Source organism: Larimichthys crocea, chromosome XVII, assembly GCF_000972845.2.
Source record: "Larimichthys crocea isolate SSNF chromosome XVII, L_crocea_2.0, whole genome shotgun sequence".
Lineage (NCBI taxonomy): Eukaryota > Metazoa > Chordata > Actinopteri > Sciaenidae > Larimichthys > Larimichthys crocea.
In genome coordinates, this window is record NC_040027.1 from 1,888,561 (window position 1) to 2,176,918 (window position 288,358).

The 288,358-nt window shown below is 40.5% G+C and overlaps 6 protein-coding genes across 7 annotated transcripts in view; 1 reads left to right on the plus strand and 5 right to left on the minus strand.

Moving 5' to 3' along the window:
* Nucleotides 1-6,735: 6,735 nt before the first annotated feature.
* cachd1 (cache domain containing 1) lies at nt 6,736-91,405 on the minus strand. Its single transcript, XM_010748876.3, has 27 exons — nt 90,796-91,405; nt 59,598-59,660; nt 52,664-52,812; nt 43,990-44,096; nt 36,789-36,915; nt 35,367-35,511; nt 34,700-34,916; nt 34,375-34,524; nt 30,824-31,111; nt 30,006-30,155; nt 27,113-27,236; nt 26,881-26,998; nt 24,560-24,728; nt 24,269-24,411; nt 23,206-23,387; nt 22,004-22,114; nt 20,473-20,595; nt 19,766-19,865; nt 19,517-19,633; nt 18,946-19,106; nt 18,461-18,547; nt 17,610-17,726; nt 17,100-17,251; nt 16,412-16,573; nt 15,608-15,685; nt 15,357-15,458; nt 6,736-10,716 (listed from the first exon to the last, which is right to left on the minus strand). The coding sequence occupies exons 1-27, from the start codon at nt 91,045-91,047 to the stop codon at nt 10,472-10,474; spliced, it is 3,939 nt and encodes a 1,312-aa protein (XP_010747178.2). The 5' UTR covers nt 91,048-91,405; the 3' UTR covers nt 6,736-10,471.
* A 23,341-nt stretch (nt 91,406-114,746) lies between these two features.
* On the minus strand, nt 114,747-238,693 carry ror1 (receptor tyrosine kinase-like orphan receptor 1). Of its 2 annotated transcripts, XM_019265245.2 has the most exons (12): nt 238,267-238,693; nt 157,707-157,769; nt 151,198-151,488; nt 150,869-150,902; nt 126,639-126,766; nt 124,864-125,181; nt 124,213-124,458; nt 123,844-124,058; nt 119,962-120,141; nt 119,094-119,321; nt 118,562-118,926; nt 114,747-118,426 (listed from the first exon to the last, which is right to left on the minus strand). In XM_019265245.2, exons 1-12 carry the CDS (start codon nt 238,370-238,372, stop codon nt 117,721-117,723), a joined length of 2,880 nt encoding a protein of 959 aa, XP_019120790.1. In that variant the 5' UTR covers nt 238,373-238,693; the 3' UTR covers nt 114,747-117,720. The 2 variants fall into 2 exon arrangements, with proteins under 2 accessions (XP_019120790.1, XP_019120791.1); XM_019265246.2 differs by lacking the exon at nt 157,707-157,769.
* LOC113748026 (uncharacterized) lies at nt 128,550-130,904 on the plus strand. Its single transcript, XM_027290513.1, has 3 exons — nt 128,550-128,737; nt 129,416-130,417; nt 130,544-130,904. Exons 1-3 carry the CDS (start codon nt 128,720-128,722, stop codon nt 130,631-130,633), a joined length of 1,110 nt encoding a protein of 369 aa, XP_027146314.1. The 5' UTR covers nt 128,550-128,719; the 3' UTR covers nt 130,634-130,904.
* A 7,147-nt stretch (nt 238,694-245,840) lies between the features above and the next one.
* Nucleotides 245,841-253,436, minus strand: pgm1 (phosphoglucomutase 1). The gene is made up of 11 exons (XM_010730931.3): nt 253,092-253,436; nt 251,155-251,317; nt 250,843-250,986; nt 250,423-250,548; nt 250,040-250,230; nt 249,210-249,364; nt 248,957-249,072; nt 248,734-248,869; nt 248,249-248,432; nt 247,693-247,827; nt 245,841-246,467 (listed from the first exon to the last, which is right to left on the minus strand). Exons 1-11 carry the CDS (start codon nt 253,335-253,337, stop codon nt 246,378-246,380), a joined length of 1,686 nt encoding a protein of 561 aa, XP_010729233.2. The 5' UTR covers nt 253,338-253,436; the 3' UTR covers nt 245,841-246,377.
* A 1,930-nt stretch (nt 253,437-255,366) lies between these two features.
* On the minus strand, nt 255,367-267,908 carry efcab7 (EF-hand calcium binding domain 7). The gene is made up of 14 exons (XM_027290079.1): nt 267,749-267,908; nt 267,537-267,653; nt 266,622-266,833; nt 266,297-266,383; nt 265,692-265,893; nt 263,392-263,513; nt 260,360-260,501; nt 259,494-259,603; nt 258,713-258,879; nt 258,311-258,444; nt 258,051-258,199; nt 257,659-257,868; nt 256,685-256,792; nt 255,367-256,543 (listed from the first exon to the last, which is right to left on the minus strand). The coding sequence occupies exons 1-14, from the start codon at nt 267,768-267,770 to the stop codon at nt 256,463-256,465; spliced, it is 1,863 nt and encodes a 620-aa protein (XP_027145880.1). The 5' UTR covers nt 267,771-267,908; the 3' UTR covers nt 255,367-256,462.
* A 9,248-nt stretch (nt 267,909-277,156) lies between these two features.
* alg6 (ALG6 alpha-1,3-glucosyltransferase) overlaps nt 277,157-288,358 on the minus strand; it is a 15,225-nt gene continuing 4,023 nt past the window's right edge. Inside the window, exons 8-14 of the mRNA XM_027290080.1 lie at nt 288,171-288,306; nt 284,768-284,853; nt 283,207-283,291; nt 282,924-282,994; nt 281,689-281,757; nt 280,254-280,446; nt 277,157-278,473 (exon numbers count right to left, since the gene is read on the minus strand). Of these exons, the coding sequence (XP_027145881.1) occupies nt 278,276-278,473; nt 280,254-280,446; nt 281,689-281,757; nt 282,924-282,994; nt 283,207-283,291; nt 284,768-284,853; nt 288,171-288,306 (838 nt within the window). The 3' untranslated portion in view covers nt 277,157-278,275. The remainder of the gene's footprint in view (nt 278,474-280,253; nt 280,447-281,688; nt 281,758-282,923; nt 282,995-283,206; nt 283,292-284,767; nt 284,854-288,170; nt 288,307-288,358) is intronic.

Consider the following 288,358-nt stretch of genomic DNA (forward strand, 5'->3'; position numbering starts at 1 on the left):
GTTTCCCATGTGCATAATGTGACCATGAATGGCTGTGTGCCTTCCCTCCTTTCTGCCCAAGTCATCCAGTGAATGCCAAACTAGCAGCCAACCGAGCCTGCCTGCCCGCCTGCCTGCCTGCCTGCCTGCCCACCGTGGGTGGAAAGCTGCTCCTGGCAAACACAAAGGGAACACAGCTCCCTGCCGAGTCCTCACAATGCCTATGTAGCTTCCGCAGGCTGCATGAGACACTGACAGCCACACACACTCTATGCTCGCACTTCTAAGATGCATTCACACTCATGTAGGCCCACAAACATGTCAGCTAGAACACATCAACCCACTGAGGAAATATTTAGAGCGCGATTATGCCGAGGCCTGTAAGAGAGAGAAATCAGCCTCCATGTTCTCTCTCTCTCTCGCCATCTGTGTGAAGCGTTTCTTGGCAGATCGGAGTCCAGACAATCACAGTTGTCAGTGGGTGAAAATTACCTCACGTTGCCAAGTGGCTGAACCAGTGTAACTGAAACACACAGACTGTATACGGACCGTTTGTATGAATTCTTCAATCAAGCTTACACTCAAGACCACTTCAGAGCGGAAAGGCCAAAGAAAAGGACACTTTATGTCATTTCGATCTACTCGAGAAGCAATGATTCCAGTTTACGATGAGCTGATCAATCAGCTCGGTAATTTACACAAGCAACTATTTTGATAATGAGTCAAGCAAAAAATGCCAAACATTCTCCAGCTTACGATGATTAATTAATCAAGTAATCTAAGGAATTAACTATTTTGATAATGAGTTCATCATTTGCCAAACACTGATGGTGTATGCCAAACATTCTGCAGCTTCTCACTGTGTATAAACCCAATACGCTATGTTTGAGTTTTCTACTGTTTGCCGAACAAAACAGCACATTCTTTTTAAGCTCTGGGAAATTACAAGCAGCACAATTTTATGAAGTTCTATAGAAAAACTATTACTTTATTGATTCGGAAAAATAAATTGGTAATTGCAGTTTCTAATGAACAGTTTGAAAGCTTGACTTCCTGGTACACTGGACTTCATCTCAGACTCCAGATCAGTAGCAAGCTTTTTGTTTAGTAGACTCTGTCATATCCTGCAAATCAAATGGTGAGAAATGCTCCTGTCCAGCATTTGTCCTACGTGCAAACCATTTTTTATATCCAGTTGCAATCAGCTGAAACAAAGACATTTTCCTACACTTGACAAACATTCAGGAGAAGTCAGGTTTCGATCTACACTAACTGCAGCTCGTACAATAGTCTGTGCTGTGCTGACAGATTGGGGGACATGAATCATTGAACAGTGGTTCCCTGAAAAGACAGCAAGGACTTGCCTGTCACTTGCACGGTTTGATATTGTAGACACATGAATCACTCCACTAAGTACTAAATAACGTTTCCATGAGAGAACAATTAATTTGTTCTCTTAGTCCCCCTGGCACAAACGTATGCTTCCACCGACACTTAGAGACACACTCTAACACACACACACACACACACATTAACTTATGTCAGCCTACAGCTGGCTCGCACAGTTACACAAACTGTGTCTTTCAAAGCATTTTACCTATGTGCATATCAGACCCCGTCATAATGGGCTATGCTTCACAAACCAAGGGAAAAAGGGAGATGTTAGTCCCTCTTCATCTAAAACACAAGAGCCCTGCTGGTGCTTCAGTGTGTCAGCCAGTGATTCACAGTCCTTTTGGAGTGGGTGGGAGTAGAGAGCAGAAGAAGAAAACGGGAAAAATGTTTGCCGCTGCTCGCTGGGACTGAGAGTGTGAGGGAGTGGGTGGGCAGAGTGGCTGAACAGGCAAAGCAGGCACATGGGATGAGTTCAGTAGGCGTGAGGGTAGGAAAGGTAGCAGAGGGAGAGAGAGGGGGAGTGAACCCTAAATGGCAAAGTGGTTCAGTGCGTGTGGGAGTTGACGGTGAGTATATGCGTGTGTCGGTGTGTATCCTGTATGATTGTGCAGTGTGACTGTGCTATCTGCAGTAGAAGCAACTAAGGGACATGTGACCTACTAAAAACAGCTGACCTGAGCCCATGAGGCCGATATGCACAAGAGTTCCCTGCCCAATTCATGTCCTAATTACAGTGGTCATAAGCATACCTCTTCACCAGTGTGTCGGGGAAGCTACTTTTATGTGGCCAGCAAGTGATCCAGTAATGAGAAAGTTGCATCTATTTTAACATGAGTACTCCCTGTCTTCATAGCATAACTCAAGTGTGTACTTTTTTTTTATGTCTTCGTCCATTTAAAGTTGATTTTTTTTCTGTTAACAAAGTAGTAATTCTGTAAAGTTGTACCTTTGAGTAGATCATTGTAATTAAATCCTTTCTTAGCAGATTCTGATGTAAGGCTCAAGTTATGCAGTCAGTCCTTGCACACTTTATTACACATATTTTAAACTAAAATCATAATATAGAAAGCACTGTCTGTCAGTTAAGTTATTTCGAAGTGCTATAAATTGCCTGCATGCAAGACTTAAGATGATTAGACTGCTAAGATGCGCTTGGGAAACTGGGACTCTGGACTGCACAAAATATGCTGCTAGTGCATGTCTGCTGTACCAGTTGGCAGAGCAAAGACTGACTGAAATGACCCGAGGGTGCTTGGACACCGAGCTCAGTGCTCTAATTCACAGCGTTTCCCTGGCAGGGAGCAGCAGACAGCTCGGGAGAAAGAGGGAGAGTAGAGGAGATACAGTAAAATAGAGACAAAGACAGGCCCATGTAGGGGAATGAATGAATGAATGCCGACAAACTGATAAGGTTTATGAGATGTGGTGACAGGCGGACAGTTGAGAGACATGGGGAAAGAGCTCCTTTTCCCCTTCACCTCTCAGCAGTGCTGAACTACTTCCCTGCTGATGTTCAGTAAACTGAGAGCCCGGCATGCCCCTCTCTATTTTCACTATCCACCTCAAGGAGAAACAATTTACTTGCACTCTGTGACCTTCTCCTAAAATAGACAGAGATGCAGTATCTTTTCACAAACTGCCCTTGCTTATCTTCTCTATTGTTCATTTAAATAAAATGGGATATCTCAAAAGATGAGATCGAACGAAAGTTTGAAACCGACCTTACAGATGCTCCATTTGAAAATCTTCTCCAACTTTCCAAGATTATTGTTGTTTGGTCAGAATGTAACCAGAAAAGCTAATGAACACTTTGTTTATTGCTTACATGAGAGGACAAGCCAACATTTTATTTAGAGGCTCTATTAATACTTTGCTACTTCCAGATGGAGAACAGGTGCAGATGGAGAACAGGTCTGGGATAGGTCTCAAGCTGCACAATACGGGAAAATAACTGCAATATGATTCCTGATTAATCAGGATGATCATTTTTGCATTACATTTTTGTCGGGTGACACAGTGGGGCCTTTCTGTGTGGAGTTTGCATGTTCTCCCTGTGTCTGCGTGGCTTCTCTCCGGGTACTTTGACTTCCTCCCACGGTGCAAAGACATGCAGGTTCACTGGTGACTCTAAATTGCCTGTAGGTGTGAATGTGAGCGTGAATGGTTGTTTGTCTCCATTTGTCAGCCCTGTGCGATATGATCCGCCGATATGAACCAAACAATCCAGTTCTGTAGGCTGGGGAATCTCGACAGCACTAAAGTATTTTTACATTATAATGCTGTTTTGTCGAGGTGTCGTTTAGCTCAGTTGGTAGAACATCCACCCCATGTACAAAGGCTCAATCCGTCCTGCAGCGGGCCAGGGTTTGATTCCGACCTGCGGCTCTTTCCTGCATGTCATTCCCCATGTCTCTGCCCCCACATTCCTGACACTCTTCAGCTGTTTCTATACAATAAAGCTTGTAAGGCCCAAAAAATATCTTGCACTTGGCAATATTGTGATTTTGATAATATTTTGGCCAATTGCAAGTCAACTGTGAAAAGTTGTGTCAAATTATTTACCTTGTCACTCAATACATTCACCTAGCATGATTGACAATAAACAGAACTAAATTAACAAATTACAAATCAACATTCACAAAACATCTAGAACAAAAACAGAGCACCTCCAGAAAAGAATCAGACATGGGAGAGTAGATGAGATAAAAGCCACCTGTCAATATTTGACAAAAGGCTGAATGAATGCTCAGTTAAAACCAACTGCTGGTGACAGGGCAAATAATTTCCTATAACAACAGCTGCTGACATGTTTTTAGCAAACTCGACTCAAACAAAAGAAAATTATGTATTTAAAACAGTCATGCAAAACAAAAAAAAAGCGGCCTCTTGTTGTATTGTTGTCTTACAACCATGTTGACTCTCCATCTGTGGTTGTTTCTAAGCTCCCCTGGCAGGAAACACTGTATGTACAAAAAGGCATCATAAATAAGTGATAGGGTCTTCCCAGGCAGTATGTACCACTATTCTTCCCCCATCTACAAATGACATGACCTACTGCCAACAGCTTGAAACACATTGAAAAACACATTCCTCTCGTGGAGCTGAGTGCAGAACAACCTTTTTTCTCTGAAATGTCCCACTTCTTGAAGCAGGGGTCAAGAGCTAAAATGCACTGGAGGTGTGCAGTATTTTGAGGTTTAATCGAGATAGACAAAAAAAGAAAAGATTCACAACAGCTCTTTCTCCTTTTCCCTTTCCTGTTTTTGTATTACAAACCCATAAACCCTACATGAACTGTAGCAGAATTTGATTATGCAATTTGTTGTGATTGTATCGATAAAAAATCCTTGCCATCTGTAGTTTTGCTGAACATATGAGTTCATTAATTAAGTATACTTCCAACAGGGTGGATTCACTGCATACAGTGTCTTAACTTTGAAAAAAATATCTCTCCAACTACTGGGTCAAACAGATATTGCAGTTTGACATAGTAGCAGACAGTTCTACATGTCATTAAAAATACTTCCCTCCAAACAAGGCCAAAAAGCCTCTGAAGAGCATCTTTTTGGAGTGTAGGTGTCCTAAATGTCCCTGCGTGAACCAGGGAGAATAACACAGGCTAGAAAGACATCAGACAATATTACTCTGGTGTCAGTGAGTGTGAATAGAGGGCCAGGTATTGAAACAATACATACAAAATCCCTTGCAGGTATCCCTGGATCTCCCTGATTTACTGTGTGTGACGTAGTTTGTGGGTGATCTGATCCATGTCCTCATACAGTATAAACAAAATGGCCATAGTGACAATAGAAAGACACAATTAGCAATTTTTGATTTGCTTTGTTTTTACTTTAATGTTTGTATGATGTCAGATAAGTTGCCAGCGACGCTGAATCACAAAAACTGTTCTTAGAAAGCTTTTGCTTGAAGCTTTAACTGTACATGTGTGTGTGTGTGTGTGTGTGTGTGTGTTGACTTAATTAATAATTCAGTATTTTCGGCTTGATGTAGGCTAGTGCAGAGGTTTTCAAAGTAAGAGGTCGATCTTCCTCAGGCTGGCTACAAACAACTTAAATCTCAGTTAATGGAAATGATTAAAAATATTACATTAGTTATTACATTAGTTATCAAAAGGAGATAACATAGAATAGCCTAAATGTGTGTGAGTTTGTCTAAGGAAGCATTTTTGGGAAAGGTTACCGTTTTTCTCACATTCCAAGAATCAGAAACTAATAAATACCATAGGACAGACCATTGTTATGTATGCCCAACAGTAATATTTCTACCTTGGCCTAATTTGTGAGTGTCTATGGGATCAAATTACATAATGATGATTGCATAGGCATCCAGAAACTTAGCAAGTAGGCAAAGGGATGTGAAAATGTGTACACCTGTTGACGACACTGAGGTTACCTGAAGTGCAGAATGCTTTAAGGTTTGAATAAATGAGGCTTGTGTTTTAATTACTCGAGTGACATCTGCATTTAGATCTACTGGACAGACATCAGTAAATATGGTCAGAAATTGTGGTCAACGTTTACTGTGATGCTCATGCAGTAGGTAAGTAAGGAAAACCAAAGAGCAACTCTCCCTTAGGTCTCTGAGAATATCAATACAGGACGGTTTCAGACTGTCTGCAATAAACAGCCCGTTGACAATAGATTTTTTTCACAGCAGCCATTTTGACATGAGTCGGGTGGGGTACGGTCAACACAGGCGTTACCAATGATACTAATGAAGGTTCAGTTCCGTTCAGATCAAACAGAGTCAGGGAGCTGCTGCGGTGCATGTTGGCTCACTGGGAAGTCTCTGGTGCAATAAATGGAACAGAACCTTAATTAAAATAAATAAAGCCAATTAGGGTTGCAATTCATAAACGCTCCATTACAAAGATGAATCCACAGCTGAGAGTTCAATGGTGTGAAAACCATTGACACTAATCTACAGATATATGGAGGGAAAAAAAGTCATGTGGTCAGAAGAGTGATCACGCGTCCACCCATGGTATAGTTGACCCCCACAGAGAGGAGATCGAGGGTTCTGCTGTGGATGTTGTGCTGTCAAGGGTAATTTACTGGTCCCCTTAGAGGGTAGTTTCAATGCAAATCAATACAACGTTGTTCTGAGAAAACACTTCTATCCTGATGGGAGGGGTCTCTACCAGTGGCCCCATCCATACTGCACGAAGGGGTCAGTGAATAATTTCAGGAGTATAAAATGATACATCATCATCAAAATTATCTTTTGAAAGAATACCTCTAGTAGAGTTTCATAGAAGCAAGCAAAGCTATTCTGGCAGCAATTTGTAGATTTACCCTCAAAAATGACAAAAGGGAGCAGTAATAGAAAAAAGGCAGACAGTTTAAGTGTAAAATGGACTTTATCACATTCACATTGCAATAAATCTCAATTTGATAACTTTATATGATACATGGGGTGAGGGGTGATGTACACGTTCCTTCAGTACATTAATTAATGCGATTCAGAGTGTTCTGTATACACACATATACTTGTTTACAACAGCTGGTAAATACTGTTTAAAGTTCTCCAGAAAAAAAAATGCTTTTCACAACAGAGAAAAAGAAATTGCCCCAGCGCACACACACACACATCAAAATATACACTCTAGATTGCATTTGAAAGATTGCCCTGAAATGCTACAAGACTGCTTCAATGTCAAACTGAACCAATGTTAAGTCTGATGTAAAGTGGAAAAAAAAGACATTTTTGAATTTTGACTTTTATTGGTGTGACTGCAGGTAAATAAATCTCCCAACATTAAAAAGTCTTGAGTGGAACATTTAACCCACTACAGATCCTACGAGTTCAACAGTAGTGCTTTAGACATTTTCTATCACGATTGTGTACTAAGATAATACTAGTATGTTTTAATCGCTCTGCTCTTTTAGAGGTATCAATTATCAGTTTTGCAGCTTTAAAAAAGGTCCAGTGTGTCAGATTTAGGGGGCTTTGCAGAATATGGCTGAAATGGAATATGCTTAACTATAGTTTCCATCAGCTTATAATCACCTAAAAAAGGAGTAATCGTTATGTTTTTATTACCTTAGAGTGAAAGTTTTATATTTGCAGACGCTGCAGGTTGACAGAGTCCGTCATGTTGAACCACAATGTCTCTGCAGTAGCCCAAGAACAGACAAACCAAACACTGGCTCTAGATGGGGCTTTTCGCCTTTTTCATGGCCACTGTAGTTTCACCTATTGCTAGGAAAGAGAGGGTGAGGCAAGGAGGTTGCAATCATCACCTGCACTGCTAGATGCTACTAAATCTTACACATTGGTCCTTTAAGTGTAATAAGCTCACATTGTGTGTGCATGTAAATATTCTACTAAAGTGACAAAACACACTAAGGTAACCGTATTTAGTGAATATGTCTGACAGTCTTAAGTAGCAACAGAACCAAAACACGGCTTACAGCAGCCCACTGTAAACCCTGAATCCACTACAGGGGTGTTGTTTTGGTCATTATTCACTTAAAGGTGTGGTACTGGTTCTTTTTCTTCTATTTTTGCAAGTCTAAATTAATTCATGGAGATAAGTTCTTAACATTTTGAAGACATGATAAAACTTTAAAAACTAGAAGTCTCTCAAACGTAAAAGTGTGTATTCATTTTTTCCAAGTACTGACTTCCATCCAATATGGACCTAAAGAAAAATAAATCTAAAAAAAAACAAACAAAAAACAAACAAACATCCAAGGCATCGGAAATATAATGAGACACCAAGAACAGACAATTCAAAATATCAACCCGAATATCTGAGCATCATTTGAAGCATACATCACGTCTTAGCAACATAAAAAAATATGGAGTGTACAGGACATTAATAGCTAGTTGTGATTCTGTATTTACACTTCATAATGAATCTCTGAAAAACAATAAACATTTCTGCACCCAGAAATAAAAATGGATGCCACATTGACGTGATTTGACCAGATGAACGATCAAACGCACGGAGCACAGACCAGGTCGAGCAACTCTTCATCAGAATAAAAATAAGTGGATTTCTCAATCATAATTATTTCACCTATAATTCTCTAATACTATCTTGAAAAAAATACATAATAATGCATTCAATGAAAATGTTCCAGGTGAATAATCATTCTTTCTTCACACACTCGCTCTCTCTCACAGACACTCACTCACACACACTCACACATTTTGTAGAAAAGACATTTTGAGTGGTTAACCACAGTGGTGCCGACAGATGGGTGTAACCTCTGTGCAGCAACAGCAGCATCTCTCCCTCATTCACTCCCTTTGACGAGACTCCATCTTGGGCATCTCTTGAAATTCGGTTTGCACCAAATCCAGCACACAACCTTAGCATACATACAGTATCAGCTTGGCCTCAGAGGCAAGGAGTTGTGTTAAAATGGGTCTTAGTCTCTGTGACTCTCTCAGGACCTCTGCAAGGGTCCCCAATTAAGCCTCACACACACACACCAAATCCCCAGCAGTGACTAAAGCCAGGAATGTTTTGCTGGTGTTCGTCTCTCTCTCTCTCTTCCCTCCTTCATCCCCAGGAGGCTGCCTCCATGTCCACAATGTTCTGCATTACCTTACAAGAACACAAAGACCTCAGTGATTCAAAAATGTGAGCGTATTATATATCAAAGGCAACTTCCTCCTCCAAACTGCACTGACACAGGATGTGATTAAGGCTCATCGTTTTCTGCTTTTTTTGGATTGATATTCACAGAACAATATCTGGAATTTCTTTTCTTTTTTTTTGAAAGGAGCAGATCTGATTCTGACTCAGATTCCTGCTCATCCAAAATCGTTCCTGCTTGAAGAAGACACTTTTCACCAAATCATATAGTAAAATGATCTCTGATGGAGGTGATAGCTTAGAATATTGCATCTGGTGATTGGAAATGCAGAGAAAAATGGAAGGAAAATGAGCTGTTGATTATGTACCGAGTCCATCAGTGTGATTAAAAAAAAAAAAATCCCACATTGCTTTGTTGCTATTCCTAAAATTCAAAATAAACACAAGCAGTCAGAGATTTTTAGTAAAATAATGAGCCCTAAACACGATGCATTAGTTACAGGAAGTGGGTCGGCATGTGTCACTTATCCCGGACTACTTTCTTGTTTGTGTTAGCGGCAGCTGCTTGCCTGAAAATCTACCTCTTTAATAAATAGTAGAAAAATAATCTTTTCTTTAAAGTGTTTCTTCCTATATTTATGCGAATCACTGAAGATTTTTTGTACTTTGAAGTTCGCAGACACTGTCCAAATATCTGCCCAAACCATGCTGTGTAAGGCCAGCAGTGACTGTCAGAGAAAACCAACTGTAGAGTGCGAATCTGCAGAACTGACGCGAGTAAAGCTGTAATAGAATCCATGATAAAATTCCACATCAGAGCCCGGTCTCTGCGGAAATACAGTCTTTTTACTCTGCATCTGAGACTTTTTCACAAGTGTAAGGAGTGCTCTGTTCCCCTCCTCTTCCCTACCTCAAGTGGGTTTAGTGGGGAAACCACCTGTGTGGAGGCTGGGATGGAGCCCTGGGGCGAAAGGAGTCCAATCAGCATCTAGATTAGTTAGTTAGCTTGAATATTCTCCAGTCCAATAGAGTGTTTAATGGCCTTCCACGTGGTAATGAAGACATCTGTCCTCCCTCAAGGCTTTTAGGTTCCAGTTGTGTCCTCTCCTCAATGAATGGGCTCAAACAGCATTTTTGTTTGCTCCCAAAGGTTGTTGTGTGCTCTTACAGAGTCCTGAATGCCAAAAGATCCTTCAGAAAATAAACATATATTCCAGGTCTGGTACTTTTCGGTGTGTAAAACTGTGTACACTTCCCAGATTTAGGACTAGGTTGAGATGGAGATGATGGCACTATGAGACCATGAGGCTAATACCCATATCAAGCTAAATATCCATTCATGGCAGAGGTCCCAGCAGCCCAGTGACTCTGTGGGTACGAGTCCAGCTGAGGCTTCTCTCTCCCTGCATCCATCCTGACAGTACCTACAGTGTGCCTTCTATTCAAGCACAAGCATTTTTTAAAAACAGTTTTTAATAAAAAAAAATTGTTCCATCGCTGGCAGGAGGACGAAGGCCGTGCCTAAGATCAGCACTCCGCGTCCACACTGTGCACGGTGACTGCAGCCTGCAGGTGGTGCGTGTGCAACGGGTGGTGGTGTGTATGCGTGTGCCGGTAGGGGTGGAACTTGTGGCTGAGCAATGCCGCCGTCTGAGGAGGCGTGTCCAGGTCGAGATCGTCGTCATGGTTACCGACGTCCACACCTGCCGAGAGCGGGTCGTTGTTTCCCGGCGGATTCTCGCTGTCCTCCTGCGGACTCATGGTGCTGTAGCCTGGAGACAAACAACATGCAGAGGTTTGTATTACTGGACTCTTAGAACTCTTTGACTCCAAAATAAATGACTGGTGATTCCCCAGCCAAAAGCTTTTCAGTTTGCACAGCCCTGGTTTCTAAAATGTTGATACAGCAATGGGAAATTAAACAGATATTTGTCTAATATGTGTGTCTGATAGAGCTAAAATCACTTCTTCTGACACTGCATTGGAGGTTAAAGCAGATGTAATGAACTTAACAGTTACTGTACATGTGTACCAATTTACTATAGCTGCCAAACATTGAAAAGAAATGGAAAGACACCATAAAGAAACTACTCAGCAAATGATGCCCTCCAGTCAAAGACATTGAACACAGAAACATCCATGTGAATACACAGTAATACACAATGTTTCTGAAAGCAGTACAAGCTCTTTGATGGCACACTGACAACTAAAAATCCCTACAGGGCTTTTTTGCGCCGTGTTTTCAGCTTTCCCATACAATTGGGGTGAAAAAAAGAAAAAGAAACATACATATCCACGTTTCTACACATCTTGCACATATGTCTAGCCTGAGGAGATGAAACATAAGCCAACATGGCAGTTGTAGGATACATTGGTAAGTGGAGCAATGTGAGGGCATTACTGCTGTCACAGAGCAAAGTGATCGCTGGGTCAGAGAATACGAAAATAACAGATTCAACAGAAGCATTTAATGATATTATAGTGATGAAGGAGAATTTAGAATGTATACGTGGCCAAACTTAAATCCATGTTTGTGATGATTGAGGTTACTAATCATGTAGGCTTCCAGCAGCTAATTTTCATGAAAACCTTGGGCCCTGGGTTTATTCCACACAACCCTTCATCGACTGAGTGGGTTTCATCACCTTCAGGGCTATGAAATCCATCTAAAACAAACGGTCTATCTGTAAGAAAAATATCTGGGATATTTTTCCCAGCTGATCTAGAAAAAAAAGGAAAAACATTTTCCTTAATTCCTTTAGTGCCATCTTTTTCCAATTCTGAAGTGACATTGTTTATTTTATTTATTTATCGCTGCATGATGGGACCCTCAATCTGTTATTACAGTTACAGCAAATACCATGTAAGCCTGAGTGCCTCGACTATTATATTTATAGAAAAGGAAATCGCTGCCATTTTGGACGACGAAACATTAAACCACCAGAGATGCGTGTGTGTGTCGGTGGGGTTCATATGTCTGTGTTATGTTGGGAGTGAATCGGTTGAGGTATGTGTGTATGTTTGTGTCAGATTTATCTCCCAACAGCCTTTTCTATCCTCCAAACATCTGATGGTTTAACATCAAACTCATCTCAACAGTTATTAGAGCACAGACAAAAAAGGAGTGTGACATAGGGAGGGTAAGACAAAATACAGATGTAGCCTGATGAGAAAGTATTTGGTCACAAAGCTTTAGACAGATGAGTGCACTAGAGGAAAAGTCAGGAGATCACTGCAACTCATGTTGATTGAGACAAACATTTCAGTCTGTATGTTGCTAGTATGGTTAAAAAAAGAGTAACAGCAAGCAACTTATTTGCTTTTCTCATGTCTTTCCGGCCATAATTAGTGGTTTATATCCTGGTATATACTGACATATGATAGGGGTTAACATATGTCCCACAATATCCTGTATGTCTCACTGAAGAGTCCTAAAATCCAGAGTCAAGCTGAGAAATTTCTGCCCCGATTCTCAGAAGATTAGTTGGGGCTTTGATACCGAAAGAAATATAGCTGACAAAGAAAAGAAGAGACAGAGGAATGAACAAGGAGGGGAAGTGACAAGGAGAGAAAAAGAGGGGGCAGAGAGAAGGAGAGGAAGGAAGGGATTAGAGGGAAAGAGAGGGATGGAGACTTCAAAGAAGTTCCAGACATGGAGGGTGCCAACTTCAGCACAGTTTATCCATCTTCCCCCCAAAGCAAGAGCCAAAATGTTAGGTATGTCTACAGCTAACTGTGACCTGTTGACAGTATGCAGCTGCACCAGGTGAGGACAGCAAATCCCTCTTAATGTCAAGAGATGTGGAGAGACAGCATGATCTACCATATTATTGGACCACAGAGACGCCAAAATCTTTTATATGATTAGACCTTTGAGATTTCTGAACACGTGGAGACTTTTCTCTTAACAGCTGGAGACGAGACAAGTCTAAATCCTGGAAATAAATCCTGGGCAGTTAAAAGTCTGTGACAAACTGAAAGGCGTGTTGACTAATAGGTCTGTATTTAAAGGAATAGTTTGACAACACACTTCACCTTCTTGCTAAGAGCCAGAAGAAAGGTTCAATACCAGTCTTTTACTTGTGTAAAGTGTACGACCAACAGCCAACTATCTTAGCTTAGCATAAAGACTAGACACAAGCTCTGTCCAAAGATAAAACCTCAACAAATAACACAATACACTGTATTTTGTTTGTTTAATACTAAAAAAAAGTTTGCGTTTTACACTGAGACAGCATTTCTTGCCCAGAGAGCAATAGCTACTCTAATGTAGGATACAGACATAATAGCATGTTCCAAAATGTTCAAATGAATTGCTTTACCATATCTAATATGTAGTAAATGATCTCTTTAGGGTCTAAAGAGAGGGCCACAATCCAAAAAGCATACAATATTCAATATTAAATATTTTCACTATATTTTTTTTCAAAATTTGATTTCAAGATTAACTGACTGGAAGTATGTGACGACATTTTAAAAAGCTTTTTGAAAGGCTAAAAGATGAAAGATGGAAATAATTATACTCTTTTGTAATAATATCTGCCTCTTCCTCTCTCTAGGTATCTATTATATAGCACAGAGCAGTTGTGTAAACATAAACTGTATAATGTAAGGGCGTGTGGCTTAAAGCTGGTGATTATATGTACGGATGCAGTATGTACAGTATCTATTATTAAATGAGTACTTCTATCCATTTCCTGAAAGCTAACATTGCAGCTCAAACCAGCTCTGCCAAACAGAACACTGTATGTGTGCGTCTCTCACTTTATATATTTGATGCTCTGATCTGCATGTAGCTCTGTGTGTGTGTGTGTGTGTGTGTGTGTGTGTGTGTGTTTCACCATACCCTTCAGCAGTATGAGTGAGTGGATTGTGGTAGGAGGGCACCTTTGACCAAGCAGAGAGGAGCAGCAACTTTGAAGCGTTGACTTAGTAATACATTTGTTTTAATCCCTAACGTGCAAACACCCCCTCGTTCCATTATATCAAACTCATCTTCCTCTCCGTCCCTGTCCTCTTGCCCTTGAATTTCACGCTCATTTCCCGTCTTTCATCACTTTTGCATCTCTACATCTTTCCACTTGTGCATTTTTTTTGTTCAAATCCCCACTTTAGGACTTCCTGTCCAATTATCTAGGTGTTATGTCTTCACAAATGATGTTCCAGATAAAAACCTTTCATTTGATTTTTCCTGCTCAAAACATTACCAGAAAAATGAGTCATATCATATAATTTCTTTGACATTTAGAATCATCTGTATTTTAAAAATGTTATGCAGTACAGAGGAAGTGCAGAGAACATCACAGTCACTACATCTCCTTATCCTCTCTGATTTAATCAGTTATACTACATGTGCATGCGTGTCTTTGTCTCACATTAGCCCACTCTCTTCTCTTCATCCTTGTTTTCTCTGTCATCATCAGTTATGCAACTAGTATTTGAAACACTCATTGCCAGAAAGCGGAGTGATGCCATATGTAGGTGGTAAGAGCCCGTGTGGGTGAAAACTGTCCATCCACGCTCATCGAGTGTCAGACTTACAAGTTCTACAAACGGTTACAGTGAACATGAGCAACTCTCCCAGAGCTAGAGATGAGAGAAAACAAGGTTGTGAGCTGTGATATAATGAAAAGAACAAGCCAGAAGCTGAAACGCTGCCAAAGATCTGAGAGCTAACTGTGGGTTTGCGATCGCGCTGTAGCATTCATTTAAAAAAACATGATTCCTACGGCCTGAATATGATTTTGAGGATATAAACTTTCTTGTTCTGTTGCTTCCCTTAGTCTGGGTAAATGTGGCAGCAGGTTAAGCACAGTAACCCAGGCTTTTCCCACATCTTCCAGTAATGTCCTGGGACTACCAGGGTCTCCTTCCCAGGTGGAAAGCTAGGAAAGTCTCCAAGATCCCCCTAAATACCCAAGCTCCCTGTCTGTAACAATGAGCCCAGAAGACCTGTAACTCTTTTACATTTACATTATCATTTTAAATATGCAGTTAAGTAGCTATGCTTATGCTGCCTGAGGCGAAACATTCATCAGAACTTGTGTTGTTATCATCATTTCATGGAGTGCAGGATGTGCCTGTTTTATAACCGATGAATGATTCATTTTCGAGAGCACAGATTATTTTAAACTGTTGTTGTGTAAGAATGACATGACAGGGAGGCAAATATTAGTCAGTTGTTTTCAACTGTGCAACCACTACTGAGGAGTAGGAATTATATAAATAGTTTTGCTTTACACAGCATATGCAACATTTCATATGCAACCTACTCAATTCCTGTTTCCATCTGTACCGATGCATGATATAATACAGTGTACACAAATAATAGTTTTTTGTCAACTTCTCCGCCTCTGTTAATCTATACATAGACATATGAGAGATTATTATTATTATTATTATTAAGTCTTACCATGGTCACTCTCTGTCCCAGACCGTCCCCAGTACCTCCGTCTCCGTTCAGGAGTGTGTGTGTGCCGTTCAATCACAGCCGCAATGAATCGAGTGTTGCTGACTGAAAGAAGAGAACACACAGTTCGACACAAAGGAGCTGTTAAGCATTCGAATATCTGAACACTGTCACAGTAGTTACTTAATCATAGGTATTTAAATACTCTCTTATAGTATAACATTGTTCATAATAAGACATCAAACAATACGTACTGATTCCTCTGTCCTCATGGCTGTCTTCATCCCTCTCATCTCTTTCGTTGTCCAGGTTGGACATTCTCACTGACATTTCTGAAGCAGCACAGAGGTAAAGGGAATGAGAAAAATGCCACAATGAGATAGATGCTGCTATTCAAATATGTGAAGTATGTAAAGATAGATAGTTTGAAATTTATTTGATATCTGTGGTAGCCCCAAGTAATAACCTGTGTACATGGGATAATAATTTTTAGGTATTTATTATCTGTATAAAGAGAGATGGGGAAGGGGGTCTCCAAGTTACGTAAGTTTTCTAAGTACAACAACAAGCAAGTCCAAGCTGCAAGAGACTGAATGTGCCCAACGAACACACACACACACACACACACACACACACACACAGACGGAGCAGTGTGTAGCAAATTTATGAGCCAATTCCTCAGCCTAATGCTATGCAATAACGTAACGTCACAGTCTTCGCCATCTATTCCAAGTTGTTTACCAAACTATCAGACCGAAAGTGGACTCAAGACTTTTAATGAGGTTGTAATCTTGTTTGATGTTTTCGTCAATACTGCTGAGTAATTACACAAATCATGCTGCAGCATGTGGTGCTAATGTCAGCTGTTTAACTGCAGTAGTAATTGTTGCTCTTCTAGTTTACCACAGGCCGAACAATGGCCTAAAAAGATACAGACCAATCCACAAATGCAGATCAAAAATTACTAATGAATAATAAATTAATCATTTCAATATCACTGATTTATAAGTTGTACGAATGTGTGTATTTGTGAGACAGAGCACATCCATCAGTCCTACCCTGTGCTGCCAGAGGTGACATATGCTGGTGTGAGCGCCTGTGGATCTGGTGTCTGTATGCATACACAGCCAGCACCAGCACCATGATGCATCCCATAATACCCCCGGCGACTGGACCCACGGGGGCGCTCTTGATCATGTTCAGAGACGCCACTTCCTCATCTGTGAAGGAAAGAGAGAGGACAAGAGGAGAGGAAAGGATGGGCATCCTTTGTTTAAAATACGAAGGATTTCAGTTGGCTCATGAAGTGACAACACGCCAATATAACAACAGCTCGGGCTCAGATCCTAACTCGTGCTGAGACAGAGACATCTTCTGCTTCATTTCTATTCTCTCATCAGTGAGAAATGCCAAAAAATAAACTATTTAACTTCAGGCAGATGGCCAACAAAGATAAACAACCAAGTCAATTTAAAATACTGGTCATCCATGATCTATGAAAGTAACTTTCTGTGGCGTCAGAGACTCTGGAAATAATTGCACTTTAATCTTCTGTTTGTTTCTTGTTTGTTGACTTACCCTGCTGCCTGATATGGTACACTATGGTGCATTTATAGAAAACATTGCATAACTGTGGGACACGACTCAGCCACTTTGTACCATAATGATGCAGCTAATGATCTGGCTGGTATATTTCTTTTGAGCGTGTGCCTCAGTGAAGTTTGATTTGTATCCACATTTACTCACCCAGTAGTCCCAGGCCGTCCGCATAGGGACTCTTGGCACCGACAATGCCACCAAAACACTCCTTCTGCAGGGCACAGTACGGCTTGTCGAGATGAGTCTTACCATCACTGTCCACCATGCACCACTCACAGTCCAGCACGCCGAAACAGTCACTGTAACAGGGCGCAGAATACAAAGATCATTACGCCAAAGATCAGAGAGGTTTTTTTAGAAATGGGCCAAGTGGTAAATAATTTTTCAGAAGAAAAAAAAAAGGATAGTCTTTCTGTCAAATTATCAACACTAATTACTAAATATGGTCAAAAGCAAAAGTGAACACATTAGGAAGGATCCCCATCAAACATCCCGTATGTCACCACTAGGTGGCACTGTGTCACTGATGAGCACCAATAACATTCTCATGGTTTGCCATATAACTTCATTGTAAATACACTCTATACCTCAGGACAGATTCATGTGTGTGTCATATGTGTGTTTATGTTTTCATCAGTTTATTGTTGGAGTGTATACCTGCTGGTGTATCTCTGGCTACAACGAGTGTTGATACACTGGGGCAAGGTGTCATGCAGAGCGGGATCAATCACATTCAGACTGACTGGTTCCTGATGCACCTCACAGCTAGGGTTCCTGTTAATCACACACACACACACACAAACAATCAAAATGGCGAAGGTTTACTGAACATATTCTTGGACAAAATCCCTCCAAATTCTAAAATGAAACATGATCACATTTGCAAATACAGTAAATTCAACCTAAAAAGAAATCAAAGCACGAGTCGCCCAAAGATTGTCTTCATCGTGTTGGTTTATGCAAAGCAGCTCAAAAAGGACAAACTGCTCGACACAAAACACAGAGGAAAATCTGACAGTGAAGAATGATAATTGCACGTCTTCCTGAAATAAAGAAGGAATTGGCATTTGAAACATTGATGTGCTGTCAGAGGCTGCTGATGGTTGATGAAAGGAGATGGATGAAACAAGAGAGCGAGAGATGTGAGAGACACATGAGGACAGAGAAGACAAGAGACAAACGGAGAGAGAGGAAGAGGGACGCCCACAAACATTTGCAAAGCTCTAGTTTGGTTGCATTCATGATTCAGGTAAACATGTACGTAACTGTCATTCTATAGGCCTACCATTCATCATTATTATTATGTGCATTAGTAGTATGAGATATGACTACACTTCACACATTAAGCTACAGTCTCTAACAGTCTAACAGAAAAGGGGACCATGCATCGTTTTTCTATGAGCCTATTCCCTTAACTATTCCCCCATCATTTTACACAGTATAATATAAAATGTAGAATTTGTGAATATGAATGTAATGCAGTGTCATCAGACATGTTTTGCACTGACCTGTTTTCAGCATTGGTTAGGTTGCCGGTACACTCGTTCACCTCCAGGGGGCACTCACATGGACACTCACATTCATTCTGTTCCATTCTGAAAAACACGAGAGAAACATGAGAGTGAGGAACATTCTGATCATTAGTTCATCGTCATGAGCTCCATTTCATTTGGGTTGGACAAGTAATAACTATAGCTTAACTTATATTATTATAGTGTAGTGTTTACATTATGGATATATAAAAGTGTACGCAAATTTTTTAGGTTCTTTGTTTTTTTTCACCCATTAAAGAGGTTACATGCCGTTTTGGTGAGCTTTAAATTGAAATGGTCTCTTTTCCTGCTTTGTTGCAACTCACTTTCTTTCTTTACTTCTTTGACATAAGTGACAGAAACAGTTGGTGTAGCCCAGCCTTTTAAACCACGGTTAATAGTGAAATTGTGTGTGTGTGTGTGTGTGTGTGTGTGTGTGTGTGTGTGTGAGAAGGACAGACCTGTGGCAGTTGAGACAGAGCCGGTCCACAGTGCTGCAGGCACAGAACGCCAGAGAGTCACACGTCTCGTTGACGATACCAGCAAAGGCGTTGGTGCCGGGGATTCGGGTCAGACGGTACTTTGAACAATGGCTACCATGAACCAGGTTGGTTAGATCCCCCTAAAAGAGAAACACATCGTTAATATCCCTGTTGGGTATGAAACTCTTTTAAAGAACTTTATGTCCTATGCATAAAAAGAAAATAAGAGAAAAGGTTTGAACTCTAAAATCCTTGGAATAAAATAATATGACATGCTGAAAATGATCTACCTTAATAACTTTAAAGCTGAGACCTTAAACTGGGATAATATCATCATTTACAACACAAACCACACTGCAGTATAGAGCGAAATAAGAATTCAAGGTTGCAATACTCAGGCATACCACAAGATAGCAGTGTTATACTATCACATAGTCACATAGTGCTTAGAAAGGAGTGTGTTTGGGTCTGCTTCTGAGTACGACTGCAAGACTGTGTGTTCCCATGTAGTCATCCATGCATGCAGTTATCAGCTGTTATTCTAACTCACCATTATGCTTGTGTTGAACTTGTAGAAGCGTTGCACGGTGCGATCACTGAAGCTGTTACACAGGTTTTTCTTGACAAAGTTGGGATGGTTCAGGATGTCATTAGCCACAAGCGGCTCCTGCCACCACACAGAGAGGATGATGACAAGTTGCGAAATGAAAGAAAAATAAACATGAAACGGAGGAGGACAGACGGAAGCTTACTGTGCTACATGAAGTTGTGATTTTTACATGAGTCCGTAGACCTTTACCTTATGTGTGATGTGCTGTTGCTCTGCAGGGGCGTGACCTTTGGGGTCAATGAGAGTCGGGTGAGCAACCAGGTACCCTCTGTCCTCCATTATGAAGCACCTACAATGTACATACACAAATATATGTAAAGACTGCAGACACAGTGACTGTTCTTTGATGACAGAATATATTTAAACTTTAATCATTTCACTTTTTTTGTGCTTAATTCAACTTCAACCTGCATAATACTGAGCTCCATTATACTTCCCTCCCTCCTTAAACATTTTGCCAAATACTGCTCCTCTGTGCCCAACACTCCCTTTGAGCTAATCCCTGTTTTCTATGGCTCCTGAACATCAACAGAGAAAGCATGAAGAAAGTGGAGATAGACAGAGAGGGGAGAAAGAGTGGACTTGGATTGAAAAAAGGAGGAGACATAAAAGCTGGCAAAGGTATGTAGGACTGAGGCAGCAGCAATGTCACATCTCCAGCAGGAATGCCGTGATAATCAGCTTATCTCTTCTTCCCTCTTTCTTTCTTTTTTCTGCTCCATCTCTCTGCAAGCTTCATTCTTGCTCAGTAAAACAGAAGTTTGACCACCCTCCGAATGAATTCATGGTAAAAGGCAAAAGAAGAAATAGAAAAAGAAAAAAAGAAAGAAGGAATGATTTGCATGAAGAAGATTTAGAAAAAAGCAGATAAGTCATCCCAACTATCCTCTTCATACCTGATCTTGTTGCCTTTGTCCTGGTTGCAGATGGGCAGCAGGTCCAGAAGGACCTTATAGAAGTAGCGTAGGGTGAAGTCTATACCCATCACTGCGATGGCGTAACCAGGGGCCATCTGAGAGCTAAAGAGAGAAGACACAGACAAACATCAGAACAGATCTTTTCTTCTTTTCTTTTTAAAATTGAGGAAAAAGTTTATCTGTCAAGTCGATTGCTGTGATTGGTTGTTAAGCTGTATGAAGTATTTATCTTGATGATAACATAAATATTTAGCAAAACTAGCCAAAAAACCTACACACGCACACAAACTTAAAACCTGTGTTTACGCAGGAAACAGACTGTGCATTGTTATACTCACTGAGCCAGTCATCAACACACTAATCCTGACTTATCAAAACACACTGATGCCAAATGTTTATACTGTACGTTTGAATGGACTGTGGTAAACAGTTCCTATTGTACTCCTGCACACAGAGTTGTGGCACTGTAAAAGTTGCATTTTAAGCTCACAGAACTCCAAAAATAAACCCTTAAATCTCAGTTACAGACTCGCTAAAGCGACTTCTTTAAAAGTTGGCCGAAGCACAAGTTTGTAACACTTAAGCACAAGGAGGTTGTTGAGTACAGTGGCTTGCTCAAGGGCACTTTGGAAGAGATACTTGAAGATAACAGTGGCTGACCATTTGGTTAAGGGATATTCTGTCAATCACTACACAGCCCTGAAGCAAAGAAAAAAAAGGGTCAATGGTTTCCTTTAGCCTCCTTCAGATGATCTCCTCTCTTCAGAGACAATGTCTTCTCCTGAGAGCCTGAATAGTCTTAGAAATGTCTTGACTCAACAAGAGTGAATCTGTTGATGAAGAATATCTGCAGGGAGCTGATCATTTTTATTGCCAAGGTATAAAGCTTCATATAAATGTGTCAGTCATGAAATGCTGAAACCTGAAAGACCTATTGTTCTGGCCATGTGGGGGAACAACATGACATGATCACCTTTTAAGTTGATATGGCAACTTCCATATTTACACATCCCAGCACAAACACTTCTGGTGCTGAGAAGCTAGTGGATAGCTAAACATGTTCATGACATACATTATTTCTTTATAGTCCAAGATTCCCTTGTGCCACTTAAAAACATTATCTCTGAACCACATTCAAGAAATGTGTCTCCTGGTGTGTTAACTTCTTGTTTTACTTTTCCGATAAAACCACTGGAATGTAAATATGTGCCTCAGAAGATAAAGTCAGTGAAGTGGCTCGGTGATGTCATTATCTATCCAAGTTTGCTTTAACGAACATCAGCCACTGTAAACTACTGGTCACATGAGAGTCTATAGCAGCAAAACTCCTGTGTACTGAACTGAGCAACAGTGGGTGAGTGAGTTATGAGATTATGTTAATTTCACTTTCACAAGTAATTTTATTAAGCAGATCATTATTTAGCCGAATGACTTGACTTGATTACCTCTCAGATTAAAATTACAATATGAGAGCAGAGGGTTTTACCGTTGTAAAAATACACCATCTTACCTGGAGGCATGGATGGTGTGGCTGATGGTGACAACGTAGCCTGCCCCGCCCACATCGAGGTACGGTCCCGTGAAGGTGATGAGGCCTGGGTTAGCCACAGCATGCTGATACCTACACAACACATCACACAGACAGAGGGTTATTATTATTATTATTATGATTTAATTTTTTCCTGGCTAAAAAATATATCTTTTAAGATGTTTTTACAGGTTTTATCCATCCATTAGTGGATAATGGATGGATGGATTTTATCTATAGTGAATGTACCAACACAAAGCTGTTAGCTTTTTAAGGTTTACACTTATTAATATGTTTATTTTATCATTCTTCTGCACCTAACATATGTTTGTATGTCTGTATCCACAACCTGTATATGCACATTATCTGGTTTATTTCTCTCTGTTAGAGCTGCAACCATTAGTTGATTCATCAATTAGTTGGCATAAAGTAGGCAATAAATTATTTTGATTCATTTATTTAAGAAAAAACATTTCTCAGCTGTGAATATTTTCTGCTTTGTTTAGTCCTTTGAGAGCAAACTGAATATCGCTGGGCATTTGAGGATATCACATTGAGCCTACACCAAACAACTATCAATTCATTCTAATTGATTCTAAGAAATATTGAGTATATAATTAGTAATTAATCAAGAAAATGAACATAACAGTACACAATTGTTTCAATAAAGGAGTAAAAAAAAAATGTAAAACTGACATTTGTAAAACATACTCATGGACTGAACTGTAAAAAGTTCTATGAATGTAATCTTTAAAAAGGGAAATCACAGACAAGCTTGGTGCAGTCATGAAGCTCTACACAATGTGCTGATAATCATCCTAACTAGGAGAAACAAACAAAACTTTGCAGAATAATATGACTAAGAACTTAAATCTCTCAATAGAATATTACTTTAATTTAACTTCACAAAAAAGTGAGAAAGAATGTTTTGCATTCCATTATTTGACAACTCATTAAACTCAGCTTTTCATGAGAAAATCTTAATTCAACTCAGTAATGGGTGGTGACCATTCCAAGCACAAACAACAACGCCTGCAGTTTTGCTTTGATTTTCTTTTAACTCCTACCTACCCAACACTATCTCATGCCTCCTCTTGCTCTCCCAAAACACATGTACACACACACACACACACACACACACACACACACACACACACACACACAGCCATCAAAGTAAGCCTCACCATTGTCTGCGGGTCGGGTCGAAGGCTTTGTCCATCAGTGATCCAGGGTAAATCCGGAGCACCCCACTGGGCGTTGCTATGTAACGGCGCACAATGTAGCAGTTGAGGCTACTCATTTCCATTAGTGTCATCCACTCATCCGTGACGTGACTGGTCGCCATAACCTCGTTCCTGACAGAGGACTGCAGAGGGGAGAGGAGGAAGGGATGCAGGGAGACACAAGAGAGGAGAGGGAAGGTGAAGTTGAAAAGAGGTAGTGAAGGAAGGAGGAGGTAAACACGGAGGGGAGAAAAAGTTGAGGATGGAGTAGAAAAGTAAGGCTTAATCAGGTGTTGGCCTGAAATGAAAGTTGGCAAAAGCTTTTGCCAAGTTTGCCTCCAGTCAACCCTCAAACAAAATACTCCAGTTCAAACACACCTTGATATGAAATGATTACACTGAATTGCTGCTAAAGATAGTGACACTTTTTTTTTTTTACAACCTGCTGTGCATGTTTAATCAAAAAATTACAAATAGCAGGGCTCTGAGAACCAGCATTGAGGAATAAATGCGACTCTAAAGCCCTGAAAAACACCCTGAAAATTCACATCTTTAGTGCCATTTTCAGAGAAGCCTCAAAGTTTGAAAGGGGTGATGAGGTTACTGGAGGGGGGCTTTAAGACTAGCCTGGGAATCAGAGCTGGGACTGGGGCTTAGAGTTCAAACTCTAACCCCCTACTCCCCTCAAGACAGGAATGCACACAGGCTGCCAGAACCACATGGGGGTTTGTCCCCTTCTTAAAGATGCAGAGCTTCATTTAAAATCTGTGATTTTTAACTGGAAGGTGAGCAGCCTCAAGCAAGATATTGTCAGAATTAGCATTCAAGTTGCATTTAACAAGCACTTCTAAACACTTTAACTATCTTGGGACCCGTTAAAATATGAATATTCGTGTACATGTCTGTACCTGACTGCAGAGCTGGCGACACGCCACGTGTTTGTCAGGTAAACAACATTAACCCTGCGTGTGCCTACAGGCTGGTCTCAGCCTTCAGTTCCATGTGTGTTCTCATGCCCGCATACCTTCAGGCCTGGGTTGGCTATAAGCCTGGTGTTATCACTCAGGTAGGCAGTGTAGTGCTCCACCATGCGCTTTGTTTCTGGCTGACTGAGGTGCTCATAGGGAGAGGAGAAACTACCGGCTGCCAACATCACTGTGGGGGACTCTGAGAAAAGAGACAGAAAAGGACAGTTAGAGATGCTAATCAAATTTTTTTAGAGCTGACTATGGATAAAAATAAAGTTTGTAGATTCATTTATTACTCCAGGTTATTATATGTTAGTGCAGAGCTGTGGATTTGGTGCTTTTCTCACCAACTGTGGCAAGCTGTTTGAAGTGCAGGCAGGAGCTGGGCTGACCCAGCAGGTCTAAACGATGGTATAGTAGCTTGGAGCTGGGAGCTGTGTTCAGGTTCTTCAGCTGCTTAACTGGGATCTCTGGCTGCACGTACACGATGCACAGGATGAACGACGTGTCCTGGACCTAGAAGACAAGGCAGGAGTGTAGAACAAGGCAGATCATATTCAGTGTTTTTGTTAGCAGCAACTATTTTCAGCCACGGATTAACCTCTCCCACTCCATGGGGACACCAACATTCTTGGCTGCTAAAACTGTTTTTCAGAGACTGTAGCAGGCCTAAGGCATTTATTGGTACAAACCGTATCATGCTATCTTGTCGGGAAAAAGCTAAATTATATTCCAAAGTTAAATTTTAGTGAGGGAAAACCTCTGCAGCAGTCTGATATTGAACCAAAATATTGGAGGAAATGCTAAACTTATTTCAAATTCTAGTGATGATAAACTTTTTATTCAAAATGTTTTGATAATGAGATATGGTGGAGATTCCTCCACATACCACTCGAGGGAGGTCACGTACCACCAATGGTGCATATACTGTTTGAGAACTAGAGGTCTAGGATAATCACAGCCTGATGAAACTTCACAACCACAAACTAGAGACCGAGGGCATTCAGAGGATATATGACTTTCCAGGGTATGGTGACAATAGGGGGTTTTTGAGCAAACAGAAGTGCTCCCCATCCAATCCAATAATGTTCTAACCGTTATACACTTACTCACAAATTTTCAATATCAGAATAAACGCCTAAACAAAACACAATGTTTATTATTCACTGACTGACTATAAAAACTTCTACATCTCAAATTAATCTACGGTCCAGCTTTCAGGACATGTATGTGGTGTGTACTGTTGGCCCCTATCTCCCACTGAAGATCCTCTGACCCCCTCTTAAATAAGACAAAAATGGGTCTATGGCAGGAAGGAGAGGAAAGCATTAATACATATTCGGTGCTCTAGTGAGTATTTCCAGCAGCAGATGCCCATGCTCATTGTAATGAAGTCACCCAATGCAACAGTGTGGCTCCTTGATGTGTTTTTAAAAGGTTTTGAAACATGAACCATGAACGATGGAGCTCTATGCCATTGAAGAATAAACTGTATCAGGCTGTGCCTGCCAATACTTAGGATACTAGGGCTCAATTTATTATTTTTCATGAAATGCTGCAGAATGGGAAGAGGGCGGCTAAGAAAGATAAACACACACACAAGTGCACACGCACACGCACAAACCCCTATCAGCTCTCTTGTTCAGTGTTAGTGTTTCATGAGCTGCAGGCAGCTTCCAGAGAAGATAAATGAGTCTGGCTCAATAGCTGCTTTCACACCACTGATTCTAAATGAACCATGCAGGACTGGTCTGGTCCAAAAAGATCTTTATTGCTTAATCATGCAAAGTGTCAAACAGCTTTCAGAAAGACCCAGGAGCTTATCATGACACCTTTTTGTCTTAACAAGCACAAAAATGAACAATCTGATAAACAGATCAAGGAGCCCCTTGGTGTTATTTGGATCCACAAAAAGGCATGGTGTGGGAAATGATACACTCCTTAGTTCGATTTTCTTTCTAGCAATTTACCACTTTTCATTTTAAAAAAAGTCAGCTGCCAAATTCATGGCAAAGGTGACGTGATTGAAGTCTAGAGCCTGGGTGGAAAAAAACAAAATGTCAAAAGCTTTTAAAACAGGCAAAAAGTGAAATGCCTGAATTAAGTGTGATATTTTTGCTCCTGCCAAGAATCTAAATGTCAGAAAGCAAAAAGACTCAATATGGTGTGATGTTATTGCTGTTCTGTTGCCATTTGTTCCTAAAACATGACACTTCTGGGCCTGAGAGGAAAAGCAGATTCGAGGGGCAGACAGTTTCTGGGTGTGGGAGCGCTTGGTTTTTATTTCACTGACTAATTTAAGGTGGTGGAGGTTTGGTGGAGACATAAAGGCTGGGAGTACGAATCTCTATCCTGTTTTTAGACAGCGGTACAGTAATGATAAAGAGCTGAAGACAGAAATGGAAGAGATGGAGAGAAAGTTTATGATAGCTCTCCCACCACGACAATGGCTCACTGGACCAAACCCAGAGCTCATCAACTGTCTCGGCTCTGACTGTGCAAATCCTTCTTCTGCTTTAAATATCTGATCCTTTTGCTGTGTGTGTATTTAAGACTGGATCAAACTTCATTTGTTATTTCTCTGTCTACAAGTTTAACATAGTGATCAAAGGGTTAGAGGTTTAAACTAGGCTGAAGGCTGACTGTGAAAGTTTATAAAGACACCTACCAGTTTCCAGGCGTAGCTGACGTTGTATGCATCTTTGCTATTGTCTCTGAGTCGGTTGGTGTGCCAGGACAGAGAGGAGTTAACTGGCACAGTGATGACCTGACTGCCCAGAGGGAGGCTGCAAGAAACACACAGCATTAAACAATGCAAAATACACATAATATATGCTGTGACTGGAAGAAATCTGGTTTTCAATGATGAACATGTTTAAATGTTCTCTATCCTTTCTCACCTGAGGATGTTCTGTCGGGCAGCATGGAATCCTGGGATATTCTCGTAGTGGATGATGTCAGTGTGCAGGGGAGGCTCTGTCATCAGGTAGGGCCGTGTCAGTGACGGATGCATCAGGGTGTATCCTGAAAAGTCAAACAGTGTTAGTAAGTGCTCATAACAAAACAACATACACAGAGCAAAACTCGATCTGAATGTAACATTAAAACAACTATAAGCGACCGTTTTTATTCCATAAAGTCTTTTAAATCAACATTTTATAAAGTAATAGAACATACAGGTGCCATCGGTTTGTCTTGTAGTGTCCACACAAGTAAGATGCAGTCATTAACAGGCATGAAATGCAACAAGGAATCAGCACCATAACCTCGGCTGGGGCTGTACGGAGCTGGCATCTTCTCCCTGTGTCTGTGTGGGTTCTCTCTACTCTGGCTTCCTCCCACAGTCCAAAGACATGCAGGTTAATTGGTGACTGTAAATTGCCTTTAGGCGTGAATGTGAGCGTAAATGGTTGTTTGTCTTTATGAACTGGCGACTTGTCCAGTGTGTAACCCCACCTCCCAACGCCATGGTTCGGCTCCAGCACTTCGCAGCCTTGATGAGGATAAGGCAGTTACAGAAAATGTATAGATATGGGTTCGTTTAAATGCCACTTTATGTCTTCGTCGACCAGTTCTGGCAGCTTGCTTCCATAAATTAACTGAATGTGCAAAAAAACTGCTCCAAACAAAGTTAGCCAAACAACAAGTCTAGCCAAGGTACGACCACCTCTTTATCAACCTATTTTTAGCAAAAGCCAAAAGCACGAAGGAAAGAAAATATATTTCAAAGTTAGGAAAACACAAACCTCCTGTCTGCTGATAGTTTGCAGTGTAGAATGACTAATTTGTGGCTGTTTGTCTCACTGGATACATTAAGTTTCTGCTTGTAGTCTCGTAAAAAAACAAAACATCTGAGGGTGGTTGGCATCATACTTCTTATCATACTTATTTTAATGCTGCTCTCTATCCAAAATCTTAAATTCCAGTGAGAGAGTCAACAACATCTAAAGAAGCTCGGTATCAAACAGTACTCCGGTGGTGCAAAGGAGTGTAGTGCTGTGATAAACACAGCTCTTAACAGCAGCAGTGATCATTTGGGGAGAGGCAAAAAGAAGGATACATCATCTGTTTTGGAAGAAACAAACAAGCCAAATCATGTGTATTTTTTTTTTCTTACACTGAGAAGGTGTTCCAGGTCCGGAAGCCTCTTGTTAGTGGCATATTTATTTAATCATATTTACCTACACTCTAATTGGCAGCAGGCAATTTGAATGCCAGCTAATAACTTTAATGGGACTCATTTGTCAATATTTTCAGAGTTGCTGCACTAATATGCACAGAGCAGTAATAAGCTATAATTTGATGGCATATTTATTAGAATAACAAACATTTCAGAGGGTACAAAAAGAGACTCATTGACCACCAAGGAGCAAAACACGCACAGCTGCAAAAATTCACCTGCAATAATAAAGACGAACACTTCTTTAAACCATCCAGGTGAGTAGATGTCTGTGTGTCCATGTTTTGCTCCACTATACTTCACCTCTCCTCCGTCCCACCCTCCAAAATATTTCCTCTCTCCTCTTCACGTCATGCAACCTTTCATTTCAACCTCATCTTGTTCCAGCTTGTTACAATCATCACCTCTTGCCTCATATTAGCATGGCACTGCCTTCCCAAAACATACATAAATCAAGTTTGATTATTACGGTGTTTGTTGCCAGTCATGTTAGATATACCTGCCCTCCCTGCTGTGTACTTTTCAACTTTTAAGTCTAGTTTAATTTCCCTTTAGGCTTTATTTTTCCCCAAAAGGCTTGACACTCTCCTCTGTGTTGGGACTTGGTAGCGATGGATACAGTGAGCTTTCAGAAGCGAGACAGATCTGAACGACAGCTGGGGCACATATGAGCCAGGAGATACTCTCCCCTCATCTGCATACGTGAATGTGAGAACCTGTAAGTACTGTCTTATTAGGTTGGCAGGAGGATAAGCAATACCAATAGCACATTGCTACCAATCTGTAGCTGCAGTGCCCTCTAGCAATTCCCCGTCCATTAATGTAACTGCTTTCCAGGCCTGTGGAGCACAACTTACCTGCTGTACAACACTAGTGGTTAAAGTCAAGACCCCCTCAGCTGAGGCCAAAACAAACCAAAACCGGACATGAGCTCTACCGCCCTGCGCCGTGGCAACGCACTGAGGCATGGCTCAACAGAGAATGAAATGCCAAAGAAGTGCCAGTGCTACCAAGAAGACGTCAATTAGGTCTAATAAGGGATAATGGCCATGGAGGAAGTTGAGACAGACAAAATAAAGTGTAATTCCACTTGTATATGAAACAAGAACTCCAAAATACACTTTCTTCCGACCATTCTGAGTGTTTCTCTAAGGCCGTGACTAATAAAGATTGATACCCTGAGTACGCACAGGAATGTTTTGTAGACCACTGGAGTGTGTTGAACCTGCAGGTCATAGCATGATTTTTCCTGATTGTTGCTTGTTTTGTTTCTGGCTTAGAAATCTAAGAAAGAGGCAACGAGTGCCTGATTTGTTCCGCTGGGTTGTTGTCTTCCCCAGCAGACGTTTTATTACTATACATGGAGAAAAGTTTATTGAGAGACCAGGCTGTCGTGATTTAAAGCCTTATTTGGCTGTACACCTGCAAACACTGTTCATGCGGCTGACCACGAGCCGGAAAAGGCACCATTTCCTGCACTGCGGTAGACAGCTCTGCTAATTCTTCTGTGATGAAAAATGAGGAGCGAGCATGTGTGAGGAAACTCAGGAGCCCAACAAAAATAGTTGCACTGAGTCGTTCGCTACCACCTCGCCTGTCTGGACGTGACTCACCTTTGTTGTCAATGAGGAATGTGTATGAGGCCAGTGAGTCTTGGTAGTAGGTGACATCCTCCAAGATGTAGGCCAGGTTCACATCCACCCCGACCACGCCCAGGAGCAGGTTTCCAAAATAACACGGTCGGCTCACGGTCATAATAAAGCCTGGGGAAAGAAGAACAAGAATTCTGTTCAGCGTTCAGTTCATGCAACATCTCGGGTTTTCTGAGCTCGTGTCATTGATCTCTGTGCAGAATACACATTCATCTGTCCTATCTGGCTTCAGTAAAAGTGTTTATTGAAGGAATACTTTGATATTTTGGGATATATGCTTAATTACATACTTGCAGAGAATGAAATGAGGAGATCAGTACAAACATAGTCATATTATCTACAGCTAGCAGGCAATTAGCTTAGCATAAAGCAGTCCAAACGTAAAGAAATCAGCCTACCAGTACATTCAAAGCTCATTAATTATAATGTTTTTCCTTGTTTACTTTGTCTCCCCTGGAAAATCACTGGCCCAGGCAAAACAATGTCCCAGCATGTAGCCACAACTTGTTAGTTTTACTACTCATTGCTCCCTGCTTCTAGTCTTCGTGCTAAACTGAGCTAATTGTCTGCTGGTTCTGGTTTGTATTATGCTTCTATGAGAGTGGTGTCGATCCTCTCATCTAAATCTTGGCAAGAAAGTGAAGCAAGTATTTCCTGAGCCAATCTTTGAGTTCCATTTTATTCAATTGATCTGAACGTGTTTGGGGTCAGAACCTTTGCTGTTTGAGCCAAACATCCAAATGTAACTTTATATTTGTCCAGCACACTAAACCACTTACCATCTCCCATGGGGTCAGCGTATGGCAGGCTGAAGCGGGCCAGGTCGATCATGCGATTGGGCAGATTAATGTAGAATCGGCCCACTGTCGTCTCCAGGTTGCTCAGCTGGTTTAGTACCATCATGCTTCCCTTCACCACCGGCATCATGGAAGCTCCTGCTGATCCAGACGCCACCGCCGCCACAGAGGAGCGGTCTCGGTCGTATATTCGGTCGACGCCGTATTTCACCGAATTCTGCTCCGCAAGATCCCGCAAGAAAGCCAGCTCTTTCAGGCCTGTTACTCCCTCTGAAGGAGGAGGAAATGGGACAAAGAATGAGTTTAGGATATGGAGAGGGCGGATGATGGAATTTGTTTGATTTAATCAAGGAGGGATATATTAACAACAAATCCAGCCAACTGACGGCATGGCTAAAGGCCTATTGAACAGGGTAACTGTGCAAATGAAAAGGGATGGGAGTGGTTGAACGGAGGTAAAAGAGTAAACAGCTCATGACTCAAATTCCTATTATAAAAGGCAACCCACTGTGCTCTTTCCCCTAGAGCTGTAAAAAACAATTCCTTCAAGGAGCTGGAAAAAGAAGAAATCTGCCACCTAACAGGCTGAATTCATCAAGAATCTTGGGAGATGAGAGATGTATTTAACCTCATGTAGTTCACGTAGTTAAGCTGCAAGACGCTCGCGTTTGACTGCATCATTAATCAAAGTACATACGACACATTGCCACACAGATTTCTCAGACTTTCTTGGCATTGCCAGCAGAGATATTTCATACATGCAGGCCCTGACATGTGATCCTGCGTCATGATCTCTAAGCTTTAGCCGTACAATCCCATACATCAGCCAAACACAGTTGTCAACTGCGAAGCTCAGAGATCACAACATGAATAAATCCTTCATCACTTTAAAGAAAATATGCAGCTGAGACATTAATGCACAGTTCAGACTCCATCTTTCCAAACCTCATAAGGTCATTAGAGGAGAATGGATAACCCTGGCTCTGCAGCTGTCACCTGGAACATTTGGCATCCCACAACCTTTTGGGAAGGATAGAGCACAGAATGTCTGCCAGTATCCAATCATTGACTGGATTAAAACTGAATCCCTTTTTAATGCCAAGGCCCTGCTCTGCTGATCATCATGCTGGGCGACTGATGGGAGGCAATGTCGTCATGGGTGGCAATGTCAAACCAACACAAAGGAGAAACTTTGCTGACAGCACAGATTCCTGTTCACTTTGATTTATGAGGAAGTATCGATTTCTTTTCTTCTTTGTGGGATGTGTGACGATCCTGGAAAATCTACCTCTTAAAAAGACACTCTGAGAAGTTTTCATGCAAATAAACACAGTTAGTGTTTCTCACTAAAATGTACCATATGTGTCTTTGAAGGATGATTTTTAATATGTTCCTGCATTGTGGTGGCTGGGAACCCGGGAACATTTCCCAGCAGGACACTGAGATTTTGAGAGTTATTTGTGAGGATATAGAGGAGATAAAGGCAGGTATGTAAAAAATATCTAGTTCGAATTCTAGTTGGAGCCTAAGCTATATCCTGAATTACACTGGACTGCACTCATGGTCATATACAACTCAATCTACGGAGCAGACAGTCACTCTGTCTGATTTATCTTGACCTTGTTTTTTTTTTTAACAAAGTGGAACTGGGCAGCTTGAGTTCTTATCAGCCCAGCTGCTCTGTGTGGACAGCCAAGGAAACAGAGAGTTGAACCTCCCTTAGGTTTGACAATGATCGCAGAGTGACACAGAACCATTTGAACACGAAAATACAGCAGGCAATTTCCTTCATGACAACCCCTGATTAAGATCCATGATTACACCAGCTACTATTATTCTTCTCCCTCAGCTTTTACTGTGTACAAACAGATATAAACAAGACATGAACATGGCTGCAATAGCACCACTAGTGATCAACAAGGTGTTGATACAGGTTAGTGAATCAAAAAGAAATGTAATCCAATGCAACTGTCTGCGTTAAAATATCTATGATGAATGGGCCTACAACCAGATCACATCAATACAATCACAACATGTTGAAACATTTTGTCGATAAGTTGATTGCAAGAAAGTTTTAAACTGAATAAACATCCGATGAATCATGATGATGATCAACAAAAGATGAATCGATTGTTTCAGCCATTCATCCAACAAAAACACAGCAAACATTTGCTGCTCCGAGCAAAGTTTCTCCATTTCAGGTGATTATAAATATAATATTTTGGTCACTGTCATGTAAAACTATTGGAAAACATCATTCTGAGCTCTGGGAAATTGTAAACACACTGCAGCTGACAGGAGAGCAGTTTATTCAGGCTACCATACACTGTTTTGTTGAGAGGTGTGCATCTCATCAACACACACACACACACACACACACACACACACACACACACACACACACACACACAGTACATTATACTGCCAAGGGACTGCTGATCTCCTTGAACAATCAGCACTTCACATTTGGCAGGGGATGCAGGAAATAAGACATATACACACACAGACACACACAGACACAGTGGGCCTTTCAGCTGTGTGCAACAGCATCGGCAACAAAACAAATGTTTTTTTGGATATGCAATGCTAATAAACTCAGAGGACGGTAGATTTCTGCATCCTTTTCATCATGGAGCTCTTTAAACAGCCAAGGTCCTCTGTCAGTCACACACAGAGTGAGCAGTACAGCCTTTGAAGTCTCACTCTCTCCTCTCTTAGATGTACCTCATTTCCATTCTCAGTTGCAAAAACAATTTGTATTAATGGTGGACTAATGCATGCGCAGCAGACGTGAGTGTGTGTTGCAGAGAGAGAGAGAGAGAGAGAAAAAGAGAGAGAGAGGCTGGAATTAGAGGAGGCAGATGGATGGACAAGGACAATAAAAGAGGAAAAGGAATCATACACAGCACAACAACACATACACACGCACAGGAGGAAAAAAAAGCCTTTGAGGTTTCTGAGCACCTCTCTAACCTTTAGTCTTTTCCTGAGCACATTATACCCAAGAACATAGAGAAAATATATCTACAGCTCCCAGCAGAGCCAAAAGACAATGAAGCTGCAGATATGTGCAAATTAGGACTAAAATAAATAAATCAACATTAAGATGGAGAGCTGGGCTTCTGTTTTAAACACTCAAGTGAAGTAAAACTATTTATACAACTAAGTGTTGTGTCATGTGAGATAACCTAAAAGGCTACAAGTCTTCATTCAGTGTATTTTAGATAAGATAAGATAGAGATTTATTTATCCTGAGGGAGATCGTTATGCAGTGGTGGCAGGGCAAAGCAGGAAAGAGTATCAGATATCCACAAAATCCAAAATATACACAATGTAACAACATAAACATAAGGTTCAGAAGTTAAGTGCTGGCCTCACTCTTAGTTTAAGTGCAAGTTGTTTTTGTTTGGATCTTATTTTTCAAAAACAAATGTATTAGATTGTTGTTGAAAACTGAAAATGGGGTGATAATGGTATTTAAATAGTCATATTTTCAGCATAACATTCATACGAGTTAAATACGAGTGACCTACCATTCATGAGAGCGTAGGTGAGGATCATGACCGAGTTGTTGAGGTGCCGGTTCTCCTCTCTGACCACACTGAGCGTCGCTCTCTTCTCCTGCTCCGATGACTCTCGAGACGTGATACCAGACGACAGGTAGATGATCACCATGTCTGTGGCTGATAGAAGACAGACACATCAGATCAATTAATATCAAATAAATAAATAAAAAAAAGAGGCTTAATTATGTTGTAAAAACATGTCCATAAAAGAAGAGCTGGCATTGATCACTGAGGCAGCACACACATTCCTGATACGCAGTGCGACCACAGTTTTACAGTGTTGTTTTCTTACTGGTGCTCTGTTTGCAGAGACTGCTGGTGTTTCGGAGCAGCTGGAAGGCCTTCTGGAAGCCCGCTGCGTGCTGTGTGGCTCCATCAGAGGCCTTGATGTTGGAGATGAAAGTGCTCATCTTCCTTTTGGTCTCACTGGTGGCCGGAGAGAGCAGACTCTTATAGCACTGGTCCAGAGAACAGGAGCGAACCGTCTCTGCCACTGACAGAATGGAGATCTGAAGAAGAGTGACAATGAGATTAAATGAAAACAAAGTTAGTTGGAGTGTCACTTGGTTTTCTGTAAACCTAAATATGAGTTTTAAAAAACTGATCAGTCTGTCACATCTGCCTTGATGGATTTTTGCCAAGGTTGGATGGCCATCTGGCATGAACTGCCTGCTTACAGGTCGTGCCAAAGCATTATGACTGGATTCAGGTCCAGACTTTAACTGGGCCAATCCAAAACATAAATTTTCTTCTCACTCAGCCATTACTTAGTTGTTTTGCTGGAATGTTTGGCATCATTATCATGTTGCGTGATCCATTTTCACAACTGACAGCTTGAGATGACATACTGGGATTTTACAGTATTCCTCAGAATTCATAAATCTCTGGACTATGTGGAATTGTCCATGTGCTGAGTATGTAAAGCAGGTCCAGATCTTCACCTATTCCCTTTCACTAACCTTGTCATGTTCATCTATGGCGTTTAGGATGACCAGTGCAGAGTCCCTGGCGATCTGAAGCTGAGTGTCGGTTACAGATGCTCCGTGGTCCACCATCACAACGATGTGTTTGGACTGGGGACGCACCGCAGACACATACACAGGCCTGAAAACACACACAAACATGCATGTATAGATCAGACACCAAAGACAGTATGAACACATACTGTAAGAGTGACAATAAATGCTAAAATAAACAGATGAACACATACTGTAAGAGTGACAATAAATGCTAAAATAAACAGGGAGACATCAGATTTAACAGCAATAACTATGGAATTACAGAATGTACTTTTTCCATGAGCTTTCCAAAAGTAGCACCGTGACTCCGCAAGTGCTTTGTGCTAACAAAACTTTGTCCTTCTCTTGTACCCTCTCCCCCGCCCTCGTCTTTTGTGGCTTTTGTCAGATTTTCCTGTTCTTGTCCAGTTTGCAATCAGCTACAGTTTTCATCATAATGCTGTTATTTTTGGTGGATGTTCAGCACCTTCTGCATTTCACTCCATTGTTGCTAAGTTACTTATCCAAAACCATGTGTGCATGACTACCTAGAACCCACAGTGGGAAGACTTTAGGTGTCAAAAGTTAGTGCTTATGTGCCTTAAAAGATCATGGCGACATAAAAAAAACTATAGCAACTTAATTAACTCCCTTCTAAAGTATTAAAATCCTCACAAAAAAGAAAAACACATGACTCTATCATGGATCTTCAGTCAAAGAAGAAGACTATGTGCACATTGTCTGCCTGCTGTTGGCATAGTAGGACTAAAATATTTGGTGTATGTGTTAATGTATGTGTATTATCAGCTTGGTGGGGTACAGAAGGGTGTAGAGGGTAGGGGGGTCAGCGCCTGCATGTGTGTGGTCTGCTGGACAAGGACACACAGGCTGGAGAAGGGGCGTGATGGACTCACAAAGCCTCATTCACACTTGAAGCAAGCCAAGAAATGTCATTTCTCTCATGGCTGCATGCCAGCTCACTGACTTGAACGGCAAAGGGGAATAAAATCTCCCTGAAAAAATGCACCGGGGGAGACAAAAGAATATCGAAAGAAAAGAGAGGAAGAGATGTCTTTCAGCTGTGGCCACACGAAAAAACCCACAACACTGGAGGTGTGAAATTCCAACAGGCTTTAGTGGTAAAGAGCCACATTCCTGCCAAGGGCATGTGTGGTCAGGGTGTGTGAGGGCAGCATGCCATCCATGTGCCCTCTGGGCTAACCCACAGCGAATGATGGAGAGGAGGGGTGAGGGAGAGGGCACTTTGCAAAGTGAGTGATGTATAATATGTGTGCATGTGTGTGTGTGTGTGTGTGTGTGTGTGTGTGTGCGTTTTGCAGACTTTGAGCTCCAAGAAAAGCAGACAAAAGGAGATGTCTGTACCTGCTGCGGTGCTCGTAACTTCCTTTGCACTGGAACTTGTGTGCAGGGAAGACCGTGAAGATGCCCTCCTCTGAGCTGAAGTACTGCCACTTTATCCCCGGGTTGGACTTCAGGTTGTCTGCCAACACTGTGGGGAAGAGGGAAAAGGAGAAGAGAAAGATTAAGGAAGGAAAGAAAAGTAGTCAGAACGGAAAGTAAAACATATGAGTCAACAAGGAGTTTAGTTCTTTTGAGAATATCTCTTTGTTTAGATTTAACCTTTAATGTTACTGAGAACCTCTTCCAGGAAGGAGACCTTCCACGTTCAGACGTTAACTATGACTCCTGTGTGAATCAGACCGGGTGAGAAAAACCACTCATGACAAGATCAGTCCAAAACACACATGTGATGAACTGGTACTTGGAGCTATGTGACTGAATGAAAATACTGATACACAATTATAATGGTTAAAAATAACAAATCTAACAAATGAATTTGGGTTTGTTTGTCAAGTTAACACAGTCTGATTAACTAGATTGTGAATCAGAAAACAAATCAAATACACATGAGTTGGTTCTGTCAATTGTTGGTCTACTTAGATATAAAACTGGTGTGATGCGCTTTTAGATCAGTCTGATCAGCTACAACATTTAACCACTAACATATTTCCAGTGAAAGGTCCAGTGTGTAGGGTATAGCGGCACCTAACGGTAAAGCTGCAGATTGCAACCAAATGAATACTTTCCCACATCCCACCCTCTCCTTCCAAGCATGTCAGAAAAACTCGCCCTCGCTGTGGATATAAGGGGGCTCATTATAAGACAACAAAAACACAATGGTTCTTATTTTCAGGTGAGTATACACTAATCAGTATATTCATTATATATTCCATTCCTGTCAATAAATACTACTCAAACTTACATACTGGACCTTTAAGAGGGGTGTTGGTCCTCTACGGTTGTTCTCATGCTACAAGAGTGTTGGAACATTGAATTATTTTAAATTATCGCGCACAAACTTTTCTAACTTGTCTGCTTTCCTTCTGATGAACATGGCTGCACTGTTTTCTGTTACTGGCCTTTTAGCACCTAATTCAGCTCTGGCATGATGAGGAACACATTCCTGTCTGAGTGGGCATGAAGCACACACATGTAAATGAAATCCCCCGTTCACATCTCTCATAGAATAAAAGCAGTTCGAACTGCTTCACAGTTCAACTTACTTTTGAAACATACAGTACATTTCTTTCATGTGGATAACCAGATGTTAATTTGTGTGTCATAACTGTGACTGCAGTGCAAGCTGAAATAACAAGCTTAACTAGAACCTCTGCAGAGACACTGAGCCTAAGTATTTGCTCAACACTAACAGACAGTTTTTTTTTTCTTTTACTGGGTCACAGAGTCAACAGTATCTTCACAGAGATCCCATCACAAAGCCGGCAACTTCCTTTCCGCTTTCTGCAACACAAAACGGCCTTTCACAAAGAGATGGAGGGGGAGAGGGGTGGGGGTGAGTTCGAGAGACACAAATAGAAACTTTGGTCCCTTTACCAGGCAAAAACAGAGACAGAGGGGGAAGAAACAGAGCGTAGCCTTCAGAGCAGGCTTTATTAAAATACCATGAACAATAAAGCAAGTGTTTTCTTTTCTTTAAAGAGAAAAACAAAACAAGTGAACACGACAAATATAGACTGACAATGTAGCAGAAACCTTGTTAGGATGCAAATCAGATAGCAGGTTAAAACAGTTAAGATGCCCAAGCTATAGGGCTTTTAAAAAAAACATTTCCGCCTGAGTTTATGAAATGTATTTAGCTTGAAATCAATCTATAATATTCAGTCCGACATAACATGTTCTAAGAGGAAGTTTGGTTTGATTTAGTCAGGGATTACAATGTTTAATTTCTTACTACTAATAAATATTCATTGTGGTTTCTGCGGGTCATTAGCAGCTGTGCGCATTCACAGACTATTTTGCCATTTAGCTGACGATTTGTTATTCTTCACATGGAGGTTTCCATGGACCGGGTGGGATTTCAAATATCTTGTTAATTAAATCTATGGCCTCTGCCAGACATGCTAACTGCCATTCTTGCATGTCATCTGGATCTAAATAGTACCAAATGTGGTTCTTGGCATGTGATCACATTGAATTAATCACCTGTTAATCCCGTTTTTTGACCCTTTTCCAACCTTTCAATATTACAGGCCAAAGACTTTTTTTTTCTAATCTATGAGAGGGGTGGAAAATCAGATGTGAAATATTCAACTAACACAAAAATCCAAAACACATTAAATATATACACAAACAGGTTTAAAAAATTAAGCTGGATGAAAATCAACCAACTGCCAAACATTATAAACAGCATCAAAAATTCACCTCTGGCTACATGCACTTGGCAAAGAACTTTTTAAACACTGCAGGTTCTTGCACACCACGGTCAACCATTATACATCATTCACTTCATCCATCTCTGAGGCTCCTATAAACAGGAAACACTCAGTTGTGTTGACAGTGGAAGAAGGGCTCTATATACATCTGTCAGGCTACAGTGCTCCACTCTGCCACCGATGTTTAGATCTCTCCAGAAACACATGGACAAGACAAGAAATAGGACCCAAATGACACCCATTTCCCATCCAATGATACCACTCACTATTTGTAATGACCCGCTTTGATACATCTGTATCTACATCCTCACATAAACACGTATGTTCAGCTTTAAGTATCACATGTTACGAGAGAATGATAGAGATATTGCAAAGATATCTGAAGAATTTACTCACACAAGTGTATCTTCATTCTGACCGACTTTAAAAAGCTCAGTGGTAACTCTCACTCTTCTTGAATCTAGGAAGTTATAAATCAGCTCTATATACATTTAGCAAAAAATATGGAAACATTAGAGCATAACTTTTTTTTTTTTATCATGTGCGACTACGTAGATAAGTCTGCTCTGCTCTGTGAGGTCATACTTAGTACAGCGATGCTTTAGGCTAAACGCTAAAATTAGCATGCTAAGAGGCCATCTTAGTTTTGGATGTTATGGCACTAAAAATTCTGAGGGGAACATGAATTTCATGGGAATCCATCCAGTTTCCACAGTGGCCCATGTTCTTCTTACGTCACACTCAGGGTGGGAAGCTCAAATGTCATACTACTGTGTAATAGCCTATTCGCTAACATTAAATAACGGCTAATGGTAGCATTTAACCACTTCCTAGATAAGATTACTGTTCGATAGGGTTACGTGATACTACATCATTAACCCTGAGGTAAAACACACTGGATGTAATAAAGCTCGCAATGTAACGTTAACCATCTTCATCGTACCACCAAAATGTTCTGGTTAAGTTAGTAATGTTATATGACACTATGCTCACGGGAAAATATTTTGGTGTAATGTTTTTCCCATCATATCATGTAACAACTGTCAACAGGCAATGTTAGCTATGAAGTGGCTGAATACTAACGTTAGCTAATGAGTTAGGAAATGTGTGTTTTTTTTATCATGAAATATGGCGGGAGATATGATTTTCACTACCCACTGCAGAGAAAAATGGTCAACAAAATGAGCCTCACATGATTTATAACGTGTAGGAGGTTGTAATTTATTTGAGTCAAGTTTAGTTTAAGTTCTGTCAACTTTATGCTAATCAAGGAAAAGCTCTGTAGCATGACAAGTTAGGATTTTGTTAGTTGGATTTTCTTTTGTACTTGCATTCATTTCTGGAGTTCTGGTTCACTTTCATTTCATTTCCCAGCTTGTCAAACACATTGCCAAACGGTGAATACAAGTCGACACATGAATGTGTTCCAATTTGGAGTTGAAATTGTTGTAAAAGCTGGAAAATATAAACTTATCTACATGCACGCACATACAGTTTAGCTCCTAAAACAATAGACCTTTCGGAACCATTCAAGAGGGTTGGAGATAAGATGGACAGAGAGAATAATGGAAATTAAAAGTGGCATAACATCTCTAAACCAAAGAAATTGATAAAATTGCACAGGAAGGAAGGTTGCAGATAAAAAAAAAAGGCCTGTCATATCTCATCTACCTGTCTTTTCACTCCTAGCTGCTGGTATCACTATTGATGACTCCCACATCCACTATCTCTCTTCCATCTTCCCCGTCCTCCCAAAATAAGTAAAATGGAAGATGAGAGGAGAGATGATGGAAGGAATACAACGCAGTCTTGCTACAATTTCTCCATTTCAATCAGATCAAACCCCTCCTTTCTTCCTCTTCATTCATCATTCTCTGCCTCTCAATTATCCCTCCCTCCCTCACCCACTCCCGTCCTCATTCCCCTCTGTAGCTGCTTGTTTAGACTGGGTTGAGACAAATGGATGAGAATGAATACGCTGGGAACGTGGGGGTCAAGGAGGGCTGAGTGTGAGGGACAGGGTGAGGAGAGGGGAGGCGGAGGGGTAACTTGAACTCGCCGTGACTGGCTTGTAAGGAAAATAAAACCCAGCCGATGGTGATGTGTTATGAATGGCAGTCATTATGAATGGCTTGCAAAGAGAGGAGCAGGCTGTGATGTCTGGAAAAAAATACCAGGGGTGTGGGGCAGCAATGGGACGGCAGAAATGATCATGACAAATGATGTTGGAGGTTTCCTTCAAAAAAGGAAGGAAGAGGGCGCAACTGCAATATCCAAGGTGCAATGGAGGAGTAAGGCCGTATTCAGACCAAATCAGGTGGCCACAGGGTTGTGTAGTGGTGGTGGTGGTGTGGTGTCTATTTACACTGAACATACCTGCTGTGAAACAATCAGAAAATAACTTTTTATTTCGCTGATTAATCGGCTTTCTCGATACTGGCACTCCCTTACTCTCATTCACTGTTTATGTTTTAAAACCAATGCTCCCTCTCTCTCAAACCATATTCCATATATACTGTCAGCTGGGCAGATAGTTGAGCATGCTTGTGTAACTTCTTTTCCCCCTGTATTCAGTCACCTTAGTGCTCTCAACAATCTCTGCAAACCAAATTAGGTTAGGTTTAAGTATTAGATTAGGAATATATATGTTTAAGTCACTGAATTGAAGATGTTCAGTTGGAGCACTGATTAGCAAGGAGGGAAGCACTGCCCGAAAAAGACATGGAAACACAGTCCTTCCCTCTGGTAGAAGAGTTTGAAGCTGCATTTTTATTTGATTTTGGCTTGTAAAAACAGTTTTTAAAGCAGAAAACTGCAGCGCTTGACCATTTTTGTAGAACAATTTGGGGCATTTGAAAACTTACATGACCTTACATGCAAATCTTATAATAATTGGCAGAATTTGCTTCAGATCTTACAGTCACACAATCACATATTCCTGCAAGGGAACTGGCAATGATTTTACAACGTCTGACTGAAATTGGAGGCTTCAGAGACGCAAGGAAAGTGGGACAATGTTACGGGAAACACAGCCTGTAAGTGTCACAAACGCCAAAGGAACACAGCACTAACCAAGCAATGGCAACAGAAGAGAAAAAAACAGCAGGGGAAAGTTGGCCTTTGTCCGGTTTTTAGTCAATTCAGTCCATTTTCTTCCTAATCAAATGCAGGCCGACATATGTGGTGCAGACGCATGTGGGTTTTACATGGCAATGTGCTCATTCAATCTGGAGCCTGAGAAAATGTATTGTGGGTGAGTAAGAACACTCAAGAGGTTGGGGTTCCATGTATGGACCATACAGAAGACTTATACGCCTTATTTTTGTGACAACTGATGCGATTTCCATATGAGGTAAAGTGAGGACAGAAATGAAAGAACTGACAAAGCCCTTAACAACAAGATGATAAAAACATATACAACCTGAATACAACTGCAGACATAGTTCAAAGTCAAGCAGAGCGCATTTGATCTCAGGCTATAAAAATAATTTCGAAATCAAAGGTAGGAAAAAAAACAGGAGAGACAGAAAAAGAAAGGGAAGAATGTGTGAGTGAGGAAGCACAGGAACGATTGTAAAAATATCTTGTTAGACATGCACAGCTAATTATTTCCATCTCAGATCAATGTCCTCTGCTTTTAAAATTTCAGAGGATAAGAAGCATATAAAAGATAATACAGCTTCTTAATTAAAAACTAGTTGCCATGGCAATTGCTGTTAAATTATTCAGCATTCAGCATGCAGTCTTCAGTAAAAGAAAAATCCAAAGTATGGCCATGTTTTATTTGTTAATCCAGGTCAGTTGGTAGGCTAGAATAGCAAATCCTTGTTGCTTGATCTGGTGTGTGTGTGTTAGAGTTGCACGATACCCACGGTATACACGGTACCCCGCGGTGCCAAATGGTTACGGTTCCTATTATACTAGAAATTCTACAGGATAGTACTACCGTGGATTACTATACTACTGGTGCAATCAAGTACTGCAACCGAACTACACAGCTGCTGAATTGATTGGCTGTTTGCCTGATGTCCGTGGCTGGGTCCACCTGTCTGTTAGCTGATTGGCTGTTCGTGTGTTTCTGCCGGCAAATACAAACTCTATGAAGACAGCTCCGCTTCGATAGAAACTTGCTTCAAAACAAACAACAAGCTTAAGTTCTGTCTCGCGGCACGAGACGACACACTCACCATGGCAGAAGCACCAGGCCTGAGCGGCGAGTCTGCCACGACGTCTTCGTTAGTTGCACCATAGATATACATAGACATATATACATAGACGCCTCAATGAGCAGGTTGGTCTGTTGCTGCGTTACGTTAACGTGTCCGCCATATAGGATGTGGCAGATCCACCCCTTAAACTAATAAAAGGAAATGGACTGAACTTAATAAAGCACCTTTCTACAAAGTTCTTTAAGTTAATGCCTCTTATACACCCATTCACACACACACTAATATATCTGGGAAACAAACAGGCACCAAAAACAACGTATGTAACTTTTAAAGTGATGATTATAAATGTTTACTACTTATGTTTAGGATTTTGCTAATTTTGCTCAAAAAACCAAACTCATTTCAGACTTGTTTCAGTCTCATTTTTACTTCACCAGTATTATGTTTATCATGCACCAAACAACATTAGTAATTAATAAGTATTTATAACTTGTACAAATACATTGCAGTTAACAAAAATAATAATATCAATAATAAAACGGCTGCAGTATCGCGATAATACCCGGAACTGTGATACTTTGTCTGGTATAGTACCGTGGTTACTCATTTTGGTATCACAGTGTGTGTGTCTGTGTGTATGTGTAAGTGTGTCTAACAAACCTGAGTTGAGATCCCGTCCAGGGTTGAAAGCTCGGCTGTTAACGGTGGGGGAAAGTCTGTCACAGCAGATGGTCTTGGAGACATTGGTATTGAAGTTTCCATCAAACCTAAAGACACACAAACAAGCAACATTTAAGAAATTTATAGAGCGTGTCCGGCTCATTTGTTGGTGGAGCAGCTCTGCCTTGAACAGATTTACTACTCCACAGCTTTATATCCAATAAAACCAACCTCGCAGGTTGTTTGCAAATACCTCTGACTTCACAGTAATGATTTAACGAAAAAAAAAGAAAAGAATTACACAAATGGCGAAAAAATCTACGTGAAGCCATGACGTGAATCCAATTACGTGAAACATCTGTTGAAACTAATAGACGCTGCTTATTTTATTTGAGCTGAATTGTATTGGTGGCTATATCATCTGTTGCCCAGATCTCATAATAAAGTAGAAGTTATAGCAAGTGAATAATATTTTCCATGGAAAACTGCTTGAATTCTGGTTTTCTCCCAACAGAGCTCATAGCCAGTTCCCTGAATACATCTGAATGTGATTGTAGGAAGGGCTGTCCACTCAATCTGATGATTCAAATCTTCCCAATTTATATTATCAGTCTCTTTGCCCCCCCACGTGTGTTTGTTTTTGTCACAAGGTTAGGACACAAAAAGGAGATCAGGAACTCTCCCCTCTATCTGCAACCTGAATGAGCTCATAATAAACTAATGTTATGTTTAACCATATCGCTGGTGCTGTGACTGGCCCATACATGGGTCATACAAAGATGCGCCTCAGTAATGCAGTGTTGTCTTTGAGTATACACACACAGAAGAAAAAAAAAGACACGTGTTGCAATCAGCACATCTTAAACACGCAGGTTTTTCTGCAAACATCTTCACACATATCATTTTTCAGTAATATGTTTTAGTGTTAAGCAACAGCGAGTTATTTTAAAACATCTTGCATGTGCGTGTCAGTGGTAAAGGCTGGTGCATATCTCTGGAGTTAAGAGCTGACAAAAGGCGAGGTATGCAGAGGAGCAGCCCGTTCTGCACTGCACCAAGCCTGGGTGCTTTGATCCTTACTAGCTTAGCAACGTACATATGCACATGTAAACACGATCACACATGCTACACACTCTCTGGCTTTCCCTCTGTCTTTGCAGACCTGGAACTGGCCCGGTTTGATTGACAGGTGCTGTGATGTACAGGCTGTGTTTGAACTTCTCCTTTAGAGTCCCATAAGGGCAAAGTCATTACCATTCTCCTTCAACCCACTTTGCATAGAAGGGGTGGGCACGACGCTCAGCAAAATGTGTGCCAGATAAAAAATACATTTTCAGCCGCTTTGAATTCCACATCAAAAAAACATGTGAGAGAGGGAGAGGGGGAGAGAGAGAGAGAGAGAGAGAGAGAGAGAGAGAGAGAGAGAGCTGCGGCTGATCAGACGTCTTAATGAGGGCAAAAAAAAAAACACAAGCTCGAAAACAATAATAAAGCTTAATTTGATTTACAGAACATACAGAATAATTGTGCAAATCCGAACTCGTACCCTGAATGTTCCAAACTGAGAGCATAGTGCTTTACATAATTCGTCCACCAAATATGCATATTAATAATGCATTGAAGGAATGCTTGCTTGATTATCATAGCTCCCAAAAGGGATTGTTCTCTATGCCGTAATTAGAATTAAACCTGAAGACAATTCAACATCACCAGTAACGGGCCTGTGAGCGTCCTTGGGAAACTAAAATTTGTTGACTGTTCCTTAATTTTCGACTGAAACCTGATATTTGTTCTTTTGCTTTTAACGTATGTTTAACCCGTGAAAACTGAAATATACACAATGCAGCACAGGGAGTCTTGCAATAGAAAGAAACAGTTTTGGAAATCCAAATCTTCAGCGTCTCATGGCACAGAGTGAAACAGACACCTCTAAATAAGGCAGCACCTGCCGTGTTCGGCAGTTACCAGTCATCCACTGTTTATAAAATCCATTATATTAAGCTGTACCCAGCAGCATGAACCACGTATATCCACAGAGGAGGCAATCATACGGCATTCAAAAAGCCCAGTGAGTACAATTACCTTGAAGCGGCTGGCTGTTGTGCAAGCTCAGACGTCAAGAGTAATACCCTTTCTAATGTGTTTGCAATCCCTCAGTGAATAGCAGCAGTACAGCAGCCAACATGCTAGCAGGAGAATGGAGAGTGCTTAAAGAAAGCTCACTCCAAATAGATTTGATTGTGATATCAATATGCAGAGTGGATTTCAGAATCCTCTTTGGTGTCTGCTCTTAATGGTGGTGGACAAAATATTAGTAATACCTTTCAAAATCATGCAATGTGAAACCTCCACTAACCAAGGATTTATTGCAAGGGTACTGCAATGAATTGCATTAGTCTGTACAGCTATGCATAATGAATTCAAAACTCAGTCAGGAAAGTTATGAAAGTGTGAAAATAGTGCCTACAGAAATGCAATCTTAGCTGGAATAACGTCATTGAAGGAACTTGTTACCATTGCCGGTATGTCATGCTTGGCATCCCTTCTATTCGCTCTTTCATTTAGACCCTCACACTGCTATGCTGTGCATTAACTAGGATAAGGGAGGATCAACTAGGACTAGAGTGGGGGTATCATTTAGGATTGATTACAGACTGGGAAAATGGGGCCAGAGCCCAGGGGCTTCTGTCATTGGGGCCCTCACTCCTGGCTGACCTGAGGGTGATGCTTGTAGTCAGAGGCCTTTAGGCTTCACAAACTTAAAATGATAATAATCACATAATCACGGAGGTTATTCTGCCACCACTCATTAGCTACAGTTGAATATTCTGCCAGCAGCAACCACTATATTGCCACACCTCAATAGCAATTTAACTGGCACGATTGCTCATTTTATTAAAGATTTGTGAAAATGTTGACAAACATCTGCCTAGCCCTCTGAGGCAAATATCACATTCTGAGAAACTGATAATTTACTGCTGGATTAGTCTGAGAACCCATCGGCTTCATCAAACGATGATTTAGCTTCTGGGGGCAACAGCCTATGTTATTGTTGCTTCCAGTGTAGCCTTGAGATACATTGATACATGAGAACGACGAGAAAGACACGTTGGCTGATCTCAGCACATAAATGCAGCTAAAAGACACTTGCAAATAAAAGGTTGTCATCAAACTATAGCCGACTGGTTCTGAGATTGCATTTTGGTTAATTGCCTCTTTTGCACTCCACACGGATAGTTTTCCTGCACGCAACCAAAGCCCAACCAACCCAAACCAAAGATAAAGAATAAAAGACAATTCAATCTTTTGAAGGACTGTGGACGAGTTTCATGTGTTGCAGACTGCATATGTGTACAGTTTTCTCATCATAGGGTTCTGTTCTCGAATTGTGGTAGAGCTGCTCACTCTTGGTTTACTTGTCAAATATTCAGCTCTTACAGCATTGGTTAACTTCAAAGAGTTTATTTTATTTGATAGATTATGAAAAAATGACTACATTACTCATGCTGGAAATGATGTCACAACTCTGGCTTACCAATATTCACATTTATGCTTTGGTCTTTAATAAGCACTAGATTTGAAAAAGAACCTACTGCATAACTGTATGCGCCGAGGGACAATAACACTGAAGAAAAGATAAAAAAAAAATTCAGATTAAACCACAGAACTGTTTAGTTGAAGACAACCTATTATTATGTGACCAAATATTTGGTCGTGTAGATCAGACCTTTAACAGATGTGTTGAAAAGTACTTTAACATGTTCTTTATATTTAATTTGTAAAAATAAACACACATTATTTTATTTTAGTCAGTGGATTATGCATTTTGGTTGAGGTATCAGATGAAAAGTCTGATTGAGTATGCAAGTACTGGAAACCAGACAGTGGCATCCGAAAGACTTTATCACTGCTTAGGATTGGAAGGCAGGTGAAAAAGAAGGTGCGAGTATATTAAGAAGAGAAAACAGATGAACAAATAAAGGAAGGAAGGAAGGGAGGGAAAAGTTTAAGGGAGGCAAGGATGGAGCAACAACGAAGAGACGGTTGAAGAAAGAAAGAGGAAGAGTTTGACATTAACAGAGGCATGTAGAGAGAGGAGTTCTGATGGTGGCCCAACATTTACACCTGTTCAGGTCACTTAAACAAACCCCCCTCAACCTGCTTGGTATTTTTCCATCTCCATCTCTAATGTGCAAAAGGTATCATCATCACGCTGAATTAGCAACCAGAACATCAGTTTGATCTGAAGCTCTTAACTCTGAGTAGCTGCTCAGTGACGCCACATATACTCTTGATGTGGACTGTAACTCTGCCAGTAGCTCAGATAGTGAGAATTCCTCTGATGCAACAAGAGCTCCCTGTATTAGCACCATGTTGTCTTTAATCTTTATGTTCAATTTATGAGCAAAGGTACTGGAAATTATGCAGTGTCACCCCTGATATGATATTACTACATATTGCATAGCCATCCTGTGCTCACTGGAGTGAAGTTAGGCAACACAACATGCATATAATAATTTTAGTTGAAAAACCTGCAATTAATGCATTGAATATTAATCATATATTTGCTTTGTGCTAAGAGTTGGATCACTTTTTAGATGACCCACGTCTATGTTGTGTTGGACACTAATTGGACAACAATAAAATTCCAACTATGTTTTCGTGACCTTTCCATTAAAAGGTCCAGTGTGTAAGATTTAGGGAGCTACATTTGTTTATATTTGTCTATAATACACATTATTATGTTTTAATTAATGTATTAGTGTCACCTGAAAATAAGAATTTTGTTTTTGTTACATGAGATTTAGCTTTTTATATCAAACTAACAAACTAAACACTGGCTTTAGATGGGGCCTTTCTCTTTGAGTGTTTTTCAGCCACCATCATTTCTCCACCATGCTAAGAAGGAGAGGGTAAAAGGAAAGTGTTGCAACTACTCTGCTAGATGGCAATAAATCCTACACACTGGTCCTTCTCAAAAGATCAATCCCAAATACAGAAGTCGCAACTCTTATGGCATTGGAAATCCTGATTCATGATGCTGGATCAGTATTTGTCACAGACAACATTGCAAAATGTCGAGATAGTAGTTTATGTGAAGCTGCACCGTTAGTGTAGCTTTGAGTAAAATACAGTATCTGGACAACTGGAGGGATATCAGGTTTGGAACACACATTTATGTTTCCCTCGGGATGAATAGTAATATCTCTGGTGTTCACTTTTCATCTAGTGCCATCATCACCTCAAAATTCTACATATTTCTTCAATACTCTGGTTTATGACCAAATAACAGCAAAGTCTTGTTTGAGTATACAGGTGCTATTGAGGCCAACCCATGGGAAAAACGCCAAACTTTGCACTGAGGTTTAACATGATGCTGGTCAAACACTGCGATGTGGGCATGCCTGCAAGCAGCTAGAGTGGTCCGGCCATCTTTAGGGACAACTTGCCATGTCTCGTTTCCCTCTACCTTTCCTCTTCTACCTTTCTCTTCTTCTATTCTGACGCAACGGTTGTTTATTGCCCTTTTAAAAGAACACAGCATCATATGAAAACCATTTTTCCTGGCACAGTCCGTTTACAGCTGATCTCTTCTAGAACTCGCGGTGAAATGAGACTGTTAAATGCCATCTGGGCTGCTCCCAAGCACACTTCTCACTTTTACAACCGCATAGCAGTGGAACTGTTGAAACGAACACCTGGACACTGCATGTTAAAAATATAAACATACAAAACACACAGGCGCACACCGAACTCTACCAGTCACAGATATTTGCTATTTTCAGGTACAGCCTGTCGCTGGGAGCGAGCAGTGATTAAAGCATACCACTGGGTGCTAAGCATTGCCCTTTGTGGCCTCCCTGTGAAATGATAGCCTGCTAGCTTGATGGCTAACAGACATGGACACCCTGTGAACCACCTGATCCCTCCTCTAAACTGGCTGACCTGACTGAGACCCCCAGAAAACAGCTGATGCCTGAGACTAATGAAGGGCACTCTGATGTGGACCACAGGGAAGTTGAAGTTTTGGCTTGATTCTGGCATAGATCCTGTTCAACCTCTTACTGTCCTTTTTTTATTTACTTCTTCCGTTTAAGAAGAATTGTTGAGCCTTTTATATCTACAGACACTGGTAGGAGTTATTTCATATCAGATATCAGCTAGCACACATATAAAGGGCTTAATTTGTGCCGGATCCTGCCGGAACAAGATCCGGAACCTATTGGATCGGATCCGGCACCTCCTCTGTCAATTAACATCTGAAAATAATTTGTGTGCAGGGGCGTCTTCATGGGACGCTGGGGAGATGTTCCCACCACTATTTATGATGAACAATTTTGTTCCAACATATAACTATTGTGACCAAAAATGCCCACATAATCAACCGAAACATCTGAAACAATCGGGTCGGGGTGACTTTGCCTGACTTGCAACAATGTGACTGATATATCGGTTATGCGCATAACTGAGCAGTGCTCGCTGAGCAAACTGCAGACATCCAGAGAGGATTTCTTTGATAGGTCCACTCCTCGTCCTCCATATCATATTCTATCATAAATATAGCCTAAAATACGCCAAAGTTAGCTGATCTGTCTCATACTCTGCGTGCACCTTTCACAAACCGCACCAGCTGCGGTCCAATTTGCTTTTCTTTTTTTCTGCAACAGCTGATCAGCTGTTAATTATCATCTGGAGCGCAGCGCATATCAGGCATATTGAACATCACTGTTTTGGACGTTAGCCTACTGTCCTCAGAGTGAATGAGCTAAAATATATTATTTTTTCTGTTATTATTTTGTGATTACAAAATATATCACACACCGAGATATCCGCTCCCTGCATGGCTAGCAGTGGAGTAGATGGACCATGTGTGAAATAGTAGCAGGAGAACTCGCGTCATTTAACATACATACATACATACATACATATATATATATATATATATATATATATATATATATACACACACACATACATACATACATACATACATACATACATACATAGACACATACATACATACATAGACACATACATACATACATACATACATAGACACATACATACATACATACATATACACATATCTGCAAAAATCACTAAAAAATCTGAAAAAACTACATTTCTTATCATTTTTACAGTTATACAGAAGCCATATCAAAGCCTAACTTAACCCAAGCAGCGCTCGGTTCAGCCATATCAAAGCCTAACTTAACCCAAGCAGCGCTCGGTTCCTCGGCTAGCTTCCCTGATGCTCAGTGCTCAGGAAGAGTGAGCTAAATTATTCTACATACTGCTCCTTAAAGAATCTTATGATCCTGCATAAACACACAAAAAAAAATGAAAGCGAGAGAAGCTCCATGCCTCTTTCCTCCCCTAAGGATCATCCTTTGAAGTTCAGGGATCTGTCAGACTCAGCTGCAGTTTGGTATGTCCACCCCCCTCCCCCTACCCAACACCACCACCCATGTGACTCCCCCTGCATCATTCCATCCTTCCTATCAGAGTCTTATATAATCTTTTTTTTCCTCAGAAATTTCTGCCTCAAACCATCTTCTCAAAGCTGTAAATCTATGTGTTTTTAGGCCTGAATTTAGAACACACGTCAGGGCATAAACACAACATGTCTGCGTGTTAACAACTGTTGCATGTATGTACAGTATGGCATGTGCATGACTCGGCTACAGGTGGCCAGTGGCCCTGAGCCAGGCAGACTCCTCTAAGCACGACTGAAGAGAAGACAGGTGACCTTGCGGCCTGTGAAGTCTGCAGTGCGAAAAACTTCAGAGGGCAATAACTGGTTACATCGGCTGATAAAGGGGAGGGAGATAGACAGAAATGGGAAGAGATGGGGGGTGTAGAGACAGCTGCTGCTCTGTAGATTAGAACTGAAAGCAGCTCTCTCTCTCTCTCTGAGCTCAGCTTTGAACTGTGGTTCTGCCTGCTGGAGTTAGTGACTGGCTGAAAAACTGGGTCTATATAGGATGAGACAATTCTAAACTCAACTCAACACTTTTATCATGTGTGGCAACCTTTTCACAAAGTCCTGTGGCTTATTTTGGTCCCCGAACTATATTTAAAAGAAGCACAATGAAGATAATGTGCTGAAATCGACTTTTGTGTCACATTGTCATTAATAACGTTGGTACTTGTGTTGCAAGTGGTTTAGAAGTTCTGAAATTTCAGGATGAAATCAAAAAAATCTAGTGAATACGCCTTGATGCAGACGCAGCCATCAAATCTCCAGGCTTCCAAAAAACGTCATGTCTGCCTTCCTGAGCTCCCAGAGCCATAAAACATTTTAATGTCAACTTACACTGCAGCACAGCAACAACTGGCACAACTACTGACTGCCTGAATAGGTTCTGAAATAAGGGTAGAGTTTTAAAAATGCTGCCAAATGCTGTCAGAGCGTGCCAGTACTGCTCAGGGCTGTAAATTATGTGATGTAATCCATTGGTTATCAAAACATGTTTAAACACAGCAGAGATGGGGATTTGCGTGCGTGTGTAGTTCAAGCATAAAGCAATGTATAGAGAGCGGAGTGCAGGTGTTAACAGCGGGAGGTGGGCTTACAGACGTAGAATGAACCTCCTGCAGAGGTTTTCGTTATGAGACAAACAAAGAAGGAGCGAAAAGAGTGTCTCTACGTGTCAAAGAGAAAGTTACTCACTCCATCATCGATGCAGGTATGGAGCAGCAGTCCTGGATCGCCGTGAGTGGAGAGGTGAGGTGAGCGGTGTACGAGGCCTCCACCACCTGTTTGTTCCTGTTCACCACATCCAGGTAGCGGTTAAACTTTTCCCGAATCTTTTTGGCCAACTGCACAAGGGAAACACAAACACAGACGCAGATAATGATTAGTGTTGACACCTAAATTTATCTCTCACTTCCTTTTTTTTTTTTTTTTTTTTTTAACATCTGCAAGACTGATCAACGACCCTTTTATTTTCCAGACTAGACGGGATGTTATCTTGCCCCCAGTCTGCCTGAAACCTGGCAAACTCAAGCTAAAAGTAGCCAAAAGATAAAGAATCTCATCAAGGATCTACACAAGTATGCACACACATGCAGATCAATACTACTGATATCTTAATAAGCCTGTTCAAAGACTACTCTTTTAGTCATGAGACCTTATTAAAGTGGTGATTACAAGTTGGGTTTTGTTAACTGGGGTTGCACATTAAGAGCACATGTTTGTGGGAACAGTGTGACCCTGGTGACACAAGAATACCATCTGCACCACTGGTTTCCTAACTTCAGTGTGTTTTAGGGCTAAATATTGTAGTGAAGAGCTCAAGTTAAATAGTTCTTTATAGAGTTGCAAAATTCTGGGAAACTGGAATTTAATTTAAACGTGAAATAAACGTGAATTTACAAAACTGAAGGTTTTAGAACCTGGACCACACTTTAAAGCCCAGAGCACAAGACTATTGAAGCTACACATTCGAAAGGGTATTCATAGCTAGCTGATAAGTAATAAATAAAGCTATAACTAGCATCATTTAATTGACCATTTATGAGGCGATCTTATCATGATGCTAGATTACCCCCAATTACTAAATTACTTTTCATTTCCAGCCAATTCCCATAAATGTCCATAATTTCCCATGTAAAGTGTTTTCACTTTTCCATTTTAACTTCCCATGGAACGTTTCTGGAAATTTACCAGAAATTTTTCACCCCTTTGCAACCCTAGTTTTTTTTATAGGCTTTTTTTTTAACAAGCATTAAACACACTTGTTTCTTCTTTAGTTTAAAATTTCTGATGTAGTTTTGTTGGTATGTTTTGTAATGAAACATTTTTTAGTGACCAGTTCATGTCTATAAAATAAAACTCTAATAAACAACACCATATCGCTGAATAACACACATCAAAGTGGAAAAACTGCAGTACCACCAATCATTACATAAGGACACATAAACCTTCAACAGTTTATTTTTAAGCATTTCCATTCATTGTTCTTCCAGTCCTCTCTACTGTTAACTCATTATAGTGGTCTATATGCATGAATAAAGAAACTAACCTCAACCTGCTTTTCTCTTATGACATAAAAGCTTTTTCTGTCTTAGTCACGGCGTCCTATTTCTGCATCATGTTTCTGTTTCTCACCCATTACTTTCCTGTTTTTTTTTTCTCAAATCTTTTGAAGGTTTTTTTCTTTGCTGCTTAGTGAATCCTCTTTCTGTATTTGTACTGCTCTCTTCTCAAACAAGCTTCCTTTCACCATTACTTCTGCCTTCGTCTGTCTATGTTTTGAATATAAATAGCTAACTTCTAAATTTATCCCTCTTTCGTCAACAATGACATGACTGATTCTTAAATATATATAGACAGTGTTCAGATAAAAACAAATGTTTCCACACACGTTCAATCAGTTGTGAACATTCACGCATACATATGTACAAAAAGACAGTTCAATAATCACAAATGTAAAATCCATCACTGTGAAAAAGCAGAGCTGAATAATAAATGTCTGAGGCTGGAGAACCAAAAAACACTCCATTTTACAGACAGCACACTCATTATTCAATATGAAAATCCACCCTAGAAATTAGGGCCTGAACAAAACTGAATTTGTAGGGCTGATGGCGAGATACACAGATATTAGGGTTTTAAGAATTCAGATAAATAAGGTAGGAGAAATAAGGTCCCTACAAGTGTGGAGCGAGTTTGTGTTTTATGGTGTAATGTGCCTTTAAAATGTATGAAAACAAAAAGGAACAGGAAGGAGAAAATGGGTGTTTCTAAACAAAGGTAAAACAGCCAATTCAATCAGTTTTTACTGGGGCCCTTAATATAGGCCCCTGGACATGCATACATTATACTTTGTCTTTCTTCCTTTGGTTCTGGTTGAGCACATATCTCACAGGGCTCTTTCAAAAATCAGGTTGCAGCTCCTTTGGGGAAGCTAATAACCAGCTCTGCAGCAGCCTCCTGGGGGACATTAATAAGCAGCACACCACCAGCCCTTCACAACAGGTTCCTGTTCTTGCTTTCTTTTGCCAAAATGCCTTGAAAGGATGTTATGGGGAATTGTGAGGAACTCCCATCCACCTAATCTGATGTGAGTGTGTGTGTGTGTGTGTGTGTGTGTGTGTGTATAATCGGTTACAGATTCTCCTCTAATTTGAAAACACTGAACACTTGCTGATAACAACAGAGAAACTTGATAGATTAGATTTTGGGGGAGTACGAATGCAAAACACTGCCTGATGATGTATGGCATATCCTAAAAGATGCAGTTTGATGATGCTGAGAAGTGGGAGTTGTTGTCTTCATTGTTAAAGAACCACCAATGACGATAGAAGAAAAAAAAATATCTTCACTCTCTGACGCCGGAAGTTATAGCAAGTTATAGCAACAACAAAAAAAGCAAAGGGTAATGAGGATACAATGCCTCTGACCAAATGAAATGAAAATTACAGCCTTCTTTGGGTTTGATTCAGTGGATATTTTTGTATAAACTAACATTGTTTTGTTCGACCTTTTATATACTAAGCTCGTAGGCGAATGGGCAAAATACTACTTTAACGTGAGCTGGCAGAATCATGACCACTCAACTGAATTTGACACAGATGGGGTCAATTTTTACTACTTTTCAATCAACTTTTATTTTACTTTTTCAGATTCAAGGGTTCACAAGAAATTGCAAAAACTTTCATGTGTGCATTGATGGCACAAAAGTGAAAAAAATAGCCGTGATCTGAATACTTTCCGATGCCATTGTAAGTTACCTACACAGCCTTGTTGAATACAGAAAAAAGGCTTATTTCCACAGTAACTGGACCCCCTTTGTTCACATCCCATAATTACCGGTGCCTGCAAAAGGGCTGTGATTCAAGCCAGGAACAGGGAAATGTACCACGACCCACTGACCGCTTGTACACCTAATCAGCCGGCCGCTATTCCTATTAAGGGTTTAACAGGGGCCTCAGGCACAGCCCACAATTACTGCTACTCCACCACAAGGAACACACACACCAAGACACTGACATGTGCGCTCTCACACACGGACATGAAGTTAAACACACAGATGCACGCACGCACACACATTACAGTCCGTGCATGTGCTGCATGGCAATTAGCTGCAGTGGACTTTGTATTAAAAAAGGGGGAAAAAGGGCCAGTGTTCGGCTGAGGAGTGTTTCCATAGCTGGGGGAGAGCAAGGGAGGGAGAGAGAGACAGAAGGAGAAAGTAAAACTCAACTTTTAACAGGGTGACTTAAGAGAAACCAGAAACGTCAAACCGTGCAAGTTAAAGCTTCGGTTACAGTCTGCCACAGTGCAGCCAAAGCAAACCTGCGCTCTGCAGATTAACCACACTCTCCAAAACACAGGGCTCCTCTCTCCACTCTCTGACCCATTCAACCAGATTTTAGGGTTTGCAGCACCCAGTAGGTTTGGCCAGCCGCAGAACTGGAGTGAGTGGAACGAGTGCACCCTGAAGTCTTGTGTTGGGACTTTCGAGGTTTGCCAGCCAACCTTCAACCGCAGTAGTGTTTATGGCAAGACTTACTTTAGCGTGCCCGGATGAGGTTAGTATTGGGATAAATACTAGTCGAGTTCTGCAGAACTAAGAAACTGGGAGCACACAACAGACTGGGACAGTAGAAACTTTCACATGTCTTGCTTCTCCTGAGTTTCTTATTGAATTAGTGCATTTTCACTGGTGTGAGAAGTGGACATGTTGCTTCCAATCATGTCAAAAAGGGTTTATTAAACTTCCATACTGCTGACTTTGTTTGCTCTACCAATGGTGATGCAACTATCCAGCATGATTTGATAAAGTGAGGAAATGTAGTTTATTACAGAAAAAGAAAACCGCCTGCTTAGAAGCCTGTGATAAAAAAGCATGGACTTCATAATGAGACCATGAGAGGAATTAAAAAGTTGTACTTCTAAAATATCATTTTGTGGAATAAACATTAAAAAAGTGTGTTACAACAAGATTAAATGAAGCTGAAAAAGCTGAAAAACACTAACTGTTTATGTGATGTCCAGCTGAGGCTGTGGAGTGTTTTAAGTTTAAATTTCACATGTTCATTGGAACTGACGTGTTGAGCAAAGATGACTGTTCTGGCATGTTGTAAGCATTAGTGGTCTTACACGTATGTATAAGCTCAATGCAGTAATATCTGTGCTGCATGAAAAAATGTTGAAATAATAATAACTTGAAAGAAACCATTTCTGGTTGTCCTTTTCCTTCCACTTCTTAAATGTCATTGGGTGAAGGCTGCACCTACCTGTGCTGAGGCTGACAGCCACTCCCAGCAGACAAAGATAGTGAAGTGAGACTGTACAGCACTCTGCCAGCACCTAATGTGGGTACATTTTTTTGATAAACTTAGCTGACCTGTGTGTGTGTTTGTATTAAAAGGTCCAGTTTGTAAGATTTAGAGGCGTCTATTTACAGAATATGGCAGAAATTATGTTTTTATTACCTTAGAATGAGCCTTTTATATCTACAGACACTGGAATCAGCTATGTTTCTACAGTAGCTCAGAATGGACAAATGAGGCACTGGCTCTAGATCGGTCCTTTCACGTTTATTCAAAGCCACCATAGTTTATCCTTCATGCTTAGAAGGAGAGAGTGAGGAGAGGTTGTATTGAGTTAGTTACCACAGATTCGGCTTTCTGCTCCAATGTTCTGCTCCAACCAGAAAGACACCCTGATGTTACAGTAGAAAGCCAGTACATCCAATTGTTTGAGACATTTCCCTCTCAACCACAAATGTCAACCTCGATGGAAATCTGGAACAGAACCGGATTCATCTGCTGAGAGCTGAGTGTTTGTACAAAATGTCATCACAATCCATCAAATACTTGTTGGTTGACTGACTCGGCCGTTTCTTAAGGAACGTGAGCCAAAGCACCAGGTATGACCAATCCATGGTGAGGATGGATAAGTGTAGTAGTTTGAAAAGACATATTTAATTAGCTTCTTTAAAGCTAATGGCAATTCTCTTTCACAGGAGTGGCCTCGCCAAGATAGAACTTTAATTTGACACATTTGATTCTTTGTAAGTGTATCCTCTGTTGAACTGACAGATCAGTCCTGGATTCCAATCATTTGATTTGATTTAATGGATGATATATTGGCTGCATGAAGCCTGATCCATTTTCAACTCTTTATTCTAGCAGCACAGTACTCTAGAAGTGTCAACTGTCAAACAGGCATATTACTTTGTTAAAAAACAACCCATCGCTAACACACAGCATTGCATGTGTGTGAATGGTGGCCCAGCATGAAAATACTGGCAGCCAGCAGTTTCCCTCTGACAGCACATGTCAACGAGTGTAACAAGCAGAATAAATCCATAGAGTAGACTGAAACAAATAATAGACAGGGACAGACTCAACAACAGAGACACAAGAGAAGGAGGGATTATCGTCTTTACAGAGGGACAGATGACTGCGTCTCTCAATAATGAATTTCCAGAGGAGAAACTAGTGGCTCCTCTCTTGTAGCCCCTTACCCTCGCTCCCTGCTCTCTCTTCCTCTGCAGAGCCACTCCTAATAGAGCCTCATCTTTGGCTCGTGGACAGAGGGAACAGGAGAGCGAGCCAACTATGCCGGAACTGTCATCTGAAATAGTCGCCGTTGGCTTCAGAAGGGTCGCAGCTAATGTATGGGCACTCTATAAACTAAGAAGTTAACAACTAAAATGAGTGGAAATCAGTGCTGCTCGGGGACTGCTGCTTATTAACATACACCAAATCAGACTTGTAGCTGAGGTTTTAGACTAGGTCTGTACTATGGAATAAGTTAGACCTGTACAGTAGGTACCATAGCCTGGAAACACTGGAAGTTGTATACTTTTGCGTACTATTTTTATGCAAATCAGCGAGGAAAGGCAACATTTCCACTGAGATGATGAAACAGCAATGCTTCGTGGCCAATTTGAGCTCGTAAATAGCTGCAAGGCGAGAGATACTATACATTTCACACACACACACACATACACTGACAGATGGACTACACTCGTGCACACACAGAAAAGCAGTCGGTGTAGAAATGCAAACAAACATCAGCCTGTCTGTTCATGCTGATGGCTGTTTACCAGTCTGGTGTTTACTGTCACTCTTCCAAGATCCCTGACGCACGAGTGCAAACACACATCGCGCCCGCACACAATTGTGTTTGACTTGATGCCAGACGCCATAAATTCTGAGCATACTTTTCCTAACCTAGGACCGAAATGGCGCACAGACATTTTGCCTTGCGTTTTTTTAAAAAGGTCATATGAAACAAATCTCCCAATTTCTGGATGATGCCATTGTCTCCTTGAAGCCGTTCTTATTCTTAGTCTGCCTGCAGCTCTGCACTCACATTGTGAGCAGAGACAGAGAAAGAGAGAGCGAGAGAGACAAGTGGAAAAACAGTGTGAGAACTTCAAAGCCAATGAGACAGCAGCAGTAGAATTTTAATAAACCCCCTTTTTCCCTCTGATGGCGAGTGTATGTGAGAGTGTGTCTGTGGTCTTGTGTTCAATTCAGCAGCGATGAACAGACACCATCCACGACACATGCATGCACAAACAGGCAGACGCACACACACACACATACACACACACAGGAAGGGAGAAGCCTTTGTTACTCACCTGCTGCACTTCTGTCTCTCCGTTTGATGTCTTCTCAGTGTACACGAACGAGTTGAAAATCCTCTGTAGGGAGACAGAGACAGAGAAAAAAGCAGAGAGTGAGGTTAGATCAGGAGGAATGCCAATAACTGAAAACCATCACCTGAGGAAAGGTATTGGCAGAGTTCTGTTCATTGACAGATTTTGGTTTCAGGTATCGTTGATCTTTGTTATCAACACTCTGGGACTACATCTATAAAAACAGTCAAGAAAATGTGGATTGGAGATTTGTGGGCAAATGAAAACACATTAGGGAATCCACAAACTGTTACTACTATCGCTGTAAAGAATCCAGTCAAATCAGGACCTGTGTGCCACTCTAGGCTCATTCTGTTCAACAAAATAAGAAAAAACACATTTGTCAAGTCAAAGTATTCCTTTCAGGGGTGCCATCACAACAGCTGCATGTTGGGAAATTTTGAAGTTTGATACCCTGCCCTGCCCTCTGGTTGTCGCAATGCCAAACGTATACAAACAAATGCAACCTGTTACACTGTCTTGTAAATCAACACTTTGCCATCACACTTGATTAAATTCAGCCACGTTGATGTGACTTGGCACACACAAGCGCTTAATCTGTTAAGGAAGTGACGGTGTCAAATATTCTCAGTCATCCAAGTCACAGAATGTACCACAGGCACTGTTAGCTTCGATTAACAAGTTAACACGGGGTCAGTAGTGCGATGAAATGTGCTGGACGAGAAAAGCAGCTCAGCACTAAGAGCACTCGTTGTGAAAGCAGCACTAGATATAGAAGATAGAAATGAGAAATAAAATACAGGAAAATGTGTGATATAAACGGAATATTTAAAAAATACAATAAACATATGTGTACTATACACTACACTTGTACACACAATCTTTTCACATTCAGTGTAAAGTGTATTGCAGAGGTATCACTGTATGAATAAATATAAATGTGCTATATAAATAGGAAATACTACACTATTTAAATATGTAAATTGAGGATCTGACTGAAGGCCACATGTAGACCAAATCCAGCACTCCGGTGAAAACGCAGATTCTAGCTGAGGTGGTGCAGACTGCAGGGGATCGCAGTGGAGAAGTTGAGCTGGATCTAACTGTTGGAAAAAAACAGCCTAATGCGGCTGCCAATCAGATGATCAGACCAGTCTAACTCCTTCACAGTCAGAGGCCATGCTGAGGCTATGCAGGCAGTGTTCATAGACTAACACCTGTTGTGTTCGGCTTTTTTTAATCTCTGAACTTCTATGTCTGTGTCTGGCTTGTAGTCTACGCTCAAAAAACACTGGCCAGAAGAATTTTCCTTTGGTTTGTGTGTGATTGTTTGAGAGGAAAAGAGAGGGAGGGAGAACTGGTTGAGAGACACAGACAGTGAATGAGAGTGAGGGAGCATCGGTATCAAAACAGCCAATTAATGAGCAAAATAAAGAGTTATTTCCTGATGTTCAGTAAAAATAAACACACCCCCTAGCAGCTGCCCCTCACCCCCACACAATGCAACCCTGCGTCGACTCACCACAGCTCCTGATTTGGTATGAATGTGACCTACGGATAAAGTGACGAGCGTATACGGGGGTATTGCACAATAGTAGCAGTAATAGCAGTAATCATGGTTGAAGGCTTTTTAGCATGAGAGAATCTGCATGAAGTCCAGCTCATTTAACTAAACTAGCAACATTACTCTATAAAGAAAAATCTATTTAAATAATTCCTCTAATCTTACAGCTGAATAAACTGTGCCAAGTGTAACAACATATGCAAAACAAACTAAACTACAGTGTTAGTCCTTTCTAACGGCATTAACAAGGCCTTGGTATTGTGTAGTTTGGCTCACTGGGTTACTGGCACATGTAAAAGTGATGAAAGCATCATTAACGATGTTAGTCACACCGGTGCTCCTCCTGCTACGACGATTCAAAATGCAGAAACCAATCATGTATAATTTACAACATCAGGGCTTAACTCAGGATATACACTAAATGACTGATTGCTCGGTGATGTATTTACAGGTCCCCACTGTTGAGGGTGGTGTTATATTATGATAGTGCCTAAGCTAATTAACAACAACCAAAGTGACTTCACTGAACGAGACAGAAAAGGCTCCAGTTACCGACGTTAGCATTAGGCATGATGGATTTCTCCGCTCCGACAGGTGCATCTGGAGCCATTTTATGACTGGTCCAGAGAGAACGATAAACCTGGTTATCTGCCAAAACAACCAACCCATACACCCAGCCGGTAAGGCCCTGTCATTTACATCAGCTTCTAGGTCGGGGAGGAAAATGCGTCACCTGTCTAAATCTGGAGGTCAGCCACGACACAAAATGAGGCCGTTTACATGAGCCCGAATCACAGGGTGAAGTTTCCCCCTCCACCTTCCAGACCGAAACATTTTAATAGGCCCTGATTTATATTGTTAAGTGATGAGGAAGCAGAGTGGTACATTAAGGCATGGAGAAAATGAGTTCTGTTGTGACCTCAGCCTGAACATGTGCTAACAGAGCCCCAGAAAAAGACATTTTAGGAGCACACACCTTTATTCAGATGGTCTCCTGAGTCCAATCAGCTAAACATTCTCTCTCTTTCTCCCACTTCCTGACACACACACACACACACACACACACACACACACACTTTCCAAACACAGGCAGCAGTACTATGTTGCAGCTACAAACAGAGTAAAACTAATGTTTGTGTTGAGGCAGCAGGTAGGCAGGTGTTTCACTATAAGCCACTCCACCGCACACAAAGCCTTAAATTACCTGGTTCCACACTGCAACCATTTCCTGCTGCCCGTCCACACCTTTTGTTAGTCACATACCAGAGGATACAAATTACCCAGAATGCACCACAACCAACCTGGAGCAGATTCACTATAGACTGTTATTGCCTAAGCCACGGCTACACCTTTCAACACATCTCTAACAAAGCATAACGAAAACTGAGCAGAGTGTCACTGGTTTCACACAGTTAAAGGGGAAGGTGAGCAGTTCCTTCAAGATATTGTGGCCACCTAAACATCAGGAGAACCTGGATTACACCAGAATGCCAATAAAATGTTGTTTCTTTCCATCGGCTCCTGCAAAGGACAGAATTTAAAGGCACTATATTGAACCATGTTTGTTTAGATTAATCCTAATAATAAAGCATAACAATATAAATAGTGGAAAATATACAAAACACACTCATATTAGGTTACTATAATGGAACTGAAACTGGCCATTTTATGCCATTATTGTGGACTTAAAGGGACACAAATGGCCATTTTATGCCATTATTGTGGACTTAAAGGGACACAAATGATAAGTTCAGCAGGGATGGATGCAAATGAACAGCTATGCCCCAAAATCTCATTATAAAGTCCTCATCTGGGCCATAATCAGGCCATTCAGTTAACATTCTTGTAGATTGAGTATCAAATGGAATTTCTGAAAATTAAATTATGTCTAATGTGGCCTATAGACGCACCCTGGCATAAACACAAACACTGCTAAGTGTCAATCTGTCTTCAACAGAACAGAACAGAAGGGCTCAGTTTCAGTCCTGATTGTCTAAATGGAGTCAGCAGTCCTGCTTATGACCGCTTTGAATGCATTTCTTTCATTTTACAGTGGCATGAGGCTAACATAAAAGTGCTATACAAACAGTTTCATTATGTTATTATTACACATACACGGACACACACAGACACACGCACGCACGAACGAACGCACACGCAGCTGCATATTTCGCTACTGAGTTATTTACAAAGTGCAAAACCAAGCCCAGACAGTCTACTGTTCCACACCCTTCTTAGTGGAAAAAAAAAGGAGAGAAAGTCCAACGAAGAACTGTCAAATAAACACGAACAAGCACACACAAACAGAGCTGCCACTACTTAGCAGGAAGCATGTGCTCTCAAAACACTACACCAACAAAAGAGAAGGAAAATGGGGGGAGAAATAGCCACTGGTGTTGAGAAAGACTTGGTTTTGATTAAGCCAGCAACTCTAAAGAATAAAAAAAAGAATCGGGAACAAATCCTGCAGAGGGAGAAAACCCCTGTTGTTGATTAGCCACAGGTTAGCTGTCTTTCCCCCAGTGCCTCGACTATTTGTTGTTGGAGCTGCTTTGCGGTTTTCACAGCTATGTAGCAGCCAGCGAGGAATGCTCAGCACTGAAACCTGAGAGGCCTGAGGCTGCCTAGGCCACCGTGGGCCTGTGGCCTCCCCTGACCCATAATCAAACACTGAAATGTACACAGACACATACACACCAGCACAGAGCCACACACAGACAACTACGCAGTGTCTGGTGGACTCTCACGTCTGTTCATCTGTCCAAACCCGTAAGAGCAACGGGAAAACAACCATATTTTCCCGAAGACACTCCATCTTAAAAGCAGCAACATTACAGAGCCCTTGCCTCATTTATCAAGCTGTGGAATAAAATCATTTTGTAGCATTAACACGTCGAGTGCTTGTGCAGTAGCAATCCATTTGAATGACTGATGAACCAAAGTTCCAAAACGTCGAGCAGAGCTCTTTATAACACATCCAATATGTGTTTTATGCCAATACCAAGTAAAGGGGAGTGGAGTTAAACCTCTAGTAGTGTCATGGGACTGTTTTTTTTCTGTGAATGGGCGCCTGTTTTGTTCTCTCATCTTGTGTACCCGAAGAAGGACAGACATGAAATACTCCACGGATGAGTAGAAGACCACAAACAACACTGGATTTACAATCCTTAAAAAAAAAAAAAGCCTCAAGTATACACACACACACACACACACACACACACACACACACACACACACACACACACACACACACACACACACACACACACACACACACACACACACACACACACAATGTGTTTTGGTGAGTTGATTGTAACCATAACTTGTTTATTTCCAAGAAGACTGAACATTTAACAGAAGGGATCGAAACAGGCGGCTTTCTCAACACTAAGCTCACGAGAAATGCTTTTAAAGTCCAGTCCACTGATCACAGAGCACCAGCCTTTGTCTCATTAGGCCACTTTTTAAATCCATCCACCTTGGGGTTAATCCTAACCACAGATGACTGCTTCACATGAATGACTAAACCTCAGTGGAAGTTAAAACCGAGAGTTGCAGCGATAATTACCAGAATCTGTGTTGTTTCAGTCCTGTAGTATATTTGTTGGAGCGGTACAGGGCTGTTGGTTATCGCATGTGGAATTCTGTTGCATGTATTAAAAGAAGCGACTTCTCATTTAAACTCTTTCCCAGCTTCATCCAGACTTATCACTTAACCCGCTCAATTATAAGGGCGGATTAAGATTGAGCAGATTTACACATAACAAGAAAATGTCACAATCCTGTCAACCTTATGGTCCACCAGGAGCTTTATTGATGTGTTGAGTCCCAAAACCACGCTCACCTTCTATGATTTTGTTTCTCTTTCTCAGCCTGTTATAGAAGCTTATTTCAATGGTCAAACCATGGGAACCTCCATCTATATGGCATCCATTTAACTGGGCCTGCCTCTTCAGCTCAGCCAGGCTCTCTTAGGGATGCCACAAACCACCTCAAGATGCTCTTCTCCTTTAAAGAGACTTTTGTTCTTAGTGAGGCAGAGAATAAATAAATCCAAACTGATAACACCAGCCCAAAGACAGAGCCTCTGAGAGTCACCTGTGAGTGTTTTTTGGGGAAACGTGGAAAAAAGGGATTAAAAGAGGAGTAAAGGAAAGACGCAGTGTGAAAATGTGAAAACAAGAGTGAGGAAGGAAAAAATACACCTAAGAGCGATTCCTCCATCTTCAAAGGCCACAGCGGAGCTGTAAGCCACACTAATTTGGAATCGGACTGGAGAGCAACGCACCCACACAAAACACACACCCGTTAATCCTGTCTTTAGGGCTTGTTGATCAGTGGTCCAAGGTTTATCTGAGAACACGCTGCAGGGTAAAACGGGAGCATCACTTGGGTGGGGCACACCTCGAATGTGTGTCAGCAAGTCTAAATGATCATGTACCCATGTGCAGAATGTGAATGCACAAAGAGAGAGAACATGCACAGGCTTAGCGCATGTATGTGTGGCTCATCGCCTGCTGTTACTACAGGTTTCTCATTGTAGGAAATTTCTGTGAATGTGAACGTCTCACAGACACACACACACACGCGCACACACACACATTAGGCTGCAGTGTAGATGTTTTGGAGCTGTTGGGCCTGAGAGATTGGTTTCCATACAACTGACAGATAAAAGCATAAAGCCCAAGGGAGAGTAACTGCTGCTTCCTCCATGCTGCTGGTATACAGCTCAGCCTCCCTAACCCTCCCTCCCTCCTTCCCTCCCTCCCTGCCTGCCCCCAGCCAACTCTCCGCTCATTGCACTACAAAGAGCTGAAGCTGGGGATGCGGCATCAGAGCTTCGCGTCTGATGTGCATGTGTGTTGTTTTGTTTTTTTCACTTTTTTTTCCAAGACTCTTTGCCATGTCTCCATCCCCAACCTTGCCCTCCCACCTCGATTTTTCTCTGAACACTACAAAGCAGAGTCAGGAAACAGACACCTGGGAGAGGAGAAGCGGAGTGAAGCAGAGAGAGAGAGAGCAAAAGAGAGAGACAGAGAACGCGCTTTCCGTATTTTTCAAAACACAACACAAAAAGTCTGAAATAATTGCACTTGCAGTTTACAGCTCGGTAACACATAGACCAGAACAACAGAGGAAAAGATCATTTGTCTACGGGGATACACCTGGTGAACAAACCTAGAAAACACAGAAATGCTTTCTAAAGATTCAATGTTTCCTATCAATTATAACTACGCACAACACAACCTCAGTTCAGTTAGAAACCAGATCATGGATGCATCCTGGTTCTAGTCTTTTCACTTCAAAACCTAAAAGTTCTATTTTCTCTATTTCTCCCAGCTACAATCACACCAAATCAAGTTGATAAAAGTAGTTTGTGACTCTCAGTGGAACATATAGATGACTTCTGCAAGTTCACAGGATTTGCAAAGGAGACTGGTCATAATTTATCAGTACTTTCATATAATTCATACATATCTCGTCTTCAGATGAATTCTCAAAATTGTTGGCTTGATGCACATTGCATGGCATGACCACATTTTCAAAGCATGCTTTAGTGTCTATGGAACAAAACTGAATTAATTTAAGTTTTGACCATATCACTGTAAAAAAAAGAAAAAAAGAAAAAGGGATAGCACAGGAACAGACATGTCAAATGTGGCTCTCTAAATGTCACTATAATGGCCACAGAGAAACCAAACCCTTGCTAATTAAGCACGTCTCTATTTCAACCCAGTGAAGTAGGTTCACTAATTAAATGACTAGCCGTCTGCCAACTGCTTGCTGCTGCATTTAGAGGGTGCTGGGGGTCAATTAAATTTGCTTGAATCTAAGTAACGGACAACCTGAGTCTCCAAAGCCCTGGCCCACACACTGTGCTAGTGCGGGGAGTGCATGCATGAGTGCAGCCTGCTAGTCAAAGGCTTGGAACACCATGGATAGCTCTGATTTACTGTGCTCCATTTTCTTCTTCAATACGTGTATTGGTGTGCTTGTGGACGTTCATGCGCACTTGAAAAAGCGGCAAAACTAGGGAGGATTGCTGCCACATGCTGAAATAATTTTTAGGCTTTACATCTTCATAAAAACATAGCTTGGTTGTCATAGTAATGGGACTTTAAACTGTAATGGACTAAACAGTCCAGTGTTCTTTTTAAAGCAAAGTTGAAATCCCAGGCTGCATGGATGCTTCACAGAAGCACTTTTAGGCTGATTGTGACCCCTCGTTTCATACATCACTCTCATCTCACCACTGCTACAATGCGGATTTCAGTCAAGGTAACACTGAGAAAGAAAGTACAATGATTGGAACTTCAATAGGCAATCGCTTATTGATTCTGGTGTAGTATTAGAGAATCCTAATGTACCCACATTGAGTTGTCAGAGCTTTCAGAAGTGATCAATAGGCTTTGGAGAAAAGCCCAATGTCCCAATATTTGAGTTGCCTGACATTTCTGAAAAACTTACAAAGATATTACTATTGACAGTAACTAAGCATATTGTAATTTAGTGGGCTATGATCCAAGCTCTAAGGGTGTGGTGGTGGTTTCAGTCTGGTTATGGTATCCAGCTTTGTGACATTAAGTGACAACTGGGAACCTTTTCAACATCCGACAAGTCCAAGACTTTGGATAAATGTCCAAATTTGGACACTGACCACATGTGATGGGTTTTCAATGTGGAGCAACTTATAAAGACGCAACATACAATATTAAACCTGTTTTCGAACATTTTCCACCAGAGTGCCTAATTCTATTTCTCATACGCAATCATCCCCCCAAATACGGCTTCCTGATGCAACATGCCATTTAAGGAGAGATGCAACTTGTATATTTACCACTTAACTGAATTTATTCAACATAACTAAGAGCAAAAATGTATTGATCAGTATCTTCAGCAATATACTTAGATTATGCTGCCAGAAAAGTTGTAAGAAAAGAAAGACTTGATGCAGCCCGATTCTGCATAGTTGGGGGTTGCATTTTTGGCTGGTTTCCACATATTTCAACTACTCCTTAAGTTTAAAAAAAAAAAATAATAATTTGTAACGTTTATTAAACTAACAAGCCTGAAAATCCCAAAGTGACTGCACTCGCAAAAAAAGGTTCAACAAAAACGATCAGGAAAAGAGTCATAGCATATGTAACACATGTTACCATCTGTAATCAACTCCCTAAAGAGAAACAAAGAGAAACCTACAGTGTTTCAAACTCACATCTACAGATGCTACAGATATTATTCATGCGAAATGTACGGGAGTGCAAAGATCCCAAGAAACTGGACTTTCTTTATCTCCCTCTCCCTCATTCAACTGGGGTCCCGTCCAGACCAATGCAGTGGGAGGGTGAAGCCTGTCAGCTATCGGGTGCTGTGGTTCTGAAATAACAAGACCCTCTTTTGTCCAAACAGCATCAGGGCCAGGAGAGAGAGCGAGAGTCACCGCCATACAGATCCTAACAGCTTCCACACCACCCCCCTACACCTACCCGAGAGGCTCTCAGTGTCGGCCTGGGATGTTTGCTCTCCCTCTCCACCAGACAGGATATAATGCTTTCCACATGTGAGAGAAAAATGGGAGGGAATGGAGGGTGGAGGAGAGAAGAAGGGTGGAGAGGGGGGGACAACAGAACTGTGGAAGAGTGGGGCGGGGTCAGACATAAGAAGTAAAGAGAGGAGATAGATAGCCAAACCGTGGTTTGAGAACTTCTCACACCAAAGCCAGGCTTCTTGATTATTTAAAGCTATGGCTGAATAAAGATGTAAATATGAATATCTACCCATATTTCAGTCTTTATTTGATGGTTTGTAATGAAGAGGTAGTAAAACCTGAGAGAAGTTGGGGCTGGAGTTGAACCAAGTGCATTACAGTTACAAATGATCCATCATTACTGATATTATGACCATTGGCAAAGATCCTATATACATTTGATGCAACCACACAGCTTTGCACCATTAAAACAAGACTATTGTTTTGTACTTTTGTTTTCATTATTCCCATTCTCCATCAAAAAGCTCTTCAACAGCCAACTCAAGATATACATTGTTGTTTAAAATTGAAGAAAGCCTGGGGTAACCCAACAGCAATCATGACTGTAAGCATTTTAACTTCTTGTCTCTGTGAAATTAAGGGTAATTTTAGCATGTGTAGTATTACCCCATTTAGCTCTCCTGCAACACAAAGCATGGTAATGAACCAACTGAATTGTGGCCAAGCTCGAGTCCAAAAGTAAGCCATTGTGGCTCAAATGAGACACATAATCTGGCAGTTTAGTGTGTAAATTAGGTTTCCGCCTTTCTCTCTCTCTCTCTTTGAGTGTTAAGAAACAAGTAATGTTGTGGGTACTCCCCATCAAACTGACAGAAAGGAGGGTGAAGGACACGTTAACACTGATATCTTGGCTAGTATAGTTTATTTTAGCATAACCTATGGGGTGCATGTGCCTATGCGAGCACGTGGTGAGAGGGAGAGGGCCCCACACAAGGTTCTTTGATGTCAAAGCAGTCGAGCCATGGTTACAAGGCCACAGGCCAATGTAACCATGCTCTAATCATACTTGACTAATTAGAAGTACTAAAACTTAAAAAACTTCTGGTTCTAATCTTATTTTTTTTATTAGACTTTTTTTAGCACTATGCAAAATTCATGGGGACCAGAAAATACGTTAAATATATTGGAATGGATCGTATATGGCTCTGAAGGACCAAAGGATAAAGTATATTAACATCACTAGCGCCAAGCCAGCAGTGCATTGTGGGAGTAGCAACTTGCTGTTAAAGTGGAGCCAATGTGAAAACTTTCCAAAGGCAGATCAAAGCTGCATACCTGAGCACCTCCATTAAGATGATAAAATCTCGGAGTGAAAGAGGACGAAAACAAAACCTCACACACTGCTGTCAAATAAGTTCGACACAGGAATGCGAGATAATGAGAAAACGCTGCGTTTTATACGGGCTTTGAGTGTTTCTCTGTATCAAGAAGTCCTTAAATGATGCCATTTATGTTAACACGACGTGACTGAGACTGAAAGCCAAAGGATGATTGTAGTCTTACCATCATGCACCGTGTGCACTTTGGGTTATTCAATGATGTGGAAATTTTGTAAATAACTGGAGACCGAGGCAATTAGTTGAGATCTGAATGAAATACTGTGTTTATTTCATATGACCAGATTCACATCAAGACCTTTAGTTAATTGCTGTGAGGTTCGGGGTGAGGGAGTTCAAACTAAAAAAGAAGCTCCGCTGCAAATCATGGTTGGCTAATGTGTACTATACATTCCTTTAACCATTACTTTAGTCCTATAGTGGGGGGACAGGCATGTTTACAGCTGATACTGACACTTTGCTATGGGATGATTTTAAAATGCAATAGTTGGATGTTTGCAGGTTCTTATTACTCAGGGTTCTTAACAGGGACCAACACTTGGGGAAAAATGCTTGGATCGTGTCCACTCTGTATTTTTGTGTCCATTGTAAAATAAAAATAAACTCAGGAATACCTCTTTCAGAACCAACAGCTCCAAGTGAGATGACGAATGACATGAGTGAAGCAAACAGGAGGCACAGCACTGGAAACTAAGCAAGTCTCACAAACATTTAACCTCTGGACTGGGCTTCAGCCATCTCAGGGGCCAATGCCAACCTGCCAGCAGCCTCTGGCACTACAAGTCCCAGTCACACCCTGGTGGTACTGCCTGCCAAGGCCAGAACTTCACACTGACCTCTTAGAGATGTCAAAAAGATCAGAAAGAGTGTGTGAAAGAACTGAGACTGATAAACTGTAAATAAAGGTCAAAGAAAAGGCAGAGAAAGAGAAAAAGAGACACACAGAGCATAGGCCCTGTCAACCAGGGCCAATAAATTCTAAACTTTGATATATGCTTCCTGCCAAAAGAGCCCCGCTCTCAGCCAAGTGAAAGGATGTTCAGATGGGGCGCCTGCTCTGTCTGCACAAAGTACCCTGGATTATCTTCACATTCCTTTGCTGTGGACTCATCTGTAAGGCTTTTACTTGCAGTTTACGTATGTACACATGAGCCACACTATAGATAAATCAGTACAAACTTGTCATCAAAATGAGAAGAAAATAAGACAGTGTTCCTTAAAGATCCTTAAAAATGGACGGTTGGAGGGTCAGACCAAATAATGATCCCGAGACTATGGAAAGTAATATGTAATATATATATATATATATATATATATATATATATATATATATATCTGAGTCAGGCAGGTGAGTGTAGAAACAGTCAGGAAAAAAAGGAGATGGAAAGAGGAACAGCTCAGCGAGATGGGGAAGAGATAAAGAGAGAAAGGACAGTGAGGGAAAAAAAACAGTTCCTGGGGTGGTCTCCTTCTCGGGTTTCTGAGCATGATGTGACATCATGTCTGGCCACTGTTAGAAGGTCTCTGTATAGACGGGGCGCTTTGTTCTACCCCATGTATTCTTAGGGCAGTTACACGCACTGATTAATAGAGCCATGGGTCGCTCTGCAGAGAGGCCTAAAGCTACATACGATACTGGTTGCTGCCCTTGCCAAGCCAAACTAGTACAGCCTGGTCCTGTTGACCCACCTGTTAATACCAATAACCTGGATTTAACCAGTAACAGCAGTCAGGAAGAAATGGGTCAAATGTGAGTGGATACATGTAGACTGTCGTGTTAAACATTTGTGTGTGAAAAGAGTACAACTTTCCACACATGCGGTACACTAAAACTAATGCAGAGATGTGTTGATTCAACTTTGTTAACATAGCACAGGATGTACAGTAGTTTGTGGTGCCGCTGAGCTGTCTTACATTATACTGAGAGGTGTCTGGAATATTTAGTCTCCCCTTATTGATATGAATGAGATGGACACAGTATAATCAAACAGCACTATAACTGCAGCTGCCAATATGACCATAAAGTTGAAATCAGCACATCTAAAAGACGTTTTCTTTTTAGTTATCTTACAGCATTGATTCATTCCATCAGCTAGACTGCTTTAGTTAGCTTTCAGTTTATTTGCAAAGCACTTTTAAGATACCTAAAACAAAAATTTCCACACTGTGAAAGCATTTATCATCACATCTTGTGGGAGGTTCAACCCAAGAGTTTCAACGAGTTTTTCACAGTATGATAACGGACTCAGAAAATACCTGCAAGTCTGTCCAAGCAGCGCAGAAGGTCATGCTAAAGTCTATGCTGATATGACATGATAGGACAAATATGAAACAAGATACTGTATTGTCCTCCTCTTGCCTCATATGCCTCATAACAAAAAAAGTCACCTGTTGTCAGGCCACCAGATTATGTTCGACAAACTAGCATCTTTCAAGCAGTATATTTGAATCCAAGCATTTTCCTAACCTTGAAAACATAACGGATAAATCAAGCCTTTAGAGCATTAGGACTTTGTACAAATTCTGTTGAGACGTAAGAGACTTCTGTTGCCACTGACATGAATTAAAAGTGAAATGAATTTGGTTTGAGGTGGCCAGAGCACTGAAAAATCTCTCCAGAAACAATGTTCCACGAAATCAGGGTCATCCAGATACCTCGCCATGAAACATTTTCCTCTGGGTGACTTTTGCAAAAGAAAATAGTTCAGAGTGAAGTTACCCACAGATTCAGTGTCTGTCTGAATAAATACACAATGCACATTCCCCAGACGTATGATCAGAGCAACTACCATAACACATAAATGACGACGTGGCAAAATAAATTCTCAGAATACACTTGTGACTAATATAAAACGCCATTACTGTGTAGAGTAATGCATGCCATAGCGTAAAGTAGCACAGTAAAGCACAGCGTCAATCTTTATGACATGACATGATTAACTGAATGCAGGATTTGTGTTGGCTACTCAGTGTGTTGTGGGAGGCAACCTAGGAGCTGTGGTGAGGAAGGAAAAACATCAGCCAATGCTGTGTTAAATTAAAAGCGCATTTATGCAAACGGTCATATTGACTCACGTAAAAATGACAACTATAGACAAATACATCATGCATCCAACAGCAAATAACAGCTTCTACAGCATGACACACTGAAAAACTTTCATTCCAATTTCACGTCCGACCTGTCTTCACAGCCAATCCTCTGCAGCTGCACGTGCGCGCACACACACACACACACACACACACACACACACACACAAGTGAATTAAAAAGGAGGACAGTTTATGAGTTGTGACCCTCACTTGCGGCAGGAAACCACGGTGCCAAAGTACACACATAAAATACACGCACGTACACAAATCTCCTTTTTCTCTGTGCTATCGTGCAGATGCAGCTGTGTAACTCCCAAACACGATTTGTTTCAAAAAGCTGTCTCACAAGTCAGCAGAAGAGACAGATATAAAGAAGAAAGAGGTGCAAGTGTGCAAAGAGAGCGGGAAAGTAAATAAACAATGAAGGAAAAGAGGATATCAATGAGAGTGGGAAATTAATGATGGACAAAAGATCCTGCAGAGACAGAAAAATTTACGGAGCAAGCAATAGCTGTTGATGACTGAACCTTTTCATAACTGGCCCAAAGTAAAAACTTCTGAAAAAGATATGTTTGGAGATATAATTGAGAAAAATAGAGAGAGATGACATATGGGGGTCTCTGGAGAGATCAAAGGCAGGGAGGAAGAAAGGCGGAGGAGGAAAAAAGAAATGCAAACAGAGAGAGATCAGAAATGTGCACCTGTTGGTTTTGGCTCAGGTGAAGCACACTCAGTATTCCCACAAACTCACACATAGAGCTTTTGCTATGACTCAAACACAAGAGAGTGGATGAAAAGACTACCAGACAAACTTTTGTCGAATGTGACCACATTTTTTTTTTTGCCTCGCTGCCAGCAACTGGGAGTCACACACAACCTGAAATTTCAAACAATTAGAATGTATTTACTCATAGTGCAAACTTTCATTTAGAGAGCAAATACACAACCCAAGTGTTTCCACCTGATGTTGAGCAATTTTTAAAAAGGACCAGTTTGTAGCATTTAGTGGCATCTTACGGTGTAGTTGCGTACTGCAACACCCCTCTACTCACCCTGCTGTTCCAAACATGAAGGTGAAACTACCGTGGCCGTGAAACGCACAAAAAAAAAATGCACCTAGAGCTACTGTTTGGTTTGCACTTTCTGGGTTACTGTGGAAACAAGGTGGTTTAACATGGCAGACTCCGTGGAAGAGGACCCACGGTGTCTGGCAAAAACACAATTCTTATGTTCAGCTAATTATAGCATGCATATTATATTATATTCCATTTCTTCTTTACATACAGTGGTCCCTCTTTTATCGCGGGGGATACTTCTAAAAATAACCCGCAATACACGTAATCCGCGAAGTAGGTTTTACAATTATTATACATGTTTTAAGGCCGTAAAACCCCTAACCACACACTTGTATACACCTTTTTTACACGCATTTTGTACAGTACTCCCTTAAACAGGACGCAGAACACATGTGCGGTTCTCCCTTAGCCAATTCCGGACGCAGAACACAATGCGCGTTCATACTGTACAGTACGCTGTAAAAAAAGCATGCAAAATGACACTGAAAAAAATCCGCGAAACAGCGAGTCCGCGAAAAGTGAACCGCGATATAGCGAGGAACGACTTTAATTTTAAAAAACAAGTAATTTCTTATTTTTGTTCACTCTTCTGAGGTAAATAAAGGTCACAGCTATTTAAAAAAACTAGCGAAATAGCCTATACCTAACAAAGAATCCTAGCCTAGCCTTGTTAACAGCTTTGCCTGGTCACCATTTCAGTGTTTGATACATTTTTATCCAGCTACATTTTAAAGCTAGCCTAGGTTACGTTAGCAAGCAGCTAACGAGCTCACTAGCTAACATCTGTGCTGAATTTAAGCAACTGCTGTAGGCCTACAGGGTGTTCCTAGAATTGGTGTGAACTGGGACAGCGAGCTCTTAAATCCCTACAATATGTTATTTTGAGTTTTTGAGTGCTAGTCTTTGTGCACCGTCATTGTGGTGCGTTCCGTGCTTATTGGTTAGGGTTTGGTAGGGGAAGCCCATCATTACAGTTATATTACTTTCCTTAGTGCACCTCTTGTGGGCTGCCACAGTGCAATGTAAGCCTGCTACAATGACTGTTTCAATATATATGCATATAGGGATATTTCAGCTTCTCTTTAGCTCAACGTAACAGAAGCAATATATGGTAAAATAAATCTCCAGTGGGCAGGTGGGGCCATGTAAGTCACTGCCAGCAAGGACTACACTCACAAGGGAAAAACACCCTACTAGGAAAAAATACTGCACCCTGGCTGAGCGAAGACCAACTAAAGCCACTGAAAGATTCCTTTTTTTTTTGTCAAGGCTGTGGAGTACTCCATTTTCCCACCACACCCCAAAAATAAGACTTTCCAAGCATACTCTTTGTATGATCATTTAAAGAAGCTTTAATTAGATTATTTTTGTGAGTGCATTATGCAGCTTGCACACATCATACTGAAAAAGAATGAAACAGATGTTTTTTGTAGGGTGTTCCACATAATAGAGCACAGAACTATATGAGCACCCTAACTAGGCTGCTTTGACTGAAAATATTCATTTAATTGAGGTGTTTGTACACAGGCCCCAATCCCGGGCATTAATTCATACGCACAAGTCTTATGTATGCAAAATATATAGAAAAAATATATTGTTTACATTCATTAACAGTCAAGAAAACGACAGGCGTACACATACACACAGTGTCTGTGTTTCACAAATGTGTCATGCCGAGCTCTTAGACAGCAGGCAGGCCTATGGGGGGGTGTCAACTGAATATGCATCAGGTTTCTTTCCTATGCTGTCTAAACATCGGAAACCTCTCCTATTCAGATTCATGAGTCGATCATTGCTGTGTGCAGAAGCTCAAGTGTGAGTGCTTTCAAAAGAGAGACAGAGAGGGAGGGAGGGAGGTGGGGGGTGTCCCCAAGGACATTCACAAGTTTCTGGTATGTAAATGATGAGTGGCTTTGCTGTTTTTGAGCATGAGGAGAGGGAGAGCAGTGTTTCTGTTTTTAGGTATGCAGGAGACATATGACAGCTCCTCTCAAAGAACAATCCTCTATTTGGCATTCCTGCTAACAGTCAATCAAAATAACTCGTTTGGGACCTCATTAAATACTTAATAATATTCAAATATTCATATCATGAAGTTGGATGAAATGACACTGTGTCATGTTGTTTATATATTAAAATTTTCTTTCTCCACCAAAAATTTTACATTATTTAAAATGATTCAAAATAATTATTTTTCATGAAATAACTTTAGCAAAAACCTGAAATACGGTGTACAAACAGTCAAAAATTGGAACAGTTTAATAAAGTAAATCGTTTTGATGTGTATAAGTTTCCATCTGAATACCGTGTAAATTTTCGAGTTCGAGATATTACTATTCTGTTTCTTTGTTTCATGTCTCAATGTGAGAACTTATTTGATCATTCTTAAAATTATTAAAAGTACTGAAATTATTTGAGTGTGTTGCTCATTAAACACATCAATTCCACCTCAAGTGAACGCAAAGACTTTGCTGTGAAATTGGCAAAATTCTGAGTTTCTATTGTGATACTTCAAAATGTCAAACTCTGCCACTGGAAAAAAAAAGCCTGTACTGTTGTAATAATATTTACTCAGATTTCTCCAGTATTATACCATCTGGCTTTCATCGTTGATGATTTTGTGAATTTTATTGCAGAAAATAAAAAGGTCTGGTATTTACATTTTGGTACATTTTTTTTAATGATTTAATAAGATCTTTTTAAAAATGTTTACATAGCACTTAGATTTATATGATTTTTAAAAGTCCAATATGTAAGATTTCTTTACAGAAGATGGCAGATATGGAACATAATATTCATAACTATGTTTTCATTACCGTATGATCATTTGAAAATAAAAATCATTGTGTTCATCACGTTTTAATGTGCGTTTTCTTCTCTAAACACTGGATCCAAATGGGGACTTTCATGTGTTTTGCAAGTTTGATTAATCCAGCAAATTAAATAAATTAATGCTTTTCATCACAATGACGAAAAACTGTAAATCTCAAACCAGTCCTGATCTTTGATGAGGAACATTGCCTGCACAGGGAGAGGGAGATCTCATAAATATTACAGCAAAATCAACAACAATTGACCAAATCTTATTGTCCCGTGACATCCAGTATGTTGTCATATCACTCGACCATCACACACGCAGGCAAAAGAATGAAAATCAACTCACCCCTACCTGTACACACACAGGTCCCTGTTCCCACAGAGCTCAGTATCAGTGTAAGAGCCCTTTCACACATAGACCAAGTAACACCGACGGATTAACATTTCCGGAAAAGGTAAGAGATCTGGCTCGTTCACACCATCAACTGCACTTCGCTTGAAAACAGAGCAGGTTTAAGGCTGCTGCGTGCTTCACTTGACGGATTGTTCAAAAAGCAACACAGCTTCAAATAACACCACATACAGTGGTGCCTTTATGCTGAAATGTTATAACACCAGGGTGATGCTGGAAGTCCTATTTTACCATTGTTTTAACAGTTTAAGTGGTTAATGCGTTAATTTAAGTTCTTCACATATCCTGCTTCAAGATTCTTTCCTATAGAAACCTGATCCAGGAATTTCCTTCTTTAAAACACCACACTAAATTCACACAAACTTTACCTTGTGATGCCATACTGAAATAAAAGCTTTAAGATTTCTGCGGGTAGTGTTAGTTTGGTGCTACGGAGTGTGGAAAAGTGTTCAAGACTGCCTCTGATGTTGTGAAGATTCAATTATATATTTAAAAAAAAAACATAATGGTAACACATATAGTAGTACAACAACACCAAGGTAACACAACATGCACATTTTTTGGATTTCTTCAGCGTACATTTATTCTCGTTTGAATACGCAACTTCCATAAAATGCCAAGAGATACCAGCACAAACCCCAGCTGGCTGATGGTGCCAACACCAGGGCTAGACAGGCTGAGAAAAGTTGGCATGGCACCAGCCAGCCAATCCTGGCAATGAGCAGGCCTTCTGGAGAGCATGAAAAGGAAAGTCTGGGGTATAGAAGTTTGGAAAGAGAGGAGGAAAGGGACGAGACTGGATAAAACCAAAAATTTTGTTTCTTGTCGAAAGAGTTAACTGAGCTTGTTTGAGCGAAGAAGGAAAAAAAACACAAATGTATGCCTGAGTAGTGAGGCACACCAGCTTGCTATACAATTGGCTGAACATTAGACCTCTCAGCAAGACCGCCAGTACTGATTTCAGTCTGGATGGGCATACACACACATACACAAACACAGATGGACAATGGCGTTTCTTTTTTGGCAGGAGACAGGAGGGTGAAATTGATGCTGCTGCCAGAAACATCTCATCATTTCCTTGTGATGCTACAGATTTCCCCCCTGAAAATCTGATATTATATAGATGTGGGATGCAAGCGGCAGCCACCTTTTCAGACTGCACCAATAATCTGGTTCAACAGAAAAAAATAAAGGATTAATTGCTGGTCTACACAGTGTGTGAACCAACACAGAGCCCAGATGATCCTATCAGCCTATTTCACCAAACAACCAATTGTTTTTGTATGAGTGAAATCAAAGCAGGGCCACCACAAAGAAAACCTGCACAAACACTGACACAGACAGAAAGAAAAAGTCAGGAGAAAACTGCAAAGTCTCTTAAATGAGAGGCCAAGATGTGAAATGTGCTGCAAGATGAATTCAAGATGGTCCCTATGCAACAAGAGCAATATGTTTTTATGAGTCTAGGACCCAGCATGAGACATTATGGTTATCATTTGGGCACTGAGCTGAAGACATTAAAAACTTATGGAGTTATCATGTCTAACCTAAGTGAGCTCTCTTCTTTGGTTTTCTCCAGTCTTTAGTGCGATAGTGCCAAGTCTGTTGTCTCTGTGCATTTAAATAATTACGTCAAAATCATATTGGAGTTCTGACTAAACTAAGATTGAAAGCAGATTTTCTGTAAGAGGACACTTTCCTCATCACAGCCAGGAAAAATGAGCTGTATTCTTTTGTGATCTGGTGTCATGTTGGCATGCCAGCAGGAGAAAATGTCTATTTCAGTGTTAAAACACCAAAGCCTGTTTGGCTTTCCCTAATGCCCGTCTTCCATTACTTGTGAGTCAGTCCAGATCAAATAAGCCACTCGTTTGGCAAACACATAACTGAGCACGAGACACTGATAGCTAAACACAGCTGCAGCCGCTCTGTACATGGAGCTTCATATGAGTCGGTGTTTATGTGAGGTATGTGTGCGTATAGGTCCGGACAGAGATAGTGTAAGAGCGTGACTGTAGGTGTTTACATGTGTTTGGAACATTGAGAGTGTCTGAAGCAGTCTGCCCATTTTTCATCTCACACTCAAAAAGCTCTGACACTCCTCCTTGCCTCCTAATTAACAAGCTGTAGTCCATCGCCCCCCTCCCTCCCCTTTTCCATTTTCTCCGTAAGAATAAAAACACCTCGCCTCTTTTCATCTTCTGACCAGCCTTGTCTTATAAAGACAGAAGCAAGTCCAGAGTTCAACTCATTAGCTCAGGTCACTTCCTGACTTTTCTTCAAAGGCGGCGAACCGGCAGAAGACAAAAAGGCACAGGACGGCGTCACACCACCACCACCCACGGGCACAATTACACAGAGAAAAGGAATGGGGAGCACAGAAGATGAGAAGATGATGGAGAAGATGGACAAAGGAAGAACTGTAGTGCAGACATCTTGTCACACTGCTGAGAAGACCTCAAGGCACAAAGACAAACCAAAAGAAATTAAACCTCTGCTCCCAGTCTCTATGCTGAGCTAAGCTAATCACCTCCTGGCTTCCTCACTACTAGTGCTCTCTCTCGCTCTCATTCACTGCGTATGTCACTTGACCTTGATTGTTGTTTTGACAGAGACACAAAACCAAATGAGGCTTCCAAGTGTCACCAAGTATCTTCGTTTAGGAACTCCACCTGGATGGCACACAGTTTCAGTGAAATCTCAGGCTGACTGTGAAGTAATTTGACCGCTCTGATCGCTGGATCGGTGCTGCATACCCTGCAGTCCCCGCAGCCTAAACCGGCTATCCCGTTAAAATGAATGGGGAAAACCTGCATTTTCACCACAGCGCCCAATTCGGTCTGAGCCGGCCCTGAGGGAACAGGCATGAAAGTGGTATCTTCTTTTCTAACTCTCAGCAGGAGAGCTAATGTGAAACTCTTCCTTGCAGCTCTTCAACTATTTTTTTAACCCTTCTTAAAAAGTTTGTGTGCAGCCACAGTTAGTAAAGTACCCATTAGTAAGGAGTAAGGAGCCCACAAATGATCTTAATAAACATATTTGTATTTCTGTGCTTTCTATCTCGAATAGGTTGTGTAAATCATTACCGACTGCAAGTTTACCTGGTATCATGATGTTTATGAATGGCTGTGAGGAGAGAAGTTAGACTAACTGTGCTGACCTCCACAACCCTGTGACCCTGGAGTTGGAAAGGCGTCATATAATTCCTCACCATCAGAGAGAAAGATGCAAACTGCTGTGACAGTGTCTGTGCTCTGTGCGCGTTCGGGTGTGTGACTCCACTATATCCAATTCTTGGCTGCCACTGCTGCACGAGCTCTACCAACTTTCTTTCATTTCCTACCCTCTGCACCTATCTTGGCACTGTAACAGCTTAAAAAGCCCTCTGTCTCGAGGAAGAACCCCAAAGCCCACGATTACATATGGATAGCACAGTCAGATCTATGCCTCCCCAAAATGAACCTATCCACACACAGAAATACTGCAAACAGGCATAAAACAACAAGAATGGAAATGTGATACAACTTCAGAAACAGCTCTTCTCCGCAACTGTGAAGTTTGGGTTTACGGCGAGTTTATGTATGCAACACAGAGCTCCGAGCGAGCGAGCGAGCGAGAGCGAGAGAGAGAGAGAGAGAGTGTAACAGAAAGAGAGAGAAAAAGAGAAAAGAGGCATAAAAACAGTCTGATCCGCTTCTACACAGTAGGAGCTCCAACTCTCTCCTCATCGAGAATGCAAAGCCTCTTCTGCAGGAGTGTGTGTGTGCATTGTGAGGGGGGATGGGGACCTTACAAATGCATGGTGTCTGGGGGAGGGAACTGGTCCCTCTATACTCTCCTTGCCCTCCCAATCGGGTATTTTGCTCACTGCCCCCTTGCCTTTGCCACAAGCCCCCTCCCCATCCCTTTCCCCCCCTTTCTCTCTTTCAGGGAGAGTTCATTTTGAGTCTCTCCCATTGTGGCGAGTGAAGGGACTGACTTGCTAAGGGGTGGCCTGGGGTCCCATGGCTCACACTGCCAGGTCAGTCCTGTTGGAGCTAACTAAGTAACACTGGCAGGAATCTGGAGGGGGGGAAAAAAACACAAAGCCTGGATCACCAATAAAGATCCTTTTCTCTCTCTCATTGAGTGCATTTGTTATCGCTGTGTGTGTGTGTGTGTGTGTGTGTGTGTGTGTGTGTGTGTGTGTGTGTGTGTGTAAGGCTATGTGAAGAAAGACAAGGCAGAGGGGGTGATAGTGAATGGGAGATAAAGAGTGTGTGTGAGAGAGAGAATCATTAAAAAAGTGAGAATGAGCTGATTAAACACGGTCAGTTAATTAGTTCTCCTGTTTAATAAGCAGAGGAAAGAGTTGGCTACTTTCACTAAAAACCTGGTGATGCACAGGACTCAACACACTGATGATCAGCACAAAGAAAATTAAATCATCAACTGCTTTCGTAATCAACATAAAACTTATTTATAAAATAATGAAAATAATTGAATTGAAAATAAATGTGACATCAGCTAAAGAAATCTTGGGAATCAACCAAAACCTAATGGTTTCAGCTCTATACATCATTATGACACAACACATAGACAGGTGTATGAATGCTTCAAGTGGCATCCTGATCTTTATCTCAGGTAAAAGAGATAACAACAGGATGTTTGCAGCTGGAAAAAATGTTATTTACCTAATCTAACCATGTTTAACTACATTGCACTTAGATAGCAGCCACAGAAATGTTCAGTCTAGATTCTTAACAGGCGCTTAGCATTATGGGGCAGGTCAAAACGGGATACAAGTGATGAGAGATTTGGAGCAAGCAAAAGCAGACCAAAAAAAAAAAAAAAAAATGCAAAGGCTGAGGAGGCTGCAAATCACTGCAAAACCAATTTCAGTCAAGGCCAAACAGAGAGAGAGAGAGAGGGAGGCCTTCTTCAACTGGGAGATGTGGGAAACAGATCAAAAAGCGGTCGGATAAATGATCTGGCCACGACAGTACAGACAGATTTAAACCACAACAGCTGGTGCAGGAGGGGAAGAACATCAGTTTTATGCTCCGTCCTGACCGCAGTCCAGCAGGAGCCAAGAGACAGTGCACTAGGCTGTACTTACACAGGCAAAAAAAAAATAAAAAAAAATTAAAGGGATTTGATTGAAATGAATGGGAGTTGCGTTGTCCAAAAGCTCTGGAGAAAAGAAAAAGAAAAACCATCTCTGAAAATGTTTTTCTCTCCATATCTTTCTTCCAGCAGGCTTCAAAAGCAAAGTTAGATATGGACGTGGGCTGCAGGTAGATTAAAATAAAGATGAATACTTCAAATGATACATCATCCATCTTCTTCTCCAGTCTCTGTGCAGGTAATATGGCTACTGTTAAAACTGGATATGGCTAGGTCAAAAAGAAAGTCTGAAGAGGGAATTTTAACAAAGTGAACCAGACAGTTGACAATAGGCAAAGAGGAAAAGAGCATATTACTGAAAATAGTCATATTTCTCATGATTATTAACAAAGTTTGGATGTCCTAGATCTAACTTTTGCTGTTGTCACTTAGGCTTAAAACCATTAAAATAAGATAAATAGAGCAGGCTGATGTTGCTAAAGAATAAATTTGCAATTTTTCCGAGCTTCACAGATTTAATAGATGTTTTCTTCCAGCAAAATGCAGAATTGAAACATCAGAATTTTTGATGATGGACTTCATTTACAAGGTAACAAGGAGCATGAATAATAAAACACGTGCACTGCCTACATTATGTATATTTAAAAGAATACAGCTATCCCACACAGCTATGGACGTCCAGTAACACTTCAACTACTTAATATGCAGAGACAGCAGAAAAGCCTTGATGATCCCACCACTAAATTTATTGCAAGAGCCAAAACTAGCCATTTGGAGCCACAACAGTCCCATAAAATGCTGCAGGTGTGTGTATAATTGAACTATTCACATCACCGTTTACTGTCATGACTCAAAACTACCGACGTCATAACATATGTCAGCTATGTCATAAGATGTTACACAAATGTGACATCTATGTTACCTTTGAACTTAAGGTAACCTTTTTGTAGGCATTTTAATAACTTCACTTACATGATACGGCTTGCTAAAACTATATAAATCAAATTATTTGATCACCCAACTAAGACAACATTTTATTTCATTGTCAGTCATATTCTTGACAGTTTACAAGAAAAGTTACATGCACTTCTGTTAAATCTCAAGTCAAGATCAAGCTCTATGGGATTACAATAGAAGAATGTACAACCCAGTTCAACCCAACACTGCTCCAAGTTTTGACGCTGGTTTTCCAAAGACCTATATGGGGTCAATAGGCATAACTTTCTAGATCTCGAAGAAGCTTCTACAGAATGTAGAAGTTGCACTAGTCGGCAATCATTGTAATACAGATCAGAACACAAAACACAGGTTCTCAGTTACTCAGTTACAACATACCAAAGCCTGTTGAACTACCCCATGACCCCTTGTATGAATTCAAATATTTAAGATTTAAAGATATCGGAAATAAGGTTGTTTTACTTAAATCTAGAACCAGCAAGGTTCAGAACAGCAGCACTTAAATTACAGTTTCGTCCAAGTCTGGGGACTTCACCATGCCTGATATGTGTTCAGTTTGGAGGTTAGAGACATTGCGGTATAGAGCAGTTGGATATGAGGGGCGCCCGAGCCTCTCGGTGCTTGGACTGAGGCCAATACATACAACAGGCTCCACATTTAATAAAAATGTGGCCCTTTGGTAGGCTCTCTCCTGCATTGTGACGAGATGATAAAGGTAATAGTCGAAAGAACTAGGTTGTTTCCCCGGGTTTTGGACGGGCCAAGAATTTTAAAGACTGATGTCAAAGTTATTCCAAGTTTTAAAACATTGCAGATGTCGCTGTGGGACTTTGCAGCGGTTGGCACAGAGCCCTGTTTTTCCATAAGATATAGACTCAAGAAATACAATTCCTAATTTTAATGAAACTATTTTCATTGAAATAAGGTCATGTATACCCAACAGCTTATCACATGAGTTACCATGTTCATTTCCAATTCAGCTTGGATAAAATGGAAAAATAAAATACATACACAAACAGAACAGCATAACTTGGAGTTATAAAATATTCATGTATCAGCAGCAACTTGGGACCAAGAATCCAATAACTGTGTGTGAAAGCAAGAAGATGTAAAAAAAAAAAAAAAGTTTTGGAAAAAAGCGACAGTTAAAATGGAAAAAGAACAGAGGTGCAGATAGTCAGCACAGCCTCGAATGCTCATAAACCGCTGAGGCACATCACGATTTATGGTTGGACTAAAAATGAGGAATTGTGCCATTGCACTGCACTGCAAGTCTGACTAATGCAAAGCACCTGTTGCTCAGACAACCTGAACATCCCATACAAGAGAAAAGGAGGTCAGAGACAGAGACTGAAGAAATCTCTACAACTTTCAAAACCTGACAGACATTTAATGTGGCGACACAACATGAGAGGTGGAGGTGGAAACAGGGTTTGCCATTGGGCTAAAGCAGATTAAACAGTCCACCATGCCAACACATCTTACTAAATCTATAGAAAGCCTCGTATAGCACTCTACTGATATGTCCACATCAACCCTGGACTTAAAACTCACAATGAAATCTATCAATTTAACCCTGCCTGGACTGACAAATATTTTAACCATACCATCATCTCCAAATGACAAACCAATGTGTTTAATTGGCAATGACTGCGCTAAAGAGTATTCAGAAGCATCACATTGAGAAACACCAAACTTTCCATACAAACATTCCTCATGGGATCACAGGCGAAAAACACTAAAGTGCAGAGAGTTTGATTGCATCTTACAGAGCCAGTTAACTCTTGTGCGGTCACCAAGAGAAAGCTACAGCCGCTCCTTCATGTATCCTGGATCTTGGCAAAGAAGAAAAGGCCATTCACAGACCCGTAATGTTTTTTTCTGGAGGTTTTACATTACACAATATGAGAGCAAATGAGAGAAAAGAAATCCTTAAAACATGCCCCAGTTTATTGGCACCATTGAACGCAACCTTGACACGATGGTTTTGCGGGATCCTATGGAATGACAGCTGCATACCCAGTCTTTAGTGAAGCTGTTATAATCAGGCACCAGTTTAGTCCTGTACATCACGCTAACATTTGCGTGTGAAGATGGTGGTTAAACACAGCACGAAAAGGGAGAATGCAAAAAGACGGTGTCCATCTTCCATCCATGGTAACTATGGTACGGGAACATCTATGTTGCAACTGGATTAAAGCAACCTTTTTGCAGCTGTTTTAATAACATGGTTTACATTTAGATGTTTTACACTAAACTAAAACTCAAATTAATTTGATTTATGAAGCAAAATTCTATCATCAGTCATCAGTTGCCCCACAATTTTGATGGTGGTTTTTGGAAGACCTACATTGGGTCAATGGACATACCTTTTAATGTACAAATACCTTTCTATTGTATTTTCATGAATGCAGAAGTTGCACTCCTGGGCAAAAACTTTAATACAGATCAGAACACAAGACACAGGAGACAGCAGCAGTTACACTTCAACATACAACATATTGGAAATAAGGTTGTTTTACTTAAATCCAGAACCAACAAGGTCGGACAGCAGCACTTAAATCTGCATTTGTTCCAACAAGTCTGAGGATTTCACTAGATCTGTGTTCAGTTTGGAGGTAGATACAAGGTATCCAAGTGTTTATTTGTGAAGAAAATATTCCATTAACATGCCATCAACATCTACAAACCTGGACTGGATCTATAGTGGTTCATACATAAATTCAGCTTCATATTATTAACTGAAAAGAATATGCTTGGGTATACAAAATGTTGGACAGCAAAACAGAGAAAAATACAGACTCAAAGTCAAAAGACGGAATGGATAAGATATAGTAAAAGTCCCACATGTAGCAGAGTGTCTGTGAGGCTCATAGTAACCTTGACTGTTTCAGCACACAGCAATACAGGCAATGCAGTAAGAAGCAAGAAGGCTTTGAAGCTGTACTGCAGATAACCTAGCAGGAATTCTGATGTCCTGCTGTATATCCTCTAACCCTCCTCCTCCTCCTCCTCCCTGCCTGTCTCTGCAACTGATTCAGTATAAAGTGAGGTAAAGAGAAGAAACACAGCAAAAGAGAAAGTAGAGAAATAAGATTAAAATAAAGGAGCGTGGAAACAAAGAGACGGAGGAGAGAGAAGCCTTTTTTACATGTGAAAATCAAAATGTGGAAAGTGCAAAGAAAAACAACAAAGCAGGAATTTGGGACTCTGTGATAGCCTCTCAACTGGTGTTGCCTTTGGACCAAACCCAAACCCAAAAAATCACAGCTTAATGACAGTCACTGAGCTACCCTAATTTTCTCTTTTCCTGCACAAACCTCTGCTGCCCTCAAATTACTATCAATATTCAATTAGGGGGCCGGGGATACTGGACGAGCAAGCCTCAATAACAAACCACACTTCTCTGTGGATTAAGGCCCTTAAAACCAACACAGTGAAATTTAAACACCCTCTCAGTGAACTGGACCTTTCACACAGCGATGAGTGATCTCTTTTTGGGTTCACTGTCAGTGATGACCTACGCATGCAGGTTCGTCACAACTTTAAGTTTCCAACAGCAATCGAGTGTGTGTTGCTGTAACTGTGGCTGGAAACATGTATCGCGGTCCTGGCTCTAGCAGGCGCCCACATGACAAAAGTAGCACCAGGCCTGTGTTTTAATAACATGGAAAAGGGAAAGGAGATTAAATTTCATATTTACATCCAAGGCTAAGTCTAAATTGCCATGTAAAACCTTCAACTTCAAGCCAGAGAAAATGACATGAAGTGCTCATAAGTTCTATATATCAGAGACTGCTTTTACAAAAACCACAGAGTCAGATGGCAGAAATCCATGTCATAAATCATTCAGAAAGATATGAAATATTTTCTTCATGTGGACGACTGCTCTTTGAATATGATTTTTACACTGAGAACATGCAGAGGTGAGACAAATGGTATGCATCAACAAAAACTCGACAAGAGCTACACAAAAATGATTTTGAATTAATAACACAATAAGCATCAGGGAACAGTAACATATAAATGATGGAATTTGAATGTTTCTGTTGTGACTATCAGTTGGGTAAATTAATACAGAGACAAGATACTGCATATAGAAAAATAGAGAAACTGAAATACGTCTCTATTGCTGTCACTGTGCAAAAGCTGACAGTTATAAATCAGATTGTTATAAACCGATCAGAAAAATAGAGCTTAGAATATTAGTCAATAAAGCAACTGAGATTAAGAAGATTTACTGGCAACTATTTTGATACTTGACTGATTCTTTCAGTCATTTTCCTAATAAATAGTCATATATGATAGTAAAATGTATTTCAGTTAATTAATTTCAGTTTTTATTTGGGTTTTAGGCTGTTGGTTAATAAAACATTTGAAGATGTCATCTTGACAGTTCACAGACTAAACCAATGACCAAATAATCGAGCACATAACAGGTAAATTAATCAGCAAAGAGAGTAACAGTTAGCTGCTGCCTGACAGCAAACTTTACAGTTTGTAGCCAATGATCAGCAACCATCTGATTTCATAAAAATGAGTGTGGTCGATTATACATAAAAAAAAAAGAACTTCCCAGGGAATTCCTTTTACAACATAAATCTGAAAGGTTGACCTATCAACTTAAACAAAGTGTCAACTGTACGCCCTCGTGTCCCCTGATGATTGAGTAACTCAATGACAGATTGAACAAGGTTGACCCAGTGACTCAGAAGCACTGACAAGACAAGCCTCAAATTACACATCTGCCAGAGAATGAGGGGTGGAGTGGAGAGGGGGTAGAGTTACGTTTTAAATGGAGATGCCGGGACGCTCGATTGATAATAAAACCTTCAGATCTTTTCCGCAATAGTACGGTGAGAATTTTACATAGTGATGATCTCTGCCTGGAAGAGATAATAAATGTCAGCTATGACTCCAGGAATCACAACCTGCATTAAAGTCAATGATGCTGCTTGGATGAAAACTCATTTTCGGGAGGAAAAAAAATGTGGAAAAATCACTGCCTCCTTTACTGCACACAAGTAAAAATAGGAAAAGTGCCAAAGAGAGAAAGATAGTGAAATCTAGTTCGACAGACACACCTGCAGACTGAGAGTCAGGCCACATCTGAGCATCAGAGCAGGTGTCCACGCAGACAGCATGGCCGACAGATTCCCGCAGTTGTTTTCACAGGGCAGATGTGGACTGTTTTGGCTGGATGCACTTCTCTTAAATTCACGGAAAACCGCTCTGACAAATCCATGAAGTGCACCGTCTCAATGGAAAACCGCTCTGACAAATCCATGAAGTGCACCGTCTCAATCAAACTTACATTAGCGTGCCAAGTCAGATTTTCAATGCTTGTACAACAACGCGATCGCCCCAAAATTGTTTTCCCACGATACAGGGAGAGGACGCCGAAAACGTATTTTTAGAAATAATCTGAAAAGGGCTACACGAAATCAGAATGAGTCACGAAAAATAATATTTCACATTCATCCTATCAGCTGATAGATGATGTGGCAGAAAGACAGCAATACAAGGCAGAAAGAACAAGTAAAAAAAAGGAGGGGGGGGGGTATATTTTCACTGTATGCACTGGCAAGAGCAGAAAACAAGACGGATTGCACAAACAGCAGAGAGAATGATGGAAAGAACAGCAATGAGACAGAAATCGAGCACAAACTGGAGCTCAGGGAGGGATGAGCGGTGACAAAGGCGGATCCAGAGGGATCAGAGGAAGCCCTCAAAGCCGACTCCCAGAGCCAGTATGAAGCCAGCTCAGTGTGGAAGCAGAGAAGATGAAACACCATTTGTGGGGTCAGCCCACTCCGGCCAACCCCTACCCATACCCCGCCCCCAGCCCACTTCTGCCTCGCCTCTGTGTTCAGGGCCTGTGAGCACCTCTGCCTCTGAAGTGCTAAACCACCCACCACCACCACCACCACCACCCCCTCCACCCTCGCTCCCACCCTGCAGCACCAGGCACTGCACCTCCTGCCATTTGGTGTTTCAGCGCAGCTCTGCGCGGACGGACATGGCAAAGAAGTGTTTTTGATGTGTGAACATGGTGTGTTTTACTTTAATTAGGGCCGTAACAAACCAGAATATTCATTTTTTTCAGATTAATCGGCTGATTATTTTCTTTTATGGGGGGAGGGGCCGAGGTAAAATTGTGAAAAAAATGCTTGTTATGATTCTCTAAAGCTCAAGATGATGTATTCACATTTCTTGTTTTATCCAGCCAACAGTCTAAAGTGTTCAATTTATTAGACAAACACATACACTCACATTTGAAAAGCTAGAATCAGCCTATTTGTGTCAAATGATGAATCAATTAACATTTTGTCACACCTAACCGATGACTCCAACGTCTCAGCTTTAAAATCCATGATCATAAAGGTTTCAATTAATATGATCAGCAAAATTATAGTTTTGGTTTTTTTTTTTTAGATAGAAAGCCCGATGTTATGTTTTCGAAGATGATGAAGAAGAAAAAGGACACAGAAGCATCTCACCTCTAATAAAACACAAAAGTCATGTCAGTCAGAGCTGCATGGAGATGATGTGTTTCCATCCACATGAACAAAATCTGATTTCTTGTTTGATTTCAGTCATGAGCAGTATCACTTCTTGTGCCCCAAAGCTGATTTTTACCTGATTTGGGCCTGTGAGCTGCAGCTATTTTTTAAAAATAGGATTATTCTTATTTGCTCAGCAAATGTTCTTAAACACACTTGAGGGTAAAATTTTACATATGGCACGAATCCATCTTCACACACACATCACTGTTATGATTTGTGTGTATAAAGAGGGAAATCTCTGTGGCTGACTGCTCCTGATGATCACTGGACGTGACAGTGTACTAATTTTATTTCAGCAGACAAACACACACGGATAAACAATAAACGGAGTGTATTTAAGCAGATCAGAGGAGAAATAAAACAAGGTGTAACACAAGCCGTCCGGAACAGCAAACCTCCAGCGTGTTGATGTCCCAGATAAATGCGTCCTAACTTCAAAGCGCCTGTTGTTGCTCTGCAACACTGGCACCCAGAGAGCGTATTGTTTCCCAACATGTCTGTCAACAAACTTTCCTCATCACATTATTATTATTATTATTATTATTATTATTATTATTATTATTGTTATTCGGGTGTTTTAGCCGGGTTTAAAAATCTTGTTAGCGCCACTTTGGCTCTTTAAATCCGCCCCTAACCGAAGTGGCACAGACAGATCTCACAGTTTTCACACTTTTTTAAAAACAACAAATCTCCTCCACGTTTACCTGCATAGTAAAGACTCCCAGCTCCTGAGAGGACAGCTTTTTCATCTGATCGGCCAAAACTTGCGCTTCTTCCAGGATGGAAAACTCCGTCTCGGCTCCGCAATATCCACAAGAAAGAACCGAGCAGATTAAAAAAACGAAGCTCCACGAAAAAGCGAGCAAGCCCCTGTGAAAACTAAGGTGTTTATCCCGGAGAGCAGCGCGCGTATTCGGCGTCAAACGCAAAGGTTTGTCCGCTGTCCGCCTCGCCATGATGGCTGTGGGTCCACAGGCTGGAGAAACACGGAGTCTGAACTGGTGGCGGAAAAAAAAAAAACACTTCAAGGGAAACTACTTTTTACAACTTTGAAGCGTAGAGTACGTGTGCCTTTTCTCTCCCGTGCAAGTCTCCACAATTCCCAGCAGCGAAGACCATTGCAGCTCCTTGAAATCCCGCATAAAGATAAAGTAGATCCATGCGTAAAGGAGGATTTTCTTAATTTTCTGTTGTTTTTTTTAGTGTTGTCGGTGCTCCGTCTTCGGTCAGTCCAACTCCTGGAAGTCTGGCAAAGTGTGTGTGAGCCGGAGATTCACCACAATGGGGGTGAAAGTGGGAGGCGTGGAAACGCAAGAGTCCTACCGGCGCCTGGATCTACGGATCAGGGTTTCGTGATGCCTTCAAGTACTGCTGGGGAAAAAGAACACCGCTAAAAGACCGACGTGGAATGACGCTCCAAACCAGCAAACCCGACAGGGGACGTTTTTTAAATTTTAATCATTCATTTATTATTAGCTATATAATCATTTATTCCCAAACACGAAGTTCTACATACAGCTTGCTTTACACTGCCAGAATTCAAATGATGGATAGACCTACCCATCATTCCAATCAGTGTCTATAAATCAATCAGTCTCAGATTTACTCTTGTCCAGCAGCTTCTTGATTGGTCACTTAGCTTCCTCCATCAACTTCCTCTTCACCTCTGCCATTTTGCCCATAGAGGCTGCTGAGCCCAGTTACATTGCCACTTGCCCAGCTCCAGTTCTGGCACGACACCAGTTCTGTCCCCTGTAACCATTCAAAACCTCCTCTTCTTCCCGGTGCTCTGAGCTCACAGTCCAGGCTAACATTAACTAACAACAGATACAGTTGGCAGCAGTTTACTTTGCCCTCCAATAAGCTTGTAAATGACAGAAAGTAGAAGCAGAGCAGCCGGAGGACATCAGAGGAAAAAACATTGTCTGATTCAGTTTCACCTAAATCAGTGAAATAGTTGGTGGTATGTGCCTGAGGTAGATCGTACCCTGAGCACAAAGTTACATAGTGCAGAAACAGACTGGAATGACAGCGATGCATTAACCTGATTATATGTCAACATAGCATCAAAATGATTTTAAACCTGTTGTTTTATGATAGCAAAATCACACATAATCTCAACAAAGGAGGTATCCATCTTCCAGGATGGACAGAGATACAAACCATATTACAATATACTGAGTCTAAAAATGCTGTCAGGAGCGCCCTGCTAAACCTGCTGCCACCGCAACCCAACCCCGGAGAAGCAGAAGAGAAAGGATGGATGAATGGATGAAATCAGCCAGTAAAATGTGTAAGTCTCCGCCCTCTGTTTGTTAAAAACTTTAAATTCCCACAAACAAATACAAAAGGACATGACCTCTGTGTCCTCGGTGCCATATCTGTCACCAGTGACTTATGATAAAAGACGTCCAGTGCTTTTGATTGCAGGTATTTAATTATTTACCTTTAGGGCCCTACTGCTTACCTCGCCTTCTACATGCTGCCCTCCTCACATTTAGTTTAGTTTGTTTTTTTGGTTACAGGCTCCATGTTGTAATGATTCTTTTGAAATGAATAAAAAAAGACACCTGAAATGCAAGTAGTGAAATGGGTTATAAAGATTCATTTAGCAGCCAGATTGCCCTCAAAGGTGACATTTATGTTGTTTTATCTCAAAAGAGGGGTTTTTATATAGGAGGACTTTTAGTTTTTATTGGGTCTTTTCTGAAAGTAACACTGTCAGTATGTGAGACTGTGTGTTTAAACGCAGTTGTAGATAACAACAAAATAATTCAGCAGGAAAAAAGACAGAGGCACGCGGAGATTAAACTAGTAAACTGGTGATATACAATATTTGCGATTGTGATATTACATCTCTCCCAGGATTGATGACTCCTTCTGCAGGTATAATTGTAAGAAATAAAGTACAGGGTGTGGATGAACATGACTGAAGGGAGTCCAAACAACCAGCAGAGATGCTGCTCCTGTAACAATCCACTTCTTGTTTTTGTTGTAGCTCCAGTTTCACTTGGACTGCTTTAACAAAGATCAGAGGCTTCTGTATTTTGAGCAATTCACATTATTGCTGACCGCAATATATAAAAACTCTGACAGATAGCTCATTTGTTAAAGAATCTTGTAGTCAAGGCCAATGATGTGCTTTGAGTATAACAGCCCTCCAACTCATCCAACAGCTGACCTCTAATCAGTGCTCTCTTTCTATCTCTCTATATATTTCATTGGATTGCAGTGTATTTGATTTGCAGCTTCACAAATGGCCTCTTCCCAGCTGCCTCACAGCTTCTTGTCATTTTTTGTCAAGCAATTTTCTGGTTAACCAGCATTGCATTCAGGCATTAAATGTCTGATTGGGGGAAAGTCAACATTGAGCATGCACAAAAGAAGGCACATGCAAAGACAAAGAGTAAAATAGCAAGGTTTACTTAATGGGTTTATTTCAATGGTCAATTGTTTTTTTATTTGATTTTTGAACATTTGAGCTGAATGGGTTCATAGTTTATTTTGAACTGCTCTGTGTGGCTCTACAGTTGCCCTTTGGTACAAATAAAATTATCGGAATTAGAAACTTCACACAGAACACACACTACAAAATGAATGTTGGCCTGTAGCAGCCACATCATGTTCATTCTGAATTGCCTTTTAAAGGGCTTGCTAGAGTGCTAAAACTGATGTTTGCAGAGCGACTGCCAAAGAGAGTAAATTGGAGAGGACTAATTATTTACAGAAATTGCTAGGGGTGACATGTCTCCTTGGTTATATAGTCAATTGACCTTTTTCTCAACAGTTGGAGCCAGGTGAAGCCAATGTGAAGGTGCCAAAAACTGCAGGTCCTCAAATGGCCACTTGAGGCTGGCTACAAAACAAATCAATCTCTATTCTTCACAGCAGAAATTTTAGTCTATATAGCTAATATCCTGTCCATGACAACTCTGCTCTATATAACTCACCTGTTTAAATTATATTAAGGCTTAAACAGCATGGTCACATTAAATGACAGGTGGGTGCCATTACATGTGACTTGTTGGAGCATTTAGCATACATCAGGTCTGTCGATGATATACGCCTTCGCAGGTTTTCAGATTAGCTGGGGAGTGGAAGAGGCAAGACTGCCAACAATGGCAGCAGCCAGAGCCACTACATTCTAAACTTCAAAATGGCGCTCGGGAACCTGTGGGTGAGGGTATTCTTATTCTTCTGTCAATGGTCATGATATGATCTCTCGCATTTATAATTTTAACAAAACTCGTTACCAAATCTATCCACAACTTTTGAAGAGCCTGTGGAGCTGGACAGATGGAATCAGGTAAAAAAACATACTTTATGTGCAGCTCTGCTGGTTTTCTAACAAAGGCCCCTTGTGGTGTTGTGTTGCTGTCTTTATGTGTCACTCATACTAGAATCAACAGTGGAGTCTTTAACTCACATCAAATCATCGTCACAGACAGTCATTGAGAGACTACCGAAGAAACGTTTCAAATGTTAACCACTGATGTAGTCATGCAGTGCCTGTGTTAGATTAACCAACCTCAACTCTGTCACACAAAGGTTTGCAAAGTTTTTATCCACGTGTGGAAACTGCCTCTGGAGTCTTAAGTTTGGGTTTTAGACAATGACAAGTTGCTATAACAACAGTAAGCTGTAAGTCATTTTAGCATCAACTGTGTGATGATTATTTTTTCATTTCTCTTCATGATGCGTCACTTGCTAGAGTGTTGACACACTGTATATAAATATATTATTTTCATGTTTTAGTCATTCAGTCACCCATGATTAGTTATGGTCTTGATCATAGTCAGTATGGAGCAGCCCACCAGGATTGCTTCACATTGAAGCCAAGGTAACTTCAGTGCCTTTTAACTGTATTTGGTGTGTGGTATTTAGAGAGGTAAAGACTAACAACCTCCCATTGTTGCATGGGTTGCAATCAAGCTATATGTTGTAATGGAACAAGTCAAATGTTCATATTATAGCAACCAATGATGCTTTTTCAGGATGTGCTACTCATACTACAAATCATGTTTTTCTTTTCCAAAACTTTTAATTTGTTTTTAATTGTCCACTCAAGATGTAATTCACATGGACAGTTGTGCTTGTGAAATACAAGTGTGATCGATGCAGTGGGCCAAAACCTTGCAAACCAGGGATCGGCAGCAGGAAAAGAGCTCCTGACTCTAGACTTTGCTGCGCTGCTGAATAGGTCGTCTGTCTGCGTCTTTGGCTACAGACGCCATCAGATGTTTGCATGGCTGTAAGATTCTTTTAGACACTTACAAACACAAGGATGTTTGTTGAGTGGTTAGATGTAGTGTGAGCAGCACATAAATGATCTGTTTTCTAGGGGTTGCGTTGTTTTACCTTCAACTCCAAGCTCAACAGGCAAAAGTGCAGCTCATTTGCAAGCCACTCTTTATTTATAAGAGCACAAATGGTAACTGTTTATGAAGGGAATTCATTTCCTGAATTGGTTGCAATATTTGCACAGGAGAAAATGTATAAAAATCCTTGTGCAAATGAAAAGAAAGAATGTATAAATTTACATAATTTGAAACAGACTAAAATAACTCCCAAGTGAAATTCAAATGCCACAACTTTTTCAAATTATATGGTCAATTTCTCCTCCCCTCTCCTCTCAGCCAGAGAGGCACAACTGACCTCATCAATGCTCATGTCGGTGAGTTTTGAGGATTTCTAAAACCTCCTCAACTCTCTCTGCTCGACACCTGCTCTGTGTGTGCGTGTCTATGCATGTGTTTATGTTTGTGTGTTTGCGTGTATGTGTAGTGTTACCACAGGTGTATTCTGTTCACAGCACTGATGCAGAGATGTTCAGAGACAGGGGCCAAACAAAGACTTGACACAAGGCCTCTTTGTATCCAGATTTCCATTAAGATGAGGGACTGTTTGTTTAGGGGCATGAAAACTCAACAACAAAGATTTCTAAAAGGTTTTACTCACACCTGGCCCCCCCAAAGGAAATGTGAGTAACAGTTGAGATGAAGTCAGCCACTTGAATTAGTCCATCGGTATAGGCTTCAACAGAAGTGAGTAGAAAGCAAATATTCATAAGATGGATGTTTGACCTTACGAATGCATCTGTGGTTCAAAAATTATTCACACTCTGTCCCTCTGTCACCAGCTTCTTGCACCCAGAGCAACCAGTAAGATTTGTTAACGTTAATGTTAATGTGTGATCCCTCACCGGCTTCCCACCAGCAAACTTTTTTCCCTTGCAAAGCACAACAAAGCTGTTAAATTGTGGGGAAGTGGTCTCATGCCTCACCTATGTGCCATATTTAAGATATTCTTCAATTTCTTACCAGTATCATTTTCCATTTAAAGATACACAACTGTCCTGGCAGGTTACTCTAACAGCATTAAAAACTACTGACTCCAAAATGACAATAATTGTGAATCAAATTAAATACAGTCTCAACAAAAAGCTAAATACATTAAGCTTCATACAGGCAGGATTATTGCAGAACTGCTAGTTTTAGCCAGCTAATAATAAAGTGGCAACACAAAGAAGAAGACAGAGATTACTCAAAAATCTGTGATGTATGCTGATCTGGATTTTGAAATGAGTTTGTAATTAATTATAATTAGACTGACACTATGATACCAAGACTAAGTTCAACAGACATGCAGTCATATTTAATTTGACTATGTTGCTGTCTAAGCGCTCATGTTTCATTTCTAAAAAAGCAACAACAGGTATGATGCCCACGACGGCTCCAAATCAAATTACTATAGAGATTTGCTTGGCTTGTAAATCAGTGAAATATGGCACTATTTACGAGCTCACACAGCCCGTGGGTTCATGCCATAAAAAGAAACCGCAACACCAGTTAGACTTGCTTTCACTGTTTTTTCACTTTATCTCTTGGATCATTTTCAGAGTGCAGCTCAGCCAGTGCAGTGTGTCTGTGTGTGAAATGACTAATCCTAACTGGCTGGCTGACTGGCATATCTCTGAGGAGAGAGTGCTGCTGGTTTATTCAGAGCAAAATATTTCATTACAGAAGAAAGCAGCTAGGGGTCTTCATTAACAGAGACAGAAGGATTTGTTTTACAGGATTACCTCATTTGCATTATTTTAATTACTGCATAGACCCACAAAGCCACCTGGTTCGAGAAGATAAAGGGGAGACGAGGAGAAAGTCAGGCCGATAGTCCAAGATTCAGGATTTGTGAATATATTAAATGAGATTTGGGGTGAGATACAAGGAGGTCCTGTTTAAAGCAAGGCAGGAAGACTCATAGGGTTTCACATCTGGCTACAAAGGCAGTTCTGACAAAGTGATTTGTTTTATTACATGTGAACAGGACAAGTTTTAGCTCAGGATCTAATATAACCTGTTAGGTGTGGAAGTGAAGTCCAGATTCAGTGAGGTTACACGGCTTCTAATATAAGAATAATGATGTTAGGAAAGGTGTCTGTGTGTGTGGGAAGAAGACTATACAACAACTGGATTTTCTCATGCTGTGTAAATAAAGCCAAAGCCAAATGCAGCTGACTGACGATGACAATTCCCCACTGCAATAATCAGTAAACATAGGGGTTGATAGTGACACATAGAAGCTCGTTAGACTTTTACAGCGATACTCCTCCTGGCACAACAAGGCCCTTACGTAATATTAAGAGGTATGGTACACAAGTAAGCTGTGACAGGTAGAAATGATACACAAGAATATCCACCGGAGAACAGATGCACAGAGAGAGAAAGAGAGAAAGAGAGAGAATGAACACAAAATCTACTTCCTTTGTGATGTGGAAAAAACTTTCTACCACAAATTTTGCTTCAATGAATGTGCATTTTATTTGTCTGTTTTTATATCTTATATAGACCTCCCTAATGCTGTATGAGGAAGATGTTTACATAGAGAGCAACATGATTTAAATCACTCTCTGTGTATAGGACAGGCATGTAAATCAAACTGACTTGTTTGATCACATCCTTTAACACGGGCAGCCCATGAAAAAAAGAACAGGGTTGTTTGTGAGTTGGTACGCATTGCAGGCAGCCATATTTATGTGCTCGGGCACTGAAAGGGTGATGTAAATAGTCTTTTTTTTTTGGATACTGTCTCACATTTGGTTGGGTCAGGATTAGATTACAAGAATTGTTTGATATTTTTGGGGAAATGCGAATGCTTATTTAGAAATCGACAACACTCTCATGTCTGTGTATCATGGAGCTAAAGATAATTTTTACATTTTTTTTATGTCGGCTGATTAAAGTAATTATTGTATGTATACACACATATAATTTGCTGCCCACCAGCACTTTTTAGAGGTGCTATTTTAACTTTCAACAGAGTCAGTCTAGCTGTTATTATTTATAATTATTATTGTTGTTAGCATAAAAATACGGAAGCAATGTTCCCCACTGCTTCCAGTTTTTATGCTAACAATAATCATAATGATGGGGTGCCTTTATATAGCACTTTATTTTAGATGTGTTTATAGTGAAGGGGGGGAACTCACCTCAACAACCACCACCAAGCTAAGCTAAGCTAAGCTAAATTATGCTAAACTAAGATAAGCTAAATTATGCTAAGCTAAGCTAAGCTAAATTATGCTAAGCTAAGCTAAGCTAAGCATCATCTTGCAGTAGCTTCATATTAGTTACTAGTTTTACTCTGGATCTTGATCCAGTCTTGTTTCCTTGCTATGTGTACTGCATGTGAACCCCAGCCACAAATATTTGTTTGACAATAACACCTCATGGCAATAAAAAAATATCACAAAGCATTGTCTGTTCAGACCATAAAAGATATTCATTAACATTGAAATCGGCTTTCATTTTATTACTGGTAAGCAGACTGACTGGAGGTATGAGGTTGCATGACAATGGTTACGATACATTGCATGAATGTCCTCACCGCAGCTCTTTGCCATCTCTTTCTACCCAGCTGGTCCTGGATCAGCCTCAAACCACTCAGAGGAAATGTTTTTGGGTACAGCTGCTCCCAATACTCTTCTTTGGTTTAGACAACAGCCTCATCATGTTCAGTAAAATCATCATTCATCATCTCTCAGTGTCTTCGGAGAGTGCAACAAACAACACAACAAAGTTCATCAATGGATTACTAATCTAGGACATATTGGCTAACTCTGAATGTCTGTGGTTGATAGCTGTTAGCATAAACAGTCAATGACAATAAAACCATTGTCAAAACCTCCAACATGATATGTAGAAAATGAGTGCTCTAAACGGCAATTATGAAAGTATAGGGGAGAGATTCTGACTGACTAACCTGATTTTCTCTCTTGATGACCATGGCGCCTTGGTGATAAAAACAGAATTCATTTTAGGCGTAAACAACCCTCCGAGTTCCCAGCTGACTTGAACTCATTGACAGCATCAGAGCTTCAGTTTCAGAGTCTCTGGGCATCCATCCATCAGCAGACAGGAAACGCTCCGGGGACAAACTAGCCAGACCCAGTTCTTCTTCTTAATGCATGACAGACCCCTGCGCTTCACATGGCTAGAGCAGAAGGACAGAGACCGAGGGAAAGCACAGAAAGACATGGATCAAAACATCAGAGAGGATCACATTGTTCAGGACTTCCAGACCTCCATGGAAACACAGCTGTGCACAAAGTTTGTTAACCTACGTGACGTTCAAAACTTACTACCAATAGCCTTCAGATTAATAATGACAAAAATATGTTTTGCAATTTTTGCACATTCATCTGCTTCTTTTTAAATATTGCACAGCTCTTTTTATAAAGCAAACACATTTCATTTCTTACTATGTTTAGAGTGACTTTTATGCACCAAAAAAACAAGGCAAACTGCTTATATGTGCAGACAAATAAAAACACAATTACAATTTTAATGCTGTTACTATAAGGTTTTCTCGAAGGAAGATTAATACAGGATTATTATAAGATTATTTCCTTTCCTTGCTTGTTTAATTCTGTATTATCCTCTGGGCATGACACAAAGATAAAAACAATATATATATTTTATCATTATTGGAGCTGATTTATGTGTTGTGTTCTCAGATGGTGCCACCATTATTGCAGTGGCAGAGCAAACCTGAATGACAGTGCCTCCCTGCCCTGGCAGATGGAGATCTGTGTGAACGTGGAAGTTATTCAACCTCAAAACACCAATCATGATAATTGGTTATTACAAATTACATTAAAGTTCAACCTCTGTCCGATCGCCAAAAGAGCTGCTCGCTAACTGCAACATAATCAGAAGAAATGCATCATTTAATAAAAACATGGCCAAGTCAGCATCTTGCTAGCTGATCGCTCGCAGTTGTGTGGCCCCCAGTCGGCCCTTTTCAGAAAGTGATCGATGAGGATTTAATGGAGATTTATAGAAGTGAATTTTATTCATGGAGCAGAAGTTTGTTGCTTTTTTTCTGTTTGTTGTTGGAACAGCTGACAGCAACAGAACACAGAAAACATCACACAAAAATGTAATTAAAAACAAAGCCACAAAAGTCTGGCTTTAAATGTGAAATCCTCTGCATAACATTACAATGCTATATGTGGTTTACAAGCAAGGTGCCACAGCAGTAATGGTGACTTCTAGTCTAGACAGACGCACAGACCGACATATTAACATAACCATGAAGCCACGCTGCTAAAAAGGTGAAAATAATCATATCAAAGTGGCTGGAGTAAACTAAAACCATTTTGGCAACAACACAAGGATGAGCTTAAAAAATCCATTGAACAGTCGATAAAACGGCAGCAACACAGACAAGACACAAACAGGAAAAGGGGAAAAAGACAGACTGGGAGACAGATCTGATTACAACTGGAATCCACTGGCTATAAAGTGATAGCATGTCATAATTACAGGGTACAAGCTCCAAACATCAAAACACACGAAGAAGCAACTCCGTCACTGTCAGATAATACTAAACCAATCATTTCACAGAGGGAAAAGTGTGCTGCTAACCCTATTGGGTTTTAATTAGCTACAGCAGTACCCATCACTACACACATCAATATGATCTCTGCTGGATGTGGAGAGCAACAGTAGCCATGAAGAAGAAGAAGAAGGAGAAGGAAAAGGAGAAGAAGAAAGGGATGGAGATGGAAAAATGAAGTCTGCACCCAGCATACACCCCACTCCTCTGCTACCATCAATTTGTATGAATACATTTGCTACATGTATGTGTATGTGTGTCGGAGCAGGGGATGGGGTGGGGCTTTAAAGCAGGCACCATACAGTTACCATGGCAACGTGAGTCTTTGAAGTTTTTTGCCCCCCTTTTTTTTTACAGCTGGATATAACAGCCAGATCTGCTCTCTTCCTTCCCACCCTCTCTCTCTCTCTCTCTTTTCTCTCTTCTCTCTCTCTCTCTCTCTCTCTCGCTCTCTCTCTCTCTCCCTCTCTCACCCCTCTGCCTCTCACTCTTTCACTCCCTTTGCAACATCAAAATTTTCTCTTTGAAGACTCTTAAGCCGATTCCAAGTCAAACCCAAAGCTATTTCTGGCTCTATTCAACACTGGGGCTGTGGCTTTGTGCAATGCTGTGTTTGACATCTGTGTGTGAGACAGAAAAAAATATGACTCAGTGTGCATGTGTGTGAAAGATGTTGAAAACCAGAAGCAATAGGTATATATGTGTGTGCTTGTGTGTGTGTGTGTGTGTGTGTGTGTGTGTGTGCAGCACAACAAACATAAACAAACAGTCTGATTACAAAGCCTCCTGCTGGTCGGGACCGATAATGAGAAATGTTGTTTCATGTGTTTGAATATGTGTGGTGTGTGTGTGTGACACAGAGCTTTGAAAAAAGAGAGAGAGAGATCAAAAGAGATGGAGGGAAGAGAGGAGGGGACGAAAAGAGAGGGACGAGGGGAGAAGAGGAGATGAAGAGGAAGAGGAGAGAGAGAGGAAGTGGAAGACAGGAGGAGGTGAAGCACTGAAACATGTTGTGTCATCAGGGGTTTTTTTTTCAATTCTGTGTCTCACATAGATAAAGATGAAATATTAATTTAAAACATCCAACTCACACCACACTCTACACCCAGAGATCTGAGGTTTGTAAAGCCTGGTTTCAATCCTGGATGCTCAGATAGGGTCCAGTTTTATTCTGAAACCAGTGTGGTGTACACAGTAAAACGGTGCTGATAGAATCTGAAGTATACAGAAGTAAAATAAAAAAATAAAGATATAATTTCCTTAATGATTTGATGTTTTCAATGAATAGATGAATTTTGTTACCTTCAGCAGAGTATTAGCTTATAGCTTAGCATAAAGAGCATGGCTCTGTAACATTGCTTTAATATAGTTTTTTTTTAAATTAATTTACTAATTAAACAAATGACAGAAAAAAGGTTTTAATTAATGAGCTTTCGAGATACTGTAGGTAACTTTTAATAGACTAGCTGTCCTGTGTTTCCAGTGACTGTGCTCATGGCTGAAAACTATTCATCTAAACCATCAAATTCTTCATTTTGGACTTTTTTTTTTGGAAGCTATTTTTTTTCTAATTATTGCATTTATATATATGTGTGTGTGTGTGTGTGTGTGTGTGTGTGTGTGTGTGTATATGTTTATATATGTCTGTATGGTAAATATATGAAGCTACAGCCAGCAGCCAAGCCTAAAAAAATCTTCCAGCAACTTAACCGGCAGAAGAACACAACCTGTTTTTACTTCATATATTGCACAAATTAAACAAATGGGACAAACAGACAAGCTCTCTCCCTATTTCCATTCTCTGTACAAACCTAAGCTAACTATCCGCTGGCTTCAGCTTCTTACTGTAGAGCCATGAGAGTTGTGTTGACCTATTCCTTTTATAATAGGACAATACTGCTGTACTCTCTTTGAATCCTGCAAAGACATCCATTCACACCTTTATCAGCAGGAAATGGCAAAGCGATCACAATCACACATCTGATCTTAACAGTGATTCTGCACAGAGGAGTTTAAAGAGACCTGGAGCCTAATGTGCAGAACACACTCACTGACTTTAATCCAAATCAGGACTTTTCCACAAAGGCAGTTTTGTTGAAGCTGCAGTATTTCGCCGGTCACAATGTAAGAGGGAAGACAAAAGAAGGAGCATTTCTCAGAGCCCAGCACAGTATTGATGTCTCACTGCCAGCTATACAAAGCAAATTCTCCCTCAAACCAGTTCTTCCATTAATTTGCTAAAATGAATGAATTTTTGTTGCCGCAGAATTGCACCCTAAACAAAAATTCCCTTGTGATATTTTTCTTAAAAAATTCACAGAAAGGCTGATGTTGGAGTCCAGCTGCAGTTTCATCATCATCATAGCCTCAGGTCTTGCTTCTCTTGACTCCAGCTCCGAGACAAATTCACTCCATGTTCACAAACTCTGATTGAAGTGTCCGAAGATCAGAGGATCATGATGCTGCATTCACATTTAGTGTAGACTTTCCCTTTGTCGGCACTAGTGCATTCCTCCACCATGACAAGATGTATTATACTGTTAAAACTCCTGCAGAGTTTGGGCTTCCCTCTATACAATTAGTCTTTCTTTAAACACCGACATCGCTGTCATAGCCCACATGCCACATGTAGTCTCACTGGGTGGTCTCTATTACACTCGCATCATTTATTGTACAGTATGAGCAGATTTATGAGGCTTTTATTTCAAATAAAAACCATGAAAATAAAAAAGAGTTGTTGTGGTTGTCTGACACGATTCAAGTAAAAACAGCGATGCATGCTATTCACTCAGTTTCAAATGCTTAATGACTATAAAGTGTTTATGTTTGATTATTAAAATAGTGAAGATTCACAACACAACTTCCATATTACCTTCACTATGATGTAAAAGTGAGAAAAGTAAATAGTCACATTTCAGAAGCCAGAAACAGAGAGTGTTGGACATTTTTACTTAAATTAATAATGTTAGTTTATTTAAAGAGCACTTTAAGCAAAGAGCACAAAGTGCTTTTTAGAGTTACAAGGTTAAAAGATAATGATGGGACATAGGCAGCATGTGTTCACAGCTGCCTGAGATAAAAGCAGCAAACAATAGATGGATAGATTTTATAATCTTGAAATTAAAAGAAAAAAGTTTTCAATTAACTTTCTGTAGATTTTTTGACTTGACCTCTGTCTGTAAGTCTTCAGGAATTCTCCTCTGAAGTTTGAATCTTTTAACGTTTTCTGTTACGTAACTTCTCACTCATTCATTCAGTTTTCAAGTAAATGATTAAGATGATGTGTTTCTCATGTCTGATACAAGCTTCACAGACAGTACCTCACAATCATGAATCATGTGATACGTAATAGCTTTGATTTTTCATTCTTTTTCCTTGTCTTTGTTGTTTTTTTATTTCTTTAAGACATAAGATAAGATCAAGAGAGCACAGTAACACCAAATGGATATAAAGGGATTTTAAGTGTTTATGTCTTGTGTTAAAACAATTAACCAGCTCTCTTGCCAGTCCTACACTGTATTCTCATAATTTTCACACTATTCAAGCCTTGCACTTTCTGAAGAAACATGAAATCTGTCAACATGCTGTAATAATGGGAAACTTCTCCACCCATAGACTGATGTGAGGTGAGAGTAGATAGGAGGTAACGGTTGTGTCTTAAATAGCTACATATATTTCTTGCAATCTGCATACCAATAGGTATTATAATATAATATAAAATATAATATAATTAATATGAATATAATATAATATACTATAATATAATATATAAAAATCTAAGATTCTGTTTTGCTTAGAACAGAATATCCTGTATTTTGTGGGCTTGGAAACTTTATGTACGTATGTGATTAATTGACTCATTCATTCATTTTAGAGTGACCCAGAATCTGGAGCATCCACAGATCCAGGAGTCTGGCCGACCTTCCCTGCTGCCTCAGGCCAGGAGGGGCCCCAGCGAGGAGAGAGATCTTAGACTTTAAGGCTGAGTGGAACCAGACTCTGGGTTTTGTTGGAGAGGAGCTGAAGTGGAGAGGGGGGAGTGAATAAAGAGTGGCAGGCCTTGCCCTTGGAGCCCCACAACTGACGCACACAGATGGAAAGCATTAGACCTCCATTCCAGCACAAAGATGGATGGATTATTAGATAGAGTGTCTGTATGGAGTGGGAAGAGAGGGAAGAGGAAGAGAAATAAAAAAAGGAACGATTGAGAGAAAAAGGAGACTGATGAGAGATCATATATTATCATAGCAAAATGCAATGGCTCAGCTGGAATACATCAACAACTTTCAGATGATAAATTTTGCACCACAGCGGACGGACCGCAGTCACTTTGCTTAGATTTCCTTTAGCTCCACCATGAGACTGACATTTGTGGTTTTGAGTGAAATGTCAATGACTTTATTGATCTCTTATCTATCAGGCCTATTTGTCCAAAACGTTGGTTAATGAGAAAAAACATGCAAAATGACATTTCAATCAGACTCAGTTCTACTTTGTGTTAAGTGCTAATTAGCTATTGTGCTAATTAGCTGTTATGCCAACATGCTAAACTAAGATGGTAAACATTATACCTGCTATAACATATCAGCTATGTCAGGCTGTGTACAGCCTCATTGTTAGCCAGCATGACTGGAGACTCTTGTTACATTAATATTTTTGTATTGATGTTATTCACTTAAATTTGTGTTTTTAGTTCTATATTATTGTTTCAAACTATATTTATGTAAGTGTCCCTTGGCTTGGTCTTCATGAAGCACTTTGGACCAAAAGTTTGCTTTGAAAGTGTAATACATGAAAGAAACGTGAATCTTGGAATTTAGACTTTATAGTTTCATCTCATTGTTTAGCTGTCTGGCCTGTAGCTTTACTGTTTTGGTTCACTCTCACCAATGTCATGGTGTCATTTTCAGCAAAAACCCTCTAAACAGCCACTGTACACAATTCAAACAAACAACAGCTGTAGCAGCTAGAGCAGATACTTCCAAAACAGAGCTATCTAGCTATCTTCTAACAGAGAAGAGAATAATAGTTTTATATTTGTCAGGTGGACACAAGCCTGACTCCAAATGAATGATAACGTTGCACCGTAACTGCTAGATGTGTAAATAAGCAACCATTTGCTAACAAGTTCACCATATGAACCTAAAGGTGACAATAGACCTTTTTTTTTACAGCCATTTTGACATGAAATAGTAGGGTCAACACAGGTGTTACCAATGATAAGTTTCCATTCCATTCAGGTCAGACAGAGTCAGGGTGCTGCTGGGGTGCATTGACCCTACTATTTCATGTCAACATGGCTACTGTGAAAAAGGTCTTTAGTGGCCCAAAAAGTGACCGAAACATATCTTGGATATAATGTTTACATCCTTCTTTGCGAGCATGCACCATTTATAGTATGGTACTTGCTGTAGGATGTTTATATCCTTAATCCCAGAATTATTTATACACTACCTCTTTGTACATAGATACACACACACACACATTTTACTACCAAATGCATCATGTCTCTATACCTATCTCTTAAGAAGTTTCTGGAGTGCAGCATTTAATACACCCAATTTAACAATCTATGTGGTCTCGCAAGTCATTTAAATCTCATTAAGATCTGTTAGGAATGGAAACTGATCTCTGTTTAGAGTTTATGACTAAATAAATCACACTTATTCAAAACATTAAGGTCAAGTTGGTGCCATTACAGGCTAAGTGGACTTATTATGATGTTACTGGAATGGATGAATGAATGAATGAATGGATGGATGAATAAATACTTTCAGTGCTACTAAACATTCTGCTTGATTGTAATGATTGAAATGATTATAGAGTTGGCACTTGTTAGTAGGTCTTGATTGAAGCCAGTTTCATGGTGCTTGAACACAAAATTCAACACACACACACACATTTGCTTTCATTTTGTGAAATATTGGATAATTGTGCCCATTTGGGGCTCAGTTATTTAAATAAAACCATGTGAATAGTTTAGATGGGAAATGTTTCTTTGTTGGGACTGGTAACAACTCAGACATCCCTTCATGGCATGATGAGGGGACTAAACAACACTTTTTTTCTAATGGGTGACAGAACAAAATTTTGGGGAATAACTGGTTTAATTCCCCCCAACATCACCATCAATCCAAAATCAAGTACAACCAAATGCAAGTGACACAAGTAACATGCAATTATAGACATCACACATGTAAAATGGATTCAAATGTACAATGTTTCCTTCTGAAATGTATCAGAGTACATGTATTAAGTCATATCTATATAACTAGAGCCAGTGGCAGTTAGTTTAGCTTATCAGAAGCAGGGGGAAACAGCTAGCCTGGCTCTGTTCAAGGTTGAAAAGAATCTGCCATGCTAGGCTAAGCGTATGGGAGGTGGTCATGTGATCTCAGACCTGTGAGGCATGAATAGAGAGAAGGAATGTGGATCCATCTTTCACTCTATTGTTCTCCTCCAGTCTTTCCGACTATGCTGCCATGCGAGTATCTGTCTGACAATAAAGAGGACTGTTAATGTTTAAAACAGCTGAATGCTTTCGACCTGAACAATGAGTTTCAGCTGTCAAAGAAACAACTAGCACAGGGACACGCTTCAGCACTTTAGCAGATAGTGTTTCTAATAGGAAGTCGGGGACTGAATATTATGTATGCAGCCTTGTGTGATTGGTTTCTTGGCATGCTAGCAGCATGTTGGTCTCAATCCCCCGATTTGTTCCAGACTGAAGTATCTCAACAACTACTGGATGGTTTGCCATGCAATCTTGCAACATATACAGTCACCAGAAGATGAATCCCTCTGACTTTGGTGATCCCTAAACCTTTCATATAACATCATTATCAGGTCAAAATTTTAACATCTCCAATACTTTGGTTTACGATCAAATAACTGCTTTACTTTATGTTTAGTGCTAATTAGTAAATGGCTCTACTCTTAGTCTTGTCAAAATAAACCTGAAAATAAATAACTCTAATATAAAAATAGATCCAAATTTGCAATCTGTTTCTGTGTGACTGCTTAAGACTCAGCATCTATCCTATAGTTTCTATTCTATACATTTTATTGCACTAAAGCATGACTTTAGTGCAATAAAATGAGTTTTCAAGTGGAATTTAAAGCCTGAGATGTAAAAACACACTTTAGTTTCATTTTTACAAGCTGTTTTAAATAAAATACTTCAGGTCAGGTATTTTGCTAATAAACTATAAACAAACTAAAAATCTTAATATATTTCACACGAGAAAACAATTTGCATGAACCAGCAGATTACTACATAGTCTACACGACCTATCCCAGCTCTGTCATGGCCCCCGGGGCAAATTGAACAAGGCAGTGATAGTTCACTTGACAGCGTTCAAAGGCTTCACTTCACTTCCTCTCTCCAAGGTCAGTATGTGGCAGTACGGACAGCGGAGGTCAAGCGCCTGTCAGCCCCTCAACAAAAACAGCTCATGTTTCCCAACAATCAGGGGCTTGTTGGAGGTTTCCAGCACTGCCATGACAGAGTGAGAGCAGGGTGAAACTGTATCTTTCTCTCTGCCTCTCCCTCCCTCAACATATATCTGTATCCCTTCCACTCAGTCATCGTATCGTTGAAGTGGAAGACCTCAGTTTTCACAGCCAGCATGAGAAGAATCAGTGTGTAACACACTGAGCAGTGGAAAGTAACTAAGTATATTAACTTAAGCGCTTGCTCACATTATTCTGAAGATACATTTGATGTATGTCAAATGTCAATTATGGCAAGTATATTTCTAAAACATGAAAGCAAGTAGCTGAGAAGCCCAAAAATCCATCTTATCTTGCAGCTGAAAATATACCTTCTAGTTTAGTTTTTTTTTATATCTAAAGATGAACACACACAATTTCACCAAGCTGAAGAGCCTCTTCAGACGTCTTGTTTCGTTCAACTAACAGTTTCAAACCCAAAGATATTTATTATAATATAAAACAAAACAAAAAACTAGGAAATTCTTACGCTGGAAAAACTAGAACCAGCAAATGTTTGACATATTTTCTCAAGCTTCATTTTACAGGTCTATAATTTTCAAATTAGTTTCCTGGAAAGAACTATGTAACTTGGTACTCATTATATATAAAATATGACAGTAAGTAAAAATAATTGTGACCTACAGAGTATTCACTGAACAGAAGGACATTTTTTCCACTAGGGGTCGCTTACATCAAAACAATAACAAAAAATGTCATTTGATTATGAGTTAGTCCTCATTATAACAACCACCATGGACGATGAAGATCTATCTGACGTTACTCAGGTAGATGTCGTGATCACAAACAAGATAATGTATAAAAGTTTAATTCACGTTACACTTAATTACGTTAGCCACTTACTTCCTCACTTGGTGGCCCCTATTTGTACAAAAGTTATAACAATAAGGGGTAAAGGGGACATGGTGTTATTGACGGGTGACGAAACAAGAAGCACCATTATCTTAAATAAAACTCTCTGGGTTTAAACATGGTTGGAAATATTTAGGAGAGTGTCAGGAGCATACAGTCTACAGTCCACTCGTTTTTTGTTTTTCTATGTGTAAATTACACCCCAATCCTGGACCCCTCTCCTTCCACCCTTTATTCATTTATCTCTCTCTCTCTCAAAGCCAAATGCACACTCATTCTCTTCTCTCCTTTACTTTCAAAGCCCATTACAGCCCATTACACCCTGAACTCAAGAGGCTTAATGAGGCTCCTTTAGCAGAGGGTGCCCTCAGGGCACCACTGTCATCGGAGGAGAGGGAGTGGTCGTCCTCAGTTACATGGTCTGGTCGCAGGAAGTAGCCCCTCTGGCTTTGAAGAGAGAATTTAGCATCAGGGCGGGACACACCCATCCCCACTACACCTATCATTCAGTTTGAGACTGGTCTTTAACATGATGTCTATTTAGGTGTGGTGGAAGGTACTACTAGTACATTTACTCAACTGTACTTCAACTGTATAATTTGAAGGTACTGGTAGTTAAATTGCATATTTTCACTTCATATTATCTTATATTTCTAATTCAGAAGGAAATGTTTCACATTTACTCCATTATTTATCTAACAGGTACAACTACTAGCTATTCTTTCTACAATAAACACATATGAGCTTAAAGAATATAATACATTATTAAACATTACACTAATGTTTCCCAGTCATTTTGGGTTGTGTATCGCACCCCCTGTCTGGGAACTGGAATTAAACTACATACCTATACATAAAGTAGTAGTAGTAGTAGCTCCAACTTGACCAGCTACAATGCTAAAATGCTGCTTGCTAATAATTGTTTTTGGACAATTGTTTGGACAAACTAAACACGGCTCTAAATTAGTGGTTTAATTTTTCATTTTTTGTGCGTTTCGTAGCGACCATTCTTTCTCCTTCATGCTCAGAAGTAAGGGGTGAAATGAGGGGGATGCAATCTCCCTCTCTGCAAATCTCTGCGCAATGCAGATGCTTCCACAGAGATGCACTGCATGATACAATTATGTACCTAACATATATATACATATAACAATGATGAGCTGGTCCAGATTTTATATCAAGATGCCAAAGATCAACATTGTTCCCCATTTTCTGACATTTTATGGACCAAACAAATAAATTTATTGTTTGAAGTCATTTTAAGAAAATATCCAAAATCTCTAATATCAGCTTCTCAAATTCAAATATTTTCAAATTTCAATATTTTTGGGTGGTGGACAAAACTAAACACCAGTACACAAAAAAACAGTGTAAAATAATTCGCTCATCCACATGTAGGTGCAAAATAACTACAGACATTCAGTATAAATACCTCAAATAGTACATATACATATACATATACATATACAGTATAAATTTGAGGTACTTGTGGCCCATTTTACTTGAATTTTTCCATTCTATGTAACTTTATACTTCAACTCCACTACATCTTAAATACTGTATTTTTTACTCCACTACATTTGTCTGACAGCTTTAGTTACTAGTTACTTTTCTATTCAATCATTTCAGTTCAATTTAAATATAATTTTTTTAAATTCTTGAAAAGCAACCTGCAAGGCAGGTTCAGTGTTAAGTTAATTCTTCTTGTGGACTGAAAACCCGGAGTATCACCTCATCTCAGGATCAATAAACTGCACAATAGACGTAGTGACCCACACAGTGCCGACAATTTGAACCTACCGGCTCCACTGGATCAAACAATGCAATAATTTGTTGTTGCTTGCTTGTTCAAACAGATGATTATCGGTGCGTTCACAAACAATCCATGAAATGTGCTTCTACTTTGTTTCTGAGAAAAGACATGTGTGGCATGACAGCATGTGATCTGCGTCAATTGTGTGAGAATTGTTAATATCGTCCCAATTCACACTTAGTTTGCTACCTACAGTAAACAGGCGACTTTCATTTGCATTCAACCACACCCAAACAATTAACATCATAATTGTTTATTTGTTTTTAAACCTAAGTGCTTAAATGGACATAATACATAGCTTGCTGTTGACGTTCTAATAAACGTAAACAGACATCTGTGTCTCCAGACTAGAATATGCTGACAATAACACCTGCATGGGTAAAAACATTCTCTTTGGCTAATTCTGGGCACATAGTATTTGTGGTGTTATCTTGGGGTTTAAAGTCTATCCACCAGGATGAGTTGGGCAGAATGTGAGACCGACTCAGACACTTCTGATGTACTTTGAGAGTGTCTCTAATTCTCCTTGGTAAAGCGTCAATAAATAATACAGCATAAGACATCAGAGGCTTCTGAACACTTTCTTCCTTCCTGACCTCACCATTGACCTTTGACTTCAGCAATTTCTCCACAACAGTGGGGGGATTGGTTTTAGTTACTTTTACCTTGTGTCTTATTTGGTTTGTTCTCTTGTGTTTAATTGGGATTCTGTTGGAAATGGTTACAGTTCATTGACCTCTTTTATAGTTATTACATTTTTGGTTTATATTACTTTTCTTTTTATATTTTCAGTTGTTGTGTTTTTTTCTTTTCTCTCTTTCTCTCTGTGTCTTTGCTGCTTTCTCCAACATGAAATGAAAAATTGAAGAAAGATTATTGGAACACTAATGCCCCTTCATGGTTGGCACCACTCTACCTGATAATAGTTAAACATACATTCAGACATGGAAGCATACAATTAACCAAAAGCCATCATAAACATTTCTTTTTCATTCATACTTCAATGTGATATATTGAAGTATGAAGTATGAATATTGCATTGCCATTCCATTCATGCAAAATTAATAATTACTAATCAACATTAGGCTACGTTCCTCTTTGCTGTTGTGGGAGGGATGCAAATGAAGCTGTTTGGAACATGACCCCTACAAATGTATAAGCATATACTCGTACATCGTAGCTGTTTCTTCTGTTGTTGTTGTTGTTGTTGTTGTTGTTGTTGTTGTTGTTGTTGAAAGATGTCAGGGAACGAAGAGTGTGTGCATAAGTCTGTGCATGCAAGGCTGAGGCTGAGGATTGTAAACACCATTATACGAAACGGTGGGAAAAACTCATGAAAGGAAGGTTAGGTTGGTATTGTTAGGAGTCAGGAGTGGTTGGAGAGTATCTGATTAATGAAATAAGAGTGTATATAGAGTAAAATTGTGGACATAAGCGCTGGGAAGGGAATCACAACTAAGCCCAGCTGGCAAACCTGGTGGGACATTTAGCAGCTCAAGTGCTAGATAACTCGCAAAGGAGTTGGTAAAGGCCCAAAATGGAGCTAAAAGAGAATAAATATTAAATATTGATCAGAATGCAACACACACACACACACACACACACACATTGAAAATGAAGTATAGTGTTTGTTAAAAAGTTCAGCGTATCAATCTAAATGTTGACAATATGTCATTATTGAGTACCCAAACAACAACAACAACATTTTTTGATTGGGTCCTTGCTATGTACTCAAATACAGGTCTGGAGATGAAATAATGATTTAGTTAATTAATTAATTGATTCTCTGAAAATGACAACAACAATTATGATAAGTGTAAGAAATGTGTTGCTTCTTTTGGCTCAAACAAACAATATAAAGAGGTTCATCTGAAAAAAATTATGATAACAATTATGTTAACATTTTCTGAAATTTATAGACAGAGCGATTTAAAAACAACAAACCGATAGATCAATAATATAATCCGTTTAAACAGCAGCTGTTAAACAGCATATCAACAGTCTATATAAGCTAGATCTCAGTTTTCAACTAAATTTCGATCAGTTGTAAAGAAGACAAAGACGCAGCAGCAGACTCAGACTCTCAGTGATGGATAAGAAAGCCCAAATTGCCTCCCAGGATGTGAGTGACTCTGGGTTTCTGACATGATCCTGACATCTCAGATCAGTGGTGTGTTTCTTGCTCTGCCAGTCTATCAACTACAGATGGCTCCTTTTTTCCCTCCTTTGCCCTACTCTCCCTGGCTGCACATTCAAGCATAGCAAATGATTTTCCTTCTTACCTTGGGAGAACTTATATCCAATAGTTTCAGAACTCAGTGTCTGTGATGAAGAAGTCATGGGAGTTTACTGCTCTGCTACAGCTGCTCACAGAACATTTTCTTAATACAAACTGTTCCAGAACAGCAGCAGAAATTGTTTTTTAGGAGTCAATTCTGTTTCGGTACTAATGACTTTTCTTTTTCTTCTTTTTCTTGTTACCTGCCAACACACACACACACACACACACACACTTAAGAAAAGGATGGGATTGAATGAGTCACTGACATGTCTTGCACTGACAGGGAGCTTCACATTTTTAAGGATATCTTCACCCACATTACCCCAAAAAACATATTTAGTGAAATGTCTTGTGAAATGTATGAACGCAGATAGTTTTTGGTTTGGTTTATCTGTCTCTTGAGATGTCTGCTTCCACTAAAGAAGTGAAAGGAATGTCTTTTTCTGAAAAGATTCGATTAAAAAAATATGTCAGCGGTAACATTTTTCCAGAGACAGTGCCCCCTGTTATTCTTCAGATAAAACAACAGGAAAATCACTGTTAGCTTGAACTGTTCACAACTTATGAACATATGCAAATAGACTGGGTCGACTATTTTGTAATACACAGTCCAGAATATCTAGGGAAATCAAACCAAAACATCTGTATGGCTCGATAATAGTTAGTAGTATGTTAGGAGTATGTTTTTTTTAAATTACTATTTTTGTAATATAAGCAATCCGGATATTTAACATGGTGTGTGTAATTTAGAATTTGGTTTTGCTCATATGTACAAATGCATAAATGTGTGTGCACATCAGATCATCTCCATATATCTTTTTTTTGGCACGTGCATACATACTCGCAGCCATTCTCGTTAAGTTTAAGCTGTTTTGGCTTGTTTAATGTGCAAAATTGAGCAGGAAATGAGAGAAAACACACACGTATACGCACAAGCACACAGTGGTACACACAAGTAAGCACAGAGGAACACTATACTAGAGTCATTTTTCCATCTTTTGCCAAATTCTAGTTGGACTAATATTATTTCCAGCTGTGCTGAAGCTCACAGCTAAACAAACAGAACACTAAAGGGCACCACCACCTGGCCAACAATGGTTGCTACAATTATGAGACACACACGTTCAAGCAAATCCTCAGATATGGTGATTTGGTGACACCCAGTGGAATCACATTGCCATTACAATTCTGATCACCAAGCCAATGTCAGGGAACTCCTCATTACAAAAAACACAAAAACAAACAAAACCTCACAATTTATGTATGCCTACAAATTAATAATCCTCATGACTCCACGGTTAACCAAACAACATCATTTAATAAATGATTTTGCAATACAAAACATCTGTGCAAAAATGTTCAGACAAAATACAAAGACAAGGCCTCTCTTGGTCAAAGGATAAACATGTAAACCTTCTGTAACGGGTACACTGTTAGTGAACTATAAATTTACTTGTATTTTGCTGTGTTTTTTTTTATGGATCTCGAATAAAACAAAAAAAGAAAAGGCACAATAATGATTTTTTTTTTTTTTTTTTGCCAAATACAAAAATACCTAGACTTGATTAAGATTCACAGTCTTGCGTATAAGTGGTTTTTGCACTGCTATATTAGTACACATAAATTCTTTACATGCTGGAGGTACAAACTCAGATGCCAAGGTAGCTCGATCTGCTTCAGAGGAACAAAAAGATAAAGTACAGAGACAAAAGACAGCAATAAAATAAAAACTTGTTGGGAAAAATTCAAATTAACTTAAATGATTCAAATAACCTTGGACCAGATTTGACATGAATATCTCGTTCTTCTTTCCCTTCATTTTGCTAATGTCACACAATCAGTTTCAGTCGAATAAATTATCTTGGAGTAAACTAAAAAAAAACTAAAAACTTTTCACTTTAGTCTACTGTGACTTGGAGCAGCTGCTTGTCTTACAGCTGTTTCTCTTCTAGTGACATCAGATAGTAGCCATGATTTTAAGGGTTTAAGGGTAGATTAACTAATTACTAAAGTCTATCTACATTCCACAAGTGTCAACTTGAAACGATAATAAGCAATAGGCAACAAGCTATCTTCACTGTGATTTCGGCTTTGCGCATCCACAGCGAAGTGCTATCAGCGTACCTTTGTGTCATGCTGGTTAGAAAATACAGCTGATTGATAGTCACACCAGCAGAGTGCAACAATCTGGGACACTTTTACGACCATTCAGAACCAATGATTGTCTACTACACAGGTACAACTAAGGTCACAAACTGTTGTCTTACTACTACTTCTAATCAACCATCATTAAATAATAACAGAAAGCTGAGGCATCTTTTATGTGATATTCGAGTAAATGCATCTGAAACCATACATGATTGACCTTTTTCTGGACAATGGACATGTTAAAATATAAATGCAGCTGTAATGAGACTCACTAAGGAAACTTTCTTTTTAAAACCTGCACTTGTCCTTGTTGGGATCACCTACATGTCAGTACAGCTGTTGCCAGGTGTTTATCAGTACCATACCACTAACCACAGATCACACAGTACTTTCCATTTACTGATACAGAACCAAATAAATGATCTTTTAAAATAAATCTTTCATGAAATTGATCTTTGCTGAGGTCAAACATTCTTCTATTTAACCAATTTAAGAGGACACATCGAACATCCTATTTATAGGATTTTTTGTTCGTGCACATGGCCGAGACCTTGTAAAATACCAACTGAAGCAGAGGTTTCATCTGCAATGAGCCTCATGTGTGTACTTTGTGTACTTTCATTCCCCTATATCTTGAATGGTTTTCTTTGTACAATACAGATGTTGAAATCAGGAAAAGGAAAGGACAAAGACATGAATACAAGCGGTGTGAATAAAATCTTCCTTCAAAATTCAAATACTGAAAAACTCTACCATAAAAATGAAAATACCCTATCCGATTTACAATAAAAATGTTCTTTTGTGAGGGCGAGATTTTAGCTTACATCATGGACAGTAAATTGACCCGAGCCCTCATGCGGTGAATGGAGTGTTTGCCCTGAGACCGGTCCAGTTTAACTGTGGAGGATATGAGCGCTGTGTGATTATATTTGTAGATCTGTGGAGGGTCCTCTGCAGCCAGCTTTTGAAGTGAGATGCTATATCCACTGGGAAGGTGGAAGACATTATGAGAGGAGAAAACGAGGACAGGGAAATGATAAAGGGGTGACCTGTGAAGGTGAGAGAGGAATGAAGAGAGGGTTTTCCCAGCTCCCTTGTTCCTCAGCCTGGAGCTGAAATTTAAAAAAAAAAAGGCAAAGAGGCCTGTGTCCATGATGCAAAAGTGTCAGATAGTCATGTTGAGGTTGCACAAAAAAACATTCAGGTGTCATTTCTGAAGGGACTTTGTATGAAAATGATGATGATGCAATCTGCCAGATCTCAGTGCTGGGGCGAGTATTGGTAACAAACGTATCACCTGTATCTGTTTTAGTTTGAATTCCAGCTGCTTTGATGGGGCGCTGTCACATAGCTGGGCTGCAAAAAAAAAAAAAAAAACTCAAGAGGTGGGGCACGTCACCTGCACGCCTTGTAATACTGGTGTATTTTGCGTAGGTCAGTGCTGGTCTTCTCAGTAAAAGCTGCTGAACCTCTCATTTGTTCAGTCTGCTGTTCCCATTCTTGTTCGCTTGGTTATTGCTTGTTAAATGCAGTTTCTTTTACTGTACAAGCAAAAGCACAGGACATTTTTGTGTTTTAATATGTCCAGAAACAAGCAAGTCACACCATGCTGAAAAGCACCGAAAGGTGATTGTATGAATGTCAGTGTTTCCTTCACATCCTGCATGAAACAGTTCATTGACTGGGTTTGTGACACGGGAACTTTTTTGTGGGACTGTAATAATACAAACCGTTTCTCAGGACACAGGATGGACTTGCTTCTATTTCACCTTTTACATTTTTTTCCTTAATAAAAAGTTCTTTTGAATATATATATTTGTATTTCATTCATTCATTCATTCAGGACTTATGTACCCTATTTACACAGAGGTTAAAATAATAACACAACATTTTGAAAACATGATAGTAAGTACACTTTAAACAATAAGGCATTAAAAAGTCAGACAGCTGTGTATATACTTGTGTGGCTGCAGCAGTGTTTCCTGCACACCAATCGTGTGCACAGGCCGGTTTCTGCTGAGTCTCCATGTGACCAGAGTAGAACTGTTAGACTGGGTCCCTTGGTGAGAGGCTAAACTTCTCAAATCTGGGTCCCAAGCAGGAAGAAAGTGAGTATCCCTCTATCTACAGGTCTGCAGTGATGACCGTGTCGTTGTACATCAGTACATCAGAATCAGCAGTGAGGAGCGCTGATGTTTGTGACGCATGGTCCAGTTGCCCCATCCCCTTCTGGCAAACTTGTCCATACACCTGAGCCTGCCCTCCACCGCTTCCCGGCATGATGCAGTGGGAAAGCAACGGTGTGTTGGCATCATGGTTGGAACCCGTAGTGGAGGGCACTCCGCTGACATGACCTGTGCTGGTGGAACCGCTGGCGCTGCTGGGTGAGCGGCTTTTGGGAGGGGGCAGGTGATGCTGGATGACCCTGGTCGGTGGGACAGGGGCAGTGAAGTGAGCTGGAAAAGCTGCATATCCTGGAGGGATGGGGTATCCATTGACGGGGATAAAGCGCTGGTGGGTCTGGGACACAGCCATGGGTGTCCAGGCTGTTATCGGAGCCATCTGGCCTGGGGAAGGAATAGCCTGGGCTGGGTAAAGGTAGCCTGCGGCAGCAGCGGCTGCAGCATAGCGCGGGTTGCTGAGGTTGCTGACAGGGCTGGCACTGAGCGAGGTGGTCTGGGTGGTGGCATTGCCTCCACCACCAGAAGGTGTGCTGGAGCTGGCATGGGATGACATCCCCTCCCAGGCTCGCAGGCGGGTGTGGATGTCCTTGAAGCGCGGTCGACGTGATGGTCCCTCCTGCCAGCATTCAGTCATCAAACCATAAAATCTAAGAGACAACAGAGTTAGTTTTCAGGAAATTGTAAGAATTTCTTTAGAAGTAAAGATGAAATTGTTCCATGTATGGACTGCATTGCCTTCTCATAATTCACTTCACAGCTTATGCTGATTAACCTGAACATACCTTGGTGGACAGTCCTCAGGGCAGGGCAGCAGCTGCCTCTTTCTCACCATCTCCATCACTTCCTGGTTGGAGAAGCCGTAATAGGGCTGCAGACCGTAGCTGAAGATCTCCCACAGCACAACCCCGAACGACCAGATGTCTGAGTCTGTGGTGAACTTGCCATAAGAGATGGCCTCGGGAGGCATCCAGCGGATGGGCAGCAGGGTTTTGGGCTGGAGGCAGTAGTAGTCTGAGGAGTAGATCTCTCTGGAGAGACCCAGGTCCGAGATCTTGACGTGGAGCTGTTCACCTACCAGGATGTTTCGAGCTGCAAGGTCTTTGTGGATGTAGAAGTGGCTTGCCAAGTACTCCATCCCAGCTGTCACCTAAGTTTATTAGTCAGAAAGAAATCAATTGTTTAAGGTAGCTGTGAACTGTGGCTGGTACACAGCACGGTGGAAGGAGCACAGAGAGATGACAAAACTCAATCAACTTCAGAAATCACCAATCCATTTCATATAAAAATAAGTAACTCCTTTCATATCTCCCCTACCTGTATAGCCATATGCAGGAAGTCTCCATGATCCAGGCTGGATTTCACAGTGCCATCCTCATCACTGCTGCAGCCGACGTCAGAGTGTGGTGAGCGCATGATGAGGAACTCGTGGAGGTCACCTTGGGGCAAGAACTCAAACAGCATACAGACAGGCTGCTCCTGGGTCACCACACCCAGCAGGCACACCACGTTTGGGTGCTGCAGCTCTGTCAGCACTGCGGCCTCCTGTAATGGAAAACAAATAGTATGAACTTCAAGCAAAAAGAAGATTTATTTTAACTAATATTTAGTGGGAAAATGACTTTTTATTTGCTCACAGCCTCCAGTTTTAATCTACTTTTTTGGCTGTAAGACATTTGTTGACACACCAAAAGTCTTCTGGTCTGTCATTTTTGCTCCTAACTGGCAATTTTGCGTGAATTTCTAAAATTAAATGTGGTACTAAAATAATCTACTGTTTTAAACTACAAAGGACTATTTCCCCAGTGGAAAGATCTTACTTCCCACAAGATCTGAAGCATGACTTGTTATATTTGCACAGAAGGTAAACGTGGTGGGCGATGGCAGACTGTATACAGCTAAAAATCACTGAGCAGCAGATTAATTCACTTGAAATAGTTCCAGAAGTAAACTGTAACTCGTGACGGATTGTCCAGATAAATATAGATGTCAAGGTGGACTGAAACAGATGACTCGTGAAAACATAACCCTCCCTTTCTATGCACAGAGAATGAGGCAGAGCCTTTAAGCAGCTATGTAGGTTACACACAGTTGAGTTTTGCACCTGTGTCCTCACCACTATTATACGTTCAGACATTTTATTTAACTTTGGAAGCAGGAAACTGTGGAGGCAGAGATTGTTTACCTGCTGGAAGTCGGTCCAATGCTGGGCACTGGAGATGTCCTTTAGGGTCTTTATGGCCACGAGCTGTGCCTGGTCCATGCCCGGCAGATACAGGTGACCTTTGTAGATCTTCCCTAAAGGACACTCTCCAAGCTCCTCCATGAAACGTACAGCCGACAGTGGAAGCTCTTTGGCCTTACTCTGCAGAGAAGAAGAAGAAAGAAAAAAGGAAGAAGTGAGATCAGCGGGCAGAGTGATGTGACAGAAAAATTTGATCATTATTTTCTTTGTTAGGCCATCACTCTTTCCGAACAATTCTCCTTGTATGGAAAAGAGATGTTGACATGAAGTTTACATTGGTGCTTCTAATTCGCTGTAGGCGAGCTGCCTAACACAACATCAAATATGTGTTTGAGTTGTAAAAAAATATAGAAAAGTACAGCCCAGAGAGTTGATAATTGTGATATTTAGACTCAATCCATTACATCAGTTCCTGCTGATGCCCTTTGCAAAGCAATGTGGGAAAATCTGGCAACACGATTAGAGCTCCAAGATGTCATTTAACTGACAGGTTAGCAGTTTTTAGGAAGACTAAAGCATTAAGCACTCTTGCCAGTGAAACAGGAATAGTTGAAGCTTTCTTTGCGAGGGGGGACATTGACTTTTTAGTCTTTCATTCTTACTGAGGAGGACGAGGAGGAGGAAACAGACTGGAAGTTTGTGAAGCTGTATCCCAACAGGACTGAGCCAAATTACAGGGTCACAAACTTTTTAGAATTCAGTTGGATTTGATCAAATCAGCTTCTAAATGAAAAAGTTATTTAACACCTGGTTTAAGCTTGAAACTCTGAATTCAGAGCAATGATATGATATAATAAAATCAAACAAACAAACAAAAACACAATTAAGTTGGTTTAAAATTTTAAAGTTTACATCAGCAAAGACTAAATGTTCCTTTTTAACAGCAAAACAATCCTTCATTACTTCAGCTAAACTCTCCTATGTTCTGTCCAGGTCATTTTTAGAGAATGACAGAGCTCCAGCAGGTGTGTGTGTGTGTGTGTGTGTGTGTGTGTGTGTGTGTATTTGTAGCTGTACAGTACTTGAAGATAAAAGGTGAGCCGAGTTTGGCAGAGATTTTCAGATTCCAGTAACTCTGAGATGAATAATGAAATTCCTTGGTGAGCAGTAGAGAGACACACAGGCCTGTATGATCTTTGAGGGGGGTGGTGTGTATGTGTGTGTGTGTGTGTGTGTGTGTGTGTGTGTGTGTATGTGTGAGGTGAGTGTGGGGGCCTGCTGAAGTTATGAAAGACACAGATGTTTTTAGTTATGGGTTTGTTTCACCCCTTCATTTCTCCCCACACCCAAACCCTCAGATCCTCCTCACACACACACACACACACACTCAGCAGGTTTGCGTGCGTGTGTGTGTGTGTGTGTGTGTGTGTATGTTTATGTGTGTCTAAATGGATTGTCACAGCCAATGGCCCCTGGGTGACCCTGCAGCAATGCCTGCTGGCTATAACTCAAAGTGGATAAGAGGGGTTTGGAAGGGAGACTTGGAAATTATCTACACAAATGACTGTATAATTTGAGGTTTTATCACTCATGAAAAAGTTTTTAAAAAGTAGAAATCAGATACAAATCCTCATTCACTTAAATTGTTTTGTACGTTATTTAGCTACCACATTAGATAGTGGAAAACTGCCCTTCTGTTAACGCTTTTTTTTGGGCTTATGAAATCATAAAACGGATGGTTATGCAGCCTGATATGTGTGAACCATATTTCAAGCTCTTGTTGTCCTCAAGGACCATATAAAATTCACTGTATAATTCCATAACTGTATGGTTGTCACTCTGAAATACTTTCTTTGATCTCCCACTACCTTGACTCTTTGCATATACAAGGTAGTCATCTAAACACAGCGAGGAGAGACTCCCTTTTTAGGTCAGCGAAACGTGTGCTCCATTGCAAAAAAACAATATAAATGGCAGATATTAATAGCTTCTGATGCTTTGGTGACATTTTGCGGTTCTTTCTACAGCTATTGATGGTAATATTATACACATTACCTTGAGCATCAGCTCTGGTTTGCACAAGTAGACACACTGTCTAGATATCACCCCCCGCCCCCCCTCCTTCCCACAGCCTCCACCTTCACCACCACCAAAATTATGTGGAAAAGATAAACAGACATGATATGACTCAGTGTGCAACCTTGAAAGAAATATGATACAGATCCTAATGTGAGCTATGTGTTGGCTGGCAGAGCAGGGGCTTGATGATCTACATTACAAAGAGGTTCTGTGAGAGAGGGAGGGGAGGAACGAGAGAGTGAAGGATGAAAAAGAGGTGAAGAGGTAAAGGGGATGGAGGGAGAGACAGAAGAAGAGCAACAAAGAGAGATGGATTAAGTGAGAGCAGGAGGGAGAGGAGGAGTGTAGAGGCATGAGATGTGGAAAAAGAGACAGCGGGAGAGAAATAAACAGAGAGGAAAAAGAGCTGCAGTTGAACATTCCTGGACCTGCTGAGCTCTGATGATAGAGATCTGAAGCTTTGTCTGAAACAGGTCAATTTCACACACACTCCAGCCGGTAACCCCAGCATGCTGCGACGTATCCCGGTTGACAGAGGGATGTGTCAGTGTTTTGACTTCTTCCTCAGTCTGCTCTTATGACAAACAAAGCAAAGGTGCACTGGTCTAGATTCAGCACAGCGGAGGCCAAAATTCTGTGTGAGCAGGATTGGGAGGGTTACTTGAAAAACAAATCTGATAACTCTATGAGATGGAACAAATTACATATGCGATAAGGCTACAAAGACCCAAATTGTCCTGTGTCTTGTAATGAGTCTGTTAATGCAATAAGGGTGTGTTTTTAACTTATTTATTTATTCATAGTTTCTTTTTATGTGTATATGGTATATACCATATATACTGATTTAAATATCAAAGCGGCTGGAGATTCGTGAAGTGAATTGTAAAAATGTAAAATTGTATTGTATGTACGCGTGATGAAAATATAAGAAATTGATACACTTGCTAATCACCTTTAAAACATGTCATAAGTAACCTCATCAAAGTATTACAATATTAAAGTAACTTCATATTTTTCTTACTTATTGAAGACTGCAAAATAAGAGGATAGATGATTGTTACATATTCTAGAAGACCTTAGAAAATAAACATTTTTTAGCATAAAAAATGTTGTGTCCTTTGCTCAATGTATTTTTAAAGAGAAACTTGAACTATATTCAGGCAACAGACATCACACATCGAAGGCCCTTTTTTGCTCTAAAGACCAAATAATGGCGACCAAGTAAAAGCACACTTTTTTTCCACAACAGGCCATGATAATGTATTGCATTATCTATAACAGATTATAACGACCTTGTTTTTGTATACTCTGTTACAGATGGAGGACTATCACGTGTGTGCAGTGCAAAAATGTGGACTGTGAGGCCTCCATGAGTCCTGGTTGGATTTTCACAGTTAGTCTGGTTCGTGTAGGCTGGCGTGAAAGCTGTCAATCAAACGCCGGTGTAACCCAAACAATCAAACCTTTCTACGTGAACTCTGCTGCAGTGCATATGTGGATCTTTCAGGACTAAATGATGTGTATATCCATCAGCATATACGCTAATGTTGAATCATTTGGTAACCATGTGTGTCAGCATGTGAGCGAACCGTACAGTAACTATTCCGTCATCGTAATATTAATGTACTGTAAAGATCCGTCTGTACATTTCATTTTAGTCTAATTTCTTCCTTCTGTTGTGTAAACATGGTCAGAGCGGAGCACGTCAGAAACTGAAAAGAAAAGACCCTAGTGTCTAAGTCTCAGTGAGGCAGATCACTTTCCCCACCTACACTGTGACGTGCAGTGGGTGCAATGCTCTACCTTTGGCTTGTATGCAGTTGTGAGCATGGACATCTCAACATTTTGTCCCCGGACTGGTTTCTGCTGACGAGGGGCAGGTGGCCTGGAGGACTTCTGGTTGTTGCGGCACACGCAAATAAAGAAGAAGAGCAAGGCAATGGCTAATGGGATTGCCACACTGGGAACCAGTATGTACAAGATCTCCATGTTGCTGCCGCCAGACTTGTCTTTATGGTCTGTGGAGATGGATGGAAAGAGAGGAATAACATTAGGTATATTAGTTATTGTGTGATTGGGCAATATAATGTGATAAAGAGACATACTAGAGAAGAATTATTATTTGATTAGTCAACTGAGAAATAGAATTCTTTGGATTTCCTAGCGTCTTACCACAGATGGCTATATCGCAGAGCTCCATGCGGACCCCCTCATCCAGTGTGAAGCACCAGGGGGCCTCGTGTTGGTTCCCAGGGTTGCGGCAGTATGAGTGCCCTCCGTTGAGCTCCGGATAGCGGACGGCCAGATACGTGTGACTGTGGGGGTACTGAGAGTTCCACGGCTGACACTGACGCCCTGACTTGGTCACACTGACTGTGCCTCTGTAGTCTGCACCGCTGTTGTTGTAACACTTGTGATCTTGGGGAGAGGAAAGTGTGGTTGTGTATTAGATGAAACCAAACAAGAAATAAAAACTAGCTCTATAAGTAATCCAGTATAGGTAATTCAATCTCTTCTATGCTTTCATCATTCAAGTTTTAATCATGTCACTTTGGGTTCTGGGAAGTTGTGCTGGACATTTTCTTTTTATAGACTAAATGATTATTAACATATAACAATATATAACAAATATTAAAAAGAATAATCTGAAGATTAATCAACACTGAAAATTATCGTTAATTGCAGCCCAAAAAAAGTTTTTCTGATATTGCAGTGTACCTGGACTCCTGCTAGCATTTACAAGAGGGGCCACAAGGATACCTCTCCTCATATAGTAATAATTATAATGAGCACTATTAGCAGTAGTAATATAGAAAGTCTTACTCTTGTTTATGGGCTCGGCCATGGGGATGCCAATCCTTAGACAGTTTGCAGCCTCGGGACTGTCAGAAGCAGCCAGGTCCTCACAGTTTGGCAGCTTCAGTCTCTTCAGGATGATGGGATTTGAACGGGCGATGATGTACTCTGTCTTACACAAATCGTTCTCCAGAATCTCACACTCGTCCTTACACAGATCACGAGGTTTGTCGGTTCCAGAGCTGCGGTCGCATGTCGGGAAGGCAAAGTGGCAGAGGGAAGGGATAGCAAACTGGGAGCAACGATCAGACAAATGGTTGGAGGTCCCGATCATGGTGAAGGCCGCTGGAAAGAGGGGACACAACAGTAATATATTCATTTCATCAATTTCTCATCAACAACCCAGTCTGGCATCATAATTTACTCCCACTATTTAGGAGATTCAGTCCCCAGGTCTTCTAGTCTGCGTGTCAAACTGTCCTTACTCCCTGTGCCAGGGGTGTGTAATGTGATGTGTAGTGTAAAAAGCACCTTGAGTGGTAAGAAGACTAGAAATGCATTACAGTACAGTCTATCTATATGAATGTTTTTTTATATATATTTAAGAGATGAGAGACTGAATTATGTGATATATTTTTCTTTCTTACATTCACATTACTTCTAACTTTTGAGTATCTAAACCCATAAAGGATCAAAGAGGGAGACTGACAATGAAAGCCGCAGCAGTAAATGTATGATTCATTGTCAGACTGTGCAGTTATTGCAAACATGTGTTTTGCTGTGGCTATGATTATCAGTGAAGCAGCTCTGTGGGGGGTGGAGGAAAAGACAAGCGTTTATAAAGTGGATAACTGAAGAGGGCAGTTATCCAAATGTTCCTCTAGCACATGTTGCTTGAATAAAATTATACTAAAGCTCAGTGAAAGTGATATTAAATCTAAAGGTGGTGAATAGCTACCGAATGTGGATTTTCCAGGAAAGAAATGTATGATTCACAGTCTTACTGTAGGCTCATTACAACACAGTGGCATCATAAATCTTAATTATCACTCGTCCTTGATGTTTCAGATTAGAGTCTGAGTTCATGGCCCCCTTTTGTCCCTGAACTGCTCGGGGGAGAAACTGACAGCTGCATGGATGCAATCAATAACATGCACATTAAAGTGACCTCTGAGGACATATGCACGCAAACACACTGAACAAAAACACAGAAGCAGAGACACAGACATGTATAACAGTATGAAACAGTGGGCCACTTGTGCTCCATACGGAGCGGTGACCCTGCTGAACTTCCTTTGAACTCCAATGTGACGTCTTGTTTTCTTCCTACTGCACATTAGTTAAGGTTTATCTTAACAGTCCTCATTCACAGGTGGCTTTCATTGATTTAGTTTATGCAAAAAAGGCAGCTTTACAAAAGGTGCTCTGTCAGCTCTGGTGCAGGGTTTGGCTAGTCAAGACAGAAGTGCTAAATAAAAGGTGAACTAGTGAACTCACTGGATGTAAGCAGGCTGTCAGCTTTTCCTGTCAGACACAAAACGACTGAGAGGAAACAACTAGTCTGTCCTAAAAAACAATGTAAGGCTTTACTGATCTGGTGGCATTCAATATAGATGTATATATTTGGAATTAAATGTATAGATCAAAGCATATAGTTCTCAAACGAGCAGAATCTGTTCAGAGAAAAGAGAGAGAGAAAAGTGCTGCACAATAAAAATGTATGCTGTATGAGTAGAAGTACATTTAGATACTTGGGGTTAGGGGTTAGGGTTACCCAATTGCACATGATGCATGTTTCTCACCTGTGATCTGGGTCTCGATCTCACCCTGCATCTGCAACGAGTCCACGAAGATGCTGCGGTTACCGATGAAACGGGCGCAGGCTATACCTCTGTATGGCTGGCAGAATCCCTCTTCATCAAAATCCTCCCTGAGACGTATGAAAAAAAAACAGAGGAGAGAGTTTGTTTACAGATATCTCACAATTTTATAACATACAGTATGTCTGAAGTATTTATAACTAGAAGAGCGAGGCGATACTGCAGTTAGAGATACCACAATACACCAAATGTCCACTAGAGGTCAGTCTATGTTTGAAAATGGCGTTACTAGTTGCACTTCAGTAGAAGGAAATGCAGTTTCTTGTTGCTGGTCTTAAACCAAGAGGTGTCTCTTTGCTTGGCCAAAGATAAGTCACATTCAACTCATAGGCAATCATCTTAAACACACACACACACACATACACACAGAGACACCAGTTCACGGCACAGATGTAAACCGCATTAGGAATTAATGTTGGCTGTTTGACTTTATTCCTGTTTATGGCAGAGAGATGTCATCATGAGCCATAATCTGAAACATGTGCAGAGAGGGAGAGAGAGGTTGGGGGAGTTGATGATCATGTTTTTACAACTTTTACTTCCTTCGTAACTCCTGATTTCTTTTGGCTCTTTTCTACATTTTACGTAGTTATTCTCCATTTTTGCCCTTCTTTTTTAATCTGTTTATCTCCTTCCCTCTTTCTTGTTTGGCCCTGTTCTCTCACCTCCCTTATTCCCTATATACACTCGGTCATACATGCACACACACACACAAACCACATGCTGACTAGCAGGCTACTCGCTCAGTGTGAGATCACTGTGTCATGTGCTTTAAATTGTGCCATATGAGGACTTTAAGACCAGGCATAACCACAGTATATAGGGGAGTGCGTGATCCTACTGTGCATGCACACACATATACACAAAATAACCTTGTTGTAGCTGTTGGCAGATGGGCACATCCTCTTGCTTCAGACACTACTACTTAAGTAATGACAAACAGAAGCACTCCATTTGAAACTGACCAGACTGTGACACTTTGGAAAATGCTTACCACATTAAATAAAGGGGGATTAAAGTGGATAGATGCAGTCTTTAGCTCTGATTGGCTGAGTGAGGATAACATAAATAATAATAAACTGAAACACACCGCTCCATTTCACATTGTGTTTAACTGTAAAATAGAGCCTCCAGAGGCTTAACGCTTCATTATCACCCAACCATGTCTGCTGCCTTTGTTGACTGACGGTCAGGTAGTTTACAACGGATGTGACAGTTTGTGGATTACAACAATGACTCCACAAACTGCACTAAATAGAATGAAAGAAATAAAGATGACAAAACACACAACACACAGCACACAAATGAAAATCCATGTCGATCCAAACACACACACACACACACACACACCCTGGTAACGCCAAGGGTTTGGTGTGATTACGAGGTCACTCAGTTCCCTCTCCCTGAGGAGTGTTAAGTGACAGAAGGGCCAAGGTCAGCTCTCTCTCAATATCCCGGTCTGTACCGGTCTGTATCTAAATGGGCTTTCCAGACATGGACACACATATTCTCTCACATACACTCACACACACACACTCACACCCACCCACCCACACACAGGGTTGTAGCATGCAGACACACACACACATATATATTTTGCATATAATAGCATCACTTGCTTTGATGCACATTGGCGTGTAGTGATTCCCTATAAAGCTAACATAAAAATCTGTTTTCCTATATGTCCTCAATCAATCTTTTTTTGTCACTTGTGAGGACATCATGAGGATAAACATGATAACACACACACACAGACACACGTGAACACACATATTCTATCGGAACACAGAGAGTTCTGGAATACAGTGTTCCAGAGTTCTGAGTTCCATCACTAGTATATAAGTCAGTGTCCACAGTGTGACTACAGAGAGATTGTCTGCACTGAACTACTAAACAGTTTGCCACAAAACCTCCCACTCCAACCGAGGAAATCTCAAGACAGAAAACTCAGAAGAAGAGAAAAGAAAGAGCAACAAAACAAACATACCGAGCTCATCTGAAAGATGTCTGAACAAAGACAGGTAAGTGAACCATAAGAGATTTAAGGACTAAATTGGTTTGGAGATGAATTTGCACACTTTTTTCAAACATGCTAAAAGTTTTTAGTGAAGTTTATACGTGAGAAAGCATAAAGAGTGAGTTTCAGTGTGAGTTGGAGGACAGTACAACATAATGTGTCGATGTAAGACTCATTTAATTAGAGAAAAACACCGTTTCCCTAAAATTCACCTTTTTTTGTTGCTGTTTGGAAATACAAAAACTAAACAAGTTTTAGAGCCCTGAATCAGAACATACATACAAAAACACAAATATTGATGCAAATCATGATTATCACGTACATTGTTTGCGGCACTAAAAATGAAAAAACAGTGTTATAATTGACCATAATGAATAATATTCAGAAAACATTCATACAAACAAGTACAAAATTGTGTCGAAAATATCTGTACAAATGATCATTTGGACACAGTATACATACAGTATATATGATATGTATCATACTGTAAACAATTTTAAGCCTAAATGTTTGTTTGGACTAAATGATTCCACGATATTGTCTGCACACCAAAAACTTGTTTGCATTTTCCATACAAAATTTAAAACTATAGCACTACTGCTTCTGTTTATGTCCTGTTAAAGGTTTCATCGCCTTTTCTAGCACAGCTTACAGTTTTCCAATCTTTGTGTTTCTTCTCCAGATTTCCAGTTACATGGAAAAGGAAAAGAACATGGACAAAAGGCCCTGTTCTCATACTTTTTCCATGGACTCTTTGGCCCCTGAGATCAACAACATCCCTGTCTCAGGGTTCATCACTCACACATCGTTGGATGATGATGAGCTGATGCAGTGTGATGACCTCTTAGATAAAAAAGAGCTCACCTGCTTCAACATCCACGAAACCATGAGTCTGGAAACCAGATCATTGCTCTCCGGCTCCTGGTCTTGCAGCACTGACTCACTTCTCTCAGAGGTCATCACCTCATTTGATCAGGATGTCAATGAGGTGATTAAAGCAGTATGCCAAAGCTTTTTTGAGAACATGGAGACAGAGGCAGTTAATTCTGAAGTGAAAGAGGATGTCCAGAGCACAGAGAGCATATCAACCTCCAGACTGACCACTGGGTCAGATAAGAGCCTGTCTTCTTCTTCCACCGAAACAGTCATCGCTGAGGCAGCAAAAACAATTGTCTCTTTGGTGATTGACGAAGCTGTAAAGGAACTGGATGCCACTGAGGCTGCAAAAATGCTCATCTCTTTGGTGATTGATGAAGCTGTAAAGGAACTGGACGCCACTGAGGCTGTAAAAACACCCAAGGACATTGGTTCTCTAAAGACACTGCAGTCCACTGACTGTGAAAAGGTGCTAGAAGACACTGATACTCTGCAGAGGTCACAGAGGAAGAGGTGTAGAGACCAGAGAAAGGTTCATCCAGCTCCACATTCATATTTGGATGAGGCTGTCAGGTCACCGAGCACTGACTGGACAATTTTTTGCACTGGAGAGAGCAAACAGGGCTCTTGTGGTTCCCAAGAGACAACTACCTTTACCTCCTCCAGTGGTGATGAAAGTGCAGACCTGAGGCCCATTCAGCGAGATTTGGTGGACTGCACAGTGGACGAAGACCCAACTAGAGTTGAGAAAACCAAAGCAAAGAAAAGCAATCGCTTCTTTGACTTCTTCCGCAACGTCTTTTCCAAGGTGAGGATGCATTTACGTGAAAATTCTTGAGTCTTCATGAGTTATAAAAAAATTGATCTTCTTGAAGACATTGCTTGAATCTTTTGTTCAACTGTAGATGTTTATTTTCTTTTTTTACTTCCCCAGAAAAACATTAAAAAGAAGAAGAAGGAGGTGGCTGTGGAAGAAAATCACTCCAAGTGGCCTTCTTTTTGGATGCATGTGATGCTTTTGTAAGGACCGGGATCAGGACCAGCTTCAGCCACTGGCCTGATAATAACTTATCCCTGCTGTTGTATTGATGGATAAAAATACATCAGTACGATGTACATTATACTATGTTTTAACTATATCTGTTTCTCTAAATGAATATCAATGATTCTAGTTGTTGGACACTTGCATTTTACTTTATCACAAACAAAAACCACAAACAAAAAAAGATGCTGGAGGAGGCTGATTCTCTAAAGACACTGCAGTCCACTGTTAGTGAAAAGGTGCTAGAGGACAATTCTCTAAAGACACTGCAGTCCACTGACAGTGAAAATGTGCCGGAGGAGGCCGATTCTCTAAAGACACTGCAGTCCACTGACAGTGAAAAGGTGCTGGAGGAGGTTGATTCTCTAAAGGTGCTGGAGGACACTGATAGTCTGCAGAGGTCACAGGCAAAGAGGTGTTTCAGTGGAAAGAAGAGAAAGGTTCATCCAGCTCCACATTTATATTTGGATGAGGCTGTCAGGTCACTGGACATTGTTTTGCACTGGAGAGAGCAAACAGGGCTCTTGTGGTTCCCAAGAGACAACCACCATTACCTCCTCTAGTGGGGATGAAAGTGCAGACCTGAGGTCTTCATGATTTATGAAGAAAAAAATCTTCTTGAAGTCTGAATTTTTTGTTCAACTGTAGATATATTTTTTTGTTTGTTTGTTTGTTTTTTATTTTTAATTTCCCCAAAACATTAAGAAGAAGAGTGGTGGCTGTGGAAGAAAATCACTCTGTTGTATTGATGAATAAAAATACATCAGTATGATGTACATTGTGCTGTGTTTAACTATGCCTGTTTCTTTAAATTAAGACTTCAATATCAGTGATTCTAGTTGTTGGACATTTGCATGCTACTTTCTCTGTTACCTACAAACAAGACACACTGAATATACAGAAAGCTTGACAGGGCTTAGTAGAGTCTTTAAACCTTTCAGAAAAAAAACCACAGCCTTTAATATTTAGAAAGATTTCCATAACCTGCGAGCAGTTGTTCTTTGCTGGTATCTGGAAGAAGAAGAAGCAGAAGAGTCTTGGGGATTCTGGAAATGCCCTCAGAACAGCCGTATTGCTAAATCCTCAATGACTACCAGGGGTATTTTTTATTTTTTTAGAAAATCACATGCACTGTGACTTGAATCTAATGGTAACAGATGAGACTTGCTCAATAAGGCAGCGAGGATATAGTTTTCGATGTGTGATTGGACCTCTCATGAAATATTTGGTGTAAAAATGGCTGGAAATGTCATTAGATATTCATACCCAACGAGGCAAAGCAGGCCACTGCCCAGGGCCCCCAGACCTATCAAGGCCCCAAAAGCCCCAGATTATTGTATGTCTACTGCCTTTTGCTAATTCAATTATGTGATGTTGCACCACAAATGTAACATAATTTCAACCGAGGCAGATCCTGCAGGATGACCTGGTTCTGTCATATAGGAGTCATGTGCTCACATTATACATACTTATAAATAACATGGTATTAAAGTTATCTAATTTAACATCTTGGTGATAGTTAAAATCCTTTGTATCTCTCTCTCTCTCTCTCCATACACACAAACACACACACACACACACACACACACACACACACACGCACACACAACTAGGAACAGTGGTCTACATGTTGCCAGTTCCATGGAGATATGGTAACATTACATTTATAGCTTAATACAGGTTTAAGCAGATTTTATCCTTGGGATATGTAATTTCCTACTAAAATGTGGATATCAATAATAATGAGCTCATGTTGTGGTGAGCCTGCAGACGGCTTAGCACCCCTTCTTCAAGCCACAAACTCACAAACTGCTACATCTTCAGATATTTTTCCTTTGGCTAAGATAGGTGAAAATCATGTCTGGCATTAAAGTTGTAATGGGAGAGTCATAATAATAATGTAAGAAAAAAAAGATGCCACTGTGAAAAAATGGTTGAATGATTTGAGGGATTACTGATTGATTGGGCTGCAACCATTTTGAATGTAATGAAGCAGAATATGAAAAGGCATCTATAAAGCACACACACACACACAAAGAATACAAAGTAAGGGCTGGAGTGTGTCCAGGCAGCTGAGAGGTTAGTTTGGTTGTGCGTCACAGAGGATGGTGGACACACACATCCATACTAACATCAAGCCACACACAGACAAGTAAATGACAAGGGAGAACAGACGATCCACCACAATGCAGCCAGATCCCCGCAGGCAAATTACAACTCTGGCCAGCCCGAACGGCCTCAACTGAACCATCTCAGCCCAAATCACAAATCGCCCCTCACTGCTTTTTATATTTTAATTTCTTTCACTCTCCTATAAGTCAACTTATATTGAAAGCCATTTCTGAGAGGGATAATAAAGTGTTTGCATCCTGTCCAGTGCAGCAGAAATGACTTAAAATATGTCTAAAGAGAGGAATGATACCCATTCCATCTCTTTAGACACAAGACACATCTAGAATAATCACAGTGGGACATCTGAGGTTTTCAGAAAATCTTTCTTGAGTTTTGTGTTTGTGTATCCATTTGTTTCTGTGTGTGAGAGAGAGCTATTCCAGGCAGGGAGAGCCAAGTGTGGTTGCTATTTGTGTAAACAGTGGATGGCTGTTCAGGCCTTTTATTTTACACACCAACGCCACGGGGCCTCTGTGTAATGTTTTATAATAGTTAATTACAAGGAGAGACTTTTCCCTCCGAGCCCCAATCTATAATCCAGATCTAAACTGAAAGGCGAGCCACACCACAGATCCTAAACAAGGTATTGAGGACATTGATTCATTGTCCATTTACATTTTTTCCAACCTCATTATTTATTTAGTGAAGCGTTTTCTAAGCAGCCATGCTCTTTTTCCAGCACCACCCTGATTCACATCCATATGGTTACATACATTCACACCTGGGTAGTGCCAATACAGTAAGACCAATTGCAAGTCCAGCGCTTGAGACTGTCTCAGTGCCAGTTGTTTTGGGGCTTTTTAATACATCCTGATGGGTTTCTGAAACTATGCACATATGCAGACCTAAAATGTATCCTATTAATCAAGAAAAATATAAATAGGTTGGTGTGAAACGTTGAACTCTTGAAGAAAGAGAAGTTCAACATCCATCCTATCAGAGGTGCACATAAATAGTAAGCCAGTAAATATTAGCAAAAAGAAAGGTACTATCTGCAAGGTACTAACATACACAACCAAAAAAGTTGGGATGCTGTGTAAAGTGTAAACAAAAAGAGAATGCATCAATTTCAGAATGAGTGCATATTTACATGCATAAATGTCTTGTCTTTGTACTGTATTTAATTAAACACAGGTTGCACGGCATTGAATTTGTTTTCATTCATGTTTTATACAGAATTCCAACTTTTTTGGAATCAGGATTGTATAATATACACACCTGAGTATTTATTTAGCTGTTGGCCCTCAAAGTCACACAAAAAATAAATTGCATACAGTTGCATTGCAACACTTGTTTGTGTGCTGTTCTTTCTCATAAGCACACATGCATGAGCATATAAAGGAAGCCGAGATAGTAAACTGATAAACAAGAAACTGATGACAGGATGAAGTGGGCAGCTTTTGCTCGCGACTGCAACAATGAGATAACTGAACATTTCAAGATAGATGTACCGTAACTAAACACAGCAGACACAATAGAACACAATGACACAGACATAGACAGTTTGAAGACTGAAAGAGAGAGTTTTTCAAGTTGAGGTTGAATGTTAAGCCCACAAAAATGGATGATTCATTTGGCGAGGCCACACTTAATTATCCACAAGAAGAAGTGCAATCTGGCATTAAAGACAAGAGGCTGGATTTCCTGAAAGATGTGGAGTCTCACTTTTTTCACTATCTTTGCAGGAAATCCTCACTTCACCTCCATCCTTCTCTTTGTTTCCCTCCACCTCCGTCTCTCAACATAAAGCACAAATGACTTTGAAACACAGGAAACTTCAGACTGCAGCAGGGAAGTGCAAAGAGCAGAGAGAAATCTCTGCAGTGCCAAAGCTTTCTGACAAATGTGGTGATTCACTGGTTATTACATAAATTACATAGCGAAGCGTCCAGATTTCTTTACTTTGTCTCATTGTCAGTGTGTGATCTATCCAAACCCCACAGCTGGAAATCAATTTGAGGCATCGTTATTAAATTTGAGAGTATGCAGAGAAGAACTATGTACTAAGTACCTTAAATACCTCAGAAAACATCTTAAAAAGTGTGGGACATTACTACTGTAGCACATACTCTGTTTATTCCAGACTAAAGAGAACTCTCCTTGTGATTTCATTGCTGGATTCATACGTTATGTTTGGATTATGGAATATATCTTTAGGCCTTTAGCATGTAAACTTGGGTATTTCTCACCAAGAAACTGTGGGCTGGTTTGATGGGTTTGTGTTGAGTTTTGGGGTTAAGGGGATGTGAAACTCAACGCTCTTTGTTGAAGGGGATATAGAAAGGATGAGATTTGAGGGTGAGGAGGCAAGGGGCGGATCCTGATGACATTTCAGATTTCAGGGTTTCGTTTCCAGGAGCTGCTGTGGGTGCTGAGTGAAGAGGAGATGAGCTGCCAGCAGCATGAGGTCACAGCTGTTGAATCCTGATTGGGGATGCCCCTCAACTTCTGTTATATGTGTTTTTTTTAAACATACACTGTGTACTCTAAATCCCAAACTGTGGTGACTTTTCAAAATGAGCTGGGAGACAGTTTTGGAATTTGAGGCCACAATTCAATGCTTTAATACCACAACAGTGTTTTTGCAGAATTTAGGTCCTAAACTAAAAAGATTGAAAGGTATGAACTGGAGTTAATTACTTAAATTAGTTTGCAGTAATGCATCATTCAAAGTCTTTTCCCATGTTTTCAGCAACTATTTTCCAACATATTTAATGTGTTTTGAAAGATATCTCAGAACTGCCTTTACATGGACTTTAAAGTCTGATTTTAGGTTAACGTTAAGGTTAAAAAGTTACGTTAAAAAGTTACGTTAAAACGTCAAAATACACGAGCGTAGGCTGACCCTACTCAACAATCTGACTGGAGAGTTCACACAGGAGGCAAGTTTATAAGAAAATTATTTATTGTTAAATGCTCTAAAGCGTACCACCAGTGGTACTCGTACCATAGTTTGAGAACCAGTGGTTTAGATCATCTGTGTATTAGTTTCCTGTGAAATTTGTGTGAGGTAACGTGACGTACCGAAGAAATGTCATCCAACACAGATCACAGTTGGAGTTAATTATGTTCTTGGGCTCAATATCTCATTGAGATGCAACACTTTGTTTTGAGTTTTTGGAAACACGTGTTCGTGTGTTATGTGGTGATGTCCAACAATAAATCAAAGACACTTGTGGGTCTGGAAAGGAACGGAACAGGCAGAAAGGATGAAAACAATGGACAATCGCATGGTCACTGTCCTCAAGACAAGGCATTTCCTCTCTGGAAGTCTGACACAGATGATAAAAAAAAAAGATGAGAAAAAATAAATCTGTTCAGCATTATTCTGCCTGTTTACAATTATACAAGGTACTACAAAATTAGTCCTCAGCAAAACATAAATACAGGATGTTGCCAATGTCTCACTTTTGAAGTTTTATCTGTGCAGTGCTGGTGAAATATAATCTGATATTCAGAACAGCCAACAATAACTAGGCCAGTGATTCATGGGTTGGACCGTTTATATTGGTTTCTGCTCATAGACGATGTAACTTAATTATCATAGGAGAACCGAGAATGCATGTGTGGCTGCAGTGTGTAATGATCTCTCACTGACAGGGAGCCAAAATGGCCACCAGAGGCTGAGGTTGACTGGGGTCTGTGGCTGCCAGTGGCCCGTGACCGCACTGGGAATGAGCAGCGAGCGAGGGCGCTGCATTAGGATACAATGGAGAAAGGACGAGCCCTCCTGAGTCCTCGTGTTACTTGTGCTTATTGACTGCAACAATAGAGTCTTCTGTCTGTCTGAAGGATGGAGAGATTGAGAGTGTACTGAAAGAGGAAGGAAGAAGAAACTTAAGAGATGATGTGGAGAGGACATGAGGGATGGATTTTAATTTGTGGGTTTTTCTCGCATTACAAATATTTTAAAAATCCTCAGTCCGTTTTTTTTTTTTCACTATAGGAAGAACTTCAGTAATGAGTAGTCTTGCTGGTTTGGCTTTCTCCTTTGTCTGTTAACCACATTGCATTGAAGTAAAGATGTAACGTGGGCATGTTGCTTCAAGTACTGGTGAGAAGATGAAAGACAATCCAGGAAGTCCAGTTTAAGTAATAAAACTATGAGTATGAGCTCTCACCAGAAACCAGAACATTGCACTGCGGTTTGTAAAATTATGAGACTGGATATAAACAGTAAACAAGTAAACAGTACAAATACTGTGCTCATGTTACAAAGTAAACCAGAAATCTGCGCCCTGCAAGTATTTGATTGGCCAATGCAGAGCATTGGCAACTTCTTTCGTTAGATGACCCTGCGTTGTTTTTGCCAGATACCCTTGGATTGCAACCCCCAAATGCGCTGATGGACTGGCCTCATTCAAATAAGGCTGCTGTATTTTTATACACAGGGCTATAGTCTGTCTAAACATGGCCTACAGTCATGGTAGTTCTTGTCCTAAAATATACCATTTCTAAAGAATCGGAGGAATTTTCCCACAAAAGACAAGCGGGCACTGGTTTGTTCAAACAGTAAACGCTAAAGCTTTTATAAAAAACTGGCTATGGTTGAAATCCTCTTGATCTGAGATAGAAAGCAAACATGTATTTATGTTAACAAGTAGCTTGAATGCTGATCTTATCTAAAACAGTCCACAGAATGACTCCCAGATATAAAATGCTGGTGTTTGATATTGTTGGACTGCTGAAGTATTTGCTGTAAGTCTTAGAGCACAGCAGTCTGAAAGTCACGACTGTGGAGATGCTGAAGACTTTTAATAACAGGGTTAACACATACATGGTGATTTGACATGTGGGGAAAGACCCTACATCAATCCTGTCACTCCTCACAGTGGTCCTGACCTGGTGACATCACTTCCCTGGAGGACTGCAGGGTATCAGAAGTCCAGGTAGGGGGAGGTTTTGGGGAGTGAGGGTGTCAATCAGCCTGTCAATTATCAGGATAGGAAGGCTATATGTTTCCTAAAACCTAACATAGACCCAGTGGTGTTTAGACAGCCACACACACACACACACAAACAGAGCACAGGGGTTAGACAGTAGAATCCATTACTTCAACCCAAGACGCTGTGTTAGTGGGGGCTTCGGGAGGGGGCTAGATTTGTTTGACTAATCACTGACTCACTTGTTGTAGAGATCACTGAAAACAAATAAAACAGATGGGGAATGGAGAAGATCATAGGGCAAAAAACACTAACAAGAAAGTAAAAATGAGGCACAGAGAAAAGTGAAGTCAGAGAGAAAAATTGGGAGAAACAGATTGAGAGATAATTGAGGAAAAGACGGAGACTGAGGACTGGAAACAGTTAGGAGCTCTGGGCATGAAGTCTGACTGCTTTTCAACAATGTAGTATGTGTGTGTCTGACCAGAACTTGATTATTACAAAGCATCTTCTATTTTTATTTCCTTGCTGCGCTTTTATTTATCTTGCACCCAACAAGATAAAGACACAGCCATCTCAATGATATGGATCGACTCTATCATGCCTCAATCACGGAGGTCCAATGTGACATGAAAAATTCTTTGACTTACAAATATAGCAGTTTGTGATCTATAAACCCATTTGCCCCTGAAGCACAAACTTCATTCCTGTTTCTTATTTTTATTGCTGTTAAAAATTCCTGTCTTTAGTTTTTCTTAACAGCATTCCTTGAATTGACTCCAGGCTGCATTGAAACATCCGTGTGGAAATAATAATAACAGGAAAAGCAAAGAGAGCACAAAAGACAGAACAGGGGAAAGAGATAGCCAAGAGCGAAGCTACTTCTGTGATTTAGACAGCATGTAACCCACCCACCCCTCCACACACACACACACACACCAACGCACACACACTTTCCTGCATGATTTACGACAGCTTATTGCCTAGATCACAGATCCCAATCTGAACACACAAAGGCAGACACTTAAAAAAGACAGGAGGACACATGTTTTGGCTGACTGGCTACTGACTTAAGGAACAAGAATACACATGTTTGAACACAAGCGTGGCTTGCTAAGGAAAGTGGAATAATCCTTGATGAGTGTGATTAAGAGTCACTAAAGGCATGTACGGTGGGGAAGGAAAACACTGTTGCACTGTGGAGCCCATAAATAATCCCTCTTTACACACTCTGCCATCAAAAGGTGTGTGTAGGACACAGAAAACAAACAAAAAGTGCTCAAGTCTGGTTAAAGGATATCCACATTAATACATTTGCACAAAGTCGTTAAATAACACATGATCACACTGTGCTTTGTACTGTATACCTTCGTCCAATGCAAGCCCCTGAAAATCTAACTCTTGGGCTTCTCTGTAAACATCAATTCATCCATCGACAGTGGCCTCATTATACCAGAATGCATTGGGGCTGTAAGACTGATGAGTTGCTGATGACTTTTTATGATTTATACACTAGTTAGTCTTTCTCTTGACTGGAAAACTTCTTTCTCTGCTTTATGGATCACTACAATTATTCCTTTTTCTGCCTACACATACAACCCACATCCGAAATTCAGAGAGTTCAGGCACGTTGTCTGAGGTTTCTTTATGGGAAACATAGGAAGGATATTGCTTGATGAAGTTGCAATAAGTGATTCTGTTAGAGGTTATACCGTTGCCAAAAATCATAGAGAAGACTAAAACACACACCTTGACATTTATCAATGAATGGATAAAATAACATACAGGCCACACACAGTCTGACAGCTTTTTTAAAGCAGTCTGCAGAGGACATGGCCCCTGGTCCTCCAATAAGAGATAATTTACAGGCTCCTGCACTCTTAAAAACAAAGGGGACTAACCAGAACATTATTCAGCTGGTACAAAGGCTAGACATACACAACTCTCAGAGTTGTCACCCATATTTACAACACGGTCTATATGTTTGTATTTATGTGATTTGTGCTCTTCTGTGTGTTCATATGGACTTCCTGCTAAGAGTCGCCTCAGTGTGGAAAAAAAACTGCTACAAACTGATAGGGGGGAGAGAAACACAGACGGGGGATGAGAATGCAAACTAAAAATATCTAATCATCATCATCATCATCTAAGTGTTTAATAGAAGAAGAATAGAATATTTTGTTTCCTATGCTACAAACTTCACCCTCCATCCCCATCATTGGATCTGTCCTCTGGCTGCATTGCTGTCTAACAGGCTGGCTGACCAGGAGAGCCCACCCACATGTTGGCCTTAAGGGACCAATTCAAGTTTCACTGACAACTGATATTTTTGCATAATGAAAATGATTTTATCTTTACAAAAACATATTTGGGAGCAAAAAATAGGCATGTATACAGTCGTCTAGAATGCCTAAACGAAACGTTCTCCCTTTCATGAATTATTTTACTGTCAGCACCTTCTGGCTGCCTGAGATTGTTCATACTGAGCCTTGCCCCATCCTCAGAGTTCACTGTGAGGCTACTGGGAGACTATCTTGGCTTTATTCCACAGACATTATTAGCTTTGTCAAATGGAGAAATGACAGACAGTGAAGTTCAATAGCCTGTTGACACAATGTTGTAAGTGCACATGGTACAGTATAACCCACTGAGACCTTACAGATAAAATAAACTGATTTTGTTCTGGATACATTTGTCTGTTACTACGAGATTTAAAAAGAGCCAGCCACAAAATCAGGAATGAACTGCATACTGTATAAGTAAAATACATACTTAATGAAAGGGTGGTCAATGATGACCATTTATTGATTGAACTGAACTCGTAGACTTTATTAATATATGTCATTTATATTCTATTAATTTTTATGTTACTCTGTATGTCTGTATGTTAATATCTTTGTTTATCCCTTTTTTATTGTTTAATCCCTGTGTAAAGGAAGATGCCATTTGTAATCTCTACCATCAAGCACCACATCTGTCTTTGTTTGACAAGTTCATTGTTGTCTTGACATCTGAATGTCTTCCTGGTAAATTCTTTCTCTGAAGACAAGATGGGAGCTAAATCTAGAGTACTGATTATCTGCTTCATCACAACTTAAATGTCCTCGTAGTCATATGCATTCAATTTGGTAGGCGCCGGGACCAATAAATCCAAAACTGATTGATAAGCTGGCTTCAACTGAAAGGGCATCCTTTATCAAAACTGTCTACATCAAACTGCATTGATCCTGTTAAGCTCTACAAAAGACTAAATATCCTCGTGGCGCAGTCCAAACTGCAAACAAAAGCCTCTATTTATACCTAGAAATACTCAAGGTAACACTGTGCCTCCCTCTGTTTCTCTCACACACTCCGACACCACCACTCAGGGCAAAGAAAGAACACTTTCTATGCATACAAGTCTGCATGTATGTGTGTTTTTTTTCTTTGCAGGAGTGTGTGTAGATGTGTGTTCATGGGAGGTTTAGGGCAAAGTTCAGGGAAACCCCAACTCCCCAACTAGGCCTTGTAACCCTCAGGGAGAAACCGTGATTCACACACACACACACACACACACACACACACACACACACACTTTCTTAAAGCACAGTCTTTACCAGACCTGACCTTGACCAGACCTGCCAACGGGATCACCAACAGACTGACACAGGGGATTCTGGGGAACAGGAAACAGGAAGTGGGCCCTGTCCAAGCTGAGTGTGAAAGGCTTGTTCATAATGAGTTGTGTATGAAACTCACAGTGTGTGGTAAAGTGTGTAAAGACGGACTTGCGCCCTTACTAATGCCTAATAATGTAAATTGCTTTAATGGTTAAAGCCGGCTACACATCATGACAGTCTCCACGTGTGTGCTCACATGTGACAGCCTGGATGTGTGTGAAGCCCCCTGACCTGGGCAACATTTAGCAGAGAGGCATCCAGGCTTGTGGGAGGGGGTTTCAGTGGGATCTCTGGTTTCAAACAGTCCCGACGCCCTGGGACCAGGCCATGTCAAAGGGCCTGTCCCCGATGAGCCATATTAGGGCCCTGATCCCCAATCAATCAGCACTGTGCTAAAAAGAATCCACAACAAGACGGCAATTAAGCCCCACCGAGGACTTAACTAAACACGTGTGAGAGATAGGGTTTGTGAGAGTAACTGCGTGTGCAGTTCTGTGTTTTATGTCGAGTGCATACGTGTGACTGCGTCTGAGTAAAAGCCTTCTGAGACAGAAGGGAAAAAAAAAAAGCCCTCTTCTACTCCAGACATGCAAAGGAATAGAGGACAGAGGTGAAGAAAGTCTAAGCAGGCTGAAACCCTGAGCAAAAGTTAATGTGTAACACTGAGAGAAAGCCCCCCCCCCCTTTTTTTTTTTACCTTTTGCCAAGACAGTTTAATCCATTTTCCATGTTTGGCAGTTAATGGGACTACTGTGCAGTTTGGGAGTACTGCAACAGCTCTCGCTCTATGGGTTGAGAAAACGGCACTGGTACAGAGCTTGTTGTTGGCATGTCCGAATAGCCAGTTCCAGAGTGAAATTCTTGTTTTTTTTTTAAACCAGATCCCAAATCGAAATAGGTTTAGCATAACCCCCTGCGTAAGTCTGATGTGGAGTGTTGAAGTGGATCAGTATGTGGCACAGGAGTAGTGCATCCAAAAATTGAGTGGGCCTGTCATCCCCTCAGTCTGAATGGGTGCGATGCTTGTGGTGTGGAGCAAATCATCATCAATCCTGGCCAGCATCTTAGAACCACAGCAGTGTTGACACTGGCACTGAGGTGAGGAGAAGTGAAACCAAAATCCAGAGTTTCTCAATACAGCACACACAAGTTTCACAGTCTGAGTCTATTGTGACCAAAAACAGCACATAGTGAGAGACAGGTTTATAAATGGTGGATCTGGGTGTAAACTTGCATATCAGGACATTCAGCATTAAGCAATTGTACCTCATTTCAGATTCTGAACCAAGGGAGGGGATTGTTATTTATCAAACAGGTACACCGACACTGTACTGTAATTTTTCATCAGTGCAGTGCATCTCTTATCTTTAAGCATATGTAGAGTTATTGCATTTCCACCTATGTTCCCATGACCTCTCTTTATAGAAACAGTTCAACATTTTAGGTTTAAGTTAGATGGAAAAATTAATATCACTGTAATATCTAAATATTAAGCTACCATGGGCAGTCACTTAGCTTAGTTTATAGATTAATGGATGGAAACAAGAGAAACTAACTAACCTGAGTCTGTTCAAAAATACAAGCACCTCAAGACAAGATACCAGATTAATACGTTATGTCTACACAAACAAAGTGTAAAAACAGCAATGTGTGGTTACACGGGTGGCTTATATGTCTGATTATTCAGACGTGTTGTCACTGTGAGGTTACCAGGCAGCCAGCAAAGTTTTTGTACGGATTAAACAAACAAGATAATTTAGTATAATAATGAAGATGTTAATTAGTGAACTTTAAAAGAGCTGGTAGGCAGATTTTGTTCAAACTAGCTGTTTTTTAAAAGAGCTGGTAGGCAGATTTTGTTCAAACTAGCTGTTTTTTTTTTGTTTTTTTTACACTGTGTTGAGCTAAGCAAACTAGCTGTTAGCAGTAGCTTAATATTTAACGTACAGATAGGAGAACGGTATCTTCTTTCCTAACCTCTGGAAAGTAAGTGACTGTTATTTCCCAAAATGTCAGGCTATAAAGAGGGATCATGGGAACATCGGAGGAAATGCAATAACCACAGTAGACTGCACATTCTTGTGGATTTACTAAAATACCTGCAAACTGCAAAGGTCAGTGTGGGTGAAAAAAGCAGATGAAGCTAAAATTAGATTATCTTGTATTTTACTGGAAGACAGCACATAAAAAATGAGGAGGAAGCTGCACTGGAGGAAAAAAAAGGCAAAAATGCAAAAATTTAGTATCTGGTAATAACATTGTTTAGATGGGAAGGAGGTGCACAGTTTTGCCTGTGTGACATTTACCGTGAGGAGACTTGTATTTATATTATTTATGGCACACAAGCAGCTTATTAGTTTGCCCGTCAGTCTAGATCTTGAGAAGGATGATGTAACATATATATAGAGAGAAACATATCTAATTAGATTCCTTTAATAATGATCTCAATTAGAGCTTAATCAGATCATCAGTAAATATTGTGACATGCTGTTACTTCATTATTGAGAATTTTTGGATGCTTTGCTGATCTGCCAAATAAAATCTTGACAGTATCCTTTCATCTTCCTACGCTCACAGAACACACCTGGAAGGCACAGATTGTGTAATTACTTTCCGTCTTAATAAATCAGAATCTAATTACACAGACCATGTAAGTACAAGCCTCTCACAACAGCTGCTGTAGAGCAGAAAAGAGATGAGAAAAGAGGTTTCAGGGTATCAATAAATCTATTATGATTGCTGTACACACATATTTTAGTACCCAATACCTTGGAGCGAGCCTGAGCACGCTTCAAAAATCAACCTCGTGTGACATCTTCAAGTCATTACACATTTTGGAAACGGCTTCCTTAAACTAATTTGTCAATCAACTCGTGCACTTCTGTGGGTAAGACACACACGCTACAGTCCTGTCTCTACAAAGTCAAATTACGCCTCAGTTTTTACCTCTTTGATGCTATAGCTGTATAATTGGATAGTCAGTGCGCTGATGGCAGTACAGGCCTCACGGTCCTTGTCACGTCAACTGTGAGGTCAATTTAGACTGTTGTGTTGACAGATGGCTAATTACAGAATCATCCATGGTGTGCTGGTTGGTTTCTTGCCACACACAGCTACAAACACACCGATATACAAAGGATATATATATATATATACATACACACACACACACACACACACACACATTGTGTGTGTGTACACACAATTTGCAGGAAAGGTTATACTGTATGTGTGTTTATACTGTGTTACACACCTGATTAAAGTAATCGTTCTGAATCATCAAGTTACACCCAAACAAGATCTCAACTGTCGAATTAATTGCAAACTTACAAAAAGTAAATAAAGGGTCTTACTGTATTACAGATGTAGCTATACATACATAAAAAATATACATGTGTATGGCAGGCATGTGTGATTGTTGGATTTACTGACATACGAGAGAAAATATAGTCCAAATAAGGTCTTTTCATGCTTGAAGGAGAGAAGAAGAACAGCAGAGCACATCTTCCACTAAATACTGTCAACCATCGGTAAATTTGGGATATTTTGAAGCACATGATAGGAAGATGAGAGAAGAGACAAAATGAAGCCAGAAGAAAACTGAGTGGTAAGGATCTGTTCTTTGTTAAACCTGTGCTCTTTCTCTTCCAGTACAGTGGACAGAGGAGAGAGAAGAGAGGCACGGTGGAGGGAAAAGTAGAAAAAACCCCAGCTATTTTTGTAATTGCTTTTTTTTTTTGCCAGTGCTGAGAGAAAAGTGGTGGGGAAAGTTTTGAGAAATTTAAACAGCCTTGACAGCTAGGGTGTAGTGGTATTAATCTTTTCAAACGGGGAGAAAACCCCTCTATTATAAACACAGACAGAGACTCTGAGATCAGCTGCCGTGTTGCATAAAGTCTGTTTATAGCTGCTGTCTGATTAAAAAAACTTAAATATGCAGAGGATCAACATTTTTAGAAATAAAAAAAGGCAACTGTGTGTTATAAATCATACAAGAAATTATAAAACAACAAAGATAAACCCCCCAACTGATTTTCTGGCTACTTGGGAGCAGCTTTCTATTTACACAATCAGCAGACACAAAGCAACATTAGCACTTATTTCGAGTTGTGTTTCTTGACTTCTGTTGAAAAAAAGTCCAATATCCAGTCTCAATGTAGTCCTGCTTTTGGTCTCCACCAACTTTTGAGTGTAATTAAAGGCTCTACTACGTTTACCATCTAACAAACATTGTCTGTGTGCTGTTTGGTGCTGGTAAGGTAGTGTAAAGAGGGTTTTATCTGAGCTTCCAAAATGGCACTATGAGAGCAGTAAAACTGTAAAGTAAACAGTAAAGTTGTCCGTAAAACCAAAACAAAGAGCTGAATGACGCTAAATAGGCAATTACATTACACATGGTCATTTCATCCATTGTTATTATGGAAATATTGATTATAGCTGCTTTAACATGCCCCAACATGTGTACAATCCTTAATTTACATGCTATAATAAAGTTATTTAAAAGGAAAATCTCAGCACAGAAATCATGTTCATCATACAGACATAAAGGAGTGGACTACAGATGATAAATAACCTTTGGGGTAATTCTGGCATTTTTCTTTCCATGTGAATTTATTCATTTACTCTCCATTCTCTAAATAAACCAAACTAAGAAAAAGAAAGGGGAGATGAAGAAGAGAGTGTGTAATTGCATCATGTTTAGTTTTAGCCTCATTTGTCAGGGTGTAGCCAGTTTGCACGCAGGCCTCCGTTAGGAGTTATTAAGTGAGTCTGATCTGAGCTTACAACTAAACCTCCACACAACTAATCACATCTGAACGCCACTGACCTACGCAGAACCCGGGAATCAAAGAACAACATGCAACCCCGGGTGTTAATGGCACCATCCTCCTCCTACCCTGCTAACACTGTTTTTCTTTCACTCCCTTCACTCTCCCGCCGTCTCCATCGCCCTCCTTTTTTTTTTTTTTTCTGAAAATGAAGGAAGTGTGGCAGCATACAGAGAGAGATGGAGAAAGTTGGGGGTCTAATTTTGGCAGGCGAGACTTTTTCCCCTCACCCCATGTTTGTTCTGGCTCTATTAAAACATCTCCAAGGAGCGGAGCAGAAGAAGGGAGGGGGGTTACAGAGGGAGGAGCATGGGCACAGTGTTGAGGAGATACACTGTGATAACTGGTGGCATACTGATGAACTCTGGAATAAAGTTAAATGTTAGACTCCAAACTGACTTGGACTGCTGTGAGACGAAATAGTTTCACATTTTGGGAAATGTGCTTTTTTCTCTTGGCTTAGTGTTGAAGAGGAGATTGATACTATTGCCATTTATTTCTTGCCCAGGCACCGTGACTTCTTGAAGTCTTGCCTTCACTTTTAAAACAAATTTCGCCATTTTATACCTTAATTAGATAACACCAGTAGTGAATTGGTCGGAAACAAGGAAGAGACATTCAACAAATGTCTCCAGTCTGACTCAAACCGAGAACGTTGTGGTTCAAGGTTGGCGTCTTAACATCCAGGCCAGGGGTTGCTCCAACCAGTGAAGACTTCAAGAAGCTATTGGTTCTGGCCAATAAATAGAACGCCACATATCCCCATAAAACCACAAAGTGGTGTTTTTACACTTTGGTTTTTGTATGGATTAAATAAATGAGTGTTAAATGGTGAACTTTAGAGGTGTTGGTAGATGGATAATGTTACTTTTGGACAGGGCCAAGCTGTTTCCCCCCATTTCCAGTCTTTATTATGAGCTAAACTAGCTGGCTGCTGGCTCCAGTTATTACTTTAATGTCTTACTGTAAGTCCACATGTTTTAATCTTGCACAATCCCAGAATCTTAAAAAAAATAAAAAGACAATAACAGACTGGCCCTGTCTAGCAACACACTTTACACATCAAATTGTTAAAACTGTTCGCTCTTGTCTTGAAAGATGTCACGACACACTATCTCCCTATTGGCTGTCCTGCACAGCTGTCAGGTAAGGGGGCAGGCTTATGTAGTCACAAAGCCATTGTTACTTTGAAAAAGGAGTGATTAAGAGGGGCAGGTGAGGGTCCAGAGTTTGGAAAAGGCTTCAGAGTGTTGCGAAGGAGCAAAGGATGGTCACATTTCTCCCTTTTTCCATACAAAGGTTTAGTTTCGAGTTAATGTCAGCATGTTAAATGTCTACAAATGAGCCGTCAATGAGGCACAGATGCTAAACAATGGATACTAAAATGGATGAAAAGTTGGAAATTGACTGGAGACTTGTGTGGACAGACTGACCTGACTTTAAACTTTTCTTCAGTGATTTGATGCTTCATATGGATGTTCAAAGATTTAAAAACAGCTCTGGAAGGAATACATAGAAATCTAAAAATGTCTTGTACTTAAGAATAGCTTGATGGGTCAAACTTTCCTCTCCTGTCCTTATCCTCCCGTCTCCTCCTTCCTGTATTTCTGATCTTCTCTGCTGGAGATTTTTGCTCTGGTCTTAAGCAACCACAATGGACACAAGCTGCCTGAATCTCAGTTGAAACCTCCGGGCTGTTAGCTTTTAGTTTGCCTGTGGCTACTCTCAAAAACCCAACCCTGAGGATATATACGCACACACACACACACTCTCACACACACACACACACACACACACACACACACACACACACACACACACACACACTCACACTGTAATGTCCCGTACACCACAGAGTGTATACTTAAGCCCAACATAGACGGGTTGGAAATGAAGGCACAGACTGAAGCAAAGACAACACAGAGGAAGTCAAGTTCATGTTATGTTCAGGTTCAACAAGGTGGGTGGTAAGAAATTTTCTACAAAATTTGTGAGTAATATTTGTGGCAAAGAAAACGGAAGTCATTCTATAACATTCTCTGTAATACTCTCTGCTGAATACGAGGACGATGGGAGGGAACAAAAAAGAGTAGTGGAACATGCAAATTAATATATTTCACTTAAACTGACAGCTTCTGGACCAGATGTCTTTCCAAAAACGTTAAATCAAGGAGCAGCAAGTTTTGTCGTTTGAACAGCTGTGGCATGAGGTAAGCGGTTGCAGGTCATCACGTGTCATCATTAGTTGACCCTGTCTTCTTGACGGCCTGCCACCGTACTTTACTGCTAATAAGTTGGCCGTGGCACTAATGATGAGCAGCAGTGACGAGCAGCCCACCACCACTGCAGCTCTGCCGCTGTCAAAGGAGGCCCCTGTCCATTTAAATGAAGTCTATAATGACTGTAATGTGACTCAAAATCGCATGCTGGACTTCAGTTGACTGCAAGTATTTCCTTCACAAGTTGGCAGGGAAAAAAGCAACAGGAGAAGAACTTAATTTATTTAGATGTTTAGACCAAAGTAGTCCTGAAAAACAACACCTCTGTAGGATTTAATCGGATTTGGAACGTCAGACGAAGCGTTTGCCTTGCACATGAGTTTTGTAAACGTTTAGCCTAAAATCATCATAAAATGCATCATGATCATGAGGCAAGAGCAGAAAACTCTTTTCTCATTCATCTAAAAGATGCAAGAAATCTTCTGTGCGCAAGTACTTTATATACTACAAATGCAATTGTGATAAGGAGTCTAGACTTAACACTTTTATTAAATTGCTGGAAAAGTATTCCTCAATGTGAGAAATTAGATTACAAAAGTTTCACAATCACAAATCATGCCAGTCTGGCAATGTCATCCTGATGATCACTTGAGTCAACACTTAACAGAGCCAAAATCACATTATCCTATTTTCTAATCTACGTCTATTTTTCCACATTAGTTTTCCTCACTGCTTATAAGTCCCATGAGAAATCGTGTTGCGATTTTTTCCTCACTGCTTATAAGTCCCATGAGAAATCGTGTTGCGATTTTGTGCAACATCTGTCTCATCTGTGAAACAATCTGCAGTTTAATTGTGCAGGAAAAGAAGAAATCGGAAACATGTAAACAAAGGAATGGGAGAAACAGATGTTTGAAAAGGAGAACGCATACACGCCTGTGCGTGCGTGTACTGTATGTGCGTGTTAGTCGTCTCAAGTGTGCAAGTGGATTTAAGTAAGTGTCTGATATCCACTTTGTGCCAACAATTTTGATTCACAGAACGCCACATGGAACATGGCAGTGAGCCTTTGCCATAATGTCACTGGGAAAAATCATCCAGCTTAACTGCTTTGATCCTGCGAGAATCAAACGAACTGAGAAAGTTCCTCTAACGCTCAGGAGACGTCAAAACAAAGCAAAGGGAGCTTGCTAGACTTGCTTTTACTTTTTCGAAAGAACGTGAAAATGTCTTTTTTGCGGCTTTCATAAAATCTTTTGGATTGTTAGGTTTTATACGCTCTTCTCATGATCCTATTTGATTTGATGTGCATGTTCGTGTTAAGAGATCAGGTCTGTGGTTGGTTTTGCTGTACATTCAAATAGCTGGCAGCTAATTGGGCGACTATAAAAAGTTATATAACAGAAACCACAGGGACACATGTGGGTCATTTCTCTATACTGCTCATTTCAAGCAGCAATATTTTAGGCACACTTCACTTAATCAAGTAAACTCACTAGTAGACATAGGACATTCACTCTTAATTATAATAACTTCATTATAGCTCTAGAATCATATGAATGTCTCATTATTGTCTTGAAATTAAATTAATAGCACAGGTTTTTAATTTAGTTAATTTAGTTGGCTGCAAGTAAATTAACCCAATTGCTCCAATACTATGAGGAGCAGTGTGATATAGACAGTCTATAAAGTTTATTATAGGCGTCATCAGCTTCAAGCCCTGAGTTGTGATTGGGTGAACAGTCCTGTTCCGTTCCAACAGTTTACACGGTCCACATTCCAACTGTGGCCCATGTGCACATGTGCACAAACACAAATGTGAACCATGTGAGCTGTGATGGTTGGGCGGAAACTGCAGCATAGAAACATCAGACATTTTGGATTTAAAGGCACTTATTAAATATTAATTTGGCCACACTGAGACCTGTAGCAGTAAAATGGGAAATTACAGACCAGGCCTTGTTATTATGTGAGTGATTACTCAAAGGATATGCTGCAGAGGGAGGCACTATGCAAGCAGGCAATATGGGAAATGAGAAATGTAAGATAGAAAAACAATGATACATTTTCAAGGTTTCAGACTACGTCAGAAGACGAGTGTTACACACTTTGAATCTATTTACGGACCTGTAACCTTCTCTTTAGTTCTGCTATCAAGTCACATTTATATTTGCCATAATGAAATAATCTTTTAGCATGGACTGGTCAACCTGTTTGTGTGATTTAAGGCTGCATTTCACCACATTTACAAACTGCAGGCTATGACACTCAGGTGTTGAGCATCATAGACCTCTGCAGACTCTAGCTGTAATTCTCACATAATTTGTGAAATGTGACGCTGCCACTATTTGCAATTTGCATGTGAGCAATGCTCAGAAAACACTAATGCATTCTGGTAAGTTTAACATGAACAGACAGAAAGAGAGAAAAAATGAATAGAGGGAAAGCAACTTACGTTGGTCTTCCTGGCAGAGGTGTAGGGAGTGGATCTGGAAAAGAAGACAAGGGGATTTTTTTTACAACAGGATAAACAATATTGCTCCCAGATTTTTCTCTGCACAAGCTGCCAGCTACAGCAAGAATCAGTTGAGATGAGCGTTGCTAAAAGGAGCCAGATCTCAAGTAGGAAAAGATGAATAGGAAAAAATGTCACTGTTTGTCACATTAAATGTGTAAAACACTCGTCATAAAGCAACTTCACTGTGGCATCTGCATTCTTGTGAGTTTTAAAGTGCTTAGCTGGCAGCAGTAGATACACACTGTCACCACTAAAACTCCTCTTACCGAATTTGACAAACAGCACTCCTGTCGTAGACACGGTGCCTTGGCTGTTGGTGGCCACGCACTGGAAGTACCCTGTGTCAGTAGTGTCCAGGTTGCGGATGCGCAGGCGTGATCCATAAGGCATGGATCGGTATGAGACCCGTCGTGGCTCCTGTACCACGGGGGCATCGTTCTTTAACCAGCGCACAGTCGGTAGTGGGTTGCCCGACACGCGACAGAAAAGCTCAGCTGTGAGGCCCAGAGATGTGGTGATGTTGTTCATAGGAGCTTCAAGACGAATGAAGAAGGACACTGGAAGACATAAGAGCAATATGAGAGATGAAAGGGAGATAAAAAAAAAAGTGAAGAAGGTGGGCCAAGTAAGCAGAAATGTCAGGCGTGAGATGATTTAGAGACAAAAAGACAAAAGGAGGGGGAAAACATTGCATTACACGAGGCCAAGATATAAATCAAAGAACACTTACTGCAGTACATCAGAGCCAGAACATGCTGCTGTATAAAAATAGTGGTAAAATAACTCAATCTTTTTCAGACACACATATTCAAAGCCTGGTTTTGCAAGTTACTTTGTGGTTGCCACTGTGGTGACACCTAATTTCACTTTTCATCATGGTTTGGTATGATGCTAGAGGCTTTTCCACAGCTTGTGTATGAGCTTATGAGGCAACACAGGTGATGACCCCTTTCAAGGGGGAACAGAACAAACTTAAGGAGAGAACACGAATCTCCCAGAAACTGTGTGATGCCTCCAGTGTGACAATGATGAGTTCAGAAGGAGTTGGGAAAGACCAAGCCAAACATTTTTGCATGATTATCTCCAGGACCACATTTTTCCTCAAGGTGGTCAGAAAAAAACAATCTGGAGGGCCACCTAAGAGTTTAATGTGCAGGAAAAACATTGGTGTTAATGTCAAGAAAAACCTCTGGAAAGTTTCCTCAACCCCAAAACCCATCTTAGGTATGCAGAAATGCTGCTGGTCACACAAACCGGCCAAAACAAACAAAGGAGGAAAAACACGTACAAGGGAATCTCAAATACTAGTCAGACAAACTTCAATTTGTGTGAATAGAGGCTCACACTTACATATGTAAGGACAACCACACATTTAAATCTTTACTATGCCATGCTAGTTTATTAGTTAGGAAATCTCTGCACTGGACAACACAGCTTTGTATGTCCAATTTTCACAAATTCAAATATATAGCCTTGTAATTTGGGATTTTTGAGACATCTGCTTGTCATATGACTAACGTGGATAGTTAGAAGTAGAGAGTTGTTGAAGATTAGCACATAAGTCTGAATAGCCAACAAGGATTTTCCCTACAAAGGCATTGCTGTCTTTTCCAAAGCTGCACTTAAGTTACACTTAAGTATAGCGCAATACTACAAACAAGAAAAATTGAATAAAAAATAAATAAGAATAAGAGAATAAGAGAGAGAGACTTTTTTTCTTTTTACTTTCTGTTTATAGCAAAATTTCACAAAGTTCTCTCCTTTGTCAACATTGTCGAGGACACGGTTGTCTTGTTTGAATTTACTTTATTGGTATTGTCAGGGAACAAAACCACTTTAACTGGAGCATACTTGTGCTCATACTTGGTACTGTCTGTCACTATAGCAACCCTCGTGGTTGTATGTGCAGCTCATCTGACATATCGTCATGAGGTGTGTAAAACGAGTGCCAACGATGTGTTTGTGAAAAAGAGAAGTGGACACATTTGTTTTGGCAGCCTGTGTGTGTGTGTGTGTGTGTGTGTGCACCCTGTCCTCCCTAAAGTCCCAGGCTTAGCACAGCAACGTGGTACTAACAAGTGTGTGACAATATGAGGAGACTCCCACCATCGACTGCACCACCACCTCTGCCTCCTCACCCACTTTTTATCTGTCCTCCTTTCTCCACATACAAGAACCGTCTCCCTTATTTGTACAGTCCAGCCTGTCCACATCACAGCACTGCAGCCAAAACAAAACCTCCAGCTATCTCACACAGGTGTGTGTGTGAGGGGGAGATACCAGAATAAATAGATTTTCCAAATGTTTTTCTTCTAGCCAGCAAGACACACACTTTGAGACCATTTAATGCACTGACATCCTCTACTTGAAAATGGATTATCAGGACAAAATCTTATAAAACACAATCAGTGTTTTAACGGATAGCCAGGTAAAACTCTGATGGACTGGTAGAAGGGAAATGCAAAAGCACAATATGTGTGGGAAAGACAGAATGACAGAAAACTATTCTGTACAGACGTTTCTGCAGTTAATTTGTGTCACTCAATGTTTTTCATAACTTGTTTACTCAGCCGTTTAGCTTAATCTGTCAAGTTTGATTATGTTACCATATGTAATCACTTTAAATATCACGAGACAAGCATAAGAGTGCCGAGATGGAAGACATGACTGTGTCTCCTCTCCTCTCTAAGGCCAGGTTTTATTTGGTAAAAAAAAATGTCTCATTAAACTTGCTGTGTTGTTTACACTGAACTGGTCACAGTATCCAACTCATACTCCTGGTAAAAGGAAGATCATATATGTCAAAAAGGACAAACTGTGCCATGACATTAAGTGTAAAAAACAGCTTGTCGTTCCTGTTGTGAAAAATTTTTAGGTATGTCCAGTGTGATTGGTTTCTCACAGGCTTTTATAAGAAGCACACATGGGAACAGCAAGACTTGCAACCTGTATTAAGAGGAAATCATTATAATATTATTAGTCATTTATTATAGTATAGGTTTCTGTTGTTGTATTTCTCCTTTTCTTTAAAAGAAAAATAACAAACATTCATAACAAGCCCTGATCTGAGTTCTAGCAGCAGGTAAAGTGAGTTGTCCACTAATCCCAGGGTTTGGTGGTTGGATACCCAGAACCTACTGTCACACTGAACCCCACATTGTGTGCATATGAGAATTATAAAGTGACCTGGGTAAAGGTGCTATATGAATGCAGTACTTATATAGAATCATAATATCTGTAAAGTAAAATAAAGAAAATGGAGGTACATAGGCTCTGGGTGTGTGTAATCACTGACAGATGATTGCACCGCTCCCTCTAGTCACATGTCAACACCTCTCACAACACACACACACACACACACACACACACACACACACGAAAAACAGCCATACCAAATATGCATTGCTGACACCAATCACCGAGGTGTGTAAATACACACACGAGGCAGAACATGAGGTCAGTGCTACTGCTGATACATGCTTACTTCTGTGTGTGTGTGTGTGGGTGTGTGTTTTCATTTTGATTTGACTTTCCAACTATCAACACAAAGTCATGAAGGCTCTGCTGGGAAATCTGTGCCCATACACTTTATGTTATGAGTGTAGTGGCCCGAATCTTCCTTACATGCTGATGCAACACTTCACCGCCTTAATGTTCCTGTTGAGTGTGACCGTATTATCGAAAAACAAAAAGGACTTTATATATTAAATGAGAACAGACTCGCTTTAAAAAGACGTGTGCTTTGCCAAAGGCAAAGAGGTCACATTTTCACCATCTCATTAGTTGAGTTGATGGAAAAGAAAATGGTTGTTGGTTCTTCGTGGCTACACACTTAATTAGCTGTTATAATAACTGACAATAAAGCAGTGGGGAGCAGAAGAAGGGAAAGAAGAGACAGGAGGAGACGAAGAGATGAGAATAGAAAAAGAAAGAAGAGAAAGATGTCCTGCCAATGTCTGTGTAACAAAGCCACTCTGTATGTAATTGTCTCGTGGTGAGTGTTGTGGTATTTGGCACCGGGAGTACTGTGAAACTCAAACCATTGCTGCGGACTGTCCCTTTAATGTGGCAGTCGACTAAATGGTGCCCTGTCATCAGCCTGCATTTTCTCGCAGTGGTTTTGTACAATCAAACACTCACACGCAGGCACACGAACGTAAACACACGCACACCCACACAACCGCAACACACACAAACTATACATGCTGCAAACTAGACAAGTCACACAATACCTTTTCATTTCCCTCCTCAACGCCGCATTCTATATGATGCGAATATAATATCAGTACTCAATGACACGCTCAAGAGTAAAGCTGTGCTAGGCAGGCTGCTCTCAGCAAGACGCAGGCACAGAAACCTGAGTGGCTGCACAGCTAACTAAACATACTCAGTGGATACACTGAGGAGCGGGGACTGTAGCATTGCCAGCTATGGCTAAAGGTGAATTTCATTAAAGTTGGGTCATTCTCCAGCAGGGAAAGAGAGAAAGAGAGGAAAGGATGTAAGGGAAGCAAAAAGGATCAAATGAAACAAAGTGAAAGAAAGAAAGAATGAAAGGGAAAAAAAAAGCCTCTGGGAAAATGAGTTCAGTAAACTATCATCATCCTTGATTTCAGCCCAATAATGAGCCTCTTTCAGCATGATAACTTCCTGCTACTGATGCATACTGATAGAGCCACGCTACCTGAATGCTGTCTGCTTGGTCAATCAAAACCATTCCCCGCCTGCAGACAAAACAAGTGGTGCAATCACCATCCATCCATCAGATAAGAAACAGATGTTAGTCATGGGGCTGAGTTCAAAATGACACACACACAGATACACCACTGTGAACACATGGGCGAGCATGCCTTTGTAGGTTTTCATATTTCATGTTGTTGTGGAAAAATAAAGCTGTTTCTATGATTTGTTTGGAACAACTCTTCATTGTATTTATGACTTTTTAAACATCCTTGATTGGTCACCATAATCATTATCTTGACTAAACTACTCCATCATGTCCAGAAACTACTGTCTTCGTTCTTGCCTGTGTGTTTAACAATGTCTGTTTTTGTGTACACATAATCTGCTGTGGGACGGATGTTGTGGGAGACTCGGCTTTGCAAGAGATGAATTAAACAAACCAGACAAAATGAGAGAGCAAAAATAAAGGTCAAATTCAATAAAGTCTCATGTTGAGCATCTTCCAGGTCATGGGTATCTTCGTGGGGTATTAGGCGGATGTCGGCTCTCCAAGCCCAAGGGAAACCGGGAAGAGGGAACGAGATTTGAATGATAACTCTGGGCAATGGTGTTAAATCCAGAAAACTTTGTGGATCTGTTGCTCCTTCAGTGCTGACAGGAGAACAGCAGTCTTAAATGTTTCCTATGCCAGGATCTGCTGAACTAAACCTGGGCAGCTCCATGAGATGTGAACATCCTCACCACAAAATACATAATTTTAATAAACTGGCAAGAATCCGTTGTGATCAAGGAAGGGAAGGAATAAGCTGACCAAGTCTGTGTGGGTGAATCAAGCAGGCATTTTCATCTCCATATTGCATCCCAAAGTCAATAGTTAGACTTAATATGTGCTCCACCTGGTCCAAAACTCCAAGAACTGACTTGTTGACAGGTTTGTGCTTGTTGAACAATGAAACTCCTGGAACAATAAAATTCCTGGAGATCCAGAGGACATTAGTGTAGTACGGAATCCTCTATGAGTGGGCAGCTTGCATGCTCAAAAATTAGCTTGATTTAAGAGCACTGATGCATAGCATAATGCATCCTGTGTTCCTTCAATCCGCAGACATTTGCACAAGGTGTCTAGAAAATGCAACGAAGCACATCGGGGGAGGGCGCACTATATTAGGATGTCAAGTAAGGTCGGCAGCAAACACATGATAAGATGAACAAAAGAAAGTTGTGAAGAAGCACTGATAAGAGCTTGTCACCAGTGGTGTTTTTTCTGCTGTGATTTGCTGAATAGAATAACACAATCAAGGGTCTAGGTTTGGTGATCTTTGATGGTGGTTTTCCTCAGAAAAAAAAGATGAGGTTCTCCGACTACTTCTTTCAAGTGGCATTGTGCAAAATGAAATTTCTCTGAAACTGAAGATGAGAAGTGTGCCTCATCTGTCATGTGAACATTCTACAATCACAACTCAAAAAACGTTAATGTGATCTGCTTCTGCAGCACATCTGCAAACAACTCTGGGTTTTACGTCACATAAACACACTTCTCACTTTCTGTCTGGGTATGAGGATGCCTGGAAGAGACAGACTGAGCAAGATGAAGAAATAAGGGGATCAATATAAAAGTCGGACAGAATATATAAAGCAAAAAACACCAGTGGAGGTTCAAAATGCTGTCAGCACATCTTCTAAACTTCTTCTGAAGTAAGAACTAAAAGTAGGTCATTGAAAATTAGGAAAATGCGCTGCACCTGTGGCTGTATTCCCACATGTTGAGTAGATCAATGTATAATTCGTTCCATCAATTATCTTCTACAGTGTCCTAAGCTGGGACAATGGGTGTTGTCTGCTTTGCTGAAGGTGACCATTCACAGAGCATGTGTAATTTTTAACACATCACTGAACGGTAATTTCAGACAACACATGTAAGGTTACGGTTCAACACACCATGAGTTAATTACACTGTGAGAATATCATTATGTATTTCTTGTAACAGATGTGTTCACAGCCATTACAGGCTATGTTAAAACTAAGCCCTGCTTTTTCTGCATGTGTGTGTGTGTGTGTGTGTGTGTGTGTGTTTTAATATGTGTGCATTTACCATCACTAGAGGTGTTCCATGAAGTGGGAGCTAGCACACTGGGGTCTTGGGGAAACTCAGACCCTGTAAACAGAGGAAATGAGAAGACTATTAGCATGTTGCTGAGTGTTAGGCGCTTCCCCTTTCTATTGCTATATCACAAGATGGATTATGAATCCTTCAGTTAGAATAAATGTGGAAGACTGAGTGAAAAACATTCTTGCTGCTCAAAGAATCTCCAAAAAAAAAGTTGCTCATTGGGTAAGGAAGGTTCAACAGTGCAATTGTCCTGTGAAGTGCCGCAGTGAAAACCACATGTTTGGTGGAGTTGTTTTCTGCTAAATACTTCAAATTAAAGTCGCAACCAGGACATAAATGTTAAAAACAATTCTTGGAAGCATCCCTTTGCAAATTAAATACTGCATCGTGCACCAGTCTAGTAGCAGAAGCAACTGTTCACTCGGAGTCGAGTATGCAAAACACACCAGCGAGTCTTACTTTATGTCTGTATGTGAGAACAGGAGGTCACTTCCAAAAGCAACAACAGGCAGACACATTGCTCTTGCACAGACCTTCTGTGCCCATGGGGTGCCCCTAAATTTACAACGGCAGAAAGCCTAGACTCCTTCATTTAGGTCAAACAAAGTCAAATAACAAAGTAAATATTTGTGTGGTGGCTAATGCTGCTTTAATTCTATAATTTATGACATAAACAATCACAGCGCTACAGCCACTTTTCTATGTAAGTCAGCATACAGGACAGACACACATTAAGCTCTAAAGAGTTTTCCATCCTATAAACAAAACAACAGTAGTGATAGTATTGTACATTTGCTAGTGTAGATCAAAGGGTCGAATGTTTAACAGGGGGCCTATCAGCGAGCCATGTGGATCTAATGCTGCATTATTACCAGCTGACGACAGAGCAGCTCTCTGCTTTTCATTACAGGAGAGAAGAAGACAGAAAATGGGCTCCAGTGTGCACTGCCACAGGTCATAAGGTGATCGCTGACAAAGGGAAAAGGCCTGTGCAGAACCTAAACATGCATGACTGACAAGGATGGAACCTGAAACAGTTTTATCTTTGCTGATTCTGTGGACACCAGACAACTGACAAACACTCAACGCACATGCATTATCCCACGATTACAGTGAGTTCAGCTTTTCAGTGCAATGTGTATCTGTGAGTGCATGCTGGGATAGTTTAACATGATGAGTGAGCAAATGGTTACCAGCCAACTGATGGCATGCATTGTGCACTCACTAAAAATAAAAAAAAGAGAGGAATGTAATAGTAAAAGTGTATTCATGAATTTACAACTTGATAACATCACTGTTGCAGGCGTGGTAGACAGTCGGGGAGTGTGAGGAGGGAAAGTCTGCAGTCAAACAGGACCAGGCGTCTGACACAAGGTCATGCTAATTGGGTGATAATGTGTTGTTTCACACGTGCTGTGTCAGGATGGTAACGACTGTGTGGTGGTGCTTGTGAAATGAGCTGTGTTAATGAGTACTGCTGTGGGCCTCTGCACCTGTTAGTGAGGGAGTCTGGAAGCTCTGCAAACAGGCTCACAACAACCAGCTGGCAGCTTTATGCTTAAGACTGTTACAGATATGTGGAAACATGCAGGGCTGATGTGCAGTAAAGATAGGCATGTGTTTATCATGTCATCTTCTGTTTTCTATCCCTGCAAGTTATCTCTTCTTGGGAATACCTTCAGCCTTTGCTTTCACATGCTTCAGAGGAGTGTTCTGGGATCCAATCTGACTTGCTTGTTTGTTCCCGAAGGCTCCTAACATGACAGTGTATTATAGTGAGTCCTGGCCCCAAGGTGAGTCTAAATTCTCTCTGTGTTCTGGGTGGATAGGCTTAAAGAAGCACAGAGCTCAGTGTTTTACAAAGGACAGAGGAGAGGGGACGTTGCAGCTCACTAGCTTCGCTACCACAAAGCTGGCCAAGTGCAGCCAGGTGAGAGTTCAATAGAGGGACTGGACATGTGAATACAAGGGTAAGGAGAAGGGAAGAGGCAAAGTACTGTGAGGAAGTTTATAAAAGTGATGTTGGGGAAAGCACAGGTATATCATTTTGAGAAGTGGTATGTTTTTCAGGAACAGTGAGATATTTATCGACATTACTTTTGCAGATAAGACAGTTCCAACTTCTTTCTTTCTCTTCCAGTTTACATCTTCTATATTTAGGTCACATCTGTTAGTTCTCTTTCATTGAGACAATCATCTGGAATATCTGGGATGATTTGCAGAGTAATTTTGAGTTTAGCTTTCTAATGTTTCTCTGTAACAGAGGGAAGCAATTCTATTATGCCTGTTTTTTAATAAGGGCCTAAATATAGGCACCTTCACAGCGCCGGTGTCAGTTCTGATCTGTGGTTGCAGTTGTGGTCTTGGCCCATGATTGGATCATGATTCTGACTCTGATGGCCTCCCACATGTTAACTGGAATGTGAATAAATGCTGATCTGCCAGTATGAATCACGAAAAAGGATCAAAGGTTTAGATAAGTGTATACAGCAGGAAGAAACCTTTTCTGTAAATTTCATTTGGTTTGATCTGAAATGTTCACTCATACAAACTGTCTGACTTTGACCCTTGACCATGATTGTTTTTTTTGTTTTTTCCCCATCAACGGCCAACACTGGACTCTTTTAACCATGACCACAACCTTATCTAACCAGTTTTGGCTGCCTAAACATAACTACTGAGGTGGCGGATCAGAAAATGTTGTTTTGTTTTTGTAGATGTCATCCTCACGAATTGGGTTGCCAACTTATTTTGTCATATAGGTATGAAGATTTGCTGGCAAACACACTTGCATACTGGCTCAGATGCATATACCCATACGGTATGCATCAATCATAAAGCAATAAATATACATACATTCCTTATTGTCGGTACGCAAGTTTATTCAGGCAGTCATTCAAAGCTATTCTGGCATTTTCTTACCAGTGTTTCAACACTCTGAGGGACCCCAGGGAATTATTTTAATTTAACCTGTTGATAACATTACTGCCGTTACTTCATATGTATGTGGCTTACACCTAGAGCACCTCCTGAAATCCCCATTTCATGCCATTTCTCAGAGAATGTATCAGCATCGAAGCTAAAGTGCATTTCGTGCTGTCTCACCAGCTGAGAGCCAAGCTACCTTTTAGCTGGTTGTCTCCCATTTCACATCACTTAGATTTTTAAATAGCCACAATTCAGGTTCCCAGAACCATTTATGCCTTGATACCATCTCTGCCCATTGGTTTTTTATTAAAATGACGATTATCTCAACTGTTAAAAAAAAACCTTATTTTACAGTAATTTCCTTTTAGGTACCTTCAAAGAAAAGCAATATATCCTGGGTAATAGAGCCCTGCACACGTTTCCATAGCATGTCAGTAGTGATATGTTAAAACTTCAGAGGCCATTTTAGTATGGCACTGAACATGCATCAAAAATCTGGCATCATTATAGTATCACTTTCCTCTTTTGGCTGGTATTGCACATTTCATACAACTGAAAGTTTTGGAAGATCATCTTTCATTTGTAACTGAGTGCCAATCAGTTGCCATCCTCATGGCAAAATACACAGTAAATGGTTTACATGTAGGTGCCTTAAAGAAGTCCAGACATCTCCACACATAAAGTTCCATGAGATCCTCTTCCAGCTGTATTTGGCTTGTGATGATAAAAATCACGCAGGGACATGAGCTTAACCCCTGTAAAGCTCTGAGAATTTGGTGCGATTTAACATATGGGAATTATTGCAGGACTTTAAACTTCAGGGCATGGGAATAAGAGAGAGGCCTGAAGTAAAATAAAGTTAAGGAGAAAGTGAGAAAGAAGGAGCCTCAGAACCAAATCAGAAATGTTCAATTTGAGTGGTTATGCGTTGCAACTAATATGCTGTTATACGGTCTAGGGGGCTGTGTTTGGAGCCAGGCTGGTTGGTGTGGTGAGTGAGAATGATGTATGAGCTCTCCCGCTCTGTTATTAGGGCCTCTCCCAAGGTCCTCTTCCTTCCCTATTAGCTGGAAAATTGACCTAACTTAAGGGTTATCTGGAAGAACAGCAAATCTACCATTTTCACAATATAGCTATGTCATATTTGTGTCTTAAAGAGGTGAAACATATATAAGCGAACAGTAGATGAGGAAATATCAGGGCTGATAATCATTTCCTTGTCTAATTTGTCTTCATTAGATCTCTTTTTCCAGCCAGCAAGTTCTTTTCTGTCGTTGTGTGTCCTGACTCTCTTTTTTATTTTCTAAATGTAAACCACTGTCTCATCTCACTTCTCTCCTGCTTATCGAAAGGAAGTAGTAAAAGTGTTTATGTGAACATCTACATGTCTTGTATAGCCAACTGTGCAGCGAGAAGAGTGAAATAAGAAGCTAATGTCCGAATGTTGCCTGCATCCAGAACCAGACTAAGCACCATATAGGGCTCAAGCTGCCTTAATGAATTATTAGCACAATTAAGCTTGAGATTGGAAAACGAGCGGAAAGTTACAGTCTTGGCGAAAGGAAGAGGATTTGAGAAAATAACGATTTTACAAGCCAAAAAGGAAGAGAGTGCAGAAGGAGAGAAGAAAAGGAGAGTGAGAGAACTTGGAGATAAATGGAGGGGAGAAGACGTGGAAAATGTGAGAGGGCAGAAAAAAAAAGAGAAACGTCATAATAAAACCAGAGTAAAGGCGCTCATAAAATCCGCTTTTTAAGAAGTGGGCTTCTGTCCCACCAGGCAGAGTGCAGGTTTGTGTTGGCAGCAGAATTTATTCACTGTCATTGTGTCTGATGTAAATAACTGTTATGGCGGTCATACGTGGGCATTGCAGAGTCAAGGGACTGATGCCCAGCCACAGGGAAGGAGGAGGCAGGAAATAAGTAGGTAGATGGTCATTCTAGTCAATGAAACTCCGGTTTATTACTCTGGTCTTATTTTCGTAGCTTTATATAAGACTTGATATACTTGCCAGTGCAACTGCTGAGATCTAGGAACATGGCAACAAAACTACAACAAAGTCTGCTGGGGGAAGACATGCAAGCTTTTAAATGAGGCAAGATAGAAAAGTGTTTGTACTGTTAACAGATTGGGAAATAACTATTTGCCTTTGTGTCATCTTCCAACAAAATGTGGGGCTTTTGTTTATAATGTGTGTGATTATCTGAGTTCTTTTTATTCTGAGTTTTTTTCACAAATAGTGTCAAAACTACCACCAAAACTGTAATAAATCCATGCTGAAATAACCAAGAATTATCATTTAAAGAGAGGCTGAGGGGACCAGACAGTAGAGCTAGAAAAAGTATAATGATGGCTGTGTTTGAAAATGGCTGGCAGTAAATATAGTACACCAGCTAGTAAATGGGGAGTGATTTTGGACACAGCTGATGTGTACCTGTGAATGTGCGTGTGTGTGCTTGTATAGCTGCACCTGCGTGTGTGTGCAGGTGTTTGTTCCCAGGCTCAACTGAAGCATAAAGAGGAATAAAAGCAAGCCCAGTTCATAGACTGAATGTTCACTTGAGGACATCATGGACCAAAGAACACAGGATTCACTAGCACACACACACACACACACACACACACACACACAGTCCCGCATTGCCTCAGAAAGTTCTGCTCTGTAACCTTATAAGACCACAGAAAAGGGTGAGCGAGGGAGAGGCAGGAGGGCTGAGCGGGGGAAAGAGATGTGAGCAGGTTAGATGACAGAAGGCTGCGTGACAAGGCCCTTTTTTGGATCAGAACAATAGACAACAAGAGAAAGAAAGAGCTCAAGTTGCAGCAGACAGTTGCTCTAACATGAAAAAGCACAGTTAAAAAAAAAAAAAAACTATTTCTTCCACTCCAAGAATCACACAGAGCTGAACAGGGAGGATATTTTATGCAACTTATACTACATGTTTTGGAAAGCTGCATTCAAATTATAGCTTGGCTTGACCACAAATTCTCAATAAATGTTGGAGGAAACATTTGGCTCTTGGGCTAAAACACGCTACAACTGCCTTTTTTTATTTTTATTTTATTTTTTTAATATATTTTAGAGCTTGATCGGAGTGACCTGTATGTACTTTCTGACATTTTGAGGGAACAAGTAAACCTTTATGTTTAAAATAAATGTATAACTGCAACATAGAACATTAAACCTGCACTCTCAAGCACCTCAGAGGGCTTTTAAACTGCTGCAGAGCTGCTTTAGAGGAAACCTGAGAACAAGCTAAAAGCTGATACACACCAACAAGTGCCAAGAAGATTCCTTTAAACAGCAGCTTGTCACTTCACTGAAAATTATCTTACAGCGTCAGGCTTACACCGACAACTGTCACTGCCCAGCATTCCTCACTCTGTTGGTGGGAAACATGGAGAGGACAGCAGAGTGACGTCTTGAAGAATGATACTGAGTCCTTACAAGCTCCTGGGATGCAGCAGACTCTGACCTCTGACCTCTCTGGAAGTGATGAGAAAAATTTGATTTTCCAGAGGGGAATCAGTGGGGATTTTCTTGTTGTAGTTTTAATCTAAACCAGTCATATAACATCATATCCCAGTCTCCACAACTACTCAGCCTGACCACACGTAACACAAATGTGGGGAGGGGGCTCCGACTACATGCACTGAAATCCTATAGTAGCGTCTCTCCCTCACAAGGCCGAATTAGGTACAGTACGAATGCCAGGTCATACTGTATGCTGAAAAAGTAAGTACCATGACAATCCACAACATCATGAAGGCAGCTACTTTAACATTTATACCCTGATTAGGATCTCAAATAACTGACACAAGGTTTAAAAATCTATCGACTGAAGGATTTTTAGAATCATGATGATCATGAGTTTGGTTTACATATGTAAAGTTTTGTCTGCTACAAAGAATAAAGGTCATCAGTCTGCCCATTATATCTGGCGATTGTTCCTACATTAGCCAATGTCTCGAAAGAGGGCATATTCAGACTAGCTTTAGTTGACAACTCAGTAACTGCTGGTGTTTTTACTGGTCAAGTTCACTCACACATTTGAACCCATGGGCAATTTAAAGTTTCCAGTCCACCAGACTACTTGCACATCCTGAAATATGGTAGGAAACCTGAGAGTGCCAAGGAAACCAATGCAAACATACAGCAAGTAAACACAGAGGGGCTGCAGCTTGGGAATGAACTTAAGTCTTTTGGATTTATGTACAGGAAAAGGCTGTTTATGTGTTATGAATCTTAGTTTATATTAAACTGCAGTCCACACATTTGTCTGTTACGTCATGTCAGAAACTTTGCTCTTGGAGTAATTTCACGCTGTGCTGACGGCTCTGCAGAACCCTGCCTTGCCCTCATTGGTCCTATAGAACTATGTTTGGCCTTGTAGGTTAAACAGGCTGATGCACAAGCCCCCGCTGTCTCCGTGAGACTCTGCAGTGGAAACCACACTGATGTATAAGGCCTGGTTAGCCCATTTTGGGTGAGGCTCCCCTCAGCTCCAGTTACCATCGGTGTAAGCACACTAGTGAGGAATGTGCACAAGCATGTTACCACCTACTGTGCAGCTCATCTGTTTTCACCTGACAGGTCCAGTACAAGTGTATATGTGTGTGTGTGTGTGTGTGCGCGCAAGCGCTCAGCTTTCTGGAAAACATGATCGCTTCAAGCCAGATAGACTGAGCCCTGAGACCTTGACGTAATCTGCAGAGGTAGCAGTCTGTCTGTTCATCTGTCTGTGGAATGTGAATAGAGTCATCATCACACCTGCGTGTTAGCAGTTTGTTGCAGAGGATGTGCTACTCGGAGTATGAGCATAACGTTTAATGATGTGGACATGGTGCACATTAACGTTATGTCCGTGTTGAGGTCTCCGTGTGTCAAGGGTCAGGTGTGTAATGTAAGATTTAAGACCTGAAGCTAAAGTCAGTCAAGCTGTCTGTGTGTGGGACATCTATGTCGTCGCTTGGCTCTTTGTACGTGACTTTTCTGTAAATAGTATATCATGTATGCCAACAGTGTGAAGGGTGTGAATAAGACACATGCCATGTTGCATGCCTGTCTGTGCTTATGTCTATGACAAAAACCTATGTGTGTGTGTTAGCGTGTGTGTCTGCTCAGGTGCAGCCAGGGACACTTACATACTCCATAATCTCACTGCCGGCATTCCCAGATTCCTCGAGGATGACAAATTCAAAGGAGAGGCCCCGGCAGATGGAATCTGGGAACGGCAGGATAATGCTGCTGGATTTCGAACGTGACTCGGATTTAGACATCATGTGACTACAGTTGAGCTGGGCGCCATTCCAAAACCATTCTTTACGTCTGGTGGTATTTCCACACTCACCAGGCTGAATCTCGCCTTGCCTGAAGGACGTATAATGACTGGAAAGTGTTGGCAGGCCAGCGTAAAGCAGTGAGAGTACTTAGGCTGGATACGAACAAAACACAGAGCGTGACCATCTAAAAAGCTCGGGATGTGTGAGTTAAATGACACGTCAAGCACAGCGATGGTGTCATTTGGGAAACGTTAGCGTTATTAGCCGGAATTCTGTGTTCTGTCTTCCATCAGGCGGCAGTCATGGTTGCTTTGACTTTACAGGCACACACAAAAAGGAAAATACATCAAATAATGCTATTTGGTTCACATCTGCATATTTCTCTTTGTATTTCCAAACATAATTAAGATAAATGTACAATCAATCATGTAAATAAGACTAACTATCAAAGCCCTTTTTTTTTTTCTTTCTTTCTTTTTTTTTTGCTTTTTAAGCTCTGTAGATGTTTTCCACCAAGAACTCCATTCATGTAACCACTGTGGTTTGCACATTTTCATTTTACTACCGCTGTGCTTATTGAACTGCCTGACCTGATGTGTTACATGGGCCACTGACTGCTGGCTTCGGACTGCACAGATAAACCGTGCTAAATAATTCTGAGATGCTTCTGGGAAACCGGGTGTGAGACATTGTGTCTCCATCAGCTCAAAACTATCAGTCAGCTCTCTATGAGTGACGCTGTAGGATCAGCCACAAGAAATCTGACTCCAGGCCAGAGAGAAAGTGAGATGAGGAAAGGGTAAGAAATTGAAATAGAGACAGAACGAGGGAGATATACTGTAGGGACAAAGGCGGAAAGAGATGAAAGCGAGAAAAAAATTCCATGTGTAAAAAAGAAATATTCATTCCAGTAAAAACGTCCTGTGTTATTCTTATTCTCTGGTTTTCCAGCTCTATATTGGAGACCACGTCTGGGCTGCCAACAGCGAGACTGTGAAGCAAACAGAGAACCTCTGAGCCATTCCAACACGCTTCCTTGTCAATCACACTGATACTCTCCGGGAACCTCTCCTCATCCCAGGTTAAGAAAATAAGCACCAGCATTCCTCCACTTGTTCAGAAGAAAAAGGTAGCCAGCTAACGAGGAAGACAGAAGGATGGAAGTGTGCAAAAGAAAGGATGGGAGAGATGAGTCGTGGGAAGGAGAAGTGAGAGCTTTGTGTCCCCAAAGAGACAGCTGAAAAGAAGCCAGAGACAAACCCACACTGTCGGCGTCCAAAACACTTTCCGCTACTGCAGAAAAAATGATTTAGTTCCAGAGAATTGGACTGGAGCATTTCCATACCATACCACAAAAAACAGATTTCACATACATTTCAGAATGTGCAGAGAGACACAGGATTCAAAATATACAAACAATGACCGATAAGTACTTAACAAGTTGATGGTATTCATTCAGGATGTGACATTCAAGATCCAAAATGTGTTAACTTGCACATATTAAACAGGATAAATCACTTTTATCAATGTAACGTTATCATAAAATAACCCCCTGGCTTGAGTTATTAATGACTAAAAGTTGTTGTTTTTTTAAGTTTGCGATTTGCAATGTCGGCCAGCTTCATACAAAGAGTCATTTACTGTTGTGTGTGGTGAACACAAAGTGGTTTCATTCAGTGGTGAAATATTGGTCTCATGAAAAAAATAATGGAAACATGATATTACAGCAAAGCTGTCACTTCAGTTTAGGATACAGTCAGCGTTTTACGTGAACCATGAATCAGAACCTGTCAACTCTGTACAGCTGGACAGTAACAGGTAGAGTTACTACACACAACTGGATAGAAAAAATAATACAATTAAGTAAAAAATAATACAGACCAATAAAAAAACAAAAGGCAGTGGACTAGCTGTGTTTCATTTTCTGCTTTTCCTCATAAAAAGTCTCATGTAAGACTAATTGTAGATCTTCACTGCATTAATGACCTGCCCTCTACAATAAAGGTTACAACGTTGGCATAATACCAATATTTTGACTCAAAACTGAGCTTGTAAAAAAAAAACTTCTACTCACACATTGTTGCCACCAGAAAAAAAGAACATTACACAATATGTTTCCACTTTCCACCAAGGAAAATGTGTATGAAATTTGCTTGGTGAAAGTGGAAACATAATGTAATTTTGACTGTCAAGAGAGGGATTCCAGCTCTGTCAATCAGTTCCCTCTTTCCTTTTTTTTAAAGTCAGATCTATTTTTATGTTCCTTCAATGGTGCACACATTTCCTGATGCCACTAAAATAGTAAATTAAACACAAATAAGTAGCAAAAATGGAAAAAGAATATTGCTTTTTACACGTGAGGGCAGATTTAGGGGCCCAAAAGGCCCCCTTAATTAGGAGGATTTGTCAAAAGGGATTCTCTTATAATGAAATGTACCTTCTGCCTCTATAAGTGAAGAACCAGATGGACCAAAAGTGTTTGTGTGTGTGTGTGTGTGTGTGTGTGTGTGTGTGTGTGTGTATATATATATACACACACACACACACTATGTGTGTTGTAGAGACAGACTCCCCGATATCCAATTCTCCTTACACTCGTTTCTAATGTCAGGAGGAGGGAGGGGGACTGGGGAGGATGGTGGAGGGGGGGCACCTGCTCAGGATCTGCCTCAGTTTGGAAAAGAAAAAAACAGGGCAATGCTATGTAAAAGAAGAACAAAAGAGGAAAAGAAGACGAAATGTCAGGCAGATGTAAGTGGTGAAAACTGTGGAGATGATGTAACGTAAACTCAACGTTGTGGGAAACTTTCTGAATGGAAACAGACTGGAAGATTTTTAAACTGTATGTTGGGAATCACCAGTGAGTGTGGAGGAGGAAAAAAAGAAAAGAAATAAAAAAACTGAATCTGAATTAATCTGGTTTCATGTTCCTATGATATGTGGGGAGGCTCTTGGTTTAACTTGCATGACCCGTCTGTAAGACACACAAGTGGATACATGGTGTTCAATGTTAATTATGTACATAAATCAGCCCTGCAATTGTTTACTAAAACCCACAGTGGAAATAATCTTGTTTTAGTAAAGCTAAAGTTTGTCTTCTCATAGTCAGACTCTCATCATCTGTAATTAGCACCAAAAACAATTCATTATGATGATAATTAATGATGCATGAGGCCTCACAGACAGCTCAAAACAAATAACCATACTGGGTGGAGCATCTCGCTTTATTCAACATACTTTTCCATTTGCTGCAACTGTGTGCTCATCTTTCAGGACTGACATGGAGAACTTAAAAAGAAGGGGTGTGGATTGCTGAGGGATTTAATGCATGGATATGACTGAAATAGGCGAAATACAGAAAAGAGCAAGAAAGAGCCAAGTGCCAGAGAGAGAGAGACACACAAAATCTGCCGCAGGAGACAAAGACGATCACAGTTCTTCTCACATTTCCAAAGCTTGTTGTAATTTCCATCTCATTTCACCAGATGACTGGTGCGGGGGCTGACTAAGCACACCTTTGTAAAGCATCCCAGCTTGCTTCTCCAAACATAGTCTCAACTCACCTCCAGTAAACTCGGTTTTCTCAAACACACACTTCATAGCCAATCCACCTCCACCCCAGACGATGGAAAGGAGGATAGGCAGATGGCGAAGCGGAGAGGAGTGAGGTGTTAAAGGAGGACTACAGGCACAAAGATCTCTATTGTATTACCTCATTTCCTGTTCAGAATCTCCCAGGTTGCAGAGATGATATCTGTCAGATCCCTCTCAGTTCAGGATCCCACAGCCTGCTGTGCACCCTCATATGTTATTTCTGCTCTTTACTTCTCATCAGTGTGCCAGACCAGAGACTGTTTTTACTTGCTTTTTAACTTATTTTCTACAGACTTACAGCATAGTCACTTTAGTTTTTTGGCATGCCATGCATTAATGCTCTTCAAGTTGCAATATGTGACCAACAAATTTGGCGCATTTGTAGTTTTTATGACACATTGCTACACAATCACATATATAACAACACTGCTCATAGGATGTCATATGTCTTCATACTAAAAACTATATTATTAACAAAACAGTTAATTCACTGGATTTTAAAACTCCTGTCTTTTTTTCCTTATTTGTACTGGTGATGAGTACATTTAGAGTTTTAGCTCTGCAGTTCAGATGCCATCATAAGAAGCAAACAGGACGCCCATGTCAGAGAGTTAGCTGTGGGCTTACCCCGAGCTTGGTGTGAAGTTGTTTACACTTGCACCAGGACATGTTACGCTACATTAGATGCTATCCGTTCCTGTTTGTGCTGTTACCATGGATGTACAGTCAACAGTTTGATCACTGTGGGGAAAATATGTTAAGTCTCGAGGAGTGCTTCTTCAAAACATATTTACCAATAATTTATTATCAACAGAGAAAGCAGAAACAGATTTGTGGCCTTGAGTCTATTTGTATAATGTGATTATGTGCCAAAAATAGCAAGAAAACATTCAATCTGGCCGAGTATGATATAGATAAGAGTGAAAAGGTGACTCTAAAAGCCAGAACGGTTTCCTGCTGATAACGACACATTAGTTGGTTTGCATCTAAAAGATCACTAGCGTCACTGACAAGCGGTGTCATGTCTATGATTTATTATCAAATTTCTGAGACTGCTTTGGAGGGAATTTAAAGAGAAAGGGTGGGGCCACAAAATGTGTGCAATATAAGCTTTCAAATGTGGTGAGCTGTGTGGAGGCTCTTGTCATAAGCAAGCCTGTGTGTGTGTGTGTGTGTGTGTGTGTGTGTGTGTGTGTGTTAGAGTCGTGCATGTGCAGTGTCTATGTATGTGTTAGAATTGGCAGCAGGTTAGGGTACTCTGGCCTTGATTAGGCGTCTCGTTCCCGTCCACCAGCCGCTGAGTGAAGCAGTGAATTACGCTGCCATCGCTGTGGCGTAATTGGGGACACATGCAGCCTTAACCCCCCTCCTTCCCCTCCCTCCATCTTTAGGTCAAAGCAGCACCAAGATCAAATGCTCTCCTCAGTGGAGCATTCCTCAATAAAACAACAAACGGGCAGGAGAGAAGGGGGAAGAGAGACAAGGAGTGAGAAAGAGGAGAAAGGAAGGAAATCAAAAGAGATGGAGCGAGACAGGCAGAGAGGAGAAAAAAGGAAGACGGCGGTGGAGACAGTGAAAGCATATGGAATATGTTTACAGCAATATCGTTGGGCCCTGATGTTATCGTGGCGCTTCATTTGGTGGATCCAATCGTCTCATCAAATTGCAGCATTGTCTGTCCTTCTCTCTTCTCTGTCTAATCACTTTTCCTCTCTTCTCGCCGCAAGAAAAAAAAAAAAAAAACGCCCATGCATAGTTCACTTGCAGGAATCCCCTTTTTCTCCGAGTCTGTCCAACCAGAATATACTTGTAACAGTGTCTCTCTTCTGTACACATTATGCAGTGTCCTGGGTCTTTCTCAAAGCAATAAAGCCACTATGGGCTCAGGTCTGGTTTAAGCTAACATAAACAATCCTCCCTCCTCCTCAAAAAGCACAGAGAAACAGAGGTTGAGAAATGGGCTGCTATGCTACTGAAAGTCCACTCATTTGAGATCTGCAGTGACAAATGTGGACACAAAAATAGTTTGGATCAAAGCAACTGCATAGTTTGTGAAGGAACAAAACAATTCATCATGAGTTCAGGACAAAGATGAAGGAATTTTCTCATTTTTATCCAAGTCTTTGATGATACAGTTGGTCTAATGACGCACACAGCTCTGCAATGTCAGAATGATTTCACAGGTTTCTTAGCTGTTTTATGGAAGGCGTAAAACTGATGTCTGAGGTGGAGGAAACCATTTAGGGGGATAAACTGAAACCAGGCTTTGGATCTTAGCTTGATAGATTGTGTGAGTGGGAGCAAGAGAGCAAGAGTAGCAGAAATGGAGACAGATAAAGATGAGCAATGAGGAACTAAGCTCTTTATTGTGCAGTAGAGACTTCCTATTGATTCTACTGTTCATGTATGTACATGCATGTATGTTGCCTCCTTGTCAGTGTGTGTATTGTATAGCTTCAGGCTGCAGACAGACAGCACAGACACTGGAGTGTGTCAGATTCCACATCTGGTGGATGGGCTCTGCTGCTAGCTCCGTCTGTCTGCCTATTATTATATAGTATGAAGCCTTTGAACTGAGCAGCCACTGCTGACAATCACCAGACTCCAACACACCGGGCCATTCCTTGATTTTTAAAAAGGATATGGGTGCAGTCAGTTCTCACTAAGTGTTCTTGTGCTGTAAAAAGACAGTACAGTATGTTCATTTTCCTTCAACGTCAGAAAATGTGATGGCCAGGTGGAGGGAGAGGGAAGAAGAGAAAAGCTGCAAGAGCATGTTGTCTTTTTGGGAAATGTATCTCAGTTTCAGAATGTACTGTGGAGCGCAATCCTGCTGTCACAAATGGAGGTGGTGAAATAAAAAAAAAAGCATTGCGTAAATTATCCATCAAGCCAAAAACAACAACAACAACACGACAATGTTGGAATAAAGTTGCGACTTGAGGGAAGGGAAATTTCAAGCCAAGACAAAAGTCAATGTGTTGCTCCACAAAAACCTGCACACCAGCTGTACCTAACAACTATTCCTTAATGTGCACCTGTCATCACTTTGTATGGAATGGCCTTGAAATATTGATGAAGTGTCTCAACACATTTTGATATATACAAGGCCTTCATAAGTCTCTCACAATAAGAAACTAAATGTGGTATTACTGGGTGGCGGCCGGCATATTGAAAAATATGGAGACATTAAGCTCGTCCTGCTGTTTCTACTATGAGCCAGTCTGAGTGTTTCAGCCAGTAGAATTTAAGACTATCAAGTAACATTTTTAAAGACTTGTTTCTGGTACGGACGGGTTAAGTTTATGATGTGTAGTTCCAAACCACACAGAGATTCACCAAACATTAGAGTTTTAAAAGTGCTGCCAATGCAATGGCGTCGCTCATTTGTGTGTTTTTAAAAGTTTTTGAACTAAATAAGCTGTATCAGGCTTTGGCTGCATGGAGTAAACTTGTTAATAGGGTATATTCATCATGGGATTTAGGATGGGACAATAAAAAATACAGAATATTACCAGACTTATCCTTCAAGGATGTGTAAATCCCTTCTTCTTGGACCATTATCAGATACATTTCAATATGTAATTAGTGATTTAAGTACCTTAAATATATTTCCTAAGTCTACTGGTTTCCCACACTGATTATTCATTTTGGCTTACATAATATAAAAAGATCTTGACATAATCCAGCTGTGTGACTCAAGTTAAAAAGTTGATAGTGTTTTTCAGATAATTTACAACATTCTTTGATATCTTCTTGATGCTTCATCTGAACTTTTCAATACCTCCAGCCAGATGTTTGTCAGGGTCAAGGTTCATGAAGTGGTGACTTCCTCCTGATGAGTCCAGCACACAAAGCTGAATCGTGAAATGACCGCTGATGACATTTACAGCTCAACTCAGCCTGTTTGTGAGACGCTAACACACTAAGAACAACACAACATTAAAGAAAGTGTCTCAAACTTTACCACATTCATGTGTGTGCAGTATGTGTACGTTTGCTATAATGCACACTGCTTAGCATGTTTACTTTTGGGTTTACCTGGAATGGCAATGTGAAATAGCAAAGGCATATGATAAAATCTTGTAGCCATGTATGAGAGGGAGCTGTTACATTACTCAGCCATAAATCAAAGTTGGCAGTTTACATTTTTTGTCTGAGTAAACACACACAGAGCCAAAAGAGCAGAGAGCATTACAGCTGTTTAATCCTATTTTACTAGTGAAACAAAAAACTACAGATCCATTTTGGAAAACAGTGGTCTATTAAATTATTGCTATTAAATAATAATTTTTCTACAATTAAGGGCTTTTATATTTTCACTGCCACTAAAGCACTTTGTAACTTAATGCCAATGGCAGCTTGGTAAAAGTGTGAGTCACTTTGATATTGGATTGAAACTTCTCATTGGCAGTTATCTCCCATTGTGTTAAGCATTCATTCCCTTTACACTGTTGGTAACAGATACAGGTTGCTGTATTTTAACATAACTCCACGGTCCAAAAAGGCATCTTATGTTGCATCAATGAAGGACCAATGTGCAGTATTTAGTGTCATCTAGTACTATTGTAGCTGACTGCAAACCCCTCGCCTTACCTGCTCCTTCCTAACGTCAAGGAGAAACTACGACCACAGTAGTTCAACATGGCAGACTCAAAAGATGCAGCATCTGTAGCTATAAAAAGGCTTTTAAAATTCTTATTTCCAGGTGATTATACATTAATAATAACACATGTCTGTATATTATGTTCCATTTCTGTCATATTCTGCAAATAGAGCCCCCTAAATCTTACACACTGGATGGATTTAATGTTATGATTTTCCGAAAAAGTCTTAAACAAATATTAAATCTTCCAACACAAAGACTACGAAATGTTTACCTTTACAAAAGCCGTGTTAGAATCACAGCCCCTGTTTCGCTCTGTGGTGCTTTTACACTTTTCTATTGAACCCAGTTCAAAGTCAAATAAACAGCTGACGCGACCTTAAGCTCTTTTCTTCTTCTTCTTCTTCTTCTTTTACCATCCTGACTAAAGCCCAGTCGAGCACTCAAAGGTAAAACCTCACATATGTGCACACTAACCTACTCTCACATAAGACACATGAGACATAATGACAGCTACATAAAGATTCAACATAATCTAGCCTGGAAAGAAATAATAATGCCTCTCAAAACTTTTAAATTCAACATGTTACCATAATTTGTTTCCCATAAACACATTGTATTTAATTGCCGACTGTCTGACATCCAGACAGTCACCTCTGAAGAAAACTGGTTGTACTTATAATGATGAAAGTGAAACCAATAAGATAAAAAAAGTGATGTCATAGTATAAAAACATACAAATGAAATTCTTTGGAAAAACCTGGTCGATCACAGTATTATAGCCTCGTGTGAAGGCATGAAGCTGAACAGAATTTAAACTGAAATCTGAAAACAGTTTACTTGTCAAATTCAACCAGCCAACCACTCCAGCTGCAATTTTACATAGTTTCAGATAGTTAGAGGGCAGCGTGTGTGTCTTTATCTTTTGTATGTTTGTGTACTCACACACACACACACCCACACACCCACACACACACACACTACCCAACCAGGTCTAAGAAACCATATAATGCAGTGAAATGACTGTGAAACAAGCACATGCAATGATAGAAACACACAGACAAGCTCGGTCACACAGATTTCTCCGGATAACAGTGCCTTTACACAACCGCATATACAAACTATGAGAGCTAACACATGCATGAACACACACACACACACACACACACACACACACACACACACACACACACGCACACACACACACGCACACACACACACACACTCTCTCTTTCTCTCTATCGTCAGCCCCCCCTGATTTAAATCACTTGCAGGCTCAGAGTTTTCCTGCTCTCAAAATGCCTTATTACTCTTCCTTTGTTTGACTGGATCGTGATTTGAGCTCAGGCCCTTTTGCATTCTTTCATTACTCTCCAGTCAACACGCAGGCCTGCCAGAGGGACTCTATGATCCACACTTGACTTGCTTTGATTGTTTTTGGTAGAAATTGCTATTCTGGCTGGCACTCTCCTATTGGTGTAGCATGCCTTGGGTCTAGTAAGTTGGACTGTCTGTGCACGTGGTGGTCTGTTCCAAAGCATATCACAGTTGCCTGATGAAAACCTCCTCAGATTTTTACATTTTAAACTAAATAGAAGGATTTCATGCTTCTCTAAAGGTTATAAATTCTACAACCCCTGAGCCTTATAACAAAGAAGACTGTATTTCTTTTCAGGTTGTTCCTGAAAAGCTGATACTTTGGAGTTATGACATTTTATGCATTTCCAACCAAACTATGGCAGCAGAAATATTGCAACAAATATTGGGATGGATGGCTGTGAACTTTTGTGCATGGCAATCGTTATACCTGATACCTGCAGCATGCATGCATCAGGGGTCACATGAAACAAATATTTTCTATCGCTGACTGAATTTATTTTTTTTTAAATGAAGGCCAAATTCTTTTTGACAAGTTAATACTAAAGGCAATCTGACCTCATTTTCTAGCTAGTTTTAGCCATCGCATTGATAGGCTATATTGCTCCATAACTTACTTACTTATTTAGAGAGCCCTATAATAGTGATGTGGTTCATAAATGAGGTGGACAACAAGGGGTTGATGCAGTAGAGGATGATTAAGTGATGCTGAAACCTTTCTCAGCCAGCAGTAGATAATGTTATGAGGGAAGCAAATCATTCATGTACAGTGTCTCTGTTTATCTTTTCTCTTCATGCCTTATAAATGCATTCTGAATATGAAAGGTTAGTGTGATCGAGTTGTTTTGGAAAATTACAACAAACTCTAATGCACCCTCTGGCTTGCTGATGGTAATTTTTAGTAAAACCTCACAGAGCTGCTAGTGTGGCTGCAGTCTTTAATTTTTGCACTTCAGTCTGTATTCATGTATTTGTCTGTATTTTGCTGCACCTTGAAATGATGCTCATGAACACATTAACATGGAAAGCATCTATGCATATGTCAAATACGAGCATTCAACTCTTCTTCATTTAATTGGTGAGACCCATGAGGCCCCTCTAACAGCCGCAGAGCTGTCCAGCTGGACTGAGAGTCCACTATTTGTCAAGGTCACTGCAAGGACAAGCCATTACAGATTAAGACCCTTGGTGCTCTGTTTTTGCTTTCAGGGCAGATGACAAAACAGCAGACATAACTGTAGCATGTAAAGGGACAATAGCACCAACTGTACCATCCGTGACTACTTGACCTTTCATTAGAAGCAGAGTGACAGTGAGGCAAGACAGCTGGGATGAGGAGAAAATGAGCAGTCACTCAGACTATGAATAGACCTTTGTATCTTCTCGTCTGTTTAACAGGAGGGAGAGGAGCGGACAGGAGAGGACAGGAGGAAAATTAGGTAGATGATGATTGGAAAAAATCTAAGGAGGACAAGATAAAATAAGACAGGAGAGAAGAAAAAAAGAAAAGTGTAGACAAGTAGGTCAGAGAACAAAGAAAAAACAGTGACCTGGATGGTGTTAGCAGATAGCTGAAAGGTTCTCCAGAGTCCCATTTAACCAGTTAGGATCTGAGGGATCCACACTGCTGTAAATCCACTGGAATTCCGAGCGTGCCCGCTGCCTAGAAAACAAAGCTTATGTTTTCCTTCGGCCCTGTCGTCTAATCACTTGCACATGAGGGGAGGAACAACAAAGCTGGAAAAGCGGAGGTTAAAAGACAGAGAAGAAGAGAAGCACAGGGATGTGAAGAGGAGGCCACTTGGGGCCGAAGCCTTTGATACCCTCTGTGTCTTTGAAGCGTTCCAACAGTTGGGAAGGACTGAGAAGACAACTAAAGCAGGCTAACAGCGAGAACAGACAACAAAAAGGACCAAACAAGGAAACTATTGTGCACAGAGACGATAAATGATAAACCAAGGGAAATTCAGTAGGAGGTTTAATTAAGGACACAACTGTGTCCCTGGGACTAAGATACAGTATCCCCATGTAGTAATGGTGAGGTTGCACAACCATCACCTTGACCATGAAACCGTGTTTTAGCATAATCAACAGGTGCAAATGTTGCACAACACTGAAACCTCATCATGCACCACTTTAAATAATAAACTTCTGTGTGTTAGACCTGATAAGAATCCCTGTGCAGAGGGTTGAACACAACAGACTATAAATCCAGTTCGCCTCACGAGATCTCATCCCTCTATTTCTTTCCACAACATATAACTCCTGCTTTATATTCTTCCTTGGCTCACTCCACTCACATCCATCCCAAGGATAACACTGCAGAAAATAATAAGCATGGCAAACCAGGAACCTTGTCATGCTTATCAGGTTCATTTTTCAAATTTTAGGTTTATTTCACCACATATTTAAACTTAAATTATCTTGTTGTGCTTGTGGACTGTTTTGTTTCATGGTAATTCAACATCTTTCAACATATTGACTTACAATGTGAGAGTCCAAAGCCAAGTTTCCTCCTTTTAGAAGTGTTTCTTCATCATGACAAAGCGATGAAGTAAATGATGTCATTTTTGAAGTGAATTAACGACTTGAAATACCTCAAAATATACCTCTTAATATATGTTTTGTGAAGGGTGGGGGTAAATCTGCCATTGCTACTGTTGCACAAAAAGGGTCCATGTTAATGCAGCTCAGATCTATTTTTTCTGACAGTTTAAGTGATTTCTCAATCAAACTATAGCACAGACTGTAAATTTACACACAGGAAACAACTGTGTCTGCCTTTGAATAGTGTCGAAAACACTGTGTATGCATTGTGGATTTATAAAAAAAAAAAGGGAACAAGTGAGCAAGACCATGTACGCCTGCTCTGTAAAATGAGTTTGACATACAGCAGTTGCCAAAAACACGACTGTTACAATGAATTAGAACTATTTTGTATTACAGGACTCCCCAAACACCTTTCATGTCTTGTTTCATATTTTATTTGTGTGTCTTCTGTGCTTCCTTTCCTTTCAGTGCAATAATCCACTTAGGAGAAATCTCTGTATTATTATTCCTTCATTATAGTGGACATTTCACTCTGCACTTGTGCAAAATGTCACCTTACTTGAAATTCTAGATAAGCTGTAATAAAATGTAGTTTATGACGGCAGTCCAACATAAAGACAGGAGCCATGGCTTTGATTCTGGGGAATGTGAAAGACTAAACACAATAGCTGAGGCTCAGAAATGAATTTCATCTTCTCCACACATGTAGAGAAATAAAATATCTCCAACATTCAGCCTCAGCTTTTCATTGCACACACACACTTTATTACTTTTCATTTTCTTTGATGGCTATCTGGACAGCCAGATCCTGCTCTGTGTTGTTCTTTTGGCTATGCAGCACAACACTAATCCAGTATCTTGAAAGGCAAGCCTCCTGCAATTCAGTTTATACTTCAGCTTTTATTTCATTTTAAACTAAATGTTTATGTTGAGCAATACAAGCCAACATGAAGCTTACAAATGGCTCCTTAGTTTTCACTCTAAGTTAACACAACCAGGAACATTGTGTTAAAGCCTTTCCATTAATATTCCTACTATTGAGAGAATGCTTAATGCAAGAAAATGGCAAGCTAAGTAGTTAATAAACTCTTCACATTATATGACTGTCATTGCACATTATCTTCCCAGTATTTCTGAATGGATAAAATGACTTCTACTTCTTAACACCCTGCTGAAACAAGAGTAGAAGTTTCCCTACCATAGTAGGGATATTAGTGTGAGACAGCCAAACCCAAATGCTCTCCGCTGACCTCAATAGGAAAATCTGACATGCTCATTTCATGCGATAAGGGATTTTCATGAGGGCTTGTGAATGGGCACTGCATCCCTTGTTTGCCATGATGTTGCTAAGCTTCATGTTTTATTTTTTATTTTTTATTGAACCCCTATGGTAAACTCACTATGCTTCCAATATTATCCACGTATGAATCTCTCTATCCACAAAGAGGTCAAACTAGGCTACTGACCAGCACCCAGAACAGAAGCCATAACACTAATAATGTTTGGTTCGCACCATTAACCCTCATGAAGTGCAAAAATGAGGGTGTGACCAATAAAGCTAACTTTTGAGGAGCTTAGCCAGGGTTATCAGATAGTAGTCAGCCTTGGCCTCTGCCCTGCTGACCCTTTTTACTGACTGTACTTTACTACTGAAGTCCATATTAACCACCACTGTTGCATTTGCTCAATTTGGTGTACTTGACCGCAGCCTTATTGTTTCTATTATAGCGATGGCCATTGTTCCACACCAAGCATCTGTGCTAAATTAATCCTACAATCCTCCATTTATACTCAGCCTAATACTGCAATCTCTTTCTCAATGACAATGAAGTTCTTTGCTGCACAATAGAAGTCACTCAATGCCTCACGAATGTCTAAAACCAAAACATCCATCCCCCTATTAACTACGCCTACTCTTCCAGTGCAGAGTATGACAAAACACATGGCTTTTCTAATACATTTTGTGCTGACTGTGTGAAGGCGTTCATGATTTTCTCATTATATTTGGTCTATGTATTGGTCTTAAAACACTTATGCTATTCTGCTTCAAGATAAGAATACTGAAGCCCAAGACTGACAGAACAAAAGGAGAATACAGAGGGGGAAGAAATGTGGGTTCTAAACCTTTTTCTGGGATTGTACTCAAGACCACATTCATTAAGTCTAAACCTTGAACAAAGAGACTTGAATTGTACTTCGCAACCAAACAAGAAAGTAAGCACTCCAAATGCAAATGCAATTCAATTGTTGCTTTATCAGAAACAATAGATTTGCGGATCTCTGACATGACCACAGATATCATATACTCCTTTTCTTTTTTGAATGCCTAACTGAAACATTAAATTAGACCAAAGTAATGTTAATATTCAGTGGTGATGGAGACCAAGTTCAAGTCAAAACGGGCAAAAGAGCAAAACAAGTCCAAGACTTCAAAAGAAAAGACCCAGACAGGGTTCAAGTATGTACAGTACTGTAAGCAGCAGAAACATAACGAGGGTGCTGCTGAAATCTACACCCAATTATTTACCCGCCCATAACTCTTCATCCAGTAACATTAGAAGACCTGTACCATTTAAAAGCTAAGCCCTGATCTCACTATTTATGTATCTTTGCCACTGCCAGATGTTACAAGGTCCTAAAAATTGCTTCGGCTTCCTATATGATGTTGGGTAATATGGATTTGTGGCGGGCAAACACAGGTAGTTAGGCTGTAAAAATAGTCCAAACACCAGAATCTGGGCCTATGGAGCATATTGTAGGTTGTTAATGTTGCTCAAAGGATCTTTCTACCTTTTCGTCCCCCTCTGATGAAGCCCTGGATATTTTCTGGTGTTCCTGGCAGACATATTACAATTCATACACATTTGTCTGGATGCGTGTAAGTGTATGTTTTTGTGTTTTATCTGACATATCTTGACAATATCCTGTATTCATTGCTATAAGTGAGTATAAACATAAAGTTGTTCCTGCTTTAGTAACATTGAACTTTCTCATTTTCCTTTTCACCTCATGTACAGAGGTGTGACTGCAACAAGCTCTGACTGCTGCTTCCAACAAGGACAGTCCCAGTGCAGTCCAGTGCAGTCCCGTAAAGAGAGAGGTCTCCTAAACTTTTACAGGCTGACAACAGCCTGGCTTCCACCAGCAGGCCAAATACTCATAGTAAGGTTTATATCATTGCTATGCAGAACTTTTTGCCATAATTTAGGCCGCCCTGGGATCAAATTGAAACTTGAAAGGCCACTAGCTCTCTTACACCACCATGGTGAATGGTGCTATAGATGCATTGTATAGCAAGCACAGCACTGTTCAACCGTAAACACCATTCATAATTGCTTGGATGCCACTTCACTAAAGGGTACTTTACACTTGAGCCCCTGCTGACTGGTCATAATGATTGAAAATATGTCACTCCAGTAGAAATGCTATAAAAAGCAGCGGCATAATCGCCAGTCTGAGTCGTCTAGCTTGTGGAAAACTGCCTTTCAGACTGCTGTCTAACAGATTTGGCATCACGCTCCATCCGTCTGCTCAGACATACAGCCTGGCAATGCTGGGCAGCATGGAGCCAGATCCGATTGCAGGGTTTACGCATGTCGCTAACATTGTCATTATCCCCAGAGGCCTTCGGAGATGCCGTGCCCTGGAATAACTGCAAAAAATAAGCAGGAAAACTGAGAATGGCTTGTCATTCTGATGGTGATTCATGAATGGTGGTTGACAGTGTGTGCCATCTGAGGGTGATTGTATATCCGTATTTATGACCGTATTTTCCTGACTGATCAACACGTTGGCTGGCTACATCTTTCTCAATCTCTGGGGTAATATTAAACCTTGTGTAGTTCTCTGACAAGAGCTTTTCACGTCTTTTAGAAAAGCTTGTCAAAAGGTCGGCTGTACTCCTGGTTGCACACTGCAGAGTGAATCATCTTGGTTTAATGGCCCGTTGAAAAATGAGATCAGAGAATTGAGACAGAGAGGTCTCTGGACTGTAAACCATATCTGGGGAGACCAGAGGACTGGTGAAAGGATGGGAAGGATGAATACTGGAAAAGACAGTAAAAGGCATAGAGCAAAGAAAAGTTTGTAATGACTAATCAAACCAAACTGTGTGTCACAAAGCACTTTCACCCTCACAGCAGGAGGCGACGAAAGCAAAAGAAAGACAGAAGGAGGAGAAAGGGGTGGTGGCAGAGACCTGAAAGAGAGAGGAAAAAGTCAAAGAAAGCTCATAAAAGCAGCATGCATCTCTTTAATTTTCACACTCGCCGTGACTTTTACAAGCTGCTGTGGCAGAGCTGGGAAGCTGGGTGAGTAAACGGGGCAGGAGCGAGGCCCCAGGCGCCCACATCATCCTGCAGAACAAGACCCTGCTCAGGCTATAATGTGATCACAGGTGGGGCAGTCCATTCCTGAAGCAGTAAAGATCCAAAAGCAGCACTGTGTAAAAGCATGTGTCATTTTTAACACTTCTGTGAAAGGGTGTTTGGCGACAACACGTCAACACGTGTTAAGAATAACAAATGAAGAAGTAGAAAGAGGGTATACCTGAAAGTGTAACCCGTCTCTTATTGCTCCACATGATCTGCTCCTTGACATGTTTTTACAATAACTGGGCATCCTTGTGTGCTGAGTGTGCTGATGCTTGTAGCAGCGTGTGTTTGTGTTTTGGGAGGCATGTCAAGGTAAGTATATTTTAGGAAAGGGGTGTGCAGGCTCATTGGGGTTTGGCAGTGTGACTTGATGTGTTTGCAGGTGTGTGTGAGAGAAAAATAGAAGGACATTTGTATTCAGATGTGCATGTGTCAAGAATGGTTTAGAGGACATTCAGTTAAAAAAAAAAAAATGCTGACTGAGTAGACTTTTCTTTTGACTAACCTGTAATTTCGCACTCCTAAAGAGGAATATTATGGATTGATGTGGAGTGTGTGTGTGTGTGTGTGTGTGGGAAGGAGAGAAAGAACAACAGAAACTGCACATACCTGTGTATGACTGCCTTTTTGTGTGCATGAGATAAAAGCTACTTTAGGAAAAATCCCTCGAGGCAATTTGGAACCAATAAACTTTTGTGTGAGTGTGTGTGTTTGTGGTGTGTGTCAATCTAAAGGCTCTTTGGTGGGTGGAAGACAAGACAGTGATGTCAAACATGATACGGTAACAGCTGGAAAGTTCACTTTACCTCCGCCCTCTGCACACTCTCTCCCTCTCTCTCTCTCTCTCTTACCCTACTCCCCCTCAGGGCAGTTGTTCTGGTTGGCATGTGGCTAATTTGGCAAAGATCTGCCGTCTGTCTGCTTTTCAGAGTGTGCATGCTGCATGTATGCATGTTTTGTGTGTAATTTTTTTATTAGCTCAGTTCTTTGTTCCGATTAACTTGTGGACCAGGTCAGTGTACATTTTCCCTTAATAAATCAAAATTAAAAATAGTTTTAACATCAGGTTTTATGGAGTTGGCAGCCTCTGTCAGACTCCAGTCCAAAAATCCATGTACATTTTCATTTCTGTGCGTGTGTTAAAGGAAGGTCGGGTATCATTAGTTAGATAACCTTTTTTTAATATAAGCTAACTTAGACATCTCCATTACCTCCATGTGTTATTTGTGCTCTGAACCCCTGTGAGCACGACAAGGAAATTAAACCACCCAGATGACGTAATACCCCAAAAATGTCATGAAAGCCGAGCTGTTTTATTTAACTTGTGCATGATGAAACCTAATTAACACCTGTAATAAAATTACAAAAATCTGTCAATCTTTCAATAAGCTTTTTTTTAAAAAATTCCCCTCTCAGATGTCTAGACACCTCCAGCCACCTTTTGCTGACAAAAGAGGCTGACAGACGAAAACCAATCAGACAGTTATTTACTGCCTTGTCAGGCTTCTCCCAACCACTCCCTGCTGCTACTGTTGATAAGTGAAGTAAACGAGATGCCTCTTTTATCTTCACTATCTTTGTTCATCTCTTAGCAAACTACAGGTTAGAGTGCTCTGCTATTTTCTTCTACTCCTTTTTTTAGACTCTCTATTGTCTCTAGAGTTTACATCAAGGACATCCTAACGGGACCCATCAGCTGTTGGTGCACCGTGTGGTAATATGACGATTTGCTGTGGAATTCACAGTTAGCCGCTATGTCTAATCTCTGCACATTTTCTACCTATAGAACCATTGTTCATCTCTCCACGACCCTTCATGTCTTACCTCTGTTTCACTCATTGTTTTCCTTTAGGGGAGGCCTTGTTGCTGTCATTACACCTCCCACCCTGATGAAAACCTCACAGGACCCAGCAGCAACATTCCTGCTCATTTTACAACCAGCTCTCTAGTAATAGCTCAGTATCCAGCTGCCTTTAAATAAAGCTTCTGTCAGTTTGACTCAGTCCTGCATGCACGCACACACACAAACAAACATAGAGGGTACAAATGCAGAAATTATAGACCCCTTGGTCTGTTTATTCTTCTGCCATCTTTTTCTTGGCAAAGCATCTTATTATTAATTGTCAATCAGTTTTCTGTTTCTTCTAAACACAGGCAAAATGTACAAAAACAAGATGATGTTTCACATCTGGGAGATAGAGCATAATTCATCATAGAAGAAAAGAATAGGCCTGTTTTACCAGCACATACACACAGTCTAGTGACAGCAGGGCTAGAGAATGCAGCCCAAAGATTACAAATGTACTTTTTATGACGTCCAGAGTAATTAAGTTAAGCTGATGTCCAACTAATGAATCATTGGATTCCAAGCAACCCAGCCAGTAAACTCACTCAGCGAACAATTGTTCCTTTAGTCTCTGCATTATTGTCAGTCACATATGTGTCTCCTGTTTGCATTAAGCATTCAGATACTTCACATATCTTGAAGTAGCAATACCACAAGAGCTGCAATTAACAATTACATTTGTTGATCATTATTCTACAATGTTCTTGACATGTATGTTAGTCTATAAATCAGTAGAAAAACTGTGAAAAATGCTGTTGCAAGCCCAGGAATATTAATATAGGACTATGGAAAGCAGAAAGTTCACTCAAAATGACTTCAATGATTGATTGCTGATCAATCAAATAATCGTTCCAGTTCTACATGTCACAATGAAGGATCTGTAATGCCACATTTCTTATGCGCTGCATTTCTTGACACTGCTAACCCTTGATCAAAATACTTGGTGTCCTTAAGCTGCTTCAGCGATGAACCCAAGGCAGACACACCCTATCATGCCCAGTTCCAACCCCCATTGCAAAACTGCCCACATGGTTGCAATTGTCACTGGTTTGATTGAAAGTGACAAAGATGACAAAAAAATAAATGGCTATAAAAAGCTAATCAATATAGAAAATAACTGTTGCAGCCGTAAAGCATACAGCAAACTCTGAGGCAGTCAAGCAGTTGCAGTGGCTAAAAATCTGAAATTAAATCTCTGGACAGCACACACAGGAACTATGCCAAATTTCATTTTCACACACACACACACACACACACACACACACACACACACACTTCAAAACTTTATCAGTATTACACAAGTCCTCCATTTTCACTAGAAGATAAATCATATTTATATCATATATCATTCAGACGAAGAGAGAGTGTATCTTCAGGGTCACATACTGCAGTGTACATGACGGTATTTACACACACGCACATACACACACACACAAGACAAAGGGCCTATTGAATGCCCTGTAGTAACAGCTCTTCATAATAAAGGCAAGCTGGAGCTCACTGAAAGAGAAAGCACACAGCCAGGTCCAAAGTCTTCATGAAACTGGACATTCGATAGCTGCTTGCGGGGTTGTTTGTGTGAGATTGTGACATTGATACCTTCTAATAAAACAGCCGACTGCATCCATGCATCCAACCAGTCGAAAAGGTCACTCCTAATAGGTCAACCTCGGACAGATGGGCATGGACGGAGGGGTGGGGGTGTTGGTGAATGTTTGGGGGTTTACTCCCAGAGAACTATTCGGATTGTTATGGGAAAATATGCTAATGAGACAATAATAGGAGTAGGAGCAGCAGTCTGTAGGTTTCCACACTAGTCTGATGCTGGTGTCTCACTGTATGAGTAGAAGGTGGCTGAGGTGTGCCTGTGTGTGGATATGTGTGGTGGGTGGGTAATTTTGAGCCTCGCTGCATTTATCATCTTTGTGTACTGCCCCCGTTTGTACCACTTTGTTAAATTACTCCCAGATTTGGGATCAGCCCTATGTACAGACTAGGATGCTTAAAGTGGGTGTGTTATGCTCATCTCTCTTGCCAAGTTCTGACAGGAGATATATGTCTATTAAGTCTGCATTAAAGTTCATGTGATCCTTCCATGGACTAGGCCTGGACTTTCTTTGCTTAATGAGAGTCGACGTTGCTTTGACTCATCATATTTTGCCAGAGGGGTTGAGAATGCTTCATCTCCCTCTGCTTTGACATGCATAACTTACTTTGCATGGCATGTCATTTCTTTTACATATGTCAAGAAGGAAACAATATAACGTGTAACGACATAACATACAGAGAAAGAAAACAGAAAGATTCACTTCTGTGCTTGAAAGTACCTTTGAATTTAAACGTCAAAAACAATCCTCATCATGGTTTCTAACTTGAAAGAACACATACAGGACTGAGAAGAGATTAAGAGAACAGGTGGGAGACTTTGGTTATCATGCGACATGGGTCAAAAGGCCAAATCCAAACACACATGATACATGTTATTTGCTTTGGCTCGCCACACCACAGGGTACCCTCCATCTCATTGTTTCCTCCCATTTCCCCTCTTCATCTTAGTGGAGCATGAATGACTGATGCTCTGGTGGAAGCAGGGGGGAGTTCATAGCAAGACTTAGTTCAGGTGAAGAATTTGGCTGGAGCAAAGAGAGCTATGGCAAATTACACATCCAGAGGAACTGGGCAGATGTCTAGGGGCGGCAGTGGGGGAAATATAAAGAAATGAGAAAGTAAAAAGTAGAAAGACAGAGAGAAAGAGAGAGGTTCGAGCTGGCTGTTGCTCATTTTCACAGCGAAGCTACTTTTTCTGGGACAAAGCCAGAGAATGCTAACATATTGGGAGACTCTTAACTGGTCAACAAAAACACACTGAGGCTTTATTCAGGCAAATTCAACCTCATGCTATGCAGTAGCTCTCCTACTTCTTCCTGAACTCTCTGTCCCGGTGTTGATAGCTGCCTAAAGAGCATTTTATATCAGATATCGATATAGATATCGATACAGTCCTGCTTATTCATTTGCAGTGGCTCAATACAACCACAGATACAAAGGCCTAGCTTACTCAATCTCAGGGTATAATATAGTATACAGTATATCATCATATCAAACATCTTTTTTTTAACCTTTTGACACTTGTATACCATCTTCCATTTAGATGTAAAGTATCTAAGGCAGTAAAGGCCTCACATGTCTGGGTTGCTATTCATACCCCTGATCCTTTGCAGGGCCATTAAAATATTTCTCCTCGTCAGCTGTCCCAGTTTAAAAAAGGACCCAATTACAGACGCAAAATTTCAGCAGGCCACATACAGTATGATGTCTTATCTGCAGGGTCATCATGAGCAAAGATATCTAGAAAGATAATGTGCTTTAATTGCAGTTAGTGCTACTTTGGCTTGACCGGTCAAATGACACAGAGTATGAATACCTACGAGGTAAGTCTCGAGGGATCTCAGGGAGACTGATACGATCAGGCTTAAACATATCAACAGAAGCCAGGCTTTTCATCTCAACAGACAGGATCAGCTGTGCAATCGTGTGTATATGCAAGCATGGCATGACTTTGTATTAGTGCTCCATCACAAACAGAATCAAGAAAAATGAACATAGTCTCTCCTATTTGTTGTTGATAAACGTGTTACATTGATGCACTGCCCTGTTTCTCTGAAAGAGACAAAATGTATGGTTAAACATCCAAATAAGGACATTTTTTAATATTACTGTAATATAATTGTGTTGATGTAGTATTTTGGCATCCATCAGGGCATGTGAGTGGGGTCAGTTAAAAGTTAAAAGAAAGCACGCACGGAGCATTATGTCAGAATCTTTTAAAGCATGTCACCGGTTCATGCATGGGCCACTTACAGCATCATTTGGCTGGGAGTTTTAGAGAGCAGGTGGGTCAATGAGGCCTTCTTTCTGTTGCTGGCTACAGTTAACAAGCATCTGGTTGCAAGCAGGCAGAAAAAACAAGCCCTCAGAGCAATTAATTAAAGGTTAATCATCGCCGGATCTCTCTCTGGCCAACCCACAAGGGTTGAGGAAAAGCAGGAGGATGTGGGTTTGCTATAAGGGGAGAGTAAAAAAGTAAAGGGAGGAAGGGGCAGAAAAGATGAAGGAGTGCATGGGGTTGCCCTCTGGGCCCATTCTTAAGATCTTCACTAGACAAAAAAATAAATACACTGCTGAGTTATGTATGCAGTTGGTTGGATGCGTCCACGGTCTAAACGATGTATGGGAAAGTGTCCATATAAGTCCAGGACCAACGATTCTGGTAGAGCTCTCTCTTTCGTGTAAGCCTGCTTTAGTCTGGGTCATGGATTTAAGATGGGGGTCAATCGTTTCCTTTAAAGACCTTGTGAAAAATTATGTTTGAGATGTTAAACCATATTTGTACCTAACCATGAGCTATTTAAAGACATTACTGTATTATTTGCATAAATGAGACATGCAAGATATCATTATGTCATTGTAGTCAGGGTGACTTTTTAAATAAAATACATAATATATGCATATTCATAATCCATACAGACTTAACTGTATGCTATTGTAACACCCTGAAATGGAGTACAAATACAATATCATGTTTATGTCTCTAGAATATAAGTGTTTTATGACTTAATGAAATCGACTCTTTAGTAATTCAGTGGAATAACTCTCAAGCTGACAGCAATCGGCAAAAGAGCAATAAAGTGAAATTCTTAACGGTTACTGAAAAATGATGTCAAAGTCATGACAGAAAAACTTTCATCACACTGCCGGAGGAAAAAGCAGAAACAAAGACATGTAGCTAAGAACAAGCAGAAGAGATAAAGATGTTTCAAAGCTTTCATCTCGGCTGTGCTGTTATCTGCACATCATATCACAGCCCAGAGCAGCAGGACAGTTTCAAACACACACACACACACACACACACACACACACACACACACACACACACACACACACACACACACACACAGCGCTGTTTTGCCCTTCATGGACACAGCATACCTGGGATTCCTGTCTCTATGTGTGTGTGAGAGAGAAAGAGAGCAAGGGCATCAGAAAGAGAAGATAGAAGATGGTTCCCCTCGAAGAACTGGAAGAAGAAACTTAGTGATGCAATGTAATAATTTTATTTTTTGATTAAATTCATTATTAAGGATTTAAGTAATTGATTTTTTCGCCAGATCGGTGTCAGTTATAATATTCACCTTATTAAGCCATCGGGGTTGACGTATCAGTATCAGAACAAAACATCTGTTCAGAGCATCTATATTGATTTTTCTGTTGATTATCAAATCATTTAATCCTTTCAGCAGTAGGGAACACACAATCTTTACCAGGCAGATTCTTGCATGCTTTGGAGAGCACCACCACACACACACACACACACACACACACACACGTTGGAAGGTGATCAGTCAGCATTTCTTTCACACTTTCAACAGCCAGTGACTGTCCTGTTCCTGGCTGTCTGTCTGCACACTCATCAAGTTGAAATCAAGACTGAAATTCAGAGCAAGAGGCAGAAGAACAAGAATTGTGTAAGTGTGTGTATGTTTATGTTTGTGTAAAAGCCAGAGAGGGATATTTGCAGAGACTTGTCTGTTAAACGTCTCAGATGGCACCTCGGGGTTGGATAGGATTTCACACTAGAACATACACACACCTGCTCTGAGACAGATTTCACAGATTATGCAGGCAATATACAAATTCAGTAAATGTGTGTGGGGGGAGTGGGGCCGAAGACCATGTCACAGCACTCATAACCAAACATAAGGAAACTGGAAGCTCTTCAGGCGCCTGAGGCGAGGAACACATGCTAGTTATCCTGCATGGTGTTTTGAGATTTTAGATGTTGCAGATGTTTCTTGGCTAGGAAGGAAAAATTTCCTCTGGGTTGAACAGAACATACACATCATCTCTGTCTGTGGTAACACATCAGTGTGTTCAGATTACTTTGCATATTAAGTGGCAACTTAACACATTACATTTAACTTTTAAGAAAACAGTTATTTTCTCCATCTTACTTTTTAAAAATCGGAACCTCCACTGAATCATAGAACTTATCAATGGAGGTTTTTATTTTATTGTTGTGTTATGTGTGTGTCATGCTCTTTTTGCATGTACATTTTCTTAGTGTTTTTTTTTTTTTTTTTGAAGATAATTTTTTTGGCCTTTTCAAGCTTTTTTTGATAGACACAACTGAAGAGTGACAGGAATGCGAGGAGAGAGAGACGGGGAATGACATGCGGGAAAGAGCCACAGGTCGGATTCAAACCCTGGGCTTCCACAGCAAGGACTGAGCCTTCGCACATGGGGCGGCTGCTCTACCAACTGAGCTAAACGCCGGCCCCTTGTCAGTTCTAAAAACACTTTAAACAGTTAAATTACAATTTGAGCAAGTACACTTACATTTGATGAAGTACACCTACTATCTTATTAAACTCGTTAACTTAAGATTCTGCCCTGTAGGATGCTTTTAGTTTTAGCCATCTTTCTGCACAAAATACTATTGATTTTTGATTATTTTCCTCTTCTGTTTACAGTAAACATTAAAAAAGAGAGTAAAACATTTTAAAAGTAGAACAATATGCACCTTGCAAAAAGAAAAAATACACTTTCACATTTCAGAGGCTGGACGCAGCTCTTTTAGACTAGTTTTGCTTGACAAATGACTTAAATATTTGATCCAACATCAGAATTGTTGTGGATTAAATGTTGGTGATGCACTGACCCGTTTTGCCAAATCAGTATCGGAACTGAAAAAAGAAGAAGAAGAAATATTTGAACTGCTGCAACGCAATGATCTGTTCTTTCCCCGATTTTCATTATTATTATCCAATTTTCTGGACATATTTTATATTCAAAATAAACATCAATATTTCCTGGATTTTAAACATTTTATTTATCTTAATAATGAGCCCTAATTTTTCTCCTTTTCAGTATTACGCCCTCTATTATCACTAAACCGCAGCCGGACATTGACATAATTAGCACAGCGAAACTACATTAATCTAAACTTCAGAAATCCCACATGCCCATGTAACTGAATAAGTAAGCACAAAACAAAGGGATAGGGTTTTCTACCACGGTGCTCCATCTGTAGCGCTCCCGAGAAAACCTGAGACGGTAAAAAAGTGTGGGGAAACAAAGAGGAGGTGGAAAAGAAAGAGTGAGGGAGCAACGAGGGAGCACAGAGATGGAGGGAGATGAATGGTTGTGTTTTCGCTTAGAGTAAAGCTTTTCCAGGCTACATTTTTTTGCAACAGCGGTGTAAGGTATCCCGCTGTATAATCCTCTGGTGGTGACAGACACAGAAAGATGGAGGGAGTGAGGGATGGAGGTGAAGGCGATGTGTGCGAGTGTGGTTGTACGTGCGTGAGAGTCCACATGCCTGCAATAATGCTCATTTGTCACCGTATGCCTACTGTAGGTGATGTGTGCACAGAAGGTGTGTATGCTCGTGTGTGTGTGTGTGTGTGTGTGTGTGTGTGTGTGTGTGTGCGTATGCATGAGTTGACAAACCATCTATCCCCCTCTGAGAACAAATTAGTCTTGTTCACCTTCAGACTCCTGCTCTCTCTCCATTGCACTGTAAAACTCATTTACACTCCCTCTGTACTGTAAAACCCTCTGCTTCAACTCCAAGTTGTGCAGCTGCACAAATATTCAATTTTAATCGCTTGTGACCATAAGCTGATTAAGTGGTTTTTGGGGTCTGGTACACCTGGGGATATCGTGGATGGACACGGTTATTACATTGAGATGCATCTCCAAGACAGTTAACTTATCTTTATCTCTATCTATCTATCTATCTATCTATCTATCTATCTATCTATCTGACAGTTTATGATATGATGAGAAGAGCAGGTCAAGTGAGCAGAAGCAAACTGTAGATTCAAAGTGCTGACAAATCGCAACAGTATTTAATTCATTTCATTATTTAATTCATTAAATGGTCCCATGCTAATCATGGTTTATCAGAGCTCTTGTTAATGCATAAAATTGAGTTTTTATGATGCTGAAACCATTTTTTGCGACAGAGGAGTTAAAACACGTCCCAGTCTAACTGGCTCGTTTGCTTATTTCAGCACTACTACCTCTTTTCCTTTTAACATTAAAATATCCATACAAGTGCCTTCTCACCTTTCACGTGACCTCTCTACTTCCCACATCTCTTGTCCCTTATCTCTGTCTCCTCGCCCAAAAGATGACAATCCTACAACAGCCAGTGGCCTCAGGACTGGAAGTCTCTTTCAGCAGATCTGTGTACAAACTCAGCAGGTCACAAACTTAAGCAAGCACTTCTACACCAGCGGTGATCTGAAGTCTGAAAGGGGTGGGGGTGGTTGAGCTGGGGATAGCCAAAGGGAAAGATCAGAGGCTTGTGAAGTCTGCCACTGCGGGTTAGCAGGGGTCAGGGGGACAAATTGTCAAAACCTTCATGCTCTTAGTGTCTGCTGTGGAGGCCTCAGGCATCAAGTCGCTTCACTGAGAATTCAGGATCTTTGCAGGGCCAAAAGAGCTTTTCCAATCTACACTTTTGCTTGAGGGGGTTGGGCAAACATCACAGGTAACAATTGGCAGTGTTCTGAGCTGAAGAAACAGAAAGAATGATGCAGAGAGAGGTCAAAGCCGGCGTTCAACTCCGGATGCCATCATGGATTCAAGGTTAGGCCAGCTTTGAGATGAAAATAACGAGGCCAAAAGACTTATCTGCATTGATTAGAATGTGGATAGGAAATTAGCAAATGAGCGGCCACACATCTGCTCAAATACACAGAGGCGAATATAGTCACGCAGCATGTAAACCTGAGACGGCAGAAGTTGGAGGTGGTGATTACTTTGCTGACAGACCAGCGCCATGTCTGCTCTACAGAGACATCCTGAACAAAGTAGGGCTGTGTTTCAGAAAGAGAAAGAGACAGAGCACTTTATACATTGAGAAGTGGTCCTTTGATTTCATTAATCTATTGTTTATTTGGTCATGTGTGCATACGCACTAGCGTGACTGCATATCACTTTGTGAGGAATCCTCTGTCAAATCAAACCAATGATTTTTGGTCTTCGGAGACTCTACAGTGAATCTCTGTTTAACCAAGTAACAGGATCATGGTACACACACTGATATTCCATCTGCTTGTCTGTGTTTACGTGTGTGTGCATGTCTACCTACTTGCCGTCTATCTGTCTCTATGTCTGAAGTCTAGCCAACAGGTGGTCTGGTATTCCTTAACCATGGACTTAGAAAAAGAAAGCCCTCTCTACCAAACTAGAGCAGGCAGAGGACTTGGACTTGTAAAATGTGTGCACGTGTCTGTGTACTGCAAAAACATGCTATACATGCATGCTTTCAACACAGTCTTACTTGATTTACCAGCAGCCTGAGGTAGGTAGAGAACTTTAGAGTCAATTTATTTTTATATTTCTCAGAGGAAACAGAGCAACTTGATATAACGATAATAATGATCTATTCTACTCTTAGCGTGATCTTTTTGAAAAGCCCTGAAAACTTCAATTTCAATCAGCTTCTAAGTATGAAAGAGAGCAGCCCTGCATCAAAATACTCCTGTCTTCCAAAGTTAGGCCAGTTTTTGTAATTTTACATTGGAGACTTTTTCTCAGAGCTCTTCTCACTGGTTTGAAGTCAGTTTGAAAAGGTTAATATCACAGATTTTCATGCACCAATCTGAGATCTTTTCGGCTTTAAAACAATATCTGTTGTGCAATATGTACTTATTAAAAAAATGCACACTGATCCAAAGTTTTAAACAGGTCACTTGGAGAAATAATAAGTTCATTGTTTCATCGGGTCAGAGTGGGATGATTTCACATAAATTAATGTGCATTTGAGGCTTTTAAAATGACAGCAGCACACCGACTGCTAAATCTCACCTCTCTTATCGTTCGCATATCTCTGAGCAGTGATGGAGCAAGACTATCAGACTATGATCCCCATCTCCAGTAAGTGTGCCCCTTTTTTCTGAATGGGATGAGAGGTTGTACAGGAGGGGGGCATTAATCACTGACAGGAGCACAGAGGTCAGCAGCAGTTCACCGGGCAGGAGAGATGGAGGTAGAGGGAAGGACTTAAGATATAAGGAAAGAGGTAGAGAAGGTATGTAAGGCAGAGGAAGTGGCAAAGAGGGCGATAAATACAGAAAATCACAACGTTAATTCACATGGCAAGGAGCATGAGCAGACTTTAAGGAGTCCAGTTACACAAAACTAATGATATAAGCAGACCTAAACCTTAGAAATTGCCATCCTTTTGAAGATGTGTACACATCTGCCTCCCCTGATTACTCATTTATTTACTTTCCAACTAAATTATTCCAAATGTCCGCATTAAAGTGTGTTATCGCTGTGCACGATTATTGAATGATCTCATCTGATGATGAGTGAATCAACTGTCACACACAGCAGAGGAGGAGGAGCAGAAATTGCATGCATGCATGTGTATGTGTGTGTAGAAAATAGCTGCATTCCAGAGCAGGTTATCAAATATTGTAGAAAGGCATACTTTCTTCTAGTATGTCCAATCTGCTCTAAACCACATGTACTTCTGTGCGCACACTCACACCTCATACTGTGCGCTTGAGAGGGTCCTTGTCCCCGTCTCCCGCTCTCACTGGTTTGGTTTGCTATGAGTTATCTCCCCGCTGAGGTGTATTTATTTGTTGGTTCGTTCCCAGAGTTCCTGTTTGCGGAGGTGAAACTCTGCACTCGGCTTGCGGAGCAGGACTGAGAATGTACTCACACAGCCTGCTGTGATTTAAGGCAGGATAAGAGGATGGCGTCCCCTTGTTAGTGTAATTTACTACATGCGCTCTCCTCATTTTCCAGAAACTAATTTTAGGAGAGAGAAAAGTTTTTCCTCCCCACCACTTTTCACCTTGTTAAATGTGAGAGCAGAGCAGGCTGGCTCTGCGTGTTTCTGCAGGGCGAAGGTCGCTGGGGAGAAGTTATGGACTTGTGAGAAAAAAATTATATACAGTATCAGCAGTGGAAGTTATTTGATGCTGTTCACCGCACCCCACCCCCCATTTTACAGTACACAAAGATTTCTTAGAGAGAACCTGAAATGGGTACATTTCATGCAATGGTGAGGCCACTGTGCTTTAGTAATCCTCCCCTGGGAGTGTCGACTGTTCCTGGATCAGTGACCATAGCAGACTCCATGAAGCCAAAATGAGTGGGCTGTAAGTTAGAGTGGAGCGGTGGGAATTGTCCGTATGGTCTGAAAAATGTCCTGAGACAAATATGAGTGGAGCCTTTTCTAAGTCTCACACACACACACACACACACACACACACACACACACACACACACACACACACACACACACACACACACACACACACACTGTCCATTGGTCTGTGCTGGATCAAATTAGGCTTCGAGCACCTAAATTTATCAATATATAAACCTTAAGACGTTTGAAAGAAAACTCTGAGAGATATGTTCATACATCGACTGTTCCTGATCCAGGTCTGCTCAGTCCTGTGAGCTGAGGAGGTTTCAGCATAGAAAAAGCTCATAAATTATCTCTAGTAAGTGAGTGAGTGCTGAGTTACGGCTGGGGGGGAACTACAGTATGCTCAACCTGGCATAAAGTAGAGAAAAGAGAATTGTTTCACATAGAGGACATGTCAGTAATGTACAAATATAAGATGGTAGAAAAAGTACTGCATTATGTACAGTAAAAGGCCTTCATTTGACTCGAGTAGAAGTAGAAGAAGTATGATCAGCACATGTATTTCAGTAGACTATCAAAAATTAACCACCACTCCCACATAACTGGAGTGGAGTCAGAACTCTGATATTTCCTAATAACAGTATTTATAAATGAATAAATGAACGTAGCTGCTTTCCACCACTCTGTAAGCCAAAAACATCTTGGGTAATGGATGAGGATGTAAATCCAACAGCACAAAAGAGGTCAACTATAAAATGTTTTTAATTGTGAAAGCCTTAACTGACTTATTAATTTATACTAATGTATGGAATATGAGAAACACCTGCTCTCTTTTCACTGACGTTTACTGGCCCGAGCTTTGATGAATGAGTGTGTGAGAAAGTGTGTGTCAGGCTGCCGAGGCTTGCCTAAAGAAATGGAGGAAAAGGGAAAGGGGTGGAGGCTCATATTTGATCTGGTGTGAATTAAAGAGGAATCAGGAGGAACGGGGGTGGTGGGTGGGTGGGGGGGAGGCACAGTGTTAAAGGCCAGATGACCCTGCCTCAGGCTTTGGAGCTGGGGTTGACGAGGGGAGCAGAGCCCTGGAGAAGAGAATCTGGCCAGCTACAGTATGTAAGGGCTATAAAAGAGCCATAAAACAGGGTCAAGCAAAGGGGACACTGAGAGGTCTGGGAAAACACACGCTGACACACTCAGTATCCCCCTCCTCCCTTCTCCACTCGCTCATTCACTCATCAGTGTGTCTGCCTCTCTTTTCTTAAACCACTGCATCTATAATCTTCCTGTCCCACTGCTCCAAACTCTCTCCATCTCTCACTGTACTCATTCCTTTTGCTTTGCAGTGCCAGAGGCCATATTAGTTTGCTTTACAGTCACTGAGATCGAACGCTTCCAGGTACATTTAAAGACGTCTCCAAAAAAAGGTTAATCCAAAAACATTGTGATCAGATGATGATGACGGATGGTGCCAATTACAGCATGATTGCCCAGTTAACAAAATCAAAACATAAGTATCCAATTGAGAGCTGCTTTTAACCACAAAACGTATGAAAACTGATCACAGAATGTGCTAAAATGCCAAGTATTTGCTTGTTCCAGTTTCTCAGACGTGAGATTTTGCAACTTATTATAGACATTTTATAGGCAAACGATTATAAAGCTAACTGATAATGACCATAATAAACTTTGTTGGAGGCTCAATATTTACAGTATCTTAACAAATACATCTATACAACATGTTGCGCCTGAGTTTTCTTTGGCCTGTCCAAGCTGAGAAAAAACCTCACTGAATGGAGGATGAACCCCGACCTCTGTGTTGCCTTGTTCACTCACCCATCATATTAGGAGCCCCCTCCTACTCTCCCTAAATCCATCTCTCCGTCCTTTCCTCCCTCTCTGTCCCTCCTTCCCACATGTCGATCCAGAGACTGATAAATGCTGCTACTCCATTATCCCTGACAGCCCTTTCTCCCTCTTTTTTTTCCTTTCATCCCTCCCTCCCTCCTGCATTCCTTTCCCGCTCATCCTCAGTCTCTGTCTTGAGGCCCAGTCTGATTACCCATAATCCACCCCATCCCCTCCGCCCACCAGATGATGTGTGGGCTGCGTTCACCCCAGCGCTGTCTTAAGTTCATGTTGATGAATGGTGATTTGACATTACATCAAGATAAGCAGGTAAAAAGATGCCAAGGGAGGTGTAGAGTGCCTGACTCAAACCTGCCTGCCTGTCATGGATAGTTTTTGGATGACAGTGCAAGCCTAGATGTACCATAATGTGCATGCATGTGGATTTAGTATGCTTCACTTCATTTATCTGTCCTGTGATTCTATTCATTCCACAATCACCGTCTGTTTTTCCAGACGTCTTTCTCTGAATATGGCTAAATAATCCACCTGGGCTTCTTTCCATTTTTACATTGCATTACATCACACTCCCAATATCACACAATCCCACATCTTTAATAAACATTTACGATTCACTTTGAAAGCCAAAAGGAGCTCATGTTTCAAAGATATGGAAAGTTTAGATCTGCGCCTTCAATACAGATGTTTTTAAAGTCACAACTGCCTTTCCAGCAGAGCAATAAACAAATATTACCCGGTTTTATTTTTTAATAACAGCTTAGTATTTAAAAAAGGTTGAGCAGCGGATGGAAACATGGTCAGATAAATTAGTCCTCACATGTTCCTGATAAGTTCAAGCTCTTTCACAGAGCTCTTATTTCTTTTATAAAATTTCTTTTATTCTCACATTTTTCATGTCTGCAAGAATGAAACATGGACTATGTTGGCAAAACCAAGTAGTACATTAATAACAACTCCTTGAGACGATTTTCCTCCTTACACTCAACAGGAGCCAAACAGTTATCAACATGAGGGTTGTCTTACTGATTTCCCACATCCCAATCAGAAATGTCTATAAACCGACTATAGGTACAATAACAAAACATTTCTTATTAGTTTGGTTAGATGAGATTTTCTGACAAACCACAAGCTTGGTTTGGGATTATACTCGGGGTTACTGTGAAAATATTGGAAGCCCCTACAACAAGAGAACTTTGTCTGCAGCTTTACTCAACAAACCTCACACAAGATAAAAGTAGTGTGCACCTACTTTAGCCTGGTAGATTTCAACTCCCCATTTTTGGAAAGACCTCATATCGACCCAAACCTCAGTACATTGTAGCTCTGGGGAAAAGGGCTAAAGTGGGTAAGACACTGTCACCATTTTCTCCACGCTTCCCACTTCACACCAATCCCCAACACACCCACCCGCCCCAGCTGGCCTTGACCGAGACACAGCGCGCTCAGCACACAGTCCTCCTCTTGCCACCTGCCTGTGGAATGTTCCATGTGTGCAGCTGTGTATGTATGAGGCACTCTAATTGGCCGGCATCAGCTCAGGTTGGCTTGTTGAGAACTCTAATTGATTGCTGTACTGACCCTGGGGTGGATGACTGAAAGCTCATTAGTCCTGAGAACTAGTGGCCCATGACCTGCCAGGGCCAAGCGGCGGCTGACTGCCTATTTAAACTTATGAGGCACTGATGATAGAAAATATAATGCCAAGGATGACAAACTGAAAACATTATTTATTCCTCGTAAGTACGTGCTGACTCTACTGTACTTCATTCTGTTTTGAAACACATCCCATTTCACAGACTCCTCTTCCTATTTCATGTGAGGTCTTGTAAAAGTGTCACTGTGTGTGACAGTGTTGTGTAACTCTGTATCCTAGCATTGCATTTGCATCAGTAAATCCATTTTAGATCTGGTTCGTAAATTTAGTTAGTAAAATAATATTTGCTTGTAATGAATATATCTGGAAAAAGATTTTTTTTAGTTTTTAAAAGTGACGTTAGATTGAAGATTGCCAAGAATGGTAAAAAGCAGATTTAACAGTGCACTCAAATACAATAAAATGCTATCAAACCCACAGTCCTGGTAGCCACAGCTGTCCAAAACCAACTCTGGTCTTTATTGATATTACTGTTTAAACTAACTACAGAAGCAGTCCCAAAGCAAGTTTTATATATTCAGCCAAAAAAATAACAATTTGCGTTTACAATCTGTACAGCATTCAACGCCTTCCTCCTCTCTTTAGCTCCTTGGTTCGGATCAGGAAAAACTCTCCAAAAACCCCCCAAAAAACAAAACAAACAAAAAAAAACCTTGAATAGAGAAGAAACCTGTGGAACAGCCACAGAGGAAGGATCCCTCCCACAGGGACTTTCTATATCAAGGACACGATTTGAACACAAACTCTACTTTTAATTGTTAGAAAAGACACATGCATGTAAATTGAACATTTTTCCATTTCTACTTCCTCTCCTCATTCAGCACCCACAGGCCACACTAGCTCACTCGCTGACATCATACTGAACAACCAGGCTACTTGTTCCCATATTTCTTTCCTTGGGGCTCACCTGTCTCATTACTGCTGATAAAATGCAGACCCACCTCTCCTGGTACAGTTCAAGCACAGAAATAGTTAATGTAACAGACAATGATTAAAATGCGTAACGGCACAGGTTCTGACTTCATATCCTCATATTGTGATATTTTAAAATATCCCCGAGTAGGTTTGGTATCCCATGGGTGGGCCCCCTGAGCACATGCCACTCGACTATGAAAGCGGGTGTCAAATACATTATAACACACTGGTATGTTAATATACTCGTATAGTTTCTCAGATGCTAGTTTGACTCGTGTGCATCATAAAGTGTTGCAAGCCATGCATGTGTGCTAACCCCAACTCTGCTAAATGGCAATGCATGTGAATGAGCCAACCAGTGAGGAATGTGGGTCACACATGATGCAAGTCAGCATGCAAGCCTGAGCACACACACACACACACACACACACACGCACTTCACACTGTATTTTCCCACAAACAAACTCAGTCCACAAGTGCTGTCGACCACTTTTCCCACAAACAAACTCAGTCCACAAGTGCTGTCGACCACTGGATATGCATGTGTGTTTTGTATGAAGTGGGTTAAGTTTCGTATCGAGCACTATTTCTAAGCCGGCCTGTTTTCAGCACTTTGAATTTGACATGCTAACTAGATACTCTTACTTTTACTCTCCCTGCCAACAGCCAGTTGCTCCGGAGGCCCAACCCCACTGCCAGATTTAGACTCATTAATGACAGCTGTCACATACAGTACACCATCAACAGAGGGGAAGGAGAGAGGGAGACGGGAGTCAACGAAGGACACAAACTTAGCGGAAGACAGAGAGGGAGATTTGATAAGATGATAAATGGATGCATGGATGGAGGCCATGGCTGACTGTCTCTGGGGCTGGCAAAGCAATTACACTTAAAATCCAGGACACACACGACTGAATCTGTCATCTGTCAACATTGCACTGATGCACAAGTGTTTTGAACATCAATCCTCCCTTGACCTATTTAAAAAAAAAAATCAGATTTAAGAACTTCACCAGTGATTTACATCAGGAAATTGTCATAATCTATTCCCATGGAAAACAAGTCAATATGTTAAAAGGCTAATTGCCTTTGGGCCTGGCGGTTTTCAGAATCGCAGCTTATAGGAAGGTAGTGGTGTAAGGAAGTTAACAGTGCAGCGCAGAGAGGGACAGCGAGCATGAATGAACACTCTGTAGAGTGTAGGGTCAGTAATGACATGTAAATACAAGATCCAGGCCACAAAATGAGAAGACAAATATGCTCCATTTGCCTTGCCGCTACTTTAGCTGTCTATCAGTGCAAGTTTGTCCTGTTCTCTAAATCAATCACAGGAGGTGTCAGCAGGCAGGTAAAACGCCACTCCTAATCTATGTAATGGTACATGGTAGAACAGGATTAAAGTCAAATGTATTAATTTTCTTACTCAGTCAAGGATCTTTACCCGTCCTTCATTAACGGGCTCTAATAGCGATACGGCTTCATCATGACCTCTTTCATAAAGCACACCAATCTTGTAATTTTCACGTTTCCGCACTGCTGCACTTCATCTTTCCATGATTTTTTTTCCCCAGGAAATGATCAATCAAACAACCATTTCTGCAGTTCAATTCCAGATTTTCCAACATGCGAGACTTCCGTGGCACACTAACAATTTGGATTTGCTTTTAATAGACGTTTTCGCTGACAGATAGTGGTTGTGCTTTCTTTATGGGGCTTCCGTTGGACAACGAGCACGTTTGTGACCAACACTCAGGAGGCCCCTGAAGGGCGGAGGGATAGATGACACCCCTGTCAACGCTACCGCCACACAAGACCATGGAAACACTCAGTCCCCATACTCCCACAGGCTTCCCCTGTTCTACGGTGAACATCTGTGTTGTTCTGTGCCGCACAAAGCAACTCCCATAAAAGCAGAGATATGGAACCTATTAGGACCATTGAGACTGTATTTTGGAACTGTATTAGTTTCCATTGCACAGACGAAAAACAAAAAAACTGATCAAGACTCTACATTTTACTATTTCATATAGTGCAATGACGGCGAACTGGTTCCAAAAACTGTTGCCAGAGGTCTTTTTCATGCCATTTATTGGGGAACTGGAAAAGTAAGAGGAGGGGTGAATTGGGGGATTGTGAGGGCAACTAAGGGGCCTCTGTGGTTACATATGAGACACAGGAGGATAGATAGATGGTACAGGTATGAGAGGTAAGGGAGAATTTGTGTCTCCTTTTGTGGAGCAAATGACGCTTTCTGGAACTGAAGCTGAAGTTTAAAGAAATGTGCTGCCAAGCTGTGTAAAATCAGAGTTAAAGTGGTGTGGTGGTGGGATCGAAAATACATTGTGACTCATAAGATTAAAATTCTCCAGAAACTGTTTGATTATAATAAATTCAGACTCAAAACCTAACTAATCTTAATTTAACATATTAGGCTCTGTTTCAAAAACCACAGCAAAGGCAGTCTGTTCATACCAATGATAGAGGTATCCTTTATAATTGCCTACCTTCTTATGCAATTCTTATTAAATGAGTCTTCATATATACAAGAGAGAGAGAGAATAAAACGTGGTTAGCACCATTCAGTCCCAGCCAGGTTCTCACCCTGTTAAAACACAGTTTTTATCCTTTAATATGAGGGCTGTTAAATTTTTTTTTCAGCCTGAGACCAAGAGGAGACACTTAGTCTCTTGCCATCAGTCCAGAACCATGAAAGCATATTTCTGTACTTGTCATATGAGGAGAGGGACCCAAAGCAGGTAGGCCTGTGGCCAAGCGTGGCTCTCGAACTCTCTAATAATTTCAAAAACAACATTGAATACAATCCCTTGTCTATAGGCTTTTAAAAAGAGAGCTTGTAAAGACAGACTGTCTGTTGAAGCACTTACTGTTTAATAATACAAAACGTGGCCAAATTTATTTAGAATATTTATATAGAATATCTCGCTTTTCTTTATGATAAAATGGTTCTACTCTGAGCCTTACAACATTTATTGTACACTGTAGATGAGTGGTGCTCATCAGTGCTGACAGCAGAATGATTTGTGTGTTTTTTTCCATGTTTGTTTTGGGCTTTTGACTTAATTGGATAGTGAATAGCTGAGAGAAGACAGGGAGGAAAACATGAAACCAAGATCTCTTGATGGACTCAAAGCGGGTATGTTGCGATTACATGGTCTGAGTCCTAAATAACTTGGCCACCAGGAAAACTTCAGCACAATGTCACATGCTCAATCACAACACATAGCAAAACTCAAGAATCATCCAGTGACTGGACCGGGCCCAATACATTTGTTTTTGTGTGAACCATGAATATATTAAAGAGATGTGTCACCTTTAACCAACCTTCTTGGCCCAGACTGGTCACATTTAGGCTCTCACTCTAGTAACTCAAAGGATTGTTATATATCCTGTGTTTAGTACGTAATGGATACAGGTTACATGTATAAAAGCACACATCTTTAAGATACTTCTGTACCTCTCCTTCAGTAAAAGCCCTCAAAAATGTCTAAATTTCATCCAAGTACATTCATACAGATAGTTCCCATAAGCAGGGGTGGCCCCTCGTAGCTCTGGTCTCATGTGAGCATGGTATTAGAGGTTCATTCCCCAGCGATAGGCTTGCTCTCCTCTCATTAACATCCCATCTATCAAACGGTCTGCTGTCATCCCGCACCGCCACCCTGTCATTTAGCTCACAGTAGAGCTACAACACACAGACACTCATTACTCCCTTTACCAAAGCCTGAAAAATAAAATTGCATTTTTTTTGGACAGGGGTTGTGTTTTTTTAAAATCACGGTTTGGGAACGTATTCATGTGGAATTTGTGTACGTGTGGTTTCTAAAACATACTTTGACTTCCATTACATACCCTCGCAATGATAATCTCAATGCTGGGGGCTGGGGGCTGTTTGAAAACAACTGCTTGTAAGACTAGTAAAAATCACGTCTAATTCATGGAGAATGTGAACTGTTTTGAAGTGGCTTGTAAATGTGGTCATGTGTGGTTTATGTGAGTGAGGCTGCTTTCCCCTGTAAAGGTTGAGCCTTCGTTTAAGTCGAGCAGAGTTAGAGCAAGGTGCTCCGCATGTGTTCATGCTATGCTGATTTCAAATCCAGCATATGACCCTCAAAATCACATTCCTCCCTCCCATCTGTTATTCTCTATTGCACTCAATCTGATGAAACGCGATGAAAACACACCCGACTAATGTCCTGCGGTACCTTTTACCCCGCAACGAGCCTCTGTGTCTGAGTCAAGAGTGACATAAAACAGAATAGTGCGATGGTAAATTAATGCTGGTCTTATTTTCTACTTCTCTCGCCAAAGAGCGGGTTAAAGAATGATCCGTCTGTATGGGAGACCTCAGTATGCTCTCTGAACGAGACAGGACTGGGAATATGGGAAATCACACACACATACACAAGGTCAGGCCTATCTCTCTCACTCTCATACAAACATACAGGGACACAATGCACCTGGTCTCTCTCTCTCTCTCTCTCCCCACAGTCACAGTGACACACTGCAGGTCTCAGACTCAGGAGTCCAACAAAAACAGCAGTGTGAGTGTGTGTGTGCAGCAGTACACTGTGCTGTTTAAAGCATGCACGGCAATGTCAATAAACTGTGAGACGATGCGAAACCAAACAGAGAGAGCTTAGACTGAATCTACAGTTTGGCGACTCTACCACCCTCCAAAAAATTCCCAAGGACTGAGCTTCTTCGCAGTGTCAAGAATCCCAAGGCCAAACGCCCATCATTGCATTTTTTTTTTCTTTTGTCTAAAGCAATGCTGTAATGTAACATAAATTCTACTTTGATGCCAAAACAGTAGAAAGAACAGTGGGAGGAGACATGCATTACATGATGCAGTTTGTTTATGAAAACACATATTTTATGTGTGTGTTTTGGTTCAGGCGTCTTTCTCCATAGCACCCGACATAAATCAAAGTCTGCCCACTTGCTTCCTAACTGGGTGGCTCAAAACAGACAAACTGAAAACTTTATTTGGTCTTTATTGAAAATGAGATTACAAAGAACAAGAAAAAATACGGATACAAATCTGCAACACTGTGCGGAAAATAGCAACGTCACAGTGACACAATCAACAATTTAGCTTGTGCTTTTAATGATTCGGGTTCATTATTTGCGTTGCCATTTTGGAATACTTTAATACAAAGCTCAGTCTCAAGAGGTTTACTGTATGTTTTTGTAACAAATTGTACAATGAAATCACCACTTACACAGAAGGCCAACTGGCAAAAAATATGGAGGGGAGGATGTAACCTGGAAAAAGATGCATTGTGCACTTTAAATGAGGATAAATGAGACTGAGGCAACATTTTGAATGCTGCTTAAAATTGACTAATTCCAAAGCTTTGAACAAGTTCCCAAAGGGGTAAAGGCATTTAGAAAAATGTGGGCCAGGGATTTAAGTCACAACATGCAGTCAATGTTAATGATTTCTCTGTGATTCAAAAGAAAAAAAAAGATGGAAACTTTTGACCTGTATGAAACACCTGCAAATTAACAAAAGATAAGGTGCTGTGAAAATCAGCTACCCTCTCCCACTGTGATAGTTTGTCATCTCTTTCACTGAGCGTCTGAACAACAGATAGATAGACAGAATAACTTCCTTCTCCAACACAAATATGACGCCTCTTCAATTGGAAACAGCGATTTGAAATACACTTGACCAGCTTGTGTCGAAAATCGCTTTATGCCTTTTAATGCCGAAGCCAAGCCCCCTCGCCTTTTTCTCTCCCTCCTCCCCCTCCCTTCATGGTTTCAGTTAGCCAGAGATGCCTGCATTTGATTAGAGTTTCAGTGTCAATAACGTCTGTTTTGAAAAACACCCTCAAAAGAGCTCTGGAACAAAGACAAAGACGAGGGCAAGTGGGTGAGAGGAAGAAAGAAAGAGGGAGATTTGAAGGCAAGAAGAAACATAATAAGGTATTATGACTTGACATTCATGTGCAGTCCACATGTTGCTGTATTGTGTTTGTTTGGCCCTCAGCGTGATATGACAGCTACACTTGAACTGCTGAAAACACAAATCTCTAATGACTATGACCATGGAAACGAGGAGACCGAGAAAATAAAAGCAGAACAAAAAAAATCAGCGAGAAAGGAGGCATATCACTGACAGATGAATAGGAGCGCATGCATATGAACCATTTCAGTTTACAAATGAAGTGCAAAGCGCTGTATGGATCACTATTTAACTTGGGTTTTTTTTTTCCTTCTACGGGAATCTAGTTGTGGTTAATTTGGCACATTTCTTAGGACTGACTGTGGGGTCAAGTACATTTTTGTGTGAGTGTGAGTAAGGAAGATAAAAATGCAACAAACTCCCATTTTCATTTTATACCGTGTCATTACAGGGTCATTACCAAGTCATTTTCACTTTTATTCAAGCGTTTTGTGAGCATTTAAAAAAATGAAAAAAAAAAAAATTGAAAAATTCCGGACTCTCACTAGCTGCATCTGATGTGCAGACATTTCAGGCTAAAACGCAGTCAGGATTTATCGATTGTTTGATAGGATGTGGGGTTGTTTTTGTGACACCAAACTGAATATATTTGGATTCTGAACTGCTGTTTGAACAAAACAAGCCATTTAAAAATGTCAGCTCGTGTTCAAGTAAATTGGAATGGACATTTTGCACGATTCAGTCTGGTATTTTACAGAAGAAAAAACAAACACTTCTTTGGCCTATTAATTCATAATGAAAATAATCGTTAATTTACTGTACGTTGCCAAGTCCCACACACACTTGGCATGTAACATTGCGTTGCGAAGCTCAGACTTGTTCTCCGGTGTTGCGTTGCAGTAATGCGGCTAGCCAATCAGGGCCCACCCTGAAACAAAACAGCTTGTTGTTTTTGAAATTTAGTGATGGTTGAACGCTTTGCAGATAAAAAGCATTGCAAACATGTCAAATCTCTGCATGTAGGGTCATGCTGCTACAGTGTGCACTTGGCACTGAGTCTGCTAACAGCCGGTGAGCCGAGCAGTCGCTATGAATCAGCAGTCAGCTGATTGACAAATATGGAACAAAATGTTCATATGGGATTGTATGTTTGAGTGTATGATGTTGTATTTGGGTCTCACATAGCATGTATGTGTGAACGGACATAATGCATGTGTCGGTGTGTACATACAGGACACCGGCTCCCTTATCAGAGCGTGTATGCTTGTCTAAATCAATGCCACAGTGGAAGTGTGTGTGTATATTCGTGCCAAAAGAGAAAATCCTTTTACATGGTCCCATATGAGTGGCTGAGACAGACAGAGTGTATGTTTATTAAAAGACTACGGGTGGTCCTTTTTGTTTCATTCACTCTGAGAAAAACAACTTTTCACTAAAGCTTTTGTCCCTCGAGGAAAATTATGATGCCACCACACTGTCACTACAGATTTACGTGTACTTTCTATTTAAAACGAGCTTGTTAGTACTCGACATGTGACTGACGTTCCTTCAAGGTATACATGTTATTTGTATATTTAGAAAGATTAGCATGTGCTTCTGTGGGAAAGTACATTGTCTCCTCAGGGTTGGGAAAACATCGTACAGCAAATGCACAACAGGAAAGATTTAACCTCTTCTTTGAGTTCAGCACACATCATGACAGGCGTTCACCCTCGAACTAAACATCTGCAAACATACAGCACTCTAAACCAAACCCGCAACCTCCAAATACACTCGTGGCTGGCTTTGATTTTTTTTTTTTCGTTCCACTACTGAAAAAAGCTGTCTGAGGAATCAAACAGCGGACATGGCACTTGTCCACATCTGAGCACCATGATTAATCAGAATCACTGTCAGTGCAACCAATAGGGCATCGGATTTAGCACCAAGGCGTGTTGCATTGTGGGTACTTCAGAAGACTGGTAACAAGACATGGCATGTTTTATGCTGTGTTCTTCGAATAACAGCACTGACAGGGAAACCTAAATTGCTACTTTAAGCTAAAAAGGAAGGCAAGCCTTGAAAGTTTTTACAAATTTTAAATCTTTTTTTAACAGAATTTAACGGCTAGCACCGTCGCTTCACAGGAAGAGGGTTCCTGGTTTGGATCCTCCAGACAGCTGGGACCTCTGTGTGGAGACTGGAGTCTGCATGTTCTCCTCATGTCTGCGTGGCTTCTCTCCAGGCACTTCGTCTTCCTCCCACAGTCCAAAAACATGCAGTTAATAGGTCATTTGGTGACTCTAAAATGCCCGTAGGTGTAAATGTGAGCATGAATGGTTGTTTGTCTCTATGCGTCAGCCCTCTGACGTACTGCCGACTTGTTCAGGGTGTACCCCGCCACTCGACTAATGTTAGCTGTATCGGCTTCAGCCCAGTGCGACACTGATAAGGATAGTTTATGGAAAATGGATAGATGGATGTATGAGAGTCTGAGCACAATTTAAGCCTTCAGGAAAGTTGATTACTAAACTATATGCAGCTTCAGCAATGAGTCCAGGTCTAGGTAACTTTCAGCAGGTTTAAACGCATACGTCATTCACTGCTTTGGAGAAAAAGTACTTTTGTTCCTAAAAGGCCATAAATTAATGACTGAACTGAGACAAAAGAAACAGAGGGGAAAAAGGCATCAAGAAAAAACGGTTGGTGATGATGAGAAAGTAAATAAAGATCCAACCCTACTGACAAAAACATATTGGAAAAAGAAAAAGATGCACATAACAATAAATAATGAATCAGTACAAAAAGCATATGGGACTTAATTGAGATGTTTAAAATACAAGTATTCACCACATGTAATATGGAAACCAACAAAATCTATTAAGAGATTAAACGCTTCAAACTCCCTCAAAGCTTCTGGATCTTTCTAGACAGACACCCAGTGGCTCCGCTTCACAGCACTGAGCATGAAATATGGAAGAGAGAAGTCATGGCCTTCAATACTCATACACACAGGCACAGACTTTCAGAGGCGGGAGGGGTAGGCGTGTAACACCCTGTGTCTCCCCCAATAACATACCAAATCCATCAAGGTGCCCCAGTATCCAGGCCTGAAGCCTGTCACCGCTGGAAGCACAGAGGCTTTAATAAATAGCACCAGAGCAAATAAAGGCCTTACGGATTACAGCACATATAGTGTGCCAAGTCATATTGTGGGTTTGACCCGTGATTATCATATATAATCCCATTAGTGTCACATACTCTTTTAAATACAAACATTTAGTGCGAAGGCCAGTCGTTCCGATAAATAACAAATAAAATACTATATTTTCAAAAGAAACAAAAAAAAAGTTTTTTTTTTTTTACAAAATGACGCTGTAATGCCTTGGTTAGTGTGATAACTTTTCCTATTTTGAAATATAAACGTTTGTTTTGGGACAGGAGTTGCTCAAAATTGCTTCACAGCGACATTGTGTAACATTCAGAAACAATAAAACAAAAGGCTAGTGAAGCAAGATGAATGCAAAATGATTGAAAAATGACAAACAAAGATAGAAAAGGGCAGAAAATTATCTTCCAGTAATTTAGCCTGTCTGATCTAATCTTTGCTGTCCTTTCTCTAAAAACAGTATACAGCTTACTCCATTTTGTGTTTGGAAACACACACAGTACCACGCCACACAGCAGCAGGAGTACACTCTAAAATTAGCTGCACACACAATGTTTACATAACTCATGAATCAATTAAAAGAATATAGCTCTCATATAATTAAAAACAAATGAGATTACTAAAAGTCAGTTCACTTCCTGGAATGTGGCTGAGCTCGTCTGGGTCAGGCCACTGTATTTAGATCCACAGTGGTGGGATCCAAATGGGAAAGATGAGAAGAAGAGAAGGAAAGGCTTAAATATGAGCAAGTATTTGGATAATGGCATTCATTTCACCCTGTAACCTGTCCCATATCTGACAAAATATGAACATGTGTCTTTCCTTTACGATACAAAAAAAGCAAAAGGAAAGAATGGCTGAACCCGAAGTGAAGTAGAAATGAAATTAAGACAAAATTCAGGAAAAGTTGTGAAAGATGAGGGGGTAGGTGAATGTGTGTGTGTGTGTGTGTGTGTGTGTGTGTGTGTGTGTGTGTGTGTGTGTGTGTGTGTGTGTGTGTGTGTGCGTGTGTGTGTGTTGGCCGAGGAGGAGATAGAAAGAGAAAGAGACGCCTGTGAACATGGAATGTTCCCTGTTGGTTTTAATAACTAATCTCACAAGACTGAGGCCTTCATAAGCCTTCATAAGACAAGCCAAACTCCTCAAAACATGCTGTGGACGGCAGAGAGATGACGCTAAGGATAATACACTAGCTGGATGGTTTCAACGGGGGCCTAAATTTCACCTCAGATTTTGGCAAAATCAAATCAACTGTGAAATCTGGATTCTTTGCATAAAAAACGAGAGTCATAAAATGATCCAAACAGTATAAAACTGAAATTATTCTGCACTGAGGAAAAGTCTAGTCAACTACTATCTGAAATGAAGAAATACTGACTCTGGTTTATTTAAGGAAATTAAAAAGGCCAAGCATCCCAAGGATCCCATACTAGTGCAAAGAAAATGAAAATCATTTTTTTGTTACTACACATTAAAACTGACATTGACAGGTTACAGTTGCTCTTCTGTTTTCTCTGTAAAAAGAAAAAGACTTAGGAAACTGTGTACAGAGCAAAATCCTACAATAAACATGTCGGCAGATGTGGGAATTTAACTTATTGGAGCTGTTTGGTTGAGCAGTTGGCTTATTCAGGCTGCTAGTAGAATAAACAAAGATCTGCTCCAGCATTTCCTACTGTCACCCTTATCACATTACGGCTCTGATCAGTGCTACATCATGACACACACACACACACACACACAAACACAGGATGTCTGTCTCTTGGGAGCTGATCGGCCAGCTATCCATCAACAGGCTTTTATTCACACCAGCACAACTGCTGTGAAGAAACACGTAAAAACACGCGAGAGAAGGATTCCTGCACCCGAGCACAAACATGCACACACATCACCACACTACAGAAACTCCCTCTCCCTCTCACACACACACACACACACACACACACACACACACACACACACACACACACACACACACACACACACACACACCAAGGCGTCTGACCTGTCCGCCTGTCAGCACACCAAAAGGTTCCTTTGTCCTTTGATAACCCTTGTCCAGCCTCCTCTACAGGAGGCTGTCTCCCTAACAAGTCTTGCCTATGGCAGGAGCTCTGAGCTGGGGGCAAAGAGCAGAACAATGCCCTCTTTCCTGAAGGAGAACCGTTCACACAGGGACCTCTAATGAAATCCGTGTCTTTCCTAACCTCTAACCCCCCCTCCTCGCTTCTTTTCTTCACCTTCTCTACTGGTATTACAGTTCCTCCTGTTCGGATTCATACATTTGTATTACTGAAAGCATAATATGTAGATTGTACTGCCAATGACTGACGGCACTCTCTCACTCTCAAATCCTGGACGTAATGATAAATGTACTCTCCTTTTCCTGCCTACGGGTAATCGAGGGCAAGACATAAAACAATCTTTTGGCCTAAAGCAGGGAGAGGGCTTTAAATCATCAGGCCTCCTGGATTTGAGTAACAGAGAGAAATGGTAAGAAAGGCAGAAATCAAAAAAGACAGGCAGAAAAGAGAAGGAAGAAAAGCAGAGACAGTAAGGACAGGGAAACGCTGACCTCTATTTTGTGTGAGATGGGGAGTGAAAAGTAGCGGGATCATAAAAATCCTGTCTTCAGTTTCCATCCACTGTGGAAATCCGTCTGGACCAGTCACCACAACAAACACTCGACTGTCCATGAATCAGATTTCTCTACTGTCTCCTCTCAGTTTATCCTTTTAAACTTCTCAACTTGCAGTCGTAAGTGAGATATAAATCAGTGGATAGTTGTCTTTTTTTCCAGTTTATTCTTCCATAGGAATAAAATATGCAGTGATAATTGTGCCAAAAAGCATGCTGACAGTTATAGTCGATGTCATTATTGTAAAAACATATTTAAATGATGACAAACACTGGCCAAAAATAACAATTCCTGTCTCAGGGTTACTATTTCTTTTAGTGTTTTCCCCTTTTAAAGATGGTTAAATGATGCCTTTAATGACTCCATCTTCTTCCCTTTAAAGAATATTCTCAGTTTTCTTCTTCGTCCCAAAACCTCTCATCGGTGACAGAGGCCTTCGTGTTTAATGTCTCTGTCAACACTTTAAAAGAGTCAGCGGTGTTGTGAAAAATGAGCCAGAGCATATAGCGGAGGGAGGTGATTTCCCTCGAGCCGCTTGTAATTGCTTCAAGCTTGGACCAGACAGGACAAAACCAGGAGGCCTGGCACAGGAAGTTGGACAGGAAATGGTTCAAATTCAGCCAGTGAGCCAACATGCTGGCTTCTCCTACAAGTGCAGTGGGTAGATGAATCATGACACCACCATATTTTATGGTGTCTAGAAGATATTGCTAATCGATTAAGATATTCATCTTAGTGCAAACATGATCAGACAAGAGAGCTATTTTAAGAAAGACTAATGACAGAACAAGAGACTGAATCTGAGTTCTTATAAGAACTATTTATATCACATTTGCAACATTTGCAGTTGTTTAAAAATGTCCACGTTCCCCTTCGCTGGTCTGGTTCATATCTGGGTGTTCGATCTGATGCTGCATCACTCTCCAACATTCAGAGACTTTCAAGATCTGCTTTAAATCCAAAGGGTCAGACTGGCTCTGTCTCTTCTCATGCTTGGATTGAAAACATAACTGCTCACGCAAACTGACAACACATTCAGAAAACTTTTACATGTCCATATGCAACAAATATATGTAAACATGCAAAGTCAAAACAGAGAGGAAAGAAAAGTGGCTTCCGTCCTGGAAAAATATTCAAGTTGCAGATGCCTCTGAGACGTGGACATAATTTAAGATTCTTTGCACAATCTAGTAAATTTGCACAGGGAATCCTTATTGATTTAATTTACTGAAATAGTCTGATCTAATCTAAAATCCTCCATCCAGTCCATAAACAAAACAGTCTGAGGTAGGTGTTTGTTTCTATATAAATGGCACTTGAGGGTGAAAATGGCATTACTCATTCCCCTCAGGACTAAAAAGACAAGTGAGCGGTGGGCCGTGCAGACTGAGAAAAGCTGATCTAAAGGACTTCACCTCTCAAATAGTACAGCTGTCTCATTAACTCCAAATGCCTCGATAACTGAACAGAGACCAGTTGGACCACCAGCGAAAGAGAACACCCTAAAGCCATAGAGAGAAAGCAGGTGAAAGTTAGAGAGAAACTAGTGAATGGGAAGAGGATTTTTTCTCAAGCAACCCTTTCCATTTCTGCCCAAACCCTGGGACCTTCCTTTGCCATCTTATCGTCTCCTCCCTCTTTCCCTCGCTTTCCACATTTTCTCCTTTCTTCCAGCTAGGATTAGCTCAGCAGGACACCAGCATTCCTTCTCTACTGGTAGTCTTTGTCTTGACATTCCCACTCCTCCCAGTGTCCTCTGGAGCCCTGCGTCCAACCAAGAAAACCAACTGTTCCATAAACTGGCAACAGGTTTGCCAATTTTCCTTTCTCCTTGATTTAAATACAAGAATTAAAATGGGGGAAAAAAATTATTTCATAAGGAATTTTACAAACTGGTGTCTGTTGGATATAAACTGCCAAATGTCCACTACCAACCGTTAGAAAAGGTCATACCTACAGGGCTGCAGGCCTGCACAATTCAGACTCGAGGTCGGGGGTGCCCTTGCAGTGACTTTGATCTGGAGTCAGTTTTGCTCTGCCGACTACCTGTTGTGAGGTTTTGTACTGGGGTAAGATAACTGATACATAGTCATAAATGGAGGGAAGCTGTACTCTATACTGGTGTGCCCCACACGGGAAGGCAGGCATACTGTTACAGCCATATGCTAATCCTATTACTCCAATTTTAGTGTTTATGTTTAACTTGGATTCAAAGTTAAGGCTTCTTTTGCCAGTTTTTCAACTCAAAGTTGACTTACTCTCAACCAGTGTGCAACTAGTTCAGTTCAGGCAAACTGGAACCTATTTTTAGAGATGTTACAAAGGCAATTACAATATTTTAATCCTGAACAAATGAAATGAAAAGGTTTTATGATCCAAAACCTATTCCCCCTTTCTGACCCCCTCCTCTGACTTCAGAAATAACCACTGATCACACTTGAAAACATCGATTTCAATGAACACCAGAGGTAAAATATCAATGTGAAATAAAAGTTTTCATTGTTGCATATTTACAACTTACATCTAGACCTCTCTGCATATTGGCTGCAAGTCCAATTGTTAAATGTTTTCCTTTTTCCCCCCTGGCAAAAGACTTGTCTTGTTCAGCCAAACTGTGTAATGTTTAAGGTCTAAGGGAGATTTGTGAGGGGGCATCTGGTTTTTCACATGGGTGATATGGTGATATTTTCCAGAGGACTTTTCCATGATTGAGCTACTGTAACCATTAGTTACCCTTCCTTGACTTTTATTTTAATTGTAGATGGTTGTACACTGTTCCAATCTTACAAATAAAGACTTCTAGAAAACCCTAAGGAGTCTGACATCTTTGAAATAAGTTTCTTCTGTTGATTCATGAAAATCAAAGATCAATGGGTCAATGTAGCCTACATATTCATACACTCTGCAGGGATTCTAGCTGAACAAGTATCATGCTACAAGCAGATACTAACTGCTAGCAAAGTTCAGACTAGCAAGGATTTACAGCAGCAAAGGGGATAAGGAGACCACAGGTATAAGAACCAGCTGCTCTCAAGAAGGAGGCTGCATTATAACAATATGACAGCTGTCAGCAATGATATACCAGCCATAAGATACAGCTAGGATCTGCATGCAAATATATATATCGTCGCACACAAACCTGAGCAGCACATGTTGCGCTGAGAAGAGGGGAGATGGCAGCTTTAGTTTTACATTGTAATCGAGGTTGAAATCTGTGTATTCACGCTACTTGACCCGAGTACATAAAACAGACATAAAGACAGACAGGGACAAGGAGATACGATAAAAAGTACAAGACAGGCATGCTGTTATACTGTTGTTTGAGAGTGGTGAAGAAAAAAGGCAACACGAGAACAAGCAGAGATGACGAGGAGACAGATGACTGATGGAGTATCTCAAACAAATTAGTGTGGTGGCCTTGGGCCTTGACCTATTACCACTTAATCCTTTCACCTGGCCTTAACAACTACATACAAATACACACACACTACACAACACACTATAGAAAACAGTGTTCCAGATAAAGGTACACCAGCCTTAGAGTGGATAATAGTTTTATTAGTACCACTGATTCTTCCATAGGGCTTGCACCTTAATCTCCATGATGATTTGGCCTTGCCGCAATATGAACACACATTGCTCTCAGTGTGTGTGTGTGTGTGTGTGTGTGTGTGTGTGTGTGTGTGTGTGTGTGTGTGTGTGTGTGTGTGTGTGTTAATTACACAGACAGAATTGTTCATACACCGTCCGGGTCCCAAAAGGTCCTGTGTATGTGCACACTGCTCTCAACCCGCCAGCTAAGTTTACACAAGAAGGTCATTTTAATCAGGTGAATACCAGGCTGCCTAATCTGCGGGTCTTTGCTTGAGCATAAACAGAGGATATCCCCAGGCTCAGCCGGGATCACATACCTGGAGTCATGGAAAAGTCATTTCTGGAGCTGACCGGAGCAATCCAATAACCTTCTGCCCTCCTGCTCCCTTTCTCTTCCTCCAGCTCTGAAACACAATCACCTCGGGTGCTAGCTCTCATTCTCATGTCTCCTTCTTTAACTCGACTTTCCCACTCAATCTTCCTTATCCTGCTTTGTGTAACATTATTATTACTGCTGACTGACCCACAAGACCACAGTGCCAAATCTACACAAAACACACTCACATATATGAGCATTTAAACATGCACAAGTATGCAATCTATGACTTCGGGAATGCAGGAATTTCATGCATGGTCACACACTTACCTAAAAATAACACCACACATGGTCGTCTCTGATTTTAGTCATTTTTAGGCAGAGGTCTGAATCTCACACACTTTGGGAGGGAATGCCAGACCAACAACCTCCTTATGTTTCATGACAACAGCAAACATGTCCTTATAAATGTTGGAAAGTGAAGGGTCACTGTTGACCCCCACACTCTCCATCTTCCACTCTCCACCTCTCTTCCCCACTTCTTTCATATCATCTTCTCAACATACCTCCATGAGTGTGGGGATACAGGATGAAATGGGGAACTGGGGCCTGGTAGATACTAACAAAATGAAAATATTATACTTGACAATATCTTGGGTATAACTACAGGTATTTTCAGAAGAAAAAAAATGATTTAGTAAACATTAGTATCATGTGGATATAAATGCCAGAGGATCTTCTCTGTTTATTCCACTTAGCTAGTAGATTACTTCAGAAAGTTAATTGTGATTTAGCTTTGAATGTAAATGCAGCAAAACACAAAAATAGGAGATGACATCTAGTCCCATTTTATGAAACTATATGATAAATACTATTTTGATATAATGCCCACCTATGGTTAAACAGTCCAAGACACTCTGGCATCTGGCCAAGCGTGGGGGTCTTGAGCCTATGTTTAGTTCTTTGTCTTGGGCCTGGACATTGGTAGAAAACAGCTCTTAATTAGATTTGACAGGTTTGATCAAAGGCTACAAAACAGATATCAAAAACAGGAATAGGGATGCTAATAACAAATCTTTTCATCATTTTGATTAACTGATCGATTATTTTCATGATATACTGATTAGTTGTTGATCCAGGAAAAATCAGAAAAAACTAAAAAAAAAAATGTTGTCCACAACCCAAAGATATTTACTTTACTGTCAGAGGACTGAAGAAACCATAAGATATTTACAAGATATTGAAAAACTGAAATTTGGAAAAAAACAAAAACAAACAAACATTAGATTAATAGTTGATTAGTTATTATTTTCTCAACAAAAACAAACAAACAAAAAAAAAACTCTACAAAATGGATTTTTAATATGAGTGCTGCAATAACCCTCAGGACACCAGAGGTCCTATAATATACAATCAAGAAGGCATACTGCAGGACTTTACTGAATTATCATTGACTAATTCATAATGTATGCAAGTCCCAAGTCTCCCTACACCTCTCACCCTTTTGGAACTACTGCTGACTGGCATGCCGCCTCTCTTCCTGTGGGTGATAACATATCGATATGGTCTTGACTCTTTATCACACTGCCTCACCAGTTAAGGCAGTGGGGCAGCCATGAAGTGGCGACCTTGTTATCGCAGTCTGATTTGAGTTTAAGTAGACAAATATTTCGCCTTTTGTGTGTGTGTGGGTGAGTGTGTTTGAGAGAAAGGGAAAGAACAGCCAAACTACTCAGCATCTCTGAAGCTTTCCTTCTCTGACACAAAACAGAAAGTTTATTTTTATACCACATTGGAATTCATTACTCAGACATCGTCTTCTCTCTGGTGAAGATTAGCAACAAGAACAGTAATCAATATCAGATAAGCTGATACTAATGACATTTGACCACTTATTGGATCTGGTTTTTAAAAGTCAACATAACAACTTTGACAACGGCGACAACAACAACAACACGTGGCAGCTGCAGATGGAAACTTTGCATTCTTTACAAGTCTTTAATCAGGACCAGTGTGGTAAATTGTTGTGGTTGTTACTATTCTGGGTCTTATCCGTGTGTGTCTATCAGTGCTGCTCTTTTCTGGAGAGGACTGGAGCCTCTGACAAGCTGCTCACTGACTGGACAAGTGCTTTACACTCAATGTAAGTAAACGTACGTGTGTGTGTGTGTGTGTGTGTGTGTGTGTGTGTGTGTGTTTCTGAAAGGAAAAGCATGGAAAAAGTAGCATAGTCAGTTAGTATTTAAATCATGGTGCATGGTCTAATAGAGAGATTCTAAGAAACGGTGAGAGAAAGACAGATGTACTGTAGAGGTGAAACACAGACAGAAGGAGTCTTGAATTCATTCATCTTAGTAAAAAGAAGTAATCAGTGAAAGCATACTGAAAGTAGGATTTGGGGATGGGTTGCTGTTGGAGCTTGATGATCTAAGTGTGAGTGTGTGTGCATAAATATGTGTACTGTATGAGTGTGATGATAAGTGATGATTCATACCAAAAACAGCCCCCATGTCTTTCTTCCAGATGTTTCTCTGAAGCTGACGGCTGTCTGAAGCTACTCAAGGACACAAGAAGAAGTAGTCACCATGGGACTACAACCTTTGTCCTCACACTTTGTTTTGGCAGAAGAGAAGATACACTCTTGTCAGTCATATCAGTATTCCAGTTATCAAAATGTGCACACACATCATTCACACAATGGAGGCTCTGTGAGTCATACTTAAAGGAGTGGGGTCAAATTAAAGCTATCGTGTCTGTTATTAAGAATCCCTCTTGACTCATCTGTCCAGAGACACTTTAAAATAACAACACTACACCTCTTACAGTTGGCAGGCCATCAATCAACAGTAGCTGCCATGTTACAGATCTCCTGAACTCAGTAAATTCAAAGTTTTTCATGTAATAAACCTCCACATACGTGACATAAGTACTTATTCATTTGGTAATATATCAATACATTTATATTAAAAGGTTATGATGATAATACTGAATTCTGCATGAATTACGTGTACTTAATCTTTTTAAGTGCCCCCCTTAAGCCAACCAGTTAACTTTTGAAAAAGGAGCAATGGCAAACATCTACATAGCTTGATCAAAATCTGATCAGTGAAGTCTGATATATTGTGTGTGACACATGGAGTGAGACTGCCAAGCGAAAAAAAAAGGCATCTTAATCAAGAATTGCAGCCTATTAACCTATGAAAATATGATGGTGACATGCCAAAAACAAAAGTCATTGGAAACTATGCTAACTACATTACATTTAAAAAGGGCAAAATGTACAATCACAGACTGATTTAATTTAATTTTTTACAAAATTACATCAATCAGGCACTCCCTGTTTTTCCACCAGTCAAAACTGGATTTGTGTACCATTCTGCTCTAGTTTAATAACCTCTGGAACACGATGAGAGAACACGATTTTTACGTCAATCCAATCTAAATTAATCTGCCAGCTGGGTCAGGCAGAGTGGAGCGGTAGGAAAGCTGTCCATCTGCTGAAAGCAACAGGAGTTTTATACGATTTCAAACCACAAAGCCAGGTGGTCCTGCAGCAATGGGGAAAGCACACAGAGGAGACGGTGGAAAGAAACCTGGGATTAAAAGGAAAAGGGTGCAATTTGGTAGGATAGATTAGATCAGAAGGATAAGGTGGTTGGATAACGGCTAACAAAAGAAGGTAACAGAGAGAGAAGGAAAATGACTAACAAGTGTCTGTTCTTGGTTCTTGGGCTAGTTTGCTGTACTCTCAGCGGACCAGTGTCGGTGGAGGGAACAAGAGTAAAGGAGAGGTGGGGGGTTGTAAGGTTTGTCATGGAACACCTGCCTCCACTTAACCCCTCTCCCTCTCTTTCTGCTTGAGCTGCCTCTTTCAGCCATCTCCTCTCCTCCTACCCTGCCACCCCCTCCTGCCCCGTCATTCATGCACGGAGTACCCTACGAGCTCTCAGGCCCAAGGCTTCTTCTTTTCCCAAGCACGGGAGGGCCCCATAGTCTGAGCTGGGGCCTCACTAGCCAGCCACCCAGTCAGCCAGTGAGCTTTTTTAATAGTGAGACAGATGACTTCTTGCTATGCGAAACAACTGCTATTAATACCAATTCCACTGAGCATCCAGCATCCTCTCCATTTAGGTTCTTAGGTCTCAATTTACCCCTGCATGTCCAAACATGATGCATAAATTCACTGAAATATTTTAGAATTTTCTAGCGACGACAGAATGTGTGTATTTTCTCACTTTTACACAATACGGCCGACATAGCACTCCAGCCAGCTGGTGGTTATACCAATTAAAAGCCTGTGTTAGGTCAGGAGTTATTCATTTGACATTAAAGAGGACATGGGGTCCCGCTATTCAGACCCACCACAGGCATCAACTCCCCCTTCTCTACTCTTTTCACCCCGTTTTCCATGCCCCATAAAAGATTTGCCCCTCGCCTCCCCACTTACTCTCCCTTCTCTCTTTCACTCTCTTGTTTGTTCATTCTCCCTCCTTCATTCACTCATTCTTTTCCTCTCACTCATTCTCTTCACCTCTTCAACTAAGTACCTCTCATAGACCCTTAGTCCCTCATCTATAGTCATCAACAGTAAATCAGTGCAATCAGCTGATACAATATTTAAATGATTACCAATAACCATCCTTCTCTTCTTCTTCACATTTTCTTTGTCTGGCTGCTGCCCCTTTCTACCCTCTGCTGGCCTCCCCTCTTTTCTTTCCATTCATGGATGGTAACTAAAGATAGAGCTGGAAACTTCACTTTAGCCCCATATCTATAGAGCTGGCCGACGAGTCTTTCCCCAGTGGTTCCATTTCATATTTTAGCTAGTGGATGTGCTGCACATGAGCAAGACACACATATACACAAGCACATGGTGAGCTGAAGGGGTCATTGGCCCTCAACGGTGTGTTATACAGTAGCCCATCCCAAAGGTCTTTAACTCAACAGTGATCGAACAAGAGACACAAAGATGCAGTCAGTCTCTTCTTTCGCTCACTCACTGTTTAAATGCATCACTGCCTGAGCAGCTTTTAATGTTCTACGCATCGCTCACTTCTTCCTCTTAAAAATAACAGCAGATTCACAAAAACACAGACAATGTAGCCAAAAATGAGTAGCATCTCGGGACCTGTAAATAACTGTAATAACTGCTTGTAACATAGATGTCGTAAACACAGCAAATCAGTTAGTCCAACAGAAGTTCAATTTGGTCACCTGATAGCTCATTAAGGATAGATTAACTAAATAGGATAATAGAAAACAAAATTGGTGTTTATGACACAATAGTTGCCTGTGTTTCTTAACCTTTTGACTCTTGTCATGTCCTTAAATAATATGCAAGGCTAACTGAGGTCACAAGTTACAATGAATTTTACGGTATTTACCAAAACAGTTAAAACTTAACTAAACCTCGTATTCAGACTATGTAGGTAAATGAAGTCACGACTATGCGTGCAAAAAGACTGAGATACAAACATTGTGTGGAACGTAGGCAGAGGTTAAGAAGAACCATAGGGCATTAAGTAATTTGTCCTGTAACCAGATTTAACAACTGGGGAGTTAATGGAAAATAGTCTCAGGATTTCCACTCCTGCTTCTACACAGCTCTTGTTTATGGAGGCTAGTCAAGGAAGAGTTCTGGCTGGAAGCTTGGTGGTCCGGTGGCACTGATGGGACTAGGCTGAGTCAGACTTTGAGGAAATGTACTGATTTGCATGGGCTACTTTATAGATCCCAGTAGGGACATTTTCTTTTCATTTTCCCCACTCTAAAGGGATACCAGAGTTGCGGGGTCAGTTAATGAAGAGCTCTCCAAGGGCCAGTACGCACTCACTGTCTTGTTTAGAGACTCTTGAAGGGCGTGGGTGTTCACCAACACAAGCTCTTGAACTAAGGCCCTGTGGTTAAATTGGGGCTTTCCTACTCACTACAGTACACCACCCTGATGAATTATGATTTATGCTACTTGCAGACGATTCAACTGAACGTCCTCACAGGCCGTGCATTGGCAATTCACGTCATCATTCAGAGCAGAAGGCTACGGCAGATTTGTGGCCTTTGTGTAAAGGGTACGGTAACATCAGGACAAAGCAAGGATGAGCGCCAAACTTTGGACATGATATAAAGCTAAACTACTTATACTGGCCTGATTTTTTGGACATCTGCTGGGCCTGAAACCTAAGAGAAAGTGCAAAATATGATAGTGCAGTTGAAATAGAAATACTGCGAAATGTGTACTCAGCCATGACATTTAAACTGGATTTCAGTCAAAAGAATTACTAATATGCTCAATGAATGAGTCTACATATCATAAGTAAGGGTGGACTGCACTTGAGATCCTTACGGTATTCATTTTCAGGATACCATTTTAGATTAGAGTTTTCTGATTGTGTCAGATTCTTGAATACACAAGTTTTACAAACATCCTGCAAGTAAAACACTGGTGTACCTGTTGTCTAAATCTTGTCTGACTGCTTGTAACAGTAGCTATAATGTGTCAGCTGCAACACTGTTTCCTTGTTTACCCAGTGCCCAACTGGTGTGAAACCTAGAAATCCTGAAATGACGGGTTAAGAGCGTAAGGCGGTAAGCCTACTAAATTTTAGTTGTGAGCCTTGCTTTGATAGACGTGGTGCCTAAAATTACTCCCCGGCTAAGGTAGCTTTCTTCTTGCCCGGGCAAGAAAGAGTAGGAGACGATGAGAAAGGAAATGACAAGCAAAACAGTTGTGCCAAAAAGGTAATCTGGTAAGAGGAGGAAGACACTGGATAGAAAAGGACTGCAATAATATGCCCTGTAGTGGGCATGTATACAGTACCCTGTAAGTAGGGTTGGGTACTGTTAGTACATGGATTCAGTACCAGTACCCAACAGTACCTTTCTTTGATACTTTACTCTGTGATAACAAGAATATAATTTCATTTGTAAAATAATGAGTAATAAGTCCAAACCTGTCTCACTACTGCACTGTTTGCAATAATCACGGTCAGTGATGAAGAAGTATTAGGATTGGGTGACTGGAAGCATTATATCGGCTATCAGCAATTGGCTCAGACCATTGCTGGTTGGTCTTTCTGGGTGATTTCTATCATTTTATTTAGCTAATTTAGGGATCTGCTTCAGAAGAACAAGCAATAGCTGCTGCTCAGTGAACGCACCATCTTGGAAAACCTTAGCAAAGCGACTTGCAACTTTCCGACCCAAACAGCAGATCTGTGGTGTAGGAATAAGTAAGTTTTACTGTTTAGACAATGTAGGGCCAATGGAAAGGTCTATCTGACAGCAAGAAAAAGTGGTGAGAATATGTTTACTACAGTGTACACTTAAATGGACATTTTTATGTGTCTTACATACATTGTTATGATGACCCTTTCCACAGCAGTGTTTTGCTCTAACTTCTGTGCCAGGATTTCTGTCTGCCTCTCCAAACTGGGAGTGTGCTGACCACTGTCTACTGTAGATAACACACTAACTATGCATATGAACCTCATCCAACCCCACCAAATGCCCCCTGAACAATCTCTTTAACGTGAATCGGTACTCGATGGTACTGAATTTGGTAGCCAACCCTACATGTAAACTGAAAAATGTTGAACAAAGGGAGAAGAGGTGAAGAGAGGAAAGTCTATGAAGACTTCCAAAGAGAACTGTTTTTAGTAAGACAGCAGAGAGACTGAAGGGTGCAGATAGCTGCTGATGGGGGCTCCCATTTCTGGATGTTGGTGCTAAATGGTACGGAGCAGGCCGAAGACAGAAAACTGATAACATATCATTGGTCTTTTTGTGAGAGTATAGAATGTACAGACATACCTGCTTTACATACAGTTTTTGAAACGTTATATGCAATATGCTAGTAGTTGAAACAACTCTCTTTCATTGCCTCTCTCTCTCAAAAATGTTGTACATTGCACTGAAAGTCCTGACAACCTGCCTCATTAGTCAAGGTCATCGTTAATCTACAAAGTGCACAGATTTATATGACTGTTAGTGTTTGATCTGTAGATGGCAGTGGTTCTGCTTTGTTTACTTTGTATTATAAGTCTTTCATCTTGTTGATTTTTCCCTCCCTTTTCTTCCCCTCGTCTTTCTTCCTCGTGTTGTACACTCCTGTGTTTCTAGTTGTGCTGCATAGTTTATGATTTGCTGATAGAGCAGACAGGCAGAGGTCTTGGAGGGTCGCTTGAGACAAAAGCTGCTTTTCAGCTCTCTGGGCTGATACCTCCCGGCTCTGCTGCCTTCAGATAGCCGAAATATGCTGGATGGGGGTTTGAGGTGAGGGATAGGAGGGGGTGGATGTTGCTTCTGGCCTCCTCTTCCCACAGCGGCTGAGGTGAAAATGACTTTACCATGTGAAGAAGAAGCTGCGGTCACTCTCGCTGTGTATGTAGGCCTTCCAAACTGTTCATCTTGTCTTGTCTTAATCTGATTTTTTAGGTTATGCTGGGACACAAGTACAGAATATCAGTCCATGTGCATGTGCATGTTTTTATTTTTGTGCACCCTTAGCCGGGCAACAAAAGGCATGCATGTTCTGACAGGGAATGAAAGAGAGATAGAGAAAAATGCAAACACAAGAGTGTTTCTGTGAGAGTGTGTGTGTGCATCTGGTGTGTTCTGCTGAGAACAATGTAAAAGAGGAAGAGTTTGGACAACAGAGAGTGTGTGAGAGGGAAAACAAGGAACTACACCAGGTGAGTTTTCCTGAGGGCAGCTGGGAGTATTTTTCCCCTCATTTAGCAGTTCATGAAAAAAACCACAAGCTGCCAGATGTGACAGAGGGCACGCACCCGGCACACACACTGTAAACATACACACACAGACACACACACAAAACAAAAATCTCCAGCGCACGGAGGGAACTCAATCTAACTCAATGTGAATATGTGTGTGGCACCAATTTACTGTATTCCAGCATAAGTCAGATTTCAGAGGCAGATTTCTATCTGGGGGAATGTCTGTCTCATTAAAATGAATGTCAGATGAAGTAAACGGAGGGTGAACACATCAAAGAGGTCTTCAGGGAGTTGAATAAATCTGGGTTTAAACTCACTACAAACCCATTTACATCAGCTATTCTACTGCGAACCCTACCAAGAATCTAAAAAAAACAGTTGAAAATCCCCCTTTTGATTATCTCTTTAGGGATTTTATTACTAATTGTTATGAGCCAATAAGACACAACGTCATGTTACTGCATACAAAAGACTAGTCAGGAAAGAGCTAAATTAGCTCCAAATGTGCATCTAAAGTACCCACAAACATTTACAACTATTTAATTGTCTTAATAGCTGGAAATAACTACACGATACGAAGAAATGCGATGGCCACATAGTGTACCTATGGCTCGTCGCTGACCTACATTCCCCTTTGTTATTCCACACATATCGGCACTGTGTAAAACCGCTGGCTGCTAATTGCTTTCACATTACAGAGCAGCCGGGTGATCTTGGTGGCTTTCCAAGACCACCAACACTGGGACATGGGGCGTGCACATTTGCAATTGCATACCACCAATCACATTCTGGCTACATTACTGTGTAAGCACAGACCGAGGGCAAACATGTAGGCTGCTATCTGCTATGTAACCAGCAGTAAAACCACTTCTCTGTCATTGTCTGGGACTCAGACCATCCTAACTACTGTTTTTCTTTAAGTTTTATGACTGTCGACGCAGGGAAGCCCATGTAACCTGCGTAAAAAAAATGTGTAACCTTATGTAAACCACTGAGTGATGTAACTCATTCAATGAGCAGCAGAGTGCTTGAGTGACTTCCTAAACACAATTAACAAGCTTATAGAAGACGTATTAGCAATGGTTTATTTGTGCCAATGTAGGCATTTTCGTACATGCGGGGCAGCATGTAAGAAAATTGTCCTTCCCTTATATAATCTCTATAGCTGACAGTTTGTATATATGAACATCCTGTGTTTAAGTGTACATTGCTTGCACATAAATCCTTTACACCCTTTCACCTTTCATCATCTAACACCAACAACTATTGATCAAAACATAGAAAACAAACACAAACAAACAACTGATCAAATCCTTAAGAGGCAGATTCTAGAGGTGATTTTCTATGTTCTGAACAGGATACATGTTCAATTTTTCTCCTAAATTAGCTTTATATCCCCACAAAAAAAGCAAACGCAAACATTCTGAACAACACAATTTACCAATGTCACCAAAAATTAAAGCTGGATTTACTTCTGTTCATGGCCACCAGGAGTAAAGGTTAAGCTAGTCAGGTGGATGGATTTGAATCTAATTTAAATTAAAGCGTAAATGGACAAACAAAGTTTGGGGTGCAAAGTCAGCGTAGTGGGGGACAATGGGTCACTGCTGTCTGTCCTTGGACACACAGACAACTAAGGAAGTCACAATAAAAGTAAGCCTGAACAGAAACATGATCCAAAATACAACTGGAATGACTGGAAACACTTTTCATAACATACCCTCTCCTTTGGACAAAGTTTCTCAGAATGAGAAGAAAGAGGAAGAGAGGGAGATCTAGACGGAGTCTGAGAAAAAGTAGGAGAACGCGTAAAAGAAGGAAAGCACAGACAAACTCTCACCCAGCCAAACTCTCCCACAAGTCCCTGCCATGAGCTGACAGTAGTCCAAACTGTTGAACAGTACCAGCCGGGAAACTTCGGACCGACTCCACTATTGTTTGAACTCCCACTCAAACAGTCATGAATCACAGCCGCAGCGATCTGTCTCGCTCTGCATTATCAGCACCGGCCCATTTCGAATCAGCGCTTCAACAGAGCATGTCAGGAATAATAAGCCACAATGTCCACAGCAGGGCTTTTTTTCAATATAGGACCCTTCAGGCTTGCATATTTCTACAGGAACGGGCCCCTGCCTTGTTGCAAAACATCATTACACAATGCATGCAACAGTATAAACAGTTGTTCATCTTAATGAAAAGCTCAATAAATATCGTATTCAAGTGCAGGGGAACTGTGGCTAAATGTCTGGAAAGATGCTGTAGCTGTGCCATCTCTCTTTTACTCCAATTATGTCTGTAATGACATGACAGGTTTTATGTTCCATTAAAGATTACCGTAGCACAGCGAAACACTAGCAATCGGTTTTCTTGTGTTTGAAAATGAATATGGCCGACATGCATGGCTCAACTTTCCAAATTGAATCCTGAAAATGTAGCTATTTTGCAAACGGACATGTTGACATGACATGAGTTTAAATAATACTGTAAGAATATGCATATTTTTCACAGTTACCACCGTATTTTAGTATGAGGGGGGGCTTAATAGTATACATAATCAGAGGCTCTTAAACCCAATGTTCCAGTTGCTACAACAACTGGATGAAATGGCAAGAGAGACAGAGGGCTGGGAGGTAATGAGCTCTTGTGGGCTAAGCTTAGCACTGCTGAGGCAGCCACGCAGAGGTTAAGCAAACAGGCAGTGGGATCACGCGGGACTAAGCCTCTTATATAGGCCCTTCTGAGGAGAAGATCATTGACTTCTGATAGAGGGATGAAGGTCAGGAGTTGTCAGAGATAGTGGGGCTACCAATCCTTGACTAGTGAGAGCCCTATTTCTTCACTGCCGCTCAGTGGTTGTTTATTACTGTCTAGATTTATGTCATATTTGAAATGTTTCGGCCTTTTTAGCGATATAACTTGCTGAGAGTTCAAACACATTCTTCTCATTGTTCTCAGCTTTCTCTTAGCTGAGCCAGGCCCATCCCAATTCTCATTCACATCCTCAGACTATCAATCTTTTCATCCTACCTTTAATATAACTAGTAATGGACTTCTTTTACTCAATGAACCTCTTCCTCTTACCCTCCCCAGGTCCCCCTCTCCTGCTGGGAGTTGCAGGGTAATGCAGTTTCATTTCCTGCCCTGCTGAAATCAATGCTTTCTGAGAGAAAGGGGGGAGGACGAGAAGGAGAGAGTCTGGGAAAGACATAGACAGATATGCAGAGAGACAGGAAAACAAGGGTGAGGTGTGAGAGGACTGTTGGCATGCAGGAAACGACCACACTATTAAGTAAACTTAAATGCAGGTTGGATCCAAGTCAGCGTCAGGTATCATAAACATCTACCGGGAAATTAAATAACTGTTCAAAGTGGAAATATGAAAAAAAAAAGAGGGGAGGCTGCTTTAATGGGTAAACTCAATTTTCCCCTCAACACTCCCCGTCTTTTTTCTAGTCGACTCAGAGAGGGAGAAATTCCGCGGAGGACGAGAGCAGCATTCTGCATCCCACAGGATAAATGTATGAATTCCTGGTCAGGAGCGTCCCATTTGACGAGAATCCTTTCCACCCAGCCCAAGTTAAAAACAGAGTTCTCCTACATGATCTAATCTCTGAGTGAATGAGAGGGAGACAGTGATGAAGAAGATAGCATACATTTTGTCACAGTCACACAAAGACAGATTCCTGCCCTGTGAGTATTCCATACCCTTCTATTACCATTCCTGCAGATTCCACCACAAAAAGCCCACAGCCGCTCAGACATCAAACACAGTGTTTCTATGAGCCTCTGGTTAACGCATCTGGACAGTCAGCAGCATATAGCAACTGACTCTGTCCTTCCATCCAGCTATTCTTTTCACTCACTTGTTTCCGTTAAAAACAGACCCATAATCTGGAGAGTTAGGCTACACAAGTCAATAACTGTGCCTTGAAAGAAGCTGCCGTATGGTGAGGCCATCAAGCCAAAATGGATTTAAGAGGCTACCAGTGACTGTGTGGGTCTGGTAACAGCCTTTCCCCAAGACTGTGAAGAAAGCTTTGAGAGGTTGCCAGGACTTTGGGTGTTGATCATACCATAATCTGCAGACTCGCATACTTCCAGCTTTAGTTTCAGGAATGATTTTTTTAAATCTTGAACTAGAATTTTAAGAAATGCAAATGGAAGAAAGCAAGTTATACCATCTTTCACCAAGAGACTGATCTGAGCATTGACTACTTTTCCTTATGTCCCATCAACCTGATTGATGAGACAACCGTTGATTGATTCTAACGCCACACAAGGGCAACGATTTCCCGGTTGGTGCTGAATTATGCAGATGGCTAGCCAGCAGTGGTTTGCTACATGGGCATTTAACTCACGGTACTTCAGAGTTACAGCCAATGAGCCTTTTAATCCCAGATTCCTCGGTCAGTGTGGTCAATACAGGATTAGAATGGATAGAAAGGGAATTTCCATTTAAGTCAAATTTCTTATGGCCTTTTGTGCTTTTCTATTTGTGCTAAGTCACTGTTTCATGTATGGTTTCTGGTTCCCGTAACAGTTTTTGTCCTTGAACATTACCATCATAATTTATAGCAATGCTGGACATTTAAATAGACATCATTTTCAGGAATCACGCTGCCAAACTTGAGTTATTGCTTCGAGTTCTAGTTGCTGACTAGGATTAAATGCAGTACTTGTCTGCCCAATGTGAAAGTTTGAGATCCTCTGGAAACAGGACCAAGCTACCAGTTCAAGGCAGACCCTCTTAAGTCTTTTGTGTGAATGAAGTGACTGGGTAAACACTAGCTGCTGGTTAATAGGGGGGATTGCTTTGTGAACAATTTGACAAAGCCTCTGGTTAAACAAACATGTTAAGGCCATGTCCACACTCAAACCGACACAGTTTAAGACCTGTTTAAGTCAACATTACATCCAAAACTGGATAGTTTTTATTTCATTTTTGGCCTTGTGTTCACACAAGTTTGTTCACACCCATAAATAGCTTTTTAAAAGACAACTATATCACAAATATCCTAGATCCCACAGTATAGTTAATGTTGTATATGTTTATGCTGCCACAACTTAACCCCACAGCTCACCCTGTTATACCCTAACTTTTCATTGAAGTACCACCTAACGCGAGCATAACAAGCGTACATTTCAAATGAAAGTATACATACTCTGGGGATTTTTCTTTGGCTGAGAAGATATTTCAAAAAAACATATGGAGACATTCAATTCGAAGAAAAACAAAAGTGATGTTGCGTGGGTAACAAGCAGACAAAAGCGAATGACGAGGGCATACAATAAATCCCATATAATAGCAAAACAACATCTCATAGAACACAAGCCTGCCAAACTTTTTCAATGGAGCACAAAAAAACACATTGTGAAACATACAGTAAGTACCCACAGCCACCCAACTACTCTGATGGGAAAGGGACAAAGAGAAAAGTGGGAGAGCTTAAATTTTTCAACAATAAATTCAAGTTCTGTTGCAACACTGACAGCAGACTTGGCAGCTCTGATTGTCTGGAAACCTGCACAGAGATAGACGGCCTGTGTGCTGAAGAGAAATATTCAAAAGCTGAATTACTGAGGGATCAAACAGGCTTTCTGATAAGACAACATAAAGTATCACAATGATATTAAGATGAGTTTGTAGGTTCAAAACATCTCAACTATCCCTCACTGAACACCATGAAAGGGAAAAGGGGCTTAAACATTCACAACCTTGTTTTGCGGATCCTCAAATGTATTTGGTGGATGAAGTAGAGCAGTCAATGTGTAGCTTTGAACTAATACCCATTTACAGGAACTAATCTTCAAAAGATAGAATTCCTTAACATCAGGCTACAACAGGATTATAATTTCTATAACTACGGATTGCAATGACAAAGCAATAAAAGACAAAGAAAACAGCCAAACACACTTCTCTCTGCATATCACACAGACATAAAAACTTCCTAAATGACTAAATGTGAGGGAGAACCACAAATGATCCCTCAACCCTGAAGAGCAAATTCAACGCAACACACAAAACACACCCACACGCAGATATACACACACTCAAAAGGATTCAGTTAATTCAGACTGAACACAAATCATCAGATGCCCCGTAAAATTTAATTTCCTTCCATCCAAACATCTCTGGTTTAATAATTCCACAAGCAGAGTGATGTCTGCACTTTCCACATTACACACTACTACAGGAAAAATGTGCTATTTACATCATTGTGTGTGTCTGTGTGTGTTAGAAGCATGAAAAAGAAACAAAGGAAAAGAAAGATTTGATTTTAGTGAAGTTGCCAAGAATCATTTTGGAATAACACATCTGTGAAAAAGAAATACATGTGATGATGTTCTATTAATAACTGCAGAGTGATAAGTTTATACAAATGTCTCAGAGGAGCTGATGGTCCAATGGTTTCACAGCCTAACCACAGTATCACATGGGCAAAAGAGCAGACGTGGAGCCACAAAGTCATGATCGAGACTGATACTGAGAAAGCCAAAATTTGACTAAACATAATCAATGTAGCTACAATGAATGAACAAAAAGTATGAAGTGTTTCTGCACCAGCTGACATCACAAAGAGATGCCTCTTTAAGATGTTAAATACTGACAAGCCGTTACCAAAGGCCTATGAGTCATAATGATTGTGAGAGCAGGAGCTGGTGTGGAGCCACCCCGCTCTCAGTTATTGTTGAGTAAACACACACAGCGTAGCCAAGAGCAGCATGTCAGTCAGGCAGGCAAGAAGGGCCAAGTGGAGGAGCCACTCGACGGCCAAAATGAATCGTACACACCGAGAGGGAAAAGGGACTGTGTGTGTTTGTGTGTGTGTGTGTGTGTGTGTGTGTGTGTGTGTGTGTGTGTGTGTGTGTGTGTGTGTGTGAAAGACAGAATACAGCCAAGAAAGTCAGAAAGAGAGCAAAAAAAAAGAAAGAAAAAAAAAACAGGGAGAGAATGCCAGCGTTTGTCTCCTGCCAGCCAGATAAGAGGAGTGCCAAGGAGTTTTGATGTCAAGCTGATGATGGTGGTGGCGTGACGGAGGAGTTGACTATTCTCTGATCCTCTACCAGGAAGAAAGCTGGTTACTGAAAACATACTGAGGGACAAATACACACAACTTATGTACGGAACACAGTACTTGATTAGTGCTTCTGACCTTTCATTGACATTAAAGTCATTTAGAGAGCGAAGGCAGGGGCAACGTCCTTCATTCACTTAAATTATACAGAACAGTTGGAGCAGGCCACAGTTAATGGTTTTGTTCAGTGTACGCAACAGTATTAACCAACAATTTGGCGTAGACCAAGAAGTGCTTACTGAAGGAATGTTGTCCAAAAGATGCTATAAGCATTAAAAAACATGCATTTCATAACAATTTGACAACTGCACAGAACTCCTCCATCAACTGATAAGCTCCAGCGATTTCTGGAAAAAATAAATACTAATATTTTTGGCTGAGAAGCCCATAAAGTTTGGGGTATTTAATACCTTGGAAGCAGCACGGTGTTGTACAAAGACCTAATTGTGGCTGAATGGAGATCTGCCCGTCTGCTTGCAGTGGGGGTTTCTTAAGTCCTTAATGCAATGCAAACAGGGCTTAAAAAGATTTACTCTGACACATATAGGGGAATTTAAAAAAACATGTTTCATTCTACTCCTTATTAAATGAAATGTAGCATGATCTACACTTATTAAGCCGGGGCAAAGCTAGTCGTGGAGGATGCTAGCAAAGCAGTAATTTGATAAAACTGTAATGAGGAGTGGTCCCAATGAAATTTAGAGCTCTTTAAGCCAGTGCTATTCCCTGCAGTCCTCGACATTAAACCGTGCCAAGTCCATATGGGAAATTGATATGCAGTATGTGTGGCTTATTCCATTAGACTCATTAAAGTGTCACTTTGTCATCAGCACACTCTTGCACTTACAGCTTGCCTTACAACTGCAGCAAAGGACTCATTGTATCGTGTGTATAAAGTACAGCAGAGAACATTTTTTATGTGGCAGGCGTAATTTGTCTTCCAGACAGCAGTTGAAAGACATCAACATAGAAAGTATTGAATTGAAGGTATAGAAAGCTATTCAGTTTGTGGTCGGACATACAGAACAGGTCAATCAATGAAAAGGGACATATATAATTTAAGTCTATTAATGTAGCATGTACTTTTGACAATAATTAATGCTACCTTGCTGCAGCTTATTTCCCAACTCAGTCCAGACTCTACCTCTGTTAAAATCATTTAAGTGCCACATCTATACGCTGGCTTCTCAAGTGCAGGCACCAAAACCTAAACTAGTGTTTTTCGTTCCTTTTGTTGATCCAGCGTTGCATTTCCCTGAAACCTACAGAGGTTTTTCTCTCTCTTACAGACTGACCTCCTGTGCAGACAGTAAATTGCAGGAAAAGGGTTTTCACGCTTGGCTACAGTTTGTAGTGGCAGAAACTTTATCAAACATTTTAGAGACGAGGATCTGACTGAACTGTGTTTAGCCTTTGATTAAACGCTGCCTCTCCGAGGAACTCTAACCGCTAAAAAATAAGTATGTGCCGCAGAGTCCGATTTGTGGAAATAAGAGCATATTTCTGCCAATATTACACAAATGCAGGAAATTTACACTTCTTACCATGCACAGAAAGGCTTTTGCATGACTCTACTCTCTTGGCACAGAGTAGATCTACAAAGAAGGAAAACCTAGATCAGACTCTCCTTCCAAAATTCCTCTGTCAACAAAGCATTGACGACATATTTTCAGGACATTCCAGCCAGCAACTCAATGGAAAACAACTGTACATTTACTGGCATCATAAGGAAAGTTCATATTGTGTGAATTCTGCGGTAATCAATGAGGTATTCCTGCTTAGGAAACAATAACCACAGGATGAGAGTGATTAAAAACATCTTCACAAGTCAAAAACAAAGCTCTGAACATTAGTTATTTGATATCATGATACTTTTATATCATTTAAAGCAAGTCGCCTGCTGGCTGCACATCAGTTAAACAATTAGCACACAATATTCTCCAAACAGTTTGCCCTATGGCAACACTGAGACACACCAAGGCTTGGCAAACATGTGTGCTTAATAACGAGTGGGAAGTAGGTAATTGCAAGTGCACGACGTGGTTTACACACCAATGTTTTAAATCAGTGACATAAAACAGAGTCAGAGCGTATGATTTATGGCTATGTGCTGATTAAATTAATGTCCATGACTTTCTTCCCATTTCTCAAGCTCAGCATGGAATCAATGTATCTTTTAAAAAAATCCAATCAACCCCCTCCTCCCAGAAAAAGACCATACATCTGTTTCACACATATAGTTCCTGCCACATTCTTCTGTGTCTGCCAAAAGCTTTTAGGGATGCACACCACTTGATGCGTGAGTTAGCGTAGAGTGCACTGTGCAGGATGGGAGTTGAGTTTTAAACACAGCAGAGTCATCGATCTTAAAGAGACTCAGACCATGACAGAACCCCACATTTCCCAGAGCATCTGGGTAAAATATAGATGGTCACACATAAAAGGAGAAATTATAGCAACGTCATGATGTTAAAAAGCATTGAGCTCAACAAAAATCACTAGAGGGAGTGGCTGTTTTGCACAAATTTTACAAGGACGCATAAAGAAAGTGCTACCATAAACTCTGACATCTCTTTCACCTTCTTATAAACTGCTCCCTTAATATGAGATGAAGAAAATGCCAGAAGACATATAACAGGACAGATAGACATCTCAGTAGCGGGGAGAGCAGGACAAGCTCCTACACACTCGCAGCCTGTACGACCAAGGATTTTTTCCAGGGGTGAAGTGCCTTTAGTGTCAACAGTGTGTCCTGTTGAAAACTCCACTGAGGCAGTTCCACCCTGCATGATTTATAGCCTTCCTGAGTGTTATTAAAAGGCTAAATGCAACTCTAAACACATTTCACATAGTCGCTGCCATGCAGAGGACCTTTTATGTTCAGAGGTGAGTGTCCCATGATCAGAAACATTTAAACAGTTTATATAGTTCTAAAACACTGTTGTCAATTTATTTTTATGAACATGACACAGATTATTACTTTGGAGCTAAAGGTCAGAGGCAGAAAGATACAATGACAGTGACTCTTGAAAATATGCTGCACCTATCCTCTGTTTAAATAAAAGGTGCATTTAGTGGTAATCTAATTGTTCCTGATTGTTTCATGCTGCAAAAACTGGGTTCAACTTCACGTTAAATGATTAAGAATTAACCCAGTTGGCACAGCTAGATTCAACTATGTCAACCAAGTTTGTGCAAATGCAAATAAAAGACCTCTGGAGGAGGACAGCTGTGATTTACAAATAAGATTTCATCTGATCTGTTCTACATGATTCCATCTTTGTTTAGATTAGCACCTAGAAGGCTGATTATGATAGCTGTCTTTGGCAAGAGGTGGGAAGAATCTGGGCTGGGAAAAGTGCAAGTAAACTCTGGTTTTAGCGTAATCAGACAAAACACAAGGACGAAACCATTATCCAGTTTGCTGATCACAATGATTTTGGGTGCATGTAAGTCTAAAACATGATGCACTTCATTACTCACATTGTGAATTAAATCACAGCTTTGGGTATTGTAAGCAGGTATTTAGAGCAGATACAGCTCTTTAAAATACCTAATTCGTGTATGCCTTTAATGTTGGCTTATACATCCTTTGTCAAGTCTGTCACGTAAACATGCTGTGGCCAGGGGAGTCCCTGCTTATTCCTGGAAATGCTGGCATTTGAACCGCAGTGACAGACCAGTGACCTCTGACCTCTGACCTTTTACTGGAAGCTTTCAGATTGACCAGTAAACCAGACAGCAGCAAATAAAAGACAGACAGTTGCACCTTTCAGTTTTTTCTTGTCATGTTTGATCAGTTGCTAGCACAATACAACCATATTATATCCACTGGCCACTGATCACAGGGCACAGCCCGCTTCTCTTCACATTTGAATGCAGATAAACCACACTGTTGTTGCTCTCCAACCATTCCCAGGCAATAGACAAGACTCCCAGTGATATCCAGAAACATTTCATATCAAACCATTATTTAAAGTTGAGGAACCAATGAGGTTGACCTTATTTACAATGACGTCGAGTTACAGACAAGTTAAAAATAGAAAAAAATCGGACAAAGCACAGATGAGAATATAAAAAAATCAGTTAAAACAGCTACACGCTGAAGTAGGGTTTGTTTGAAATGGCTTTATAGGTCAATGGAGTATCTTGTAGAGCAGAGAGTAGGGCCAAATCGGAATTGACTTTTCAATACGAATATGCAACAATTTGTTTCTTTTTCATTCAACTACCAGATTTTTTAATAGGATTCAGTGGGATAATTAGGAGGACAGCGATATTAACTTAGAGGTAGGTAAACAAGCCAAGTTTGTTCTCCAACTACACAGACAAGGGATCAGAAAATATGCAACAACTTTTGCTGACACTAGATATCAAAGAAAAATCCTATTAAGTTGCTGTGATAAGCAAAAGGCAAAAGATAATGATAAACTTAAAGGACCCAAACTTGAACCTTGTGGTACACCTTTTACCAGTAAGACTGGACACTCCCTGACTTCACACACTGAAGTCTATCAGACAAATAATTCTGAAACCCATCACAAGCCTTTCTATCAAAATATACTGCATAGCCTCTGTAAGACCAAAGCATGATCACCTGCACGAAATGCTTTTGACAGATCTATAAAAAGGGCAGCACAATATGTCCCATTGTCCAAAGCGGATAAAATATTGTTTGCAACTAATGCAATAGCTTAAATTGTGATTAGCCCTAAATCCAGATTGATGCAGACTTAATGCAGACTTGAAAGAAATTAGTTGGTTATTGCCCAAAATTTCAAGTATTTTTCCTAGACAACATGATTTGGAGATTGGTCTGTTATTATCTAAATAATTTCCATCACCCCCTTTATATAATAGAGTTGCATGGGCCGCCTTCCAAACACTAGGAATGCCTCTTGTGATGGAGAGATTAAACATATGTGTGAATTGTTCTGTGATAAATGGAGAAGACAACCTCAGCCCAGTTGAACTTCTGTTTTTGTTTGAGTTTACTGTTTGGCCTTTCTCACAGGTACTGTGAAATTATTTATAAGCTATCTAAATGATGACCAGTGTCCAGTGCCATTTCAACACCTGGGATTTCAGCTGTATAGTGAATTGCTATATCGCCATGGAAAACATCAATTAAAAATGCTTGGTCACTAAAATGTCTTGGATTTGTCTTTTTAACTGTGTATAATGTCCTAATTTATTTCTAATTTATTTATTTTAAAAGATGAGATCAATTAGTAATTTTTAAATTTGGACTAGTGGGTTCTCCGATCAGCTACTGATCTACTACGAACCCCTTAATGGATCTCTTAATCATCTTCTTGTCCATAATGTTAGGGTTACAGCAAAACTGTAATTATTTGGATGTAAATAAAATGTCAATTTCAGAATGATTATACAAAGCAGCTGCAGATTATCTCTGGGAGTTAGAGCTTTTTCTGGTCATTTCCATGGGTGGGAGGGAGTGCAAAAGTTAATCGGTTTTGCTTCAGGAATAACAGTATTAGCATATGAAATTTAATTTTCAGGGTAAATTTTGCCTCTAAACTGTGTGGCTAAAAGATGGAGTAATTTCCACTTGTCTATTTCCAGATATGAAGTAGCCGCAGAAGCAGGGGCTTGGCTCTCTACTTTATATTCGATCATGAAACTCCATTTGTAGTTAACTCATTCAGTTAAATTATGTGGATTAACATTCCTTCTTGCCACAGAGGAAGAAAAAAAATGAGAAAGATGTAGAAAGGATGGCACGAGAAGGGCCATAGCGGAATGCTTTATGCTCGGCGCAGCATATACTGTACACCTCCATTGTAAATAACAGCCAAAAGCATTTAAGGAGGACAGAGATAATCCAAACAAGCCCCAAAAAACCTTCCGGAGAAGATTCATCACTACCCATCTGGGAGGGGAGGATTGTTTTATACTTCCTATACTCTCAAAAACCAGAGAACAGGGAAAAAGTTGAAAGATTTTCCACAAGCGGCTTCATAAACAATTCAAATTTCATTCAAACTGAATTCAATCACACTTATATTAGTCAACCAAAAGCCAGTTACATATACCATCAGCCTGTCCTGTTTTAAAATGTTAATACCACACACTCAGCCGGGGAGGGGTAGTGGAACTATAGTTCCTCAAGTTGTTGAATGAGCACAAAACCAACCCAAACTCCTTCATTTTAACCACAGTGGACAGATGAATAAACTGCTGATTTAATGCGTCTTTTGTAAAGAAGCAATTCAGACAAAGTATTGTTTCCTAAAGGCCACAATCTGGCCTGTTTTTTTTTTTTCCAAAAGTAGTCCATGCATCCTCATCTTACTGCCACTCAGCTGCTCTTTTACCATCAGTCAAACCTAACCAGTTAACAACTGTTTGTCTTTTAATTAAGACTTTATGTATCTCTTATCTTTAGGCTGACCTAAATTATTCAGGTGGGGTGCTGGTTGAGGGCACAATAGCTATCCAGCTGACTGGTGAAGAGCCCCCCTATTGTCTGCCAATGGAGTCAAGTAGAGGCTTCAGAATGACAATAGGACGATAATCTAAAAAAGCCAAAGATCATTTACATGAGAGGGGAGGCTGAGTGATGGCAAACAGCTTTGCTTTATATGGGTGGAGCAGCGGTTTGTCAACAAGTATGAGATGAATTCAGTAAGACAAATAAGAGTGGTCTTGTAAATATGAGCTCATACAACGATGAACACAATGATGGATGACTTATGCTGCCTTTAAGGTGCGATGAAGTCACTATAAAAACCACTACAGAGTATTACAGGCACATGCCAAACTCCAAACAAAGACTTTTGGTTTAAGGTTGACAGATTAAATCGTTTGATTCACTCGTGTTGGGATGAGCAGAGTGAGGAAAGCCAGCAGAGAAGCAGGAGGACGAGAGGAATGAATTACCGAGCGGTAATAAAAGTATTAAGACTCACCAGACGCGCTCAGGTCCAGGACACTTTGGAGGAGCAGGGCGATCCAAAGAACGCAGGCTGGACATCTCCACAGACGCTGACTAGAAGCTGCCCGAGTTGGATACATTCCTCCGGTTCTGTATTAAACCTTCGCCCGCTTTTCACATCCACTACACTCAAAAATTTAATTTCGAGCAAGAAAAAAAAAAAAAAAACTCAAAACACTTGTGTGCGCTGTTTTTCGCTGCTCTTCCAAAGCGCACCAAAACAACAACAAACAAACAGTGTGAGTCTGGAAGAAAGTTGTCTCTGATTCTCCTGACTTCTGTCTCTTTTCTCCTCACTGGAGCCCAGCTCACTTTCCCCCCTCACTGTCTCTCTCTCTCTCTCCAACTGAGCGCAATCCTTCCTATAAACTTCACTGAGAGACTTGTGCCCACTGGAGCCACATGGCTCTGATTAACCATGTGTCGCCACCCTGTGCTCACTACAGGAACTATCAGAGGTGGACAGGGCTCTTTAGGAGCTGCAAGAACGATTTTGAAGGCGAATAACTGTGAATAACTGTTATTTCTTTAACTACTGCAATGTTTCCAAGGTCAAAGATGAACTTTGAATCTCAACTGTTCAAATTATAACTGTGCCAACAGCATTTGCTGAAGAAGGTGGTGTGATACAATTGAAAGTTTTAGAGCAGCTACTATGCACATTATAATGAGACTGTTTTGTCAGCTTTTTGTTTCTAAGGTCAAGAAGGAACTTTTCAATCTTGATTCCCAGTGATTAACTACAAATGATTACAATTAAAGTGACTCACAGACAAAAGTAATAATAAAGAAAGAATGATGATCTTTAGGAGTATACAAAGTATGAAAGAACATTTTAAGACCCTAAGATAAGATTTTATTATGCAGCCCTTCATTGCACTCCCAAACATTACTGGTTATAATCTCAAAAATTTATGTGGGTTAGGGTTATTTTGGGATGCTCTTTATATGATCAGGGAGTGTCTCTTTAAATACCTAAATTAGGACCCAAAAATAAAATGAGCAACCCCAAAGAAAGCTTCTCAGTCCTCCGTAAACTCAGGGGCACTGAGCAGCCACCTTGTTCGGGCTGTCTGTGCTGCACATGATTTACAAGGTCCAATATTTACGAGGTGGAAAATATTCTACAATGAAAAAAATAGTAAAGTATACCAATAATGAATTCAGGGAATGTGAATAGTGAATTCCGCATGGCCTCATACATGTACTTTATTGCACTGGCAAAGCAATCTTTATCGTAATCCTTCCTCGTCATTTTTTGTTGTAAGACTTTTTTGAAAAGACTCATCACTGTGCCGTAGTACCTGGTTTGTTTTTAGTGTCATATCAATGAGTTGTACTGTCACCTGTGACAGCTTGACCCAAGCTTCAACTATGCACAAGAAGTGATGTGAATTAATAAATGTTAACTGAGCTGTATCTATCACTGTAGATAATCTGATAACAATCTATCTGGAGCTGATTAGATGATGATGACGACTAAAAGATATACCTTTTTATAATAACCCGTCCCGTATCCCGTCATATTAAAACCCAATCAAAAAGTTTAACTTTTTTTTTTTGTGCTGTGAACAATCACATCTGCAGACATGTTAACTACAGCTACACACACACACACACACACACATACACACACCTTTGTAGAATTATTAATTCCAGAGCCTTACAGCATTATTAACCCAACTCACCTTTTCCTCCATAACTCCACACCTTGTTTCATTTTACTCTATTCACTTCTGGATTTTGACACATACTTTGTCTCTGCATGTGAGTCTGCACACACGGAGCACTTTGAAAGACTAATACCGTCATTTTTGGGGGCAGGAAAAGAATGGTAGCAATTTAGCATCTCCGGTTCTCCCCATATTGTGACCTACCCTTGCTCATTAGAGGGAAATATCATCCTCTCTGAAGTATGTTTTGATTTAACTGTTACAGAGTACACGAATAGCATGTATGAATAATGCTTTAGACTGTAATATTTTTGATTGAAGATCTGAGAGAGGGTGTAGTGGGCTGCTCACAAGTGTCAGAGCTTCACCTCTGATATCCCTGCTCCTCATCAGACCAAGGGGTCCAAGACAAGGTCCATGGCTGCCTCCTAAGGATCCTTAATCAAAACCTTCCTTCCCCTCTGCTCGTCTCCCGCCGCACTCAGAATCATCCCAGGAGATGTGCTGCTAACCAGAGCTTAAAGATAACAATGCACAAGCTTCCTGCATACCATGAGATAGGATAAGGGTGTGTCCGAGTCTATGTGGGGGGGTAATAAAATGTCAAACGTTCCAAATTTTGGTCGATAAATAGCTGTGTTGTTTCAAGAATGCCTGTACTATTGTGAATTGTATGTCAACACATCTTTGCAGTGTCCCTGGTCCACCATTACTTGAGCGGTTCAGGAAATTAAGAATATGGTGATTATGAGGGTTGAGGGATACAAAGCAGCAAGTTGCAATAGCTGCCAAAGCTCTGATCAAAACCAGGGCTGCAGTCAATTCAAGCAATTCAACATGTAAACAGAGACTGCAGTTCATTTGCTAATGATGATTGAGCGTTCAGTCTCACTTAAATAGGTTGGACATAACAATTCCTTCATGCCAGACATTGCGATCTTGAAAAAGTAGAATTCTAAAGAATATAGTTCCTCTCAATTGAATTAATTTGTAAGTGAAATGGGCCTAACATTGAAATATGTGCACTCTTAGCTCAAACTTAGAACTGCAGTCTGCAACTTCTGCAAGGATCTTAAGTGGTTTGAGTGCCTATTTCTGGTGAGCTTCTTTCAGAGTGTGTGAGATTGCATGTGCAGACGTGGCATGCGAATGATTTCACATAACCTTTCAATCAACACAACAAAGAGCTTTTGTGCTCCAGTGATATCATGCAGAGTGCGAATTCAAACAAAATAACTCAAAATAACTGTCAAACCAAATGCAATTGGGCATGGCTGATTACAGTTTGAAGAAATGTGTGAGGTGATGTACATCATATGTCAGCTGCGTTTCTTTCTGAGGCACTCTTTTAAATTTGCTGCTTAAGCAGCCAAATGAATTTAACCTAAGCTGTGTTTAGGTGGTTTTCTCTGTAATAAGGAGTGGAAGGGTTTCGGAAGGGGGAAGACCTCACCGCTGGGCCGATCAAGTAGCGAAATTATTTCTGACATTGGCCTATTTTTCCTCCTTGATGTCTATCGACTTCATTTTGCCTAAAGTAGGATATGATTATTAAAATTGCAACCATGCATGGTGAAAGTCATCTAGCTTTCATGGTGGAGTGGATTAGGGTTCTGAAGGTCTCTTTGAAGAGCAGATCCCTGAGGCTTTCTCTAGCGGCCACAGCACATGGACAGGGAGGCCCTTTGTTACGAAGCTGGCAATGATGTCCGAGTCAATAAAAGAGAATGAAAGGATGAGGGTGACGATGGCCTTTCAAAAATATCTGTCACAAGTTTTTCTGTCAAGTGTTTTTTATGGGGTTTTTTTTTCAGATCTTTCTTTCAGTCTATTTTCCTTCAGATCCTCAGATGACTAATAATTTGTGCTTCGATCTGATTTTCCTTGCGCTAGTCTGAAAATGTGCTAGCATTTTGTGCATTCTTCAATCAGTGGATAACTCAAGACAGTTTCTGGCCAAGTTTAGACATATTAAATGGCTGACAGACAATATTGGCCTCAATGCATCCTTTGCATCCACCCACCCACGACTGTCCAACCCGCATCTGCGTCAAAATCACAGTTTAACTGTGCTACATTTTTAGTTTTTACATTTTCATGTGCTTACTTTTTAAATGCCCGTTGCACTGTTCCACTATTCCCAAGAGGCATCATTTGGAACATGCTGCACCAGAGCTAAAATACAACAAAGGATGGCGGTAACATTTGTATGTTACAGATACAGGTTTAAAGAACAAACATGGAAGACTGCAGAAGAATCCGATTTCCTGAGATTTATTTCCAAAACATTCCGAGAAACATTTTCAAGAAAATTGGTAAATGTATGCTATGGCAACTTTATATTCCCATTCTTCTCTAAAGGGCCTCCAAATATGTGAGGTTTAAAGCAGCAGAACAGTAATTGCTTGCAGTTGAACACATGTAGCACACAATACATCACTGGGTTTGATTGTGTACTCCATTTTCCTTCTTTTGTTTGTATTTTTAGTGCAGCACATATGGAATTGGGTTAAAGAAAGCGATGAGAGAACGGCTTTTTTTTTGTTGTTTAACAAAATAGCCAGATTTAAGATTAAATCAGGATTAAAGAGGACATAAAGTGTGCTGTTGCCTGCCTGCAGTGTACAATAAATTTGAACATGTTGAGTATTTCTCAGACAGTACAAAGCCCCAATATCCAGTTTCTCTTTCATCTCAAATCCCAGAAACATATACTTCTGAGGACAATGGGCCATAGAAGTGTGGTGTTTCCTGGCATATTTGTCTTATTATTGACTGAGAGCCAGAAGCAGAATGGATGATAGAATTCATAGCGGCCTGTTGACACAAGTCAGACTCTCCGCACTACGTGGTTCAACTGTGTGGTCAGAAATGTTCCAACCCGTCTCATCCCGTTGCTGAGCACTTTTTATGGCCTCACACGTCATCCTGTACATTTTGGCCCCTTATGATTCAGGAAAATTGAGAGTGTTAAGATGTTGATGACTCACGTGGAGCCTCTACATCTGTTAATGCCACGTTTTTTTTGGGATTGTCTGAGACTTTGTTAACCTCACACACCCTGTCAAAACTTGTTCACATCCAGTGGCCAAGCTGAAAGTGATATTTTGTTTTAACGAGACAGACTAATTTAAATTCCCTGTTTTCTAGCTTTGGTTTAACATTACTGAAGTAGCACATGGAAAGTTCAAAATCAATCAGACTGTGTAATTTTAAATTGCTGGTGTCGTAAGGAGGATTTCTAATTTTTGTGTTTCGTGCCCAGTAGAAACCCAAATAAACATTTTGGAGGGAAAGCACAAAAAAGGGGTAATGTATCTGCCATTTCAAGGACATTGTATTGTCGACATGACATGATAGATTTATGTAGAGGAAAGTAAATAGGATGTCGTGGTAAGTACAGTGGTGGGCAGATATGGGTAAAGCTGGTTTCCCCTTATTGATTGATACAGTTGATCTGCAAATAGACGAGTAAAGTCTCAGCCTCATTTCAAAGAAGTGGATAATCTGAGTTTACTTAAAGGTCCAGTGTGTGGGATTTAGTGGCACCTAGTGTTGAAGTTGCAGATTGCAACCAAATGAATACTCTCACACACCCTCTCCTTTCAAGCATGTAAGAAAAGCAAAAGGCCATATCTAGATCAGAGTTTGGTTTGTCTGTTCTGGGCTACTGTAGAAAAAAAGCAATTCAACATGGTGGACTCCGTGTAAGAGGACCTGCTCCTAATGTAGCTCTTAAGGGTTCATTTTACGACAACAAACACAAAACAATTCTTATTGTGAGGCGATTATACACTAATGAAAACATACTAATGAATATTGTATTTCGTTCATGCTAATAAATACTCAAATTACACACTGGATCTTTAATTTAACCCCCCAAGTATTAAAACATCCTTTACTGCTACAACACTTCTTTTACTCTGAACTTACTCTGGGGTGATTGGGTGATTAGCTTTTGTTTGTTGTCTTACAGGCAGTTGATTTGGAGATGATTTTGTCTCCCCTGAGAAGGATATTTTTCGACTATGACACCCATCCTGTACAGTCCTGCATAGTGTGGTGTCCTCTTTGGCAGCACTGTGAAAATAAAACATCCTATAAAATTATATCCATTAAAGTTCTTGAGTGATGACGTTAAATGGGAATTAAATTATTAGTTTTGGAAGAGAGAGACTGGGATAAAATTATTGAATGTAGTCAGGTGTTATGGAAGCTTCATTTTTCCTAATGCTATTACTGTATCACTTGACACAGAAAAAATGTGCATAAGTGAAGGAAAAAGACGACAGAATGAACCACAAGAACCAGAGGTATAAAACCTGATTGCATGGTGTGCAGCCACAGCCTGTGCTTCCTTTTCATCCTTATTTGAGGACTTTTGAGAATGATGTCTTTGTCCGCCACGTTGCCCTCTTCTTGCAGGAGAGCAATGAACAGGCCGCTCTAAAAACACAAGGCCCCATGCCAGCTCCAGAGAAAGCCATTTGGACATCTAATAGCTGTGGACCAGGCCAGCTTAATGTAAGCCTTATTGTGATTACCTGATGTAATGACAGCCAATCCAAATACAGCCTGTAAGCCATTACGAGCCGCACAAGAGGAACACATTATGTGTTGCACTATATGTCAGCCTGACAGGGTCTGAACAATGCAGCATGAAAAAGTTTCTACTCTGTTATTGTGACTCCGACGGGAATAGAGAGGTGTTTAGGGCAGTTATACATCCCAAATACCACAGACTGTACCTTCAAAGACTGGCAATAAGCCTTAAAAGCTTTATCCTCAATCTTAATGTAAACACAGATAAAATATTTTAACCATGTATACAGGTTTAGTGCTTGATAGTTGCCAAAGCTAATTTGTGTCAGTTAAATAGCAGGAAAGGTGAAACAGCAGTAACCTAACAACATCAAACTTCAAATATCTGCAAGTAAATACAACTTGAATGGTCAATTAGTTGCAGCTCGGGAACTTTTACTATTTTCCCACGTGTTTTGGGGGGATTAGTCCTAACAGGTAGAGCTGATTGTGTTGGTCAGTATAAATAACAGTGACGTACATGACAGAAATTGGCCGAAAATGTGCCATCTGTGATTGAGGCCAATTTTTCCCTTTGCTGAGCCGTGCGTGGGTGCACCTGATTTTTCCACCCTCACTCCTATTAACTAAATTGTAGCCAATTTACGTCCAGATATGGTAGTTGTGTGAGGAAACATTGATACCTGTGGAGTCTCAAATGGTCTGAGCCGCTTCAAACATCACTCACGCCTTTGTGAAAAACATTTCGCCTTTAAAAAAAAAAAAAAAAAAATCTGTTGCAGCCCTTGTCTGTTTGTCTTTAGATACAACCTGTGGGATCCTCTGACCTCCTCACACTTTGTAACTCTAATCATTAATCAGGATTACAGTGACTATCTTATTACACAAGAAGACTTGCAAGGGAGGGAGAGAATTCATCGGTTTACGCTTCTCTGCTTGCCTCAGGAATGTCTTTCGGAGCACTTTATCCTCCTGGAGGCTCGTCCTACAACTTGGCTCACTTGCCACAGGACAGGATCTTTGCATTTATCTTGAATAATTTCCCAGCTGAAAAGAAGCTATCATTAATAGCACCCCACACACTCTTGCTTCAGTCTCTCTTGTGAATGCTCATTTTTTCAAAACGCAGGTCTGCTAAGGCAATTACAGCAGGCTCTAACACATAGCCAAGCAGCAGCTGGTTTCTTGAAGGAAAGGTACAGTATTTACAAATCCTTCAGGGTATTGTGACTTTGTGTGCCTGTGACGGACACCTGCATATGAATTTATGCATTCAATATTGTGCAACCAGAGCTTTAAGAGAGAGAGAAAAAATTAAAACATGACCACAGTACTTGTTTAATGGAAGGTTATTTTAATAATGGTGGATGTGTTAATTCTCAGGAATTTAGTTGTGGTTTATGGCTCAGGCCGAGAGGCTATTTTGGTGGTTTTGGAGAACAGATCTAGGGGAAGGCACCAGGTCAGTAAGGGAAATGTTGGGTGAGGTTGCCCTAAATTGCTGATTTATGGTCAGTTTGGCTGTTTCTCTATTTAATAATATAGTTCAGCAACAGATCTGGACAATAACAATGTTAAGCATGGATCCAGAAATTACACGCGGCACACTGCACTGTCTTCAAATCTTCGAATTTAGTTTTTTGAAAAGTTTTGAAAAGTGCAGTGACACCCGCTCTTGTTCAACACTAAACAATGGCAGTGGATATCTTTCCGTTTAAGATAGATCATGTTGAGTTTCAGTTTTTCATCCAGCTCTGTTTCTAAGAAAGCCAGGAACCGAAGCCAAGACAGCATTCAAGGGCAGCTTCAACCCTGTGTGAGCAGAGGTATCCTGTTGCTGAGCGTGAGTGGAGGCAGTGTGGCAGAGGAATCATGTGATCACAGTGGGGCCAGTGCGTCCAGTCTTCTCTTGGAGCTGAGAGACCTTCAGGGCGATGTCTACCAGGGGGGCCAGCATCACCTGCACAAAGAGAACACACAAAGACACACAACATGTGACTTCCTGCTGTTTTCACACACCCTCAAATACATGCCTTTTCTTAGATTGCCTGCGGGATGACACTTAAAAGGAATACTTTGACATTTTGTGGCGTATACTTATTTACTTTCTTGCTGAGAGTCAGATGAGAAAATACTACTCTTGTTTCTGTACACTAAATACGGAGCAACTCTCAGCTGGTGGTTAGCCACTGCTAAGAGTCAAAAGCAGTAATAGGTAATTTCCAAAGTTTCAACCAAGAAAAATCACTCGAAATAAAGAGTCAGTAAAATGCTTTATATGAATAATGAAATCATGTGCAAGAGCTAGTCATGTTTATCTTTGGAGTTGGCAGCTGAACTGAGTTTCAAACATATGAGCACCTGGCCTAACATGAGATCTGCCAAAAATAAAATACTAAATAAAAAAGGACTTTACACAAAATATAACAACCATATGTCATACACCAAAGCCGACCAGGAAAGAGCAAAATATTCTGGATTCACAAAACAACTGCTGTTGGCAGAAATGTAAAATGTTTGTTGTGCTTTCCTTCTAAACGTTAATGCTCTTATTGTGTAAATCAAACTTACCAAAAGACCAACTGAACCATTTACCCGCTGGCCATTTATCTGTCAAGTTAAGACAGTGAAGCAATATGTTTCTGCTTATCTGCTCGTTCATGGTGTGTACGCTCTGAACAAGATAAAGGGCTCGAATAGAACTTTTGGTCTTGTCTCACTCTCTTGTTCTACATCACCTCCCTGTCCACACCAGTCAAAATGACTTTATGAAGTGCCTAGCTGGAACTTGCACTCTTTATTTCTCCCTTGTGCTATGTTTCCCCCTTTCATACTGGCCCTGATAAGCTGCCATAACTCAAAACTTGGCCAAACATCTCCATCATCTCCCTAGCTGAATAAAAAGCTCTGGAAATCATTTTTGGCGAGCTCCACCCAACGAAAGCTGGATATCCTGCAGGTTACAGATCATTCTGGCCCATCTGAAGGGTTTTGAGGCTCATGTAAGCCAACCTTTGACCGATGTAACCTAGGTGTGGTGACAAACTCTATTAACATCCTTATTCTATCTCATTTCTCTTCTGTCTAAAGAAAAGGCTCGTTCCATGAATGTTTATTTTCCTCTCTGATGACTTCATTTCTCTCTCTGGATCTAGCTGGTTGGAATTACTCCTTATTGTCCTGACCTGTGGGTCCTGGTAAATCTTCTGGGGGTCCTTCTCGTAGCTGTCTATGTAGAGCCTGATGGTTGCTCCCGCGCTGCCTGTACCACTGAGACGGAAAATAATCCTGGAACCATCAGAGAAGATGATCCTGAGGCCCTGAGAGAGAAACAAATCATGATAGATGAAAATGTACACTAACTGAAAAACATGTGCAGGAAGAATGTATGAGGTAAGATAACAGTACTGCATGTTGGCAGCTATTCACTGGCCAAAATCTCTTCAACATGACTTCATTAAAGTATTCCAATCATTTTGAACTAGGTTAATATGATTAATATGATTAATATGATATATATATATAAAAAAATAAAACTTGGTTCTTTGATTACACATTCTATGGATTAGATAAACTCATGTATTTAGAAAAACTTGTTCATCAATCAATATAAGCCTGAGCACAACAGAAAAAACACTTAATCTTAATGGACTACATCCAATCATCTGATGATAGATGGAATACTCTTCTGTGGAGAACACAGAATACATTTTTAATGGGCTCTTCCTTTCAGCCTCTCACCTGGTTTTTGGACACACTCCCGTCCACAGGGTCTGTGTAGGCAAAGTTGTCAGAGACAGCCACCTCATAAGTCTTATCGCCCGAGGAGAACTTCTTTCCCACAAAGGACGGCTCGAACATTGCTGTCTCCAGATCCTTGATCATCTTGTTGGCAGCATCAGAGTCGACCTCCTCATAGTCGTACCTGGATGTCAAGTTGATGCAAAAATATAATAAATTGTTGATGTTTTGGTCATAAGATAATTGTTTTTCCCTTTTTCAAAAATTGGAAAACTCATATATGAAATGACTCTCTGGGCTTTCATGTGCTGCATGTCTCTTTGTTTACCACTAGAAGGAGCCAGAGTACTATTTCAGCAACCAATATCCCTGTATTGCTCCAGCAGGATTTAAAAAAACATTCTTACCACAGGCAACTTGAAATGCTAATCTTTTGGGACACGTGCTCATATTTCATGAACTATTCCACAGGGATCATTCCTGACCTGGTGAAGAAGTTCCTGCCAAACTTCTGCCAGTGATCCTTCATGATCTCTTCCACACTCTGTTTCCTGGTGGCTAAGATTGACAACCATGCAAGCACTGCCCACAATCCGTCTTTCTCGCGGATATGATCCGAGCCTGGCAGAGGGAGAAAAGAGTGGATCAGTGAATGAGAGGCGCTGCTTTCTTTTACTGGAGTTCATAAGTATGATGACATTTGCTCACCTGTGCCGAAGCTCTCCTCTCCACACAGTGAAAGTTTGCCAGCATCCATCAGATTCCCAAAGAACTTCCAGCCAGTTGGAGTCTCGTACAGCTGCATCTGCAGAGCTTTAGCCACACTGGAACAAATTGGCACACACAAATAAACCACATAAGAAAATGATCTGTAACTAATGGGAGTTCAGCACTTTCTCAATTTACCCAAGAAGGAAAACTTCATTTTGTGTGGTTGTGTGTTATATTGTGCGGTTTTTACTTGTCCAGGGCACCACTGGTGGGCATACTGCGGGCTAGTCCTTTGACTCCAGTCTTCTGGAAGTAAGGGATGCTGGTAATGTTGGCAGCGATGACAGCCACTGAGTCCGAGGGGTTCACAAAAAAGCCGTGTTTACCCAGTACCATGTTACGGTCCTGTAGAAAGCGATACAATGAGCACAAACAAGGGTCAGCAATCACAAATAGCAGAGAGGAGATGTGACATTTTAAAATTTGTTTGTAGTTAACGGTTGTTGATTGGCAACAGGAAAGTTTAGTGACAGCCCTTCGAAGGCTTTCTTATGGAAGATACTGAATCCCTACAGACGATGTTTTACACCTGACTCAACACACAGGAACAATTCTCCTCAAAAGCGTATCTCATAAACTAAAAACATGTTTGTACAAAAATGTCTTATTATGCATTAAGTATTAAGCATTAAGTATGGCTTAATGATGTCAGCACATTTTCTTATCATTTCACCAAACCTGTTGTATATTAATATTTGGTTTGTTCATTCAAAACACAAGACGAGTGTCAGAGAGAACGCCAGAGAAAAACAGCTAACTAATAACATTCACTGTTATCATTAAATGCTGTGCCAAAGTCAAAATGAGTTCAATTCTGTCTCCCCATAACCCGCGCCCATTATTCCGGTTCCAGAGGTTAAAAAACAAAAACATAAAATTAATAAAAACTAATGGACCAGAGTTTATTTCATTAATTTTATGCGAGCTGGCATCACAGATTCAAATCCAGTTCAAAAACTTTGATCTCACTGATCAATCGGCTGTAAAAATCATCTTCCCAGAAAATAAAGTTGAACTTACACCATCACCATCAAAGGCGGCTCCAAAATCATATTCTCCTCCTTTCATGGTTTTGACCAGGTCAGCAGCATAGGTCAAGTTTGGGTCAGGGTGGTGTCCGCCGAAGTCCTCCTGGGGGACACAGTTGACAGCTGAGTTGGCAGGAGAACCCAGCTCTTCACAGACAATCTTCTTTACATAAGGACCAACCACTGGAAGCAGAGATAGTCTTTAAGTCAAGACAAAAATACTCCCTGTACACTCAGAGTGTACAATTCTTTTAACTTTGATACGACAACAAAATGTGATAAACGTCACATGACACTGAATTGTAGCCCCAAGCAGTCTTTGCAATCTATTTTGCCTTTCACTAAAGTCTGAAGTTGTGCTGCGCAGTTTCCTACCTCCGTGCATAGCATCCAGGCGGACGTTAATGTGATTGGCTCCAGACAGAAGCTCCTTCAGTGCAGTGAAGTCAAAGATGCCTCTTAGCATCTCAGCGTAGGCCTCCACAGAGTCCACAATCTCCACTGAGACAAATGAACAGGACATAGGGCACAATTAAGATTTAAGATAGCGGTAGATGTCAAGATAAAGACTTTTGGTGGCTAACCCATGAACAGATGGATTATGGATGTCTGATGGATTTTTACAAATCCCAACTGCATTTATTCATTATTTCAGATAATCAGATAATGTTTAAGAGGGACAAAGAAGCTGACTGTTAACAAGACAAACCAACATTTGTCACCACATTGCAGGTTGCTGGTATTTTCAACCCTTACAGCAAAGAAACTGTCATGAATGATTTCTCTCTCTCATACCTGTAAAGGGCTTGAAAGTGTCCACTTCAAACGTCTGTTTGCCGATTTTGGACAGATCCACTTTCAGCTCTGGGCAAACGTGATACTCCTGCAAGTTTTTGCTGATCTCAAATATTTTATTTGTGATGCCCTCTGGAGCAGGTCCTGGAGACAGAGTAAAGGGTTGGTGAGAAACGATGTACTGATAGATACACTATAGCAAATACAGATGACGAGGTGGCCAGAAAACACAACAGTGTTCTTGAAATGCGCCTTGTTTGCTCATGTGAAAACTGAAGCATACCAAGACTGCACAATTCAGTCTCTACTCACCTCCACTGGAGATGTTGTATTTAATGCCAAAGTCACCATTGGGGCCTCCGGGGTTGTGGCTGGCTGTGAGGATAATGCCACCCACTGCCTTTATCTTGCGGATCACACAGGAGACTGCCGGGGTGGACATGATGCCATTCTGACCAATGACCAGGTGGCTAATCTGCAGGAAAGAACACAATAACACAGGGACACATAGATTAATGAGAGATTAATTAGATTATGGGGACAGTATGGGAAGATTTAATGACATTGAATAAGTCTGTATACATTCTGCTTGGTGTTAGCAATCTGACACTTATTGCCTGTGTCTCATTCATGGATTTGTACACTCACTCTGACAGACTGTAAATTATAGTCCACGCTATGATTAAGATGCTGACACAATCTCATGATAACCTACAGAAATGTTGTCATTGATGCCAATGTCAACAAGTGAAAATCAATTTTAATGATGTCATTGCTTCATATTTTTCTATCTAGTGCTCCTCTGAAGTATTAAATTGTTTTTTAAGATCGGTATTCAAAACTACTAAAAGTTCATGTTAAATAGTACCAAGAAAAGTTACAGAACAATAGCTGTATATTATAGATGACTACTTTTTTAAAATAAATGTGTTACTATCTCCATCCAGGAATTTCTATTTAAACATGCAATGGTTTGCTTTGTGTCAACATATGAACAGAAGTACTCCTGTGTGACAGTTTCCCAACTGCTTCATTTCCTAAGATCAACCACTTGTGGGGAAAGTGCAAAAAAAAAAAATCAGACATCTATGTGCAACTTCCACCCACTGCATTTACCAATCCCTGCAGCAGCTTCACCAGAGGCAGAGCGCCAATCTCAGGAGAGAGAAGGTCACGGACAGCAAACATAATGTCCTCTCCAAATATGCATGCAATCTCATCTACTTCGGTTAGATTAAGGGCGTGTTATGGTAAAATGCATATAACATAACAATATATGAGGTATTCATTCATTTCCCTTCCCGTCCATGCTGCAGACATATGCAGGGCAACGTGACTGTCTGCATGTTGCACGCCCCCCCTGCTGCTTCAAGTAACATCAGAGTGAAGGCAGCCAGTGGCATCTCACTGCAGCTGATTATGAAACAACACAAGCGCAATACAATGACTCCGATTGCAACACTCTGCTTTTGGATCATTTTCATTTTTTAAATTTTTTTTAAACCCACAAAGAAATGCTTTAATCTGTCCCGCTAAGGCAAATAAGCTGCAGGTTAATGTCAGTATGTGGCGTTAAATGTCAAAGGTAATAATTGATACGTCTGGCCTTTTGCATGCACTTTATCCAAAATATCACCCCGGTCAAAGAAAACCCAGACATCTGTCCTGAAGGGGTCCACTGACAGAGAGTCGTCGAGTAGTTTTCCATAAACAAAAACCGGCCAGTGTCTGATATTAAAGCAAACAAACAGAGGCAGGAATGCCACCGTCCCCCAAACAGTGCTGCCTGTCATGCCGAAGGAATGAGGGTGAGTTTATCCAGAGCAGATAGCTCACTGAAGGCTGCTGTACATTCATTTTGTTTCTGGCTACGTTTGTAGCTTTAATGTGGCTAATGCTAAGACAATATATGGTATGTATTAGTGATTTATTTCGACGTCATTTCGTTAAAAAATAACCTAAAGTTGCGGTTAGCAACAAGTCATTCGACCTCTCTTGATAGCTGCTTGAGTATACGACTAAATATCGCACAGTGTGCAACAATTCAGATAAAAACTGCACCGAAGAGTAAAGTTTACAAAAACTTGACAGCTAGCCTTTGCTAGCCGACATGCTAACCTGAAGTGTACAGGGCAGGCTGTGTTTCCTTAGCGAGAGTTAGCAGGCGAGCTAACACCACACACACACACACACACACAGAGAGAGAGGAGGAGATGCAAAGGTGGACATCATGTCCTTCTCCTACTGACCCCGTTGGCAGCAGCAATCTGAACGATCAGCTGAATCGCGTCTTTCATGAAAAACCTCCCATCCCCTCCCACCACCAGGGAGGCAGCCTGGCGCTCGGCAGGCTCGATGACAGAGATGGTGCTCTGGATGAAGTTTTCCGCATAGTGCTGGTTCTGTTGAAACACCGTCACCCTCTTCCTCAGACCGCTCGTCCCGGGCTTCTGGTCCGTGTACGGCTTAGTCTTCACTGTCGTTACTTTCACCATGTTTGACTCCCCCCTTAACAGTCGCCCGGTGTGATCCGCAGTGTGACCCGACGAAGAGGAGACTGCAGCGGCGGAGCAGCCACACGTACACACCGGCCAACTCCCCCCTCATGGACCCGCCTCCTGAGTTTAAAGGGCAGGAGGTGACCACGGAGGATTTCTTCACACTCCAAAACAGGGAGATTTAAAGGATAATGGTAGTTCCTCGTGTTTTTATGCATATTTCTGTAGTGTACACAAATAAAAATACAAACGTAATGATGCACAGGGCCTTAGCCAGAATTTCAGAAATACTGTACCCCCCTGTACCCCACCATCTCTTAGATAAAGACAGTTTTTGTCTATATTTGATAAGAAATAGAAGATGATTGTCAAGAAATGTGGGGAGAGAGTTACTGGCCCTGGCCAATCAAGCACATGTAAGCACACTTTCCCTTGTGAATATAATGAAAGCCATAATTCTTCTGTTTACCTGCGAACCTCACTTTTTAGAGCGTGTGTCAGAGTATCATACACTGCTGTATAGTGATTTAGAATCAAGCAAGCCTGCAAAGTCATGGTTCTGTTACTCAAATTAGACCCCCGTTCCACTTTTTAATGTCTCTTTTTGTAAAATTTTATGTCATCTGCACACTGCCAGGAAAACAAATTCTGGGAAAAAATAATAAAACCATAGCTTCCTTACCTATAATTTTGTAATACTGGCCTAAAAGAGGTTTAAATGCAAACATACTGAGTATAGAAATACTGGAAATAGCCTTTAAAATGATCACCATGTGTATGTTTTGAACTGTGAAGCTTCCAATACTTCAGTGAAAACTAAAAGAATGAAAAATACAGAGGACAGGAGATTGTCCTAACAGGTAGCTCTGGCCCTGATGGTAAAAAACAACAATATTCCCCAAAGAGACAATCCAACTTCAAGCTTTGGGTCATCCATACACACTGCTTAGAAGCCCTTGAGCAAGACATTAAGGCTCTTAAAATCTCCTGTGGTACGTAACATTGCAGTCTTACCCTCTACATATGACAGATACTATTTATGTAACCTTGAGCAGAAGTTTGTACCCAAAAGGTCAAGGCCCAGATACACAGACAGGTCAATGACTGCAAGGCTTGTTACTGCAAACTTTACACCAGCTATACAATCTATCTGGATATCAATTAAATAAACTAATTAACTATGTAATAATACAATTTAAACATCACAAAATCATACTTTAAAATACTCAGAGAGAAAGTTGTTGCAATACAACACTCTATTTGGATAAAAGGCTGATTTCACAGGGAGAATATTGTGAAACAGTCCACTGCTGTTTGCCTGTTGCATCACGGGGTGTTTGATTATCATAAGCGGAACAAAGTTTAACGTCAAACCTGTCAGCAGGGTGTGTGCATGTGGGTGTAGCTGAATATCTAATGTGTGCATGTAATTGTTTCTATCAATAAGAGCAGAACAAATGCTAAGTACATACCAAGAGTATAGTCATCTTACTCTCAGTTCTATTTGTTTATACAGTAGCATTCATTAAATTAGTTAAAATTCCATTTCATTTTACAGCTGTTCATTTATTTGAGAATCCATTTTCATTTTGGAATATTAAAGAAAATCATGTGACTGGAATCATAGAGCATAAAAAAGAAACCAAATTAAATCTTTCTTAAAATACACGCAGAATGACTGACTGTCCTGAGCAGCCAAGAGCTACTAAACCTCTGTGTTGGGAAAGGAAGAGCAGACAGGGGCTCAGGACATTAAATACATCTCACATGCCATGTGACATTTAGTTTGCTGGCTCTACTGTTTCAGCAGTGAAAGTCAAAGGGCAAATAATGGCCTTAGAGATATAAATAGGAGGTCAAGACTGTTCTCAACTGAAAAGGCCAAGGGCAAATAAAGTTTAGACCGGAGCGCAATGCAAAGGAATGCATTTCATTGCCAACCTAGAATCCCCGCAGCGACCTACTGTAAGACTATGGACAGTGGTGACAGACAGCAACACGGTAAAAGAGAGTTCATGCAGGCTGACACAAGTACAATCCTTTATTTAAATGTAAAACAAATGCCCAGTAAACAGTGATTTGGTGATTAACAAGTCAAAAGACAGAACATTAACATTTCTTTAGACGCACAGGTTGAATTATCATCATTGTTTCAACAGCATTTAAATGGCCATATTTCCATATGAAGCAAGTCCTACCTGAGCTTCCTCACATGCCCAAGTGAAATCTGTTATATGTCACCTAAATGTTTAAGAAATGTTCACTTTTGATTCAACCATAGTTTCTGTTTATTTACAATGGTTTATAAAATGTTGCTGGGGTATGTGGAGTGTTGAAACAAGATGCTGATGTGGGACATAATTAAGTGTTGCATTCAAAACTGTAAACCAAAGAGATATTATATTATATAAATAATAATATTTACTACACGAGAAAAATGACAAATTAATACATGTTTTTTAAAAGTTACGTATATTATATATAAAGATACAAAAGAAAAGAAAATCTTAGCACATTGGTTTTATGATTACAGGACTGTATACTGTCACATGAAAAGGTAGCTAATGTGAAAATCATCTTCCATTTAATTGTGACTGACTGACATTCATGGAGAACCAAAATAGTGATGCACAGACCTGGCACATAAGGGACATTAATATGCAAAATAACTCTCTATTTTAAATTACTTCAACAAAATCGATTTGTGTGTACATTAGATGTGTCACATTGGTAATTTAATATTTAAGCTTTTATACATTTAAAATGTTAATTATTATTAAGGCAATTTTGAAATTATCTACATTAACCACATCACGTATACAAAGGCACGACAAAAGCAGCAGTGTGGTCAAGCTGCCAGCCACAAGCAGACAGATGGTCTCACCTCCTGGTGTTGCAATCTGACATATGAGGCTTTACAAAACACACAGGTACAGTTTGAACACGGTTGGAACATGTCCTTTTGGGCCTTGTTAGTTACAATGAAATATCACATAAGAAGCATCTAACCACAAACAAAACTGTTCACACGTCAGTGGAGACAGCAGATTTTCTACTCATTATGTGTCACTTTTCTGTCACTAGAATAGGTAAGCTTTGAATCCCTCATGGGAACCACAGCTTCACGTGCAGGGTAGTATGGTCTCCACACAGTTGTAGGTCCAGTCCTGTCTCTCATTGATGGGCAGGATGTGTTGGCACACCTCAAAGACAGAAAGGACACATATTTGCATTAGTACATTAGTCATTTCATTCCATCGTACCATCATATCACTTATAATAAAAATATTTTCTTACTCAGAATGAACAATTTAATTGTATATTTGAATGTAGTAGATTCGTACCATCTTAGTCCTGGCTGGCACCTCGACAGCAAACACACTCATGCCTCTGCTGCTGCAGCAGTTCCTGCTTTGCTCATTGTTTACATGGACAGTCACTTTCTGGTTGGTCTGCAACACAAAGGGTACCAGTCACTTCATGAATCAGCTTTCTTAACTTCACAGAATATGCAGAAATTGGCAACGACGGCTACATAAACAGACACATGCTGTAGATACATAATTAGGACTCTGTAGTCTATTTATGTGCTGTATCAATATACAACTATAAATGATCAGATAAAGTTAAGCTAGATGTAGAATTGTAAAGCAATGGGTCAATATAAAACAAAATGATTGACAAATAAACACTTATGAGGATTAATTTAACTGCACACACACATTTAAACCCTTCCTTTGTTCAGAGGTTCCTTTGTACCACCAGATCATTCTTGCTGTGTATTTCCTGTTGCTATGAGAATCCATACGATGGCTGCATAATGATTAGTAACAGACTGAACAGTCTCTACAACCATACACTTGCACCTTTTCAGTTGAGTGTCTAATACGAACCGTGTAAAGTGTTATCATCACCAGATACTGGCTAATTCTCGATACAGTACGCAAACGCTCTGATTCTCTGTGCTTTCAGTAATACTGCTAAACATTTGGTAATAAAATAATTATTATTTCTGTCATTTATTTTATTTTTCCTCACTGTTTTGATGAAAAATAAACTTAGAAAATGAATTCTTCCCTTATTCCACAGTCTTTACTCAGAGTCATCTTCACTCATTCAAAGTTAAACTATCGTCCCCCTAGTGGCCAATTTGAGAATCACAGAACCAGGGACATCCACTTGCCTCTTTGTAATACTATTAAACTGTGTAGGCAACTTCATACCCATGACACTGTACTTCCTATGATATCTTAATTTAAGAATTTTAACTCTCCCTACACAGTCAGATAATCACATGTATAGAAAGTTTGTGGTCTACCTTGTTTGCTATGAGGGAGGAGATCCTGTGTTCTCCTCGACAGGTGTAGATGAAAACGTTGTCTTGTCCCCTCAGTGCTTTGGCCCCTGTCCTGGCTGTGATGGACTTCTGGACGGCCTGGTTCAGAAGCTTGGGCCCTGAGTCCATACTGAGCGGCTGCGTGGATGGCTGAGTGCCTTCACAGTAGACATCTACCTGGAATGGACAAGCCTGACAGAATGCCAGGTAGAAAAGTTCATTCAGTTAGTTAGTATGATTGAAGTGAGATATTCAACATTAAAGGCCTAATGTACACCCTAAATTAAGGACATTAGGTCTATATCATATCATGTCATTAATGTCTGTGTAGTTAAATATGATTATTTAAAGAGAGACCAGACATGTAAACCTACATCTACTAGCTCCAGCATTCGGTTGTAGCCCATAGCTTCCAGGGTGACCCAAAGGTCGGCAGGGTCTCCATCTTTCTCTGTGGCCTCCATCAGGTTCAGCTCCATGAAGCCCTGCCGTGTCAGCTGGTTCTTTCTCATATCAAAGTTCTCTGCACACCCAACAGAACAAATAATGACAGCCATAATGGACCGCTCCCCCCAAGATGTTTTATTTCACATTAATTTTACATAAAGATTCATGCCATAATGACAACGATTACCTTTACAGACAGCCCAGGCATCCTTGTCACATTTCTCTCCGCTGGTTCTCAGCTCAAAGAAATTGTACTCCTCCAGACTGAGCAAACCATTTCCATCCATGTCGATCACCTCAAAGATGTCAGACAGCGCCTCCCTGTGGCACAAAGGGAGCAACACAGAGGAATGTCATACAGGACTGTCCAAGTCAGTGTTTTTACTACACAGAGCTCTGTGTATCACATCAGACGTTTCTCCAGGATGATGACATTAACACTTTTTACATGAATATACAATCTCAATTTTTGTTCATTAGCCACACTGACATTTGATGAATCAAACTTTGCTATGTAGTATGTTTTTACACTTCCGATGGCGGAATTATGCAGGTAAATACACACATACATGTATAGACACACACTCACCTGAGTTCTCTGGTGAGGTCTAGTTCTCCAGTGTCGGTCCTGTAGACAAGCTCGACAGGTTTATTAGAAAAGCTCTTTTTGCTCTTGGTTTTCTTAAGTTTGCAGCCACTAGTGAAGGGAAGCAGGTAGTACGTCCCAGCATTCAATTCTCCTTTCCAAACATACTTCTGTAGGAACAAAGCAGTAGCAAAGTAGATTTTTAAGTTTTAACTTTATAGTATCAGAAACGACTACCAGTGCAGAGAAGTTTTGTACTTTGAGTGTTTGCATTTTATACAGCTTTATACTTCTACTCCACTACATTTGTCTGACCGCTTTAGTTACTAGTTACTTTTCAGATTACAATTTTCCTGTCCAGTGAATACAGTGTATCTCCAACTTTGGTGATTTTGAATTTTATTTATTTATTTTTTTTTTGATAAATTGAAGAATTGAATGTGTTGAGATAACTGACCTACTTCTTAAGATAAATAAACTATTGAAAAACCTCTTTGGATTAAATGGAAAATGCATTTTCACAAAATTGTCAGAAAACAGGGCTGTTTTTATGAAAAATTGGCTTTTTAGAGAGGACAGCGACGCTACAATCATATGATGATCTTGTAAAATGTGACGCATTGCTGCAGATTAAAGTACCAACAGTAGATAAAGTAATTAACTTTAGTTCATCCACAGCAAAATGGAACACACACAAACAAACTCTTGAATTAAGCACCATCGGGAGAACTGAATACAAAGAAATGTTATAGAAGTACAGTACATTTGACACACACAAACATACTTCTTTATCTTTCGACTCTGTGAAACACACTAAAGATGAGTCCTCTTTGGTTTCACCAGCTGACATGACAAAAAGAGCTGTGTCCACTGACATCCATGAAGAAGGCTTGTCTGAAAAATAACACAAGATGGCAAAAACAAAACCACATATTCAATATGAAAATTACCATATACAAAACCTTTGATGTAATATATAATACAAACAAAAAATTAAGTTATGCAGGTTTATGGGGTGTTTTCTGAAACCAAAGACATGTTTCAAGCTGTTTTCAACTTTTATCTTTGTCTTTACTAAAGCACATACAGTTTAGGAGTGACTTTGCAACACCTACATCAATCCACCTTTTTCTACTGCATGCTCCAATTTTATGAACTGAACTGCACCTTCTTCATAAATTATCGTGCACTGAGCTGGAACACAATCAAGCACATTTCCTACAAAATCTGACCTGCTGCCACACAGTGTAAAATACAGTGCAGAGGCCATAAAGGAGAGACGGTCTTCTGTGTTTCGTTTATGATTCATAATCTGAAAATTACTGTGGCGATGCTTTATTTATGTTACAATGTCACAAAAAGCATCTTTAAAACTGTGCAACAATATTGAATGCTATTAAAAATAGTGGTGAAGCAATGGAGCAGGAAGCAGTCCAGCAAGAAATTGAAATATGGGACTTCAAAGTAATGAATCATGAAGGGCCGAAGTCCAAATCCAGAATCCTGGCACAAACTACTGAAGCTCCTACCAGCTCCAAACATGCTGTACTGTTCCTGACTTGCATTTCTGACTAATGTGGCCAATACGGTAACACATTTTAACATTTTTTATGATTTTTGTTTATGTGTAGTATAAAACAGTGACAGTACCAGGTCTGTGGCTAAGGCTCAGTGGTTGGATGGTTAGGTAGACGTTGGTTGTCTGGGGGATGTGGAGCTGGTACTGCAGAGAGCTGATACTTCCATCATCCTCCAAGAAGAAACACCCCTTCACATAAGTGTGATTCCACTCCTGGAAAACGGACAAGACTCATCACATTCATACAAACTGATTAGGTGTTTTAATTCCTAAGCTTTATAAGATATAGTCACAGTTGTTTTTTTTTTCTATTTTAGGCCCATTAAAATGTTGCATACATACAGTACATCATGTTATTTGTAATATATTTTTGTTATGTGTGGTATCTCTTCAGATCTTGACACAATCCCAACAAACTGTTTTGCTGCTGCTTGACAACAAAATGCATTTATTCATTCAACAGAAACCAAAACTAATTTGCAGTTCCTATTAAAAGGGGGATTGATCTTGTGACAGGGGAAGTATATTTAGGCATGAAAAAGTGAATTAAGCAGTCAATCATAACAGTGAGGTTGCTCACTTGATTAACAGAAACTGCTGTTGTGATAATTACCACTCCAACCTTCCGGGGGCATATTCATTATTACACAGTTTGTGTCAGCTCAGCGGCACGTAAACACTTGTTATACTCATGCTGTTCCAGAGGAGGGCAGAAGTGTTACGCTGCAAGGCTGAAGTGAATCTCCCTCCAGGACCTGATATGGCAAATTGGAGTCCATTTAACTTTGATAAATACAGCCTTTTCAATCTTGGGCCAGCGGTCATTCAAAACCATCAAGAGGCTACTTTGGCAATATTTATGAATCCTAATATTTCTCTCATTTTGAAATCCTGTTGTTCCTTTGTCTAGCAGCACAACCAAAATGAGGTAATAATTTGAAATTGAACAGGAACATCAAAACAAGGAAGTTTTCCTTCCACTCATTGGAGACACATTAAATGAAAACACAGTTGGTGTGGACACACAGTAAGAGGACACCGAGGGCCAAGCAAGTCTGGAATAGGCTATATATCCTTTTAGTGGACAAATAAATCACCAAGTTAAACAAAGAAAGTACCATAAAGACGGAGCATGTCACTCCTTTAGAGAAAAGCCATTTTCTCAAAGTATTTATCTTGGGCTGTGAGAGGCATAAAGATCAAACCATAACACTTCAGTGGTTTGTCCAGACAATATTAAATGAGGGAAATTGCCATGGGCACCCATCCACTGCTTAAAGACATCAGAATTAATGCCCCCACAGAGAGAGGGTCAGGCTGCAGACTAATACAGCCACTGTCACCTGCTCCGGCCACAGCTCTGATTTACTGCAGGACACCAAACCAGCCATAAACACACACACACACACACGCGCACACACACACACACACACACACACACCTTAATCATTTACCTCGTCTTATAATTCAAATAATTATAACCTACATACTAAAATAATATTCCTTACTGGTTTGTCTTCAAGACATTTGCATCCCACAAAGCACACACACACACGTAAACATACACACATGCTCACTGCTACAAAAACACAGCCCACCCTCCACCCACCGCCTCCCAGTTATCAGCCTGTGGCAATATAGCAGCCAATATAGCGAGCAGAACTTCCCTCAGAGGTAATCTCTGGACACACATTCTTTTACCTCCATGATGTCTGGCCCTTTCCAATCTCAACACAATGCTTGGACCTGAGAGATGGAGCAGAGGGCTGTTATTTTTATTTATTTATTTCTCTTGCTGCAAAGCAAACCAGCCGAAGTTAAGCCAAAAAGAGTGAAAACAAAGAGTGTGGGATCAATACAGTGTATATCTATCCACCCTGGGCTAAATTCGCCCATCAAAAACACTGGGTAACGGTGACAGTGAGAGAGCAGTGGGGCTGCTAGGTCCTTGTTATCATGGAGTCTCACTGGAGACCACATACTAAGATTTCCAGGTTTTGTCAGTGATGGTACAAAGAGTTAATCTTTTAGATTCATAAGATAGCATGTTGCCTATTAATATAAATTCTGTATTAAATTACTGTCATCAGATGACACATTAGAAACATTAGCAGACGAGAACAGAGTGAGAATGAAGAGTAAGTTATGTTTTTTATATATAGAATAGAATAGAATATATTTATTGTCATTATGCAATGCATAACAAAATGTAAGTGCCATCTTCAGTGCAGAAGTACAAAAAAACAAACATAGTATGAAACATAAATAAAACAAATAAAACATAGATAAAAGGGATAAAAACATGGAAAAATTAAAAACAGCACATACATCCACATACATCCAGTATGTAGCACCAGTCCATGAATTATTTCATGTGGTCATTTAGGCCTTAGCATAGAAGCTATTTTTTAGTCTGTTTGTGTGGGTTTTTAATGTCCTGTATCGCCTTCCTGTGGGTAACTGTTCAAATAGGATGTGGCTGGGGTGTGATGGGCTGAAATATATATTTTTTTGAGCTTTTTGAACCCTTATTTGACAGTAGCAGTTGAAGAGTGACAGAAAAGAGTGGGGAGAGAGGGGGAATGACATGCAGTAAATGGCCAAAGATTCGAACCCTGGACCGCTGTGGCAAGGACTGAGCCTCTGTACATGGGTACCTAACTGGCACCCCAATATTACTTTGTTTAGTAGAAGAAAGTGTTTTTTAAACTTTCATGGGTGACTGAAAAACATTACCTATTATATATTATATACACAATATATATGCAATGCCTACTGTATATCTAAAACTTAATTTACAGCTTAAAAATTATTTAAATAGATAACTGGAGGAAACATATTCAAAGAGCAAAATGTTTTCTACTTCCAGCTTTTTAAAATGTGTGGATTTGTATTTTTTAAATCTATTTGACAACACTCTAAATTGAATATTTTTTGGAGTGTTTATCGAAGAGGGATCTAACATCTTGTGATTGGCATTTTTTGCTATGTTTTTGACATTTCATAAACTAAATGATCAAACAGTTTATCTGAAAGATTATTCAGTGATGAAGGTAATCATTAGTTGCAGCTCTGAAGTCATCATGACTATATAGGGGGTTACCTGTAAGCCTGAGGGCTCTGGTATTTTGGTGGCCTTTGTGCTGCTGGATGTCACAGTGATTGGGTTGGACAGGGACGACCGTCTGCTGCGAGCTGAAGAAGGACGGGAGGACGATCGGCTGTCTGAGACACCAGAGACAAACAGAAAACTTGTAACACATGAAAAATAAAGTGTGCTAAAAATGCAGAAAAATGATTATGAATAAATCAAGTCATAACATTGCTGCAATAGAACAGAAAGCTCAATTGACTGACTGACAGATTAAGTACAGCCCTCCCCTCCCCAAACAGTAAACACACTTTCAAAAGAAAGATGAGCTGCACAACATAATTGACACTGTAATCTGTCTTCTCGGAAGTCCATTCCCGTGTTCAAGTCACGATGGCTGCTTTGCATTTGGGTTCTGAGAAAGTGTGATCTCAAGTTCATCTCCTTTTTAATTAATTATGGAGGCATTTCAAATCACAAATGACATAATAGCATCCTCTCAAATCCATTATCTCGCACAACTTTTTTTTCCCCTCAAACACTAATTGAAGCCAGAAAATATCAATTCACTAATGAACGATCTGATTGTTTCCAAGGCCGGGGAATCAAGATGCGAAGTAATGTGATAGGCTTACAAGCAAATTACCATAGCGGAGAAATAAATAGACCCACTGTCATGGTATTTGCCGTGGATCTATTTTGTATTGATGGCGGTATTTTAATCTAGAGGACTAAATTGTAGCTGTTGTGTGATTGTGGACAAAGACGCACTGAAACATGGCCTAACAAAAGCTTCAATGTGAGTTTAGACTGAATGTGAGTTTATAGTCAGTGTTGTTTCTGCACTAGTGCTTTCCTGATGCTAGGAAACTGCAAGTTTAAATAGATCAATTATCAGAGAAACACCATGACAGTCCATCAATTGGTCTGAATGTTTGCCAAAACACGTTAGACACATGACACACAATAAATCTGTTTCTCATCAATTATTTGTACAATAATTAGCCAAAAAAATATATTTCTCTGGGTGGTTCTGGTTTATACTGACAAATGCGGGACCAAATGAGCAGTCAAAGCTGTTTTTGAGCTCAAAGAATAACCCATTCAACATGTGCGATCACGCCGCATCTCGTGCCAGAGTCTTGTTAAAATGTAGCGGGTATAAATCAATACGTGGGAGAGGCACAATAATGTGATAATCCAGACAACTATGTGGGAGCTCATTTGTTTTTGCAGCGGTGGTTGACTGGGCCCTCCTCTCGACCACCGTCTAATCCCTCATCATCTCCCCAGTGAGAAGTGGTGGAATCCTCCGAATCAATAACATGAACATGGACTGACCACTTAAATCAACCCCATCTATCTTCTCACTGTGGGCCTGTCCCTGGCTCACTCACAAAGGATCTCTGTTCTTCTCTTTCCTCAAAATACTGGTTTTAAAGTGCAAATAGTGGACTTTTACATCCACCTTCAACTGGATGGTGATGTCTTTGACAGAAAAAAAAACCTGTTAGTACATCATGTATGGTCGCAGAAGGGTGAAGGTTTGTTTAAGATATGAAAACATATCTTTTGGCAAGAGCTCTAACTTCAAAGCCATAGTAAAAAGGCAACATTTTTCATCATTGTCGAGCTTTTGTCAATCTCTTAATGGCAGAAATGATTAAATCAAATCACAACACTTTACAGTCTCCTCCCCTCCAAACAAGCTGCCCTAATTGTGCGGCTATTATGATGTATGGCCTGTCTTAATGAGGCGATTTGTCACAGGGGGAGTGAAAAATCGATCAATAACAGAGCTATTATTTATTCATCAAAACTAATCGGTGAGGCGTATTGGGGCAAAGAGTGTGTATGGGTGTGCAACTATAAATTAACGTCTGAAGTATACTTGTTGTGCAGTCACCATTGGCTGCTACTTTGGCCCTGTAGATGGTGCCGCACAAATTGACATTATGCTCTGGGGGTCATGCACCAGAAAGATATTAGCATTTCTGGCCAAAAAATGAAGTCTGCTCTCTACATTTTCTTAATATGTGGTCAGTGAGTATAGTAATGAATGGTGATGTATATAAATTTTGTAAAAACGTGCAGTGAAGAGTTCTGGGTCATTCATGTTATTAATCTCTGCTCTATTGTTTTTGTGCTTTCCTGTGTTTTTAATGTTTGTTCATTCATATTTGGGACACTGATGTTTAAATTAGGGATCTTTGATATAAATATGTGTCAGTTTCATATTTTGAAACTTAAACTGAAAAGGCTAAACATTTCTCCCTCTCAAATTGCTCTTTTTCTTTTTCTTTTTCATGTACCTTTCTTGAGTGTCGTGTCTGAGTCCGCCCGAGGTGTTTCTGGAGGCTGAGGGAGACTCGCTGCCGCTTGTGATATGGCGCTCTTCGGAGGGCTGTATGACTGACTGCCAAAGTTCTGTCTCTTCAGCTTGGCGTTAGCCTCGAGCTTCTCCAAAACAGCCGCCTGACACTGCTCTACTGTAGACACAAGCAATCTGCAGAACTGACAGCAACAGGAAACCGGTAGTAAGGGGATGATACATGAGGATGTTCTGCAGCAAGGGACAGGGTCAAAAATGCTTTTTTTATCTTGGAGGTAAACATATCACACCAAATATAGACTCTTCTGTGCCACTTTGCATTGCTGCATTGAATCTGTATTTTATATGAATTCAATTCAGCTTTAAAGAAAAATGTGAAAGGCCCTATATAGAGCCAGTGTTTGGTTTGTCCACTCTGGACCCGCTATTGATGTACGAGCACTCTCTGTAGATATAAAAGGTCATTCTAAGGTCACTAATAAAACAATACGGTGCAGGCTCGGACATGATAAACTGACATGCGTTTATGTATAAAAGTGGGAACAGGTTCAGTAAGAATGGTAGCCACTTCAAACTTGAACTTACTTCTGCATATTCCAGTTTCCCGTCTTTGTTGATGTCAAGTAGCGAGAAAATAGCATTCACCTCTTCAGTGGTCATTTTCTCTCCTTTCTGCAAGATTCGACATTTTTTTTTAGTCGGAAAACCACCAGACCAAAAATGATTTTTCCATGCCGATCAGTCATTAAATCACTTTTGTTCTGGCAGTTTACACACAAGAGTTGATGGAGTAGCTCAGTTTGCTAATTGCACAACATCACTCAGTTCACTCAACAACTGTAGCGAAAAACCTAAACGTGAATCTATTTGTTGCACATCTGTCTGATACACATTGTTTTAGGCAACTCACAGTGGTAAGTGCCTTCTCCAGTTCACTGTGTGAGATGTAGCCATCGCCGTTCACGTCCATCTTTTTGAAGGCTCTCATGAGCTCAGCTTCCTCAGTTTTCTTCTCACACTTGAGAATCTCGCAGAAGTCATCAAAGTTCAGTTTGGATGTTCTTGGGGTCCAGTATTTATTGAGAGTTGCATGGGATGGATTTCTACCAGCCTGCTGGAGAGCTGGATACCAGAGAAGAACATTAAATCTACAAGCAGCAAGGGCTAATGATTTTTTTCTTCTAATATCATACCTTTTAAAAATCGTTTACATTATTCAAACATTTACTGTAAAAGTTCAAAATGCACGACGTCTCCTATTTAAGTAGTTTTAGAGCTGAGAACATGCTATCAAAAGCATCTTTTTATTCTGTCATAACTTAAAATGTATGTAATGTAAATGATCACATTACAGTACATGTGTTCTGTGTGTTTGGACATTTTTCATCATATCATGGGTTCATAATGACTGATCCATCAACAGGTCTGTTGTGTTTAAAGGGGAAATCCACCTTAAAAATACTGGCACCTTCCAAATACATGCACGTCAACAAAGACAATTAAGGTGGGAAATAAGAGGATCAATACTTGATGTCAATAGCTGATACATTTTGTAGAGTGTTCCTGAACAGCTAAGCCTCTGGGCTCATAGATTTTTTTGGAAAAATCTCGTAATGAAATGGAAACAGCCCATTTCCCAGTAATTTAAGTCATCATACACTGTGGAGATTTGTTTACAGATGACATCATAACAACATTAGCTGTATGTTATAGAAATAACATGATAATTAGATCTATCGAAGATGGACCTTTCCTTTACATTAGAAAACGTATGGCACATTATTGTCGAGTAAGCTATTTAGGTAATGGTTTGGAGTTGGCTTACCACGGCATAGCTGCTGTTTCGACGTGATATTTGTCAGACTGGACCTGAACACAGACAGGTACGCGGCTCTGCACTGCATGTAGAAAGCCTCCTCTTCATCAGCAGGACGAGGGGACTCTTGAAAAGACATGTTTGAAAGAGGAGCCGGACCTGGTTACCTTTAGCTAGCACTCTGCAGCTTAGAAACAAGACGAAAGACAAATATATCACACCGTAACAATCGTCCAAAATCATGCCAGATGCATTTTATTTCATTAAATCCGCGTCAGCGATGACATTTGTCCAACACGGTTGCTATCTGCAGTCTGTTGCTAGGTACACAAAAAAACTCATCGGTGTTCCAATAAAAAACGACACTGAAGAAACAAACGTGAACAGTTACACTTGCTGCTAAAAGCAATATATGGCATGTTTGTGATTAAAAAAAATAAACACGATGATTAGAATATAAATAAGAATTTATTTTCTATTCAGAGTATTTGTAGCGTTGTTGCGTTGCAACAAGGGGACACCCGGAACTATGTATAACCGAGGTTATGGTTTACACGAGTTGTTTGAGTGTAGCAAAGGCGCCAGTTTCATAAGTTTGTGACAAACAAACAAAACTTGCCGAGAAGATGCCGTGAGTATTGTTCATCTTTTTAATCTCTCACACGTATACTCAATTGAAACGTATAGTTAGGCATAAGATTTAACTTCAGAAATACTTCACGTAATGCACCGACAGAACAGCACTGTGTATAATATTCACCATGGACAGGTAACATGATATACAGTACCGCAGGTAAACACAGGTGTTACCAAGGACACTAATTAAGGCTCTGTTCCATTCAGCTCAGACAGAGTCAGGGAGCTGCTGTGGTGCATGCTGACTCACTGCAAAGTCTCAAAAATACAATAAATGGAACTGAACCTTAATTAGTATCATTGGAAACACCTGTCTACTATTTCATGTCACAATAGATACTGTGAAAAAGGGTCTATGAGCTTTATTAAATACTGAACACTGATACCTTTCAGAGTTTGTTGTAACCTCTGCAGTATTCCCATAAAAATACTGTCTGCTGTCACTGATACTGAACTTCATTAAAATTGAATAAAACCATGTACTATCATGGTAATAACGTAAGAGGCACAAAAATAGCCAGTGAAAGGGAATTTGGCTGCATGGTGTTGACTATTATATACCGCGTCTTATTAATACTATTAAAGTGTACTGAAGATTTAAATAATGGCTGAGCTTTGTTTTTAACAGCGCGAGAAGAGCTCTGCAAATGGACAGTGCCCGTCATGTAAGTAAATGATCCATATTCCAGGTGTACTGACATTATAATCAGTTTACTGACAAACAAAAGTTTCAATGTTTAAAGTGAAATTTTCGTTGTAATGGCTTTTTTTCTAACAAATTTTGTCTTCTCTGTCCTGAATAGCATCCAGCCTCCAAAACACCAGTACCTAAGAAAATCAGAAGAAATCTCGCATCTTTGACTGGGACTGCAAGCTCTCCAACAGGTTTGTTGACAAATGTCATTACAGATCTTGCGCATGTCAGCGTAACATGTGACTAAAGCTATCCTAAACAGGAGGAAGCACACACTTAGGTCAAGTTCATGCAAGTGCAAAGTTAGCCTTGATTTTTCCAAGAATGGCTCTGACATATTGGTCATTGTCCATTCAGGCTGTCTCAATCGATTAAAATGAACGCTGGTGTATCTTCACACACACTTAAGCATGTTACACATCTCAGTGTGGTTCTATGTGCTTTGTTTTTCTCACAACAACTTGTGAAGTCTATCTAGCTGTAAGGTGTAAAGATTAGAGAAATGGGCTGTTGACTAGATAGTCAGTGACTCATTGGCTTGGACAGGGAGTTTATTATCTGAGCGGCAAATGACTGAACTCTCTTGACCCACAGTACACGTGTGACCGTCAGGCTGGGCGTTGCTCTCAATGACCCTTTTCTGTGTAATTGACAATTTAAAAATATACTGACTTAACATTTTGATCATCCTATAGTTTTCTTCTCATGAAGTTCCACTATTAAGATGATTGCAAAATTGTACTGCCAGACAAATTGCCTCAATTCACAAGCTCCATTCTCTGTCCAACCTTGGAAATGACACTGTGAATAGTCTGCAACTGGGTTTCAGATTATAGAGCTGGGGTTGTTGTCCTTTCTGAAAAGGGCATTCTTCAGGACTATTTAGATTATGACTTTTAATTGAATCATACTGTGTGTATTATAATCCTTGTGTGGTAAATAATACTGTCCCCTTGTCAGTCCACAAAGCAACAGTAACTTGCATATAAGCCAAAGTATTTTAGATTGTGTCAATAAGAATGTGGTGCTTTATCAACAGGAAAGACCATCACAACACACAAACAAGAGGTCCCACAGACAGAGTTGGAAAAGTGAGTACTTAAATCACACTTTTGCATTATTTTCATGAATCACTTTATATTGTAGGCTACAAATTAACTTTTTCACTGCTAACTATCCATACACAGAGAGCCAAAGTAGAGCACAGAGTTAAAGGCTTACAGTGAACTCCCTTTTATGGGTTGCTATATTTCAATTGCCACACTTTCCTGATGGTCATAATGACATATCAGAATTTAATGACAGGAGACACGGAATGACAGAGATCCATCACAGGCCAAATTATCAGTGATTTACATAGCACTAAAAATAGTTGTATAAGAGTCACTTAACACAAGAACCATTTCCTTAGTCAAGGCAGACATTTGGTGTCTGGCCCATCCATCAAGACAAGCATTAGTTTTTAATTTTATGGTGCTGTCACTAATAAGTTACATGAGCTCGGTTTACAGTACATTCATAACACTCACTTGGTTATGTCATATTAGGGTCATTTGGGGCACAGAGCAGTGTTTTAATTTATTGTAAATTGATAGTGTTTGGAGGAAAAAAGTAGATCCACAAACAGCCAGACTAAAAAGTGCCACACTTCCAAACTAATGACATACAAAAATCTAATAGAGCGCAACAAAGAAGGGGTTATACAATTAAGAAATAAACTAATAAATAAGTGGCTTATGACAGGGCATTTTGTATAATTTATCATTTAGTTCTAGACAGTTGTTCAGGTCATAGACAATTACCACTTTCAATAATATGCATCAAATATTCTTTCATTATATCTAATACATGGCAGTCTTTTGAATTATCCACGTGGTTCTCATTCTCTTCTTTGGGCTGATTCAGACTCCACCAGGTATTCAGTATTAGTAGTTATGTGTAGTTAAGAGACATGTTTTTTATTTTAGTTTTTTGTCACTTCACTCTCTTCTGCTTTGATCAGATTGCATTCTAAACTGGAACAATCAGTGGATGCATTCATCAAGGCCAGGAAAGAGCTGGAGAAAATATTGGTGAGAGACTTTTTCTTTGGTCTTAAATCTTTACAATAGGCGGAAATGTCTCTGTCTCCATTGTATCTTGAGATTGAGAGATGATGGTTTTTATTACATACTGAATATTCACTTCTGACACGGCGTTTCCTTCCAGACTACATCAGTGATTTATTTTTTTATTTTTTATTTTACTTTGTTCATTCATTTCTAACACTGTGAGCTATCATTTTTCCTTTACTTTACTACAGTATTTTGTGTGTTTCTGGAGTGTTTTGTGGTTTTCCTTTCATCTCCTTGATCCTGTATTTTAATTAGTCAGCAGAGGGCAGCAGTAAACAAGGACGTTCCTCCAATGGATCTCCTGCTGACCTGAAGACTGAGCTAAAGAGACATAGGGAGTTGAGTAAGTACCCAAATCAACAAAATGGTGTGTGAAAGTCAGTCTGAGGTTGAATGACGGCTATTTGCTGCATTTTTGCACTGACCCAATTGGATGTAAAATACATCAAACAAGTTACGATTTCTGTTCTGTTTGCAGTTAATCACACAGACAAGAAAGCACTAATTTTGGGTTTGGCTCTCTCTTTGCTTCCACCCTTAAAATAATTATGATTCTGAGTCTTTTTTCAGCATCCAGAGTGGAGGCGTCTTTGAAAGAAAATAAAGTCCCCAAGCATCACAGTCAAGGTGATGTATCTGCTGATAAATGTATGTGCATTCATGTGCTATTATGCCTATTACGCCATCAAGACAAACACACCTACTTCACATTACTGAGATATTATTATTACATTCATCCCTGAGAGACTTTATGGCCAAGTGCTAAGAAGAGCTAAGTGTTCAACAATATTACAAGATTGACTAAAGATTGTCATGTTTAAAGAGAAGTGTGTGAACACTTATTTTCTCAAAGGGCACATTCATTTTCGATCTTTTTATGGTGGATATCCACCTTAAGTTATGTGCAGGATGTGCCTCACTTTTTTGCATCTATCAAGCCTGCTTTTGTTCACATTGTTTTTCAATTACATCCTTTACTAAGTGGCTCCATTTAGACAGTTGTCATTGTGTCCTTATCTCTAGGTCTATAAAGGGCTGTAAGAAAACATTTTTGCCTCAATTGTTTGGCTCATTTCAAGATGAGCAGAAAAGCAAATGCAGTCACAAGGCTGTTTCATTCCTAAGGACATCCTTGTCCGCGACTACTTCACTATTTGATTTGTTCCTTCCTTCATCTTCTTTGCTATTTAATATTAACAGCATCAATGGATGCTTGTTTCGGTAGCTCAGACAATCGTGTGCTCTGCGACCTTGGGAGAAAAACAACATTTTGTTATGGTAACACAAACAAGTGAGTAGATTTCCTGGGGAAGGAATTAATTAGATTATTTTAGGCACATATTATGCCTGCAGCAGAGCAATTCTTGTGATCCAATCATACAATGGCGTTTTGTGTAAAATTAATAGGGGGTATTGTCAGGAGGCGAGCTTGTTTTCCGATAGGGCTGTTAGAAATTATTTTAATTAGTTCCAGTAAGGGAGCTGAACATACATGATGCATTGTGGATCCACACCACAGGAATGTCACATTTTTGTCACATGGTGGATCCGTGAAAATTTATCAGTTTTGCATAAGCCTCCTTACAACAACAGACTTCACAATGTCAAGGCAGATAGCTGTGGGAGAGAGTTGGCCCTCTATGTGCATTGAGACACACATTTTAAGTAAACAAACTGTTATTCAAAGCTGCTGAAGAGTTCTGGCCTATATCTGCTGGGACCGTGAAATCCAGACAGATGATGTTGATGGTATCTTGCATGATTCTGCTCGAGTGTAAAATGTTTGTTTAGAGTCGCTGCTATGGCCTTTAGGCTTCGGGTCTATGTACTGAATAGAAGGAAGGGGAGTGTAAGAAACTCTTAAAGTAAAGGCTGTGTGCTTTAAGAGGGCCTATGACTATAAAGTGTGTTGTCCTCTTATCTTGATTATTGATTATACTGTCAGTAGGAATCAGATAATGAAAAAGGGTTTGTCGTACCTGACAAAATAGCCTTTACACACCAGGTAGAGCCCTTTCTGTGTGTTCAGACTATGCATCCAGGCTCTTCCCTCTCTGAGGTGCGTAGCCTCCAGTATCTCCAGGTAGTAGGCAGAGTAAATCCACAAGGACATTTAAACCTCAAAGGCTAATCCCATCTTCTTCCCAACCACTTTCTTTCCACCACCCCTTTTTCCTGCCTTGTCCTGCCCTATTTCCGCCTTCCACTGCGATAGTTAAAACTATGTCTTTCCACAGAGTGAGAGTGCAGTGTTGAGAGGTGCTTACGACCGTCTTTTAAGGTTAACAAAAGTTTCAGTAAGCAGTCTAAAGAAGTCACTCTTGGTGAGCAATCAGGCTTGGGGCGAGCATAAATCCTTTGGGCATAGTCGCGGCATTACAAATACCCGCAGCGTCTGTATGTGCTGATGACTACAAAATTGAAAAAGAAAGGCCCTAATAATTCTGAGGCAAGTTTCCCTCAGCAGTACGTATTGATTATTTGTGTGTGGTGAGAGATTTGGAAAATTCAATTAAAGGAGTTGTGCAAAGGATTCATAAATTCAGCCCCTCCAACCCATATCGAGACATGGTTATGTTCTAAATCAATGCTGCACTTCACAATATATTTTCTTAGGAACATAAAAATAAATAACATTTAAACAGTTCTGCTTACTACAGAAACAAATTTTATTTTCTCCGAAGCTTTTAAGTAACAGTCAAGTACTGACTTGTACGCATCTTTAGGGTGGTAACATATTTTTATTGCTGTTTTTCTCATAAGAAAATCCTATATAATATGAATTTTGAGATGACAAAATGAGGGGGAAAGGGGACGGCTCAGCAGTGTAAAAATTGATCAGCCCATCGATGGGGCCACATTGGGGAAGATTTGTATGTCAGCAGTAATGGGCTGTATTAAAAAGAAGATTCCTTAAGATGTCATAAAAGTGATGGGGCCGTGTCGCAGGTCGTGGGCTGCCGGCCCAGGCAGCTCCCTGACTCTGGCACATCAATCCTAGCAGGCCTCATGGACAGATGCCACCTACCCACCAGGAGTTTTATGCTTTCTGAGTGAACACACGGTTGCAATTAAAGGGGGGAGTTGTATATTAGGCTGTTTTGGTCCAAGTGAAGCTGGCGGACTTCGATCGACAACATGGTTTGCAGAGTATGCAGTCTTTTCAGGCGTGATTTCTGATTTAGTGAACGTCATTGCATTTTATCATAGGGTGCAAAAAAATACCTTGAAATATGAATTTAGCAAAACATTAATTACTTTTCATAAGAATATGTAGTTGAGGGGAAACACTAATAAGGATACATGTAGTTACTTGTAGTTACATGTAGTGACACATTTGTTCAGACTCGTCTCTGCATCTGCTTTTCTGCATTTTAATGCCACATGCTGCCTTTACCATTGCCCAAATTATAGAATGGTATGCATATCCTGTAAATATACACATTGACCTATCTATAAATGTTTGACTTTAGGTTTCATCATTTCTCTTTTTAGGAACTGTGAGGATGGGTAGCTCCTACGATTTTCTGAAATCCATTATGGACTGAGGTACCAGAATTCACTTCAACTCTATTTTCTTAATGTGAAAATTATAAATTCTAGTTTTGAGACAGAAATCCATTGCCATACATCTTGGTTTTAGTTTATGGAAGATACGCCTCCTGTTAACTCTCTTCTTTGTGAACATTCAGTCTTGACAGTGACTGTAGTGTGTGTAATATCACTGGGTGCCAGTGGGGTTACAATCATGTTTTCCTCTCCCATATTCCCCAGGTTTTTGTTAGCGAGGCATCTCGGCTGTTGACAGCTAGTGGAATTGCTCTTCACCTCCTGTGCGTATGATCCCGCGGAGATAAGGCAGGAGATGAATGTGGAATCTGTGCTGTCAGTTGTGAGGCTGAGACGTCTTGGAAGCCGTCATTCATGGACAGGAGAACTGTCTGAAACGGTGGGAGCGAATCCACTGACATGTTAGACTCTCACTACCCGCCGGAGCCTCTGCCTGGCAGCTGACAAATGTTGATTCTACATTAACCACAATGCTGCAACGCTGTGCAAATAATGTTCTTTCAGATGGCAACCCTCATCCCCTTTATGGCTAAAACTATGCAATCCTCCACACCTGTGCAGTTTAACACCTTTTGAAAAGTAGGGGGGGGGGGCAAACTGTCCTACACAACACAGTAGTCTCTTTATTTGGCAGTGCCTGGGAAGGCCGAGGCCTCTCACTGCCCGAGTCGACCTAAGCAACAGCTGGTGTTCACAGCAACATTTCCTATTTCTGCCTAAGGTGGATCGTGTAACTCTCACTTTATCGCCCTTAGAGGCCACGTGAAGGACAAAGCCAGCACGCCCATAAACAAAACTAATGTTTTGATACAAGGCCCTTTAGAGATTGATAGAAGGATCCGTGGTGCTTTTAGTACCCCCCTCACGACCCCTGTTGCATCACATAATCTCAATGGTTTTTACTGTAGCTTGGGATCTAAAAACATTAGCTGCTCTTCTTATTCTAGTAATAATACATATTAATAATCTGGGGTCAATTCAGGAGATTTACTTTATTTTTAGATTTACATCCCTCATTAGCACAGTTTTAGCTGTGGGGGAGCACTATCTGCTTATTGCCTCTAGTTGAGGTTTAGAACTTCACAAAAACTGGGAATGTGCATCCTGGATAACCAGTCAGAGACTAGGTGGTAACAGAAGCCTTATTTTCAGTGTGGCTTGAAAATGGCTGTGTAATTATTTAACCCTTTTTAAACACCAGAAGTTCATGAACTGGAAATTGTTGAATGGGACATTCATGTACGAGTTCCAACTGCAAACCTAATCTGTTTCAAATCGGTTATAACAGAGCAGTGTAAACACAACCACACAAGGCAGTTTGGTTCAATAAGTATTAGATTTTGTAGCTTTAATATTACTGTTCTGTTACAGGGAGTGTTATGACACATACTGCAGTGTATTACCTTTTGTTTATCTGGGTTATATATATGGCTTTTTTCTAAATTGATGTACAACATATTTCATGTGTGAACTCTTGACCTTCTAATCTATTTCCAAACTAATTCTTAGTGTTAAAATAAAAATGTACCAATATTCCAAAGTGATGTCATTAGATTGCCGTTTTTTTATCCAAGCAACAGACAAAACCCCAAAGATATTACATTATTATATTAGATTACATTAGAATAAACATAAAACATAAATGTCATGTCAGATACACAAAATCCTCAGATTTGAGAATCTCAAGCCAAAAAATGTTGAGATTTTTGCTTTATAAATAACTTATGATACAATAAATTAATCTTCTGCAACTTTTGATCCTATCGCACAGTTGTCCGGTTGTCATGGAAATAACACTTTCTTGTCATCAGTTATTCAACTTATTTTTTGACACTTTAATTTCATTGTAAGTAGACCAGAATTAATAATGTGAATATTTTGAATATTATACTCCCGTTCTACTAGTTGTTTACCTGTACTATAACACTAATTTACTAATATTACTAATTTACCTTCCCATTTCAGAGCTGGGGTAGTAAATTCTTATTTTTCACATCTTTCTAAATGAATAGCCATGACTTGTGTAATAACATGTGTAATAAAAGGGCAAACCAGCACCTTTCACACCACCTCTAATTGGCCGCTTGTGTTCATGTTCCATTGTAGCAACAGTTAACTCAGATCTTGGGTTCCTATTTGTCCCCGTGGCCCATTATTGGCTACCGGCCTGGAGCCTCAGATGCACAGGCAACCCTCACTGACCTGATAACATTTATAGTTGTAATGGATTTTTTTATGCCCGTCATTAACTGGCTCAGAGATTGGAGAAAGAAATTGCTTGTACCTTTTTCTGTGGTATTTCAACTTTATAGCATTATGTTCAGATATGTCACCTTCCATCATTTCTTTTTAAGGCCTGTCCTGTCACTGGTTTTGTTTTAAATGAACAGGTCTTTTGTGCAGGACCCTTGTAGTATCTAGGACTTGTAATGAATATTTAATGATGTTGAGTAAAAGCTTTGAAAGATATAATTTCTATCCAATTATTGGCTCTGTCTCTGCCAGACTGTTAGGGGTGATTTAGCGGACTACTTGGTAAATGTAGACAGTTTATATGAAGCTGCTCGAAATCTAATCATTTAACAATGCTGCAATAAAACTGATGTTCACTTTAGGTCATTGAGAAATTGTATTTATTTTCACAAAAACTAAGTTTGTACAAAATAACTTCAGCAATGGGTAAAAAATATACAGTAGGAACCTGTAAAAAAAGTTAACATGAATACATAATGATAAACCTTTACTGCTAGATCTCAGTTCAGTCCCATCAGGTATTTGTTTCAATCACAATCCCCAGAACAGGCACACTGAGGGTGGACAAAATAAGGAACAGGAACACCAAACAAATTCATTAAGTCTAACACCATCACCTATTATGGCTTTAAAAGCTACAACAAAATTAAATCAACACCTCTCCATGGCCTTTGTACATTAACTGAACATTACAACAGGTGTTCCTTTTATTGTAGCCACCTCTTGCAGCTTAAGCATAAAGGCACAGAACACATCTTAAGTCACATGTGTTGGCTGCACAACACTTGCCTCGTTGTACTTGTGAGATTAGCCAGCAAGAGAGGTTTGAAGAGTGAAGTGTTATTGGTCCAAGCAAAAAAGAATTGAAGAGAATAGAGGTATGTTTCACATGAAGTCACATCATGTTAAAGAAAAAGTACAAGTAAAGGCTGGAATGAGTTTTCGTAACAGAGAGGATGATTTCATGAATTAGTTTGGTCCAAACTGGAGAAATATCGCTTCCTTTTCCTGTCACAGCTCTTAATATAATATGCCTTATCAGCATTTGTGTTGGGCTACAACTGACGATTATTTTCATTATCGATTAATTATTATTTATTTTCATTTGATTATCTTCTTACAAAAACATTCGGTCTATAAAATAAGCAAACTGACAAATTAGCATCAAAAAGAGAGAGCACCCAAGGTGATATCATCATCAGCAACAGTCTTAAACTGAAAGATAATCATTTTACTGTAATGCAAGTAGAGGAAAAGCAGAAAACGTGTATTGAAGAAGCTGGAACCATCAAATGTTTCACTTAAAAATGGACTTTAAAGAGATTTTCAATTACTTTTCTTTTGCTAGGTTGATTGCTGTAGCTGTACAGTTGTTATTTGCACTGGGGACAGCCTTCATGCACATTAAGACATGACACCTGCTTTTCTGACGCAAAATTATCTTAGTCTCCTGTTGTGTATGTCACTACCTTTGGCACCATTCAGTCGTTCTTCTTCTGGTTCTTCCTGCTGGGTGGCCCGCTGAACTGGACTATGTTGAAATATATAAATGTTCCCAGGAAGTGCAGGAAACCAGTAGTAGACACCAACACAGGAAACAAGTCGGGTAGATGTGGTGGAGGAACCAGCGCTACACTCACGATGCTCAGACCAGCCATGGCTGCGACGCTGATGTAGAACTGTAACAGAGGCAGACAGAATGGCTATGAATTATATTAGCTTGACAAATCTCAACTTAAGGTCAACTACTAGCTTTTAACCAAATCTTATCAGAAATTTAGCTTGCTATGTTGTTGTGGACATGATTCATATTTCACTGTGTAAACCAAGTATGGAACATTGAACACAGGTGATTGTGACAACCACAGAAAAATCTATCTGCCAAGAGGTGAAAGTTAAGATTATTTGACCTGGTCTAGGGGCTAAATTTTAGGATGTCACAGCTTGGTGAAATTCTCATTATTGTAGACAACTCCAGTGTCCAAGCTGTTTTTTTTGTGATGACTGAATTGATATTCCCTACCAGAAACTGTTCCTCGTAAAACAAAGGAAAGACTGCACACCTCAGGCTAAGAACAAACTATTAGCTTTTCCCTTAATTTTAAGTGCAACTATAATATCAAACCAATGAATTAATTTGAAAGAGCTCTCAAATCACACTGCGTATTTATCACTTGGATGACTTCCATCAAACTGGTCATTTGAGAGGTGCTATAAAGAAAAGATGAAGGCTTGCAGAATGGCCCATCTGAATTAAGTCCTACATAACTACTTTTTGCCTTGTTACAGAGTTGCAAACAGATATGTTGGTGAGAGTGATATCATTCATGTGTCTATTTGGACTTTATGACCCAGAGATAAGTCAGTGAGTAAGATGGAGGAAGCACCTCATGCCCACAGCCTCCCTGCCACCCCAAACCCATGAAACCTTATCGCCTTCATTGGGGCTCGCTATTTATGCTGCTTGTGTAAATAAATATATCTAGGCAAACCTGTGTTAATGACACGCTCTATAAAAAGACACCTCCTCTTAATCTCTGACACCCTACCGGTGCCCCTGTCGCTAAGGGGCTGGCAGTGCAGCCACTTCAGACGTTGTGGAAACTTAAATAAGTGATAAATAATTCTTTGGCTGGCAGCGGCTTTCATCCCTGGACAGCTTACACAGCTTACAGCAGCACATGATCTTTATTTATACAGTTGGGTATATCTTCTCACACGGTTGCAATTCAGGTCTAGTGCCACTTTCAAAGTACAGGCCACCTGGGAACCTGTAATCAGCACCCTCCTTATTACAAATGTATCAGCTGTACATCCTCCTCTCCCCATGTGCTGACATTAACTTAATCAAGCAGCAAAATCACTGGAGCTACTCTGTCTACTGTTCACCTTTTTGTAGGATCAGAAAATTTGCCAATCTGGCGACTCCTAGTGGTGTCAAAAAAAGTAAGAAACGCAAAATGTAAAACGAATGCTTGTTTTCATCCACTACCGTTACGCGAATATTAGGAGTTGGTTTACAAGATGAGCAGTAGGTGGCTCCAAATCTCCACACACAAGCAGAAGAGGAGGGCGCAACAATTTCACGTAATTAAAAGGGCACAAGTTGCACCTTTTCACCACCGGTGAAAAACACTGCAGAAAACGTAAAATGACATGTCTTTTTGTTTCATGTATTAATGCGAGGAAGGTTACATCATATCTATGCGGAGCGGTCATGGATGTAATATAGAGTCATCGGAGCGATGAGGAGACTGTCAGAGCAGAGTCAAATGTTAGCTACATCAAAACTTAGTCGAGTGTTTTCATCTCCTTCATATTTCACATGTAACACAAGGCACACACCATTAAACTATTATATTTTGAGGAATATAAATGGCTAAATGATTTACAAATAAATGTCTTTTGACTTGCAGACCACAAAATCAGTGCTGTGTATTGTACTCATACAACGCTGACCTTCCATCTTACAATACAGGCCAGGTCCAGTTTGGGTAGAAAGAAAAGCAGCTTGTGATAGGCTCCCAGTCGCAGCTCTTCCTCTGAGCAGTGCTCCAGCGCAGACAGCAGATAGATGCTGAAGAAGAGGAAGGCCAGCGAGGTCACGACATAGGGCACCAGCAGACCGTCCTTCAGAAACAGAGGCAGCATGCTGCACAGAAACAATGGTGCATTACAGTTCACAATTTACACATTTGCTGATGTCTTTAGAGCAACATATGACTCTAAACAGAGTGAGCAAGAGTTGCACTCTTACAATGGAATACAGATAAACACACTTCATGATAGTGATGGGATTTTTACATACATCCAAGGATGCATCGTTAAGTTCAGTATCAGTATTTGTGGAGAGAGCGACAACAGTAAACCACGTAGCTTTTATCCAGCAGGCCTGCATAAGCAGTCAGTCCCCTGGGGAGAGATGGCTCTGACACTCATGCCCAGCTTATCTTAGTTTAGCAGAGGGGCATGGACAAGAACAACAGTTGACTCATGGTAAATCGCACGTCACCCCAGCTTATAAAAACCTATCCCCTCACAACAAACCACTCATTCTGATTTTTACTCCAACAAAAAAGCCCCATTCAGCAGATAAATGTTTAACAATTTAGAAATACATACTTCCTCAATTTAAAACAGACTGGCTGCATTCTGTCCTCTTAAAATTGCTATGGTTGAGCACCCATTCAGCCAATTATGCTGACAAAAGATGTATTTTTTTTAAATGGCAGAGTGTGTAGAGGATGCAGATAATGTGAAGTTAGACTGTACTGAGAAGCAGCTACAGAATGACCTCCTGTCCCGACACAACGCACACTTAGACACCAGGCATGCAGACTATGCCATGTAATCCCCACATATCCTTATACTAAACCACACACACAACAATTAGTGCTGCCGGAAGAATTTAACAACAGCTGGTGAAAGTTAGACAACATTTGCAGCACTACTTGTCTTTTTCCATTCATGGTCCTCAGCTCAATCCGTATCATAGATCGATTTAGCTTTTTGGGATTCTTTCGATGGCTGTTTCACGTCTTATAGTTAACAGTGGGCCCAGACGCCAGATTCAAACCCTGGACCCTCCAGTTATGTGGTCTGTGCGCTTAACTTTGTGCAACTTGTGGCCACAAGTGACAGATCTGGTGGGTGGATTTAGTTATGTTAAGACAAAGCGGGGCTAGCTGTTTCCCTCTGTTTCCAGTCTAAATAAGCACATTTTCTTAAAAACTATTAGAGCTTTCCTCCAGTCTAAATAAGCACATTTTCTTAAAAACTATTAGAGCTTTCCTTTAAAAAACTAGAAAGAAGCGACAAATTAGTGAAGCTTTGAGCAGACAAAAAAATATATAATACAGAAAATACCCTGTTACCCTCTTCCACATAGTCTTACCTGAATGTAGAGGCCTGCAGGAACCAAATAACTGTCAAGGGGAGGTCACTGAGCAGGAGACACACAGGCCTAGAAAAGATTAAAGTTGGATATACTCAGTGTTAAACACACTCCACAGTAAGTACCATTCAATATTATTTTACAGTAAGACAGGAAGTGAGGCTATGTTAGGTCGGAGGTGGATGTGAACTGATATCATGTGTCATATTAAAGCAACTAACCCGATAGGACATCGATTATTGACAGTCTTCTCACAAGGCGGTCAGTGTCTGCCCTTTACTGTGACTGTACTAGCATGTATGGTACAGTAAGACCTTCAATAACTTGTTTATTAACATTAATATTCAATTTCAAAAGTTTTGCCAAGAAGTTACAGTGTTAAAATTATAACTTCATGACACATTATGTGTGTGTCTATCTTTTGCCTGTGTCATTGCTAGCCAATGCTAGTTGTACACGGCGCTCTGAGGGGGGCACTTTCCACTGGTCCCTGAGCCCATAATTACAGCCAGTGCTCTTTGGCGATCCTGTTACAGCCCAATAATTGATCCTGCGCAAACAACGCCCCGAGCTGCTGCCTGCCATTCTTTCCTAATCCCTGGACATGCATTACTGATTGATTTGGGGGGACAGGTGGGAGATATAACTCAATAGTTAATAAAGCAACAATCTACCCTAATCTAGATTAATAGATGAGCCCAGATCTAGGAACCAAATCCCTCGCTGTCAAATCTATGCCAGACCTCACTCTCTGCCTACAGCCGCCACAGATTCATACATATGGAGGTAAATGGTAATGAATCGCACGCACGACTTTATGCTCACGTGTGCAAGTGCTGCATTTCCTCTGTTAAATATGACCTGACGGTGACACCCACCGCAGCGCATATCATGACAATAGAGTATGATGACAGAGGTGAACAACCCCTCAGTTAGCAAGTCTGTTTCTTAAATAGACTGTTCCTCTGCAACTCTGGGAGTACAGCAGCAGGATGACGTCACTTTTACAGAGTGCACATGTATTCGTCTCATTAACAATCTGCAGGACATAAACCCAGATTTGAGGTGGGGACCAGACGAATGGTTCCTCTGTGGGCAGAAATTAAATCTATACTCATGAATATTTGAGATACCACTACAAGATAGAAAAAGCACCGTTGCTGCTGTCACACGTCGACAAATCACCCAGTGGGACAAAAGCCTCGAGAAGTTACTGTTATTACCTCTGTACTTACAAGGCAGCCAAGAGGATGGACTTCTCGTGGACTTGATAGGAGAAGAGGAAAAACGCCAGGGATGAATTAGCCTAAAAAAGACATTCAAAATTATTAGTACGACTACTGTTTTTAAGCAATATTACTGGATACATAGAGGCAGTGACATATAATACTAAATCTATAAAATATACAAGTTAGATCCTCAACAAATTAAAATTAATAAATTACTGATTTGAGCCCAGCCCTCGTCTCTCTGTAAGGGGAAGGTCTGTACATTGCTGTTGTTTTGGATGCCACTTACTAAGGCCAGTTTAAACTGCCAGAATGTGGGCTTCATCAGGAGTCTGACAGAGGACGGTAGGATTGCCAGGAGAGTGCAGGCCATACTGAAAAACAATACAAAGTCAGATTACCTCACGTCAGCGCCGTCAAAAACAATTAAATGCACAAAACAATTTTCAAAAAAAAGGGCCATTGGGAGATGGACAAAATAATATTAGACAGCAAAAGATATGTAGAGTATACAATCAGTTTGGAGTCAATATGAATAATTGCATTTGTACATAATTCCAGGCTTACACGGTCATCTTTATTTTTGTTAAACCACATAGCTGAAAAGCTTTTACTATTTTGCTAGAATGACAAAAACACACACAAACATCAAATCCAGATTCAGTTTCAGTCAGTGGCACTTGATGCAAACATCAATATGTCGAATCAAAACCGTGGATCCGTCTCTCTTTTGTTTTTTAGACGATGCCTGCTCTGCAAGCTAAGACCTCTGCTATGTGGGAAATGACCAAATACTGGCCCCTTCTCAGGGTTAGCAGGCATTAGTTTAACCCTTCAATTGTCACCTGCTAGGGGTGGAGGCACAGGAAGAGAGTGACTATGTGTCGGTGTGAATGTGCCGAGAGGTCAGGCAGCGAGGCGCGAGGGCAACAAAGTGTTGGTAGTTCGTCACAGACAGAGAAAGATGATGGTAAAAGTAGTAGATAGCAGCAATAAAGAAAGCAGTAAGAGGGTATTTAGTGTGTACGAAAGCGAGTGTGTTATGCGTGTGTTATGTGTAGGGCAGGGTTTTGTTGTCCGGAAGGACATGGATCACTTTTCACAGCTGATTCATTCTATGTACACAGTACACCCACACCAGGACATTTAGCAATCCACTCCCTGTGCCAAAAAGACAAGAGTGTTTTTCATTGGTTTGAAATGCACTACAGTCAAAGAAGTCCAACTTGATCCCCGGACTTAGCAGTCTGGCAGAAACGTGTCCATGCTGCGAACACAGGACCCCTAAATTTAGCGTGCTGGGTTATTTAAGCAGGCTCCACCATGACACAACTGTTGCATCGACTTTTTCTCACTGCGATCAGACAGGTTCTCAGCTTTATGTAAAAATAACATATGTAAACACTTCCTAGGATGCTGCATGGGGTGGGAGGCCCCCCACTGATGGCACGATTAATTAAGAATATCATCATATCATCCAGTAAAGAACATAATCCATACCATCAGGCTGATTTACTCTGCTTCTATCTCTGTATATGACACATGTTTCAATAGCTCCTGGGCAATTCAGCCTCTTGTCACCACATTTCCAAAGACAGCTGTGACTTCATGTTCAAAAGTTCCTCACAAGACGTTTCCTCGGGGGATGATCTTATTTCCACCCTGCTGGATCACGGTCTTCATTCCCTTGAGTGAGCTCCCACTTTCCCAGAAAATGAAAGGAGTGTAAACAAGAGACATGATGGACAGAGTCAAAGAAAAGAAAGACAGAAGGATAGAGAAAAAGAGAGAAGGAAGCCGTGAACAATGGAGGAACAAGTGAAAGCTTGTTAGGTGGATAGAAGGATTACCTGAGGTAGATCTGGGAGTCACTGGACAGAATGGATCTGATCTTTATCAGGATGTTCAAGCTGCACCATGTGTTGGCCACTTTATCCTGTCCACACGCACACACACAGAAATTATCAGATGAAAACAACAACAACACAAATCAAATCCAACATATACTTTGATGCCTGTGTAAAAGAAAGAAAAAGACAGAACGCTATTTTGAAGAGAAAGCTGTGCCATTGCTATAAGTCATTATTTCCTCTCTGAAAGTGCAATAAAAATTCCAGAGGGACATTCGTACGTAACTCTCCATCGTAAATTTGCTCCCCTGTCATGGGACTTATTTGTAAACTTGAGGACACAAGGTCAAGTGTCAAACAAGAGTAGTTTCTGCATAACCAGCAAATACAGACCAACCACAGAGCGCCGCATCAAATACAGAATGTCAATATGTTTAACAATTCTCTATTTAAACCATTTCACTGAAACTAGGGCTACAACTACCAATCATTTTCATCATCAATAACTCTGCCAATTGTTTTATTTCTAAATTATTTCATCAAGTAACTCATTAATTGATTAAGAAGATGTCAGAAAATAGTGAAAAAACAAAACTGCAATTTCTGTCCTTTAGCTAATTGATTAATCATTTCAGCTCAAATTAAACTTCTCCTCTCATGTTCGGCTGTATCACGTGTATATTGTTTTTATAAATAACTTGTGAAATCAGATCTTTAAGGTTTGTGAATGATATGGAAGATATGTCACCGGCCTAAAAGTACTTGTGGTTTATAAGAGATGAGGAGGGCGTTGCTGTGAGATTCAGTTGATTTAAGTGCTTAAGCAGTTGTGCGGGGATCAGATGATATTGAAGCTCAAGCCGCCACTGTGCACCATGATATCACACAACACAGAGACAGCGTGCCTAGATCAGCTTTATGATTCCACTGTGAATGGTTTCAGTGTGTGGCCCTGTCTAGAAAAAACTATTTCTGGCTTCCTCTCTCTCTCTCCTCCGTGCTACAGCTGCTCGCAGCACAGCTGTGTGGATCTTAATGGCAGCCTAGTCAGCAGCACTGGGCTGTCCAGTGTTGTGTTGTCTCAGCCCCTTCCATCTCTCTTTCCTCTCCGGCTCCCTGCTCCAAATAACCGCTACGGGAATGTTCCTGGACGCTGCCTGAAGGCAACACATGAACGAAGTGGGGGTGAGGGGGGCATCGGCAAATGTAAGAGTGGGGGGGGTGAGAGCAGTGGCGGCTCCTTCACCTATAAGCTAGCATGGAATTTCACAGGGAGAAGCATTTGGTGCCATTTTTGTGCGCAGGCAGCAACGTGAGACGCCAGAATGCAGCTCAGTGGGTAAACTTACAACTGCTCCAGCCCAGAAGCTGCCACGAGCACCAGTCACCAGCCCTCCTCTTCTTCCCCACCACCACCCCTTCTCACCCCTGTCCCCCTTGTCCAGAGCTTCTGCTTACGTGCGCAATTTCACAATTAGTTCAGGACGAGCCGCCCGGGCAGCCTCTCGTGCTGTCGTCACAGGGGAGTATAGTGTCTCTCACACCCTGTGTATTATGTTTGCATCATTTTGTTGAACAAATACTGCCACAGCGCATGCTGCCATCTGCTCCCCCGGTAGAATTTTCAATTACTTCTCACATCCGTGACACCTTGTGGTGGGTGCCACCTCAGGGACCAGGACCAAGGGGGTACAGGGTTTCAGAAATGAGAGCTGCAAACCTTTGCCTCTGAGCTGTCAATCACACACGGAAACACACACACACAGTTACTTTACCTGTGCTTCTTCCATGACAGCTTTCAACGCTGCCAGCTGAAGTCTATGAAGTACTCTTTCTCACCATTCACTATCACTTTCTTTCACATTAATATCATATTCCTGTCCCTCCTTTTTCTTCCAGAGGCTACCAGATCAACTGACTGAGCACAACATACAAATATGTGCGCTATGAAACAGTCTAACACACTCATAAGCTTTCCAAAGACGAAGTCTGCAGCAGGCAACAGTTGTTGGATGTGCTCTGATACGCCTTTAAGTGTAGTGTTGGCCCCACTCATCAGTCCATATGGCTAGAACATGGCAGCGCTATGAAGTGCTGAAAAGACCCAGGCCATAAATTAGTTCGATTTATCTATATCCTTCTGGTGTACATCCCGACCCCAGACACCTCCCAGAGATAGAGTGAAACTGATCTCCTGACCTTTCACCATTTTATTCCTCTGTTTTCTTTGATCCTACAGGGTATCTATTTCCCACCAGCTAAGCACTGGTGGGTGTAAGCGTGTTTACCACGCTGAGAGTACGGACCGATGTGTGTGACAGGAGTGCCGCAAAGTTTGTGTATGACTTTTATAGGAGGTGTGGGTCACAGCCTTGTGCTTTAAACTGTTAAAATCCCCATGAAGAGGGGGCTTTAATTTATTAGAAAAATATCACTTCCTAGAAAATAGTGAATCTTGACTCATCCTGAAGTAGGTACAAACAAAGATTTACTAAAAATTCAAATGGATTACAATTTAGAATGATCTATCGCTGTGTTGTGTCTCGCAATAACATTCTGTTGAAATGACAAGAAATTAAGGGAAATAAAGACACCACTTCAGGGGCATTTCATTCACACTGCTACTGACATTAAAAAGGAGTTAATTCATCACAAACTGATTGACAGAAGGGTCTAGTATTGTATGATATGATCATATTAGGGCCAAATGTTTATTGTAAATAACAAAAATAAACCACTATCACAGTATATATTTATATATATATATTTAAAAATAAGAAAATTGTGAAAATACAGTTTATAGATAAACTATTTTTATTATTACCACACGCAATGAGTCAACCTCAGATGACAAAAATAAATTGAAAAAAGACTCTCCCAGAAAAGTCACAACACTCTCCCTTCAGAAGAAAGAAATAAAAACTCCCTTTTGTGACCACCCTCCTTGTTTTATTGTTTTGATGACATTAAAATACTGACTTCTTACATAACATTTAGCAACCAAACGTCCTACAGTGTAGCCACAAACCAAAGTCAAGTTGATGACAGTATTGATATTCAACACAGCACCAGGCTTTAGGGTAAAAAGACACATAACGGCATCACGGCATTCAATTATTTTATCTGTCTAACTTTTTTTTGTTTTCTGTCTCTCCAGACTATGGTGGTCTAACATTAGTTAGCCTATATATTGAGCTTGTATCTTCACGATCTGTCGGGAGATATTACCTTCTTCCACTTTAATTAATTCAAATGATGAATTGGGATTGTGTGTAGAGAGCCCCTATTCTTAGACCCTCTCATAACAGGAGCACAACTGTTTTTTTTTGTTTTTTTTTAATAGGACTGAGTCGTAAGATAGAGATTCTCAGATGTGGTTTTCATTCAGGAAACTTTACTGTACCTCAAACAGACCACGAGCCACGGGAAAGATCCTCCTGACCACCTGCAAGGCTTGACTGGGGTCAGACAGGAAGGGCAACCAGCAGAGGGCAAAAGTCACCAACACAGTTGCAGCAATTCTCACCAACAGGAAAAACCTACATGAAGAGGGTCACACAGAGTGGACAGACCATCAGAAGGTACAAAATT

Bases quoted from the DNA above. Each gene is read 5' to 3' on its own strand.
- ror1 (XM_019265245.2), bottom strand. From the start codon at position 238,372: ATGTATCCAACTCGGGCAGCTTCTAGTCAGCGTCTGTGGAGATGTCCA. The intron at 151,489-157,706 runs GTAAATGCACAC...TATGTCTTCCAG, and splicing joins ATGGAACACCTCTAGTGATG to TGTCCTTCTTCATTCGTCTT. The intron at 120,142-123,843 runs GTAGAGCATTGC...TCTTCTCTGCAG, and splicing joins CAACTGCATACAAGCCAAAG to AGTAAGGCCAAAGAGCTTCC.
- LOC113748026 (XM_027290513.1), top strand. The intron at 130,418-130,543 runs GTGAGGATGCAT...TTACTTCCCCAG, and splicing joins TCCGCAACGTCTTTTCCAAG to AAAAACATTAAAAAGAAGAA.
- efcab7 (XM_027290079.1), bottom strand. From the start codon at position 267,770: ATGATTTTGGACGATTGTTACG. The intron at 266,384-266,621 runs GTGAGTTGCCTA...CGAATCTTGCAG, and splicing joins TGGAGAAGGCACTTACCACT to AAAGGAGAGAAAATGACCAC. The intron at 258,880-259,493 runs GTATGTTTGTGT...TTGTTCCTACAG, and splicing joins CAGAGTCGAAAGATAAAGAA to AAGTATGTTTGGAAAGGAGA.
- cachd1 (XM_010748876.3), bottom strand. From the start codon at position 91,047: ATGGCGAGGCGGACAGCGGACAAACCTTTGCGTTTGACGCCGAATACG. The intron at 44,097-52,663 runs GTGAGTAACTTT...GTGTGTCTTTAG, and splicing joins ATACCTGCATCGATGATGGA to GTTTGATGGAAACTTCAATA. The intron at 17,727-18,460 runs GTCAGTGCAAAA...TGTGATTAACAG, and splicing joins CTAACCAATGCTGAAAACAG to GAACCCTAGCTGTGAGGTGC.
- pgm1 (XM_010730931.3), bottom strand. From the start codon at position 253,337: ATGGTGAAAGTAACGACAGTGAAGACTAAGCCGTACACGGACCAGAAG. The intron at 250,987-251,154 runs GTGAGTAGAGAC...CTCTGTCTCCAG, and splicing joins ATACAACATCTCCAGTGGAG to GACCTGCTCCAGAGGGCATC. The intron at 247,828-248,248 runs GTGAGAGGCTGA...TTTCTCTCTCAG, and splicing joins GGAGTGTGTCCAAAAACCAG to GGCCTCAGGATCATCTTCTC.